At 45.8% G+C, this 287,422-nt stretch overlaps 4 protein-coding genes, 3 long non-coding RNA genes and 1 other non-coding gene across 17 annotated transcripts; 4 read left to right on the plus strand and 4 right to left on the minus strand.

Moving 5' to 3' along the window:
* Positions 1 to 4,882: 4,882 nt before the first annotated feature.
* On the minus strand, positions 4,883 to 62,083 carry PGM2L1 (phosphoglucomutase 2 like 1). The gene is made up of 14 exons (XM_002708697.5): positions 61,662 to 62,083; positions 38,260 to 38,427; positions 34,954 to 35,060; positions 33,859 to 33,943; positions 31,897 to 31,980; positions 26,954 to 27,147; positions 22,747 to 22,936; positions 22,347 to 22,444; positions 21,512 to 21,692; positions 19,271 to 19,364; positions 18,910 to 19,039; positions 18,490 to 18,679; positions 13,228 to 13,361; positions 4,883 to 11,227 (listed from the first exon to the last, which is right to left on the minus strand). The coding sequence occupies exons 1-14, from the start codon at positions 61,770 to 61,772 to the stop codon at positions 11,125 to 11,127; spliced, it is 1,869 nt and encodes a 622-aa protein (XP_002708743.1). The 5' UTR covers positions 61,773 to 62,083; the 3' UTR covers positions 4,883 to 11,124.
* Positions 60,922 to 93,619, plus strand: LOC103350015 (uncharacterized). The gene is made up of 4 exons (XR_007910459.2): positions 60,922 to 61,118; positions 88,077 to 88,329; positions 91,390 to 91,507; positions 92,116 to 93,619. It is a non-coding gene; the product is annotated as an uncharacterized lncRNA (long non-coding RNA).
* Positions 93,620 to 104,903: 11,284 nt separating this feature from the next.
* Positions 104,904 to 127,278, minus strand: KCNE3 (potassium voltage-gated channel subfamily E regulatory subunit 3). 5 transcript variants are annotated; one of them, XR_011389249.1, is made up of 3 exons: positions 126,934 to 127,278; positions 120,837 to 120,988; positions 104,904 to 111,088 (listed from the first exon to the last, which is right to left on the minus strand). XR_011389249.1 is itself a non-coding variant. In XM_008264060.4 (3 exons), the coding sequence occupies exon 3, from the start codon at positions 116,949 to 116,951 to the stop codon at positions 116,622 to 116,624; it is 330 nt and encodes a 109-aa protein (XP_008262282.1). In that variant the 5' UTR covers positions 116,952 to 116,990; positions 120,837 to 120,988; positions 125,778 to 125,941; the 3' UTR covers positions 113,711 to 116,621. The 5 variants fall into 5 exon arrangements, 2 of the variants coding, with proteins under 2 accessions (XP_008262282.1, XP_017200217.1); XR_011389250.1 differs by lacking the exon at positions 126,934 to 127,278 and adding an exon at positions 125,774 to 126,418; XR_011389248.1 differs by lacking the exon at positions 126,934 to 127,278 and adding an exon at positions 125,778 to 125,970 and having other exon boundaries at positions 110,298 to 111,088.
* A 19,415-nt stretch (positions 127,279 to 146,693) lies between these two features.
* On the minus strand, positions 146,694 to 148,771 carry LIPT2 (lipoyl(octanoyl) transferase 2). The gene is made up of 2 exons (XM_051822473.2): positions 148,280 to 148,771; positions 146,694 to 147,415 (listed from the first exon to the last, which is right to left on the minus strand). The coding sequence occupies exons 1-2, from the start codon at positions 148,743 to 148,745 to the stop codon at positions 147,186 to 147,188; spliced, it is 696 nt and encodes a 231-aa protein (XP_051678433.1). The 5' UTR covers positions 148,746 to 148,771; the 3' UTR covers positions 146,694 to 147,185.
* A 9,606-nt stretch (positions 148,772 to 158,377) lies between these two features.
* LOC138849947 (uncharacterized) lies at positions 158,378 to 177,287 on the plus strand. Of its 3 annotated transcripts, none has more exons than XR_011389257.1 (5): positions 158,378 to 165,676; positions 170,056 to 170,111; positions 171,928 to 172,167; positions 174,278 to 174,372; positions 176,548 to 177,287. It is a non-coding gene; the product is annotated as an uncharacterized lncRNA (long non-coding RNA). The 3 variants fall into 3 exon arrangements; XR_011389263.1 differs by lacking the exon at positions 170,056 to 170,111 and having other exon boundaries at positions 158,378 to 163,886; positions 165,575 to 165,676; XR_011389258.1 differs by lacking the exon at positions 170,056 to 170,111.
* Positions 177,288 to 212,222: 34,935 nt separating this feature from the next.
* LOC138849953 (uncharacterized) lies at positions 212,223 to 214,088 on the minus strand. The gene is made up of 2 exons (XR_011389270.1): positions 213,839 to 214,088; positions 212,223 to 212,538 (listed from the first exon to the last, which is right to left on the minus strand). It is a non-coding gene; the product is annotated as an uncharacterized lncRNA (long non-coding RNA).
* Positions 214,089 to 214,147: 59 nt separating this feature from the next.
* POLD3 (DNA polymerase delta 3, accessory subunit) lies at positions 214,148 to 273,941 on the plus strand. Of its 4 annotated transcripts, none has more exons than XM_008264043.4 (12): positions 214,148 to 214,380; positions 215,650 to 215,705; positions 224,651 to 224,753; positions 239,874 to 239,913; positions 241,828 to 241,960; positions 249,036 to 249,300; positions 250,831 to 250,903; positions 255,938 to 256,103; positions 260,529 to 260,662; positions 266,155 to 266,267; positions 267,371 to 267,449; positions 272,041 to 273,941. In XM_008264043.4, exons 1-12 carry the CDS (start codon positions 214,321 to 214,323, stop codon positions 272,241 to 272,243), a joined length of 1,425 nt encoding a protein of 474 aa, XP_008262265.1. In that variant the 5' UTR covers positions 214,148 to 214,320; the 3' UTR covers positions 272,244 to 273,941. The 4 variants fall into 4 exon arrangements, with proteins under 4 accessions (XP_008262265.1, XP_002708741.1, XP_069931467.1 ...); XM_002708695.5 differs by having other exon boundaries at positions 260,556 to 260,662; XM_070075366.1 differs by lacking the exon at positions 214,148 to 214,380 and adding an exon at positions 214,791 to 215,313.
* On the plus strand, positions 235,411 to 235,547 carry LOC127485218 (small nucleolar RNA SNORA2/SNORA34 family). Its single transcript, XR_007912364.1, has one exon. It is a non-coding gene; the product is annotated as a small nucleolar RNA SNORA2/SNORA34 family (small nucleolar RNA).
* Positions 273,942 to 287,422: the final 13,481 nt, after the last annotated feature.

Raw genomic sequence — 287,422 nt, forward strand, 5'->3', positions numbered from 1 at the left:
CCTGGCTGCTTCCTCCTCTCTCCTGCATCTGCTGTAGCTTTTTCCTTTGCATGGCAAACACACCTGCTCGCCCTTCAAGGTTCAACTTAGTCCTAGCTCTTTTTTTTTTTTTTTTTTTTTTTTTTTTTTTTTTTTTTAAGATTTGTTTATTGGAAAGGGAGAGTTACAGAAAGAGAGGAGAGACGGAAAGGTCTTTCATCCGCTCGTTCACTCCCCAAACGGCCACAACAGCTAGGACTGAGCCAGGCTGAAGCCAGGAGCTTCTGCTGGGTCTCCCACACAGGTGCAGGGGCCCAAGCACTTGGGCCATACTCCGCTGCCTTCGCAGGCTCATTAGCAGGGAGCTGAATGGGAAGTGGAACAGCCAGGACTGGAGCTGGCGCCCATAGGAGGTGCCAGCCTCACAGGCGGCAGCTTTACCCTCTGTGCCACAGCTCCCCCCAACCCCTGCCAAGTTCTTGAAGCCCTCCCAGCTCCAACATGCGTCCCGTCCTCTGTCGGCACCGTTTTACTCTATTATCTCACTTCTGTTGCCTTGTGCTAGTGTCTCCTTAAAGGCATGGATCACAATCACCAGCTTTTTAATCCACTCTCCTGCTCCTAGTAGCTTGGTAAGTTAGAAGAAGGGGCATGCTAGTCAGCAGACAGAGGCTCAGCCCCAGCTAGGCCACTGGCTTGCTCTGTGACTGCGGGAAAATTGCTTCTCTTTTCTGGGCCTTGGTGCTGTGTAGAAGCAGGGAGCGCCCCCACCTGGCTGGAGGACTAAGAAAATCATGGATTGAATTCACCCAGCCATCCACAGGCTGTTGGAGAAGATAGCTTGGGCTGGCTGGGCAAGTTCTGTCACCCGCCTATAAAGAGAATTGTTGGGACCGATGTTGGCTTCCTTCTAGAGCACAGCTGTCTAGATCCTTACCCACCAGGGGGCAGCATGCACACATGGGAGCAGTGACCGACTGGAGAAGGCTCCTCTTGCTCAGGGCTGCGTTTTTCTTACTCCCTCCCCACAAGGGAATCCATCTCTGTAGCCCTACCTGACTCCAGATTTCCTTGTGTTGCCTTAGCCAAAGCCCAACTAGCTGGAATCCGTCCAGCAGTCTCGGCATTCTCTTTGCATCCCATGGGCACCTCCCTGCTCCTTTTGTTTATTCCCAGCCTTTAAAAACTTAGCTCAAATTCTGCTTCAGTTCAACCTTTTCTTTTTCTTCTCTCCTCCCCTCCCTTCCTTATCTCACTTGTTGTTCTGCTGATTTGCTGAGGGTTCATCATAGACTTTTTGCTGTGTTCTGGGTGCCAGGGGTACCGCACCGAGCCAGGCAACTCCAGCCGTCAGGGAGCCCACAGTCAACTGGGGGAGTCCAGCACACAGATGGCATCACTCTGGTGCAGCAAGCGCTCCAGTGCAGGTGGCAGAGGAGATGTGGAGGCCAGGCCTTGCCCAGCACAGTTGGGGCAACAGGCAGGAAGGATTTTTTGGAAGGGGTGGTGCATGAGTTGAGAGTGAAAGGAGGAGTTGTGGGCAGAGGACTTAGCCCTGTGTTGCAGGCTGAGCCCCCTCTGCCCCCTCTGCCCATGTCTGTTATGCTGCCTGCCACATCAGGTGGAAATCCCACCTCTCTCCAGTCTGGGCTGCTCCCGCCATTTCTAGGGTGTATTAATTTCCAGACCCAGCTTTTGAAAATGTGCTTTCTATAGGAGGATTGGGAAGGTGAAGGGGCCCCAAAACTGGGCATCCAAGGAACGGGGTCTGAACTGCGCACATTGGGACTGGGGGCCAAAGACTGAGTGGAAAGGAAATAGCCTTGGGTGACACTGGGTGTCTGTGTGCAGCCAGAGCCTGGGAGCTGCAGGAGGCAGATTTTAGCAGAATACAAGGAAAATCTATGTACTGGCCATTCTTTAATAGAAAAGAACCAGCTTGCCTTGGCCAGTTGTTCCTGGCATGGTTCAACCATCTGGCCCACCTGCCAGTCCTATCACAGAAACCAGGGGCGGTTGGCTCGGATGACTTTGAAGATTCATTCTAGTGTGGATTCCATAGCCACCCCGCCCCCACCCCTCATCATCACCTGTGACTGAAGTGCAGCTGGACAGCATGCTGGTCCCCACGCACGACCAGGCTCTCCCTCTAAGAGCCACAGTCAGCCACTTGGTGGCTACACACTCATGCCGTGTTCTGTGCTGTGTTTCTTCTCCAGCACTCTGCTCTGGCATCATGGTGGACTTGTGGTCTGCTCTGATGGGAAGCTGCCCTCCCCCTCTGTGGCCTGCCGCCCTCTGCCATGCAGAAGGAAGCTGAGGGGTAGCCAGGAGGCCGGCTTGCAGCAAGATCCCAGCCTGCTGGGCCTCTCTCAAGGTGCTGTGCATCCAGAGTCACAAGGAACAAAGGTGATTTTCCGCGATGTGATGGCAGTGGCATGGGGACTGTGGATTTTTTCCCCTCCTTTCTAGCTTCCTGGAGTGCTCCTCATACCTACCTATTTCCAGGTTAATAAATATTCATAAAACAAACGAGGGGCCGGCACTGTGGCGTAGCGGGTGAAGCTGCCACCTCAGTGCTGGCATCCCATATGGGCACTGGCTGTTCCACTTCCAATCCAGCTCTCTGCCGTGACCTGGGAAAGCAGCAGCAGATGGCCCAAGTCCTTGGGCCCCTGCATCCATGTGGGAGACCCAGAGGAAGCTTCTGGCTCTGGATTTGCCCAGCATTGGCCTTTGCTGCCATTTGGAGAGTGAACCAGCGATGGAAAATCTCTCTCTCTCTCTCTTGCTGCCTCTGCTTCCCTGTAACTCTTTCAAATAAATATTTTTTAAAAAACAACAAATGAACAAAACAGAGGGATGAAGGCCAAATATTTAATTTAGAGCAAATTATGTGCATGTTGGACCACTTAATGATCAGAACCAGATGTAAAGAGGGAAATGGAGCATGGTCACCTCAGTAGCAGAAATGAGGAAGTGCTGGTTTAGGGAGGACAGGAAGGGGGGAGAACACATTACAGACTTGTGTTATCATCCCCTTCTCCAAGAATTTCCACTTACGGAGGCGCCCACTCTTCTCCTTTGGACGAGTTGGCTTCTTGGTCTCTGTGGGTCTCAAGCCGGGGTCCCGCCCTTAGCTCCACAGTGTTGAGGAACTGCTCAGGCAGCACATACCCAGTAGTAGGAGAAGTCAACGATGGTTTTGAGATTTCAAACCAGGAAGATGAGGCAGGCACCTGGTGCAGCGGCTAGGATGCCACTTTGGATGCCCACATGCCATATCAGAGTCCCTGGTTCGAATCTTGGCTACTCTGCTTCTGAGCCAGCTTCCCACTAACGTGTACCTGAAAGGATCAGATCATGGCTCAAATACTTGGGTCCCTACTGCCCAGGTGGGATACCCGGATAGAGTTCTGGGCCTCTGCCTTTGGCCTGGCTCAGCCTTGGCTATTTCAGGTACTTTGAGAGTGAACCAGTGGATGGAGGATCTCTCTTCTCTCTCCTTTTCACATAAAAATAAAAAATAAAAAACAAAAAACAAAACAAAAACAACCAGGAAGGCACAGGGCCACCCAGGAAAGATAAGAAAACACTGAGCTTGAAGAAAATGGCGGCAGCATATGTGCTGTAGACAGAGAAGACTCAGTGGCACCAAGAAATCTACCGCATATTTTCACCATGTGCAGCCCTGTACATATGCAGAATCAAGAATTCAGTGTTTGGGGCAGCACTGGTCTGCTTAAGATACTGCTCAGGACACCCAGTTCCCACATCAGAGTACCTGCTTCCACACCTGCCTCCGGCTCCTGCTAATGCACACCCCGGGAGGCAGCAGTGATGGCTCAGGTAACTGGGTCCTGCCACCCACACAAGACCTGAATTGAGTTCCTGGCTTTGGCCGTGTCATGAGCATCTGGGGAGTGAAGCAGTGGATGGGAGCTCTCTGTCTCTCAAATAATTAAAATTAAAAAAAATAATTGAGAGTTTTTCTTCTGCAAGAAAACATGAGCTAGGTTCATGCATTAGATACATACTTATTGAGTACTATATGGCATGCTACACTCATGATGACAGATACTACTACTTAAATTTGTCCACTTGTTTATGTGCTATAAAGAACAAACTGGGTGGGGGGTAAGTTTGGTTCTCACAATACTCAATTTAGAAGGTGATGAAAAGACCCTGTCTTGGGGCCGGCCCTGTGGTGTAGCGTGAAAAGCCGCCACCTGTGCTGCCAGCATCCCACATGGGCACCAGTTTGTGTCCAAGCTGCTCCACTTCTGATACAGCTCCCCACTAATGGCCTGGGAAAAGCAGCATAAGATGGACCAAGTGTTTGGGCCCCCACCACCCACGTAGGAGACCAGGATGAAGTCCCTGGCTTCAGCCTGGCTCAGCCTTGTCCATTGCAGCCACTTGGGGAGTGAACCAGTGGATGGAAGATCTGACTCTTTCAAATAAGTAAATAAATGTATCTTTTTCTTTAAAAAAAGATGAGACACCCTGTTTTCCTTTTGAGCCTGATCAGAGGGACTGGCAGACACCCTGGACCAGGGCAACAGTCCTAACCACCACATCACATATCAACAGTCATGACCTTGAGGGATTCCCGAACCTTTAATCCTTCCGTCTTATCATGCCAGCTAGTGCTACCATGGGCAGACAAGTTAGGTCAGCTGCAAGAGAGAAGTAAAGCAAGATGCAGGGAACCTAATACATCTGGGACTTCTGATGAACCAGTCAGGAATATTTACCAAGTGCTGGGCCAGGAGATTCATTTAGACTCAAAACTGATTCTTGAGTTTGCTGTGCATCTATCTTAAGAATATATTCGGTTTGGACAGTGAACTTCATGAACTACCCAGTATCTAAGATAATAAAAATTACACGGAAACTCATGTCTATGAAGAGACCTGTTTATTACTGATAACACTTCATTTGGCTAAAACCACAAAAAATCCACACACAAATACATAAAGTGCAAATTCTCACAGGCAGTACTTATAATACACCCTGGTGTTTTTGTAGAGAAAAAGGAGGACATTGACAGAAACTGTTAAAACAAGGGCACAATTTTGAGCTACTGCTACACACTTAGAAAAATAATTCACTCTTAACTGTCTATTTCTACCTGGCATATTAAATGATGTATACCACGAGTCCATTCCAGCCTGGACAAGAAGGTCTCACCACATACAGATGCAGACACTTGCTTGAAGGGCTGATGAGTTGTAATACCAGACACAGACACACCAAATGATACCAGATCTGCTGCGACACACTTGGAAGCAAGGCGCAAAATGGCACTTACAAGAGTGATGTTAAGTCTACACAGATATTACTTCTTAGCCTTCCCAGCCAACACCTTGCTTTGAGTGTAAAATACTAAGCGTTATATACAATTTCCACATAGAAATAGTCTGCTCGCTCCAAAGAAACTGAGCGTTAAAGGGTGTGCGTGCTTGACACACATCACTTATCAGAAATTTCAATACTGGGAATCATTTGAAAGCTGAATTAGAAAATCCTTTTTATTGTTTCTTCAACTATTTGCTTCTTTAAAATAAAACCTGCGAAACCCTGTTATTGAGCGACCTATGACAGGTACTGAATTAGGTGGCGTGAATTCAAAAACCAGTAAACCACGATTCCTGCCCCCAGGGAGCTGGCAGCCGGCTGCTCCTTCTCCGTCAAGGAGTGGCAATGAGTTACGAAGAAACAGGCCCAGAATCTGAGGCTCAGTGCTAACAGGAGTGTTTTGGGTCAGTGTAACTTGGCAGTAATACTTCAGAAGCTCAGCTTCTAAAGGGCAGGGAGTATCCTAGACGTCTTCTTTATATGCCTCACACCAGAGTCTGCGTGTGCCCCTGGGGCTAGGTGGCTGCTGGGTGTGGGGGCACTGGAGGGGAAATGGGAGAGGCCACGTTGATAAACCTGGTGTTCCATTCTGGCAGCACCAGTGTGAGTCAAGATTAAAGATGCCGCTTTTATGTTAGAACACTTTTATCATTTTATGTGTTATGAATTCAAACTTCATTTGCAACTTAAGCGCGAACATGGAATCTTCCTTCCCCCTCCTTCATGCTCCTCTGCCGGTTGTGGGTTCAACCATCACTCGTAACACTCACATCCCACGTCAGAGTGCCGACTCTAGTCCTGGCTGCTCTGCTTCCCATTCAGCTGGCTGCAAACGTGCCCAGGAGGGCAGCAGAGGACAGCCCAAGTACGTGGGCCCTGGCACCCACACAGGCATCAGCCTGGCCCAGTTCTGGCTGTTCCAGCCACTTGGGGAGTGAACCAGCAGACGGAGGAGATACATTCATTCTCTCTCCCCCTCTCCCTCTGTCACTCTTTCAAAATAAATCAATCTCTTAAAAGTTTGAGAACCAAACTAGGTATGTCATTCTGCCCCTATCTTGGTCACTTGACTCATTCTGGTTGGTTCTCTTTTTTAGGTACATAGTCTAGTAAGAGGAAAGATGACACTGAATCCAACAGTACAGTGAATATTTTAAAGTAACCAATATTCAATACCATGTTTCCAACTGGAACGTTAGCCATGCTGTGTACAGTCAGCAAAGAGCCATTCTCTTTGTATTTAGACTTCTTATGATTATGGTGAGATGCTAAGATTTCCTCAAATTCTGTATTTTGGCTATCCAAGGTACAACAAAACCCCAAACTGCTAGATTAATGGACCATCATTTTGGTCAATATGATTCTTTCCTCATAAGTTTCTAGATCAATTTAAGAAATAAAAAAAAATTTCAGAATTGTAAAAGGCCATAATAAATTAACATATAGTAGTATCCAGACAGACCAAAACAAGTTGTGAAAGAGACTTAAAATTACAAGTCTTATTGTCCATAATAACAAAATAACAGAAAATCTATAAACAAACACAGTCTATGCATAAGTTTAAAGCATTCTGGATGAATACAGTTAAGATTTGAGGTAATAGGGCCAGAGCTTTTCACAGTACAAAATATGGAAGGGCGCCTAGGAGAAGAGGGAGGTAGAGAGAAAAAGGCATAAAATTAAATTGATTCAAGAGGAATTTGGATTTTTCAAGCATCAGAAGCATCAATGGAAAACATCTCAAAAAAACCAAACACAGGCATCAATTAGCAGCAGTTCATAGAACAAGTTCTCCATTAAACTCCAGCTAACATCTCCGTTGCATCAATTCCAGAAGCGATCTCCTTAAGAAATAGGAGGTCATTCCTACATGAAGATATCCCCGAGTACCCAATCTCTCAGAACAGCTGTCTGCTGAAGTTACTACACCTAAGTAACAATATTTTGTATCTAACACAATAGCCTCAAGTATCAATAATGCTATACATTCTTAAGGATGCACAAAATTGTGTTCAAGTCTCACTAAATTTATCAGGTTAAGTGAAAAATAATACCCAGCAGGCCTTTAGGCATTATACTCATCCTTCTACTAAAAATATATAAAAATTATTTTGTGAGCTAAATTCTTCTAGATAGAGCAAAACTCAAATGTTACTTTTAGTGCTCTTAACAACATCATTTTTGTTTCAACTAAAGTTTAAAAAAAGAGTGTTGAAAGGAAGGAATCTTAAAAAGACCAGTTGGGGTTAGAGGGCAGTGCTGTGGCACAGTAGATTAAGCGTCCACCTGCATAGCTAGCATCCCATATGGGCACTGGTTCATGTCCCGCCTGCTCCACTCCCAATCCAGCTCTTTGCTTATGGCCTGGAAAAGCCACAGAAGATGGCCCAAGTGCTTGGGCCCCTGCACCCATGTGGAAAACCAGAAAAAAGCTCCTGGCTCCTGGTTTCGGATCGGCGCAGCTCTGGCCATTGTGGCCATTTGCATTTGGGGAGTGGATCAGCAGATGAAAGACCTTTCTGTCTCTCGCTCTCTGTACTTTGCCTCTCAAGTAAATAAATAAATCTTAAAAAAAAAAAAAAAAAAAAAAAAAAAAAAAGGCCAGTTAGGGGACAGGCACTTGGCCTCATGGTTGAGCTGCTCATATCTCATATTAGAGTGCCTGGCTTTGATTCCTGGCTCTGACGCCTGACTCCAGCTTCCTGATAATGCACACTTTGGGAGACAGCAGTAACGGCTCAAGTACTGGGTTCCCGCCATCCACAAGGAACCAGGGTTGCTTTCTAGCTCCCAGATGTGGGAGTCTGGGAGTTTGGGGAGTGAATCAGAAGATGGGAATTCTCTGCCTCTCAAAAAAAAAAAAAAAAAAAAAAAAAGGTAGCAATAAGCATTTAAAATTTCTATTCCCTTAGTAATGAAAAATATTTCATATAGAAGATTTAATGGTGATTCCCAAAGAAATTCTTAAATCTTAATCTGACTTTTCATGCACTTTTTCCCCCCAAATCCAACACCCCTCGCCCGCCCTGTCCTCACTACAAATGGAGAAGAGCATGACACAGCATTCCTACTGTGAACCCTTCAATAAACATGTAATTAAGAACTTAAAAATTTAGTTAACTATTGCAGCAGCTTTCTCTGCTCCAGAATTAAATGATCTGAATTCATTGAACTTCTTCTCGGAGGTCTTACTTTCTAATTTCTATTTTATTTTTTTCTGAAATGTCAACTGTCCTTTTTTAAATGTCTACTCTGTCTCCTTCCAGGTTTTCACATATTCTGACAGAACATCCTAGCAGGAATTGAACCTGTGGGAGGGCACTTTTTCTCACCTCCTAGAACCTGGCTTCTTTTTGGTGATCACTACCAAAGGAAACAGCAGGTTCACTACCTGCACGAAGCTGACTCCCCACCTTTACAGCGGCCGGGCTGCCCTTCATAAGGAGCATGTCCTGTGCCATCTTATCAACCTTTCCAGTGTTTGTTCATTTCTACTGTTTATTTCCAATTTATGCTTTGATTTCGTTCCACTAATTCTTCCCTTTTCCCCTAAAGCTTCAGAAAATCCCAGTTTTGACTTGCACGCTCAATGAGAACGCGTTCATTTCCATGACATTGTTCAAAGAGAAAAAGACAAACAATGCAGTGCCCAGGGCTGAGACCCACTGGCCAGCACTTTTGTCCCTCCTGGCTGGCTTGGGCTTTCGCTGAATTTATCCTTTTAAAGCGTGCACCTGCTGTCAGGTTCATGTTTAATATTATGCTCAAACTCAGAGCTTGGCTAGAATCAAATATCCCCTCAATCCATGTACTTCAGGAGGCTCTGTAGAACTTTATTAATTTTAACTTTGGACTTTTACATTTTTGAGACAAGAATCCAAACTTTGATAATGTCTCACCTTGATTAAGATGACTAAAATCCTGAACTATGTCAAAGTTATCTGGCTTTAGTGATTGTGGATAGGCTGCACTGGCACTCCAGTTTCATCAGTCACTGAGACACAGGTACTAAAACCAAATATGCTTTTCATACCTACAACATTGTTCATACCACTTTATAGAATCTATGCATTTCCTGAATTACAATCTACATTCCTAAAGTAAGTAAAACAAAAAATATTTTACACTGTTTTAAAATAAAACAAAAAATTCTACATTTTTCTACAGTGCGAAGCCTTCGAAGACAAACTCAGGGCAGTGGTGCTCTACATTCAGCTAGCTGTGTATTACCTATAGTCATACAAGATCCAGCTATAAGAAAGTAAGGAGAACAAATTAACAATAGTGGCAATACAATAATTTGAAAGTCATGTTTAGATTATGTAAGCTCAACTGAACATTAGCTGACAGCTGCAACATACCAAACCATGATTTAATGAATGTTCTAATCAGTTCAAACTTTGTTGTTATTATTTTTAGGAAAGAAATTCTCTAATACCAGTGCAATCTGCTAGAGGCAATCTGTTTATTAGGATCACACCCAAGATCTTGTCATTGCCACTTTTTAACTAAAGCACGTACATGTTCTGCAAAGTATACAGGACGATATAAACCGTAAGGAGGTTCACTAGCTTTCTCTGTATGTCTTCTCAAGGGACTAGAATCAGCCCAGAGTGATTTTCATAAAAAAAAAAATGTTTCCCCACTGAAAAAATAAAAATATAAATAATCACCAAATGATCAGAAATTCTACAGAAGCCTGCAAGAGGTTATACTAAACTGGACTTTAGTTTTGAAAGTATAGTTTTAGTGTTTCAGAATACTTAAAATCTGGATGCCTTCTTTGTAAAATTAGCATGACTCCATCAAATAAAGAAATAATTGTACTTACAAGAATGTAATTCAAAAGTTATACTGTCAAATTCAGAGCTTATTTCTCAGTTCAGATTTTTTCCTTAACGGTTGTAACTGACACAGTTCTAATGTGAAGATTCTTAACCACAGTTACCTTAAGCCCACTTTTAAATGACCTTTATTTACAATCCTAAGATTTTCAAATCAGCAAACCCACTGGATACAGAGGAAGCACCTATATAGTTTGGAAGATTTTCCTTAACTCCTGAAAACTGACAATTGATATCCAATGCAGAAATTGTTTCAGTTCACACCAGACCCTGAGAAGGCATAGGAACACTCTAAGAGAACAATGCCACTACTGTTTCTTGTTCAGTAAACATGTTAAATATTACAGGAAGTCCACACTGCACCACAGGCACCTGAACCAGCTGCTGAAACACACAACATCTGCTCTAAGCTAGAAATGCTACAGACCCTATTTTAAATACTCTAAGCTGTAAATGAATATCTGTGATAAAACAATGATACTTTTCCATTATGATCTTGGAGCAGTTTCTTATTCCTGCCAATATTATGGATTCCCATAACTAACCATATAATTATATAACATTTATCAGATTTTTTTACCATGCTATACACAATTACAAGATATGGAACTAAGCTTAATCACACTTTAATAATAAAACTCACTTTTGTATTATCATGTTTCTATTCAGGAAGAACGACGTGTTACTGTAATACTTTTGATGTAATGACTTTTAAAATACCAAAAAAAAATTTGAATCACTTCTCTCCGGACTATTTCACTTGAAATTTATGCAGTGTTTTAGTCAGTTAACTAAAAAAAAAAAAAAAAGACAGAAAATAAAAGGAAAATGATACTTGGCCGAATGCGAGAGAGAGAAGGCTAACACGAGGTTCAACACATGGGAGTTCTCCGTTGCTCCGTTCCGTATGCCAGGCAAGGACAGGATGCACAGGCGTGCCCTAGACAGAGCGCCAGGTCAGTCCATTCTTACTGGGTTCAAGAAAATTCTCAATGAGGGCTTCAATGAGTTTCTTCAATTCTTCTTCCAGTAAGGCTGTGTCACTAAGGAGAAAGATTAAGTTTTGAAGTGTTTAATTTAAACAAATTTTAAGGCTATAAAATAATCTTTGCTTTTTAAAGAGGGCATATACCTGAAGAATGATTAAGAAATTGTTAACAAAAGAGAAATTTACTCAGTTAAAACACACACACACACACAATCACAAAGGAAACACCACTATCACAAACTGAAGGTAAACTGCAATAATAGGCATTCCTTGGCAAATGATAAATGGATGAGTTACAGTAGATCTAAGGAATTCTCCTAGGGGTTGGCACTGTGGTGCAGCAGGTTGGGCTGCCACCTGCATTGCCAGTATTCCATATGGCTGCTTGTTCAAGTCCTGGCAGCTCCACTTCCAATCCAGCTCCCTGCTAATGCACCTGGAGAGGCAGCAGAGGATGGTACAAGTGTTTGGATCTCTTTCCCTCATGTGGGAGACCTAAATGAAGCTCTTGGCACCTGGCTTTTGCCTGGCCCAGCTCTGGCTGTTGTGGCCATTTGGAGCATGAACCAGTGGAAGACTTCTCTCTCTCTCTCCTCCTCTCTCTGGAACTCTGCCTTTCAAATAAATAAAGCAATCTTCAAAACAAAACAAAAAAAAAGAATTATGCTAGATCTTTGAGCATTAATATCAGATGGTAAGATAAATGGTCTCCTGAAATACTCTGAAGAATATTCACACAGATGTTATAGGATAACATGACACATCTTTCAGGCAGCAGAAGGAGGTATGGCTAAAAGAATTTGAGGTTTAAAAAAACGCATAAATATGGAACCAGCATTGTGACATGGCCAACAAAGCCGCTGCCTGTGACACTGGCATCCCATATGGGCACTGCTTTGTGTCCCAGCTGCTCTACTTCCAATCCAGCTCCCTACTTATGGCCTGGGAAAAGCAGTGGAAGATGGCCCAAGTGCTTGGGCCCCTGCCACCTACATGGGAGTCCCTGATGGAGTTTCTGGCTCCTGGCTTCGGCCTGGTCCAGCGCTGGCCGTTGCAGCCATTTGAGGAGTGACCCAGCAGAAGGAAGACCTCTCTCTTTTTCTGTCTGTACCTCTGACTTTCAAATAAATAAATAAATAAATCTTTTAAAAAACCTACATATATAATTGTAAGTAAACCCTTCAAAGTCATCCCGAGGAGCTGCTGTTGTCTAAGCATCTCTGGGAAAGACTTTTAAACTGCATTTGGGGGGCAGACATTTGGTTCCATGGCTATGATGCCACTTGGAACACTCACATCCCAAGCTGGAGTGCCTGGGTTCGAATCACGGTTCTGGTTCTTGACTCCAGCTTCCAGCTGATGCAGACCCTGGGAGGCAGTAGTGATGGCTCAGGTAGTTGGGTTCCTGCCACCCACAGGCATCTGGGGAGTGTAGGGGATGATGGGAATGGTTGGTCTCCGTCTGTCTGTCTCTCTTTGTATCTCAAGTAAGTAAATAAAAATTAAAGAAAAAAATAACCATCTTTCATTTTAAACCAAATATAGCATTGCCCAATTTGGTTGACTTTAAACTCTGTTCTTAATGACTATAGGAGTTATTTAACTTTTCCCTACAGGAAATGAAATCTTAATGCAAAGACGTGGGAAATAAAAATAATGTACCTTTGTTGGAATCTGAAGGAAATTCCAAAAAAACTCATCTTCTCCAAAATATAGGGATCAATGAAAACATTATAGGAGATATTTCTTTTAATAAGTTTAAACAGCCTTGAATATAGTTATTAGAGTCAAATTAATTTACTCACAATTCATACACTTAAAAGGAAATCAACTGGGATGATTATGTAAAATCATAGCAGGTGTGGAAAATGAGTATTTGGCCATAAACACAGTTTCTGTTGATCATTTCTTTATGTTCATCATATAGTAGTTAATGCTCGGAAAGTCTTCTAACTCCATGGTGTGCGAGGAATGTATATACATACATAGATACAATGTATATATATTATTTCTCAATCAAGATTTTGTGTATATATCTAAGAAAGCAATTCCCACCTTTGGTCAGGGGAGGCACACATCTCTGCGTAATACTTTATCTTTGGTTCTGTCCCGCTTGTCCGTAGAGTAGCAACACAGCCATTCTGAAAGGTGAAGGTAATCATCTGGCTGCTTTTGCTCACAGGCAGCACCTAGGCAAAGGGCAACAACAGCTGGATTATACATTCGCTCCTTTTCATTTTCAAGACTATAAAATACATCCCGCTTCTATGGGTTATCTAAGGTAGGCAAATTCACAGCAAGCAGAATGGTGGCTGCCAGGGCTGGGGAGTTAATGGGCACATTGTTTCAGTCAGGCAAGATGAAAACGGTCTCGCGATCTATTGCACAACAATATGAATGTACTTAACACTACTGAATTTACTCATAAAAATGGTTAAGATAGTCAATTATATATTTTTTACAAGAATTGAAATTTTTTTAATTTAAAAGAATTACAAAATACAAAAGAGCTGTGGCCAGTGCTGTGGCATAGCGGGTAAAGTACTGCCTGCAGTACTGGCATCCCATCTGGTTTGAGTCCCAGCTGCTCCACTTCTGATCCAGCTCTCTGCTATGGCCTGGGATAGCAGTAGAAGATGGCCCAAGTCCTTGGGCCCCTGAGCCCACACGGGAGACCCATAAGAAGCTCTAGGCTCCTGGCTTCGGATTGCCTCAGCTCCGGCTATTGTGGTCATTTGGAGAGTGAAGTAGCAGATGGAAGACTCCCCACCCCCCCAAGCCTCTGCCTCTCCATAACTCTCTGCCTTTCAAATAAATAAATACATCTTTAAAATAAATATAAAAGAAGATAATGTATAGTACACAAACATTCCATTTCCTGGACTCCTGTGATGGTCCAAGCATCGGGTTATCTGTCTTACATACATGATCTCCAGCTCTCAACACTAATCCTGCAAAGTAAGTACTGCTGCCACTTCATGGACAAGGCTCAAAGAGAGTAAATGACCTGCTCGAGACAATCAACTGAGTGGTGGAACAAGGATTGGAACCACGTCTCTCTGCTCCAAAGTCCAAACTGCCTCTGTGTTTGCCAAGCACTTCGCAGTCTATCAAAGGTCTCCAAAGAGAAATGCATGCCTTTCAGAGGATATGCAAAATAATACTCTGGGGTACACAAAGGCTACTTGTGTTTTTAAATGAAAAATTTAAAAAAAGTGAAGCTTTACTGACACTGAATATATGGGTCAATACTGGGACTGTTCTTAGCCCCCGTGTCAGGCTGTTGAGGCTGGGGATCTTATTTTGGCATTATTCTGGGGTTGACAGTGGTACACTTCCCCAGGTGTTCCCAGCCTGGTCCTGTCCCTGGGACCTCTCTCTTGGTCAGTGGTTCCACACACCACTTGCTTAAGATAGAGACCTTCTCCTTCTAAGATTTATTTTTTATTTATTTGAAGAGCAGAGTTAGAAAGGTCTTCCATCCTCTGGTTCACTCCCCAAATGGCCAAAATTGCCAGAGCTGAGGTGATCTGAAGCCAGGAGCTTCCTCCAGGTCTCCCACATAGGTGCAGGGGCCCAAGCACTTGGGCCATCTTCTACTGCATTCCCAGGTGAATTAGCAGGGAGCTGGATTGGAAGTGGAGCACCTGTGGCTCGAACTGGCGCCCATATGGGATTCCGACACTGCAGGCCAGGACTTTAACCCAGTGCGTCACAGTGCTGACCCCCCTTCTTTTTCACTCACAGACCATCGACAAGTCCTGTCTATTCTGCCCTCTATTTAACTCAACTTTGTCCAAGTCTCTTCATCACCACTGCTATCATACTGAATTCAGGCCTCCAGTGTCCCAGCTGGCCTTCCTGCCTGAAGTTCGTCCTTTGTGACCCACTCACATCCAGGTCTTTCCTCCTCTCACCCCAGCACCTGTTACAGACAACTGCCTGTGGTTCTCTGAAGAGCCTCTGAGGGGCCTCCTCTTCTCCAGACCCTGCACTTCATTTACTCCATTTACTGAAGTGCCTTCACTTCCTCCTGTCTCTGGGTAACTTTTTTTTTTTAAAGATTTATTTATTTCTTTGAAAGGCAGAGTTACACAGAGAGAAGGAGAGACAGAGAGAGGGAGAGGTCTTCCATCCGCTGGTTCACTCCCCAATTGGCCGCAATGGCTGGAACTGTGCTGATCCGAAGCCAGGAGCCAGGAGCCTCCTCTAGGTCTCCCACGTGAGTGCAGGGGCCCAAGGACTTGAGCCATCCTCTACTGCTTTCCCAGGCCATAGCAGAGAGCTGGATCAGAAGAGGAGCAGCCGGGACTTGACTGGGTGCCCTTAAGGAATGCCAGCACAGCAGGTGGAAGCTTTACCCGCTATCCCACAGCACTGGCCCCCTGGGTAACTTCTAATCACACCCGAGAACTCACTGAGAAAAGCCTCTAATCTTCCATAAGCTTCCCTCCACCCCTGAAATCAGAGTGAGGGGTCCTTCCCTTGCTCTTCCTCAACACCTGACACATCCCTGGTGACACTTATCATTGTGTAAAGTAATTGCTCTTTGCTTGTCTGCTTCTCTGCTAGACTCTTGACTGCAGAACAGTGCCCCTGTGCCTGCAGCACACGGGGTTCTCATACACGACACCAATGAATGTCAGGTGGGAAGGTAGAGAGAACTCAGAGGAAGTCTTTGGTAGTTACTATGTAACCATGCAGATAATAGCATACATGCAACCTGCCTTAGAAAACAGTTGTATCAGAGAACAAATGAAGAAACATCTTGAATAACCAGCATTTTTTTTTTTCGACAGGCAGAGTGGACAGTGAGAGACAGAGAGAAAGGTCTTCCTTCTCCATTGATTCACCCCCCAAGTGGCTGCTGTGGCCAGCGCACTGTGACCGGCACACCGTGCTGATCGAAGCCAGGAGCCAGGTGCTTCTCCTGGTCTCCCATGGGGTGCAGGGCCCAAGCACTTGGGCCATCCTCCACTGCCTTCCTGGGCCACAGCAGAGAGCTGGACTGGAAGAGGAGCAACTGGGACAGAATCTGGCGCCCCAACCGGGACTAGAACCCGGGGTGCCAGTGCCACAGGCGGAGGATTAGCCTATTGAGCTGCAGCGCTGGCCCGATTAACCAGCATCTTAAACTTTAAAGAGAATTAAGAGGAAAAAAGCATTACACCAAAGACTAAGCATAGCAACATTAGAGAAATGAAGAGATTTTGTTCTTTTTTTTAACTTACAAAGACAGAAACATAGACACAATACACTTATACACACATATATAGAATATCAACCAGGAACCAATTTTTGTCAATTGTATCAATACACAGAAGTGGAATATGGGTAGTATTCTATACAAGAAGCTGCAGATGTCTCAAAATATAGTATGTCCCTAGAATCTTGAGGCAATATAAGAATGCTACAAATGGAAATTTAGGCTAACAGACATCATCATAACAATAACAAAATGAGTACGATTAGTAATCTGTGCCATTTAAATATTTGTTCTTGTGCACCTGGAGTATAGGCAGGAGCTGTGAGAGGTACAAAAGTACATTAGAACTGGCCCAGTCACATACAATATAACAGTAACATGAAATAGGAACAAGTGAGAGGAGGAAGTTATCCAAGGTAATGGAGTCTTAGGAGAAAGCTATCTGATTATGGCGTCTGGAGGTTGTGTGGTGGAGCTAACATTTCCCTTAACTCTTGATGGCTGAGATATGGACCTATTATAGCAGCAAGAAGCAAAAGTAAACTCAGGAAACAGCTTGATCAAAAATACTGAAAGTGAAACAAACACGCATGCATGTACGGAACTCAGAGTTGTTTTGTTCGGCTGGAGGTATAGAGAAGAGGTTAGAAAGGGTTAAAATCAGAAAGATACATGGCTTTGAAAGTGCAGGCTATCGGACTTTATTTTCAGCATAGTTAGCATCATTGCACAGTTTTTCTCTCTCTCCTCCACCTCTTCTCCCTCACCCAGGGGAAGTATAAATTATCTGGGGAATGAGGAGGATAAGATCACCATCACAGAGACCCGTGAGTGGGCTTGAAACTGCTCTGGAGAAAACGAATGGGTCTGAAGTTCCACTACTTCACTACAGTGTGAATTATTACAAATTGTTCACAACCCTAAGAACAATTAAGAACACCAGGTACGGGGTAGGCATGTAGCCTCGCGGGTAAGAGGCCAGTTAAGACATCTACATCCCAGGTCGGGTGCCTGTGCTTGGCTCCTGATTCTTCAAACTATGCACAACAAAAAAGCTCCCCCCCTTGCTTAACAGCAAGCTTCCCTTAGCTGCCTGATTAGTAACAGCTTATAATTGTCCTTTGCCTGTCTGTTGCATGGTAACTTGCCAACCCATAATAGTTGTCTTTGCTAAAAGTTTGCTGAACTGCCTTTTTAGGATCTCTGATGAAGGCAGATACAATTGTTTACACCAAAACTGTAACTGGAGCACCGTTCAGATCAAGGCTGACGACCAGAGCGTTGGCGTAGAGTTCGCTCTAATGTTAAATGACACCCTCAGTGACACTTCAGCAGCCATCTTTGAATGTGCAATGTCTGCGGGCAAGACTTGGTGCTGCGTATGCTCAGAGGACTTTCCTCATCCCCTTCCTCACCCCATTTACCCTAACTCTCTGAATTCCCAAACCCTTTCTCAGCAGGGAGATGGGTCTGGGTTTTGCTGCTTTTATTTTTCCTGTCTCCCTTTGTGCCTGTAATAATAAATCTCCTCTTGCTCAGAAGACACGTGTGGTGTTTTAGCAACATAGTGTGTGAGCAAGTGGTGAGCCTGTGGCTGGACAGCACCTGGCTCCCGACTCCAGCTTCTCGCCAGCACAGACCCTGTGAGGGCACGTGAAGGCTCAAGTTGCTGAGCCCCTGCCACCCAGATGGGAGACCCAGACTGAGTTCCTGGCTCCCCAGTTCTGGTCCAGCGCAGCCTGGCCATCGCAGGCATCTGGGGAGTAAACCAGAAGTCTGGAGTTCTTTTTCTCTCTCTCAAACTAAAAAATAAAATGAACAGGAAAAAAAAGATTAAAAATAGGTACTTACAGGAACTTCCAGGGTGGTGAACCCATGTAGTTGTTGGGAAGGTGGTGGCCCTGAAGACGGCACGGAGCTCCAGGCCCCACCAACCTCCCAGTGTGGAGCCTTATGCATCTTTTCCATCTGGCTGTTCCTTACATTGTAATCTTTGTAATATACCAGTCAACATTTTGAGCTCCATATGAAATATTTTCTGCCTCTAGGCTTCTTGGTGTCATGAACCATTACTTTTTCCTCATCATTTGGAAAAGAAACATTGTACTTACTGATTTCTTATTCGGCTGGCTGCTGTCGTATCCAGTGGTAATGTCCCGTACATGCAGTATAGCAAATGTCCCACAAAACTTTGGATATTCTTTTGGAGAATCAAAATTGCGAAGCCTTTCAAATATACTTTTGATGGTAGGTGGATCATAACACAAGAAATATGAAGTTTTTGAAATATGATAACCATATCTGTACAAAGATTTAAAGTGCTAAAATCAGATTTCAGATAGCACTTAGAGAACCATACATTAAAGATAAGCATATTATAATATTCTGTGGAAAGTGGCAATTCTTAATTCAGACAGTTGTAACTTTAAAAAAAAATGGCACTTCCTCCAAAACAAATTTAGAAAGCCAAGGGTAAGACATAAGAATGAAAGACAGAAAAATCCAGCGTGTGAAATGACGGCAGAACTTACTTTTCATAGACATTAATCAGCTGCTGTTTCAGTGTGATGTTCATGGTCTCCAGGTAAGATGCCATTTCAGCGACAACAACGGCGGCACTCACCCCATCTTTATCTAAAACCGAAGTTCCACACAGGAAACCTGGGGACGCAAAGCACCTTCAGAAAGAGGCAGGTCGCATTCAGCAGCTCCCCATGTCCTCTGAAGGACCCTGGGGACAGACAAAACCCACCCAGGCCAAACTTCCCGGGGCTCCTTTCTTTTTCTTGTTAGCTACCCACTGACAAGTTCTCTGAAATTCCTATTTATAGAATCATCAGATTTTAAAAATTCTCTCAATCAGGTCTCAAACATTAATATTTTACTACATACCAATAGACTCTTCAAATGCAAAAAGGACTTCTTTTCCATTGTCCAGGAGGTCTTTTATCCTACTTCCGATCCATTTAAAACCTGGTAATGTTTCCTGAAATGCAGAGGAGGCCACTCTAGTTAAGAGACTCTCACAAACACAGATGAAAGAAAAACTTATCACTAAACACACCTAATACTCTCTTGGTGACCTTCTGGTATAGTCTACACACCAGATTTACACAGTGACCATAAAGCGCCACGAATGCATACGCTGCCACTACTGATGACCTATATTATGGAATATCGCATCAGGTGATTTATACTGAATATAAGCTAGAGTTTGTAAATGTGATGCATCCAGTCACAACGTCACATAAACACACATAATCATCACCTATTATGCTCAGTACTCTAATATGTACTGTACAGCATCATTTTTTAAACGTTCACACTCCTTTGCCGGACAGAGGCTGAGCCGCTCAGCTGCTAATTTTATTCGCCTGAGATCACGCTGCTTGTGAGAGGAAAGCAGCTTTCAATCACACGGCCTCTGACTGTCCTCCATGCCACATTATGGCTGCCAATGTTTGAGTGCTTATGAAGGAGATTTAGTCTCCTCGGGTTATCAAAGATCTTGAATTTTTTGAGTGGTGCCCTTTCAATATTATCACAATCTATGCTTGAACCAAGTGTACCTTTCCATAACACGGTAGCATAAATAAAACACCAAGGTAGTTACTAGATCTTTCTTTAGTAATTAGTTTCGGAGATTTTTCATTTGGTAGCTACAGCTCACTTAAAGATGTGCCCTGTTTCATAGTCAACAGAAAGGTTATGTGTAAAATACTCATTCTGGAGCTTATCATTTGCAAATTTTAAAAATTATTTCTTTTTTCTCTTTTGTATTCATACATTTTTTCTTGCCAAAGATATAAAGAAGGAAAATATTAACATTACTGTAGATCAACATCTTTCTATTTTAGAAAGTCTTAAGATTGAAAGCTCTATTTCATAAAGACATTTTCTAGGGGCCGGCGCTGTGGCGTAGTGGGTCAAGCCGCCGCCTGCAGTGCTGGCATCCCATATGGGCACTGGTTCGATTCCCAGATGCTTCCAATCCAGTTCCCTGCTGTGTGCCTGGGAAAACAGCAGAAAATGGCCCATTTCTTGAGCCCTGGCACCTACTTGGGAGACCCAGAAGAAGCTCCTGGCTTCTGGTTTCAGATCAGCTCAGCTTTGACTGTTTCAGGTATTTGGGGAGTGAACTAGTGGATGGAAGATCTTTGTGTCTCTCCCTCTCCCCCGTAACTCTGCTTTTAAATACATAATCTTTAAAAAAAAATTTTTTTTCTACTACTTAGCTAATGGTGTTAAGACCTGTGGCTTGACTTTTGACTTGAGAGAAAAGCCTAGAAGTGATATTCTCATTGCTATTTAGCAAAGATGGCCTAGGAAAAGCAACATAACTGATGTTAGTCAAAGACGCCTGAAACACATGGTCAGTCTGACTGCCTGAGGGTCACAAAGGTTAATTATTTGGTGTGAAGGATAATCACTACTTGTTTTGTAGATGTATAATCTTAATTTGCAATTTAGTGGATAAGTCTTAAGACTGTGCCTGAACAAGGAGTTGATGACACCTTTCTAGAGTAGAGCCTGTGTTACTGATGAGGTCACCAGGAACCAGATTTTCCCAGTGGGAAAGCCAGATATTACTCTGTGAAATAAGTGTTAAAGTATTTTTAAAAGAGTGTCTCATCTTAGTCCCAGAAATTCCTAGGTGAAACAGTAGATGAGTTTGGCTCAAGGTGTCTAAATTATAAAAAAGAAGAGTTAGCAGAATTAGGAAAAAGTATGAGAATTATAATAAATGAAGTAAGTGAAAGTCAGTTTTGGTGGGGAGATGTCTTTGACATATATCAAGAGGTGTAGAAAAGTAGCACTCGGGAGCCGGAGTTGTGGGGTAGAGGGTAAAGTTGCTGCCTGCAATGCCAGCACTGCATGTGGGTGCCAGTTCGTATCCAGGCTGCTCCCTGGTGATGGCCCAGAAAAAGCAGGAGATGACACAAGTACTTGGACCCCTGCCACCCACGTGAGAGACCTGAATGAAGCTCCTTCTATGTTGGCCATTGTGGCCATCTGGGGAGTGAACCAGCAGATGGAAGATTCTTTGTCTCTCCTCCTCTCCCTGTAACTCCTTCAAGTAAATAAATAAAATAAATCATTGAAAGAAAAGCACACAAATACTATCATTCTTACTTCAAAATGAAATCCTTCTTTAAGGGCAATTGCCTTCAAAATTTTAGAAGAGACTGTGGTGGCTAACATGTACACATTCTTCACGTCAGCATTTCTTGCTGTAGTTTTCTTCCAGCAGTCAAACATCCACCACCCAAACAAAGCTGCCAGCTCATTCCCTGTGAAAACTTTCCAATGACCACTGCAGAGAGAGTAAAAATTCACAATCAAGACCTTTCCAACTTATGTAAACTTCTTGACTCTAAGACAGCCAAAGACCCAGAAAATATTATGTGGGGGTTTTTGAGAAAAACATTTACTACCAATGATTTGCTAATGATTCAGGGATGTTCTTAGGGTGGGAATAGCTGGAATATCTTTTGGAAAATTATTACAATTCTGCTTTTATACTTCTTCATGTGATGAAAATTATGATAAGTGTTTAAGCTTTTCTATGTAGGGAAATTTGTCACATTATAATGGCAAAAATACCTAGTAACCCAGAGGACCAAGACTAGAAAATCTAATCACTGATAAAGCAATCTATTGGGATATTTTCCTGTTTTTAAAATATTTTCAAACAATATATAAATTTTCACAGTAAAACTGAAATAAAAAATAATGAAGCTAAAATATTATGTGCAGTATGATCACAATTTCATCAAAATTGATATATCTTTAAATATTTGGGTAAAAAATACAGGAACAGAACGTCCAAGTATCAACTTTCCTGGTTATCTTGGGATGGTGGGCTTACAGAAGATTCATGCTCTTATATTTTCAATGAGCCTGTAAGACTTGAAATCAATTGCTTTTCAGAGTTCAAGCCTTTGACCAAGTGACAGACCGCACTTACTTCTCCTGGAGCTCTGCCGCGGCGAGTCGGTCTGCATCAGGGTCCGTGGCGAGCACTATCCGGGCATTTTCTTTCTCCGCCAGCCTCAGGGAAAGTTCCTGAAACAGTGACCCAAAAGGCTGAAGAACCTAAATTTGAGGCTAATATCTCTAAATGTTGGCACTATGGCAGGTGAATTTTAGAAGGCATATAGTTCTGCTAAATTTAAAATAAGGAGCCTACAACAGGGATACCCACCATAAGGATTGTAATCAAAACACAGCCTGTGGCTCCCATATAATTTAAAAGATGCAAATTTCAATGGTTTCTGCCTTTGTGAGTAATCTTCGAATCGCCAATGAGTTCTATCTATTCTGATGGCTATTAATTAATGAGTAATATTTTAAATATTAAAAAATACCAGCACAGATTCTCCTTCCTCAGGATTCGGGCATTTCACGGTAGAAAAGTCTGGATCAGGATCTTTTTGTTCTGGTACTGGAATTGGAGGCTTGAAACCAAACACTTGAAAAGCCGTCTGTACATAGTCATGTCCGACTCCATGGAAAGATGTGTGCACAAATTTCAAGGTGGTCTTTGAGTTTAATTCCCTGTAAAGTAAAATCACCATTCAATCAATACCAAAAAGCTTGTCACCTATGACATAATTTTAAAAAATGATTACAGCCATCAGCAGAGCCTTAAGATATTAAACAGAAATGATGGGATACTAAAGATTAAAATATTTTGAACTGAACTGTATTGTTCTTTGTGGCTCGGCTTCCTGATTTGCGCAGCTCCCCTCCAGGTGCTGTGCTGTTGCCCTAAACAAGCCGCCGGTCAATCCCGTCTGACCAGAACCGTCTTCTGAACCCAGCTTTCTCACCTTCTAGCAGACCTCTGCTTTCTTCACTCCACCGAAGTCCAGCTCACATTCCAAGGCATGGAATTTCATTCCCCTTCCTATGTATTACTCTGCTTACCCTGACCTTTCAGTACTCCGACTCTAGCTGAATACAAAACGTACATTTTCCAAACATGAACCAAAATAGCTAAACACTGAGAGTGAATCTCATAAAAAGATTAAATAGCTTCATTTTTAATGGAGCCTCAACAGTGTAAAGCAATTCTATTTTTTTTTTTTTCAAAAAGATTTATTTATTTGAAAGGCAGAGCAAGCGACAGAGACAGAGCAAAAGAGAGAGAGAGAGAAAGAAACAGGTTTTCTATCTGGTGGTCCACTCTCCAAATGCACACAACAGCCATGTCTGTTTCAGGCTGAAGCTGGGGGCCAGGAACTCCACCCAGGGCTCCCATGTGAGTGGCAGGGACCCAAGCACTTGAGCTATTATCTGCTGCCTCCCAGCTGAAATAGTGGGACACTGGATTGGAGAGTGGTAGGGACTCAAACTGGCACTCTGATAGGAGGCAGGTGTGCCAAGGGGTGACCTCACCCACTGCACCAGGATACCTGCCCCAAGCAATCCCTACTTTGTTACCACAGAAGCTCACACTTTTTACTCTCCAAGGCAGTGATTTAATTAATATATTCCCCTGTGACCTTATTTCTTTCTTCCTCCTTCACCTCATACACTGAGACAGAGAAGCCATCTGATGGAACTGCCAAACCCTTTCACACCAAATCCACAGCCTTGTAGCATCCACATGTAACTTTTCCTTCTCTCATTCAACAAGAGCAAGGAAGTGCTCTCTCTATCCAAGGTCAAGCCCTCTGCTTCTGCCCTGGTCCCATCTCTTCTCACTCAAGAATTTCAGTACTTCAGGTGTGCACCTGGGCCATCTTCCACTGCCTTCTCAGGTTCACTAGCGGGAAGCTAGATGGGATGGCAGGTAGAGTGGCAGGGACTTGAACCAACATTCTGATATGGGATGCCAGCGTTCCAAGAGGCAGCTTAACCCACTGCACCACAACACTAGCCCCAATGCTAAATGTTTTAATTCTCTCTAGTGAATTTTTTTATATGCAATTGTCCAACTCTGGTTTCCTGGGAGTCCCCTTCAAATTGGCTCCTATATCCTTTTGCTGTAAGTATCACTAATAATTTCTTGTTTTATGGCTTAAGAAAAATGGAGATATTCCAGGCACAGTACATTTTCTGCTCCAGTCCAATAACCACAAATTTCTCTAAAGAATTCTGGTTCCTTTCAGTGGGAAGTGGTATTTAGAAATCACAACCTGGGATTTCCAGGAACTCACAAGCCTTTTTAGTAACAGAAGTACTATTTTAGGAAAAAAGTAAACAAATCATTAGTTTATACTAATATCCCAAGTTCATATTTAAAATTATAATTTAGAAATTAATTTTCTTGATTTTACTTGTACTCCTCTTAAAATCTTAGTTCCTGGTGACGTAACATAATATCCATTTGTTTAATAACAAACACATATGTGAATATGTGAGGGCACTTCAAAAAGTTCATGGAAAAATGGAATTAAATGATTATTTTAGTACAAAACAATTTTGAAGGCCATTTACAGTTTTTTCCACAATACACATTTTCCATAAATTTTTGATGACTGCATAAGCATAAACTATAAAGCTATAACTATTACTAACAAACTATAACTACTAACAAACTACCAAATATAATTTTTTAAAAAGGTTTATTTATTTGAGAGGCAGAGTTGGAAAGAATGAGAGGGAGGCAGAGAGAGAGAGGCAGAGAGAGAGAGAGAGGCAGAGAGAGAGATCAATCTTCCATGGGCTGGTTCACTCCCCAAATGGCCCTAACAGCCAGAGTTGAGCCAGCCAAAGCCAGGAGCCAGGAGCTTCATCTAGCTCCTCTACATGGGTGAAGAGGCCCAAGAACTTGGGCCATCCTCCACTGCTTTCCCAGGAGCATTAGCAGGGAGCTGGATTAGAGGTGGAGCAGCCAGGACTCAAGCCAGCATCCATATGGGATGCTGGCATCACAGGTGGTGTCTTTACCCATTACACCACAGTGCCGGCCCCTCAAATACAATTTGAGATTTCTTTGTGTTTCTTTTATCTTTGGATGTATCCTACTAGAAGTGTACAAATTACTTTATTGTAAAGTCAGGTGAAATCTCTGATTATACTTTCGGCTTGAAATACAGTTAAGTTCATTTGTTAAATTATTTTGCTCATATAAATGAACAAAGACAACAAAAGGATCAAATTATTTATAAATTAACTATAGCAAGCAGCATTTAGCTAGAATTATTATCACTCACTTCTCATTTCAGAAAGAGAAGCGAATAATTAGGACCAGTGTTGTTGTGTAGCAGGTTAAGCCATTGCCTATGCTGGCATCCCATGCTAGCTGCTCTACTTCCTATCCAGTTCTCTGCTAATGTGTCTGGGAAAGCAGTGGAAGATGACCCAAGGACTTGGTCCTCTGCCACCCATGTGGAAGACTCAGATGGAGGTCCAGGCTCCTGGCTCTGTCCTGGCCCATCCCTCACCGTTGCAGCCATTTGGGGAAGAAACCAGCAGATGGAAGCTCTGTGTGTGTGTGTGTGTTTGTGTGTACATGTGTGTCTTCCCCTCTCTCTGTAACTCTGCCTTTAAAATAATTAATTTTTTAAAAAAAGAAAAACAATTGATAGTTTGATGGGCATACTTTTGAAAACAAAATAAACCAGAGGAAAAATGAAATTCTATTTTGTAGGACAAGGAAAATATGCTCAGCAATCAGAACTCTTTCTAGCAATGATGTTAGCTATTAATGGTAATGGAAAAGTTAAAGAAAAATAAAATCTTGGGGCTGCTGCTGTGGTGCAGTGGGTTAACACCCTGGCCTGAAGTGCCAGCATCCCATACGGACGCCAGTTCAGGACCCGGCTTCTCCACTTCTGATCCAGCTCTCTGCTATGGCCTGGGAAAGCAGCAGAAGATAGCCCAAGTCTTTGGGCCCCTGCACCCATGTGGGAGACCTGGAAGAAACTCCTGGCTCCTGGTTTCAGATCGGCGCAGCTCCAGCTGTTGTGGCCAACTGGGGAGTAAACCATCGGATAGAAGACCTTTCTCTTTCTCTCTCTCTCTGTGTAACTCTTTCAAATAAATAAATAAATCTTAAAAAAAAAAAAAAGAAAATCTTAAAGAAAATTAACATGGGGAAATACATATAATTCAACAGCTTTATAGAGATAAAATTCACAAACCATACAATTCACCCATTTAAAGTGTGCAAATTAATGGTTTTTCTCTATATTCACAGAATTGTTAAGCCATTACTATAATCAATTTTAGAACATTCTCATTCCCAGAAGAACTTTGAACCCCAAAACCGACTCCCCCAATCATCTGGATAGTTCACATAACAGAACATGGTTCTCTGTGGACTGGCTCCTGTCACTTAGCATATTTTCAAGGTTTATCCATTTTGTAATATCTATCAGTACTTCATCTCTTTCTTCTGCTGAATAATATTCCCCTGTAGGGATACACCACATTTCATTTATATACTCGTTGGTTGATGGATATTTGGGTTATTTCCAATTTTGAATAATAATTTTGAATAATAATTACTTAGCTATAATTTTAACAATTAATAGTCTACTCATTTTTATTCATTTTTTTCTTCCCTCACTTGTTAACATTATTCTAAGATAACACTATCCTATATTCATTCCCATTGGATACCTGTAAAAACAGATCTTTTTCAGATCTTCCATGTATCTCCTGCAAATCTCCTGCAGAGGATCTCTCTTCAGTGGGCTGGTATCCACTAAATTATCATTCCAGGAACCATTCCAGGGTTCCACACATTCTTCTATGCATTTCAGAATTTCTTTATCATGAGGAGATGTGATCTGAGCACCAGTTTCCCAATAAACCTAGATGACAGGGAAATATGTCTAATTACTACAAGGCTTCTCAGATCTTTCCTTAGCTATAAGAGAGATCCTTGGCTTTGTAAAGAATAAAAAAAAATCAACATGGGACTAATTTAATAACTAACAAAAAGTATTGACAGTAACAATTCCATAGGAGTTCTTCAATAAAATGATCATGTATTACTTTGTCTTTCTGAAGCATACTTTAATAACAATAAAAGTTAGACATCATTATGACAACATTATAACATGTATACAGTGTCCAATCATACTCTCAGCTCTGTTAACTACATACTAAAAATAATCTAAGAAACCATGGAATAGTCCAGAAAACTTGATACTATTACATTGAACATTACAAAGGGGTTCTATTTTATAATATAGAAGAAGTCATTTTTCCATTATAAGTGAAAGTTGAATTTATGTCACATCAAATAAAATCGGCATCAGGAAAGAACGTTAACATGTTAATGACCCACATACACTTCAGAAAATTACCAAAAAACAAAAAAATTTCATTCTAACAATTCACAAGATCCCCAAGTTCAGAAGGGACTCCGCTTAGAGAAGGTCTGTGTTGACTTCTGCCATGTATCTGACACAGTTTTCCTCTACTGAGTATCCTGAATGAAGCAAATGAGAATTCTGAACAGGTATTATGTACTAAGCTTTGTGCCAAGCAATGTGGTAAACTAGATGACCTAAAAATTCTTCTATACGATAAATACCTCAAAATACCTCAAAAAATAAAATAGACAAAACATGATCAGAATGCATAGCTTAATTCACAAGAGGAGAGGGAAAACTCTGGGCAGTACAAAAAAAAGAGAATTAAAAACTCAAGTGCTAAGTTGTTGGGACTGATCCAGTGGTTATCTGAGGTTTGAAAACTATTTGCCCACAAGCAAGATAGGGACTTGGAACTGAAACCCCTAACAACAATGATACCCCAGAAGTAATTCAGTCTCGGTACGTAAGTTCTGCCAATTACACAGATAGATGATGAGGGAGCATGTCTTTCTTCTTGAGTTCTAGCTCATTTTTAAAAATTTCAAATTTGGAGCCAATGCTGTGGCACAGCGAGTAGAAGACCTGGCCTGCAGTGCCAGTATCCCATGTGGGTGCCAGTTCAAGTCCCAGCTGCTCCTCTTCTGATCCAGCTCCCTGCTGATGCATGTGAGAGAGTAGCAGAGGAAGGCCCAAGTCCTTGGGCCTCTGCACCCACATGGGAGACCCAGAAGAAGCTCCTGGATCTTGGCTTTGGATCAGCTCAGCTCTGGTCATTGTAGCCATTTGGGGAGTGAACCAGCAGATGGAAGACCTCTCTCTGTGTGTGTCTCTACCTCTCTAACTCTTTCAAATTAATTGAATAAATCTTTTTTTTTTAATTTCAAGTTTGATGTCTGCACTTCAACTATTATAGGATAAGAACTGATAAATTAACACCAAAATTGTTCCCAGTGAGACCCGTGAGGTTCTGGAAGAAATGTAACAAACAAAACTGCTCTGGAGGGAGGCCTGCTCTTTAAGGAGGCAACATCTGAGCAGGCCCCTGAAGGATGAAAAGCAGCCCACTGGCAAGATTGGGGGAAGAGCAGTCTAAGCAGAGAAAACAGAATTACCACGGCTCCGAGGTGGAAAGAGGCCGGTACACTGGAGGAGCTGGGGAACAGAAAGGAGCAGCAGCGTGACTGGAATGCAGCGAGCAAAGGAAGGAAGGAAGAGGATGTGCAGACCACTCTAACCCAGGGCAGCGAGCTTGGGCTTTAGCTGAAGAATGAGAAGCCACGGAAGAGGCTCATTGAATGAGTAGCCATTTAAGCAGGGGAGTGATAGGATTTGTTTATATTTTAAAAGATACTCTGTTTGCGGCCAGCGCCACGGCTCAATAGGCTAATCCTCCGCCTTGCGGCGCCGGCACACCGGGTTCTAGTCCCGGTCGGGGCGCCGGATTCTGTCCCGGTTGCCCCTCTTCCAGGCCAGCTCTCTGCTGTGGCCAGGGAGTGCAGTGGAGGATGACCCAAGTGCTTGGGCCCTGCACCCCATGGGAGACCAGGAAAAGCACCTGGCTCCTGCCATCGGATCAGCGCGGTGCGCCGGCCGCAGCGGCCATTGGAGGGTGAACCAACGGCAAAAGGAAGACCTTTCTTTCTCTCTCTCTCTCACTGTCCACTCTGCCTGTCAAAAAAAAAAAAATTATCTGTTAGCTTTTTGGAGAATGGATTCTAGAGGAGAAAAATGCAGGCAGAGGAGAGATCAGCTAAGGATGCTGTGGTTCAAACAGAAAACAACGATGGTTTAGAATGGTGACAAGGGAAGGTAGGGGCAAAGATAAACATATTTACTATATATATATAATATATATTTTTAAGGTTATTTATTTGAGAGGAAGAGGCAGGGAGAGAGGCAGAGGCAGGGGAAGACAGAAAAGGGAGGGTGGGGGGAGAGAGAGAAAGAGAAAAAGAGAGAGGCCTTCCATCCACTGGTTCACTCTCCAAGTAGCTGCAATGGCTGGAGCTGCACCAATCTGAAGCCAGGAGTCTCTTCCGGGTCTCCCACTCGGGTGCAGGAGCCCAAGGACTTGGGCCATCTTCTACTGCTTTCCCAGGCCACAGCACAAAGCAGGATTGGAAGTGGAGCAGCTGGGACTCGAATAAGCGCCCATTTGGGATGCCGCCACTGCAGGTGGTGGCTTTACCCGCTAAGCCACAACGCCAGCCCCATTTACCATATATTTTAGATTTAGAATTTGTGAAACCTGATGATAGATTTAATGTTAGGGAAAAGAGAGCAGTCAAGGATGATTTTTGGTCTCTGGGTGGGTGGGTGGTGGTAATTTATGGAGATGGGAACATGGAGGAGACCACATTTGAGTATACATGTGGCAGGTTATAGGGGAATCATGACTTCTTTCTCTCAAGTAGGCAATTCGATATAGAAGCCTGGTGCTCAGAGAAGTGATCTGAGTTCCTGGCTCTCCTTGACAGCTGACCTGCAATTCCTTACAATTCTTATTCTTTGGTTTTAAGATCAATCTACTCTGGTCTTTCACATACCTACAGCTTCTCTTCCTCCTCTCTCCACTTACAATTGATCTCTTTTCTTTTTGCTCTATACTATCTCCGGGTTGCTCATCCAAATAAAGGACTTTCAAATCCTCTTATGTGCTCTAATGTGTGTGGCGATCCCAAAATCTCAATCTTTAGCCCAGATTTCTTTCAAGTTACAGAGCTAAATATCCTATTGCCCAACTGCTACCTGGTTGACCAATAAATGCCTCAAATCTAGTATAAGAGTACTTCAGGGGCCGGTGCCACGGCTCACTAGGCTAATCCTCCGCCTGTGGCTCCGGCACCCCGGGTTCTAGTCAAGGTTGGGGTGCCAGTTCTGTCCCGGCTGCTCCTCTTCCAGTCCAGCTCTCTGCTGTGGCCCGGGAAGGCAGTAGAGGATGGCCCAAGTCCTTGGGCCCTGCACCCGCATGGAAGACCAGGAGGAAGTACCTGGCTCCTGGCTTCGGATTGGCGCAGCACACTGGCCATAGTGGCCACTTGGGGGGGTGAACCAACAGAAAGAAGTCCTTCCTCTGTCTCTAACTCTGCCTGTCCAAAAAAAAAAAAAAGTACTTCAAAAAGCTCAAGGACAATGAAATTAAAAGATTGTTTTGGTATAAAACTTTCTGAACCCCATGCGTAGGTTTTTATATGTATTTCCATGAATTTTGAAGAGTCCACATGTGTTTGGGGCATTTAGCCCAGCAGTTAAGACACGTGGGACACCACATCCCGTACCAGAGTGTCTGGGTTTGAGTCCAGCTTCCTGCTGATGTACATCCTGGGAAGCAGCAAGTAATGGCTTAAGTCCTTGTGTCCCTGCCACCCATGTGGAAGATCTGGAATGAGTTCCAGGCTCCCGACTTTGGCCTGACCTAGCTCTAATTGTTGTGGGTATTTGGAGAATAGATGAGTAGATGGAAGATATCTCTCTCTGCTTCTGTTTCTCTTCCCTTCTGTCCCTCTGCCTTTCAAATAAATAAATAAATAAAAATTAAAAAGAAAATGGAATTGATCATGGCTTTTCCTCATACCTGTGATTAGTAACTCATCTCGTCAGACCCTAAATCCTAGATTAGTACTGAATCTCCTTTTCCTCAGTAAAGCAGATCCCAGTATATCTGAAGTCCTCCCACATAAGAAGAAAAACATGTACAAGACATGGGCTCATCGCCCAGAAGCCCCAAACACTGGTCCAGCCCCATGCTGTGGATCTTCTATTTGCTCCTCCAGAGCCATGGCTCACTCTTTCCCACTGGGCTTTCTGCCACAGAGACTGACATGTCAAATGGATCCTGTGGCCAATGGGGAGCACTGGCAGAAAGTTGGGGGTGGGGAGGAAGGAGAGTAAGGTCAAAGTACTATTTGTCTGGCTCCCTTCCCACAAATTCCCTTTCATTCTTCACGCTCTAGTACAATACAACTTTATTTCTGAGATGGTAGAGCAGATGTATTTGGGATGGGATGCAGAAATCAATGGTAATTAGCAGTGAAAAGATCAATGAGGAAACTTGTAATTAAACACACTGAGAAGTAGGAAAGGCCATTAGGGATACAGTCTTTGAGGGACAGCCTCAATATTTTCATCACTTTTCTGTCCCCAATGCCAAGCCCTGTTCTTCAATGTAGAAAATATACTTAACATAAATTATTTGAATAAATCAGAACTATATGCAGAGGCCAGGAGTTCAAGGCTTACCTTATATCCATTGTCTTCCTTACGGTTGTGAGACGCGGTAATCATCACACCTGCAACTGCTTTCAGTTCCTGGACTGCATACGGCTGAAAAGATAGCATTGCAATTCCATTGTGCACCCTAGCTACTCAAACAGTTGATAAGAGAATAACTGTTTAAGTAATAGGAAAAGACATTATGGTATAAATGGCCAAAAACTTTTTCAAGTTTAGGTTTGGGTTAGGTTCATTTCTAAATGATGAAGCCCAGCAACCTTCCTACTTTGAGACTGGCTTTCCTACTCTGATCTCCTTTAACTTAGTCCAGTAACATTCCTTTTTCTTTTTGTTATTTGACAACATTTAACAAACACCTGCTAAATGCCAGGTACTCAACCAGTCTGCAGTTATCAGTGACAGATACAATCATAAAATGTTAGAACTGGAAGTAAATTTAGAAACTATCTAACTCATTATATTTTACACTGAGGCTTATCCAACATTATGCATTCATTAGGTAGAAGATTCAAAGATATGGAACATAGGTCTACTGCCTTCCAATAGGCTGCTTTGTGGCAAAGGGAGCAATTCACTGTCTTCTCTTCCAAAGTTAACTACCTCGTTGGATTTCCCCCTTTTCTCTGTAATAGTTACTATTTATCTTATTTATTCTACCATCAAATCTAGCCCCTTTCTCTTTTTCTCTCTCTATATAGAGATGGCTCTTCAAAATATATATATACACACACACACACACACACACGCACGCACGCACACACAGAGAGAGAGGAGAGAGAGATGTAGAGAAATAAAAAGAGACAGAGAGAAAGATGAATGAATAAGAGACGAAGAGAGAGAACTGTAGGAATATAGAAACAGAGACAGCAGGTAGGTAAATGACCTAATCTATTACCCTGACATGATTCAGAGACTGGCTCGTAACCCAAGTCTGACAAGATTCTGATCACTGGTAAAAGACTTCATATTCAAGGAATTCTAAGAGATATTTTACCACATTGAACATAACATAGGATAAAATGTTAGAAGCTGATACAGAGATGTGTATAACAGTTTGCAGAAAAAAAGTATGCTCATATTGTAAGTTATATGACAAGAAGCACCATTCTCTTAATTTTTTTTACAAAGAAATGAAACACTTTATTTTTAAATGTTTCTAATATCTTAAATTACTAAATAAATATTAATTCTACCATTTTCCCCTTATAGAGAAAGGTCCCTCCACATTTTTAACCAGATTAAGGGTACTTTTAATATTTTGGCAAAAAAAGTTTAAACGTTACAAGACAACTGTAGTTGCTCCCATTGATCATTAAGATCACTTTGCATAGTTTTAGTTCGCACAGAAATCTTTACAGCTCTGTTTCCCATGCACAGCCAGCAGGGTACAGCACATGTACCCCAGGGCTGCCAGCATTTTCTAATCTCAATTCTAACAACTCCCATAATTCATAAGGTACTTAAAGTTTTAAAAATTCCAAACATGGAGTTTGTGAGCCTTTTTTCTTCCTAATTCTATTGCACTGGGGTCCAGGCATATGGCTTGATCAATGGTTCTTCGGCATTTGCCGAGATTTCCTTTGTGACTCTGCTTAACAGTAATGCATAGCTTACCATCACTGAATACAGGGTTCTCGCTCTCACCCACCCCCCAATCAAGCCTATTAACAGTGTTTTCAAACCTATCCTTAATCATCTTTGTCTGCCTGATAAATCAATTTCTGCAAGAAAAATGTCAAAATATCCCACTATGACAGTGGACTTGTCAACCTTTATAGGTCAAATTCTTAGGTAATTTAACAAATGCTTGTTGAATGAAAATAAATTCAAAGCAAAATTTGTTTTCTTCCTTTAGTACCTTATATCATTCAATATAGAACTATATTCATGAAAAAAACTTTGAAAACTAGTTGACTTAAAGCTTTTAAAGAGCAGCAAGTTGTATGATCACTAACACAACATACTTACTACAAAAGGTGTAGGAACATATCTGGAAAAAAGGTACACAGGGACATCTTTAGCCAGTAAGACTGCAGCAGTGAGTTTAGCAAGTCTAAAACAAGAGAGAAATTTCACTTAGTTCCTAGATTATCATACTTTTTTAAAACCAACCTCCCATCATAACTGTTCACACCATAATTATTCTGAATATATAATAGCTTAATACAATCAATTCTAAAGAGTTATTTATTTAATCTTCATGCTCCAATTTTAAAACATTAAGTAAATCTAGTTTTTATTGTAAGGGGCTTAACAATTCATGAAACTTACATTTCAATTTCCTCTTCCCTCATTCATCTTTTTTTCTAAAAAATAATTTTTATTTACTTGAAAGGCAGAGTTAGACAGAAAGAGACAGAGATCTTCCATCTGCTGGTTAACTCTGCAACAGCCAGAGCTGGGTTAGGCTGAAGCCAGCAGCTAGGAGCTTCTATCAGATCCACCACATGAGTGCAGAGGCCCAAGCACTTGGGCCATTTTCCACTGGTTCCCAGGCGCATTAGTAGGGAGCTGGATCAGAAGCGGAGCAGCTGAGAATCAAATGGTGTCACAGGTAGTGGCTTAACCCATCATGCCAGGACACCAGGGCCCACCACTGCCCTACATTCATCTTTGAATGGCATTTACTAAGAAATACAATCAGCAAAAGGCAAGGATAAAGGAAAGTGAAAGCACTTGGATAAACCCAATGTGCATGATTACTCCCTGAAAAAAAGATCTCATTACATAACGATCTATCAATGAAAATATCCTAAATCTAATCAAATAGGACACTATTGCAGGAATACAAGTAACACCATTACCTTATGAGAATATTAAAATTATAGGCTATGGTGACATTCTAAATATAGACTCCAAACATTTTAAACTTCTCCTTTCTGTAAAATCTAAAGTTTATCTTTGAAATGTTCTTCTATTTCATCTTTAAAATATGCACTGGCATATGTTCACATTCCAACTTGATAGTCTCTTGTTTTAGAAATCCTATCACTGGGCCCAAAAACTTTGTTTTAAATGTTTTATTCCACACCAACTTAGTCTTTGAAACAATTGACACTGTACCTCTGGCTGCTGCAGCTGCTGGTTACTTGGCCCCGCGTGTCATACCCAACCACAAAGCCTCTCTGCTTGAAATCTGAGAAACACCTCTCAAGGTATGTGTACATCCCCTGAAGCAGATAAACACAAAGATGAGTTTCTGATGAATGCTGCCGTCGCAGATGACTTGAGATCTGACTTGGGCGCTTGCTGTGCAGCTTACTGGCTCCCAGGGCCTGCCTTCTGCCTGTACCCCTGTGTTCACTAACGTGGGAGCAACTCCACTCAATCCACAAGTGTGAAACAGCAAACATTTTCTGGACACATTTAATACTACAGAGAGAGTGATTCAGTAACCATTAAATCCAATACTGAAAACATTAGGAACAAAAGAGGGTACATGAAATTTCGTTTAAAAAAAAATTGTTACAAGAGCCAGAAGAAACTATTTCTTGCTTCAAGGCTCTAGAGAGAAGAATTTTGACCATGTTAGGCCCTTGCTAAATCCTAAGACTGAAGCTAACCAAAGGATCTGACCTATTGATGACACAAACATTTTTAATCAGCAACACCGTTCTTCACTACGGTATTTCTTAAGATAGCTGATCCATCTGTAATTCCTTAGTTTTAAAAATCTCAGAAAAAGGGGCCAGTGCTATGGTATAGTGGGTAAAGCTGCTGCCTGCAGCAGTTGGCATTCAAGTCCCTGCTGCTCTACTTCCGGTCAAGATAACTGCTAATGCACCTGGGAAAGCAGAACTGCTTGAGCCCCTGCCACCCATGTGGGAGACCGAGGAGAAGCTCTTGGTTCTTGGCTTCAGATGGCCCCCACTCTGGCCATTGCAGCCATTTGGGGAGTGAAAGAGCAGATGGAAGATCTCTCTATCTCCCCTCCCCCCTTCTCTCTGTAACTCTGCCTTTTGAATAAATTAAATCTTTAAAAAAAAATCTCAGAAAAAAACATTCATAGACTAATGTGCAGTCAAGAGAGACAAAAAACAAAAAATCACAATAACTAAAATCATTTTGGATCTTCTGAATGATTTGCTAATTTTAACAATTTGGTTTTCAAAAATAACACTTCATATTGTTATAGCCCTTTAAAATTATTTTTACAAAAAGATGAGGCATTAAATCTTTACAAACACCCTGAAAACAGAAATGCAAAAACCATTTCTGTTTTGTTCGGTTTCAATATCTTTAAGAAAGGAGAATAAGATAAATAATATTAAAGCTCTTTTTAAAATAAAAAAGATTTATTTATTTGCCAAGCATAGTTGCAGAGAGAAGAGGAGAGACAAAGAGATCTTCCATCTGTTGGTTCTCTCCTCAAATGGTACAATGGCCAGAACTGGGCCATCCCGAAGCCAGGAAACTGGAACCCCACCTGTGTCCCATGTGGATGGCAAGGGCCTAAGCACTAGGGCCATGTTCTGCTGTCTTCCCAGGCATGTTAGCAGGGAGCTGGATCAGAAGCAGAATAGCCAGGATTCCAACCACTGCACATGTAGGATGTCCAAGTTGCATGTGGAGGCCCAATCTGCTGTCATACAATGCCAGCCCATTAAGCTCCTTGTAATAACTTGCTCAGGGCCATTCATTCAATTAAAATTAAGTTATACTGATTTACGATTATTGAAGTCCTACTATATGGCAAGCACTGCTAAGTAAGTAAATGGAAGCACCAAACACGTCCTCAGTGACTTCCAATAATAGATCTTTCAAGTATACAATTGTTTTTCTCAACCTTTTCCCCCTGAGTGGGAGTGAGGGGGAAAATATATCTCAACTTGGCTACTTTTACCAACTTATTTTGAATGATACTATCCTAAAACCTCATAGAATCTCACATTATTCTCTGCGGTGAGACTCTATCTTATCCTCCTAGATCTAAAGTCTGAAAAGGACTAAGGCTTAAGAATTAGATTACATATGGCTCTTCTATTTTTGCACAAAATCCCAACTCTTAAGAAATTTGCATTTCTATAGAAATTGATTCTCAAACATTTCCTTCACCCCTTTTTGTAGAGTCAAGGGATTTTAATTTCAAATGAAAACTTAAGAAATTCCATATATATAAAAAAGACTAAACTCAAGCCTCCCAGGCTGAGAAACAGAAAGGAGATGGGGAGGGGTGAGCGGTGAAGGTAACAAGTGTCCCACTCTGTCACCCCTCCCTGTGCATTAGCCCCAGGCTTTAGAGAATTCTCTGAGAACAGTGATTCATTGCTAGGCACTATTGATTAGAATTAGGTCTCCTGAGCAATTTTCTAACCCAGAATTATTTTTAGATTATGTCAAATGCATTACTGACCTCAAACATTTAGTTCATTGCAGCAGTGAAGCCAATTCACTGGCAAGAGAAGCAATTTGTTTCTAGAATAAGTTGCATAAAAATGAAGAGAAACAAACAAATTGTATCATCTACAACTATCTTAAGGAACTTTCATATAGATGTGGCAGATCATGTTTAAGGCAAACACTGTGAATTAAATTTTCCAAATACTCTGGTTAACTCTTACGAATGATCATAAGCCAAAATGAATAATCATCTTTTCATCTAAACTTGCTTCTCTGTATTAACTGGATATGTCAATATCCATGCCCTGGTTTCAAATGCAAAGTTAACATTGTCAGGAAGTTGATGATAGCAATCAAAATAATAACTCTTAATTGGGAAGTTAACCTGCAAACTTGAATATTCATAAATAGCTTATAAGATAAACCTTGGGTAAGACCAAAGGTCAGAATTTAGTCTACAGTTATTCAGTTATGAAGAGACTTCAAAAAGCTCATGGCAAAATAAAATTAAAAGTTTATTTTGGTAAAAAACTGTTGAAATTCACACATACGTGTTTTTCATGAACATTTTGAAGAGTCCTTATTCACATGGATTTCAAAAATTTTGGTACCAAAACAAACTGATCTTTCTTCCCCATAAATGTAAAAGAAAAAAACATTAGTTGATAGGCAGGAACCAGGAACTCAACCCAGGCCTCCCACAGCAGTGGCAGGAACCCAATTAGTTGAGCCATCACTGCTGCCTCACGGTATCTGCACTAGCAAGCAATTAGAGTAAGGAGCCACATCTGGGAACTGAACTCAGGGACCCTGACGTGAGGCTTGGGCATCTTAATCACTAGGATAAATGCCACCCCTAAACTTCTCTTTTAATTCTGTTTTCCACAAACTTTTTGAAGTTCCTTCATATTACTTACATGAGACAATCTTCATAAAGTTCCATAAAGGTTTTCAAAGGATCTACTTAAATTTATTAAAAAAAAAAAAAAAGAAAGAAAAAGCACACACATAGTACTTCATAATACTTACTTGTGTTGACTGTATTACTGTAAGGTCATTAATGTAGCAAAACCCTGCCCCCATGGCAGAACGAAGTCCTGCAGTCCCAAAAGTCATCCGGTAACAAAGACGATCTCGCAGTTCCTTGTTCATCCCATTCCGCAACAGATTTTCGATCTGCTCTTTTGTTTTGGGATTCTATTAAAAAAAGAAAAATTAAGTATTAAAATTTAGAAGGGTGAATATGCATACATCACAAGGTTCTACATTCACCATAAATTCTATGGTGTTATTTATTAATAAAAATACCTGACATTTACTAAGTCCCCCAAAAGGGTCGGGCCCTATTGAGGGTGACTCTCTGTCCAATTGTTAAGGGATTAGTAATTTATCCAAGATTGTACTTTATAACAATTTGATAAATTAAAGGACTATGAATATAAAACAAACCTCTTAATCAAAAAATTACAACGAAGCTAGTGAATAAATGCCAGTGAAACGTGCTTACCATCTACTTAACCTTTACAATTCAAATCGATTAAGATCAGTCTTACTACACGTTAAAGTTACAAAAAAAAAAAACATTCAATTTATTTACAACACAAGTTGAGACATAATAAAGCGTCACTGTCAAGTGTGAGCTTAGTTAAAAATGAGAATAAAATTCAGTGGGGGGGGGGGGGTGCTGGCACTGTGGCGTAGCAGGTAAAGCCGCCGCCTGCAGTGCCGGCATCCATATGGGCACCAGTTCTAGTCCTGGCTGCTCCACTTCCGATCCAGCTCTCTGCTATGGCCTGGGAAAGCAGTAGAAGATGGCCCAAGTCCTCAGGCCCTTACACCACGTGGGAGATTGAATAAATCTTAAATAAATCTTTTTTTAAAATTCAATCCAAACATGGCTTTGTGAGGTACATTTTGGGGTTCTACTCATTAGCATGTACTATAACTTCTTAGAAATTTCAAGGCTATCTATGACTTAAAACAGGGCTTCACAAAAGAGTAGCAGGTTTCAAATAGAAATGCCACTATACAAGAATAAAGTTTAAGTGGAATTTCCCAGTATTTTCTTTTTAGGAGAATCAAGTATTAAGAAAACAATGAGCCGGCGCCGTGGCTCAATAGGCTAATCCTCCACCTTGCGGCGCCGGCACACCGGGTTCTAGTCCCGGTCGGGGCGCCGGATTCTGTCCCGGTTGCCCCTCTTCCAGGCCAGCTCTCTGCTATGGCCAGGGAGTGCAGTGGAGGATGGCCCAGGTGCTTGGGCCCTGCACCCCATGGGAGACCAGGAAAAGCACCTGGATCCTGGCTCCTGCCATCGGATCAGCGCGGTGCGCCGGCTGCAGCGGCGGCCATTGGAGGGTGAACCAACGGCAAAGGAAGACCTTTCTCTCTCTGTCTCTCTCTCTCTCACTGTCCACTCTGCCTGTCAAAAATTAAAAAAAAAAAAAAAAAAAGAAAACAATGTGACTTGGGCCCTGCACCCGCATGGGAGACTAGGAAGAAGCACCTGGCTCCTGGCTTTGGATCGGCGCAGCGCACTGGCTGTGGCAGCCATTTGGGGGGTGAACCTACGGAAAAAGGAAGACCTTTCTCTCTAACTCTGCCTGTCAAAAAAAAAAAAAAAAAAAAAAGGAAAGAAAGAAACCAATGCGAAACACATTTCTCTCTTCAAGGTCAGTATAGATTTGGTTTGTACTGACTGACTATTTATATCTTCTATCTCTACAGTCTATACTATGATAATGAATTCAAAATGGTAAACCAAAGTGCTTCAAATATGCTAAATAGTATATCCATATTTTCAAAGACATAAAACATATTAATATATTTTTTAAACAAAACAGCTTTCTTGAGTAGTGGAAATGAAAGAAACCAGAAGACTCAAACTAATGAGAAGGCATGGAAATTTTGATTCTTTGAAATTTCAACCTGCTTAAAATTGATGGATGCTAACATATACATAACTTATACTGAAGGAGTTTATGTTTTATAAGTGGCACACACTAATAGATACACGGCCTACGTAAAAATACAAATAGCTACCAAGAAAAAAGTCTTAAAAACAACCATCTGGCTGCTGTATTATTCCAATGTCCAAGAAACAACCAGATTAGAGAAAGTAGAGACCAGGAAAGGATTAACATTTAAAAACAGGCATAAAAATGACAGAATTGAATATATTTTTCTTCCATATGTGAAAGATACATGGTACTGTCATATGCTGTTAGCAAGATTCTAAATTAGGATGGTTTTTTAAAGAGTGATTTTGCAGCAAGTATCAAATTTTAAATTGGACATGTCTTTTGGCCCATAGGCTTGCTGTCCACAGCAATACCTTCACATGAACAGAAAGGTTTATTCATACCAGAATGTTCACTGCAATATCCTTACTGAGAGTTTTATTATTACTACTGCACAGGCAAAGAAGCTAAGATTTACAAAGGGAGCCCAGCATCACTGAGCTAGTATGGCAGATTTAGACAGGATTTGAACACAGGTTGGTCTGACTATACCTGCACCATTTCACTACAAATAAGAGAAATTGTGTCAGTGGGCTAAAATGCTTCTAATAATAATCTAACTCTAGCTACAAAGCAAAACAATTTTCCTTTTTATTAGTTATATAAATAAATGAGTCAAATATATGCCATGCAGATACCGAGTATACTACTTAATGTTCAACTACACAGCTGCTAGAGTAGGACCTATAAATTCCCTAATACAAACACCACAACCAGAATTGGCTGAATTCCAGGCTCATTAAAAGCTTGTAAGGTAGAAAAAATGAGGAGAGAGACTCACAATGTGTTAGACAGATCAAGTAAATGTGTATGGGAAAAAGAGCTGAATGATTATAAGCCTGTGAAATTTACCTTCAACTCAGACTTTTCCACTAGTTAATACTGAGACATTTAATCAGATGTTAATGTTAAAAACTTTTAAAAGTATATCTTAATAACTCTTCTATGGAGCCATGATTATTGCATATTTTCAGATGATAAAATTACATTTGTATTTTGTTGCTAAAATCTTTAAATCATTATGATTTTTGGGGGCTGGCGCTGTGGCATGGTAGGTTAAGCCTCTGCCTGCGGCACTGGCATCTCATAAGCACGCCGAAGCCAGGAGCTAGGAACTCCATCCTGGACTCCAACGTGTGTGGCAGGGGCCCAAGAACTTGGGCCATCTTCTGTTGCCTTCCCAGACCCATTGGCAGGAAACTAGATCAGAAGCAAAGTAGCTGGAACTTGAATAGGCACTCCAATACAAGATTCTGGCATTGCAAACAGTGGCCCATTCTGCTACGCCAGAATACCAGCCCCTATCTTAGAATCCTAATAATTATGTAAAATTTTGGAGATACTAAAAAGTCCAAAGATATTTTAATGACTACTTCATTTTCTATTCTTTATCAGGAATAAAACTAATTGTTTAGTTTGAAATCAGTATGCTAAATAAAAGAATTAAAGCCATGAATTATTTTCAAATTTTACCTGCATACCAAAAATTTTTCTTTAGGTTCTAATCCTATGGATTCCTGTAACTTTACATGCCAAAATGAAGAAAACAAAGTGTCTTCTTACATGATACTCCTGGAATTTTATTTTTCCCATATTGGAGAACCATAAGGCACAAATCAAAGAATACATTAAGAAATTGATTCAAAAAGCATTTTATAGAAGTGCTTCTTTTAACAAACAACTTTTAAAATGTTCATAGCAAGAAAACTGCACATTAGACCAAAATCTGCCTGCCATCAAGTGAAAATATTAGCATTCACTTATTAAGGATCAGTTTAGATTGACCCAAGCTCTTCTGAACCTATTCTGTTCATAATCAGTAAATACATCATTTATGTATATAGGGGTTTATGAAAATATGTAAAATTTGTAACCAGGTTTCCCAATGAGGAAACCTGTAAATGATTTACTTGTAAATCTTTTCTACTTGTTTTTTAAACCTTATATTTTTATAAGTCTTATACAATTTGTATCTATTCCATTATTTTAGTATTAAACCAAATAGCTTAAAAACAATCTAAAACATGCATTTTATTGCTCAGAATATTAGAACAGATCTAAAAGAACATAATATATGAGTACATTAACAATTCCCAATCCAAATCCTGTTATACATCTAAAGGAAAACAATATTCAAAATTGACTTTAGTAACTAAGATATATCTAAAATTGCAAAACTATGAATGACATTTTTAAATGTTACTGATAGAGACTTGAGTCAAACGATAAACACCAGTTTTATGTAGCTACAGAGAACAAAATTCTCAAGTTTATTTCTAAACAGAAGTTAAAATAGGAAACTGCAATCTGAAAACCTAAGGGAGAACACAGATGGCATTTACCTCTGGGGGTCAGCCAGCTTCAAGATGCAAGGCCAGCGGCTAGAGCAGGACAGTGTTTCCAAAGCAGAAACTTCCTTATTAAGTACAAATTAAATTTGTGCTAAAACAGTAATTTTTTCTTTACTTAAAGGATATTTATGTAATTTTAAATGTAGAAATTGGCATAAAGTTGGGCAGATTAAAAAAAAGTCTATACTTAGCATATAAAGGAAGATTTTCTTGAATTGCTTAATGAATCAAAAGTCATATCCAAAAATGAAGATGCTAACTATGCCAAAAATAGAAAATAAGCTTTGATATATCACATATTGTTATTATTTAAGTACAATACTAGATATGCCAAGACTAGTACAAAAGATAAAGCTAAAAACATTATTTTATCTCAAAACTTAAGCCTAGTATTTTAAAAATATATTTTTTTTAAGATTTTATTTATTTATTTATTTGAGAGGTGGAGTTACAGACAGTGAGAGGAAGAGACAGAGAGAAAGGTCCTTCCTCTGCTGGTTCACTCCCCAAATGGCCACAATGGCCGGAGCTGCGCTGATCCAAAGCCAGGCTCTCCCGGGTCTCCCACATAGGTGCAAGGGCCCAAGGATCTGGGCTATCCTCCACTGCTACCCCAGGCCATAGCAGAGCTGGATTGGAAGAGGAGCAGCTAGGACTCAAACCAGCGCCCACATGGGATGTCGGCAGCACAGGCAGAGTATTAACCTATTGCTCCATGGCACCAGCCCCCAAAAAACCTTTTTCTAACAACAATACACTAAGTTGAACTTAACTGTTCAACATACTTTGACAAATCAATCATTTATCCAATAAAATCTATTTGTTTTCAAAAATTTTTAATAATCAAAAGCAATTGTCAAAATAGCTTCTATAAATATAGACCAAATCCAATCAACAGCAACATGAAAAGCAATATGAAAGCTGGTGCATTGGATCAAAAGTGGAAGTCACATATTGAGAACGGCACAACCACTCCACCAGCCCTGGATTGCCACTGTCCTTTAAATGTTATGAGAGAAATTATCTTTCCTCCGCTGTAAGTCATTTCATAGCACGCTCTTTTCTTTAGGACTTTAGATTGTTCCCTAATATGTGTGCCTCATGTGAAATAAGACCAAATCTGACAACCCTAATGTTTTTACTATACACTGGATTCTATCATCTATCAGTCTCTCCTGCCTGTCTCAAGCATTATTTTTTTTAAAGATCTATTTATTTGAAAGGCAGAGTTACAGAGAGGCAGAGGCAGAGAGAGAGAGAGGTCTTCCATCTGCTGGTTCACTCCCTAAATGGCTACAATAGCCACAGATGCGCCTATCTGAAGCCAGGAGCTTCCTCCAGATCTCCCACACGGGTGCAGGGGCCCAAGGACTTGGGCCATCTTCTACTGCTTTCCCAGGCCACAGCAGAGAGCTGGATTAGAAGTGGAGCAGCCGGGACTTGAACCGGTGCCCATATGGGATGCAGACACTGCAGGAAGCAGATTTACCCTCTATGCCACAGCATCGCCCCCCTGCCAAGCATTATTCTTGCCATTCATACACTTAAAAAAAATTCACCAAAGCCCTTATTTTGCAAATGTTTTGAGGGAGACCACTATATATTCTTAGTATGCTATATTATTCTTAAGTGTCACTCAAAAATAAGCATTAGAAATATAATATTCATTTTCCATGAACATTTATTTATTATTTATTTTTGACAGGCAGAGTGGACAGTGAGAGAGAGAGACAGAGAGAGAGGTCTTCCATCCGATGGTTCACTCCCCAGATGGCTGCAACGGCCGGACTGCGCCGATCTGAAGCCAGGAGCCAGGAGCCTCTTCCCGGTCTCCCACTTGGGTGCAGGGGCCCAAGGACTCGGGCCATCCTCTACTGCTATCCCGGGCCATAGCAGAGAACTGGACAGGAAGTGGAGCAGCCAAGTCTTGAACTGGCGCCCATATGGTGCTTCAGGCCAGGGCATTAACCCACTGTGCCACAGCGCCGTCCCCAGCACTGAAATAATTTTAAGAGATTTTTTTTAAAAAGATTTATTTATTTATTTATTTGAAAGGCAGAGTTACGCAGAGGCAGAGAGAGAGAGAGAGAGAGAGAGAGAGAGAGAGGGAGGGAGGGAGGTAGAGGTAGATCTTCCATCCGCTGGTTCACTCCGTAGATGGTTGCAATGGTGGGAGCTATGCCAATCTGAAGCCAGGAGCCAAGAGTTTCTCCCAGGTCTCCCACGAGGGTGCGGGGGCCCAAGGACTTGGGCCATCTTGTACTGCTTTCCCAGGGCATTGCAGAAAGCTGGATCAGAAGTAGAGCAGCCAGGACCTGAACCGGCGCCCACTTGGGATGCTTGCACTGCAGGTGGAGGCTTTACCTGCTATGCCACAGCACCAGCCCTGATATTTTTTTTTTCCATAGGAATTGTTTAGAAGAGGATCCAAGATGGCTGAACAGAGAGGCCCCCATACTTAAGCTCTACATTGAGAAGAACCGTAACAAAGGAGGGACCATGTTTCCTGGAGACTGAGGGAAACTTCAGCAAAGTGAGGAGAACTCTAAATAAGAGAGGCTCCGAAAGCTGACAGAAAGGACCAAAGCACACAGCAACTCCTACACAGGCTCTCCAGTGAAGGACACCATCTTGCCAGGAAGAGGTAAGCAGACCCCCCCCAACCCGCCCAAACATACCTCCCATCACAGACCAGCAGCCCTAACTAGAGGAGACTCCCACGGTTCTCACTGGCTTTAAATTCAGTATAGGAAGCCAACTGGGGTTTGAGCAACTACTTTGTTCCAAAAAAAAAAAAAAACAAAACAAAAAAAAAAAAAACAAACCAACAACAACAACTCACATTCCTCCCCTCTGCCCCCAAAATCCTGGACCTGAGCTGCTGTGGTCTTGGGAGACAGCAAGCAGCCCTGTTGTTTCCAGAAGCCCCCAGAGCCACAGCCAGGGTACTTCACAGGATAGACAGCAGGCCCCTCCACATCCCACAATTGTGGGACTGCTGGGCTTAAGCCGTGGAGCCATGCTCACTCTGCCTGATACAGGGAAACTCTCCTCTGCTTTTTTGGGGCTCAGCAAAAGCTGCAGCCAATACACAAGCCTGGAGGACCAGAGCTGAGATAGGCCTCTTCTGCATCTCTTTGCATAGGGTGCTTGGTGGCCAAGGCAGAAGCCCCAAGGTCATCCTTACATGCCCCATGGTAACTGTAGGCAGTTCCTTCTGTGTCCTGTAGCTCTGGGACCGTAAATCATACCACCAGCGGGACCTAGAGGACTCTATTCCTCTGCTTTAGGCTGGTGGCTGCCAGTCCACAAGCCCCAGCATAACTGGCACTTGACCTATGAGATCTAGGTAAGGATCGTGGCATCCTGTAGTTCTGGGATCATGACTGTTCAGTAAGTCCTAGGGACACCTGTGCTCCCGCTGTGGGTATAAGGAGTGCCTTATCTGCCTTCGTCTGCTCCAAGGCTGTCCCTGCTAGTGCACAATTCCCTGCATAACCTGTGAATAACCTGTGAGATGTAAGGTGGCCTTTGAGTCGTGCAGCTCTGAGTCTGGGATTGTTGGAGCTGCGTTCCAGAGTCACCTGAGTTCTTCCCATGGAAGCTGAGGAGGACTTTGTCTGCATTCCACTACCTCAGACTCATGTCTGCCAGGGCACAATCCCAAGCATAACCTATGCATGAAACGCGAGACCTGAGAAGTTTCCACTGCGCCCTGCAGCTCTGGGACTGTAAATACTGACTCCCAGGAACGCTTGTATTGTCCTGTGAGGCGTGGGGAAGGCTCCATCTCCATTCCATTGCTGCAGGACCACAGTTGCTAGTGCACAATCAGCATAACCCATGTTTCTCTTATGGGGCCAAGAGAAGGTTCCCTTCCTGCCCTGCATCTCTGGGACTGATTATCAGTCCTGCATTCCTCAGAGACACTGGAACTACCTTGCAGCACCTAGGGAAGACTACCTGCATTCCGTGCACCTTCTCCAGCACAGCATGGATTTGCTCCACGGTACCAGGGCAAGGTCCCCCTCAAATCCCTCCATGCTAGGACAAAAGCTTTTGGTGTTAAAAGCCCAAGCATCACCCACACCCACCCAGGACGACCCAGGAAGATCCCATCCACATCACATAGTTCCAGGGTCAGAACTATTGGTGCCACAAACCCCAGCATCTCTCAGGCTTGCCTGGTGGGACAAGGGGCAGCCCTCCTCTGCATCCCACAGAACTGAAAATGTGGCTAGAGTCACCTAGAGTCATCACAAACTCCACTGTGATTTACACCCAACTCTCTGGGGCCTGAAGAAACCCCTTTGGAATCTCACATCCACTTCAAAATCTCATTACTGCCTCCAAAAACTGCGGCAGACTAGACGATTGTGGCGTAGACACTGCTAACACTGAAGACAGCTCAAGAAATCACTCAGGGGTTCTACTTCCGGGCTCACCTAGAACCAAAGCCAAAGCAACTACTCATCTGACAGCCCACATTCAACCTAAAACAAAAAGAAGGCTTCCAATGAAAGCCACTCCATAAAGAAGAAGGAACTGCTACAAATACAGACGTCAGCACAGGGACACAGGAAACATGAAGAAGCAAGGAACCATGACATCTTCAAAAGAATACAACAGTTCTCCAGAAATAGATCATGATTTTCAGGAATACATTAAAGGTCTGAGAAAGAATTCAAAATAATGATCCTAAGGAAATTCAATGAGATGTAAGGGAATACGGAGAGACAATCAAAGAAATGAGAAAAACAATGCATGATATGAATGAGAAATTCAAGATATAAAAATCATTAAATCACTAAAAACAATTAGAAATTTTGGAACTGAAAACTTCAGTGAAATAAAAAAATATAACTGAGAGCTGCAATAATAGACTAGATCAAGAAGAAAGGATTTCTGATCTTGAGGACAGACTTTGAAATAACTCAGACAAAAACAGAGAAATGTAGCACTATGGGTAATGCCACTGCCTATGATACAGGTATATCATATGGGTGCCAGTTCATGTCCCAACTGCTCCACTTTCAATCCAGCCACCTGCTGACCACCTGGGAAAAGTAGGAAGATGGTCCAAATACTTGGGCCCCTGCCACCCATGTGGGAGACCCAAATGGAGCTCCTGATTTTGGCCTGGCCCAGTCCCAGCTGTTGTGGCCACTTGGAGGGTGAAGCAGTGAACGGGAGATTTCTTGCTCTCTCTGACTCTCTCCCTCTGTCACTCTGCTTTTCAAATAAGTAAATTTTTATGTACTCTTCTCTGAAGGGAGGAGAGAACTTCCACTTCGCTTACGGCCCTGTCTAAATACTGACAGTTTGTGGACTCAAAAGGCTTCCATATGCTCGGCAGCTCAGTCAAGAGCCTCAGTGATCACTGACGTCATAAATAAGAGTGTCAATTATTAAATCAACAGCAGGAGTCACTGTGCACTTAGTCCCCATGTAGGCTCTCTGTCCTTAATGAGTTGTACTATGAGAAGTAACTATAAAACTTGCTTTCAAACAGTACTTTATACTTTGTGTGTCTGTGTGGGTTCAAACTGTTGAAATCTTTACTTAGTATAGAGTTGGTCTTCTGTCTATAAAGTTAATTAAAAACGAATCTTAATGACAAATGGGATGAGAGAGGGAGTAGGAGGTAGGACGGGAGTTGGGGTGGGAGGGTGGTATGGTGAGAAGAACCACTATATTCTTTTTTCTTTTTTCTTTTTCTTTTTCTTTTTGACAGGCAGAGTGGACAGTGAGAGAGAGAGATAGAGAGAAAGGTCCTCCTTTGCCGTTGGTTCACCCTCCAATGGCCGCCGCGGCCGGCGCGCTGCAGCCGGCGCACCGCGCTGATCCAATGGCAGGAGCCAGGTACTTATCCTGGTCTCCCATGGGGTGCAGGGCCCAAGCACTTGGGCCATCCTTAAAGCTGTACCTATGAAATCTGTATCATTTGTGTCACAGCTGTTCCACTACTGATCCAGCTCCCTGCTATGGCCTGGGAAAAGCAGTAGAAGATGACCCAAGTGTTAGGGCCCCTGCCACCCACATAGGAGACCTAGATGAAGCTCCTGGCCTTGGCCTGGCCCAGCCCTGGATGTTGTGGCCATCTGGGGAGTGAACCACTGGATGGAAGACCTTTCTCCCTCTGTTTCTCTCTTTCTCTGTAATTCTGCCTTTCAAATACATATGTAAGTCTTTTTTTTTTTTTTAAATATATACATAAATATACATAGACTGAAAATAAAGGGTTAGAAAAAGATAAACCATACAAATGGAAACCAAAGATGAGCTGGAATAGCTAATTCATATCTGATAAAACATACTTTTAAATTTAAAAAATGTAAAAAGAGGCAAAGAAGGACATTATATATTGATAAAAGGATTGATTCAGAAATAAGATACACAAATCATAAATATTTCTGCACCCAAAACAAGAATACCCAAATATATAAAGCAAATACTAGCAAGGGACTCCAATACAATAATAGTGGGGGACTTTAACACCCCACTGTCCTCAGTGGAAAGATTGTCCAGACAGAAAAAGCAACACAGATTGGTTAGCCTTGAACCATACCACAGAGCAAATGAACTTAATAGACATTTATAGAACATTTCATCCAAAAGATATAATTACAAATTCTTCATTAGCACATGGAATATTTTCTAGCATAGACCACATATTAGGGCACAGATCAAGTCTCAGTAAATTTTTAAAAATTAAAATCATAACATGCATCTTCTCAGACCATAAAGAATAAAGCTAGAAATCAACAAGAATTACAGAAAACTTACAAATACATGGAAATTGAATAACATGCTCCTGAATGATCAATAGATAAAAAGAAATACAAAACATCTCTTGAAACAAATGAAAACACAACATATTAAAATCTGTGGGATACAGCACATGTGGAATTAAGAGGGAAGTTTATGATAATAGGGGCATACATTTAAAAATAAATTTCAAATAAATAGCCTAATGATGCATATGAAGGATGTAGAATGGCAAGAACAAACCACACCCAACATTAACAGGAGGCAAGAAATGAGGCTCAGAGAAAAATCTAAAAATAAATAAACCAAAAATCCCACAAAAAATTCACAAAATGAAAAAAGGTTTTTTTTTTAAAGATAAGCAAGCTAGAACCTCAGCAAAACTAACATAGGTAAAGAGAAAAAAATTGAAATAAATAAAATTAGAGACGAAAAAGCAGACATTTCAACTGATACCACAGAAATACAAAGGATGATAAGAAACTACCATGAACAACTACATGTAAACAAACTGGAAAACCTCAGAGATGGGTAAATTCCTGGACACATATAACCTACCATCATTAAATCAAGAAGAAATAGGAAACCTAAACAGACCAATACCAAGTAGTGCTATTGAAGCATAATTAAGATCTCCCATCAAAGAAGTCCAGTACCAGATGGCTTTACAAACGAATTCTACAAAACATCTAAAGAGGAACCAACTCTAAAACTTATCAAACTATTCCAAAATATTGGAAAGGATACAAATCTGCAAAACTCTTTATGAGGCCAGCAATGCTGATACCTAAACCAAACAAAAACACCAAAAGAAAACTACAGACCAGTATCCTTGATGAACATAGATTCAAACACTCTCAACAAAATATGAAAGCATCTGGTACCATGTCTGGCACACGATGACTCAACAAACTCTAGTATTCCTTCCCTTATTCTTACCTACCGCAGTACTACAGCACACACGAAATATACTTAAGTTAAAAAAGCAATCACCCACACGGGAGACCAGGAGAAGCACCTGGCTCCTGGCTTCGGATCAGCGCGGTGCACCGGCCCCAGCGGCCACTGCGGGGTAAATCAACGGAGAAGGAAGACCTTTCTCTCTCTCACTGTCCACTCTGCCTATCCCCAAAAATAAAAAATAAAAATAAAAAAGCAATCTCTTTAAGCTTCCTGCATATCTCCTGCTCTGTTTAATTTTGTACTCTATTTCCCTTTAAATTTCCTGCCTCCCTATCTGTTATCTATTCTTATCCTACATTAACCACCAGCTCAAAATCTGTAAGAACTGGGGCCAGTGTTCTGGCAGAGTAAAGCCACAGCCTTCAATGCCAGCATCCCATATGGGCTCTAGTTCAAGTCTCACCTGCTCCACTTCTGATCCAGCTCCCTGCTAATGGCCTGGGAAAAGCAGTGGAAGATGGTCCAAGTGTATGGGCCCCTGCCACTCATGTGGGAGACCTGAATGAAGCTCCTGGCTCCTGGCTTTGGTCTGGCCATTGTAGCCACCTGGGGAGTTAACCAGAGGATAGAAGATCCCTCCCCCTCTCTCCCTCCCTCCCCCCTTCCTCCCTCCCTCCTCCCCTCACTCCCTTTAACTTTCAAAATAAATAAGTTTAAAAAAAAAATTCTACAAGAACCTCTGACATAAAGTCTTCCTGAGTTTGAACTCCAAACATACTTAACAGCCTGTGTCACGGGTATGGTTGGAGTAATGGTTAAGATCTGCTTAGGTGGGCACCATTGTGCCACAGTGGGTTAAATCATCACTTCAGACACTGTCATCTCATATCAGGGCGCCAGTTGGAATCCCAGCTGCTCTGTTTCCAACCCGGCTTCCTGCTAATGCACCTGGGGAAGCAGCAATGATGCCTCAAGTGTTTGTGTAGCTGTCACCCACCTGGGAGACACAGATGGACTTCCTGGCTCCTGGCTTCAGCCTGGCCCAGCCTTGGTAGTACAAATTTGGACCATAGACCAGTGGATGGAAGATCTCTCTCTCTCTCTCTCACTCTAACATTCTTTCAAATAAATAAGAAAAAAAAAAAAAAGATGCTGCTTGGGGCACCTGCATCCCATCGGAGAGCATGGGTTTCAGTTCAGGCTCTACTTTTGATTCTAGCTTTCTGCTAATGTGCGCTGTGGGATACAACAAGTGATGGCACAAGTACTTGAGTTCCTGCCACTTACATGGAAGACCCAGACTGTGTTTCCAGTTCCTAGTTTTGGCCTAGCCAAAGGTATTTGGAGAAGAGAGCCAGTGGGTAGAAATTCTCTTTCTCTCTTTGCCTTTCAAGTAAATAAAACATATTTTTAACAGAGGGTAGGCATTTGGTACAGTCGTTAAGACACCACTTGAAACATCCTCATCCCATATTGAAGTGTCTGAGCTTGAGCCCAGACTCTGCCTCTAATTATAGCTTCCTGCTTCCACACTGTGAAGCGCAATAAACGGCTCAAATACTTGGGTTCCTGCCACCCACGTGAGAGAGACCCAGATTTTGTGTTCTGGACTCCTGGCTTTAGTCTGACTCACCCCTAGCTGTTGAGGGCATTTGGAAATGAATCAGTGGATGGAATATCTCTTTGTTGTTGTCTCTCTCTCTCTCAAATAAAATGAATAAAATCAAAAGTTAGTGTGAATCATTCAAATGTCTTTGTATTTAAATTTTTATTTTAGTTATGAATTACAAATTATATTAATATATTTTCCTTGTTTAAAAGTATAAAGCCGGGACCAGTGCTGTGGTGCAGCGGGTTAACTCCCTGGCCTGAGGTGCCAGCATCCCATGTGGGTGCTGGTTCGAGACCCGGCTGCTCCACTTCCAATCCGGCTCTCTGCTGTGGCCTGGGAGGGCAGTGGAAGGTGGCCCCAGTTCCTTGGGCCCCTGCACCCACGTGGGAGAAGAAGCTCCTAGCTTCCAATCGGCATGGCTCTGGCAGTTGCGGCCACTTGGAGAGTAAACCAACAGATGGAAGATTTTCTTTCTCTCTCTCTCTCTCTCTCTCTCTCTCTCTCTCTCTGCCTCTCCTCTGTGTAACTCTTTCAAATAAATACATCTTTTTAAAAAAATAAATAAAAGTATAAAGCCACAGACATCTGACTATTAGCCTCATTCCCAGGCCCCTCCCTTAGGTGAACCACTTACCGTTTGTAATACATCCTTCCAGACCTTCACCTACACATCTATATACTTTTTAAGTGCAGTTTTTCTTCATTTATCTTTTTTTTTATATACAGCATCAATTTACACGTGATGTTCTATAACTTGCTTATTTCACTTAGTATATCTGATACAGAGAGACAGATTCACATAATTCTGCTTACAAGAGATATTTAGTCAAACTGACAGAATCAAAGAACAGAGTGGTAGCTGCTGGAGCTATCAGGCACGACATTTCAGTTACACAGACAAGTAAGTTCTAGAGATCTGTTGTACAACCATGTACCGACAGCTAGCGACAGTGCACTGTGCACTTAAACATTTAAGGCTAAGTCTCATGGTAAATGTTCTTACTATAATAAAATAAAAATTTTACAGTCCACGTATAGACTTACATATGTGTGTATCTGTCCGTACCTTTAGGAGTCAGACTTGTGCTATTCTTTTCACTGCAGTGCACCATTTAATCATTTAATTTACCTACTCCCCTATTGCTGGGCACTTAGGGTTTTCTTTTTTCCTATTTTTTACTTATATAAGTAACAAAATATTTCAGAGAGAAAATGACATGAGAAAATTCCGAATCAGAACACTTAGTTACATTAAAGAGGTTTTTTCTTTAAAAAAAAAAAAAAAAAAGGTAGTTTCTGATTAGCTGAAAGCTAAAATGCCTTTGTACAGGACACAGTATTTCTCATTTACAATGCTACAGTCTGGTCACTCTTTCTGGCATTACACATGGCCATGTCCATATTTGTCTGGCAGGACACAGAGCTCGTTCCATCACTTGGTGTAGAAGATCCCAGGCAGGACTAGCAATGCTATGCTGCTCATTGTTTCCCTGTCTATTCTTCACCAGCACAGTTCATTTTCTCCATTAACTCCCAACACCAGAGGGCAGCAGCCTCGGCACTAATTAGCAGTAAGGCGGACAGCAATTCATTAGTGAAAAATACTCCTTTAGTAATAACTGCACTAATTTACTAATCAATCTTTTGGGGGGCGGAGGATATTTTTAAAAACCAGGGTAGACTGTAAATAAGGTGAAAATAAAGAAGTCATCCATGCTGTCTCTCCAAAAGCACAGATAAAAGAAATCTGATTTATATTATCTACAGAGAGACGATGAAAATGTGAGCTAATGGAATAAAACATTTACATTCTTTTGTTAGCTCACAGGTAAAATCTGGAAGAATCAGATGATGGCAAATTCCTGTTAGAGTCTCCACTTTCAGATTTTTAAAATTAAGATCAAAAGAAAAAATAATTTTAGGACGAAGATGTATGCAAATAGGATTTTTAATGGCCTTGGAACAAACTTATAGAAACTAAATCAAAATATTTTATGAAAGAAAAAAATAGGGCCAAGAAGGCCCCAAATCACAAGCAGAAGTAGCCAGTCAACCTATTTTGAAAACTGTAAGGCAGGCCGGCGCCGCGGCTCACTAGGCTAATCCTCCGCCTTGCGGCGCCGGCACACCAGGTTCTAGTCCTGGTCGGGGCGCCGGATTCTGTCCCGGTTGCCCCTCTTCCAGGCCAGCTCTCTGCTGTGGCCCGGGAAGGCAGTGGAGGATGGCCCAAGTGCTTGGGCCCTGCACCCCATGGGAGACCAGGAGAAGCACCTGGCTCCTGGCTTCGATCAGCACAGTGCACCGGCTGCAGCGCGCCAGCCGTGGCGGCCATTGGAGGGTGACCAACGGCAAAGGAAGACCTTTCTCTCTTCCTCTCTCACTGTCCACTCTGCCTGTCAAAAAAAAACAAAAAAAAAAAAACAAAAACAAACAAACAAAAAAAAACCTGCAAGGTAGGAAAGGAAGCTCAGACATGGCTTAAGACACTCACATCTGTACCACGATGCCTAGCTCCAAGTGCCAGCTCTGTCCCCAGCCCTAGCCTCCTGCTAATGTGCATCCTGGGAGGCAGCAGGTGACAGCACAAATAGTTGGGTCTTTGTCACCCACATGAAAGGCCTGGATTGAGTTTCAGGTCCCTGGCTTTAGCCTGGCTCAGCCTTGGCCATTGTGGACATCTAGGGAGTAAACCAGTAGATAGGAGTGAGTTCTGTCAGTCTGTCTCCTTCTCTCCCCATTTGCCTCTCAAAAAAAAATTTTTTTTTCAAAATGGTAAATTTTGGGGGAAAAAGGCACAACAAGCCAGAACTTTAAATATGTTGATAACATCTACATTTTGTCCTACAATCAAAATTAAATCTTGTCTACAACATGGATGAACCAGGAGGACATTTTGCTGAGAGAAATAAGTCACAAAAAGACAAATATTGTATCATTCTACTGACATGAAGTGGTCAAATTCATAGAGACAGAAAGTAGGATGATGCCAGAGACTGGCAGAGGAAGAAATCCAGAGATGTTTAATGGACATAGAACTTCAGCTTAGCAAGATGGAAAAGTTCTGGAGATTCATGGCACAACGAGAATGCACTTAAAAACACCCATGATCCCCACATTTAAAAATGGGCAAAATGCTAACTTTTATATTAGGTGCTTTTTACTACAATTAAAAAAAAATTCTACCTTGTGTTTTAGTTTTTGGTTAATCCTCAAAGTAAAAAATAAAGTAAGTACTAGGTTAAGCTCATCTAAATATTGTTCACTGTAGACCCCAGTAGTGGGAAAATAAAATTTCCTTCTCTTTAGGCCTCCTTTGTTTCACCTGGGGGTGTTGAAATCAAATGGATTTTTTTCCTTAAGCTCCATCAACTAATTGTTCAAAATCATGCACATTTCCGTTTGCTTCATTTTTGGACTCACTCAGTTCCCTCCCTCTCTCGCTCCCTTGTTTATTCAGCTCTCTTACTTCTTTATTTCCCTTTCCCCTTCTGTCCATGGGTATATGCTTTTTTTTTAATGCTGTTACCAGAAATAACATACCATCATCACTAACAACTTCTAGCTTTTTATTATTAGTAACAAAGATCTTGAATTCTATTTCAAGATTTTCTAAGATTTATTTATTTAAAAAGTGACAGAAAGAGATCGACTATCTGCTGGTTCATGCCCCAAATTGATGCAATAGCAAAGCATGGGCCATGCTAAGGTTACCTTCCACTGTTTTCCCAGGCACATTAGCTAGAAGCTGGATCAGAAGCAGAGCAGTCCAGACTCAAACTGGACTGTAATGTGGGATGTCAGTGTAGCAAGTGGTGGCTTAAACAGCTATGCCACAGCACTGGCCCTTCAAGACATACTTCTTAAAGCCCAACTTGGACCTACTATATTGTTGTTACCAAGGATTTTTTTTTTAAAGATTTATTTTATTTATTTGAAAGGCAGCATTACAGAGGCAGATAGACACAGAGAGTGGTCTTCCATCTGCTGGCTCACTCCCTCATCAGCCAGAGCTAGGCCGATCTGAAGCCAGGAGCCAGGAGCTTCCTCTGGGTCTGCCACGCTGATGCAGGGGCCCAAGAACCTGGGCCATCCTCTACTGCTTTCCCAGTGCACTAGCAGAGAGCTGGATGGGAAGTGCAGCACCCTGGACTCAAACTGGCACCCATATGGGATGTTGGCACTGCAGACTGGGGCCTTAACCCACTAAGCCACAGCAGCGGCCTCACCAAGGAACTTTTTATATTGAATTCTTGGTATAGTTATGACCTGTCAACTTCCCTCATATTTCCCATTTCCTTGTGCTATTTCTCAACTTTTTTATATTTTCAATTGCATTTGGCAGAGGCAAGATACACTTTTTTGATATCCCAGAGCTCATTCTTGTTTTCTGTTCATAACATCTTTTTTCTTTAGGCATCTTTATTTGATGGAATAACTGCCTTTCTAAATTTAGTCTGAAATTAAATTTTTTTGTTCCAAATTTCTTTTTTTTTCTAAATATTTATTTATTTGAAAGGCAGAGTTACAGAGAGGCAGAGGCAGAGAGAGGGAGAGAGAGAGATCTTCCATCTGCTGGTTCACTCCCCAAATGGCTGCAACGGCTGGAGCTGGGCCGATCCGAAACCAGGAGCCAGGAGCTTCCTCCAGGTCTTCCACAAGGTGGGCCATCTTCTACAGATTTTCCAGGCCATAGCAGAGAGCTGGATTGGAAGTGGAGCAGCCGGGTCTCAAACCAGCGCCCATATGAGATGCCAGCACTACAGGTGGCGGCTTTACCCACTACGCCACAGCACCAGCCCCAAAATTGATCTTTTTCTGACTCCACTGCTTTATCTTATTCTTCATGTTGCCTATGTTCTTCATATAGCCTGATTCTTAATTATTGCTATCCATACATTTTTCTGGGAAGCTAGTATGGATTTTCTCTGGTTTTGTGTATATAGAAAAAAAATCCAAACAGTAAATTTTTTGGACACAGGAAGAATATTGTTGCCAAGGAAACCAAAGCAACTGTTGAGCAGCAAATCCACCTCTTTAAAAAAAAAAATCCATGGCAATTTATTCTGCAGAATAATATAACCTATTCCAGCTTTTCAAAAGCCAATAAAATGGCTTTAATGAGTTCTGGGAAACTTGGTTTATAGTGTCACTAATATTTATTAAAAGCTTGGTTTATAGGTCTTTTACAGCGTTGAGATGAGACGGAAAGTCAGACAAGCTAAGGTCTAGTCCCAGTTCACCATTTGAAAGCTGAACATCACCGAGCGAGTCATTTCCTTTTCTGAGCCTAAGTTTCTTTATTCACAGAATTGCTAGAAATGTAAAATAAAACTGAAAACACCTCACAAAGGCTGAAACACCACACAAATAAATTCAAGTAATAAGTGTTAACATGCTGCAAAATTAGTAAAATCATATGTACTCTGTATTCTTCATTGCCTAAGTATGAAATTAAGTGAAGTATTAGAAAAATGTGAACAAAATATTACAGAGACTAGTATAAAATTGGGTTAAAAGGTGGAGATCCAAGCTCTGGTTCAGGCTATTCAAGCAGATAATTTCTACAAAGTGAAATTGGACTAGACTATCTTTATCCAGGTGCTTCATGCCGCTTACGAAGCCAGCATTGCATATTGGAGAGCCAGTTCAAGTTCTGGCTGCTCCACTTCTGATCCAGCTCGTTGGCAATGCCTCTGGGAAAGCAGTGGAAGACGGCTCAGGTACCTGGGCTCCTGCTACCCACCTTGGAGACCTGGATAGATTTTCTGGCTCCTGGCTGTTGTGGTCATTTAGGACATGAACCAGTGGGTGGAAGATCTCTGTCTTTTAACTATACAGATGTTTGAAAATCTTTGGCTTAAACTGAAGTCTTTTATTCCCACTATCAGCTTTTCACTTTGCATTCCACTTTCTCAACTCAGACCTACATTCTGAGACCAAAGTACTCTACATGCTATTTCTTAACATGCAGTGGCCAATACTTGCCTCTACATTGTTGTCAAAACATAGGAAGTTCAACACTGTTGCTGCTTCAGCTGGCTCAGCGGCTAGGCCCTTTGTTCCAGCCCCACTCTTCATTTACCCACCCAAACTTTGTCAGTGTTTAATATCCTGGGTATAATGTTTTGTTTCAAACAGTTAAAATTGAGTGGCTCAGAAATACAGCATAGTTGTCATGTTAACTTTGACATAACACATGAATGCACTGAAAGAAGAACTAGGAAGGAAGTGAGAGCCTTAGCCCTAGAGCACAAAAGGCGGGGCACTGCCGTCTGTACAGTGCCCGGAGCAGGGACTCCCTGATCCATGGACTTGCTGGGTCCCAGCGAAGGACTGCTACCTCTTCCACAGAAAGCCACCCATGGGAACTACGTGGGGTACCCCAGGCTGCCCCGATACGTCAGTCCTCTGTCCTGTTGCCTTCTTTTCAACATTTAGAAACGTCCCTATTTATTCAAGGTTACTAGAGACAGACGAAAGCCTCTCTGTGACCTGGTCATCCCGTATCTTTCCCCAAATTTCTCTGTCAGTACCCTAAGCTATATCAGAATCAAATGTTCTCTAAAGTTTTTATCTCTCTGCCTGTCACAGTGCTCCTCTCCTCCTTACCAGGCCTAAATTTGACGAATTCTAGAAGATCAGAACAAATAACACTTTTTATGAAGAATTCTCAAAGTTTTCCAACCCATCAAAGCTAAAGTAATTTTGGTAATGACAGCGTCTAGTAAACTGTTCTAAGATCAACTTATAACTCATTACATGCATCCATCAGAGTAGGAAATGGCAGTTGTTCGGTGGGTTCCTTTTTTAACTAATACCTATTAACTGATTAATAGGTATTAATCAGTTGGTAAACTCAGTTTCTCTGTTTTAAGGCTACATGGCCTCTCAACAGGATTTCTGCACTCTAAATTTTAGTATCCATTTGTAAAAGGAGACACACCTTTGTTTCCCAATTAAAAGTATTTTCTCCCATTAAGAAAAGAATCAAGATAATAGTATTATTTTATTAATAAAATGTTTAAAAATTATTTTATTAATAAAATTTTCTTTTTCTAAATGCACACATAATTTGCTTCCTGCATTATATTTGAGTTTTTAACTTCTCTTCTATGTTCCATATCTATTTCCTCTTTCTTTCTCCCACAGGTTTTCAGCCAGTCTCTTGTACATAGAGAGCACTTTAAACATAAATCAAGAATTCAAGAATTTCTCTTGGGGTCAGCGCTGTAGCATAGTGGGTAAAGCCACTGCCTGTGGCACTGGCATCCCATGTGGGCACCAGTTTGATTCCAGGCTGCTCCACTTCTGATCCAGCTGTCTGCTAATCTGCCTGGGAAATCAGCAGATGATAGCCCAGGTCTTTGGGCCTCTGCACCCACACAGGAGACTCAGGTGAAGCTCCTGGCTTCAGTTTGACCCAGCCCTGGCCATTGCGGCCACCTGGGGACTGGGCCAGCGGATGGAGGATCTCTGTCTCTCCCTCTTTCTGTAATTCTGCCTTTCAAATAAAAAAAAAAGAATTTCTCTTCCACTTTCAATGACAGCTCTCATTCTTTTTATTTGTATCCTATCTTCTCATAAAGTCTTCCGTGACCATCCCCACCCACAGGTCACTCTTGAGCTCCTATAAGAACTGACTTCCTAAAAACCGTTTAACTGCCATGAAAACAATTCTATTGCTATCTTTGTATGAGGTGCATTTTATAGTTTAAAAAATAGATTATCCCAACCTCAGCATAGCACAATTAATAAATATTAACTCAAGGGTGGGCATTTAATGTTGTGGTTGAGACATAGCTTGGGACACCCTCATCCCATTACTGGAGTGCTTGGGTTCAAGTCACTGCTCTGCTTCTAATTCCAGCTTCCTGCTAATGTGCACCCTGGGAGGCAGCAGGTGCTGGCTCAAGTTCTTGGGTCCCTGGACCCACATCGAAGAGCCAGATTGAGTTCTAGGCACCTGGCTTTGGCCTGAACCAGCCTCGGCTGTTGTAGGCATCTGGGTAGTAAACCAGCAGGTGGAAGATCTCTGTCTCTCTGCCTTTCAAATAGAATGAAAATCAATATTAACTCATTCAGCCAGGAGACTCAGTAGGAAAAGCACAGCCCAAACTGAGGCCTAAGAAGAGTCTGGTTACTCCAAGTGTGCGCCATAGACCAGCAGCATTGATATCACCTGGAAGCTCATCCTTAGGTGGAATCTCTGCCCCCCTTAGTCTCCTGAACCAGAATCTCCATTTTAAGATCCCCAGTGATCTGCAAGCGCTTGAAGGTTTAAGCACTGGTTTAGACTCGAGAGAAAGAATTGGAATATCCATGATGCATATGACCAAACAGCACTAAATACCTCGAGGCTTGGGCCAGCGCCGCGGCTCACTAGGCTAATCCTCCGCCTTGCGGCGCCGGCACACCAGGTTCTAGTCCCGGTTGGGGCGCCAGATTCTGTCCCGGTTGCCCCTCTTCCAGGCCAGCTCTCTGCTGTGGCCTGGGAGTGCAGTGGAGGATGGCCCAAGTGCTTGGGCCCTGCACCCCATGGGAGACCAGGAGAAGCACCTGGCTCCTGGCTTCAGATCAGCGCAGCTGCGCCAGCTGCAGTGGCCATTGGAGGGTGAACCAACGGCAAAGGAAGACCTTTCTCTGTCTCTTTCACTGTCCACTCTGCCTGTCAAAAAATATATATATATAAATATACCTCGAGGCTTGTTGAGGGGAGGAACCCTTTCTATCTTCTTCCCAAGCCTAGCAGCGCCTAAAACATTACTCCGGGCTCAGTATTTTTGGCTGAATCAATGAATGAACAAAGTGAAATTAAAACTTTTCCAAAAAGCTAATCCTTAGGGAAATTCTTTTGTATATTTTCATACCATGGCATGAACTCCCTAATTCGGTATTATTAACAATCTCAAAGGTGCCATCTTCTCTATTTTAGCAAATATATTTTATGTACTTGACAAAAGAAAAGCTTGGATTATCTTCCTCTGTTGGAGCCACCAGGGGCCTACCTCACAAGTGAGACTGCTGTTATTTTAATTCTGGCTTTCATAAATCCATCCCATATGCTTGGACAAGGCTTAATCACCACAACTTGAGGAGGTGGGAGAGCAGAGGAGGAATGGGCAAGGCAGAAACAATTCTGGATCAGGAGTCTCATGGCAAACGAGGAAAACACGATTCTGTGTTTTTGAACGGGATGCTTCCAGAAAAAAAACTGCGAGGATGGAGAAAGCAGAGGTAAGAGAACCCTGCCTCTCTCAAGAGCAAAAGATGGTATCAGAGAAAACCAGGGAGTGGTACAAGAGACTACCTAGCGACAGAAGGTGGAAACACAGGCGACCCGAGCCACGGTGGATAGCGGTCAGAGGCGCCCAAAGACCGGTGCCAGACACCACTTTCAGGCTTGCAGAGAAGGAAGTCAAGGCAAAAGGGGAAAGGAAACAGCTCCGTGAAGGGTAGAACTTGCAATGGTGAAGATTAATTTTTTTTTTTTTTTTTTGAGAAAGAGCGATAATGCACTTGGAGAGGGTGACGGGCGAGGGAGGGAGATTGCAACTGAGTGCCCTGCGACCGCAGAGAGGTCCTGCCCAGCCCTGACGACCAGAGGGAGGAGGCCCCCGCATAGGTGGGTGGCAACGCCCGGCTCCGCTGGCCCCAGCCGGGGGCCCGAGCCGTCTGCTCGCGAGCCTGCGGGGCGCTGGGTGGGCAGCGGAAAGCGCGGACTGGGCGCTGGAGGCCACGCGGGAGGAGGGGGCGGATGCCGCGCGGACAGGTACCCACCTTATCCCAACGGAGCCACTGCCCGATGGCCGTGTCTAGCTGAGGGTCCCCGGTGTGGTAGGGGGCGTGGAGCAGGTTGGAGTTCAGGTCCCCCTCGGCGTTTTCAGCCATGGCAACCAGACTGGGGTGCGCGGGCCTGAGGGGTCGGAGAAGCCAGCGAGTTGGGGGGCGCCTGGGTGCTGCTCACCAGGGTCTGGCCGCCCCCTCCTCACTGAAGGGCATCGGAGACCAGCAGCAGGGCGTTGGCGCCGGCTCCTGCCGCAGCTTTCGGGAACTGGGAAGGATACAGCCCCCCGCTCGCCAGGGAACGAGGTCCGGGTCTCCGGGCGAACTGACCGTGGCGGTCGCGCGGCGAGAGAACAACAACCGTCCCAGATGTCTGGGTCCTGGCGGCCGCCGCCGCCCTCGCCGTCCTCGGCCCCGCCCCCCGGGCCCGCCGGCTCCGCCCCTTCCCGCCCCTGCTGATTTAAGTTCTCGAGGGCTGAGGCGCGAGCCCGAGAGCGCGGTCCCGACACGCCCGCCGGGGTAGTGAGGGAAGGGTGCACGGCTCTTTATTTTTCAATTTGTTTTTCGCCAGGTTACTTCTCTTTGTCGCCATCGTACCCACTCCCAGGCGTCTCATTTCCTCAATCTGCCTTCACGGCCACCACCACAACCCGCCTTAGCGCTACCCTCGGCAGGTTCCCTGGGGCGCGCACACGCTCAGGCCCCAGCTTCGCCTCCGGGCACGCGCCAGGCGCGCGGCGGGAGCAGAGGCCCGCGGGCTGCCCGCGCACTGCCCCATGGGAGTTGTAGTTCTTTCCTTTTCCCCAAGTTCTGCGGAGACGGCGGCCAAGACTACGACTCCCAGCAGCCCCACCCAATTCTTTTCCTCAAAGAAAAAAGCGCTACCTCGAGGCTGTTCCCTGCGGACACGCCCTGTTCTGGTTAATTGTGCTGGGCTTTGTGGCCCTGGGATTAAATTAAAGGAATGACGAGAAAGAGTGCAGCTGGCATCCATTTAGTGCTTTATAGCTTCCGAGTCTCATTCTACGACTTCAACCATCCTGTGAGGAAGATGGGAATGAGCCGTTCCCATTTTGCACACATGGAGGGAAATGGACTTGTTTCTGAGAGGCGTGTTCCTGAGTGATGGAATCAGGGTTCCCACCTGGTCAGATCTCTGCTGGTGGTTCTCTTTGCTCTGCTGCTACAGTTGGTTAGGAAGTAGGAAAACAAGATGGCTGTGAGATTGTTTGAAATATGAGGGAAAATGTATAAGCGTTCTTATACAATGGCCGTAAGACTATGGAAGAAGAAATTGGTTCTCCCAAACAGAAATAATCTTCCGTTTCTTAGTCTCTTCTGTCTTACGGTGTGTTTACCGTTCAAGTCCCCAAGGAGGTCTGAAAAGTGCTTACCTGTTAGCTACCCAGCTGTTCCCGAATTTCTTGGTTTGGTCTGGTTTGATGGCTGATTTCGACCAGTTATCTTGTAACTCTTTCTCTAGCCAGAGTTATGTAAAGATTCTTGCAAGGAAGGCATAATAACAATTACAGAAGCTTAATGAATGCCTTTAGGGTGCTTTGAGGTTGATAAAAAACAAATTCAGAGAATTGCCATCTTAAAGTGCCATTTATCATAATGAAATCTAAACTACCAAGGTACAAAAGGACGGTGGTGCCAATACCTGAAAAATAATGGGCCATAGTTGGGAGTTGTGGTTTTCCCTAAGTAATTGTTTTTTATGAAATCAGTAGGTTCTCTAAATCAAAAGCCTGAGGAACAACCATGTGTCCTGGAGAGAAATTCATCTTCCAGTGTCATCACCATTAAGGTCCATAACAAGTGTTAAACATTTACTCCATGCCAGGCATTATTCTGTAGCTGACGTTACAAGACTGTACATAGTTGTTTGTTTCAAGAAATAAAAATCAGTCTGAGGAGAAAGGGTATGTGCAGAAAGAGACAGTCTGTGATAAATATTAAATGCTTGCTTCCAACAACTGTTAATGAATTTAAGTCTGAGATGGTCAATAAAAGCATCAATCAGGAGGAAGCTGCACTAGGCTTTGAGGAAAAACAGTGAAGAAGCTGGAAAAAAGAGGACATTCTAAATGCATGTAGACTGGCATTTCTCAACTATCTTTAGGACTTTGTGAAATGTATAATCCTGGACACGTCTCCCAAGAGATTCTGAGTCGGTACATTGAGAGAGGGTACTTGCACATTTAAAATATCGATTGAGTGAGACATAAATGGCCATAATATTGCAACTCAAAGAGCTATCAGAAGACTGATGTGTTGACATCATCTGGAGGCTTATTAGTTAGTACAAACTACATGTCAGAACCCACCCCACTTCTCCTGGATCAGAATCTACATTTTAATAATATCCAATGACTGATATTAAATTTGATAAGCAGTGGGTTTTATAAGACAATTCCTATTCAGTTCAATCCTGAGAAATACTATCAAATCAATAGACCTTGCAAGAGATAGAATCATATAGGGTAAGTATAGAAGATAGGAGAAACATAAGCATTAGTTCAATGCCAGAGTCACCAGCCCTCACTTTTATCAGCAAGATCATAGCAGACATTTATTGGTTACCAGAAATGTTGCCCAAAAGATAAGACTTATTGCTTTGGCATTGAAGGATACCCAAACAGACGCAGAACTTGTCAAGTACAAGAACAATATCTAAGTACATTCAGAAGAGAGAGGAATTAGTTTCCTTAGGGGAAGCTCAGAAGCTTTCATTTCTGTTGGAATTTGCTCGGGATATCCTGTAATTTTATTGGCTTCATCTAGCAAGTTTAACTGTGGTTATGAAAAAGAATATCATTCTTGATCTGTGTGTTTGGGTGTGTGTACTTCAAAAAGTAAACAGAAAAATGAAATTAAAAGAAATATTTTATTTCTTAACATACACTCTATGCATTTCAAGACACTTTTGTAAGCAAAGATACCAGCATACCAGCCATGTAGTCCATTCCTAAAGGATTGAGAGTCCTAGGAATTTAACTATTTCAGTGCACTCTTTTTTACATTATTAACTGAAGGAAAATATGGAGATCTTTAGAGAGTTTTTTTGTTTGTTTGTTTGTTTGTTTGTTTTGACAGGCAGAGTGGACAGTGAGAGAGAGAGACAGAGAGAAAGGTCTTCCTTTTGCCTTTGGTTCACCCTCCAATGGCCACCGCGGCCGGCGCGCTGCAGCCAGTGCACTGTGCTGATCCGAAGGCAGGAACCAGGTGCTTCTCGTGGTCTCCCATGAGATGCAGGGCCCAAGCACTTGGGCCATCCTCCACTGCACTCCCTGGCCACAGCAGAGAGCTGGCCTGGAAGAGGGGCAGCCGGGACAGAATCCGGCGCCCCGACCGGGACTAGAACCCGGTGTGCCGGCGCCGCAAGGTGGAGGATTAGCCTAGTGAGCCGCGGTGCCGGCCCTTTAGAGAGTTTTTTTAAGATAAGGAAACAAAAGAATATACAAAGTCAAATCAGGACTATGAGACAGATGCCTAATGATTTCCCATCAAAATTCTTGGAAAATTCTCCTTGTTGGATGAGAGGAATGAGCAGGAGCATTGTTGTGGTGGAGAAGGATTCTTTGGTGAAGTTTCTCTCAGTATTTTTCTGCCAAGCCTTCAGTTAACTTTCTCAGAATACTCTCATTATAAGCAGATTTTTATTGTTCTTTGGTCCTCCAAAAAAATCAACAAAATCATCCCCCTCCAAACAAAGCCAAAAAAATTGAAACAAAAACAAAACCCAACAACCTGTTTCCATGATCTTTGCTCTTGATCTTTGTACTTTTGCTTTGACTGGACCACTTTCTCCTCTTGGTAGCCGTTATTTTGTTTGCGCTTGTCTTCAGTGTTATACTGGTAAAGCTACATTTCATCTTCTGTGACATTTCTTTAAAGGAATGCTTCAGGATCATGGTCCCATTTGTTTGAAATTTCCAGCGAAAGCTCTGCTCTTATCTACTGCTCTGGGCACAACAATTCTGGCACCCATCAAGCAGAAAATTTGTTCCACTTAAATTTTTCACTCAGAATTGTATAAGCTGAACCAATTGGTTTGTCTATGGTGTTTGTTATTCTTTCTACTGGTATTTGTCTTTTCAACTTGGCATGAACAAGATTTAAATTTTTCTTCTCAAATTAATGCGGGTTGTCTGTCATTGCAAACCCCATCTTCAACATTGTCTCACCTCTCTCTCTCTCTCTCTGATTTATTTATTTAGTTAGTTATTTGAAAGTAAGAGTTATAGAGAGGGAGAGGTAGGGGAGAGAGAGAGAGAGAGAGAAAGAGAGAGAGAGAGCGAGCGAGAGAGAGAGCATGCGCACGAGGGGTCTTCCACCCACTGATTCATTCCCCAAATAGCTGCAATGGTTGGGGCTGGGCAGTCCAAAGCCAGGAACCAGGAACTCCAAGAGCCTAAGCACCTGGGCTATCTTCTACTGTTTTTCCATGTGCGTTAGCAGGGAGCTTGATCAGAGTGGAATAGCCAGGACTCAAATCAGCACCCATATGAGATGCCAATGCTGCAGGCAGTGGCTTTACCTGCTATGCCATAGCATCAGCCTCATCTCCTATCTTCTTTAAATTTGTAAAATCCAACTTTTTTGGGACATTGTCCCCATAAACTATTTATAAAGCATCAGTGATTTTACTATTCCTCCAACCATTCTTCACCATAAATTTGATGTTTGCTCTTGCCTCAATCTTAGCAGAATTCATGTTGTTCTAATAGAGCTCTTTTCAAATGACGTCTTCTCCTTCTTAGTGGCTCAAACAAGATCCTGTTTAAACATTTTACAACAAGTTAGTATGAGTTTATTTAGGCAAGAAAATTTAGAAATCCATGCATAGTTTTTTCATAATATGCACTTTCCATGAACTTTTTGAAGACTTCTCATATATGCATGCATGAAATATATTCTATACAATATTGTATCTCATAGAATTATAACATGTGAAATAATAAGAGTATATATTGTTATTAAATATAGTATTTAATAAATATAGTATTTAATATATGTATATAATATAGTAAATATAGTATAGTCATACATGGCCTAAGACAGGATATATTCTGAGAAATGCATTCTGATGTTATGGTTTGGATAAGTTTGGATGTCTGTCCCCGAAACGCCCATTTGTTGAGGGCTTATGTTGATGACTATGGATTAATATTAATGAATTAATGATAGAGGTTTGATCTAATTATTGTATCCAGGAGGTAAGCTCAATGGGAGGTCTTTAGGTCATTACTACTTGGAAGGTAGTTCACATGAGAGAGTTGCTAAATGAAACCAGCCCCACTGTCTCCCTCTGCCACCTGGCTCACCATGCGATTATTTCTCTACCATCCTCCAGCCTCAGCAACTTCCTGAACCAACTGGAGCAGCCTTATCTTGGACTGTGAACCTCCAAATGATAAGGCTAAAAAAATCTTCTTTCTTCCTAAAAAGCTCTTTTCAGACACTGTAGTCAAAGCAATGAAAAGGTGACTAACACAGCCATTATACAAACATCTTAGAGAGGGCTTATCTTAGCTAAAAGGGCTCCATCACTAGGCAATATAATATTTCCAAAAGTTTAAGAGAAAACCTTCAAGTATATAAGAAATATCCATTTCTTTATTTTTAAAAAAATCTAATTAAAAGACTCAAGAAATTAAATTTATATCAATATCAGAGGTTTCCCTCTCCCTCTCCAGCTGAGCTTTATGGGATACTGTGGAAAACAGAGAGAATCTGTAACTCCGTCCATCTAGGTTTCTGTTCACATCTACATTGTTCAGACACATAGTGATCACAAACACTGGAAGTCTGACAACTCTTTTCCTGCATGCCACTCATAAGCAATCACCAGGAAACAGGATGAAGTTATGTATGAAGCCCAAGCCTCTGTGTAGGTTTACGTTGCCTCCAAAGTCTTGCTGGTTCTTTGACATGCCTCTACCAAGCAGAGCTCAGGGCCTCTCTCTTTCAACACTTCCCTATTTTAAGACTATGATGTTGCGGCCAGCATTGTGGCGTAGCAGGTAAAGCAGCCACCTGCAATGCTGGCATCCCATATGGACTCCAGTTCAAGTGCAGGCTGCTCCACTTGTGATCCAGCTCTCCGCTAATGGCCTGGGAAATCAGTGGATGGCACAAGTACTTTGGCCCCTGCCACCCACATGGGAGATTCGGAAGAAGCTCCTGGCTCCTGGCTTTGGCCTGGCCTAGCCCCAGCCTTTGTGGCCATCTGGGGAGTGTACCAGCAGATGAATGATCTTTCTCTTTCTGTCTCTCCCTTTGTAATCTTGAGAAAATATATCATTCTGCTGCGTGATTGCTATGGAAAGAGAAATATTTTCTTTTTGCTCACAAAGATACTTGTCAAACTCTTCTGAGCTCTTTGTTAAAAGAGAGAGAGTGAAGAACGTATTTTGCAAGCAATTTTCTACTTTTAGCCCTATTACATAAAACCTCCTCTGAGACAAGGGTATACAACAACAAATAAAAAAGTGGTCATCATTTTGCTAGGGAGGATGGATGTAACATACACCCTGGATCCAGGTGCACATTTGCAGCAGTGGTGAAGACACTGCTCGGGATGCCCACAGCCCATATTGAAGTGCCTGGTTTGAGTCCTGTCTCCCCTTCCAGTTCAAGCTTTCTGCTAATGCACACTCTGGGAGGTAGCAGGTGATGGCTCAAGTACTTGGATCCCTGCCACCCATGAGATTGAGTTCCAAGCTTCTGGTTTTGGTCTGACCTTGCCTAGGCTGCTGTAGGCATTTGGCAAATGAAGATCTTTCTTCCTCTGTCTGTCTTTCTTTCTCAGCCTTTCAGATTAAATAAATAAGTAAATTTGAAAAGAACACACCCAAGATTACAGTCAAGTAAGGCAAAGAACCCAGAATGAACAATGTAAGGAGGTCCTTATTTTTATGTCTGTGGAAGTATTGTGTTGGTTTCTAAGAATGAGTGCTTTATTACATTTTTAACACCTTTAATAAGATATAATTCAAATGCCATAAAATTCACTCACTTAAATTATGCAGCTCAACGGTTTTCTTAAGTTACATGCACAATTTTGCTCAAACATCATCACAATCCTTTTTAGAACATTTTCATCACCTCATAAAGAAATAGTGTGTACTTAGCTATCAGCCTATCTCCCCACCCCCAGGCCTAAGCAACAAGAGTCTACTTTCTAGCTCTGTTGATTGCCATGTTCTTAACATTTCATCCAAATGTTTTTGTGACTGGCTTCTTACAAAGATACTTCACAAAGTTTGTGCAAAATGCATATCATGAAAAAACTATGCAGAGATTTCAAAGTTTTTGTACCAAAATAAACTTATCTTTTACTTCTGTTTTCTATAATCTTTTTGAAGTACCCTCATTTTTTAAAAAAAAAAGTTTATTATTTGAAAGGCAGAGTTACAGAGAGGCAGAGGCAGAGAGAGAGAGAGACAGTTCTTCCATCTGCTGGTTTACTCCTCAGATGGCTGCAATGGCTGGAGCTGCGCCAATCCGAAGCCAGGAGACAGGAGCATCTTTGGGTCTCCCACATGGGTGCAGGGGCCCAAGGACTTGGGTTATTTTGTACTGTTTTCCCAGGCCATAACATAGAGCTGGACAGAAGTGGAGCAGCTGGGCCTCGAATCGGTGCCCATGTGGGATGCTGGCACTGCAGGTAGCAGCTTTACCTGCTATGCCACAGTGCCAGCCCCTCCTCATGATGTTTTTGCATTTCATCTGTGTTGTAGTGTATATCAGTACTTCATCCCTTGTTCACAGCTGAATAATGTTCCAGCGTGTTGGCATTGCACTTCAGAGAAGTCACCAACACAGAAGCATCATGTCCAGGTTTTTACTTTCAGTTATTATGTTTTCTATTTCTAGAATTCTCTTACATTGTTTTGAAAATTTGTTTTAGAACTCTTCCTGGCTCCTATTCTCTGCTGAAATCTTCAAACTTGTCTTTTTAAACAATGTGTAGTCAGCATAGTTGTTCCATATCTAAAAGCTTTGTGTCTGTTTGTCTTGTTTATTGTTTTTGCCAGATCCTGCTCATGGACTAGATTCATGGGGAGCCTTGTATGCATGTATTTGGAGGTTATATTTGAAAAGCCATCTGTGGGAATAAATTTAGACTTGCAATGAAAGTTCTTTTCCCTAGAGAGGATTTTGCAAATGCCAAGGAGTTCAACTACTTTCCCTGGTGCTCTGGTGACCCTGAGTAAGCTGTGACTTCATGTGAGATTTTTTTCTCCCAGTTTATCCTCACTCTGAATGTGTAGCTCTTTGGGGGATACCAACATATTGTGAGAAAAGTCTCCTGCTAGACTTAGCCTTGTGTAGACCTTTTACTTGGTTTTCTGTCTGTTTTATCCATAAGAGTTTTTCAGGATTGGCAAATCCTCTCAAAGCAAAAGCCAAGTTTTGCACAGTTAGTTCCCTGAGGTAACATTTTCCCTTCACTTTAGATCTGGCAATTTCTTTTTTTTTTTTTTTTTTTGACAGGCAGAGTGGACAGTGAGAGAGAGAGAGACAGAGAGAAAGGTCTTCCTTTGCCGTTGGTTCACCCTCCAATGGCCGCCGCGGCCGGCGCACCGCGCTGATCCGATGGCAGGAGCCAGGAGCCAGGTGCTTTTCCTGGTCTCCCATGGGGTGCAGGGCCCAAGCACCTGGGCCATCCTCCACTGCACCCCCTGGCCACAGCAGAGGGCTGGCCTGGAAGAGGGGCAACCGGGACAGAATCCGGCGCCCCGACCGGGACTAGAACCCGGTGTGCCGGCGCCGCTAGGCGGAGGATTAGCCTAGTGAGCCGCGGCGCCGGCCTATTTCTTACTGGCTTATCGTATCTCCTCTATTGTTAAACAAAAAGTTAAAAAAATTGCTGAGCCTTCTTGTTTAGTTTTAGCAGGAAATTTAGTACCACTAAACAAGCATTCCATTTGGGCAAAGTACATTCTATTTATTTCTTTAAAAGATTGTATTTATTTATTTGAGAGGTAGAGTTACAGACAGTGAGAGGGAGAGACAGAGAGAGAGCTCTTCCATCCGCTGGTTCACTCCCAACTGGCCACAACAGCTGAAGCTGCGCTGATCCGAAGATAGAAGCCAGGAGCTTCTTCCAGGTCTCCCATGTGGGTGCAGGGGCCCAAGGACTTGGGCCATCTGCCACTGCTTTCCCAGGCCACAGCAGAGAGCTGGATTGGAAGAGGAGCAGCCGGGACTAGAACTGGCGCCCATATGGGATGCCGGCACCGCATCCTACTGAGCCACAGCACCGGCCCCTTGGCAAAGTATATTTTAAATAATTATCTTTTAACTGTAAAATATTAGGTCAATTTGGTCCACTATGGTGTTTTTATGATGATTCTCATTTTGTAGGACTCTTAGCTTATCTTCATTTCCCCTTATAATAAGTAGCAATAATAATGAATGTTTTTATGCATGAAGCTGTTTTTGCTTTTTGCCTTATTCTGTGCACCCAAATTCTTCAGAGTACAATTACTGGGCAATACACTATAAATGTTCAATCTATTTTATTTACAAGGGGTGAACTAATTTCTCATTAATCAAATTGCAAGATTTTAATTTTAGTTCAGTCTTTTAAAACCAAGCCCAGAGGGTTGGCACTGTGGTGCAGTTAATTAAGCCTCCACCTGTGGTGCCAGCATCCCATGTGAATACCGGTTCAAGTCCTAGCTGTTCATTTCCATCCAGCTCCCTGGTAATGGTCTAGGAAAGCAGTAGATGATGTCCCAAATGCCTGGGCCCCTGCACCCATGTGGGAGACCCAGAAGAAGCTCCTGGTTCCTGGCTTCAGGACAACTCTGGCTGTTGCGGCCATCTGAGGAGTGAAACAGTGGATAGAAAACCTCTCTCTCTCTCTCTCTCTCTCTGCCTCTGCCTCTGCCTCTCTGTAACTCTGCCTTTCAAATAAATATATAAATTCTTTAAAAAAAAGAAATTATGTTGAGGCTGACACTGTGGAGCAGTGGATTAAGCCATCTCCTGCAGTGCTGGTTGGCATCCTATATGGGCACTAGTTTGAGACCCTGTTGCTCTATTTCTGATCCAACTCCCTGCTAATGCACATGGGAAAGCAGTGGAAAGATGGCCTAAGTCCTTGAGCCCCTGATGTGAGAGACCTGGAAGAGTCCCTGGCTCCTGGCTTCAGCCTGGCACAGCCCTGGTTGTTGTGGCCATTTGGGGAGTGAAACCAGCAAATGGAAGAATCAATCAATCAATCAATCAACATCTCTCTCTCTCTCTCTCCCCCCCCCTCTCTCTCTAACTCTGCCTTTCAAACAAATAAATAAGTCTTTATTTAAAAGTGTTTAAAAAGATTTATTTTAAAAATTAGATTAAATCTCTAGATCAATTAGGAATAACTGACATCTTAAAACTAATGAGTTTTTCAATCCATGAAAATGGTATATCTGTTTATTTTTAAAATATTTCTCTTAATTTCTCTCAGTAATGTTATGTAGTTTTCAGTGATGAAGTTTATTAAATTTTAAGTATATTCCTAAGTAGTTTGTCTTTTATACAAATGTAAATGGTTTTCTTTTTTATAGCTTAACTTGTAACTGAACAACACATTTAGAAGTTATGAAGAAAAGATATGGGATTCTACACAAAGGAAACAAAATTAAAAGGATATTTGGATGCTAATAGCTCAAAATGATAAATGTCTACTTCTGTTCTCTTCCTTGCTGACATGGAAGAAATATTGCTGAGGTGATTAATAGGAGCAATGAAGAAAATCTATTCTCTGTGAATTTCAGAGTGCACAACTATCCACCTAAGAGATCTATGTAATAGCATTTATTGGACAGTATTAGCATAATAATAGTTCCCTAATAGATGTAGATATTACCATCCAATAGTAGAACAATAATATCTAATAAGTTGTTGTATGAGTTAGAGCTCTTTTGGAGAAATTATGCTCCCTGACCTTAAGTCTTCTTATAAAGCTGCAGTGATCAGAGTATTATGTATTGGGCTGGCGCCGTAGCTCACTTGGTTAATCCTCTGTCTGCGGTGCTGGCATCCCATATGGGTGCCGGGTTCTAGTCCTGGTTGCTCCTCTTCCAGTTCAGCTCTCTGCTGTGGCCCGGGAGGGCAGTGGAGGATGGCCCAAGTGTTTGGGTCCCTGCACCCGCATGGGAGACCAGAAAGAAGCACCTGGCTCCTGGCTTCAGATCAGTGCAGCGCTGGCCATTGCGGCCATTTGGGGAGTGAACCAACAGAAGGAAGACCTTTTTCTCTGTCTCTCTCTCACTGTCTATAACTACCTGTCCAAAAAAAAAAAAGAGTATTATGTATTACCAGCATGAGGCTAGATGAATGGATCAATGGAATAGACCAAAGAGCTCAGAAATGGACCTATAACCATTTGATTTTCAACAAAGGCACCCATGCAAGCCACTGAGAAGTGGAAAAATCTCGTCAGCACATAATGTTGGAACAACTGAATACCCATAACAGAAAAAAAAAATCAGCCTCAATCCCTACCTCATGTCCAAAATTGATAAATTAATCTTAGACATATTGTGCACCAAAGGAAAAAAGCTACAGCTGTAAAGTTTCTAGAAGAAAACAAAGTAGGGTATCTTTGCAACATGGGAACAGGTAAAGGCTTCTTAGGATAGAGAAAGCATTAATCACAAAAAATAAAACTAATAAATTAGTTGTCAGCAAAATATAAAACTCAAAAAAGCTCATCAAAAGAAAGCCTACGCAAATGATTCTGAAAAGAAGTGGAGTGTGATATTTCTTATTTGCTGGTTTTGCCTTCTCCTTGGTGTTCCCAAAACTGTCTGACTCGAGTTTCAATAGCAGTAAGAAGTTCACCTTTCATAAATGAACGGACAATCCCAAACTTTCCCAAAACCTAGTTGTAAAATGTCAGAGTATCTCTCATGACTGCTTTGTCTCATTTGATAAAATGACCCAGGACACTTTGCAGAACTGGTGCTGAATATTTAACTTGAGTACCAATGGCCAGAAAATGGAGGTTTGTCAGAAAAGCCAGAGATGTGTGTACCCTGAACCAAAGCATGGCCTCCTAGCAGCACAGAAGGCCGACCTGAAGTCATGTTTGAGGAAATGCAAGTTGGTTATTGAAGAGAATGAAGTTGTGATGTGAGTGAGAGAGAGGAAGAGACTAATTTAGTTGAAGTGACAGCTTCCGCTCAGGAAGCCAGGTTGGCATCTTTGACAAGAATTGCTACAACAGCTGTTTAGCCCAAGGCTCTGAATTCACGGTCCAGTTCTACTTCTGTTGACGTCTTTTTGCTGCAGGCCTCTGCTGTTGGAAGGTGTCTGGTCTCTGGCAGACTTCTCTCCACAAATGTTTCCACGTGACTCACGACTGGGCACCTGCCATTCCCAAGAGGATGATTTCTCTAATCCTGTTACCAGGCTGTACTTGCCCTTTCCCATGACTAGAAGATAATATATTATGCCTTGAGTATGTAAGAGGAATAAGAAGACCGGGAACAGAGTAATTATAAGGGAGAAGAAGCAACACACTGCAGGAGACCAGAATACACTACCCTAAAATATGCCCTCGTAAACAACATGAAAGTATTATTTTGTTCTGAAGGCAATTAAGAAGAAACAGATACAAGAAAAACTCCCTGACTTCTCACTATTTGCCAAAGAACAGGACTTAAATTTACAAAATTCCTTCTTCCCCTCTTTACCAAATGGTGGTGAGGGACAGCTGTACATTGTCTTAACTGCCTTCAGTATCTTCCAATGCTTAGAGCACAGATTTAAGTCTTTCGCTATTTAGAATACAACTTCACTTTGTTGTAATTAATAGACTTTCATTTTATGAGCCCTTTCAGGTTTACAGAAAAAACAAGCAGAAAGTACAGTTCCCAGATACTACCTCTCTTGAGTTCCCAGATTCTCCATCTCACACTAGTGTGCTACATTTGTTTCGACTGATGAATCAATACTGATACATTATTGTCAACTACAGTCCATAGTTTACTAAGGTTTATTCTTTGTGTTGGATATTCTGTGGGTTTTCACAAATGTTTAATGACACATCTGCCACATGTTATCATGCAGGATACTGTCACTGCCCTAAAAACCCCTGCGTGCCACCCGTTCACCCTCCGTCCTCCCATTCCCTGAAGACCATGGATCTTCTGACTGTCTCCATAGCATTAGTGTTTCCGGAATGTCATCTACTTGGATTCATAAAGCATGTAGCCATTTTAAGATTGGATTTCACATAACAAAATGCATTTAGGATTGTTTCCATGTTTTTTTGTAGCTTGATTGGTTATTTCTTTTTAAAGATTTATTTATTTATTTGAAAGGTGGAGTTACAGAGAGTCAGAGGCAGAGAGAGAGACAGAAAGAGAGAGAGAGGTCTTCCATCCATTGGTTCACTCCCCAGAAGGCCGCAACAGCTGGAGCTGCGCCAATCTGAAGCCAGGAGCCAGGAGCCTCCTCTGGATCTCCCACATGGGCGCAGGAGCCTAAGGACTTGGGCCATCCTCTACTGCTTTCCCAGGCCATAGCAGAGAGCTGGATCAGAAGTGGAGCAGCCGAGACCTGAACCAGCATCATATGGGATGCCGGTACTGCTTTACCCACTGTGCCACAGTGCCAGCCCCTGGTTATTTCTTTTCTAAAGTGCTGCAAAATATTCCCTTGACAGGATGTGTTATCATTTAATCATTCACCTACTGAAGGATACCTGGGTTGCTTGTAAGTTTTGGAAATTATGAATACAGCTTCTATAAGCAAAAAGAAATGAAAGAAATGATTCAGTAAAGCTACAGATTGGAAGAAAATGTTCTCAGAAGAATTGGTATTCAGAATATATACAGAATTCCTACAACACAATAATAAAACACAAAACCAAACCAAACACACAGGGGAAATGAGAAGGAAACAACACACACACACACACACACACGAATTAATAAAAGACATCTAAACTCTCACCATGCCTTTTGATGCAAGTGATGTCAACTTAATCTAGCTGAAGTATACAACTGAACTTTTGTACAACAGTGAGAATATGCTGAATGCCCTTGAGCTGTACACCTAAAAATGGTTAAACTATAAATCTTATATGTGTTTTCAAATATCTATTTTCATATCTAATGAAGATTTTTAAAAATTACACTTCTTGGTGTATGTACCTGAGAAAAGTGGGAGAGGAGCTAGTTGCGGGCCCCCGAATCCTGGTGGGAAGTCTTTTCTGTCTTTCAGCTCCACTTCCTCTCACTTAATTTTCACAAGAAGACAGTCATGACTGCAGATAGCTCCAAGCAACCCTAACAGGAAGGAGACGATTTCTCTCTCTGCTTCAGTAGATAACAAATTTCAAGGAAAGCCTGGTCCAGCTTGGGTCACGTGTCCACACCCTATGGCCATGGAGGGAGGGTGCTTTGGGGAGTCACTGCCCAAGAATCACAAGTCAATGGTGCAGAAGGAGCAGGCCTCCCAAGGCAAAGCAGAGTGCTGGGCCTGCAAGAAGGGAGAGAGGGGTGCTAAACGACCAGCAAACAAGGCGCCTGAGTTTCTCTGCCTTGACTTTAAATGCATTTTTTACTGTCTGTCAGTCATCTTTCTTGGTCCTTACTGAAACACCCTAATTCTCATTTACTTATTCAGCAGCTTTATAATGTGCACCTACTGTGGTGCTACACGTTCTTATAGGCATCAGGGCAGAGAGTAAACAAACCAAAGTAAGGGCTTCTCTCCTGTGGGGAGCAACTCTGACTAGACTGTTACTGGAATTAAGACTTATTCTATGAATCTGCTCTCCCACAATATGGCGCTGGGAGAGGAGGAAACAGCTTCTACACAGCTGCCTCCAGTTCAACCAATAAGCAGCAGGACCTGCTCCTGATTGGAGGAGAGCAGCGTACTCGGCGTGTGGGTAGCAGAGTTGGGATTGGTGGAAGAGGACTATAAAGGAGGAGAGAGACAATATGCACCAGGAACATCTATCTGAAGGAACACCTGTGCAGCCCCCAAGAGAGCCGGCGGGCGGTGTGCCTCCCCTGCGGAAGTGGGGAAAGTGGCAGGGGGAACCGCCCTTCCACGGAGGTGGAAGGGTTGGTAGCCAACCCGGGAAGAACCAGCAGCAAACCCGGGAAGGGCCGAGCAGACGAAAGAACAGCGCAGGGTCCTGTGTCGTTCCTCCATGAAGAGGGGGAGCGACATAATGGTGCCGTGACTCGGATAGGAAACCTAGGCAGGGCTTAGTGTCGTTCCTCCATGAAGAGGGGGAGCGACACTCTCCTTATACGAAGTGTTTGCCAACTCTGCATTGTACATTTGCAAGCACCACCAGTAAAGAAAAATGTGGAAAAGTTGGCTACATTTGAAACAGGTTAAAAATGGCCTTATACTTTTAGTGATGTACTAGCGTTCTTTACCTAGAGGCCTTAATATATGTGTCATATTACACTTCGAAAAACATGAAGTGGGGCCGGCGCTGTAGTGTAGCTGGTAAAGCCACCACCCAGGATGCCGGCATCCCATATGGGCACTGGTTTGTGTCCCAGCTGCTCCACTTCTGATCTGGCTCCCTGCTAATGGCCTGAAAAGTAGCAGAGGATGGCCCAAGTGCTTGGGCCTCTGCCACCCAAGAGGGAGATCCAGATGAAGCTTCTGGCTCCTGGCTTCAGCCTGGCCCAGCCCTGGCTGTTGCTGCCACTTGGGGAGGGAACCAGCAGACGGAAGATGTCTCTCTTCGTGTCTCTCCCTCTCTCTCTCTAACTCTGACATTCAAATAAACACACACACACCACACACACACACACACACACACACACGAAGAAACATTAATTTCAGTTCTAAACCTTGATTTCCCTAGTTTGTGTTTATATTTTCTGGCTGCTTGATAACTCATTTTGAAAATATGTTGCTTTCCATATGAAATTGTATTGTAGATGTTAAAGTGCTAAACCATTCCACCCCATCCCATCCCATGCCATATCATACTATACTATACTCTTGAGAGGTACCTTGTTTTCTTCTAGAGAGAGGGAGTGAGGGAGGGAAGGAAAGAGAGAGAGAGAGAGTTAATTCTGTTTATTCAGGGAAAGAATTGGTAGCCTGTAGTCAATTTGCTAGCCCTAACAAGATTTCATTTCCTGGATAAATCCAAATCCCCCTCCTATTGTAATATACAGACAGAGCAGTCTAATGTAGACAATGGAAAACTGAATTTGTTGGAGCCAGTTCTTAATGAGAAGCTCTGATTTTATGACAATGTTATGCCTTCAGTCTGATGTATCTTGGAAAGTTTCTAAGGTTAGAAGAAAATTACTTAGTATGGACTCGAACCAACAGGGGAAAACTCCATATTATCTGATAAAGTGAAGTCTGAAATGTACGACTTTCCATGTACTTTGTTGTTTCAAGAATTCTATGACTTTCTATGGATTTTATTGTTTAAAGAATTCAACAGAGCCGGCGCCGCGGCTCACTAGGCTAATCCTCCGCCTAGCGGCGCCGGCACACCGGGTTCTAGTCCCGGTTGGGGCGCCGGATTCTGTCCCGGTTGCCCCTCTTCCAGGCCAGCTCTCTGCTGTGGCCAGGGAGTGCAGTGGAGGATGGCCCAGGTGCTTGGGCCCTGCACCCCATGGGAGACCAGGAAAAGCACCTGGCTCCTGGCTCCTGCCATCGGATCAGCGCGGTGCGCCGGCCGCAGCGCGCCGGCCGCGGCGGCCATTGGAGGGTGAACCAACGGCAAAGGAAGACCTTTCTCTCTGTCTCTCTCTCTCACTGTCCACTCTGCCTGTCAAAAAAAAAAAAAAAAAAAGAATTCAACAGGGGCTGGCACTGTGGGGTAGTGGGTTAAGCCTCTGTCTGAGGTGCCAGAATTCCATATGGGCACCAGTTCAAGCTTGGGTGCTCCTCTTCCTATCCAGCTCTCTGCTATGGCCTGAGAAAGCAGTAGAAGATGGCTCAAGTCCTTGGGCCCCTGCACCCATGTGGGAGACCCGGAAGAAACTCCTGGCTTCGGATCAGCTCAGCTCCAGGTGTTGTGACCATTTGGGGAGTGAACCAGCAGATGGAAGGTCTCTCTCTCTGCCTCTTCTTCTCTCTCTGTGTAACTTTACCTCTCAAATAAATAAATAAATAAATCTTTAAAAAAATAAAAAATAAATCATAAATCATAAGTTGGAACAAGTTATTATTTATGTATATATGTGATTTTAAATTATATTTTTATATTATAATAGGGATATATACATATTTAAATATACATATTGGGCTGGAAAAGACCTGGATTTATTTATTTTTATTTTCACTTTATTTATTTGAAAGGCATAGAGACAAAGAGAGAGATCTCTCATCCACTGATTCACTCCCCAAGTGCCCACCATAGCCAGAGCTGAGTCAGGCCAAGGCTGAGAGCCAGGAACTCCATCCAGGTCTCCCTGGGTAGCTGGGACCCAAGTCCTTGAGCCATCACTGCTGCCTCCCAGGATGTGCATTAACAGGAAATTGAAATTGGAAACAGAGCTGGGACTTGAATCCAGTACTGCATCCCAAGCAGCACCTGAACCACCGCACCAAACACCCATCCCGTCTTTGTCTTCTGACCTTGCAGCCCCGTCAGATAGTCCCACTTGGATATTTCATGGGCAAGTGTAGATATTCTGACTCCATTTTGTAAACATTTAATTCATTAATTTTGTTTATTTGAAAGGGAGGGAGAGAAAGAGAGTGAGACAGAGATAGATAGATGCTGGCTCACTCCCTATAGGCCCACAGCAGCCAGGACTGAGAAAGGCCAAAACCAAGAAGGAGGCTGGGACCCTATCTGGGTTTCCCATTAAGTACCAGGGACCTAAGTACTTGAGCCATCATCTGCTGCCTCCCAGGGTGCTCGTTAGCAGGAAGCTGGATTGGAAGAGGAGCTGAGACTCAAACACAGGTACTCCGATATGGGATTGCAGCATCCCAAGTGGCATCATTTGGCTATGCCAAATGCCTGATCCATTATTTTAATTCTACCATTTTAATGTCTCTATTTCAACTCTGAGGGCATGTTGAGTATAAATAATAATTTCATCAGAATTAGATCAATATTGATGAGCTTTCATAAAGAAAATATTTTATGGAATAAATTCTGTGAAATTGATTTAAGCCATAAAAATGTTTGTATCTCTAACAGTTTTCTCCCATTCTTCCCTCTCATTTCAATTTTTTTCTAAAATTATTTTAAAGATTTTATTTATTTAAGAGGCAGAGCTACAGACAGAGAGGGAGGTCTCCCATCTGCTGGTTCATTCCCCACATGACTGCAATGGTTGGAACTGGGTTCATCTGAAGCCAGGAGTCATGAGCTTCCTCTGGGTCCCCCACGTGGGTTCAGGGGCCCAGGGATTTGGGCCACCTTCCACTGCTTCCCCAAGCCATAGCAGAGAGCTGGATGGGAAGTGGAACAGCTGGGACTTTGAACTGGCATCCATATGGGATGCCTGGTGCTGCAGGCTGGGGGTTTAACCTGCTGGGCCACAAGTCGCCCCTAGAATTATTTTTGAAACAAGTTTCTCTCTTTTAAAGGTTTGATTCATTGATTAGTTTTTGCTCACTTCATATGGACTGAAATTTCCATAACTTCTACTGTTATGTATTATTTCCACAAAAAATCTATTTTTCCCCCTGGGATAGATTTTTTAAGTATTTTTAAAGATTGATTGATTTATTTGAAAGGCAGAATGACAGAGAGAGAACACGCGCAGGCGAGCAATCTTCCATCTGCTGGTTGATTCCCCAAGTGGCCACAACAGCCACAGCTGGGCCAGGCTGAAGCCAGGAGTCAGGAACTCCATCCTGGTCTCCAACAGGGGTAGCGGGAACTGAAGTAACCGAGGCCTCATCTGCTGCTTCCCAGGCACCTTATCAGGGAGCCAAATCCGAAGCTGAATAGCCAGGTCTCAAATCAGCTCTCCAACGTGGGATGTGGGTGTCCCAAGCCGCAGTCTGGCTGCACCATAATGCCTGCAGCAGTTTAATCTTTTTTTTTTTTTTTTTTGAGAAACCAATTGCAAGGGAAAAATGTAGGAAGGGAGAAAACTGAATTAAAAGAAACTTAGGAAACATGTCAACTAAATGCCATTGGTGGATCTTGTCTGATTCTATTTTGAACAAATAGAACATCAAACAAGATTATGAGACAACATGGGAAATTTGAACACTGATGGGAGATTTAATGATATTAATTAGTTACACTTCATTTTTAGGTTTGATAATGATATCTTGTTACATATTTTTAAAGATCTTTAAAAATTTCTTTGAGGCGCCGGCACTGTGGTGTAGCAGGTGGAGCCGCTGCCTGCAGTGCTGGCATCCCATGTGGGCGCCGATTCCGGTCCCAGCTGATCCACTTTCTATCCAGATCTCTGCTATGGCCTGAGAAAGCAGTAGAAGATGGCTCAAGTCCTTGGGCCCCTGCACCCATGTGGGAGACCCGGAAGAATTCAGCTCAGCTCCAGGTATTGCGGCCATTTGGGGAGTGAACCAACAGATGGAAGACCTCTCTCTCTGCCTCTCCTCTCTCTGTGTGCATTTCAAATAAATAAATAAATCTTCTAAAAAAATTTCTTTGAAAGGGAGAGACAAAGAGATAAAGGCAACTTCATCTTCTGGTTCACTTCCCAGATGGCCACAACAATCAGGCCTGGACCAGGCTGAAGCCAGAAGCCTGGAATTCCATTGGGGTCTCCCACGTGGGTGGCAGGGGTTCAAGTACTTGGGGCATCTACTGTTGCTGTCTCAGGTGCTTAGCAGAGTTGGATCAGAAGTGGGGCACTCAGGACCTGAACTGACACTCTGATATGGGATGCCAGTACTGCCAGCAATGGCTTAATCTGCTGCACTACGACTGTTATTTTTAAGGGCCCTTATCTTTTAGAGATCCTTGCCGAGGAATTTCCTAGTAAAATAACATGAGGTCTTGGATTTGCTTCAAAATAATCCAGACACAGGAAAAATGCGTGGGAGCACAGATGAAACAAAGGTGGCCCCGAGTTGATATTTGTTGAACCATGTGACAGGAAAATGGGATTTCATTACACTAGTTTCTGTGCTGTTGCTGTCTTGAATTTTTCCACAATAGAAGTGAGATAGATCAGTAAATCCCATGAAGATTTAATTTTCTAAAAACAACACAATTTTATTTATCATGGTCAATTTTAGCCATTGGTCAGTTTTATTCTGATAGTAATTACTTCTATCAGTAATATTTGTTACAAACTGGCTAGAAAATGGATTATTTTAATTTATTTCTTAGCTATCTAAAAAAAAAAATTTGCGTTGGGGCTGATGCTATGGCTCAGCGGATTAAAGCCCTGGCCTGAAGCACCAGCATCCCATATGGGCGCTGGTTCAAGTCTCAGCTGCTCCACTTCCGATCTCTGCTATGGCCTGGGAAAGCAATAGAAAATGGCCCAAGTCCTTGGGCCCCTGCACCCACGTGGGAGACCGGGAAGAAGCTCCTGGCTCCTGGCTTTGGATCAGCGCAACTGTGGCCATCTGGGGAGTGAACCAATGGATGGAAGACCTCTCTCTTTGTCTCCACCTCTCTCTGTAACACTGTCTTCCAAAAAAATAAAATAAATCTTTAAAAAAATAAAATAAAAAGAAATTTGTGAAAAATTTTATTAGGATGTTTCAGTTGCAAGTCACAATATGCCTTAACGCAGTTGGTTACAACTGTTAGGGAATTCACTGTTTTCCATAACAAGTTCTGCATTGGGGCCCTCGGGCACTGATTCATTCAATGGCTCAGATGGCTCAGGACTCTGCTGCCACCCTCAGCACATCACCCTTGTCCTCATGGCTGCAAGAGGGCTACTTCATCCTCAGCTATCACGTCTGCATCTAATAATGCCCAGGCATTGTGAGAATTATTATTATTAGAATCTAATAATGCCCTCCTCTCCCTCTCCTTTTCCCTCTCTCCCCTCTTTCTCTTCTCTCTTGCCCTCCTCTCCCTCTCTCAACACAGAATCCATTTGCAGAGGTCCTTAGCAGCTTTCTCTGCACATCTAATTGCCCACATCAGACACATACTTAATTAATCCCTGGCAAAGTGAGTGAGACCACGAGGGCCTTAAAATAGTCACCATTCCCTCCTGGAGGGCTGAAGCTAGAGAGCCTGGCGCAGAAAGGTGGATCCTACTTGAAAGCCGGGCTCTGCTAGCATGTCATAAGGAAGACGTGTCACAGGGAGCAGCTTCAAGAACTTCTGCTAGACAGGGAGTGACAAGAAAATAGACAGAGGCAGAGAGGAATAGGCGAAGAAAGAGGCACCTTACATTCAGTCCTGAGTGCATCTGTGGCATCAGGATGTCCTGGGGAGGGCATGCAAACATCAGCTTCCACCCACAGGAACTGGGCAGGGGCCGGGGCTGGGGCTGGGAGGCGGAGTTAATGAAGCAGTCAGTTAGTTCCTTCTCAGGTCTTGCTTTTGAGTGCATGGATGGTTGCAGTAGAGAAAATAATGATTGGGTGTAAATCCCGTCTTTCTCCATGTGCCCATACTCAGAGAAATTGCCTTTATGTTTTATCTCAATCAGGGTAAAGAACAGAAGTCTGTGCCTGTTTTTATTTTACAGCATTCTTTATTATCAAGAAATAAAATATTATTTGTCTGAAGGGAGCACAGTTCATGAAATCCCTTTGTGAGTCAGTTTGAAGTTTTTTCTCGAAGACTTTTTAAAAGTCTGAGGCAATGAAATCAAGCAAGTAGGCTTAAAGGTTGGCAACAAGCTTCTCTCAAACAGGTTGAGCCAGTTCCTGTTTTTAAACTGAGCGTGCTAAGCCGTTAAACTAACCACAGAGCCTGTAGTTTATTTATTACATGCATTCAAGATCAAAGAAGTGAAGTGAACTCAGCAAGTCACCTGGGGATAGCTCAAATTTTCTATCTAGCCTTGCTGTATAGCTTTTCTCCTTTGTAGCTGGCTTTTGGTTGCCATGACAACTGGAGGGCTCAGGGAGAGAAAACGATTGTTTTGATTGCAGGACTGAGAGCCACAGGAAGATTTGGGACAGGTGTGGAAACATGGGGTGGCTGAGCCGATTCTCCCACAGAAACAATGAGGGCTGTATGGCTGTCTGTAGACAGTATACTGTGTGTGTCTAAACTGAGCATTTCTTTTTCTTTCTTTTTTAAAGATTTACTTATTCGAAAGGCAGAGTTAGAGAGAGGCGGGGAGTGAGAGTGAGAGATCTTCCATCACTATCATTTCCCACATGGCCAACATGGCTGGGGCTGGACCAGGCTGAAGCCAGGAGCCAAGTGGCAGGGACCCAAATACCTGGGTCATCTTCTGCTGCCTTCCCATGTGCCTTAACTGGGAGCTGGACCAGAAGTGGAGTAGTTGGGGCTTGAACTGGCGCTCTGATACCAAATGCCAGGATAGCAAGTGGAGGCTTTACCTATAGTACCACAATGTGGGCCCCTGTGCTGAGCATTTTGGGGTGTTTTGGAGAGAAGACAGCCATGCTGGCTTTGACAGATCCTCTCTGAGAAAGTAGTAGAATTCTCAACTCATGGAACAAGGTGGGTGTTAGGATACATTATCCCCTACTTGAGGGGAGATACTGACAACTGGCAGGCACAGACTCCTTGGAAGAGAGCTGTTGAGGCCTAGGTGGGAATTGGCCTTACTTGGTACACACTGGTGGACACTGGCCCTCACGTGGGGAGCCTCTCTGAATAGGTCATTGTGCCCAGTTCTGCCCCAGTCAAAGTCACCCTTTGGAACCCAGCTGCTGCAGGCAGTTTTAGATTTGATTCTTGTTTCTGTCCATGACAGATGCAGAACCTTCCCTCATTATGTATTCCTTACTTTTAGAAAGTTTAGGGGCTGGTGTTGTGACACAGCAGGTAAAGCCACTGCCTATGATCCCAGCATCCCATATGGGCACCCATTTGAGTCCCAGCTGCCCCACTTCCAGTCCAGCTCCCTGCTAAGGCCTGAAAAAGCAACGAAGATGGCCCAAGTGCTTGCTCCCCTGCACCCATGTGGGAAACCTGGATGAAGCTCCTGAATTCTGGCTTCTATCTGGCCCAGTCTTGGTCATTACAGCCATTTGGGGAGTGAACCAGCAGGTGGAAGATCAATGGAGGATCTCTCTCTCTCTCTCTCTCTCTCTCTCTCTCTATCTCTGCCTTTCAAGTAAATAAATCATCAAAAAAGTTTAGTGATTACATATTAATGATGATGAATTACTTCATTTTCATTTTTACTTGAAAAGGAAAAAGGTCTTTAATCACTGATTTACTCTCCAAATGCTGACAACAGCTGGGGCTGGGCCAGGCTGAGGTCAGGAGCTGGAACTCCACCCATGTCTCCTATGTGGGTGGAGTCATCATTTGCTGCCTTTCCAGGGTACACTTTAGCAGGAAGCTGGAATCGGAAGTGGAGCCAGGACCCCAAGCAGGCACTCCAATATGAGATGCAGGCCTCTCAAGTGACGTATTAACTGCTGCACCAAATGCATGCCCCAAATTTTAATCCTTAAAAAAAAATTTCTTCCTTTTCATTTGTGATGGTACTGATTTCAAGTAAAGATAGAGCAAGGTATTTGAGCCCCAAACTATGAACTGGAAAATTTGCTTGAAATCGGTGATGACTCATTTAACCCTCAGGAACTATTTTCTAGTGAATCACTGACTTGAATTATGTCATTCATTTATTCTAAGTCTGTTCTTTTGTGTTATTTCCTCTGCTTCCTTGACCTCATGTTGGTGAAAAGGGAGTTTGTTGATGTGTAAGCCTTGAAAAGTGCATTGATTATACAGTTCTTAGCACCATGTAACTGGAGTGTTCTAAGGCTGCCTTTTTGTTACATTGCTTGTTTTCGGCTTTTATATTTTATTCCTGAGCGTTCTGCAATCTCTATTTACTACGCATTTGAATCACAAGTATACACAAAAGAGGTGGCTTTTGTGACATGCTAAGACAAGGATGTTATGTTCCAGCTTAATAATAGCCTTGGAGGAAAATATTTTGTCTCAAAAGGTTGAATAGGTTTTACTTCAAAAGAGTTTGAGTTAATAAATTTAGGGTGATAAAAAGTCTAAAGAGCAATTCTTTGCCCTATAGTATTTTTTATTTAACTATTAATTAGATATAGTTTCATTGTGTTTGTGGCCTTACCTATTAAAGCTTATTTTCACATAGTCAAACAAAACAGGATGTACATGTTCAACTGCCTTTATTGTGGCACGTTGTTTCTTTTGGCTGCATTATGGCTTATTTAAAATGATTTCATGGGTGACTGTTTAGCCTAGTAGTTAAGACACCGGTAGGGATGCCCATGCTTCATAACGGAGTGCGTGGCTCCAGGTCCAGCCGCTTCATTTCTGAGCCAGCTTTCTGATGTGCACCCTGGGGAGCAGCGGCGCTGGCTCTCAGTGGGTTCCTACCTCCCATGTGGTTGAGTTCTAGGTTGAGTTTCAGGTTCCTGGCTTCAGTCTTATCCAGCTCTGGCTGTTGTGACCATTTGGGGGAGTGAATGGTTGAACAGAAGATATCTCTCTGCTTTTCAGATGAAATGAAATTTTTGAAAAAATCATGAGATTGCATATCAAATTATATATTTTGCAGCCACTTTAAAAATTTAGGTTGCAGGGGAGCAGGGGGGCCCTGTGGTACAGAGGGTTAAAGCCATGGCCTGAAGTGGCTGCATCCCATATGAATCCTGGTTCAATTCCTTGCTGCTCACTTCCAATCCAGCTTCCTGCCAATGCACCTGGGAAAGCAGGTGTACACTTTGAGCATGTATGCAAGAATTACCTTAGGACAATTGTTCTTAACCTTGGCAGTATATTGGAGACTTTAAAAATACTTGATGCAAGGAGGGTGTTTGGCCTACTAGTTAAAATGCTGGTTAACATTCCCACATTCTGTTTTTGGAGTGCTTGGGATTGAAACCCAGGGCTTCGGATTCCAGCTTCCTGCTAATGCAGATCACGTAAGGCAGTAGTAATAGCTCACATGATCGGATTCCCTCTACCCATGAGAGAGACCTGGAATGAGTTGCCAACTCCTGGCTTTTGCTATGGTCCAACCCTTGCTTTTGTGGGCATTTGGGGTGTAAGCCAGCAGATGGGAATTCTCTGTGCATGTATGTGTGTGTCTGTCTCTTGAATTAAAAGAGAAAAAAAAAATACCTGATCCACCTCCCCAAGAAATTCTAGTTTGGTTGGTTTGAAGTGGGCTCTGGATATCTATGTTAAAAACAGACAAACAACGACAAAAATCAACTCTTTCAGGCTCTTGAGAGCCATTCAGTTGGGTATTTACATAGATGTGGGATTGCCAGGTTATAGGATAGACGTATCTTCTAGCTTTGCTAGCACTGATCAATTGTCTTCTCAAGTAGTTTGTGCAAAATATACCCCAACAGCAATAGAGCACAGTCTCCATTTCTCCACATTCTCATCTATACTTCATGTTTTTACTCTTTGCTGGTTCAGACAAGTGCACAATTATACACCATTTAATTTCTATTTCCCTGATTTTTAATGAAGTTGAGCATCCTTTCATTTATTATTATTTTTATTATTATATTTATTGAAATTTGGAAATAGTCCTTGGCTATTTTTTATCTCTTGTCCATTTTTAAATAGTCATGTATCTTTTTCTTATTGGTATGAGGGAATTCTGAATACTAAAGCTACAGCCTTGCTGGTTGCAAATATCTTTTTCTCCAATTTATGCCTATTTTTGCAGTTTGCAGGTGCCCTTTCTATCTTGCTTTTTTTTTTTTAAGGAATTTATTAATACTTTAGATTCTCAGGGTCATAGAAAATGCATGATAATTACTACAACACAATTCTCATGTTAACGTGATAGTAATACAAAGAGAACAGATTCGGTGTAGTGCATAGACACAATTCTAAGCCCTTTTAAAGATTTACATTATTTATTTCAAAGACACAGTGACAGAGAGAGGGAGAGACAGAGAGAGAAGGATATTTTCCATCTGCTGCGCTGGGCCAGGCTGAAGCACAGGGCCAGGAGTTCCATCCTGCTCTCCCCCGTGGATGGCAGGGCTCCCAAGCACTTCCACTGCCTTCCCAGGTGCCTTAGCAGGGAGCTGGATTGGAGACAGAGCAACCAGCCCTTGAACCCGCACTCCGATACAGGATGCAAGCAACACAACCAGCAGCTCAAGCCTCTGTACCACAGCGCCAGCCTCAGTTTCTAAGTGCTTTTATCATACCAAGGCTCTCACTTTCATGTAATCAGATTCAGCAACATTTCCTTAATGATTTGTGCCCTATGTTTTGTTTAATAACTCCTCCTTTTGAAGTCACAAAGACATTCTCATATTTTCGTGATAGATTATTACAGTAATGACTGCGATGACTCATACCTTCCCGTATCCACTTAGGTCCTCCCGACGTTGACTCTGGACATTGGGGAGTGGATCCTGTGACTTGCTTTGCCAAATGGACATCAGCAAATGTGATGCTAGGAGAGGCTTGAAAAGTGCTTGTGCTTTGGGACTTGCCTCTCAGAACAGCCGCCTTCCGGGCTCACCTGCTACATATCTAGCACCAGCTGCTGGTCAGCAGAGTGAAGCCGTCTCAGACCACCTGGCCCAGCCAAGCCTTCCAGGACTGCAGCCTCATGAGTGACTACAGGTGAGACCACCACACTCACCACCCAGGGAAATGCACTCAAATCGCTGACCACAGAACTGCAAGCAAATGAAATAACTACTGTACTACGCCAGTTAGTTTGGTGTGTGTATATATACATATACACCATATATTTATATATATCTCATATCAGAGTGTCCTGCCCCACTGCAGCCTCCTTGCTAACATGCACTGTGGGAGGCAGAAAGTGATGCTCAAGTAGTTTTTGTGGAAGATTATTATAGTAATGGCTCCAGTAAACCATACCTTCCTGTATTCTCCCTCTTATAGGGATCCCTGCCACATGGCTCCGGATGTGGGTAAATGAGAACCCCACCCAAGTCACGTGGGAGACACAGACTGTGTTCCTCTTTCCCAGCTTGGCCTGGCCCAGCCTCAATCATTTCTGGCATTTGGGAGATGAACCAGCAGATGGAAGTGAAGCGTGCTCTCTCTCTCTCTTTCTGTCTTCCTCTTAAACACACACACACACACACACATTTAAGTATACATGGGCAAATAAGAGTGTGTTTTGCTGATTGATAGCTAGAGAAGTATATTAGCAGAGACTGTTAGTTGCTACACAATATTGATTTTTTTTTATATCAGAACTCAATGTTCTGGGCAATAGTTCCTAGTATGAATAATAAATAGTCTAAGCCACCCATGAAATCTTCATCTCTCTTATCTAGCATCTTCTCTGCTAGGGAAGGCTTATGATCTCATTGTGGGCAATAGATCTAAGAAGTCTTTGTGTGTGTGAATTTAAAAAATGTATTGATATAAAGAGATAAAGAGATATAGTGCATTTCATAGGTACAATTCTAAGAAGATAATCATATTTCCCTTTTTCACCCTCCCTCAATCCCCCCTCCTTCTTTTCATTTCCTTTATTTTTTGCAATAACAGACTTCCAACTTAGTTTATAATCACAGGCTTAATGCACCACTAACTGTAATGTTCAACAAGTTAAAAGTAGAAAAACCGGCCAGCGCCGCGGCTGACTAGGCTAATCCTCCACCTTGCGGTGCCGGCACACCAGGTTCTAGTCCCGGTTGGGGCACTGGATTCTGTCCCGGTTGCCCCTCTTCCAGGACAGCTCTCTGCTGTGGCCAGGGAGTGCAGAGGAGGATGGCCCAAGTCCTTGGGCCCTGCACCCCATAGGAGACCAGGATAAGTACCTGGCTCCTGCCATCTGATCAGCACGGTATGCCGGCCGCAGCGCGCCAGCTGTGGCGGCCATTGGAGGGTGAACCAATGGCAAAGGAAGACCTTTCTCTCTGTCTCTCTCACTGTCCACTTTGCCTGTCAAAAAAAAAAAAAAAAAAAAAAGTAGAAAAACCACTGTTCCACAGAAGTATAAACAAGGACTATAAACAGTAGTCAAATCGCAAGATGTCAGTTTCATTATTGTACATTTTTGGTGTATGGTATTCTATATTAGCTGCCACATATCAGAGAAAGCATAGGGTATATTCTTTTGGGGACTGGCTTCTGTCACTAAGCATAAAGGCATCCAGTTGCATCAATTTTGTTGCAAAAAACAGGGTTTCATTCTTTCTATGGCTAAGTGGTATTCCATCATTTATATATACCACATTTTCTGTATCCAGCCATCAGTTGATGGACATCTGAGTTGATTCCAGATCTTGGCTATTGTGAATTGAGCTGCTATAAATATGGGGGTATGGATAGTTCATATGCAGATTTCATTTCCTTTGAGTAAATTTCCAGGAGTGCAATGACTGAGACAACATGGTAGATTCATTTTCATATCTCTGAGGAATCTCCATACTGTCTTCCACAATGGCTCTGCTAGTTTACATTCCCACAAACAGTGGATTAGAGTACATTTTTCCCACATCCTCACCAACATTATTGTTTATTGATTTCTGTTTGAGAGCCATTCTAGCTGGGGTTAGGTGAAACCTCATTGTGGTTTTTATTTGCATTTTCATGATGGCTAGTGATCCTGAGCATGTTTTCATGTGTCTGTTGGTCGTTTGAATGTCTTCTTTTGTAAAATGCCTGTTCAAGTCCATTGCCCATTTCTTAAACCATTTCTTGTTTGTTTTGTGGCTGTTGAGCTTCTTGAGCTCTTTATATATCCTGGATATGAATCTTTTATGAATTATGTAGTATACAAATATTTTTTCTCATTCTGTTGGTTGCCTATTCACCTTTTTCTTTTTTAAAAGAATTTCTTTTTTTCTTTTTAATTTTTTCCCTTTAAAATGTTTATTTTTAAATTTTAGTTTTTCACAGATTCAATGTGCTATATAGGTTCAATTCTAAGAATGTAATAATATTCCCTTCCTCTCTGCCTTCCCCTCTTTCCCTCCCACCCCCCTTCCTAAGGAGAAGCCTTTTGAGAAGAAATAATTTGTTTCCTGGTAAAAGGGGATGGATGCTGCCAGTGTTACCTCTTAATTTTTCCTCCTTCTTCCAACTGGAGCACAGATGTGATGCCTGGAGCTACAACAGCCAATCTGTGACATTGCAGTGCCAAAAGAACTGCATAAAACAGTGGCTCTGGCCAGCACCGTGGCTCACTAGGCTAATCCTCCGCCTGCGGCGCCGGCACCCCAGGTTCTAGTCCCCGTTGGGGCGCCGGATTCTGTCCTGGTTGCTCCTCTTCCAGTCCATCTCTCTGCTGTGGCCTGGGAGTGCAGTAGAGGATGGCCCAGGTCCTTGGGCCCTTGTACCCACGTGGGAGACCAGGGGGAAGTACCTGGCTCCTGGCTTCGGATTGGCGCAGCGCTCCGGCTGCAATGCTCCAGCCATAGCGGCCACTTGGCGGGTGAACCAACAGAAAAAAGGAAGACCTTTCTCTCTGTCTCTCTCTCTCACTGTCTAGCTCTGCCTGTCAAAAAAAAAAAAAAAAAAAAAAAAAAAAAAAAAAAAAAAAAAAAAAAAAAAACAGTGGCTCTGACATTATTGAAGCCACTGAACTAAATCAGAAAATCAGAAACCTCCTATTTTGTTGTGTGATGAAAAATACATTCTCAATTTGAGACACTATTTGAAATTTGTTACTTCTATCCACATGTGTTCCTGTTTTAGGACCCAAGGTCAGCTTTCTAAAAATCAACTTGCCTCATGATCAGTTTGCCAAATGACCAATCACTGAATTGATAAAGCTTACTCATTTACCTCCAAGTTATCTCTTTTGACTTTCAAGGTAAGAAGATGCATGGAAACTGGGGTACAGCATTTCTGTCTGACACATGGACACAGCTGCAAACCATGGTTTTTATTTTTGGTGGCAATTGTACCTGGCTAAAAGTCAAGAATTCATTGACCATAGAATCAGAGTCAGCAAATTTATTTCATAAAGGAGCTGATAGCAAATATTTTAGGCTTTGAGACCTGTATGGTTCCTCTCAGAACGATTCCACTCTGCTGTGCTAGTGCCAAAGCCTTAGAGAGTATGTTGGTCAACAGAGGCAGCTGTGTTCCAACAACATTTTATTTACAAAAGCAGGTGGCAGGCCTGATTTGGCCCATGGAGTGTAGTTTGCCAGTCTCCTCCATGGAAGAAAGAAGAAAAAAGTGGATAATGATGACATATAATAGTCTCTGATGTGGTATCTAATATGAATTGCTGTAAATTTTACAAAGAAAAATTTTTGCTACATTTAGCCAGTTGTGCGAATTGCTCTTTCAGTGAAAGGCCAGTATATAGGTCAGTTGTGATGTTGTGAATGATTTACTCTAAAATTATGTTTTTAAATTGGTTGCTTAATGTATGTAAAAGAGCTATTGACATTTTTTTTTTTTTTTTGACAGGCAGAGTGGACAGTGAAAGAGACAGAGAGAAAGGTCTTCATTTTGCCGTTGGTTCACCCTCCAATGGCCGGCGCACGAAGGTGATCCAAAGGCAGGAGCCAGGTACTTAGCCTGGTCTCCCATGGGGTGCAGGGCCCAAGCACTTGGGCCATCCTCCTCTGCACTCCCTGGCCACAGCAGAGAGCTGTCCTGGAAGAGGGGCAACCGGGACAGAATCCGGTGCCCCGACAGGGACTAGAACCCGGTGTGTCGGCGCCGCAAGGCGGAGGATTAGCCTAGTGAGCCGTGGCGCCAGCCGAGCTATTGGCTTTTAAAATTATTTATTTATCTATTTTCATTTTATTTGAAAGGCAGAGAAGCAAAGAGAGAAATCTTCCATCCACTGGTTCTCTTCCCACATGCCTGCAACAGCTGAAGCCAGGAGCCTGGAACTGTACCCAGGTCTCTCACATGGGTGGAAAGGGACCTGAGTATGGCAGCTGCCTCCCAGAGTGTGCACAGCAGGAAGCTGGATCAGAAGCAGAGGAGAGGGGCCTTGAACCACTCTGACACAGGCTGCAGGCATCACATGGGGCGTCTTAACCATTGCACAAATGCCTGCCCCCTGATTTTTATGTAACGTTCTGTCCACCAGCCTTGCTAAACTCTCCTATTGACCCTAACAGTTTATCTGTAGGATCTTCTAGAGTTCCTATATAAACTTCTATACCATCTGGGAATAATATATTTTGTGTCTTCATTCCAAATTCTTGTATCTTATGTTGATTTTTCTTACTCCATTGGCTGAGGCCTATACTATAAACTTGAATTGGAAGTCTCATCTTTAAGTATTATTTTATAAAAAGATTAGAGTATGCATAATGGTCAATACATTTGTTTCATGGAAGGATTCTCACAAATGCATTCCTTTAAATCAATGATGATTTAATCTTCATTTAATTTTAATCTTCATTTGATCCTCCCAGCACATCCTGTGATAAGCGTTTTCATTCCTGTTGAACAAAATAGGAAACTGAGACCCAGAGAAACAGTGAGATATTCCTAAAGTGACAGTTGTGCCAGAGACTGTTCTCTAAATTCAGATTTGACTTAACGTATGCTTTCTCACCTCTAGGAGTCAGCGCCACCTCGGGACCTTGAATGAAGGGGAGGTGAGAAGACACATCTGGGGTCCTGCACTGTGGCATAGAAGGTTAAGCCTTAGCCTAAAGCACCAGCATCCCATATGGATGCCAGTTTGTGTCCCAGGTGCTCTGCTTCTGATCCAGCTCCCTGCTGGAAAGCAGCAGAAGATGGCCCAAGTGCTTGGGCCCTGCACCTGCTTGGAAGACCTAGGAGAAGCTCCTGGATTCTGGCTTCTGGCTTCCACTTGACCCAGCTCTGGCCGCTGTAGCCATCTGGGGAGTGAACCAGTGGATGGGAGATCTCTCTCTCTATTTATCTCTGTAACTATGCCTTTCAAATAAATATAAAAATAAATCTTTAAAAAAAAAAAAACAACAAAGACAGGTCTGGTTGAGTAAGTGTACTTTGTACAAGTAATGCTCCCCCCATGTGCGAGTCTAAAGCTGGTCTTTGGGGAAGGTCCAACTCGCGAGCTCTAGCCCTGCTAGCCAGAAGTCACTACTGTGGTCTAACTCCCATCTGCCTTCCATATCCTTTTCTAAATTATTTCAGCATTCAGAGGAACAGAAGTAAAAATGGGGGCATGCAAATCTGATCTCAAGAATTTTTGAAGACTGAGCTAAGACTTGAACCCAATTATCTTGACTCAAAGGGAAGTGTGTTTCTGTTATACATACACCTCCCATTCTTCTCCTTCAATGCTAGATACCATTTTTGACTGTGCTAATTATTTTATATGCATATCTTATTTAGCCCTCTTGACTTCTTAAGATCCTAATTATTACCCTTATTATGTAGTTGAAGTTTAGAGAAGATACGTGACTCACTCAGTGTCATAGATCCAATAAATGGAAAAGTTGGGATTTGAGCATAGATTGTTCTCATTGCAAAAGTCCTGTGGCTGACCATTAGGTCAGACTTAGGAATAGTTGTAGTGATAATGATGTTTTTTTTAAAAAAAATTTAATATTTATTTTTAAGGAATACAAATTTTATAAGTAAACTTTAGGAATATAGTTATTCCTCCCACCACACCCACACTCTCACCCCATCTCCTCCTCCCTCTCCCCTTGCCAGTCCCATTCTCCATTAAGATTTGATAATGATGTTTTAACAGTAATAAAATAATCTATAATTTAATGATAATTACAACAATAATAAAAATGTAGTTGCCCATTATGATGCCACTGCATTGGTCTGAGATACTTTATGATAGCCCTAGGCTTGTATTTATCTTTGTAAGTTAAGAGATCAGTGGAAAACCAGACAAGACCTTTCAATAGCTCGCCCATTCATAGTGATAATTGTGTTCTATAATGAACCCCTCCCTGGAAAACTCTTTGAGGATCAACTCTATAGAGTGTTTGTTGAGGGAAAGGAATCACTTGTGCGTTTATACGGTTGACTGAAGAAGTGAGTCACTGTCACAAGCAGGGCTGGTTCCTTTTCTGGTCTGGATGCGCAGACGCTGGGAAAAAGCTGCTCTTGTTCTGCAGTGGTTGCTGGCTTGGCGTGCTGGGTGTCCCCCACTTTCCCCATCTCCTCTCCTCTCCACCCTGCTACAGCCCACTCTGGACCTCGGGCTTCCTTCCACCCTGGCCTCCAGCGGGGTTGGGCTCTGGGAAACACTGGCCCGTGAATGGCAGGAAGAGGAGATGGAGGGTGGAAGGTGATCTGATTCATCGGCTGACATCACTCATGTCAAAGGGCCCTCTCCCCACAGCCCTGCTTAACGTTGGGTTCCAGTCGCTGCTACCTCCCCTCACCGGATCAGCCTTAGAAGTGGTACCTTCACCCCACCAGGCTGTGGGTACCCTGGGGGGTTACACAACTCTACGTAGTGCTAATAGTGTCTATTAGCCTCTCCCCGGCTGAGCTGTTCTGAAAGGCTTCTCTTTCCTGGCAGACAAGCTGAGGTGGCAGGTGGTCTCGTCCCTGCCCCATCGCTGGAAAGGCAAGTGTGTAGTAGAAGAGAAGGAGAGCGTGCGATGGAGCTGGAGAGGGAGTCCTGATGCCAGGGAGGCCCACACTTCATCCCCGAGGCCCTGGCTTCTGCCGCTCTCCCTTCTATTCTGTGAGTTGCCCCATGGAGTTATTATTTGATTAAAGCATATTTTTGTTACTGCTAACTGTATACTCAATGGCGTGCAGGCCAGCAACAGGAGGCCCATTAATGTCTGAGGTGGGTTTTCTGTTACTGGTCTTGAGGTGTACTAGGGGAGCTCATGGCTTGTGACACTGTGAAGTCAGGTAGAGGTGGCTCTCCCGGCTTGACAGTGCTGTCAGAGACCCTGTTTGTCATCCAGTGCCAGCTTCCTCCTGATGCTGTCTCTCTACAGAGTGGTAAAAAGGAAAAAGAAAAAAAAAAGCCTGTTGTGTTTACCCTCGACCTTGCATGTGGTGGGAGACAACTGATTACTTCCAGACACTCTCCAGAAACGTCAGGCAGTTCTTTCTCAGAAACCTTCAGCAAACCTCTTCTTGCTTCTCATCAGCTCAGAGAAGGTCACAGCCCCACCCTTGAGCCAATATCTGTGGCCGGGATGTGCCTGGGTAAGCCTGGGCCTCAGCACTGCCCCTCGAGTCAGGGGTAAGGTCGGCTTCTCCAAGCACTCCTGGGCTCCACAGCAGGGAGGCAGAGGGGAGAACGGTGGTGCACCGTTAGAGAAGGGAGGATGGATTCGGGAAGTCACCCACCGGATCGGCTCTGCTTGTGTGGGTACAGAAGCCAGCAGTTTACCTCCTGCTTACACTGCTCTAAGTTTCCTTCTTGTCTTGAGAAACCCCTGATTAATGAACGGGGACGATCTTGGCAGCGGCCGTCCCTTGCCAGCTGCTAGCTGTGTGACTCTGGCCACGTCCCACAAGCGGTCCAAGCCTTCGCTTCTACTTCCATACAGTTGAGACGAATGCTGCCTGCCTGTCTGATAGGATTTCTGGGAGGCTCAAGGCAGATGACAGACCCGAAAACACCTTGTCGCCTATAAGAGGTTAGGGAAGCGGGAGGGTTCTTCTTCTTCCCTATTTTTACTTCTATTTCATGAGAGCGACTGTGTGGACATCTTTTTCAGTGCACAGTAGAGAACTGTTATCTGTAGGCACAGCAGCATTGTTCTTGCCATACCCTGGAGATCACGTTGCTCTCTTGAGTGAGCAAATGAAATACTCCCACCTGGCCCGGGAAGGCTGGCTCTCTGGCAACCTCCCTGAGGTTGGATCCTCAGAGACTTTCCTCTGAGCCACTGGGAGCCAGAGATGGATCGGCAAGGAACCAAAATGCCCAGGTCACTGCGGTCATCCCATCTAGAGGGACTTCCTAGGCACAGTCTGGAGTCTCCTGCCACGCAGGACCAAGTACACACAAGTACGACCACAAGAAAACAGCGTGAATTATCACAGGGACCAGCTGCCTTGCAGCTGGAGATTAGGGAGGCTGCTATCTTCCAGTCATTGTGCAAGCGCCTATCAAGGTAAGGCCTTTTATGGCTGACAGTGATAAGGAGGGAAGCCCTGAAGGAAAAGGTCACACGAGGACAGGAGGTTGGACAGGGTGAGCAGAGAGGCCTTAGGACACCTGGGAATCTCTGAGTTTCCCTCTCCAGTCCCCTAGAGGCTGATATTCTGCTTTGAGAAAATGGGAAGTGGGGTCAATTTAATTATAAAAAAAAAACAAAAACAAACAAACAAAAAAAAACAAAACTAGCTTTCAGGAATCAGGAAACAGGCAGATGCAGAGCCAGGCGCTTACTCCCCGTGACTACGCCAAGCTTGCTCCAGTGACTCGGCGCCGTCTCAGAGTCTGAGGCTGGGCTGGCGCTCACAGGGAGAGCCTTCTGCGAAGGCCCCTCCTTCTCTCCGGAGCGCTGGCCCATCCTAGAAGTCACGGAGTAAAGGAAGGGCAGATCTGTCCTATGTATTTTGGTAAAAACTCTCCCGCCTTTGACAGCTGGTGCCTAAGGAGGCATTTTTGAGTCCTCAAGGGCTCTCACTCTCTGCTCCAGGGTCAGGCAACTGCTTGGTTCCCCAGCCCAGAGCCAGCACACAGGCTTGGGTCCTGTGAGCCTGAATCCAGTTTCCTTTCCCACTGCTACTTCACGCGCATTGTCAGGGAGTGTTTGGGAAACACGCATTGCCTGCCTTCATGTTTAGGGCACCGTGACAGATAAAGTAAGCGTAATTGTGCCCATGTTTATACATCAGTGAGCAAATATCACGGTCCTCGTGCTCACTGGGATACTGCATGTACTAACATTGGAACGATCCACAGAATATTAGCATAGCCCTATTAAATTCATTAAGCACTCAGTATTTAAAAAAAAAAAATCTAGGTTCTTCTTGCTTTTAGTTTGGTCAGGAACAGAGGGCACATCCTCAAAAGGATTTTAAAAAATGAAAGAGCACGTGCTTAGCATCAATTGAGTGACTGATTTATTAAATGTCTCCTTACATTATTTATTTACTTTCCTGTCCTTTGAAAGGCAGAGAGACAGAGAGATGCAAAAACAGAGATGTCTCATCCACTGTTTCACTCCTCAAAAGCCTGCGACAGCCAGGGCTAGGCCAAAGCCAAGAGCCCAGAACTCAACCTCAGCCCCTATGTAGGTGGCAAAGACCCAAGTACTTGAGTCACTGCCTGCTGTCTTCCAGGGCGAGCATCAACAGGAAGATAGGATTGGCAGTGGAGCCAGGCTCTCTGATATGAGCGTCTTACACTGTACAAATACCTGCCTCCAAATGAGGGCTCGAAACCAGTGAAGCATGCAAGTAACTTGTTGCTAATAATAGAAGCAGGGGCCAGCGCTGTGTCAAAGTGGGTTACATCTCTGGTCTGAAGCACTGGCATCCCATATGGGCGCTGGTTCTAATTCTGGCTGCTCAGAAGATGGCCCAAGTCTTTGGGCCCCTGCACCAATGTGGAAGACCTGGAAGAAGCTCCTGGATCTTGGCTTTGGATGCTCCAGCCGTTGTGGCCATCTGGGGAGTGAACCATCATATGGAAGACCTCTCTCTCTGTCTCTACCTCTCTCTGTAACTCTGTCTTTCAAATAAATAAAATAAATCTAAAAAAAAAAAAAAGTCCTGTTACAAAAACAAAGGAAAACAAACAAAAAAATGTCCTCTTTAAAAAAAATAATAAAGAAGCCGACGCCGCAGCTCACTAGGCTAATCTTCTGCCTGCGGCGCCGGCACCCCGGGTTCTAGTCCCAGTTGGGGCGCCAGATTCTGTCCTGGTTGCCTCTCTTCAATCCAGCTCTCCTCTGTGGCCCGGGAGGGCAGTGGAGGATGGCCCAAGTGCTTGGGCCCTGCACCCGCATGGGAAACCAGGAGGAAGCTCCTAGCTCCTTGCTACAGATTGGCACAGCCATCTGGGAGGTGAACCAATGGAAGGAAGACCTTTCTCTCTGTCTCTCTCGCTGTCTATAACTCTACCTGTCAAATAAAAGTTTAAAGAAAAAAAGAAATGTAATCCCCAAATTCTTTTATTAGTGCTACTTGGAGCTGGGTCATTTGGGCAGCGATTGGGTCACAGGGTGCTGCCCCCATGAATAGATTAATCCGTTTCTGGACCAATAGGTGTTGTTGAGGTAAGCTGGCTTGCTCTGCTCTGCCTCACCACCTGACGCCCTCCCTCATGTTCTAATGCCACAAGAAGGCCCTGGCAGGTGCTCATGCTGTGCTCTTGGACTTCCAGAACCACGACCTCAGTGAACCCCTATTCTTTATGAGTTTCCCAACTTGTAGGATTCAGAAGGAACAACAGGAAATGCACTAGAACATTGCCAAGGTCAACAGCTAGGAAGGGAGTTAGAGTCAATGTAGCCACAAGTTCTTTTCAGCAACTCTCTGCAAGACCAGCATCTAAGGAAGCTGGCCCAGCTTCTGCAGGATGAGAACCCACAGGGAGGGGCCCCCTTCAAGGCAGACACGCATGTGAGACACCGGTGAGCCTTCTAGCTTAGCTGGCTGTCTAGGTGAGCGCAGCTGCACGCATGAACTCAGGTGAAACCAATAGAGGAAGCGCCCAGCCAGGCCACACAATTGTGAGAAATATGCAGTCGCTGCTGTTCTCAGGCACTGTGTGAGGAGAAAGGTGTTACGGAGCAATAAACAACCGGAACAGTCCGCTGTGATGTCCATGTTCCAAAGCTGGCGCTCGTTCCATTACACCTGTTACCATTTCGTCATCCATACCGCAGCAGAACTTGATAATGTGTTAGTCTCCTTTGAATTCTTAATCAAATTAGATTCCAGATGCACAGAATTGCAAAACCCCAAGGTGTGTTTGGAAAACAGGAGGCCAGTCTCAGACGGAAGGGCTGCAGAAGAAATGGTACAAAGAAGGGTCTATGGCAGAAGGATTCAGAGTAACGGCTGTCTTTTTTTTTTTTTCCTTTTTAAGAGAGAGAGATCTTCCACCTGCTGGTTCACTCCAGAGATGGCCGCAATGGCCGATCTGGAGCCAGAAGCTTCTTTTGGGTCTCGCACGTGAGAGCAGGGACCCAAGCACTTCTCCCACTGCTTTCTCAGGTACATTAGCAAGGACCTGGATTGGATGTAGAGCAGCTGGGACTTGACCCAGTGCCCATATGGGATGCCAGCACCGCAGGTGGTATCGTTACCCACTACACCACAGCGCTGGCCCCAAAAGCTGGTTTTAATCATAGATCCACCATTTGATAGCTCTGTGACTTTGAGCAAGTCCCATAACCTCCCTGTGCCTTGATGTTACCATCCGTTCAAAAGGCACACAAATAGAACCTACCTCAAAGGCTCCTTGTGAGTGAGGTAACAGGAGTAGAAGCCTGGATCGGGTGCGGACTATCAGTTGAGCAGCAAATACCCAGACCCCAGCCCGCTGTGGAGAATAGCACAGATACAGGATTCGCACTGGTGATGATGTGTGCCTGTGATGGAGGGGCTACCAAGCTTTTGTGCAGCCCGCCCCCATGCCAGCAGCAGCAAAGGCTGATTTTATGGTGGTGGCTGGGGTGGTGAACCCTTTTGGGAAGGTCCTTCCTATTGACGTAATGGGTTCAGCTATAAAGTGTTTCACATCTTCGTGTCTTTCAGCCACTGCTGTGCGTGCACACAATCAGGAAGCATTAAGTCTGGGTTCTGGTCACCCACTCGGCTCTCACTGATGTCACGCTGGCCACGTGCTCCACTCTGCTGGGTCCTGGGAGAAGCAGGACTGGTCTCTGTTCCCACAGATGTTATGGCAGATGGGGGCAGGGGGGGGGAGGCTGAGGAGGCAGGCAATTGCTACCTCGCAGGGTGAGAAGCATTTTGTTGGGGGAAAGTATGCCTGACCCAGCCCGGAAGACAAGCCAAATGGGATGGATCTCAGCTCCTGAGACAGTGCTCCCAGCAGATATCCCCGAGAGAAGTAGGAAATTCTCAGGACGATGCCTGCAGTGTTGCACAGGACCGGTTCGCTTAAACAGTGAGCTCACGCTGAGGGGGTGGCGAAGACCAGCCTGTGTAGTAGGAAAAGCTCTCTGGGAGTGGAACTTCATCCCTGACAGCCAAGCATAAGATGACAGCTGGCCGATCAGAACAAAGCGATGACTAAACAGTAGTCACAGAGGCGAGCCATTGGCAGTGACCTAGGGAAGCCATCTCAAAAGGCCACCCAGAGAGACCAACAGGAAGAAAGTGAGGTTAAAGGATCTGTCATCGCTCAGCTCATAAATATGCAGAAAAACAAAGGGCGAAAGAATGGGGCTAACGGGTTGGATGACCTGGAGTCTGGCTTTGGCTTAGCCTCAGATGCCCATTAGTGTGTGATGTTGGGTAAGAGATGTCCCCTCTCTGAGACTTGTGAGCTATGGGGGGTTGTATCAGCACGTGAGAGGTGGTGTCAGTGGTCAGACACAGGATTCCCACGCAGCTCTGCGGCCCCGGCACTCCAGCCACAGCCTGGCCACGCGCAAAGGAGCTTGGGGTCGCCTCTTGAACAGGTGAACTCAAGAGATCCCTCTTCTAGAAAGGGAACCCCCCCTTTGTAAATCCGTGGCTCGTTGCCCTGACTGCTGAGGTTTTGCAGGAAGAAAGACTGTGATTTGACTGCATTTCCTGTCCCTCTCTTGCTCTTGGCACCCTCTGAAGAGCTCCTCTTTCTCTTAAAGGGAACTCGGAGAAGGCGCATGGAAAATGATCTTGGAGGAGCACAGCCCAAACCGGACAAGTCAGTGTAAATGGTGGCACTTCCGGTCCCAGCGGGATGCTGATTCCCCCACTCCAATCACGTAGTCCTGGTAAGGGCTGGAAGTCCTCAGGACCCCCTCTTTGGCACAGGGGTGGCCTTTGTCACTTCAAGCCAGAGCGGAGAAAGAGAAGACTGGAGGTCAGGGAGAGGGCTCAGTCTCTCTCTGATGGCAGAGCTGGGAGCCAGAGCCGGAGCGCTACACAGTCGTGACCTTCCTGGGTGGAGGAAGCCAGTCTGCAGGGGGCAGTGGACTTCCAGAGAAGACAAGAAGCTGGGATGGGTGGGGGCGGGGTGGAAAAGAGCACCATCCTCTTGGTGGCCAGCTTTGTCCTTCCTTAGAGCAATCAAGGTGTGCTTTGACTTTTGGGGGGGTTTTGTACCTGGCATCCAAAAATGTATGGCCCAGAAATCCTTAGTTTTCCACTGGAGCTGACTACTTCCTGTGTTCAGAAATGAACGAAGCTCCCCCTGGCTCTGGGGCACCCCAGGTGTGGCTCCCCTGGAGTAGCCGCTTTCTTCTCCCACATTCAGGCCTTTCCCAGTTTACCCAGGAGTCCTCCTGAATGCTCCTCACCGTGAGGCTTTGCTGGGCACAGGGCAGGGTTATCCATATTAGGCATCAAGAATATCAGGGTTGGGGCCGGCATTGTTGGTGCAGCTGGTTAAGTTACCGTTTGCAATGCTGGCTTCCCATACTGAAGCATCAGTTCGAGTCCTGGTTGCTCTGTTTCTGATCCAGCTCCCTGCTAATGCACCTGGGAAAGCAGCAGAAGGTGGCTCAAGTGCTTGGGCTCCTGCACCCAGGCAGGAGAGCCAAATGGAGTTCCTGGCTCCTGCTTTCAGCCTGGCCCTGCCCCAGCTGTTGTGGCCATTTGGGGAGTGAACCAGGAGATGGAAGATCTCTTACTCTGTCTCTCCTTTTCAAATAAACAAATATTAAAAAAAAAAAAAAAAAAAAGAACAAAACCAAAGCAGATGACCAGGATGGAGTGCCTTGCTCAGAGTCACACAGCAAATTAGAGAGCAAAGTCGTGCAGCCGGAATGTGGCTGGTACTCTGTCCACTGGGCCAAGCCCTCTGCTCACCTGGGCCAGAGCACTGCAGTGGCTCAGAACACGCGACTTGTCCGCTCAGCAAGTACCACAAGCACCGTTCGAGGGCTCAGGGTACGGTTGAACGAGACCTAGTCTGTGTCCTCACTCACAAAGCTGATGCTGCAGCCTGCGTCCAGGGCAGTAAACAACAGGAATAAGGTACAGCAAACACGACTGCAGCCAGGAGAGCGTGAAGCCTGTCAGAGAAGGGTAGGGATAGGATTCTCAGCAGGGCCACTGCCAGGCGGGATGGCACCTTTCTGTGACTCTTGAACAAGCAGGTGCTTTTTCCTCCAAACACGTGACTGCCAGGGGCCAGACAAGTATCAGGAAGAGATAGCAATCTGAATATCTATGCCGGGATCAGCACAGCCTGGATGTGTCAGCGTGTGGCCACGCTTCCTGGGGTGGGGAAATAAAGGCAGGCTGCCTTCCTGTGGGCCCCAGGATCCCACTGCCCAACCTGCCATGGTTTATTTAGGCAGCACAGCCCCCAGTGTGGCTGCTCCTGGGGCCTCACTGACACCACAACCCCATTTTCCTGCTTCTGCCTAGTCCTCCCGTGGAGCCCAGAGCCCTCTCTCCCTGTGGGTCATTCAATCTCCTTGGACCTGTTTGGTCTCCTGGGAACCAGGTTAAGAGCTAGTGTTTCTGGGCTGTAGCCCTCAGCTGTGCTTAATTAAAAAAGAGCAACACCTGATCCTGTCTGGGAGGGCCACGCCTGCAAGGGGAAAGTATCTGAAGGCCTGGGCATTTGCAGCCTTTTCGTGATTGGCTGCCAATTATGTCATTCCTTTGTCTGCAGGTGTTTGTGTGTGTTTCTTTATCTGTGTGTGGGAGACATAAAGCAGAAGGGAGCATGCCACTGGGTTGTTGCTAGAATCCTGAAAGATTAGGCGTTGGAAGAAATGCATGGTGAAAATAAACAGCAAACGCAGATTTAAAGGGGAACAGGAGCGTGAGCTGTTGCAAGGGAAAACTGGAAGAGGGTCCAGGAAAGAACGAGAACCACTGCATCTTCTTGCTCTACTCATACAGGGGTCGGGCGCAGAGGGGATATATGGGACTCTCAGGGCTTTTCAAAACAGCTGACTGGTGGAGCTGTTTCCCTCCCTCCCCATCATCTGTACCTCTGTATAAAGATAGAACAGAGTTGGATTTCCATGCCCTGGATGTCTTGATCTTGAAAATTAGCTCCACTAAGCGATGTCACTGGCCCCCATTCCCACACCCCACTCTACTGCCCGTCACAGTGCTTGCACGGTTGCTCAGGTTGTGACGTTATGCCACGTATATGACTGCTTATTATATTATGTTGTTTACAGTATTGCTTATTGATTCTTGCTGAGTTCAAGGAAATTCTCTACATCTAATTCCCTCTTTCTTGCATGCCTCTCTGCAGGCTCTTCTGAGATAGTTTAAAGAAGCTGTTACCATCCTGTGAGCATTCAAGGGCAAGGACTTTAAAGAGTGCCTGCCTTAGCTTTGCAGATCGCAGCCCCGGAGCACAGGCCCAGAGAGGCATTGGGTGACAAAGGTCAGCCAGGAGTGAGAGGCAGAGCTTAGGTGTCACGGCCAGGGTTCTTTCTGTCCCCCCGCCTCTTTCTGTCCAGCCGGGGCGTAGATTGGCCTGAATTTTGGCACCGTTCTGGAGAGCCTGCTGCCTTACCCCTTCGGGCTGCAAGTCCCTCTTTTCCAGTTCCTGCCTCTTCCCTCCTTTCTCTTTCTCGAATTTTGAATCTCATCCAGGAGCCACAACAGGTGTTGGGCTTGCTCCTCAGCCATTCCTGAACGCTGGCCGGCAGGATCTGGTGGGTGGGGGGTGGGGCGCGCCCTTGCTCCACCCAGCAGGCTGCCAGACCAGTTTCAATGCTACTAAAAGGCTCCTCCCTCCTTGGAGCGTCCAGTGAAGGCGCGGTAAGCCTTTACCAGTCTGCTCTGAGCTCCCCAGAGGACATACATGTATGTTTCCTGCCAATTGCCCTGAGCTCCCTGAGGAGATTGACATTGTGTTCCGACATGACATGACGGAGGCTATTAAGACCTGCCCGTTGTTAGCAATAATGGTGATAAAATCCTACCCGGAGCCCTTTGCAGCATCCGTCACGCCTCTGGGGAGGGCAGGGCTGCTGTAGCGTCCAGGGCGATCCCTCTGGCTTGCAGGCGCTCCACAGATACTTGTAATAAACGCGCATGGTAGGCCTCGGTGTGAGCGCAGGTTGGGGCTGCATAGCGAATCCACACGGGGTAGGCACGTGCCCACAGCCGACACGCCCCAGGGAGAGCCTGCTGGGGGGACTTTAATTAGCTGCTGGCCTTCAGCTGCAGCACTTCCAGAATTTTGGAAACGTTTACCCTCCCCCGCCCTGTCCACCGGCCCCAGCCAGCTCATTCTGTGTCCTCCGCTAGGTGGCCTCTGCCCCCCATCTACCTGGCAGAGACTCTCAGGGCGGCACTCATGTCTGGAGCTCCTGCTGCTGCTCCCCCCTCACCCCTCTGCTTTCACAGGTGTCAGCCCCGCGTCGCACTCCTCACCCCTGTATTGTTCTCTGGTCTTTCCCCATCTCATTGCCCACACTCCTTACTCCATCTTGGTGTCCGCTTCCTAGAGGACCCAGATGGGAACATCGTGGGTCCAGCTCACCAAATGTGCATTTTTCATGAGGGCTTTGGGTCGCTCCTGGGAGGGAATCCATCCTCAGGCCAGTGAGGAGTAGGCAGTGTGGGACCCGGGAACAGGCTCTTTATTTAAACTCCAAGCGAAGTGAGTCCCAGCTCCACAGGACGTCATGCAGATTTGTTCCTGGGCTTCAGCGCGTTCCTACCTGAATGCCAGCACTGGCTTACGCTCAGCCGTTTGTGGAGGGGAAATGGGGAAGCATCGGTGAGGCACTGGCAAACCGCTTTATTGAAGACTCTGAGTTGACGGGCGTAATACTGACCAGAAGCCCATGTGACAAAGCAGAGCGGGATGGTGGGCAAGAGAGGGTGTTTTCCCCCCTCCCGACATCGCAGGCGGCGGATTCCATGGACTGGCAACTCCAGGCATCTCCTCGGTACAGCCTGTCAGGCCCCCTCCAGGTCTCCTGGGAGTTAAGAGGTGTGTTTCTCAGGGAGCCAACGTCCTTCCTTAACAGGTGGAGATGAGCGGTTGCAAAACTCTATGTAAATTTGAATCACAGACTGTGGGCGTTGCGAGGGATTATAGAGATCACCCAGTCTGCTGGTTTACAAACTGTGTTGCGCAGAGATCCTTAAGGGCCTGGGGAAGAAGTGCTGTGGATGATATCTAACAGGTGGTAGTCACAGAAGGGGAGAAGAATTCATCTGATGCCAGCAGGTATTTGTTGAAAGTAAGGGGATGATCAATGAATCCGTCTAGGTCCAGTGGCCGAGAAACGAAGGAGCTGAGAATCTGGATTTCTCAACTTCTTGTGATGCGGTGACTGTGAGCGTATTACCCAGAGCGGAAGGAATTCGGGGGTCATGCTTATGTTTTGTCTCCGTATCCCTCCTCCTGGGACCCAGCCATGTTGGATCTGCCTGTTGGATGCAATGCGGGTGACTTAGTCTGCTTTTCCTGGAATCTGGTTTTCATTATTTTTGGATCCTTGGGCCCACAAGTCAGCCGAGATGGGGATGCTGATGGGAGGAGTGTGTTTGCTTCTAATTTAGAAAAGAGCAACCACGCCCCACAGATCAAAACCCACGGGCATTTCGGTGGCCCTGGAGCAGTGTGTGGAGCGCCGTTCTGCAGGCGTTCTAAGAGGTATTTAATCCGCTCCTGGAAAGGACTCCATAGCACACGCTCTGGGGAAATGTTCCATGTCATGTCCCTGCCTTGGGGATCCATGTTGCGTATAGAAAGAGCCCTGCAAACGACGTCTAAACCCTGGCCCAGTGTTTTACAGAGATGTTGATGGAAACGGTTATTCACGGAATGCCTGTCATCGCACACAGCATACTTGGGAAAGGCTGGGAGCAAAGGCCTGGGTGGTGGCCTTGGCTGTGCCACAAACTTGCATTTTTATTTTCCTCTTTGAACTTTGGTTTCCTCACCTGCAAAAGAAGAGCATCAACGACCCAGACAGAAGAAAGGACGCTAGTCCACTGCACACCTACTGTGTGCCGGGCACTGGACACGCCATCCGGCCTCATGGGCTGAAAAGCCTTATGCTTGGTTCAGTGCTCCAATGCAGGGCCGGCTTCGTGTGGGAGCAGCAGCTCAAGCCTCTGCTTGCGACATCTGCATCCCGTGTCAGTGCTGGCTTGAGTCTTGGCTGCTCTGCTTCCCATCCAGCTCCCTGCTAATGTGCCTGGAAGGCAGCAGAGGGTGGCCTAAGTGCTTGGGGGCCCCTGCCACCCATGTGGGAGACCAGGATGGAGTTCAGCCTGGCACAGTCCTGGCTGTTGTGGCCTTTTGGGAAGTGAACCAGCAGATGGAAGCTCTCTCCCTCTCGCTGTAGCTCTGCCTTTCAAATAAATAAATAAACTAACAAATAGATCTTTTTAAAAATTCTCTGTTGTCACCATCTTGAAATTCTTAATGATGCTTGAACGAGTGGTTCCACAACTTCATTTTGTGCTGGCTCTGAAAATTACATCGCTGGCCCTGTGCCCAGTATCTCCAGTCTCTTATCAGTCTACTGAGAGTGTGTGTCTACTATTATTGTGATCTACTGGGTTAGACAGTGTCCTTCAGAGGGACAGAGCAATGGGACAGATACAGATGGAGACAGATGGACACAAGAAGGGGCTGCGTTAGGAAACTAGCTAGGGGATTGGCACTGTGGTGTAGTGGGTACAGCCACCACCTGCAATGCTAGCATCCCATATGGGTGCTGGTTCGAGTCCTGGCTCCTCCACTTCTGATCTAGCTCCCTGCTAAAGCACCTGGGAAAGTAGTGGAGGATGACCCAAGTGTGTGGGCCCCTGAACCCACGTGGGGAAGTCTGAAGAAGCTCCTGGCTCCTGGATTCAGATGGGCCCAGCTTTAGCCATTGCAGCCATTTGGGGAGTGAACCAGCAGATGGAAGACCTCTCTCTCTCTCTCCCCCACCCCCCGTGCCTCTGCTTCTCTGTAACTCTGACTTTCAAATAAATGAATAAGTCTTTAATAATAATAATAAAGAAATTAGCTGCCATGGTTATGGCAGCTGAGAAGTCCCGTGACAGGTGAACCTCAGGCTGAAGATGCCTGGATGCCCAGAGCAGGGGGCAGTCCAGGTCCAAGGGCCTCTGTACCTGGGAAGCTGATGGTAGAACCCTCAGCTACCTGAGAACATGGGGAGGGCATGGCTGCTGTAATTCCCGAAGTCCCAAAGCTTGGAGTTCTGATGGCCAGGGCAGGAGATGACATCCAGCTCTTGGGGAAGAATCCAACTTGCCTTCTGCACCCTTTCTCTATAGGCCCCCTCGCCAGTCGGATGGTGCCTGCCCTCAGAGATGGTCCCTGCCTCGTCCATGCTGGCTCACAGGCCAACCTGCTCTGGAAACGCTCCCACAACACACCCCAAATAATGCTTTCCCAGGTTTCCAGGCATTCCTTAACGCAGCCACGTTGATGCCTAAGAGTCACTGCTGCATACACAAGTGGACGCTGACGTTCAGAGAGGTTAAATAAATTGCTTAAGGTTACGGGGGGGAAGGGATAGCAGAGCCAGAATTGCCACGTGCCCATCTGGCTCCGAAGCTTTTGTCCTCCCTCTAGACCAGCAGCTGGGACAAACAGTCTATGATTCTAAGATCGTTTTGTCCTTTATTTTTGCAGACAGAGAGAGAGAGAGAAATTCTAATCCACTGGTTCACTGCCCCCAAATGCCCTCAAGAGTGTCTCAGCGTTAGGCCAGCACCAGCCCATTTTGTTCTTCAAACCGCTGCTTGATCTGCTGCACTGCTGAAATGACAGACTGACTGTACCAACCCCATTCCCTCTGAGCACGTGCCTGGCTAAACGAACGCCAGCAGAGGGCTGGGGAAAGCACAGGACTGCACAGGTTATGCTGCTGCTTCTCTCCATTCCTATGTACCCTCCACTGTTTGGAATTCCATGTGTCAGAGCTTTCAGAACCCCTGAGGAACAGAGAGAGCAGTGGGTGGAACAAACAGGTTTTGAAAAAGCCTTGATTGATGGGAGTAAGTTTAGGATGTGTAATGGCACAGAGGCCCTGGTGCTAGGATATTGGAACAACCTAGGATGCTGGTGTCCTTGGGACAGTAAAAGAGAAGGAAGCAGACGTTTCCCCCTCCTAGTGTAAAGTACTATGCTAGGTGCTCGCCAGCTCAAAGACAAAAGGCTACGCGCAGTAGTGGCTGCAGAGCTGTAGTGTGGCGCCATCTAGTGGAGAGTTCTTACTTAAGGACTAGAAACCGTCAGCACCACCGTCTTGCTGAAACCACTAACTTCTTTCTATGGTCTGTCTTCCCATCCCTCTGCCATTGTCGACACAGATGTTGGGACAGGCTCAGCGCTGCGACACAGTTCTCTAGGGAGAGATGGATTTCTGGGAAGCAGGCTGAGCTGGAGAGTTGCCTGCAGAAGGATTTTGGGGGCATGTGCCCGGGAAATGCATGAGCAAGAAAGCGAGGGTAGGAGTTGGGCAAAGCAAGGAGCTAACCATGAGGTTAAACTGGAACCTCTGCGGATGCTGTGTGGAGCTGAACCACACTTTGTGTCCCTGCTGCAGACCATCGGGGTGGGGAGACGCCTCCAGGATACTGCCCAGCACAAGGTCCGAACTCTCATTTTCATTCCCCTTTTCTTTCCCACTCACCAGTTCCTGACTGCCTTGCTCCCAGGAGCCCACGCTCCATCACCGTTCAAACACAACCACACGTGGGCTCTCTGGTTTCATCCAGGCAGATCCTAGTTTCTTAGTCGCACATGAAAGAGGACTATTTTTCTTTTTCCTACAAAAAGGTTGGCTGAAAACCGTGCTTGTCTATGTCTCCTGCTCCTTGCCCAGTATCTTGATATTGCCTGGAGAGGCCAGGCCAGACTCCAGGATGCCGGGGGAAAAAAAAAAAAAAAAAAGAGCACAAGGCACACTCCCAAGACAGACTTAGCTACACTCAGCAGGCTCCCAGCCCCCACCCCTGAAAACAAGAGCGAGTCAGGGCAGCAGCACTGCGTGGGGGCAGTGGGGAGAGCCGAGCGAGGGTGACCAGCTGTCTATCAGAATGCATTCTCTTCCTCCCCGCTGGCAAGTGTTTGACGGGAACCGGGCTGTCCAAACGGGCACCTCGTTTGCCAGCTTCCCAGGCACCCGGCGTGGCCATGTTGGCCAAGCCCTCCTCAACGGAGCTGAACAGGAGAAATAGTGCAGCTTTGGAATGCATCGGTGGCCCTGGGCGCTGGTTCCTTCTCTCTCCTCACTAGTCGGAAGTGCTTCACCAGAATGACCTGGGGCCGGCGCCACGGCTCACTAGGCTAATCCTCTGCCTTGCGGCGCCGGCACACCGGGTTCTAGTCCCGCCGGATACTGTCCCGGTTGCCCCTCTTCCAAGCCAGCTCTCTGCTGTGGCCAGGGAGTGCAGTGGAGGATGGCCCAAGTACTTGGGCCCTGCACCCCATGAGAGACCAGGAGAAGTGCCTGGCTCCTGCCATCGGATCAGTGCGGTGCGCCGGCTGGCCACGGCGCGCTGGCTGCGGCGGCCATTAGAGGGTGAACCAACGGCAAAAGGAAGACCTTTCTCTCTGTCTCTCTCTCTCACTGTCCACTCTATCAAAATATATTAAAAAAAAAAAAAAAAAAGAACGACAGGTTGAAGGTGACAGTCACTGTCCTGTTTCCTTGAGTGGCCGAGTGGCCCAGAGCCACCTTTGCACCGCCTAAACAAATCCTACCACTGCTTCCTATCCTGCCTAGGGGTAGGAGCACCCTCCGAAGATCACCCATGAACACTGCCCATCCTGCTTCTGCTCCACCAGAGTGGTGTCTGTCCCCTCCCCCCTCCCCTCACTTTCGGGTACTCAACTCATGGGTTCCTGCTTGGTTCTATTTGGTATCTTATTTTTTTTAAAGATTTATTTATTAATTTGAAAGGCAAAGTCCCAAAGGTCTTCCATCCGCTGGTTCACTCCCCAAACGGCCACAATGGCAGGGCCTGGGCCAGACTTAAGCCAGGAGCCAGGAGCTTCTTCCGGGGTCTCCCTCATGGGTGCAGGGGCTCAAGCCTTAGGTCATTTTCCATTGCTTTCCCAGGCACATTGGCAGAGAGCTGGATCGGAAGTGGAGCAGCTGGGAAACAAACCGGTGCCTGTATAAGGTGGCCACAGGCCAGCCGGCCCCTTATCTCTGGTCTTTATTTGGTAGGTGTTTCTTGTCGCTGAAACCAAGAGACATTCCCAAGTCCTGGCACTCTGCTTCCACCTCTACTTGCCCAACAGCTACCGTGGGTGCCGATGAAGCCCGCACCGTCCCCTTCAGCGGCCGTGTCCAGTGTCAAGCGTCAGCCAGCCGCTGCCTGGCTCCCCAGGTGTTTGGCCTCAGCCAACTGCGAGCTCACCTGGGAAGTTACAGGCTCTGGGAGCAGCCGGCAGCACCTGTGGGGAAGGAAAATTAGCTGCCAAAGGTGGGGCCAATTCCCATGATGGCAACTGAGCTTCAGAGCCTCGCTGGGGACCACTGCTGCCGACCCCCCACCCCCACCCCCAGTGTCTCCCTGCTGAGCCTTCTCCCGCTGCAATAGCTCACAGCTGCCACCTCCGACACAGGCCTGCTCCAGGCCGCCTCCTGCCAATCCTGCTGGGGCTGGGGGTGGGGCGGGGGGAGGCCCACAGCCGCCTGCTGATGGATTTGGGGGCACAAAAAGCCAATCCCTCGCCCCAGGAGGCGGTACTTTTGCCATGCGGTCTATGCCCCAACCATAAATAACAGCTCCTTGTGGATCCAGCCAAGGACTGGACGTGACCTGAGGGAGACACATTTTGGCTCCTGCCCTTTCCTCTCCACCTCACTCTTCCCAGGGCAGGCATTTCCCGACAAGTGCCCCATCAACAAACGCCTGCCTCGGCTTCCGCTCCCGGGGAACCCAACAATGGGTTCCTGGTATCCACGTCTCCCTCATTGTCCCAAATCACTGCCCCATTCCTTTCCAAGGACTGCTCAGATCCATAGTGCCTGTTGATGCTGCAGGCCCTCAAGTGGGCTGAGGGCACATGATGGCGCTCAATGAAGAACAAGTTGGGGCTGGTGCTGTGGCGTAGTGAGTAAAGCCGCCGCCTGCAGTGCTGACATCCCATATGGGCGCTGGTTCAAGTCTTGGCTGCTCCACTTCCAATCCAGCTCTCTGCTATGGCCTGAGAAATCAGTGGAAGATGGTTCAAGTCCTTGGGCTCCTGTACCCACGTGGGAAACCCAGGAAAAGTTCCTGGCTTCAGATCGGCACAATTCCAGCCGTTGAGGCCATCTGGGAAGTGAACCAGTGGATGGAAGACCTCTCTCTTTCTGCCTCTGCCTCTCTGTAACTCTGCCTTTCAGATAAAATAATTAAATTTTTAAAAAGACCAAATGAGCCCTTTTATAAGCTATTGTCAGGAATTCCTACAGCATGGGGCACTGTGAGGGCTTTAAAAGCTGGCTGTCACAGTGTCTAAACTATTAGACCAGCATATGATGCAAAGGGAAGCTCTTACGTATTGCTGGGTGTTCTTGGTCTGCTTATGTATTCAACCTAGTAGGCGCTCAATAAATAACATCTATCTGTTGAATTTCTGCCTTGAGGGCTCAGGGCGATGTGCTGGGATTTGGCCAGCAGAGGGCAGAATTGTACAAAGAGCCTAGGGTCTGGTGGGACACTGGGCTAGTGGGATTGTGGGGTAGCGGACAGAGCTTCCAGACAGTTGGAGGGGGCAGAGCTGGGGGACGGTCCTGAGAGGAGTGACCACATCATGGAATATTCGGGTGTTTACATTATACTCCCTTAAAAATCTTACGACGTTTTGAGTTGAACTCTCAGGACTGAGATATGCTGAGTTTGTTTGGGAATCCAGACAAGAATGAGGGGCTACTTCAAGAGGCTGTGCGTCGGGATCTTAAAAGATACGCTTATTTTGGGGCCCCAAAACCTGAGATCTATGCATAGCTTTTTCTTTTTTTTTTTCTTTTTTTTTTTTTTTTTGACAGGCAGAGTGGACAGTGAGAGAGACAGAGAGAAAGGTCTTCCTTTGCCGTTGGTTCACCCTCCAGTGGCAGCCGTGGCCGGCGCGCTGTGGCCGGTGCACCGCACTGTTCCAAGGGCAGGAGCCAGGTGCTTCTCCTGGTCTCCCATGGGGTGCAGGGCCCAAGCACCTGGGCCATCCTCCACTGCCTTCCCGGGCCACAGCAGAGAGCTGGCCTGGAAGAGGGGCAACCGGGACAGAATCCGGTGCCCCGACCGGGACTAGAACCCGGTATGCCGGCGCCGCTAGGTGGAGGATTAGCCTATTGAGCCGCGGCGCTGGCTAATGCATAGCTTTTTCATAATATGCATTTTCCATGAGCTTTTATGAAGACCACTCGCTATATATAATTTCTAGTTTTTTTTCTTCAAAACTAAATGTATCTTCCCATTCCATCTCTGCACAGTCTTGAAGCCCCATTGTAGTTACAGATCCCAGGGCCTGCAGTGCCTGTGTTGAGCTTGTGCACGCACTCCTGTCCTAAACCCCTTTTCCTGCTTATGCTCATCCACAAAGGGCTTCTGTAGTTTGCAAGCAAAATGTATTGTTATTATTATTAAGCCCTGTGAGTGTGAGTTCTGGGTGAAGAGGAGCCTCCTCCATAGCTGGGGCCCCTGGAGCCGCGGAGCAGCCTTCCCTGTCCCACACCTGCTTCCTGCCCCACCTCTTCAGCCAACCTACCACCCTCCAAGGGGAGCCCTGACATTTCTGCCCCCAACTTTCTATTCACCCAGCCCATGCGGGTCCACCCTCTGAGAGCTCCGCCGAAGTGCCCCCTTTTTCTGGCTCCCCTAAATCCAAGTCCATCTCGCTTCTGAAAGCCCTCATTGCAGTCACTGGTGGGCTCAGCCTCATCCCGTGTCCTACTAGACAGTTAGGGCTGGGTGGTCTCTGTAGCCCTCCTCAGTCTGCCATCTTCCCATAGCTCATGTCGCCGTAGGGAGGCCCCCTCCTTCTCCCTTAGGAAGAGATGGGGAAGGGCCTGAGCACAGATCTGAGGGAATCAACAGAACAGCTCATGGGCATTTATTTTTTGCACAAGTGGAGTCAGCGTTGCCCCCACCCACATGTCATACAAGTAACATTAGTCCATCAGCCTATGATGTGGAAAGTCACCCGTGAGCCTATTCCTCAGAGACAATAGCTTTCCTGATATTCTCTGAGTTTTGCTGCACGCTAACATGTATATTTCAACGGGCTGGCTGGGACCACCTGGAGATTCTCACCCCTCAACCCATTGCAATCGACAGGCAGACCTGTGGGTGCTTCCAGCCTGGGCTCTGGGGCCAATAGCTATGAAGCACCCAGCGGCCACACTGCATGCATCAGCTTGAACCACGTGGAACTGCTCGTGCCCAGCTCTCCTCCGCCTGAGAGCGCAGCACACGGTCCAGCCTAATGCACAGGAACCCGCAACGTCAGAACCGGCAGAGCCCTAGGAGAGACCCCAGCCTATTCCGCCGTGCTGAAGAGGGACGGGGCAGGGAGAGCAGCACCCAGCCTGAGCTCACACCACGTTGGTGGTGCAGTGAGGGCCGGTTCTCATTCCGTGGAGCCTGCCTGTCACTCTGCTTTTATTGTGATAGTCTTGTGGGCGTGATTATCATCTGCTAGAAGCAGATTTCAATTTGGATCAGAGAATGGCTCGCAGAACTCGACTTAAATGGAAGCAGCTACGTTAGAGGTGGTGAAGCCTCTGTGACTGGAGACGTGGCTGGGAGGGGCCCCATGATGTGGCTAAGAGGCAGTGACCCTCGGTGCTGATGAGCACACATTCTGGGCCCCTGGGCAGCCGTCAGCCTAGCAGGCAAGGTCGTAGTGAAGACACCAGCATCCTTGCTCAAAGCACCAGGGTGCAGTCCCAGCTCTGGCTGCTGACAGCAGCTTCCTGCTAATGCAGACCCTGGGAGGCACTGGTGATCACTCAAGTCATTGGGTTCCAGGGACTGGCGCTGTGGTGCACTGGGTTGAAGCCCTGGCCTGAAGCGCCGGCATCCCATATGGGCGCCGGTTCTAGTCCCAGTTGCTCTTCTTCCAGTCCAGCTTTCTGCTGTGGCCTGGGAAAGCAGTAGAAGATGGCCCAAGTCTTTGGGCCCCTGCACCCACGTGGGAGACCCAGAGGAGGCTCCTGGCTCCTGGCTTCGGATCGGCGCAGCTCTGGTTGTTGCGGCCAACTGGGAAGTGAACCAGCGGATGGAAGACCTCTCTCTCTCTGTGTCTCTACCTCTCTCTGTAACTCTGTCTTTCAAATAAATAAAATAAATCTTAAAAAAAAAAAAGTAATTGGGTTCCTGCCACTCACATAGGAGAGCAGGATTGAGTTTCTGGCTCCTGGCTTTGCCCTGGTCATTGCAGGCATTTGGTGAGTGAACCCGCAGATGGAAATTTGCGTGTGTGTGTGTGTCTGCCTTTCAAACACATTCCCCCCCACCTTTTTTTTATTTCACAGGTAGAGATAGAGACAGTGAGAGAGAGAGACAGAGAGAAAGGTCTTCCTTCTGCTGGCTCACTCCCCAAATGGTCGCTATGGCCAGAGCTGCGCCGATCTGAAGCCAGGAGCCGGTTGCTTCCTCCCGGTCTGCCATGCGGGCGCAGGGACCCAAGAACTTGGGCCACCCTCCACTGCCCTTCCTGGCCACAGCAGAGAGCTGGAGTGGAAGAGGAGCAACTGGGAGTAGAACTCGGCACCCACATGGGATGCCGATGCCGCGGGAGGAGGATTAACCAAGTGAGCCACAGCGCCAGCCCCTCAAATACATTTTTTAAAAAGGATTTATTTATTTGAGAGGCAGAGTTACAGACAGAGAGAGGGATCTTCCATCTGCTGGTTCACTCCCCAAAAGGCCACAATGAGCTGGTCTGAAGCTAGGAGCTTCTTCTGGATCTCCAACACGGGTGCAGGAGCCCAAGCACTTGGGCCATCTTGCACTGCTTGCCAGGCCATTGCAGAGAGCTGGATTGAAAGTGGAGCAGCCAGGACTCAAACTGGCACCCATATGGGATGCCAGCACTGCGGGCGGAGGCTTAGCCTACTATGCCATAGTGCCACCCCCCCCATTCAAATTCATGTTTACAAAACAAAAATATTCAGGGTCCTGCACTTGTGCGGGCTCCTTCTTAACCTAGGAAGGGCTCTAGCAACACATTAACATGGTGGTGAAATTTTTGTGATATTTAAGGCAAAGTAATTTAGAACTTTTTCATAGAGAGGGTCTTCAGGGTTGTGTAAGCTTCTGGCCTGGACCCCCTCGTGAGTGGCACACCTTTAAAATTCACCAGGCAGGAAGACCAGAGCCCCTAGGCTGTGACTGTGGCATCACTGCAATTCTGCCCCTTTTCTTTGCCCTGCTTTCATCATGGTGGGGCAGGGGGAGAATCACAAAGGTTCAGCACGTTGAAAACATAAAATGGAGACTTAGTGTCGATAACATTATTCTGTTTTCCTACCTTGGATAATCATCACTGTTTCTCATAGTTGTTGAAGACCATACACACACACACACACACACACACACGCATGCATCCCACACACACACACGCATGCACCCGCATGTGTCCCTGGCACATTTTCCTGTTTCGTTGGCTACAGCCCTCCCCGTCTGTCCTCCAACCTTAGGCTCCCATTGCTCCAGCCATTGGACCCCTTGTTGGTCCTCATCTTTTGGTACCTCTTTGTATTGGGCTCCTACTGTTTATAAAGTCTTCTTGGCCTGGGAAAAAACACCTGCCCACAAAGCCCAGATCTGCTGGTCCCCTCCCTCAACCCCAGTGGTGGCCTCCTGTAGCTCTGTGTCCTGTTGGCCATACAGTGAGGGACACTCAGGGCTGCCGCGGTCCACAGCTGAGTTCGGGGGGGCCCTGGAAGACAAGTCATCTGGTGTCTCGATCGTCTGCTGTCCCTGGCCCCTCCCCTACATCAGATCATAGACACCCGGTTCTTGATGTACACGTGGTAAGGGTCACTCCGCTTGTCCACTTTGCGGGAGCGGGTGTATCCTAGGATGAGGCTGCCCACGGTGACAGCAAACAGGAACATGACGAAGAGGATGTACATGTAGGAGTTGTCGTCCCGGCCAGGGAGCCTGGCCTGCTGCTGCTCTGTCTGGTTGTCTGGCCCTGGCCCTGGCCCTGGTGCTGGCCCTGGTCCTGGCCGGCAGAGCAGGTTGCTGTGCAGAGTGGCATTCAGAGCCTTGAGCACAGAGTGCAGGCTCTTGTACCAGGCCTCAGTCCCGTTGGTGGCCTCCATAGCAACAGAAGTTGAGGGGGGCTGAGGAATCCCAGGAGGCTGTAGAGCGAGAGCAGAGAGAGACGATCGCTTCTGTTAGCGGCAGCGCTCAGAGCCCAGCTGCAACCCCAGCCCCAGAGTTTGGTCTATTTGTTTGTCTGTCTGTCTTCTCTCTGGTCCACGTGCTCAACGGAGGCGGGGACTGTGCCTGCGTCACTCACTGCTGCATAAAAGCACTGATTGGGTGCTCGATCAACACTTGTGGAACAAGGGCCGCCCCCACCAAGGGAGCCCCTAGGACTCTCTTTTCTAGGATTCGGATTCTTAGGCTGGAGGCGCTTCATCTAACTCCTTCCATTTTCTTCATGGGGAAACTGAGGCCAGAGCCTATCAGTGGCTTGCCTGTGACCACAGAGAATATTAGTGGTCAAGCAAAAGGGGGCCCTCTTCAAGGCCAGCTTAGAGCCCCATCCATACCCACACCAGCTCTTGGCAGAGTTCTTTGAACACAGAACTTGGGGTATCAGCCAGGACTGGTCCACGCTCTCATGCAAGACTTTGGGGCCTTCCGCCATCCAGGACTTGGGCTGTCTTGTCTTGATGGAGGAGGGGAAAAGAGCAAGGGCTCACGGAGTTAAGACCCACGAGGCACAGGTTCTCATCTGCAACCGTACTTGTAAGAAATGTGTGCCTTGGGGCAGGCATTGTGGCACAGTGGGTAAAGCTACCACGTGCAATGCCGACATCACACAGTGCTGGTTCAAGTCCCGGCTGCTCCGCTTGCAATCCAGCTACCTGCTACTGCACCTGGGAAGGCAGCAGGAGATGGCCCAAGTGCTTGGACTCCTGCCACCCATGTGGAAGACCAGGACGGAATTGCTGGCTTCTGGCTTCAGTCTGGCCCAGCCCCAAGTGTTGTGACCATTTGAGGAGTGAACCAGTAGGTGAAAGATCTCCCCTCCCCCTTGGCTTTCCCTCCCTCTCTTTGACACTGTCCCTTTCAAATAACTTGATTAGTTAATTAATTATTTTTTTTTTCCAACAGGCAGAGTGGACAGTGAGAGAGACAGAGAGAAAGGTCTTCCTTTGCCGTTTGTTCACCCTCCAATGGCTGCCGTGGCCAGCGCGCTGCGGCCGGCGCACCGCGCTGATCCGATGGTAGGAGCCAGGTGCTTCTCCTGGTCTCCCATGGGGTGCAGGGCCCAAGCACCTGGGCCATCCTCCACTGCACTCCCTGGCCACAGCAGAGGGCTGGCCTGGAAGAGGGGCAACCGGGACAGAATCCGGCGCCCCAACCGGGACTAGAACCCGGTGTGCCTGCGCTGCAAGGCGGAGGATTAGCCTAGTGAGCCACGGCGCCGGCCTAATAATTTTTTTAAAGTGTGGTTTCTTCTTCCCTCTCACGGTCCAGTGGTAAGCAGCAGCAGCACAATGAAATGAATGCCTCAGCGAAGCAGTCACCAGCCACTGTGCACCATGGGTCCCAGCCGAGTTCCACGCCGGGCTCTCAGGGAGGCCCAGACTGAGGCCCTGCACACAGGCTCAACACCAGCTCCACTGTGATGCCAGGTACAAACCAGGAGCTCCTGCAGCATAAAAGAAGCGGCGAATTCTAACCAGGGCTCAGAGCGGATATGGCAATGGAGGCCTTTGAGTCGGAGCTCTCAGGAGGCAGGAAGGCCCGGGAAGGAAACAGAGGAGTGAGCAAAGGCAAGAACGCACACAAAATTAGAAGGGTGGAGCGTAGCATGAGGAAGCTGTACAGTGAGCGGCGACCTAAGGCAGGAGAGGCCCGCGGGGACCACGGGGTGGGGTGGGGTGGGGCCCTCGAGAGCCACGCCCAGGGGCTGGCACCTGATCCTGATGTTGCAGAAGAGCCACGGAGTGGTGGCAGAAGTGGGCGCCCGAAAGGATCAGCTCTGTGCTGGAAAGGACACTGTGGCTGGCGGAGCGGACACACGTGGAGGCAGGGGGCGGAGTTACAAGGATCTTGAAAGTGTTGATGTTCCAGAAGCAGAGCAGGGCTGAGGGGATGACGAATGTGATGTGTGAGATGTGTCTTGGGGAGGGAATAGCTAATGTGAGGACCAGAGGGGGAAGGGGCTTCCGGTAATTCTGCGAGTAGATGACGGAGAGAAGCTGAGTGTCCGGAGGAGCCTGCTTTGAGGGAAATAATTCACTGCCCTGCTAGGGATTCAGTTTTCTCATCCGTCCACAAAAAAAAAAAAAAAAAAAAAAAAAAAAAATCACCAGGAGTTGTGGGTTGGGTATAGGGTTTCCATTTCACAGGATGAAAAAGGTTTAGAATCAAGTAAGATGACAGTTCAGATGCCCACTTTCCACGTCAGAGTGCCCGGGTTCAATTCCCACCTCCAGCTCCTGACGCTGGCTTCCTGCTAATGTGGACCCTGGGAGACAAGTGATGGGGTTCCTGCCGCTGCCACCCACGAGGGAGACCTGGGCTGAGTGCATTGCAGGCATCTGGGAGGGAGCCAGTGGATGGGAACACTCAAGTGCTCTCTCTCTCTCTCTCTCTCATTAAAAGTTCTAACTTGAGATCTGCTGCACAATGTGAACACAGCATAACTGAGTTGTAGTCTTTTTTTTTTTTAGATTTTTATTTATTTATTTGACAGGTGGAATTACAGACAGTGAGAGAGAGAGAGAGAGACAGAGAGAAAGGTCTTCCTTCTGTTGGTTCACTCCCCAAATGGATGGCGCAGATGGAGCTGCGCCGATCCAAAGCCAGGAGCCAGGTGCTTCTTCCTGGTCTCCCATGCAGGTGCAGGAGCCCAAGTGCTTGGGCCATCCTCCACTGCCTTCCTGGGCCACAGCAGAGAGCTGGACTGGAAGAGGGGCAACTGAGACTAGAACCAGTGCCCATATGGGATGCCAGCGCCACAGGCTGGAGGATTAGCCTAGTGCACCAAGACGCTGGCCCTGAGCTGTATTCTTAAACTGTTAAGATGGTATAGTTTATCCTGTTGCTTTTTGCCACAATTAAAACTTTTTTAAAAAGATAATCATCTTTTTAAAAGATGCAGTGGGTACTCCACTTCCAATCCAGCTCCCTACTAATGTGCCTGGGATAGGAGTGGGAAATGGCCCAAGTCCTTAGACCCTGCACCCATGTGGGAGACCCAGAAGAAGCACCTGGCTCCTGGCTTTGGTCTGGCCCAGCCCTGGATGTTGCAATCATTTGGGGAATGAATCAGTAGATGGAAAATAGCTCACTCTCTCTTTCAAATAAATCTTAAAATAAAATAAAATAAAATAAAATAAAATAAAAGGATCATCCCTGCTCAGCCTTACTCCAGGCCTGCTATGAGCATATACTTTTACTTTATTTTATTTTATTTTTTTTTGACAGGCAGAGTGGACAGTGAGAGAGAGAGAGAGAGAAAGGTCTTCCTTTTGCCGTTGGTTCACCCTCCAATGGCCGCCGCGGCCGGCACGCTGCCGCCGGTGCACCGCGCTGATCTGAAGGCAGGAGCCAGGTGCTTCTCCTGGTCTCCCATGGGGTGCAGGGCCCAAGGACTTGGACCATCCTCCACTGCACTCCCGGGCCACAGCAGAGGGCTAGACTGGAAGAGGAGCAACCGGGACAGAATCCGGCGCCCCAACCGGGACTAGAACCCGGTGTGCCGGCGCCGCTAGGCGGAGGATTAGCCTACTGAGCCACAGCGCCAGCCGCAGCATATACTTTTATTATGTTGAAGGAAATTTTATTTTTTTTTTTGTTTTGAGAAGCTAATCTACATAGAAAACACAATGGAAGCAGCACCCACAATACAGCTGGAGCCCCCCTTCCCAGGGCAATCGCCAGCACCGGTTTCCTTGCTATCCTTGGCGAGAGGTTTCAACCAACAGGATAGAGTGAGGGCGGTCTCCATCTGGAAAACTCACCGGGCAGCAGGCAAACTCGCTGGCTTGGAGTGGGCCTCAGGAACTTCCTGGTGGGTGCTCCAAGGCTCCTCAGCCCCTTAACCTCTCTACAGGATCTCCATGCACACCTCTGGGGTCTCAGTATTGGCATCTGAAGCTGGGAAGGCCCAGAGCTGGCAAACAGGGAAGGAGGCAGAAGAGGAAGGATCTGGTCACACAGAAGGAACTTCAGGACCGGGGTAGATCACCCAAGGGTTGTGCAACAGTCTTGCCACAGGCTCCTCTGACCCCTCCCAATTCGCCTGCTCTTCCTGCTGTAGCTGGGTCACAGCAGCCCAGGGTTGCAGTCACAGGAACTGTGCAGTGGCCCTGGGGCCTCCGACTGCCGGCCCCAATTCCAGGCTGACGATGTCTTAACTTGGGGGACTTTATGAGAGACCTCGATTTACTGTGTGGACTCCTGCTCAACTACAAGTTAACATCTGCAGCCTGGAACAGTCCTTGTTTTCAAAGTACTGGTACTTTAGCAAGAGCCTTTTAGAAACCTAAGGGGATGATGAGCGTGGTCGAATGACAGTCGACAGCTCGGGGAGATGCACGTGTGACAAAACTAGATTTTGAATTTTTTTGCATCAAAGTAAATGTATCTCTTAATTCCATTTTCCTTGAACTTCTTGAAGTGCCCCCCAAGAGGTGCAGCATGGCTTTGTCATGGAGATTCAAAGCCCCTGCAGAGGCTGGAAGGGGCTCTGTGCCCATTGAGTCCAATGCCCGCCCTCACTGTACAGAGAATGGAAACGCAGGGAGCTGTCAACTCAGCGGCCATCTGTGTGACTGTGGGTGTGAGTTCCCCTTTCTGGGCCTGTGCTTCTGCCCGCATCTACAAAACGAAGGGGTTGCAGGCAGCCATAGCAGCCTGGGCAGTGGCCATCACAAAACCACGCTGCCAGGGAGGGGAGGGGAGAGGGGAGGTAGAGGGTGGGTGATCCCATTGGCTGGTGGGAGGGGCTCTTTCTAGAGCCCCTCAAACCCCCAGACAGAGAGGGCTGAAGATTTCTTCCCTGTGGGTTAAGACACTCTTGCACCTGGGCCTGGCTGACCCCTAACATCCCAGCCTCCATAAACTGAGCCCCGGATGGGCTGACCTGTTGGGTTTTCGCTCACCTGCCCCAGGGGTCTGGCCTGGGGAGGAGAGAGGTTTTGAGCAGAAAGTGGGGGCAGGGGTAATGTGGAGGACAAGACCGATGAGGAGGGGTTCAGGGAAGGGAACAGAAGTTCCCAAGCCCTTTCATCCCTCAGGTCCTCCTGCCAGAGCCACTCCAGACAGACCCGGATGTTTGCGGTTCCGATGGGAGGAGGAAAGAGGCCACGGAGCTGAGTTTGGGTGGGGGCAGGGCCTGGAGGTGCAAGGGCATCCTGTTTGGGTCGGGAGGGGACAGGCTGGTTCTTTATGAACTGCCCCGGGTGCCAGGTCAGGGGTGGCGGAACCCCTCTGAACTCCCTGGCTTCCCTCTCTAGGCGATGCACTGAGTGAGACACCCCTGGGAGGGGGCGCACACAGCTCCTGCCCTAGAGAGACCTCACCTTGAGACAGGGGATACAAATCAGGAAGGAAGGTCAACAGTTGCTGAGCAAGTTGAAAGGAACTTATTTATTTATTTTATTTTGTATTTGAACAAGAGAGAGAGAGAGAAAGAACATCTCCCTTCTGCTGGTTCACTCCCCAAAGCCCGGGCTAGGCTAGGCTAAAGCAGGAGTTGGGAACTTAGCCCAGGCTTTGCACATGAGTGGTAGGGACCCAACTATTTGAGTCAGGGTCCGCATTCGCAGGAAGTGGGAATCAGAAGCCGCGCCAGGACCAAATCCAGGCACTCCCATATGGGAGGCCAGCATCCCAAGCTTAACCACGAGGTGAAATGCCTACCCATGAAAGGGGCTTCACAAATGATCCAGAACAAAGGTCACAGAGGGGAAGTGCACAGTCCAAAATGACGCAGCAGGTGAGTAGCGGAGCGTGCACGAGCACCCAGGTCCCCGGGGGCCACTTGGTGCACCGTTCCCTCTCATCTGAGCTCATGTCACCCCAAGCACAGCCTCCCTGAATCAGGGGTCACAACTTCTTCTAACGCCACCCCTGCCTGCAGACTCTGGGCAATCTTGGCCCGGGGCCCAGGGCAAAAGGAAATGGGTCAGCTCTCTTTCCTTCATGTCTCTCCTCCAGGGCCCCTTCTGCTCCAGACCTGCCCCGGGGCCCTGCAGGAGCGAGGCTCATTCTCCTCGACCACGCATGGGATGCACGCCGAGGCCGTCTCACCACCACTGCGGGCTGGCGGACTGCTGCGGTGGGAGAGGGGCCGAAGGTGCAGGCCGGGACATCTGCGTGGAGGGAGACACGGGAACAGACCCTGAGCTGGAAGGGAACTTGGTGATCACGTGGTTGGTGCAGCCCCTTCATTCGAGCAGTAGAAAACAGAGACCACTTCCACCCGGAGCAATCACTTGCTCACGGGCTCACAGCTGCAGCCTAGGACCAGAAACCAGGTGTCCCCTTCTACTGTCAGCTCCCTGCTGCCTGCAGAGTGAGGTCTAAACTCCTCTCATTGTCATCCAGACTCCTTTAGCTGTGCTCGGCCACTGGCCCTGGCTCTCTACAGCTCTCCCCAGGACTCTGAGCTACAGGCCACTCTCCAGCCACACCTCACACTCACACACCTCCTGCCTTTGCTCAGGCAAAGGCGATCATTCCCTTCCACTCTTTATCTTCCCAGCCAACTCCTGCTCCTTCCAAGACCAAGTTCCAGCGTCACTTCCGCACACCTCCCCCTTGAGCCACTCTCCTCCACACTCCCTGCCAAGCTGGTCTCTCCCCCTTGTCTATCCCAAAGTGCTTTGCACAAAATCCTATTAAAGCAGTGTGCTGTATTGACATTGTGCATGTATACGTTTGTGTGCGCATGAGCGTGGGTACACATATGCCTATTAAACTGTGTGTCCGAGGCCTCAGGACTATGACCTGTGCTTCACACATTTCTTTATTCTCCAGGCCTGAGCACATATAAAACACCCAAGAATGAATGGATCAGCGCTGCCTCCTGCAGTGCGTGCACATACAGTCATGAGAACAGCCCACAACACTGTTTTTTTTTTTTTTTAAAGCAACCTCAGGGCAGATTCTATTTGGTCTGGAAAGGGAGGCTCAAAGAAAAGCAGCCGCCTTGCTCAGGTGGGGAGGGTTAGGCGAGGAGGAAGTCTACACCGCCTTGGGGAGCCCAGACGCTTCCTGCACCTGCGCCCCATTTAATCCAAAGGGCAAACATTTTTGGCCCAAAACTCCAGCAATGGCTTTGTAACCCTCTTCCCTAAGTACCTGCCCAGGGTGTGGCTTGCCAAATGCACTCGGTCCAATTCCCTTAGCCTGTGATCCTGCCTTTCGGCGGTGCCGTTCACAACTCCAGTCTTGGCTGCACGCTAGGTGCGTGACCTTGAGCCCTGCATTCAGTCCCTCTGAACCTCACCCTGAGACGGGGATAATTACCCCTGTGCTGCTTATCTCAGGCAAGAACTGGAAGAAACCACAGGTGCGGACGTGCTATGTAAGAGAATGATTGGGCAGGCTGCCCCCACTACTGCCCTCTCTGTCTCATCCTCCCCACCCCCACACTACCGAGAACATTCTTAAGTGCCCCCTCCCCACCCAGGCTCTCCTTATCCTCAGAAAAAGGCAGGGTCGGGGTGGAGGGCTGAGGGTCTTGGCGTTTTTCTCGGTTTTTGGAAACGCTTACCTTCTTCAGCACCTGCCTGTGGCCCGCCCTCTCTGTCCATCCCCAAGGTTTCTCACCATGTAGGGGCACCCTCTGTGGTCCCAAGGCCTGCACAATACAGAGCACTGGAGCTGCCTCTCCACCCTGTTTGGCCAGGGCATCCAGCGTGTGTCCTGGTGAAGCCATTTCTGCACCCTGAGCCTTGTTCTTCCTCATCAGTAACATGGGGTTTAGCTTGCGCCCTCTTAGGAGGCATTTTGAGCTCCCACATATGAGGCTTCTGGATAGAAACGTGCTTGGAAACGCATGGAGGGAGGTAGGGATGGAGAGCCTCGTTGGTCTCCTGCAGTTGGCTACGGCTGCACACCAGGAAGGGGTGAGGCCTTGGACATTTACAGCACCCCTGAAGAGGAGACAGCCCCGGGCTACAAGTAAGACCCTGGGCTCTAATTCTGTCTGTCCCTGGTGCCCCCCCGGGCCTCAGTGGCCCCCTATGGAAATTGATGGAATAGCGAGGGGGATTAGGAGCAGATACTCACCGAAGGGCTGCACTCATGTATTCTCCAACTAGGGACTCCCGGGTCGCATGGGGCCCTGTGGGGGAGCAGGAGCAGGACGCCCATTTCGCAGGAAAGGGAAGCCCAAGGCGAGAACGGGCGGGCGGCTGGCTTGGGTTTGCAGCCTGTAAACCTGAACCCGTCCTCCGGACCCCCAGCCAGGCCTGTGTTGCCAAGAGCAAGGGATGCCTTTGGGAGTCCGGCGGTTTTCCTGAGACTGGGTCGGACCGGGTGCGGGGAAGTGAACTCGGCAGAGCCATCGGCTCTGCGCAGCAAGAAGCCGGCGCGGGGGCCCCCGAGGGTCATTTCCGCGTGCGCACTCTCAGCGCACAGGGACAGGTGTTCGCTTGCGTGCCAATGGGCGTGCAGGCACTTCTGTGTGGTTATGCCAGAGCCCGCGAGCACCGGCTCAAGCTCCGATGATTTCCCGACTGGGCGTGCAAGGGCCCCAGCCTCTCCGCCCCTCCACTGCCTGTGCCGCCCGCCCTGGGTCCGGGCGCTCGCCCGGGAGGCGTGGGCTCCGTAGTTGAGCAGCCCCCAGCTCTGGTCGCAGGTTCCAGGAGAAGGCGCTTGGCCCTCGGAAAGAAGGTGGGAAAACCCCGCATTCGCCAGCCTTCCCACCCCTGCGGGTGCGCCTTACCTACCTCTCTGCAAAGGCTGCGAGGCGGGCGCCCCGCCTGCTGGGTGGACACTGCGCCCCCTGCTCGGGGTTGCCCGGGCACTGCACGCCTCTGCGCCTTGCCGGCCCCGGAGCGCTGCCCCGGGCGCCCAACACCGCCCCGTGCCCTCGGGGCTCTGCGCTCCCACCCGCTCTCCGCTCCCTTTTCTCTCCCTGAGGGCGTCCCCTCCTCGGCCCTGCCCGGCCCCCAACACACCCACTGCTCCCGGGCTGGCTTTGAACGCCTCCGCCCAGCTCTCCGGCCTCACCCTGCTGTGGGCTCCCTTCCGTCCCCTGCAGCGCCTGCTTCCTGGACCTGAGACCCAAGGCTCCTGGCTCCCGCTTGGGCTGAGCCAGAGCGGCCTGAGGCTGATCTCCCCAAGAAGGCTGAGCGCTGGGGGCGGTGGGATCAGACTTAGCTCTGCTGTCTCTCGGCTGTGGCTGTGCCTGTGCGGCCGTGGGCAAGTCACTGCCCCCTCACTGGCCCTTGGCTTCCTCGCTGTGAGATGGGGCCAGTCCCACACACACTTGCTTCCCAGGCCTATGGCTGGGGTCAGAGGAGACCTTAGAGCCCGAAAGCTTAGCGACCCCTGAGTCCAACACCGAAAAGCTCTTTTCCAGGCGATTGCAGAGGCTCAGAGGCGGGAAGGGACTTGCAGGCTCTCACTAACCAAGTTGGTGGCCGAGATCAGACTCAGAATGCACCCACAGCGCCCTCCTAAGCTCCAGCACACGGGGGACTGGTGGCCCTGTTTGAGGTCACAGCTTAGTGCTCGCTACCCCAGAACACGCTTGGCGTTTCCGCCGCCAGGTCCTCACGCCCATGGTTGCTTCCTTGCTGGTGACATTGCAGGCTGCAGAAGACAAGCAGCCTGCCACAGCTGGGAAACCAGGGCCAGGAGGCTGGGGGCAGGGGAATGGCCAGCAGTGGGCTGTCCGGGCTCTACCAAAGCCCCCTGGCAGCCTCCAGCCTCACCTCCCAGTGACCAATAACAAACCCGGACCAGCTCTCAACCCTGCCAACCAAAACCGGCTCCAGGATATCGGGGGCCGGAACCCTCCATCTCAGAATCTAGACTCTCAGGGGGGCTGCCTTTTCAGAGACCTGCCGCGTGATGGGCGTTTTGTACAGAACTCCTTACTTCTGTGCTATGCGTTGGACCCTGCTGTGCCTCTTCCTCAGAGAAGTCATCTGACGCGAGGTGAGCAGTCCCGACTTGCAGGCGGCTCTGGGGCGGAGCATTTGACACAATTAACAGGACTGATTCCCCAAAGCCTCTGATGCAAAGGGTTGCTCAGCCTGCCTTCCTTCCCAGATCCTGCCCTTGGGCCTTGTGTTGACTTTGTGGGATGGTTTCTTTTTTTATTTTTATTTTTTTTAAGATTTATTTATTTTATTTGGAAGGCAGAGTCACAGAGAGGCAGAGGCAGAGAGAGAGAGAGAGGTCCTCCATCCGCTGGTTCATTCCCTTATTGCATCCACTCGTCAGCTAAATTGGAATATTACAAAAGCCAGTGACAGTCACCCATGAATTTTATTGAAAATGAGAGGCAAGTCTACCGGTCAGGACCGCCACTCCTTACCAGAGTGCAGCCCCCAACAGCGAGTTACACAGCTTTTTATAGTATTCTGTCCACTGGGGCTCATAATTTCGAACCAAACCCCTGGTATGCAGTGAACAATAAAAAGAAAACAGAATATGGTGTTAAGATAACAGTTAACAATAACAAACCCAATAACAGATATGATTTTAAGATAACAGTGAAGGACACATTTCTGTCAACCTAGTTCCTGGGAATTTGGGCCCACATAGTTTCACAAGATACACCCTTAGCCGTTAGCAAGCAAAGCTAATATGTACAGAAGCAAGAGGTCTGCAATTAGCTTTTAGCCACACCCACTCCATTTTGATTTTGACTCTATACCCCAGGTGGCCGCAATGGCCAGAGCTGTGCCAACCCAGAGCCAGGAGCCAGGAGCTTCTTCCGTATCTCCCACATGGGTGCAGGGGCCCAAGCTCTTGGGCCATCTTCCACTGCCTTTCCTAGGTCATAGCAGAGAGCTGGATCAGAAGTGGAGCAGCAGAGACTTGAACCGGTGCCCATATGGGATGCCGGCACTGCAGGCGGCGGCTTTACCTGCTACACCACAGAGCTGGCCCTGGGGATGGTTTATTACAGCTGTTGAAAGTAGCTGCTCCAGGAGCTTCCATCTAACAAGCACAAGTTAGAACCATCTTTCTTTGTTGACGCCACTCCCAGAGCATAAGCCCCCTGTGGGCCCTGGGTCAGCCCCAGCACCACACCCAGCACAGACTTCAGGAGGAATCTGTTAATGAATGAATGGTGTCTATGAAAGGGAAAGTCCAAGAAGAGATGGGAAGTGAGAGAGCCTGGAAGTCGGGCAGCAGGCTCACCCCCCCACACCCCTACCCACCTCCACCCCCCCTTCCCACCCCCCCACCCCCCACCCCGGCAGCAGGATCACATTCTGAGAACCTGCTGGATTTGTCTGTCCAGGCAGCAATTCAACCTTGGCACTCCCGGTGTTTTACCCTAGCTCCCCTTGGCCTCTGTCTCTCAGCGAGTGGCACCAGCACCCACCTGGTTTCTTCTTTGTTTTCTTCATGGAAATCAAGGCAATCTCCTATTTCTCTGTATATAAGGGGACTTCAACAGTGCATAGAAAATGGAGTTAAAGATAACTTTATTTTGGTGAGAAATTTTTAAGAATGTTTTTATTTTCATCTACTTGAAAGAGTGGGAGGGAGGGAGGGAGAGAAGGATGTCTTCCCTCTGCTGATTCACACCCTCCCCCTTCCCCTGCCCCGCCCCCGGCCCCCTGGCCAAATGTCCACAACAGTCAGGATTGGGCCAGCCCAAAGCCAACTCCCTCTTGTCTGCAACTCCCTCTTGGGCCCAAGCACTTGAACCATCATCTGCTGCCACCCACCCAGGATGCGCTAGCAGGCAGCCGGATGGGAAACAGAGCAGCTAGGACTCCAACCAGCACTTCCACATAGGACACAGGCATTGTAAACCGTGGCCCAAGCTGCAGCACCACAATGCCCACTGCAATGCAGGGGCCGGGGGCAGGGGTGGGGGGTTGGGGATGAAACCCATGCATACCGTGGGTCTTCAAAAAAAGTTCATGAAAAAGTGTATTATTCAAAAAGCACCGATTTCAAATGTTTTACACCAAAATAAGTTTATCTTTTAATTTTATTTTTCCATGAATGTGGGGAGCAACTCGGACTAGACTGTTACTGGAATTAAGACTTATTCTATGCATCTGCTTTCCCACAATATGGCGCTGAGAAGGGAGTAACAACTTCTACGCAGCTGCCTCTCGACAACTTGAGTGGTGACCTGCAGGAGCTGATCCTGCTCCTGATTGGAGGAGAGCAGCGTACTCGGCGTGTGGGTAGCAGAGTTGGGATTGGTGGAAGAGGACTATAAAGGAGGAGAGAGACAACATGCACCAAGAACACCTGAGGAACATCTGAGCAGCCCCCGAGAGAGCTGGCCGGTGGTGTGCCGCTCCCCCGCGGAAGTGGGGAAAGTGACAGAGGGAACCGCCCTTCCACGGAGGTGGAAGGGATGGTAGCCCACCCGGGAAGAACCAGCAGCAAACCCAGGAAGGGCCGAGCAGACAAAAGAACAGCGCAGGGTCCTGTGTCGTTCCTCCGCGAAGAGGGGGAGCGACATAATGGTGCCGTGACTCGGATGTGAAGCCTAGGCAGGGTTTAGTGTCGTTCCTCCATGAAGAGGGAGAGCGACACGTGAACTTTCTAAAAGTACCCCTATTCGGATTCGGATCTGTCTTTCCCTGTAGGCTGCCAGCTCTATGAGAACAGAGGGCAGACGTGTCTTTTTTGCCATGCTATCCCCAGAATGCAACTCAGGGTCTGTCCAGGAGGTGGGGTGAGTGTGGACAGTGTCAGTCAACAGTTCCAGGAGCCTGCGCCACAGAGGAAGTCCAGTGTCACTTCGAGTTATTCCAGTCTGTGACTCATGAGAACCTGGATGTGTACCACCACGGTCTTATCTCCCCTTGACCTGTCAGCTTCACACTTGATCCCTTGCACCCCCAAATCTGATATGCAGCAGCAGACCAGATGTTCGACTGGGCTCCCCTCCCCTTCTCGCCCCCCTAAACCACCAAGGGGACCGCTACAGTCTTGTCTGCTGTGCTTGTGGGCTGTCTGAAGAGGTGCGGCTTGGAGTCTCCATGTCCTGAGAGGAGCCCCTGGGCCTGTCGCGGCATGCTTCCCCCCTGCACAGGAGGCCATGAGGCTGTCTGGTCTCAGCCCCTGCCAGATCCAACCTCTGGGACTCATCTGGCTCCCCAGGAATGACAGGGGCCACACCAACATTCTTGGCTCCACAAGGAGTGTGGACCATTCACAGTCTCAAAGGAATCATCACACTGCTGCCTCATTTGGTCTTTGGGGGTCCAGACTTGGATTCAAACTACGGACTGTCGCTCCCCCTCTTCACGGAGGAACGACACAGGACCCTGTGTTGTTCTTTTGTCTGCTCGGCCCTTCCCGGGTTTGCTGCTGGTTCTTCCCGGGTTGGCTACCGACCCTTCCACCTCCGTGGAAGGGCGGTTCCCCCTAGCCACTTTCCCCACTTCCGTGGGGGAGCGGCACACTGCCGGCCAGCTCTCTCGGGGGCTGCTCAGATGTTCCTCAAGTGTTCTTGGTGCATGTTGTCTCTCTCCTCCTTTATAGTCCTCTTCCACCAATCCCAACTCTGCTACCCACACGCCGAGTACGCTGCTCTCCTCCAATCAGGAGCAGGTCCTACAGTTTATTGGTTGAACTGGAGGCAGCTGTGTAGAAGCTGTTTCCTCCTCTCCCAGCGCCATATTGTGGGAGAGCAGATGCATAGAATAAGTCTTAATTCCAGTAACAGTCTAGTCCGAGTTGCTCCCAGTTGCTCCCCACAACGGACCTGCCTCTAACTACATTCATCCCATCCCTCAGTATCTGGGAGAACTGAGGAAGGGGTGGTGTGGTGGTTCCAGGATCCCCGTCAGATACCAAAATCTGTGGACGCTCAAGCCTCTTGTATAAAATTCCATAGTGTTTTCACATAACCTATACACACCTTCCCAAAGTGATATATTTTTATTTATTTTCATTTGAGAAGCAGGGAGACAGAGATCTTCCATCTGCTGGTTCACTTCTCAAATGCACACAATAGCTGGGGATGGGCCAGGTTAGAGCCAGGAGCTCAGAGCTCAACCTGGGTCTCCTACAGGGGTGGCAGTGGCCCAGCTACATGAGTCCCCTGCTGCCACCCAGCGTGTGCATTAGCAGGAAGCTGGGATTGACAGTGGAGCCAGGACGTGAACCCAGACACTGATATGGGAGGGGTGTCCCAAGTGGCCTCCACCACCACACCAGGAACCTGTCCTTTGCCCTATAGAGTTTAAATCATCTTTAGATTACTTATAGTGTCTAATACTATGTAAATAGTTGTTATGCTGTATTGTTTAGAGAATGAAAACAAGGCCGGTGCCGTGGCTCAATAGGCTAATCCTCCACCTGCAGTGCCGGCACCCCAGGTTCTAGTCCCAGTCAGGGTGCCAGATTCTGTCCTGGTTGCTCCTCTTCCAGTCCAGCTCTCTGCTGTGGCCCGGGAGTGCAGTGGAGGATGGTCTCAGTGCTTGGGCCCTGCACCCGCATGGGAGACCAGAGGAAGCACCTGGCTTCTGGCTTTGGATCGGTGCAGCACGCCGGCCCGCAGCATACCAGCCATAGTGGCAACTTTGGGGGTGAACCAACGGAAAAAGGAAGACCTGTCTCTCTAACTCTGCCTGTCAAAAAAAAAAAAAAAAGAGAGAGAGAGAGAGAGAGAGAGAGAGAGAGAAAACAAGAAAAAAAGTCTGTATATGTTCAGTACAAACACAATTTTGAATACTTTTTCCTTTTTTATCTTCCTTCCTCCTTCCCTCTCTCCCCTCCGCTACTTCCTCCCTCCCTTCTCTCCTTCCTTCCTTCCTTTGTTCTTTTTTTTTTTTTTTTTTTTTTTTGAAAAGCAGAGAGACAGAGAAAGCTCTTCCATCTGATAGTTCACTCCCCAAAATGTTTCTAACAGCCAAACAGCCAAGCCTAGGCTGAAACCAGGGGACTGGTACTTCATCTGGGTCTCCCACGTGGGTGGCAGTGACCCGAGTACCTAAGTCATAATCTGTTGTCCCCCAGGGTTCAAATCAGCTGGAAGCTGGGCAGGAAGCTGGGCAGCGATCTGAGCCAGGCACTCGGACACGGGACGTGGGGGTTTCAAGCAGAGACTTCATCACCGCACCAAATGCCTGTGCCTCCTCCTCAACACACACACAAGTAGTTCTGTTGCGGGAGATGGGCTGCTCAGGGCTTCTCGTCTCCGCACAAGAAAGAATTCGACGTGAGACGGAGTAGTGGTCACCAAGGAGCAAAGTGTAAAGAAGAAAAATAATGAAGAGAGTGCACCTGGGAAAGCAGTGGAGGATGGTGCAAGTGCTTGGTGTTAAGGCACACAAAAGGAAGTGCCTACAAGCTGTGCTCACACTACAAAAGAAAACCTGCCTACAAGCTGTGCTTATGCAAGCAAAAAACCAAGCAGCCCCTCGCTGCAACTACGAATATAACCCTCACCCTTTCATTCCTGCAAACAGGGCTTTTCACTGTTATAGTAAAATTTCCCAATAGATAGCAAACTTCCTAACCCCCCCTGCTTCCTCCCCAGCTGCAGGCTATTCCAGCCCACAAGCATCCGCCCCAGCTAAAGCATAAAAACCCCTCACCCCCAGCTAAAGCATAAAAACCCATCGCTCAGACCGCTCAGACCGCAGCTGCTTTCTCTCTCCTTCAAGACCACCCAGAAGTTTTGTCCCCAATAAACTCTTTTATACCTCTTCTCAGCGCGGTCTCATTCAGTGGTCTTGGTAACCTAACACTTGGGCTCCTTCACCCATGTGGGGGACCCAGATGGAGCTCCTGGCTCCTGGCTTTGGCCTGGCCCAGTCCCAGCTGTTGCAGACATCTGGGGAGTGAACCAGCAGATGAAGACCTCTCTTTCTCTTTCTCTTTCTCTTTCTCTTTCTCTTTCTCTTTCTCTTTCTCTTTCTCTTTCTCTGTCTCTGTCTCTGTCTCTGTCTCTGTCTCTCTCTGCTCTCTCTCTTTCTCTGTGTAACTCTACTTTTCAAAAAATAAAGCGCATCTTTAAAAAAAAAAGACATGCACTATGAAGATTAGAAATGGTAAACTTCTTTAAAAATTTTTAAATTTGTTTTCATTTATTCAAGAGACAGAGAGATAGAGAAAGCCAGGAAGAGATCTTTATCTGCTGCTTCACTCCCCAAACACCTGCAACAGCCATGTCTGGGCCAGGTCAAAGCCAGGAACCCAGAACTCAATCTGGGTTTCCCAAGAAGGTAGCAGGGATCCGAGTACTTGAGCCATCATCTGCTGCCTCCCAGGGTACACGTTAGCAGGAAGCTGGAATCAGAATCAGAGTCAGGACTCAAACCAGGCACTTGGATAGGGGATGCAGGCATCTCAGGCAGTAAGACCATACCACTGCCTGAACCTTCCCGCCAGAGACCACCTCAGAGACAATCCATTGGCTGACTCTGCAGTCTGAGTCTGGGGTCACTTGTGTGTGGGCCACAGACAGCATGGCTACTGTCCTGGCTGGGGGAGCCCAGTGTGCATGAGGTGGGACACGGAAACATGGAGAAATGATATAGAGTGGTCAGTGCTGGGTGGGCCTTACAGGAGGGCAGGACTCTGACAATGCTGGGGGCACCTGTTGCTCAAAGATTTTCTTGTTTACATGATAGGCAGAGCGACTGGAGCTGTGCTGATCCAAAGCCAGGAGCCAGGAGCTTCTTCCAGGTCTCCCACGTGGATGCAGGGGCCCAAGCACCTGGGCCATCTTCTACTGCTTTCCCAGGCCATAGCAGAGAGCTGGATCAGAAGTGGAGCAGCCGGGACTTGAACTAGCGCACACATGGGATGCTGACGCCACAGGGGAGGCTTAGCCCACTGTGCCATAGGGTCAGCCCTAGAGGGGTACCTTTCTAACAGAACTGTGCAGGGCTCAAAGGCTGCCTCGGCCAGCAGGAGCGCTCTGTAACTGTGGGTGAGTGAGCGGGGCAGATGACCACCTAACAGACTGGATGTTAGTGTACCATCAACATAAAGGATGAGTGTGGCGGCTGCCAGCAGCTCCTCACCACAACACAGGCCAGGGAACCAATGCTCCCCTCCATGCACTGCGTACCAGGTTCCAAGGACAAACAACGACAAAACGAGAGAGAAACCACGGGCTCAGTGCAGAAAAGCTCATGGTTTAGGGAAACCAAAAAAAAGCAACACTACGACCTTCTGCCAGTGTCTCTTGAACTTGAATCATGTATGAATTTCTTTCTAAAGGAAGAAAAAAGAGGCCAGCGCCATGGCTCACTAGGCTAATCCTCCTCCTAGCGGCGCCGGCACACCGGGTTCTAGTCCCGGTCGGGGCGCCGGATTCTGTCCCGGTTGCCCCTCTTCCAGGCCAGCCCTCTGCTGTGGCCAGGGAGTGCAGTGGAGGACAGCCCAGGTGCTTGGGCCCTGCACCCCATGGGAGACCAGGAAAAGCACCTGGCTCCTGGCTCCTGCCATCGGATCAGTGTGGTGCGCCGGCCGCAGCGCGCCGGCCGCGGCGGCCATTGGAGGGTGAACCAACGGCAAAGGAAGACCTTTCTCTCTGTCTCTCTCTCTCACTGTCCACTCTGCCTGTCAAGAAAAAAAAAAAAAAAAAAGGAAGAAAAAAGAAATTGGGGTAAGCAGTATTGACTTCCTCTGAATATGTTCAGATTTAAACTCGTTATGAACTGATGAAACCGTAAAAGGAAAATCTTTCACTGGAGCCCGTGCTATGGCTCAGTGGGTTATGCTCCACTTTTAATCCAGCTCTCTGCTATGGCCTGGGAAAGCAGTACAAGATGGCCCAAGTCCCTGGGCCCCTGCACCTGCGTGGGAGACCCGGCGGAAGCTCCTGGCTCCTGGCTTTGGATCGGGGCAGCTCCGGCCGTTGCGGCCGTCTGTGGAGTGAACCACTGGATGGAAGACCTCTCTCTCTCTTTCTGCCTCTCCTCTCTCTGTGTAACTCTGACTTTCAAATAAATAAATAAATCTTTAAAAAAAAAAAAGAAAAATCTTTCACATACACACTTTTTATGTAATGTAAACCTGAGTGAATTGAATGAATATGAAGAGATCGTAACCACACTCATGCGACCAGTCATGTGGTTTTTTTTTTTTTAACTTTTTTAAAATATTTATTTATTTATGTATTTGAAAGGCAGAGTTACAGAGGGAGAGGGAAACAGGAAGAGGCAAAGAGAGATCTTTAATCTGCTGGTTCACTCCCCAGATAACAGCCAGCTGTGGCCCAGGCAAAAGCCAGGAACTTCATTATGGCCTCCATGTGGGTACAGGGACCCAAGGACTTGGGCCATCTTCCAGTACTTTCGCAAACACATTAACAGGGAGCTGGAAGTAGAGCTGTCGGAACTCAAACCAGTGCCCATATGGGATCCTGGTGTCACAGGCAGAGACTTAACCCACTGTGCCACAGTGCCAGACCCTAAACAAAGAATCTTTACAAAAAAAAAAAAATTATACCTGAATCAGCCTGAGCCTCAGGATCTATCTTTCAAGGTCAAGGAAATACAGGAGACAGAGAGACAGATTAAATGACAGGCAGGTGTTGGTGCTGTGGCGCAGCGGGTTAAGCTGCCGCCTGCAATGCCGGCATTCCATATGGGCCTTGGTTCGAGTCCTAGCTGCTCCACTTCCAATCCAGCTCCCTGCTAATGTGCCTGGGAAAGCAGCACAAGATGACCTGAGTGCTTGGGCCCCTGCATCCATGTGGGAGACCCAGAAGAAGTTCCTGGCTCCTGGTTTGGCCAGGCCCAGCCTGGTCATTGCAGCCATTTAAGGAGTGAACCAGTGGATGGAAGAACTCTCTCTCTCTCTCTGCTCTCTTTCTGTAACTCTGACTTTCAAATAAATAAATCTTTAAAAAGCAAAGCAAAGAAAAGCATATTTATGTGTGGTAGTGATTCTATGTTTAAGCACAGTGAAAAAGAGTCCTTATTTTTGGATATGTGTCCTGAGATATTTGTGGATGAAATAATCTGGTAGCTGTGATTCGTGTCACAATAATCCTGCAGCGAGCCTGGAAGTGGGCGTCAGCCTGGATGAACAGAGACTGGGCAATGAGTTGATGCAGCGGTCTGTGGGGGCGCACTGTGGTATATTTAAAATATTTCATAATAAAAAGCTTTTAAGACGAGAAAGATTCTAAGATGCTGGAATATTTAAAATTCACGCACCAGGAGCAGGCCATCTGCCTTGTGGTTAATTTGCCCACGTCCCACATTAGAGGGCCTGGACTGGACTCCAGGCCCCAGCTCCTGATGCTGCCTCTTGCCAGTGCAGACCCTGGAAGGCAGTGGTGGTGCCTCAAGTGGCTGGGTTCCTGCCACTCACGGGGGAGACCTGGATTGAGGTCCTGGCTCCTGGTTTCCACCCTGACTGCTGCAGGCCCTTGGGGAGTGAACCAGTAGATGGGAGCTCTCTGTGTCTTTCTAGTTCTCTGCCTCTCAAATAAGTAAATAATAACAAAAATAAAATTTGGCGTCACTCTTGTATGCTGCCGATAAGAATGCAGATTGGTACAGCTTTTATGGAAGGCAATTTGACAATCTATTAAAAGTGTACATCTCCTTTAGCTCAGAAAACGATTGCTAGAAATGCCATCTCTGTACTCACTGTGTGTGAAACAGAGAGCTGGACTGGAAGAGGAGAAACCAGGACAGAACCAGCACCCCAGCCAGGACTAGAACCCGGAGTACTGGTGCCGCAGGTGGAGGATTAGCCTAGTGAGCCGCGGTGCCGGCCACCGTGTGTGAAACTACCCACACACACGTCCCTGAGCACACACGGACATGAGGGAGTCTCACTGCAGTCTCTTTATAAAAGCAAAAGATTAGTAATACCCTAAATGTCCTCTACAGGGACTAGCTAAATAAATCATGGGAAATTAGTCAGTGGAATACTACACAGTCACGAAAAAGAGTGCAAATACCCTTTATATTCTGACCTGAAACATGGCCACAGTGCAGGACAGTGCAAAGAGTATGCAACTATGTGAAAGAGGATGCTTACATACTCAGGAAATATCTCTGAAGTATATAAATAAGGCACTTAGTCATTACATAGGCCTCCAGGAAGGTACTGGGTTTACGGGGGGAAGAAGTAGGAGCAAAGCATATTTCAGGGCTATCATTCTGTATCTTCTAAGGTTTGTTCCATGTGTATGCATTTGCCTAGAGGCGAAGATGCCAGTTAAGATACCTGTATCCTATATCAGAGGATCTGGGTTCAACACCCAGCTCCAGCTGCTGACTCCAGCTTCCTGCTAATGTGAACCGTGGAAGGCAGTGGTGGTAGTCGCAGACAAGTAGCTGGGTTCCTGCCACCCATGTGGGAGACCTGGGTTGAATTCTTGGCTCTTGGTTTTGGCCTGAAACCTTGGCTGCTATGGGCATTTGGGGAATAAGCCAGAAGATTGGATCTCTTTCTCTCTCTCTCTCTCTCTCTCTCTCTCTCTCTCTGCCTGTCAAATAAATTAATAAATACTGGTCAAAGTTTTTAAAAAAGTAAATACAAAAATAAGGCATTACACAATATAATGAAAACGGTCAGTAGCAATGTGGGAAAAAGTTTGGAACATTCCGTTTGCTTAAAAGAGCATACAAAACTTTATCCACATAATGATTGAAAGTACATACAGTACTTGGTCGGCACCGCGGCTCACTAGGCTAATCCTCTGCCTAGCGGCGCCGGCACACCGGGTTCTAGTCCCGGTCGGGGCGCCGGATTCTGTCCTGGTTGTCCCCCTTCCAGTCCAGCTCTCTGCTGTGACCCGGGAGTGCAGTGGAGGATGGCCCAAGTCCTTGGGCCCTGCACCCCATGGGAGACCAGGAGAAGCACCCGGCTCCTGCCTTCGGATCAGTGTGGTGCGCCGGCCACAGCAGCCATTGGAGGGTGAACCAACGGCAAAAGGAAGACCTTTCTCTCTGTCTCTCTCACTGTCCACTCTGCCTGTCAAAAAAAAAAAAAAAAAAGTACATACAGTACTTGCTGATGACCAAGCAAAAATGATGTGGCAGGTGGGAATGCCATTTTCTCTTTAAATTTTATGTGTATTTTAATATACAGTATGGTTTGGAACTATGTATGGTAAATGATGCTTTCACTAAGAAATGAGGTTTCCATGGCAAACGTCTGGCTTCCTTGGGAGTGTGCAGACAGGGGCTTTTCACACAGAACCAGGCGCACCTGGCGACACTGGCCAAGCTGGCTCGCTCTGGTTTCCTGCCAGCCTCTGGGAGGGACAAAACGCGGGACCAGGACTGCTGCTCGTCACGTCCTCACCCCTGCACTCGTTCGCAGAACCCGGACAATCTGCTTATTTACGCGGAAAGACTCTGAAAAAAAACAAGAAAAGGCTTCCTCGCGGGGGAAGCCGGGGTGTTAAATATCCTCCCGCGTATTCTCAGCTTCCTTCCTGGAGGAAGTGCGCCGGGGGCCCAGCGGAGGTGGGAGCCGGCCCGCAGGAAGCAGAGGCAGGAACCGCGCCGGCCGCCTCACACTCGCCTCCACCGGTCGGGCTGCAGCGCCGCTGCTGCTCTGCGTCCTCCTGGCCCCGGCCGGCCACTGCCCACTGTGGCCGGGGCGCCTCTGGGCCGGGGTGCCAGCCCCACCCATGCTTCAGAGCCGGGACTAGGAGTCAGGGACGCTCTCTGTGACCTCGCCGCAGCCCGGGCTCCTCACCCTGAACCCGACGGCGCTGGGCTGCTCTGGCACTCAGTGTGGCAGCCAGGTCTCCTCCTGGGCCCCACTTCACTGGTTTTTGTCTTTCCGGCCTCTTCCTCCTCCCCTTGCCCCCTCCCCCTCCCAGTTTCCAGTCTTCCCAGACCAAAACCCTCACTGGTGGCACCGTGTTCCAGATCCACACCCCTAACCTCCTCTTGGCTCTGTGCGCGTCTCCCACAAGGGTTTCAAACCTGATTGATCGGATCTGAACTTGCCATCTTCCTCTCCACACTCGGTCCTCTGGGCAGCACCCACCCAACGCTCAGGCTTCTGGCCTGAGCTTCTCCTTGGCTGTACCCCGACATCCACAGACAGCAGCAGCCGTGGGGGCAGCAACGGCCATTTCCCACCAGGCAGCCCGGCATACACAAAAGGGAGCTGCAGCAAACACAAACCACAACTGCCAGAGAGGGGTAAAGGCAAGACTGCCAGGGACCCGCGCTGTGGCGCAGCAGGTTAAGCCTCCACCTGCAGTCCCGGCTGCTCCACTTCCGATCCAGCTCTCTGCTATGGCCTGGGAAAGCAGTAGAAGATGGCCCCAGTCCTTGGGCCCCTGCACCCATGGGGAAGACCTGGAAGAAGTTCCTGGCCTTGGATCAGCCCAGCTCCAGCTGCTGCAGCCATTTGGGGAGTGAACCAGCAGATGGAAGATCTCTCTCTCTGTCTCTCCCTCTGTCTGTAACTCTGCCTCTCAAACTAATAAATACAATCTTTCAAAAAAAAAAAAAAAAAAAAAAAAGACTACCTGGGTCCCTCCAGGGCTTCCTGCTCTGGCTCTGTTCTGGAGCTCAGCTGGTGCAGGAGGGTTATTAAGGCATAGAACCCTTGCATTCTCAGAGCACCTGTACCTGTTCTTAGAGGTGAACTTCTACATAAACAAATACAGGCATCTAAACCATATAAGCATATTGGGTCAGTTAGGATAGGCTAGGGCATGTTGTAGCTTCACCCCAACATGCGTGCAGCACCAGCAGGGACTCCATGCCTTGCAGTCCCAGCCATTGGCTTCAGTGTGGTCAGTATTCCAGAAAGAGAAACTCTGAAGGGTCTGGCCCCAGCTATTATTCAATGCTGCAGCTCAGAAGCAACATGCGGCCTCGGCTCATAACTCATTAACCAGAACAAGTTCCCTGGCCCTTCCCCGCCGTCAGGGAGCCACGGGACACAGTCCTGCCTTGTGTCCAGAAGGCAGAGAGCCAGAGGTATTTGGTGAACATGAGTAAGTCTTACGCACTTCCTGCTGCCTCTTTTGTGCCAGGCCCTGAGACAGCGGCCAGGGACACAGAAGTCAGTCATGGTCCCCTTTGCGTCCATTTAAACATTTTTTTCATTAGGTTTTATTGTTGATCAATACACATAATAATCAGACATTTAATGGGAAAATATGATATATATATATATATACACACACACATTGTACACTGACGGAACCAGGTTAGCAAGCATATTCATCACCTTAACCATTTTTCATTTCTTTGTGGTGAGAACACTTAAAATCCTCTTTTAGTTTTTTTTTTAATATATCATACATTACCTACAGTAACCCAACTGAACAACAGAATGGCTTTCTCCTATCTAACCATAACTTACTGCCTGTTCAACCTTCCCCCACCCCTTCCCCACATTTCCAAGCCTCTGAGAACCACACAACTTCTTTTTTTTAATTACTTAATTTATTTTTAAAGCTTTTATTTAATGAATACATTTTTCATAGGTACAACTTTAGGAATATAGTGGTTCTTTCCCTATACCCACCCTCCCACCTTCCTGTCCCACCTCCTACTCCTTCTCCCATCCCCTTCTTCATTATGGTTCATTTTTAGTTTAATTTTATATACAAAGGATCAACTCCATGTTGAGCACAGATTTCAACAGTGTGCACCCCCCCACACAACATATAGAGTACAGTTTGAGAACAAGTTTTGCAGTTAATTTTCATAGTACAGCTCATTAAGAATGGAAGTCCTGGCTGGCGCCTGTGGCACTGGCACTACAGGTTCTAGTCCCGGTTGGGGTGCCGGATTCTGTCCCAGTTGCTCCTCTTCCAGTCCAGCTCTCTGCTGTGGCCCGGGAGGGCAGTGGAGGATGGCCCAAGTCCTTGGGCCCTGCACCCGCATGGGAGACCAGGAGGAAGCCCCTGGCTCCTAGCTTTGGATCGGCGCAGTGTGCCGGCCGTAGTGGCCATTTGGGGGGTGAGCCAATGGAAGGAAGACCTTTCTCTCTCTCTCTCTAAAAAAAAAAAAAAAAAAAAAAGGAATGGAAGTCCTATGTGAGGAGTAAGTGCACAGTGACTTCTGTTGTTCCTTTAACAATTAATGCTCCTATTTATGACGTCAGTGATCACCCTGAGGCTCTTGCTGTGAGCTGCCAAGGCTATGGAAGCCTTTTGTGACCACAAACTCCATCAGCAGTTCCATCCATACTGCAACCTGCAACAGGATCTCATCCTTGTTATGGCTGAATAGTATTCCACCATGTCTAAATACCGTATTTTCTTTATCAGCCAGCTGGTGACAGACACCAAGACTGATTCCATGTTTTGGCTATTGTGAATAGTGCTGCAATGAACACAAAATTTCAGTGTCATTTCAACAGATTTCATTTTCTTTGGCTACATACGCAGTGGTGGGATTGCTGGACCATACGGTAGTTCTATTTTTACTTTTTTCAGGAAGCTCCGGGCTATTTTCCATGATGGCTGTAATCATTGACATTTTCACCAACAGTGTGGAAAGGTTTCCTTTTCTCCACCTCTTTCCAGCATCTGTTATCATTTATCTTTTTTATTATTATTATTATTTGACAGGCAGAATTAGTGAGAGAGAGAGAGAGAGAGAGAGAGAGAGAGAGAGAAAAGTCTTCCTTCCGTTGGTTCACCCCCCAAATGGCCTCTACGGCTGGCGCTGTGCCGATCAGAAGCCAGGAGCCAAATGCTTCCTCCTGGTCTCCCATGTGGGTGCAGGGGCCTAAGCACTTGGGCCATCCTCTACTGCCTTCCCAGGCCACAGCAGAGAGCTGGACTGGAAGAGGAGCAACTGGGACAGAATCCGGCACCCATATGGGATGCTGGCACCACAGGCAGAGGATTAACCAAGTGAGCCACGGCGCCGGCCATCATTTGTCTTTTTGAGAAGAGCCATCTTACTGGAGTGTGGCGGTGTCCCCCTGTGGTTTGGATTTGCATTTCCCTGGTGAGTTGTGATGTGGCACATTTTTTTGCACCTGTTGGAGTCACGGCTCCTCAGTAACGGACATCCATGACTGTGCCATGACAGAGGGGTCCTCTCAGAACGAGGCTGTGTGTAGATCAGTGGCCACCAACTCAACTGCCTCTGAGGGCCACAAAGCTGGTGTTGGCAAGTGGGCCGGCAGGGAGAGGAGACCAATTGGAGGATATAATTTTTTTAAAGATTTATTTCTCTATTTGAAAGTCAGAGTTACAGGGAGAAGGGGCAAGAGAGAGAGAGAGAGAGAGAGAGAGATCTTCCATCCGCTGGTTCACTCCCCAGATGGCCGCAACAGTCAGGGCTGGGCCAGACAGAAGCCAGGAGCCAGGAGCTTCTTCCAGGTCTCCCACGTGGGGGCAGGGGCCCAAGTACTTGGGCCATCTTCCGCTGCCTTCCCAGGCCATTAGCAGGGAGCTGAATCGAAGTGGAGCAGCCAAGACTCAAAGCAGTGCCCATATGGGATGCTGGCTTCGCAGGCTGCAGTTCAACCTTTTATGCTACAGTGCCAGTCCCTAAATAGTTCATTTCGACTTAACACTGCCAAAAGCCTTCTCTATGTCAGACCCAGTGCTGGAAACACAGAAGGAAACCAGACAGACCCGGTTCTACTCCCACGGAGCTGCCGCCTTGTGGGGAAGTGAAAGATCTGGGGCTTAGGTCCCTGAAGAAGGCTCACGGAGGACAGGCTGTAAGAATGATAACACTGCCTGAGCATGCACCCTGGGCCAGCACTACATGCAGTGCTTTACCAGCAGCTAAGCATTTTCATTCTTTTTTCTTGGATAGCAGAGAGACAGACAGAGAGAAAAAGAGGGCTCCTATCCCTTACTTCACTCCCCCAATACTCACATGGTTACGGGTGGGCAGGGCTAGAGCCAGGAGCCAGGAACACACTCCAGGTCTCCCACGTGGGTGGCAGGAACTGCTGCCTCCCAGGCGCTGCACTGGCAGGAAGCTGGAATTGGGAGCCAGAGCTGGGAATTGAACACAAGCACTCTGATGTGGCACTCGGCCTCTTAACCATGAGGCCAAACACTGACCCGGGTTACTTACTCCTCACCCCGCTCCGAGGTGGACATGAAGGCTCCCTTGCTCCATGAAATAAGGCTGAGGCTCAGAAGGGCCAGGCCCTCAGCCCCTACACCAGGCAGAACGATGCTTGCATCCAGAACAGGGAGGGAGGTGAGAGAGCCAAGGCTGTACCTGACATGCTAAGTAAGTGCTGAGTCAGCGTTTCTTTCCCAGGCTCCTGGGGCACTGGAGACAGAGTGGGGCGGTCACGTGTTAGGACTGCGGGCGAGGGAGGCTGAGGGGCACCAGGGGAGAGACCCTGTGCCTGACCTCCTGGAAGAATTATCTCCTTTTCTGGTGGTAACATTTGCAAGTAACATTGCAAGGTCATGATTGTCCAATCCTCTCTCCCAACCCTTTTTTTTTTTTTTTTTTTTGACAGGCAGAGTAGACAGTGAGAGAGAGAGACAGAGAGAAAGGTCTTCCTTTTTGCCGTTGGTTCACCCTCCAATGGCCGCCGTGGCCGGTGCGCTGCGGCCGGCGCACCGTGCTGATCCGAAGCCAGGAGCCAGGTGCTTCTCCTGGTCTCCCATGGGGTGCAGGGCCCAAGCACTTGGGCCATCCTCCACTGCACTCCCGGGCCACAGCAGAGAGCTGGCCTGGAAGAGGGGCAAGCGGGACAGAATCCGGCGCCCCGACGGGGACTAGAACCCCGTTGTCGCTCCCCGTCTTCGTGGAGGAACGACACAGGACCCTGCGCTGTTCTTTTGTCTACTCGGCCCTCCCCGGGTTTGCTGCTGGTTCTTCCCGGGTTGGCTACCGTCCCTTCCACCTCCGTGGAAGGGCGGTTCCCCCTGGCCACTTTTCCCCACTTCCGGGGGAGCGGCACACCGCCGGCCGGCTCTCTCGGGGGCTGCACAGGTGTTCCTTCAGGTAGATGTTCCCCTTAGATGTTCCTGGTGCATGTTGTCTCTCTCCTCCTTTATAGTCCTCTTCCACCAATCCGTGCTCGGCTGCCCACACGCCGAGTACGCTGCTCTCCTCCAATCAGGAGCAGGTCCTGCAGCTTGTCAAGTTGGTGAAAGGCAGCTGGGTAGAAGCTGTTTGCTCCTCTCCCAGCGCCATATTGTGGGAGAGCAGATGCATAGAATAAGTCTTAATTCCAGTAACTTAGTCTAGTCCCAGTTGCTCCCCACACCCCGTGTGCTGGCGCCGCAAGGCAGAGGATTAGCCTAGTGAGCCGCGGCGCCAGCCATTCTCCCAACCCTTCTAACAGCTGCAGTGGCCCCGCAGGCAGCAAACAAGGCCTGGAAACATGAGGGCCAACTGTGGGTGGACGAGCCATCAAAGCACTAATACTGACCGAGTGTCTATGACAAAGCATATTGACCCAAGTCAGTGCGCACTGCAGGTAAAGAGGATGAGAAAGGGGCTTACACCCAAGACCTCGTCCTGGCTTTCTCATCAGTTTACTGTGTGACCTGGAAAAGATTTGTCCGGCCCCTGGGCTCCATCACTATACAGTAAGCGGGTAGAAGATCCCACAAATTCTTTATTAGTTTGAACAACTGCTATAAAATCTTTGCACTCTAGAAACCAGACCTCAGGGTCTGATGTGGTGGTGCAGCAGATGAGTCTGCCACCTGCAACAGCACCATCCCATACTGCAGCACCAGTTCGAGTCCCAGCTATTCAGCTTCCAATCCAGCTCCCTGCTCATGCACCAGGCAAGGCAGCAGAAGACGGTCCAAGTGCTTGGGCTACTGCCCTCCATGTGGGAGACCAGATGGAGTTCTGAGCTCCTGGCTTCAGCCTGGCCCAGCCCCAGCTGCTGTGGGTATATGTGGGTATTGTGGATATTTGGGGGAATAAACCAGGGGATGGAATTTCTCTTTCTCTCTCTCTTCCTTTCCCTCTGTAACTCTGCCTTTCAAATAAATAAATAAATAAACCTAAAAAAACAAACAAAAAACACAATCAGACCTCAGATGTGAAAGGATTGCCTTCCTTTCTAGAAGCCAATGAGGCCACAAAACCCTGTCAGTGTAAAAGGATTTTACCTATAGAAATTGTTGAAGTGGAGCACTACCCCCAAGTGACCAACAGGTGCCTCAAAATGTGGCTAGAAAATGAGGGCAGGGGCCAGCGCTGTGGCACGGCCTGTAAAGCCACCACTTGCAGTGCTGGCATCCCATATGGGCACTGGTTCAAGTCCTGGCTGCTCCACTTTCAATCCAGCTCTCTGCTATGGCCTGGGAAAGCAGTGGAAGATGGTCCAGGTCCTTGGGCCCCTGTGCCCACATGGGAGACCAGGAAGAAACTCCTGGCTCTGGCTTTGGATTAGCCCAGCTTCAGCTGTTGTGGCCATTTGGGGAGTGAACCAGCAGATGGAAGACCTCTCTCTCTCTCTCTGCCTCTGCTTCTCTGTAACTCTGCCTTTCGAAAGAGAAAGAAAGAAAGAGAGAGAGAGAGAGAGAGAGAGGAAGGGAGGAAGGGAGGAAGGAAACGAAGGCAGGCATTTGGTGCAGTAGTTAAGATACCCACATTGCCTATACGAGTACTGGGTCCGAGACCCCACTCTACTTCCTGCTAAAGCACACCCTGGGAGGCAGCAGGTGATAGCTCAATTACTGGAGTCCCTACTGCCCATGTGTGAGACCCTGGTGGAGTTCTGGGCTCCTGGCTTTGGCCTGGCTCAGTCTTGGCTGTTGCAAGCATCTGGGGAGTGAACCAGAGGATGGAACATCTATTTCTCTCTGCACTCTGCCTTAAAAAAAGTGAAATAAACTATGGCGAGAACAAAATGAGTAATGCTATAAGCATGAAATAAATACCATATTTCGGAGACTTAGTATAAAAATGCGAAATATTTCAATAATACATTGATATTGATGCTTTTTAATATATTGGGCTAATTAAAATATATTAAAACTAACACTACCAATTTCTCCTTACCTCCTTAGCTTGGCTCCTAGCCAATATCAAATTACAACGTGGCTGGCATTCTACTACTATTGAATAGCACGGGTCAAAGGGTAGGCGGAAGCCCAGGGTGAGGATGATGGTTCTGCAGAGCCAGCACTGGAACCAGTTCCTCTGACATCTTGTTCAAGCCTCTTTGCACACCAGACAGGCTGCGGAGGCCAGTCTCCAACACAACCACCCAGGACCCCCGGCTCCTGCCCCTTCTACCTGCATAGGGCTCATCTCCTGGGAGACTGCAGAAATGACTGTGTGACGCCATAGCTGCCCTGTGACTCACCCTGGGGAAACCAGTTCTCCTGTCCTGACAACTTCAAGCAGCCCTATGGAGAGGTCCATGCGTGAAACAACTGAGGTCAACACGTAGGACAGATCAGGAAGTGAGTGAACTATGGCAGAAGCTGGTCCTCCTCCCGCATCAGTCCTGCAGGTGACAGGGGCCCTGACATCCTGACTCCCAAGTTCACCGGGAGACCCTGACCCAGAAACACTCAGCTAAGCTTCTCCCAAATTCCAGACCCACCCGTACAAAAATGAGGCGATAGATGTTTACCGTGAAGTCTCCAGGCTGTGGTGATTTGTCACACAGCCATCGCTAATACTCAGTCTCATAAACGCAGTGATCTCATACAACACTCACTTCTGTCTTTGACATCTGTACAGTGTGAGGAATTATTCTTGGTCTTCTCCCAGCCTCTGGCCTAGCTCAAGCTCACCCCGACTAAAAACAGTTAAATCATCAACCTTGGGGAATCCAAGCCAGGAGGGCAACATCTCATTTTATTCTTTGAAATGGATATTCCCTTTACTGCATGCACAGGGCACCCAGGTCTCTTGAGAATGAAGAAGCACAGCATCATATCACCTTCACCTAGAGCACCCACAGATCCGATTCCCACTGTATCAGGGCCGGGATTGCCCACTTAGAGACCACATTGAGAAAGTAACAAATACTTCATGAATGACCATCGGTGACGTCCAAATTTCTCTGAACAGAGGAACTGGTGTCAGCAGCGCTATTTTATACAGCACCCGATGCTTCTCATAGCGTTTCCACGTCTGTTACCTCTGAGGTAGGTAGGGAAGCTACAGCTAAACCAGGATATACACGCAACCGTCGCTCCGAGCACCTATCTGTGCTTAGTTGCATGACCAGTACCAGGCCGGCTCTCAAAGCTGGGTGCCAGGGACTCAGCCAGCCGTGGTGCTTTCTAAGGCGAGGCGCTCCTCTGTGTGGTGCGTGGATGTCCGTCAGCTGGAGCTGTCCTCTGAGATCAGTGTGCACTTGTAGGTCTCCTGAAAGGCCTCCAGGAAAGGCGGCATCGCTTCCTCCACGGAGACGTGCCTCTGGAGCTCCTGACTCAGCGAAGTGACACCTGTGCCAACCAGTCCACACGGCACAATGTGCTCAAACCACGTGAGGTCGGTAGCGCAGTTCAGAGCCAGACCGTGCGACGTGATGTGCCTTCCACAGCGGACTCCTGCAAGGCAAGCCAAAGGGTCTTGGGATCCATACCTCCCCCACCGTGCCCTCCCCGGGCTTCCGGATCCTTGGCAGTGCAATGAGAGAACCGGACTAGGCCACCGGAGCCCCAATTTTGTTTCTTGGGGCGTCAAGGGATTGTGCAGATAGATTCAGGGAACTGAACAAACAAGACAGTAGGGGTGTGTGTCTCCACTGCAGCAGCACTTATGGTAACTTCAGGAATGTCCCTTAACACAGAGATGCCGTGGCATTTTGAAAAACTGAGAATTAGTGGGGCTGTCGCTGTGGCACAGCAGGTTAAAGCCCTGGCCTGAAGCACTGGAATCCCATATGGGTACTGGTTCTAGTCCCAGCTGTTCCTCTTCCAACCCAGCTCTCTGCTATGGCCTGGGATAGCAGTAGAAGATGGCCCAAGTCCTTGGGCCCCTGCACCTGCATGGGAGACCTGGAGAAGCTCCTGGTTCCTGGCTTCTGATCAGCGCAGCTCCGGCCATTGCAGTCATCTGGGGAGTGAACCAGTGGACGGAAGACCTCTCTCTCTATCTCTACCCCTCTCTCTAACTCTGTTTTTCAAATAAATAAAATAAATCTTTTAAAAAAATTGAGAATTAGTTCCCCTTCATGTCCCACTGTGACTCATAGGAAGCAACTGGGCAAGTCACTTCCCGTGTCTCTGTTCATAACGACTCTGTGGGGCTAAAATGACCTCCAAGGACCCTTCTGCCTCTTAATATAGCAAGATTCTCAGCGCAGCGGGTGCCTGGGGTTCAAAGCACGCGGCTGATACACCTGCTCCTGCCCCAGCCCTCCTCGCGCCTTCATTGGCCCCGCCCCTCCCGGCCCCGCCCCCGGCGCTCACCGATGGCGCAGATCTTGCGCTCCCCAAGCCAGACGCCAGTGTAGGGCGGGGGCCGCGCGCGGGCGCCCCGCAGGCCCTGCAGCTCACACAGGCGCACGGCGCACGCCTCCAGCGCCGCCACATGGATGCGCAGGCGCAGGCCGAGGCGCCGCAGGTCCAGCAGCGGGTGGCACAGCAGCTGGCCCGGGCCGTGGAAGGTGGCGAGGCCGCCGCGGCCTGTGGCGCGCACCTCGGCGCCCAGGGCCCGCAGCCGCGCAGCTTCCTCTGGCGTCAGGCCGCCGCGCAGCCCGGCCGTGTACACGGGCCCCGCGGGCTCGCAGAGCAGGAGCGCGCCCGCCTCCGTTCCCGACGGGGCCTGGGGGCCTGACTCGGCCTGCAGCCGCCGCAGCCAGCGCTCCTGGAGCGCCAGCAGCTCGCCATAGTGCAGGCGGCCCAGCCACAGCAGCCGCACCGCGGGCCGTGGCATCGCGCCCGCTGCGGCGTCCGCACGGCCCCGCCCCCTTGTGCGGGCCTGGGGGCGGTGGGAGGGGCGGGGACTCGGGGGCACGCCCCGGGCCGCCGTCCCCCGAGGGCTCGGGCAGGGCCGGGGCCTAGCGGGGTGGCCCCGAGACCCTCGGCTGGGTCCTGGGTGGGTGGTGGGATCTGAACCGCAGCATCCTCTGAGCTGTGGTCCAGAGCGAGCTGGATTCCCGCGATGAGGACCAGCCGTGCGTTGGTCGCACTCCACAGTAGCGGGCAGAGCCCGGTTACATGCGCGGAATCTGTCTTGCGTCCAGGAACCCAGGGTTGTTCAGCGGAAAGGACAAAGGCGCAAGCCAAAGTATAGAGCTGCGTGTGACGGATTGCTGTCTCCTTACCATCAGCTTTTTCCAGTTTTATATTTTACCGACTTTGCTGATTTTTAAGGAAATAAAATGCTATAGGAAAAAAGCCAGGTGGGAAGTAGCGAAAATAGTATGCTGGCAGTTTTGTAAGTGGTGGAAAACAATTGTGGATCTTGACTGATAAAATGCTTGATTGTATATATGCATGAAATGCATTTGGGAGGCTACACAAGAGACAAATGCCATTGGTTGTTCCTGTCGGCGTCTGGACATAAAAATCCTAAACAAAATGAATTCAACAATGTATACAAGGATTAATACATCATGAGGAAGTATTGTTTATCTCAGGAATGCAAGATTGGTTTAACATTCTAAAGTAAAACAATTCGTATTATAAATTAAAAAATGTTAATTTTCAATAAACGCAGAAAAATGGCAAAATTCAACACTTATTCTGACTCAAACATTCAAACTAGGAGTAGACGAGAAATTTTTCAATCTGGTGAAGCTTTCAAATCATCTGAGTTCAGGTAAGAGAGAGAAACCACACCTGTAATATTTTAATTAAGCTTATTGGAGAAAATTGTAGACTTCCATGCTGGTGAGGGTATTATACAAAGAGGTTGTGTTGTACCCTTTACCCAGCTTACCTCAATGATCACAGCAAGGATACTGACCTTGATAGTTAAGATACACTTCTTTCCCATCACAACAAGCATCTCACATTGTGGCTTTTTTTTTTTTTTTTTTTTTTTTTTTTTTTTTTTTAGCTACACTGCTAGACTTTTGGCAAAACTAATTTGTTGCAGAAATAGAATCATATAGGATGTAATATTTTGGTATTTACATTGTTTCACCTAATATAGTTCTCTGGGGGCTGGCGCTGTGGTGTAGTGGGTGAAGCCACTGCCTGCAGTGCTGGCATCCCATGTGGGCGCCGGTTCTAGTCCCAGCTGCTCCACTTCTGATCCAGCTCTCTGTTATGGCCTGGGAAAGCAGTAGAAGATGGCCCAAGTCCTTGAGCTCCTGCACCCACGTGGGAAACCCAGGAAAAGCTCCTGGCTCCTGGCTTCAGATTGTCACAGCTCTGGCTGTTTTGGCCATCTGGGGAGTGAACCAGTGGATGCAAAACCTCTCTCTGTGCCTCTGCCTCTCTCTAATTCTGCATTTCAAATAAATAAATCTTTTAAAAAATTCTCTGGAGACTCATCCAGGTTGTTGCATATATCAATAATTCATTTCTTGGGGCCGGTGCCGTGGCTCACTTGGTTAATCCTCTGCCTGGGGTGCCGGCATCCCATATGAGCGCCGGGTTCTAATCCTGGTTGCTCCTCTTCCAGTACAGCTCTCTGCTGTGGCCCGGGAAGGCAGTGGAGGATGGCCCAAGTGCTTGGGCCCCTGTACCCGCATGGGAGACCAGGAAGAAGCACCTGGCTCCTGGCTTCCGATCGGCACAGCGCTGGCCGTGGCGGCCATTTGGGGAGTGAAGCAACGGAAGGAAGACCTTTCTCTCTGTCTCTCTCTCTCACTGTCTATAACTCTACCTGTCAAACAAAAAAAAAATAATTTATTTCTTTTTGTTGATGAGTTGTATTTCATGGTATGGATGTATCTCCATTTGTTTATTTACTGCGGGTTGTTTCCAGTTTTTAGGTGTTCTGAATAAGGAGCTACAACTATTTGTGTACACGTTTTTAATGTGAACATAGTTTTCACTTCTCTAGAATAAATGCCCAGGAGTGCATCTGCTGGATCATATGGTAGTTGCATGTTTAGTTTTGAGAGAGAGACAAAGCTCCCATTTGCTGGTTCACTCCCCGCAAATGCCTACAATGGCTGGGGCTGTGCCTGGAGCCAGGTACTCAGTCCAGGTCTCCCATGTGGTGGCAGGGACTCAAGTACTCAGGCCATAACCAGGTACACTTTCCAGGTACCATTCCCAGGGTACACTTAAGTTTAGCAGAAAGCTTCAATCAGGAGCAGAACCAGAACTCAAACCCAGGCACTCAGTATGGGAGACCCAACCAGCTGCTTCACCATGAGGCCAAAATTTTGCTTCATGTCTTTAGTTTTTGCTTCTTAAAAAAGATTTATTTGATAGGCAGAGTTACAGAGAGAGAGAGAGAGAGAGAGAAATCTTCCATCTGCTGGTTCACTCCCCAAATGGCTGCAATGGTCAGCACTGGGCCAGGCTGAAGCCAGGATCCTGGAGCTTCTTCCAGGTTTCCCATGTGAGTGCAGGGGCCCAAGCACTTGGGCCATCTTCTACTGCTTCCCCAGGCCATTAGCAGGGAGCTGGATTAAGTATTGTACATATGCTAAGTCTCAGGTATTGTACATATACTAAGTGCTTCAGCATTTTATCTTATTTAATCTTTCTAGCCCTATGAAGAAGTCACTGTTAATTATTGAGACTTGTGTATGTTTTCTTACTTAATCCTTTACAATCTGCAGTAGTATTATAACACAAAGTGGTATAGGGAAATGTAATGTAATTCTGAGACAACACCTAGAGTTAGTGTCACAGAAACCTGGAGTGGGAAGACTCCTTTGTTCAAACAGCCACCAGACACAGTGGAGGATAGGAGCAGTTTATTAACGCCAGGGGGCTCAGCTGGAATCATTTCCTGAGACCTGAGTAACGATCCCAAGTTTCTTACAGTATTTATCGGTTCATCAGCATCATACCTTAGCTGTTACAGCATTGGTGGGTTTAAATTGCAAGTCACGTGACTTAGGACCACACTTCCAATGGTTGGTGGGTCCAGTATGTTTGTAAAAGAGATACCGGGGCAGGTTTATTAGGACAGATTTATGACTGGAGTTTACAGAAGCAGAACTTAGGACGTCTTCGCTCCCTAGACAAGATAACAGGGGCAGCTGTTCACTAGTTAACTGCGGGCAGCCACTTTTCAAGGTTTGTGTTGGGGGAGGGGGTGCACTTTTCTTTCTTTGTCTGTGGTTATGGCCGGCTTTATTTCCTCTACATTAGCATCAGACTCTATGACTTTAAGGGCATGGTCCCCAATAAGACTGTCCTCACTGCACTTTGGAAGCCCCCTGGCCACTTGCACTTCTGACCAACTGGCTGCAAATTCCAGGGTTTGCATGGCTCCTTTTAAGTACAACAGGTTACTAGAGTGACTCACAGAACTCAACAAAGCACTGTATTTACCATTCTAGTTTTATTATATATGGCTTTATTATAAAGGATTATAAAAATACTTAGGCCCAGCTGAACAAAGGCAGGCAGGTGTGAATTCTGAGAGGATTCTGAGTGCATTGCATCCGTGTCCTCTCTCCATGGAATCAGACCACCGGGACCTCCCCTCAAACACGTGGGTATATTCACCAGCCAGAGCTCTATAGAAATTTGGTGTCCAGAGTTTTTATTGAAGCTGCATTGCATAGGCCTGATTGACTCATTGTAACTGTCATTGTACTCATGGTAGCTCATTGGCCATGTAACTGGCCAATGTAATAACACGAACTGTCAATCATACGGGATGCAGGCAGAGGCTTAGTCCACTATACCACAGTGCTAGCCCCTCTCTACCTTTCAAATAAAAATAAAGCTGACAACTCAATACTTACATTTTAAGAAAAATAAGCCACACTGTTTAGTTACTGGCTGAACTAGGACACAAACCTAGATGCTTCTGAACACGATCTTGACCATATTGTCTGAAAGTAATTGCCATACACAATTCACATAATGAATAAATTAACAGGAAAAGATCAAAGATGATTCTGAAATTTCCAGCTTGAGGGGAGTAAGTGTGATCACGCCTACCTATAAACTTCATTGGTCCTAGATGCATTTAGTTTTGTAGGTCTTATCCCATATTAAAATGTGTCTATAGTCCTCATCAAATGCTATTTCTTTGCTGAAAAAAAATTTTAAAGTGTTTTAGAATTTTTACTTTAGAAACCATTTGACTACATGCACACTTGAGTTATGATAAAATTTGATTTCCTGGCCATAGGTGGAATGATGGAGAGTAGAAGCTGGCACTTACAAATTTTTTTTAAGACAAAATATTTATTTTAAAGGCAGAGTTAGAGAGAGGGAGGGAGGGAGAGAGAGATCTTCCATCTGCTGGTTCATTCCCCAAGTGGCTGCAATGGCTAGGCCTAGGCCAGGCTGAAGCCAAAAGCCAGGAACTCCATAGGTCTCCCAGGTCTCCCACATGTGTGCTAGGGCCCAAGCACTCGGGACATCTGCTGCTGCTTTCCCCGGTGCATTATCAGGGAGTTGGATCGGAAGTGGAGCAGCTGAGACTCGAACCTGTGCTCATATGGGATACAGGCATGGCAGGCGGCAGCTTAACCCACTGTGCCATGAAGCTGGCTCCCACAAATTATCTTCAGCTGTAATATCTATGAGTACCAGCGTGGCAGTCCAGAGCAGGCCAAGCTGCTATACCAAGGAGACCCATAAGTGCAGTGGGAGTGGAGAGCCTCTTCATAGAGGCTAGAAGGTCATCTCTGTCCGTTCATCAACATCAACTCCAGCTTGAGGGTCCACCTCACAGCCAGGGAGAGGGCAGCCATACTGCCTTTGGACGGAGAACATCATTCACACAGACCTCAAGTGTGCCCCCTGCAGCTGTCCATGGCAATAGTCTAACCCCGAGTGTTAAGAGAAAGATGAAAGTGAGCCCACACCCACCACCCAAGCCCATCAGCACTCTCCCTGTTCTTACTCCCTGTGTACGGAACTCAGTCACATGATCACATCCAACTTCAAGAGAGGCTGGAAGGAGGGAAATACAGAAGTCACTGTCACCATTAAGTTTACATGAAGTTGGTACAAATTTACATTGGTAGACATTTATTTAAATGTGTATTGATTTTGAGCTTATGATTTTTGTATTTTTGGATTCTGTAAACAAACAAAAAAATGACAGGGTGGGGGGCTGTCCTTACACATTTTCCTAGGCCCTTGGAAAGCTCACCAGCTCCATTTGTGGGGCCCAATGAAAGCAAAAGGCTGTGTGGACCATGAGGCCACTAAGCAACAGAAGGGTCCCCTTCTAGACAAGAAGGCGTGGCCAGATTTGCTGTCTAGAATAAAATGATTAGGTTTGTGAGCTGGAGACCATGCCTTTACCACACCCCTGTGTCATCTTATGCCCCTACCTCACCCCGCCTGTACGCCTACCTGCCAATCAGGCTACATAACCACGCCCCTTTGGGAGTGAATTCAAGGCCTAGACCATGGTGGGCCCCTCCCTTATTGTCCTTGCTTTGCTTGTTGTCCTTGTTGCCCCGCCCCTTCGGAGCGCAAGGCCTTCGGATCACCCACCTCCTGCTTTCCTGCCTGTATGCTTGTCGTACGTGGCTCACTCCTGGCCTGCTCTCTGCTTGGTGTGGACTCAACTTAGATTCGAGACTTCTCTTTCTCCCCTAAATAAAGCCCTCACTCTCCTGTGCATTTCTCTCACTGAATATGATCCTTAAAACTTACCATGTTGCCTGGTCTATTTGAGCCAGGATTCAGAATTCTTCTCTGAATATGTGGCAAGAGCCCACAAGGCTTATTAATATTGGATATTATCAATAAGCAGGACGGTATCAGATTCAGTGTGCAATTTGTGAGGCTCAGTAATTAATCCTCTTGTAACGGGACCAGTCCATGGGGGCGGGAGGGGGGGGACAGGAAGTCCAGAAAGTGGGGGCAGCGGAAGGGAATCGGAGTGATAACCAGAAGGAGGCCCAGGGCCAAGAAACCAGGAAGGGAGAGCAACCAGCCCTGGCAGGCAAGGTTTCAGGGTGGATTACAGAAGCCACTGAGTCATCCATGGCACTGCCATTGTTTAAAAAACAAACATATTTAGAGTCCCAGGCTCTGAGGGAATGATCCTGGGTCACACAGGGCCTGCCCCGGGGCACCTGCAGGTTATAAATAAGTACATCTGAGGTGGGGAAAGTAAAGGGAATGACTTGGTTCCTGTGGAGGAGGAGCTAACTCAGTGCTCCCAGCTGAGAACCGTCCTGATGGGAGGTAGAAGCGGTCTGAGCAGGAACACCAGGGGCCTGGGTCCAGATTCTGTGGCTATCATTCATTTGAGAACCCAACCTCCTTTGAAGTAGATAATACATGGTTTTACCCCTGGGTCCCCACCTAGCCTAGCGCTGGCACCCAGTAAGTTCTCACCAAATATTTGCAGAATGAACAATTTGTTGCTTGTCTCTGAACTGAGACCTTTCATGGAGGACTGAACAATAAGAGGAAATGGCAGGTCAAGGTGGCCTCCAGGTTCCCAGTGCTGTGGACTTGGGAGTGGAGTGGGGGAGGGGCACTTCCTTCCACAGGTGGAAGAATTCAAAGGTGAAGGCATAAAGATGTGAAGGTGAGCAGGTTTATTTGGAGCAAAACAAAAGTGCAAGTTCAAGAACCAAGTTGTGCATGAACTAAACTCCCAAAAATTCAAGAAGGTCCCAAAGAAAAACTCCTCTCTGAAAAAAAACTTCCAACACTGAAAAGCTGTCTACAAAGAAAAAAGCCCCAATAAGATGACCTCAACCAAAAAAAAGCCTTGATTAAGAAAAAGCCCTCTTCCAGCATTGTGGCATAGCGGTAAAGCCGCCACCTGCAGAGCCCGTGTCCCATGTGGGTGTCGGTTGGAGACCTGGCTGCTCCATGTCTGATCTAGCTCTCTGCTAATGCTCCTGGGAAAGCATCAGAGGATGGCCCAAGTGCTTGGGCCCCTGCACCCGTGTGGGAGACCAGGAAGAAACTCCCGGCAACTGACATCAGACCAGCCCAGTTTCAGCCATTGTAGCCATTTGGGTAGTGAACCAGCAGAAGAAAGATCTCTCTCGCTTTCTCTCCCTCTCTCTCGCTCAGTCTGTAAACTCTGCCTTTCAAGTGAATATGTAAACATTAAAAAAAGAAAGAAAGAAAAAGCCCTCTTCTACCCTTTATACCCTCCAGAGGCATTGTGGATGATGTCGGGGTGGAGCCCTACTAAATATTCAAAAGGGGTGGGGTCATGGGTGGGGCTCAAGCACTGCCCATTTTAGGAAACAGTGGAAGTGTCATGGCATGAGCGGCATGATGGGAGTGGGCATGGCCCCCATGGTGATGTCATTATAATGACCTAGAGGTCATGGGGGACACATCCTGCAGCCATGTTGAGTATGTCTAGCTAGTACCTGCTGCAAGTTCACACCATTGTGGAGCTTCCCAGTTTGCATCACTTGGAAAGGGGGAGGGGCTTGCTGGTACACGGGAGCCGGGCCTGCACCAGCTCAGAAAGGGAGGCCCAGCCTGTGCACAGGAAGGGAAAGGAGCCTGGATGGTGCACAGGAGGAGGACCCCTTGGGTGGGCCAGGCCGACTGTCATCTGGGCCACGTGAAGCTGACTCGTGGTAGGTTACCTGTGGCCATTGAAAATGCGAATCACCTGGAGCTGTCAGTCAAGGACCTCTGCTGATGGGCAGGAGCTGTCAATGGCAGTTTGGTGATGTCAGTTGTACACCCACATAGTCATATGGTTCAGCTGGAGTGGTCAGAACCCAGCTTGGACCCTAGATGCCAAACTCCAGCTCAGCCGGAGATGTCAGGCACCGACCACACTGTCAGGCAGGTGGACAAGGGGCTGTCAGAACTTAGCTCCTCCCCCTAACTACCTCCGTTCCCACAACACCAGTGATTCCAAGTTTCAGGACATGGGAGCTGGTATTGACATAAGCAGGCAGATAGGATCAAATTGATTAGATTTGTGAGCTGGCGACTATGCCCTCCACCATGCACCCTGTGTGATCTCATGCCCCTACCTGACCTCACTTGTACACCCACCTGCCAATCAGACTACATAGCCACACCCCTTTGGGAGTAAATAAAAGGCCTGGAACAAGGTAGGCCCTTCCCTTTTTGCGCCCTTGTTGCCCTGCAGGGCACATGGCCTTTGGGCTGCTTGTTCTCTGCTTTCCTGCCTACATGCTTGCTCCACGTGGCTCACTCCTGGCCTGTTCTCTGCCCGGTATGGACGCAACTTAGCTTCTAGATCTCTCTTTCTCTCCTAATTAAAGCCCTCACTTTCCTGTACATTGCTCTCACTGAATAAAATCCTTAAAACTTACCATGTTGTCTGGCCTTTTGAGCCAGTATTCAGAATTCTCTGAATAAAAGGCAAGAACCACAAGATGATTAATATTGAAAATTATTAACGAGCAGGATGATATCAGTATTTGGTTATCAACAGCCTTAAAAAGTGCACCCACAGGATCCTGAATCAAATCTGAACTCAACCCCTGGGACTTAGCTCAATGTCTGTCTCCCACCCCTTCCCTTGGCAAACTGTCGTTCTCTCTGCAACACTGCTCTGCCTTGGTTATTCCGAGTTGGGTTTGTCACACACCCTCCCAGCGCCCTCAGACCTGTGGCCTGAGAACAGAGCAGCGACTAACACATAGGTGGTGCTCACCACAGGTTGGGGACATTACCAGCTTTAAAACCATCCATGCATTTGAGATCTTAAAGACCCATAAAATACTCTGACTTTCGTCATCTTACATGAAAGGAAACTGAGGCGCAGCGTGAGTAACTTGCTGACCTTTAGGCTGATAGTAAGTGACAAGGACAAGGTTCACATCTGAGTAGTCAGGCTCCAGAGTCCTTGTGCTTAACCAGGACCCTGTCTTATTCTGTAAATAGCTCATAATGCACCTCCCACGGTTCAATACACAGCAGGTGTGCAGCGTTTGTTGCCAACTAAATGAATAAATAAACAGCTGCAGCTGGTTAGGAAGCCAGGCGTCAGGAGGGCCTGGAGTTTCTGAGTGCCCATCTGTCCCCTGAGCCCCAGCCTGTCCTCCAGCTTGTAGCTTAGTGGTCTGTCCACCTGTCCATCCATCCATCCATCCCCCTACCAGTTCCTGTCTGTCCCACTTCTCCCGGCCTCACAGTGGTGCCAAGGATGAAAACAGGAACCTGGTTTTATCCTGCCCTGGAGAAGCTGCAGTGCGGGCTGGAGACAGACCTGTCCACAGACAACAGCAGGGCAGTGTGACGTGAACCACACACTGGAGGGGCCCCTGACTCTGGCCAGAGGCCAGGGACATTTCTTAGTCCATGGCACAGAGATCTCATCTGTGTGCACTCGTCCCCACAGTCAGCCAGAACAGCCTGTCCTCCCAGCTGCACCAGGGACGCATAGCTCCAGCCCTGGTCCCAGGCCTGGTAATTGTGCGGGTTACCTTGCGGTTGCCATGGCTACACAGAACCACCCCCTTCTGGATTCTGATTCTGAGTGTTGCCCCGGACCTTTCAGCACCAAGCCCACGGTCAATCGAGCACAGCCCTTCCTAGATCCCGCCAGGTGCTGTTCCCCCATCAGCCACAGTGGGGGCCCTGCCAGTCTCTCAGTCTGTGGCATCAGTGACCAATCTCCACCATCAGTGAGCCTCTCCTTGGTCAGACTGAGCAAGGACCCAGGCCGGAGCAGGCCCCTAAAGGCTCAACCGCACCTTGCAGGCTCTGCTGGTCAGCCCTGGCCTGGCCTACAACATCATCCAGGTGCCTGCTCACCCGGAGGTCCAGTGCAGGCAAGGGGCTTGCCCACGGGCATACTGTGAAAGAATCTGAACAGGAAGAGGTGCTCCTGACCCCTGCCTGGCCGTCTTTCCGCTCCAGGGAGGATCTGAATCCCTTTCTGGTCATGGGCCCTTGTCCAGTGAAGCGTCTTAGACCCGGTGGTGAGAAGCAGAGTGGTTCTGAGTGAAGCAGGGGAGGGCTCCTGGAAGCCACACACATGGCCTCCCCGCCCTCTCAGACTGAATCTATCTTAGTTTTCAGCCTTAGCTGCCAACAGCATTCGGCAAGATGGTCAGCCCATGCCCATGGCGGCCACCTCCCTCCAGCCCACTTCTACCTACTGCCCCAGCTAACCCCAGTCCTGGCTGTGCCGTCCCCTGTTTATAAACACCAGCTTGCCCATTTGTTTCTCAATACCAGGGCGCTTTCATTGTGTGAGGCATCCCATCGAGGCAGGACCGGAAGGGGACACAACAATCCCTGCCTGTAGCTGTGGCTGGGGAGCCAATCAACGTGCTGGTGATCAGATAGATCAGGGAAAGGTGTGGAGGTGGAGGGTGGTCTCAGCATCCTCAGAGCCCTCTCAGAAGAGGCTGCACACAAGCCAGCGCCGCCTGGGAGAAGAGCATTGCAGCCAGAGAGAAGGCAAAGTACGGCTGGGTGAGTGGCTGCTGAATGCGCTCGGAGAGCTGCACCGAAGCCAGCCCCAGAGACCTGAAGGTCACTTTAAGGTCGTTGGTCTCTGGCTTCAGAGCAAAGGGAATGCGATGGAATTTTTTTTTTTTTAAAGGCAGAGTTATAGATAGGCAGAGGCAGGGAGAGAGGGGGATGGATCTTGAGCAAGGTAGTGGCAAGATGCCCTTTCTGTTTTCAGATATTGCTGGCTGCTGCATGTGAGCAGGCTGCAGGAAGGCAAGGGGGGCGGGTTCGAGCCCTGCTAAGGAGGGAGAGTGGGGCAGGTGCAGCAGCTAAGCAGCCGCTTAACAGCTGTGTCCCATATTGCAGTGCCCAGAGCCAAATCCCAGCCCTGTTAATACCCCCGGCTTCCTGTGGAACACAGGATTTATCTATCTGGAGAGCAGCTGAGAGACAAGGTCTGGGCTGCACATGGAGCTCGCTGGCGCCCTGTCGCCCAGCAGAACCAAGAGCAACTCCCTTAGGTTGGCCGTGTGGGCTTTATCATGCACATTCCACTGAGCCCTCAGCCCTGGCCACTCTATTACAGGACATGCTGTTCCCTGGACTGCCCTTCAACGTCTTCCCCACTGGCCCCTCCTCCTTGTGCTTGGGGGCTGGCTATCTTGGGTGCCTCTGACTTGGGGGCATCGTGCTTGCGACCCCACCCCCCTCCCCAGAGGACAGCACCCCTGCTGAGATCCCTGCCCTGTCCTCCAGGCTAGGGGCAGGGTCTGGCGTCCCCTTGGACCCAGCAGAGGCTGCGGCATGGGGCAGTTTTCCAACACATATGGGAGGGGTGCATGGTGGCAGAGTCCTGACTGTTTTCAGCAGACACGCGCTCAGGACACAGCCTCTGTGTGTGTGGAGCCACACATGTAGATAGGCTAGACTTCTCAAAAGAACAGTTTTTAAAGGCAAAAACTGCTCCTTCCATATCATTTATTTTATTTGTCCTCTTTATGATATATACATTTATGCTTAAATAGAATGGTAAAATCATTATTTGAATTAAGTTTGGTTGCATATACCTCAAAGCACAGAATAATTGTGGCTTATTAAGAAGGCAGTTTAGCTTTTTCTTTCATGGAAAAGAAGTCAAAGTTAGAATGGTAATTCCTCGGTCAACAAGAAACCAGTTTTCTCCCACATCTGTTCTGCCACTCTGTACATAGCTTGCCACCTAATGGTCCAAGATGGCTGCTGGAGCTCCAGGCATTGTGTAATTTCTTTTCTTTTTCTTTTCTTTCTTTCTTTTTTTTTTTTTTTTGACAGGCAGAGTGGACAGTGAGAGAGAGGGACAGAGAGAAAGGTCTTCCTTTGCTGTTGGTTCACCCTCCAATGGCCGCCGCGGCCGGTGCGCTGCGGCCGGCGCACCGCCCTGATCTGATGGCAGGAGCCAGGTGCTTCTCCTGGTCTCCCATGGGGTGCAGGGCCCAAGTACTTGGGCCATCCTCCACTGCACTCCCTTGCCATAGCAGAGAGCTGGCCTGGAAGAGGGGCAACTGGGACAAAATCCGGTGCTCTGACCGGGACTAGAACCCGGTGTGCCGGCGCCGCAAGGTGGAGGATTAGCCTAGTGAGCCGCGGTGCCAGCCAGGCATTGTGTAATTTCAAGGCCAGTAAAAGGAGGAAAGGCAAAAGGGGGAAACTAATTTTGTCGCTTATTTTAAGCAGCCTTCCTGGAAAGCCCACCTGGAACTGCTTCTTTCAGCTGCTGTTCAGTGTTAGACACCTGGCTTCACCTAGAAGCCTAGACAGTCTCTCAGCTGACATAGTCATTGCTCGGAGTTTTGAGCTTTTGAATAAGGAGATCAAAGCCAGGGAGAAGTAGCTTTCTAGAACTGCTGCTAGTGGCAGCCTCTGGGCTCTGGGAATGGAGAGGAGAAGCAGGAGGCCTCCTATCTTCTTTACACGCTCCTGGATTGTTGAATTTGTAAGCAAGCATTTTTGAATTAGGAGACACAGTCAAGAAATGCATATTTAAATATTTGGTTTTTATTCATTTGAAAGGCAGAGAAACAGAGATCATCTATCCACTGGTTTGCTCCCCAAATGCTTGCAACAGCTGTGGCTGGGCCAAGCCGAAACTAGCAGCCTCAAAGCCAATCCAGGTCTCCATGTAGGTGGCAGGGACCCAACTACTTGAGTCATCACTGCTGTCTCCAAGGGTGCACATTACCAGGAAGTTGGAACCAGGAGTGGAGCTGGGACTGGAACCCAGGCTCTCTAATGTGGGTTACAGGGTCCCAAGTGGTATATTAATTTCTATGTCAAACACCTGCCTCAGAAATACATATTTTAAAGGAAAACATTATGTAAGGAGTGATGTGGCAACCCATCAGAGCAAGGTAGACAGCATAATAGAAATGGTCCTCCTCTCTCTTGCTTGATATACTATTTAATGCTAAAGCATCTCTCTCTCTTTTTTTTTTTTTTTTCAAGATTTATTTACTTATTTGAAAGGCGGAATTATAGAGAGGCAGAGGCAGAGGTGGTGGTGGTGGTGGGGTCTTCCATCCACTGGTTCATTCCCAAGATGGCTGCAACAGCAAGAGCTGAGCCAATCCAAAGCCAGGAGCCAGGAGTCAGGAGCTTCTGCCGGGTCTCCCACATGGGTGCAGGGGCCCAAGCATTTGGGCCATCCTCTACTACTTTCCCAGGCCATAGCAGAGAGCTGGATGGGAAGTGGAACAGTTGGGACTTGAACTGGCACCCACATGGCCGGGAGCGGATACTGGCACTGCAAGTGGCGGCTTTACCCACTAAGCCACAGCACTGGCCCCTACTAAAGCATCTCCTAAACAAAATTTTTTTTACAAATTTATTTATATGAAAAACAGAGAAGTCCCACCCACTGGTTCATACCCCAGATGCCTGCGACTGCAAAGAGCAAGTCACAAACAGGGAGCTGGAAATTCAATGCAGGTGGCCCACATGGATGGCAGGGACCCAATTTCTTTTTTTTCTTTAAATTTATTTATTTATTTATTTGAGAGACAGATATGCAGAAACAGGGACAGAGATGGCGAGAACTTCCATCTGCTGGTTCACTCCCCAAATGGCCTTACCAGCCAGGGCTGGACTGAAGCCAGGAGCCAGGAACTCCATCCTAGTTTCCTACATGGGGATAGAGGCCCAAGCCCTTGGGCATCTTCTGCTGCTTTCGCAGGTGCATTAGCAGGGAGCTGGATCAGAACTGGAGTAGCTGGGACCTGAACCAGCACTCTGACATGCCATGCTGGCATTGCAAGCAGCAGCCTAACTTGCTGCGCCACATCACCGGTCCAGAAAACCAATTTCTTGAGCCATCACCTGCTTGCCTCCCAGGGTGCACATTAGCAGAAAGCTGGAGTAGGAGCCGGAGGCAGGAGTGGGACATGGACTCTCCAATATGGGGCACAGCCACCTTCACCGTGAGGGCAAATCCCACCCCAGCCAAGGCAGATCGCCTGTCTCATGACCCCATGCTGGTCTCCACGTCATGTTTTGTGCTCTTACGGCAGAAAAGGAACACACCAAAGGCAAAAGTGTTCTGGAGGTGAATAGTGGTGATAGTTCTACAACCATGGAAGTATGTTTAATGCCACTGAATTGTCCATTTTAAGTGGCCAAAGTGCTCCATTTTGCATTATATGTATTTTACTGTAATAAAAACATATAAAAGTATGCTGAAAGATGTCCCCTGAAAAAGTTGGGGTTCAGCATGGTCCCACGTACACAGCAGATGAGCTCTGGGTCCGAGCTTCCTTCTCGCTGCCTCTGGATTCCTCTCCACCTGCGTTCCAGGGCCATGGCCGACGGGCAGGTGAAGGAGAGCAGGGTGTCGGGAGCGGAAGTGATTAAATGTTGAATGAGGATCTGGTGGCTGTGGGTCAAAGCTGGGACAGCCCTCTGGGGAGGCCAGGCCTGCCCCCCACTCCCCCGCCTCAAAGGAAGAAGGATGTCCGGGGTCAGGGAAGGCACTGGTGCGTTGGGCCATGGGAGAGATGTGAGTTATCTAAATTAAGGAGGAAAGGTGGGCGGGAATGGCAGGATGTCCATATGGGCCTGTGTTGCCAAAATAAATGCATCTGGAAACACATATACACGTAAACAAGTAAGTACAGATTTTTTTTTATGCCTCCAACTCCACCTTCTTGCTTCATTTTACCAAGGACAGAGGCTGAACAACAAGCTGAGAAGCCAAACAAAGAGATTTTAGATTGCAGCTGCTAGGGAGAAATTACAAATGAGGGCTGACGCTATCTTTGTTTCTTTTTCATTATGAAAAATACTCGTCAGACATGGGCACCATGCCACCATTGGGAGAGCCGTGAGAACCCAATTTGTTTCCAAAACATTGCCGTATGGAGGTGAGGTCATTGAGAGCACTGCTTTCCCCCAAGGCATCCCTGATCAAAGTAAATAGATGATAACTGGACAAAGTCCTGGGAGAAATCCTGAAGTGGCTCCTGGCTGGCACATTCAGTGCCTCTCTGGGTGCCCTGGGGGCGAGTCGCTGAGGAGGCCAAGGCAACTTCTGTCTGACAAGGTCACAGCAGGAGCTCTGTCTCTGCAGGGGGTGAGAACCACAAGCTGCCGTCTTCTTGATGATTTTAGATTTATTGATACAAAAAAGCCGGGGTTTCCTGGGGGATCTCGCTGATGATTGCTATACACTTGGAAATCTGTGAGAAACGACCTCTACTCAAAATGACCTCACTGAGGTTGAGCTGTTGGATGAACTTGATCCTCCTAGAGTAATTCAACCCCTTCTGATGCGTCAGTTATCTGCAATAAAAACCTAGAGGGAACCCAAACTGTTGGGTGTTTGGTATGCAGTTAGACCTGATGTAGGGATAAGAGGTCCTTGGGGAAGGTCTTCAGTCTCCTGCTATAATCCACTAGAGGGTATGTTTTATTATAGACTAATGACTTGTAAATGAGTGTTAACAATTTGAGTGGCTGAGAGAAATACAAATAGTGGTAAATATCTTACCTTAGTTTGTGTGGTCTGGTGGAAAAAACACAAAGTAATTACCAAAATCAGTGAGCGAGTCTTAACTGAGTTACTAAAACTAAATAATAGTGAAGGGTTATGGAAAGGACATGTGTAATGAATGGGTTTGTTTGAGCAGGGTGTTAATGGTTACTAGTAGAGTTAAACTAAAAGGTAGATGGGGCTGGCGCTGTGGCACAGCGGGTTAATGCCCTGGCCTGAGGTGCTGGCATTCTGTATGGGTGCTGGTTCTAGTCCTGGCTGCTCCACTTCTGATCCAGCTCTCTGCTATGACCTGGATGGCATTAGAAGATGGCCCAAGTCCTAGGGCTCCTGCATCTATGTGGGAGACCCGGAAGAAGCTCCTGGCTTTGGATCAGCATAGTTCTGGCCGTTGCGGTCATCTGGGGAGTGAACCAGCGGATGGAAGACCTCTCTCTCTGTCTCTACCACTCTCTGTAACTCTGTCTTTCAAGTAAATAAAAATAAATCTTAAAAAAAAAACCCTAAAAGTTAGATGTTCCAATCTTCATAATCAATTGTTATAAAAGCAGAAATAGATGTTCTTATGCTTTGCAAAATAACCACTGTTTTTTGTAATTGATTATTATATAATTTTTTTTTTTTTTTGACAGGCAGAGTGGACAGTGAGAGAGAGACAGAGAGAAAGGTCTTCCTTTGCCGTTGGTTCACCCTCCAATGGCCGCCGCGGCCAGTGCGCTGCGGCCGGCGCACCGCGCTGATCCGATGGCAGGAGCCAGGAGCCAGGTGCTTTTCCTGGTCTCCCATGGGGTGCAGGGCCCAAGCACCTGGGCCATCCTCCACTGCACTCCCTGGCCACAGCAGAGGGCTGGCCTGGAAGAGGGGCAACCGGGACAGAATCCGGCGCCCTGACCGGGACTAGAACCTGGTGTGCCGGCGCCGCTAGGCGGAGGATTAGCCTAGTGAGCCGCGGCGCCGGCTGATTATTATATAATTTAACATCACTTTGAGTCTGTTCTATTGTATCTCAAATATCAAGTAAATCTTTAAAATCAAAGAAATTGTTACATGGCTATGGAAATCGGGATTGAGGAGAGGTTACACGTAATAGAAGATCAATGGTTTGAAGTGGATGGGAAACAGCCTGTTATTGTAAGAAAGAATCATTAACTCTAAGGATCATTTATGAATGGACATTTTCAAAATTTATGAGAACAGTAAAGAATGTGTAAAATGAACAGCGGATGTAACTTAGGGTATAAAAATAAAGTCTGGTGCTCTCTCATCAGAGCCACGCCATCAGCCTTGCTGTGAGCGTGTCTCTCATTCCTCCCTGCGCCGGCGTCTCCCACACCTTCAGGAACCCCTGGATCTGCTGGAGCTGGACTCTGGTAAGTCACTTTCCTCTCTGCAGTTTAGCTGTTTCCTTGTAGAATGAGAGGAGGCACCCAGTGACCTCTGAGGTGCTACAACCCCAGTGTTTCATGAGTCTAGGGTATTTCTTTTCAGGTCCTCACAGACAGCAACAATGAGAGTAGAAGAGGGGAAAGGAAATGCTGAGTTAGGGGCCGACCTGAATATCCAGAGATGGAAGATACTGAGAAGTCATGTAGCTCATCCATCCGCCCACTCATCCACCCCCTCATCCATCCATCCATGCATCCACTCACCCATCCACCCACCCACCCCCTCATCTACCCACCCATTCATCCATCCACTCATCCACCCATCCATGCATCCACCCATCCATCCATGCATCCACTCACCCATCTATCCACCCATCCATCCACCCACTCATCCACCCACCCACTCATCCATCCATGCATCCACTCACCCATCCACCCATCCACCCACCCACTCATCCATCCATGCATCCATCCATCCACTCATCCACCCACTCATGCATCCATGCATCCACTCACCCATCTACCCACCCATCCATCTACCCACCCACCCATCCATCCACCCACTCATCCATCAATGCATCCAGTCACCCATCCACCCATCCATCCATCCACTTATCCATCCATCCTTCCTTCCTTCCATCCACCCACCCACCCATCCATCCACTCATCCAGTATTTCTACCCTAGCCTATCCCTGTGTAGGGAAGAACCAGAAGTGGATCAGATTCAATCTGTACTTTCATGGAGCTTACAGTAATGGGGTGGAGGGGATAATTTGAGTGTGGCAGAAAGATGAATGAATGATTATGTTATCGAGAACTGTGAACGGGGGACTGTGTGTATAGGATATGGTAGGAGTGCAGGGTGGGTAAAACTTGCTCAGCCTGAAGAGGACAGAAAATGCATTAAGACAAAGAATCTTCTCTATGGACAAGGAGGAATATCTAGCTTTTTAGCCTAGAGGTTAAGATACCCTCATCTTGCATCAGAGTACATGGTCTTCATTTCTGGCTCTGGCTTGTGACTACAGTTTCCTGCCAATGCAGACCCTAGGGTGCAGTGGTGAAGGCTTAAATAGTTAAGTTCTTGCCACCCAGGGGGGAGATCTGAATTGAGTTCCAGGCTCCTGGCTTTAGCTTGGCTCAGCCTCAGTCACTGCAAACATCTGGGGAGTGAACCAGGGAATGGATACTTTCTCTGTCTGTCTCTGTCAAGTTTAAATAATAATCATAATTATTATAATAATAATAAGTAGAAGTTCACCATGCTGATAAAGGAGGAGACTACAGAACAGCACACGCCCAGGCACCAGTCCGGGGGCAACAACATCCTTCCTCATTGCTCTTCAAAGAAAGACATGTCAGGGTTTTGGAAGGGATTGGAGCAGAGTTTCTCAACCCTGAGCCTGTAGACCCCTGGGGTTAGTAGACGTATTTGTAGGAATCTGAAGCTTGTCAATGATGACTGTTAAATGCTGTTTCATCCTGGTGGCTCTGAATGTGTGAAGGCTCCTCCTTGCTGTAGCCCTTTTGTATTGCTACACTGAGTGTCACAACTGCCCCCAGGCAAGGAGGGAAGGGGCTTCATGCATAGGATGCTTCAGTGCCAGCTGAAAGTCAAGGACACCATGGTTTGCATACTGAGTGTGTCCCCCAGGGTTTCTTGCGTGTTGCTATTGAATCTCCCCATTGTGATGTATTAAGGAGGTGGGATGTTCATCTGACTGGCATTTGGGTGCCGGATTGGGGGGAGGGGTGGCTTGGAGGGGAGGGTTTTTGGAGGGAGATGAGGATTAGGTAAGGACATTAGGGGGCACCCCAATGACTGAATCCTGGTGGCTTTATGAGGAGAGAGGGAGAGCAGAGGAGACACAGGTACATGTTTGCTCCTTGTCTCTGCCAAGTGATGATGCCTTGTGCTGCCTTGAGCCTCTGCCAACGAGGAGGCTCACCAGGTGCCGCCCTTGACCTTGGCCCAGAACTGGGAGCCAAAATAAACTTCCTATCGTCATCAAGTTACCAAGGCTCAGAGATTTCCTTACGGTAACACAAAATGTTCTAATACAACTGGGGTCCCAGAGCGTTGTCAACATGAAAATTTTCCAGGGGTTTGGCCACGGTGTCATAGTGGGAGTTGCCTATAGGACCCAGAGCTATGGGGTATGCTGGACTCTAAAGAACTCATGCCAGGCCAGTCTGTGCCATACTCAGCTTGCAAAGAGCCATCTATCTTCAACAAAATGACATCTTGCAGCCCATGAAAATGAAATGCTGCTTTGCATTCTAAAGGGTTCGTAGTTTTATTTCCTATTTGCCTTGGTTTAGAGTTGGAGAAGAGCTAGAAGCACACGAACTTATATTGAAGTTTCTGTCTATACGTATGTCAGTAACAAAGATAAAAATAATTTAAGTCAACCTTGGAGTGCACCTATAAGGATTTTAACAGAGGTCCATCCATCACTTGAGTTGGAGGTTCTGCTAACTGCTTGGTGAACAAGCTTCATTGTTTGGAATTTATTCCTTGAGTTGAATGCAAGTCTTTCCGGCTGCCATCTTAGGTCAAAATAACCTCTAAAAAGATGAGCCCTAATCCATCATCATGAAGTTAGGAAAAAAAAAAGTGCACTGGAAGAAGGAAGTGCACCCTCCAGGGGTGGGCATGGCTGACCCGTGTTTTACCACTGTCTAGCAGCTGAGGGGTAGATATCCTAGCAGTGTTTACTGAACAACTCAGCAAAGTCCTTTATCTTCCCAAACTCCAATCCCCTAATCTGTAAAAAACAGTTACACTGGCTGGCGCCGCGGCTCAATAGGCTAATCCTCCGCCTTGCGGCGCCGGCACACCGAGTTCTAGTCCCGGTCAAGGCGCCGGATTCTGTCCCGATTGCCCCTCTTCCAGGCCAGCTCTCTGCTGTGGCCAGGGAGTGCAGTGGAGGATGGCCCAGGTGCTTGGGCCCTGCACCCCATGGGAGACCAGGAAAAGCACCTGGCTCCTGCCATCGGATCAGCGCGATGCGCTGGCCGCAGCTGCCATTGGAGGGTGACCCAATGGCAAAAGGAAGACCTTTCTCTCTGTCTCTCTCTCTCACTGTCCACTCTGCCTGTCAAAAAAAAAAAAAAAAAAAAAAAAAAAAAAACCAGTTACACTAATAATGTTTTACCTCCCAGGTGCAAATATGTTGCAAGGATCAGCTGGGCAAGTGCATGGGACACAATAACAATGATTCTGTTAGCCTCCATTAACACTAGACATATGTCTGTCTTGAGCTCATTTAATCCTCCCAGCAAGTCTGCGTTGGCGATGTTTATCTCAGGCTGAGAGAGGTGAAGGGGATTCGAACCGAACCTTCGAACATGAAAATCACCTTTGCTGTGACTATTGTGCAGCATGGCTCACGTCCTGCCACCCCCATCTGTGGACTCCTGTCTGCCTTTTAAGACCCTCCCCAGAAGGAAGCTCTGTTCTGTATGCTCCACTCACACCTTCTGCGTGGTCTCATGCGTTGCAGGAATTTTATCCATGTTTTTAATCATACTGCGTCAGTTTACCCAGGACACACCCGCTGGGGGCATGTGCACAGGGACAGATTATCGAGTGTCTAGGAACAATCAAATGTTCCCTGGCCCTGTGCCCCTACCAGTGATGTCATCCATATCCAGAGCCCCCTCCTAGAACACTCGCGTCACCCGCTTTTCTTGGCCAGGTCCCCGGGGGCTCATTTAGCTGTCATAGTGAATGAAACTGAATGAAGCCAGGGGACGTAGGCTCCAGCCCCTGTCCTGTAACTCCAGTGCCTGATGCAGATAAGCCATTTTAGTTCTCTGGGCTTACACTCTGTGTGTGTGTGTGTGTGTGTGTGTGTGATGGGTGCTTGAAGAGCCCTAGAAATCTTTAAGATTCATGGAGCCAGTGCAGCAGGTTAAAGCCCTGGCCTGAAGCACTGGCACCCCAAATGGGTGCCGGTTCTAGTCCCGGCTGCTCCTCTTCCAATCCAGCTCTCTGCTGTGGCCTGGGAAAGCAGTAGAAGATGGCCCAAGTCCTTGGGCCCCTGCACCCACGTGGGAGACCTGGAAGGCACGCCTGGCTTCTGGCTTCGGAGTGGCGCAGCTCCGGCTATTGCAGCCATCTGGGGAGTGAACCAATGGATGGAAGACCTCTCTCTCTCTCTCTTTCTACCTCTCTCTGTAAATCTGTCTTTCAAATAAATAAAATAAATTAAAAAAAAAAGATTCTATGCCAGGGTGACAACATGAGACTTGGAGCAGGCTCCTATCTGAGGTTACATTTATGATAACATGTGCTCATGAACTACTGCAATTCATAAACACTGAAACAAAATTTACCATCCTCATCTTTGGCTTCCAGGAACTGTCATGCTCATCATAGAGACAAGGCTTGGTTTGTCTTTTTGGATGTGAAAGGTGAGCCTTTCTTCTTTGTCCTCCTCCTGATATAATCATTTTTTGTGGTTCTATTTTATCTCTGTTGTTAGCTTCCTAGTTATGACTCTTTGTTTTGTTATTTTGGTCATTGTTTAGGGTTCACATCATACATCTTTACCTTTCATGGTGCTCTGAGTTATTCCTCAGCTCACTCATGCTCTCTCACTAGCCCTTTGCAGAAATAATGGTCAATTCATTTGTCTCTGTGCTTCCTCTTGTACGGTTTCTATAGTCATGATCTGAAATTCCTTACTCTTTTCTTCAGCTGTGTCTGATCTTCGCCTCTGCTATGCCCACCCTACTCTTAGTCCCAGCCAGTGCGTTTGTCATCACAGACATTGAAGTTTTTGTCTCGGAAAATTTGATTTGTGCCTCTTACATTTTCCATGTTTCTATTTAATTTTTGAATCTATGAAATACACTTGCAGTTCTAATAACTGTTTAAATGTCCTTCTGCGTGAACTCTGACATCTGTGTGAATCTCCGTTGATCTGGATTTTCTCCTCACCATGAGTCATGTTTTGCTGCCTCCTTGTCTCCTAATCTTTGATTAGATGTCATAATACATTGTGATTTCTACCTTGTCAAGTGCTGGGCAGTTTTGTATTCCCATAAACACTCTTTAGCTTTGGTCTGGATATATTTAAGTTAGTTGGAAGCTGTCGGATTCTCTTGGGTCTTACCTTTATGTTTTTGGTAGTGTTCATTCCAAGGCTAATTATTTCCCGATTAGTCCATCCAGTGCCCTGAAGTGTAAGTTTTTCCAGGCTGGCTGATGGGAAGCTACCGTATTCCTGGGCGGTGAGTGCCATCACCTCTGACCTGCTGGGGTGGTTCTTTCCCCAGCCTTGGTAGTCTCCTCCCGTGCACACACTCAGCTAAAACCCTCTGGGAAGCCCTTCCGCACAGCTCTGGAGCTCTGTCTGTACACAGTTCTCTCCTTGCTGGGAGCACCTTTGAACTCTAGTCAGTCTGCCCTACCAAAAATTGGAAACATTGCTGCACATTACAATTGATAGATATATTCATAAAAACGTCTATTCGCATTTATTGGGCAGTTACAATTTCTGGGTGAGGAAACTCTACTAAGACGAGTTAATTATCAAAGGCCTTTAAAAAGATGAGGTCTGTCTCTAGCACCCACATTTTTAACCATTCAATTGCCCTGCCATACTGTATGTTCAACGTGATATTATTCCCTTTTCTTTAGGATAAGCTTCTGTTAAATCTATGGTTTGGCTTATAATCAGTGGCAGACTAGAATAGAAAAAAATTTTAAAATTTAAAAAAAAACTGAGCACAGAGAATAAGAGAGCATGAAGTCGTTGAGTCAATTATGTTAAGTATTGCATATTGCAACATCTCCCCTTTTTTAAAAAAGATTTTTTTTTATTTGAAGCAGAGAGGGGGAGTGACAGAGAGAGATCTTCCATCCACTGGTTCACTCCCTAAATGGCCACAATAGCTAGGGCTGGGCCATGCCAAAGCCAGGAGCCAGGAGCTTCATTCGTGTCTCCCGCCTGGGTGGCAGGGTACCATGCACTTGGGCCATCTTCCGCTGTTTTCCCAGGCACATTAGCAGGAAATGGAATTGAAAGTAGAGCAGCCAGGACTCGAACCAGCACCCATATAGGATGCCAGAGTTGTAGGCAGTGGCTTAACCCACTACACCACAATACCAGCCCCTGTAACACCTCTCAAGCATTGATTCAAGCCAGGCATTTTGCTGAATGTTCCATGTGCAGTTCATTTCATTCTCACATTCTATTCAGTGAATATTATTTCCTCTTTACAGGGAAAAACGAGGTTGAGAAAGATCATCAGTGAGTGGTTAAATCTGCATTTGAAACCTCATGACTTCATTATGCAGCTCTGGTTCAAGCAGTCCAACGGCAGGATTCAAACTCGTCTGACGGGAGTTGTGCACCTGTCTGTTGGACTCAGGGCAAGCTCCATGGTAATGGGAAGCTCCCTGTGGGACTGCTTGGTGTGCCTGGAGGGAGAGACAGGAGAGGGAGACGAAGAAACAGTGCAGGTGGGTAAGTGCAGTGATAAGAGGGAGAGTGGCAGTTGTGGGACTGGAAGGGGCGGCACCAAATCCAGCTGGGGCAGTGAATGCAAGGCCACTGCAGTCACTCTGACAGGGGCTGCAGGTGTACCAAGCTACATCTTACCCCCTGTGCCAAACGCTATCGTCTGAATTGAATCTTTTTTTTTTTTTTTTTTTTTTAAGATTTATTTAGCCGGCGCCGCAGCTCACTAGGCTAATCCTCCGCCTAGCGGCGCCGGCACACCGGGTTCTAGTCCCGGTCGGGGCGCTGGATTCTGTCCCGGTTGCTCCTCTTCCAGGCCAGCCCTCTGCTGTGGCCCGGGAGTGCAGTGGAGGATGGCCCAGGTGCTTGGGCCCTGCACCCCATGGGAGACCAGGAAAAGCACCTGGCTCCTGGCTCCTGCCATCGGATCAGCGCGGTGCGCCGGCCGCAGCGCGCTGGCCGCGGCGGCCATTGGAGGGTGAACCAACGGCAAAGGAAGACCTTTCTCTCTGTCTCTCTCTCTCACTGTCCACTCTGCCTGTCAAAAAAAAAAAAATTTATTTATTTATTTGAAAGTCAGAGTTACACGGGGAGAGAGAGAGAGAGAGAAAGAGAAAGGTCTTACATCTGCTGGTTCACTCCCCAGTTGGCTGCAATGACTGGAGCTACGCTGATCCGAAGCCAGGGGCTAGGAGCTTCTTCCGGGTCTCCCACATAGGTGCATAGCAGAGAGCTGTATTGGAATTGGAGCAGCCAGGACTCGAACCAGTGCTCATATGGGATGCTGGCGCTTCAGGCCAGGGCGTTAACCCACCACATCACAGAGCTGGCCCCTGAACTGAATCTTAAGATATATGGGAACAAGGGGGACAAAGGCTAGGGCCCTCTGGGTGTTGGTTTCTGGCCAGGCTGTAAGGGCCTGGTTGGAGTCACAGGGGTCACTCTCAGCCTGCAGTGGTAAATCCAGTCCTCTGGTTATGCTGACTGGGGTTAGCTAGCTTTTGTTAATCAGAATGTGAAAAGGAAAGAAAGATTTATCCAGGATTGATACCATTTTATTAATATTTTTCAATACCAATAAGCCTTTTGGGTTCTTGCCACGTGTTCAGAAAATAATTCTGAATACCGGAACAAATAGACCAGACAATGTGCTAAGTTTTAAGGATTTTATTCAGTGAGAGAAATGCATAGGAGAGCTAGGGTTTTATCTAAGGGAGAAAGAAAAGTCTAGAGGCTAAGTTGGGCTCCATACCAAGCAGAGAGCAGGCCATGAGCCACGTGCAGCAAATGTTTGGTTATGAGCATCCACAGGTAGCTCAGCACTGATGTAGGCATGCATACAGGATAAAATTGATCAGGTTTGTGAGCTGGAAGACCATGCCTTCACCACACCCCTGTATGACCCCATGCCCCTACCTGGCCACACCTGTGCGCCCACTGGCCAATCATATTATTAACCACTCTCCTCTGGAAGTGGATTAAAGGTTGGGGACATGGTGGGCCCAGCCTTTTTCTTTTTTGGCCTTTTGCCGTTGTGGGCGTTTGCTGCCCCTGAACCTCCAGAGAGCTTGGCCTTCGGGCCACCCACCCCATGCTTCCTGACCTGCATCTCTTCCACATGGCTGGCTCCTGGTACTCGGTATGAACCCAGATTTCCCTCTCTCTCTTAGATGGGGCCCTCACTCTCCTATGCATTTCTCTCACTGAATAAAAAGCTTAAAACTTATGCTGCCTCGTTCATTTATGCTGGTATTCAGAATTCCCTCAACATTAGGCAAGAACCCACACAGGCTTATTAATATTGGGAATTGATTAATAAGCTCATGGTGATATATCTGGAACCCCATATTCCGATATCAGCACGAGTAGCGAAGCGAAGGCGGAGAGAGCGATTTTGGGGCACTCCTCGCCTTTTATACACTTTCCAAAGGGGAGTGGTTGCATAGTCTGATGGGCAGATGGGCATTCAGGTGAGATCACACAGGGGCGTGCTCTCCAGCTCACAAATCTAATCAATTTTATCCTATCTGCCTGCCTACATCAGTTTGATTATGTGATCACATTGCCAACTCCTGCTCTGTGTCCTATCAAATCTCCCTGTCTCCTTATAAGGATCCCTGTGATTGCATTGAGGCCTAGCCTGATAATCCAGGATGATCTCCGCATCTTAAGATTCTTCATTACACTTGCAAAGACCTTGCTTCCAGGTAAGATGATGTTTACAGGTTTCAACAATTAGGACCTGATCTGTTTGGGGCCCATTATTCAGTCTCCTACAGGGGCAAATCTGGGCCTTCCTTTTCTCTCATTCCAGCAGAGAAGGGCGGCATTTTGAAAAGGAGGAAGCAGACAGATTTGTTTGCATGGCAACACAATGAAGCTATGTTGTGAGCGGCAGTTAATATTTAAAAAGGTTCTGTTTGTCTAGTGACATTCCATTCTGTAGGCAGGGAGGGACAGGAGATGTTCCCAGTGGTACAAGGATCTGATGCTCCCTCTTTCCTGATGAGGGGACCCTGCAAAGCTGCGGAAGGTTGAAGAGACCACAAATATGATCAGGGGACAGAGGGAGGGAGACCAGAGACACTGGGGGCAGGGGAGGGAGAATGCCAGGTGGTACTGACCTGGATTCACACACACTCCAAATGCTGGAGACATTATGCTTGCTTTTCTGGGTGATGGTGATTTGTTCCTGTAGGTGACTAGAGGAAGTAGGGTACAGAGAGTCAGATATTATGAGATTCAGCTCTGTCCAGTAGAGAGGATCCATCACTCTATGCTGATACTTTAGATGCTGGAGAGGTGGGAGGAGCTGGGGCTTGGTAGGCTGCATAGACTGAGAAAACTGCAAGGCTTGAGAAGAGTGTCCAGGTAGGGCCCGAGGCACAAGGAGAGGAAATCAGAGTCATTCAAAATTATTTAAGAGGCAGACAGAGCTCCCATCTACTGCTTCACTCCCCCAAAAGCCCCATAACTGCTGGGACCGGGCCAGGTAGAGGCTGCGAGCTGTGAATTAAATCTCCCATGTGAATGGCAGGAAAACAACCACTTGAGCCACTATTGCTGTCTCTCAGTCTGCACTTGCAGGAAGCTGGGCTAAGAACCCAGGTATTCTGATATGGAATATGGGCATCCGAACCAGTATGTTAACCACTAGGCCAAATGTCTGCCTAGTAGTTATAGTGGGGATAACCCAGCTCCAAGCACTCTTGAACACGTTGTTACAGAAGTAGTTAATAAAAACCCACGCAGGGTCAGTATTGTGGTACAGCAGGTTACGTTGCTGCTTGTGACACCAGCATCCCGTATGGGCACTGGTTCATGTCCTGGCCGCTCCACTTCCTATCCAGCTCCTTGTAATATGCCTGGAAAAGCAGCAGAAGAGGGCCCAAGTGGCACCCATGTGGGAGAGCTGGGTGGAATCCTGGCTCCTGGCTTCAATTTGGCCAACTCCCTCCCAGCTGTTGTGACCATTTGAATCTCTCTCTCTCTCTCTCTCCTTCTCTGTCTGTGTAATTCTGACTTTCAAATAAATAATAAATCCTTTTTTAAAAAATATTTTTTATGAAAGGCAGAGTGACAGGGATGGGGGAGAGAGAAAGAGAGAGAGAGAGAGAGATCTTCCATTCACTGGTTCACACCCCAGATGGCCGCAACGGCTGGAGCTGCGCCGATCCAAAGCCAAGAGTCAGGAGCTTCTTCCAGGTCTCCCATGCGGGTGCAGGGGCCCAAGGACTTGGGCCATCTTCTACTGCTTTCCCAGGCGATAGCAGAGAGCTGGAAAGGAAGTGGAGCAGCTAGGACGTGAACTGGTGTCCATATGGGATGCCAACACTGTAAGCGGCAGCTTCACCCGCTACACCACAGTGCCAGCCCCCAAATAAATAACTCTTAAAACAATCAAACAACAAAACCCCATACAACATTTCAGTTTGCTAGCTCAGCCCTAAGTATAAAGTTTCCTATTTTTCTTCATTTGCCTCAATCATTTTTAGTATTTTTTAGGGCCAGTTATTAAGTTTCATTGCCTAATTAATATCAAGTTTGTTTTTTTTTTTTTAAACAATCACAGCATATCCAGAATTCTGGAGAACTCAGCTCATTTATTTCTGTCTAAAAACCTCAGCTCCGTGCTAACAAACCCGGTGATAATGCACTCCGAGTTAGGGTACAGAAAACGACACCTGGCACGCAGAGTATTTTGCACTGCAGGACTTTGGAAGGGCCTCCGAAGCAAACTTCTCTTTGACCTTCCACGGCCTCTTTCTCTTGCTCCCTTTTCTCTCCTAGGCAGGCCGTAGAAACTAGAATTCCTCTTGCACTCTAAGCCACCCATAAAATCTAGAAATGTTATTCTAACTTTCTCCTGCCTTTCTGTGTAGGACCAGCCGTAAAGAAATGCTCGGGCCTTCCTGTTTGATGTTGGCCACAACATCCTCATTCCAGAGGCGTCCTGCCCTCTGCCCAGGAGGAGGGCTCCCGCACAGAAAAGCTGTGAAGAATGCAGACAGACTGGCCTTGGGTTTCTCCTGTCAGCCTACTGCCATCAGCTCACACCCTGTGTATCCAATCACATTGCTTTCTTTCTTTAAGATTTATTTGTTTGAGAGGAAGAGTTACAGACAGAGAGAGGGAGAGACAGAGTTCTTCCATCTGCTGGTTCACTCCCCCAAATGGCCACAACGCTGCAGCTGAGCTGATCCAAAGCCAGAAGCTTCTTCTAGGTCACCCATGTGGGTGCAGTGGCCCAAGCACTTGGGCCATCATTGTTGCTTTTGCTGGCCTTAGCAGGGAGCTGGGCTGGAAATGGAACAGCTGAGACAAGAACCAGCACTCATAAGGGATGTTGGCACCAAGGAACTCCATCTGGGTCTTCCATGTGGATGGCAGGGACTCAACTACTCAGATCATCAGGTGTTGCCTCCCAGGCACATTAGCAGGAAGATGGATTGGAAGCAGAGCAACCAGGACTTGAACCAAGCACTCCAACATGGGATGTTGGTGTCCTAAATGGCAGCCTTATGCCCTGCAGCACAATGTGTGCCCCAGAGTCTTCATTTTCAAGGTCTCTCATGTCATGTAAAACTTTGATTAATTAAATGTTATGCTTTTCGCTTATTAACCTGTCTTTGACTATAGAAGTATTAGCCATGACCCTTATGATGGGGAAGGAAGGGGAGCTAGCTTTCTGCCCCTCCACCAGCCAATTTCATTTCAGTACAACAAGCTCTTGCATTTAACAGGTATCTATCACTTTCTTTGATATCCTGTTAATTATTCTTATACTTATGGATCTGAGAGTTGAGGCTTGGCAGTGCTTAATAATTCCTCTGCATCTGCACAGAACGTGGCTGTGCATTTGATCAATGTTCATTGACATTTAATACCTGGCTTGGGCCAAGGTAGCCAACTCTTTAGTTAAGTATAATAATGTAGTAAATGTGGTAATAATAACAAGAGTCACCATCACTAGAAAGATGCCATCAGAACACCCATTTTTAAGGTTCAAATTTTGTATTAGAATACTCATTTTATGATTCATTTTGTTTATAATTTAGGTGAAATGATAGAATACTGGAATTGTGAGGAAATGTAGGGATAATCTAGCCTAAAGTTCTCATTTTTTAAAAAAGTATTTATTCATTTATTTGAAAGGCAGAGCTACAGAGAGAGCAAGAAGGAGAGACAGAGAGAGAGATCTTCCATCTGCTGGTTCACTCCCCTAAATGTTTGTAATGGCCAGAGATAGACTGGTCCAAAGCCAGGAGCCAGGAGCTTTTTCCAGGTCTCCCTTGTGGGTGCAGGGGCCCAAATACCTGGGCCATCTTCTGTTGCTTTTTCAGGCACATCAGCAAGGAGCTGGATTGAAAGTGGAACAGGCGGGTCTCCGACCAGTGCCCATTTGGAATGCTGGCACTGTAGGTGATAGATGGCCTTACCAGCTATGCCATTGTGCTGGCCCCTAAAGTTGTCATTTCATGCTAGGGGAAGCTGAGAATCAAAAGTAGAGATGACACCTCATTATGGTTTTGATTTGAGTGGCAGGGGCCCAAGTACTTAAGGCATCACCTGGTGCCATTAGGGTGTACATTAGCAGGAAGCTGGATGGGAAACAACGCAGGGACTCGAACCCAGGGACTCCATATGGGATGCAGGCATCTCAAGCAGTGAGTTAATTGCTGTGCCAAGCATCTGTGCCTCAGAGAGGTCTAAATGAGTTTTTCATGGTTACCCAACTAGTAATGGAAAAATTAACATACAAAACATATGCTAATAATTTCCCCTTCCTCCTTCTAATTCCTTCTGTACTCATTCCCCATCCCATCCCCCAGTTGGCCAATATTAGCACTGTGTTGTGTAACCTGCCACGGTTTTCTTTTTACCAACACAAAAATATAGGCACAAAAACTGTTTCTTTTTCCTTTTGAGAACAAAAACTTGGATATGTAATACTGATTATTGTGCAACTTGCTGTTTAACTTAACATACCATAGTCATTGCTCCTGGCTTTTATATATTGTTAGGTCAAATTCCATAACATAATTTTAACTAGCTAGGTCATATTCCATAATATAATAAGAATGTGCAAAATATAATCAGTCATTTCTCTGCTGTTGAGTAATCACGTTATTTTCATTTTTTAACTACTATAAGCAATGTTTTTATAAATATCTTTGTATGCATATTTTAGGTACTTTTGTTGTAATAGTATAATCTTAAAAGACAGATGCCTGGGCCAAATAGTATATACATTTTCAACTTTCATAGATTATTCTAGAATGCTTTTCAAACAGATAATGGTGTAGTGTTATACCTTCACCAGCAATGAGTAATGCTGCCCATTTCCTTTCTTTGTAACAATGAGGTTGGGACATCCTACCCCAAAATATGGTGCTTTGGCATTTAAGACAGCAGCAGAAGCAGGAAAAGTCACTCTTACCTTTTCCCCACCTTCTCTCTGCAGCAGGTTGTAAAGCCTGCAAAGGGTTTTCTCGCCTTTCCTTGAAGCACCCTTGTCTGAACACATGGGCTCACAGAGAAGAATATGCAGTCTTTGCTGAGTTTCCATTACTACCATTAGGCCATACCTTTAAATCCAATCATACTTCTCCATGACTATCCACTTCTCCATCAAACCTAGCATAAAAAATACACAGGTTCATTTCCTTGTGAGGGCTCCTGTATCACAGAAAAATCATGTTAAGTTACTTTCTGTGCTTTTCTCTCGTCAATCTGTCATTTGTGTTAGGGGCCTTAGCTGTGAACTTAGGATGGGAAGGAAAGATATTTCTTTCCCCCTACAGTCACAAGGCTAGATGTTCTCAATCTTTTAATATTGTCAGACCTATGATCGAAAAGCCACATTCTACTTTTTAAATTTGCATTTCTCAGACAGCTAGTTAGTCTGAGCAGCTCTTCAAATGTTAGTTGTCCACTTTCATTTCCTTTCCTGAGAGTTGCCTGTTCACAGAGTTTGCCCATTTTTCTCAGTGAGTTGTTTGGTATACATGCCACACCACAACTTAAGTTAATCAGGACTACAGCCCAGTCTCCTGAAGCCCAGAGCAAGCAGTACTTCACTCTGCCTACTTCTTGAACTACTGTGTGTTTTGTTGTTGGGTGCTGTGTTTGCTTTCTTGTGTTTGTGCCTCTTCTGCTATAATGTGAGTGTAATTAGTTTGTCTCTAAAATTCAATTTACCAAATAAGTTCTTTCCTTACCACTAGACAGAATCTTGGGCAACTTCCACAGGATTAGGTGTTTCTTCTTTCCTCCTCTTTCTCCTCTCCCCCTTTCCACCCTTGGGAAAAACAGTCCTATTGAAAAAGTTCAGTCTAGGCAATCATGTGATCACCTAGCTCCAGTCTAGTCCTGCGTAACCTCAAATCTCCAAGCTCATAACAGTTGATTTGTCCCCTCCCAAGCTCACAGAAAGCCTGCAGTGGTAGGGCAATGTCTTCCACTCTTCCTCACCTCCCCTGCTGCATGGAAGCTGGTTCACAGGCCAGGTGGACCCAGGGTTTTGCAAGGATTGAAGCTTATATGATTTGGAGAGCCTTCTTTATGGTAGGCAGAATTGTAAGATTACCCCACAATTACCTTTGCTCTTATATAACCTCCCCCTTTAAGCATAGGTGGAACCTATGATTACGGTGAGACCTCAGTCCCATGAGTTGGCAAAAGGGAGATTCTCTGGGGGTGGGCCTGGCCTAATCAGGTGAGCCCTGTTCAAAGTAGAGCTCTCTCCAGCTGGTTGCAGAAGTCAGAGTCACATTCTGGCTGGCCTGGATGAAAGCAAAAACATTCATGCTGTGAATTGTGGAAGGGGTGTTTTAGTCTACATAGGCTGCCATAACAAATACCACAGATGGAGGGACTTGAACAAGAGAAATTTATTTTCTCACAGATCTGGAGCCTGGAAGTCCAAGATGAGGGTGCCAGTATGGTCAGTGTCTGGTGAGGACTCTCTTTTCTGGGTGCAGAGGGTCATCCTCTGACTGTGTCTTCACATAGCCTTTCCCTGGTATGTGCATGTGGAGAGAGAGAGAGGAAAGAGCAGGCTCTGATGTCTCTCCTTAGGCAGGCACTGATTCTACTGGATGCGAGCCTACACTGATGACCTTTAGCCTTCATTGCTTCCCAAAGCCTCTGTCTTCAAACGCCCTCAACATGTTGGTTTTAGGGGAACACAAACTTCCAGTCTGTACCATGGGGCCCTTTGGCAAAGAACTGAGTGGGCTGTAGGCTGAGAGTTCTCCTCAGCTGATAACCAGCAGAGAGGCAGGCCCCCAGTTCTACAGCCTCAAGGAACTGGATTCTACCAGTAACTCATGAGCTGGAAAGAGGGCCTCAAGTCCAAGACATCACCAACACCTTGAAATAGCCTTGCTTGGACCCTGAGCAGAGAATTGAGCCATGTCCTGCCTAGACTTCCAATATAAAGAATCTGAGATAATACAGTGATACTAAAACACTAAGTGGTAACTAGGTATGCACCAACACAACTGAGTTCCTGCCACCAATGTAGGAGACCTGGATTGAGTTCCTCACTCTTGCTGGCTCTGTCCCAGACCCAGTCAATGCAGGGATTTGGAGGGTGGACTGTAAGATAGGAGTATTTTCTCTCTCTCTCTCTCTCTCTCTCTCTCTCTCTGTGTGTGTGTATGTGTCTGTCTCTCTCAAATACATTTTATTAAAAGATTTATTTATTTAAGTCAGAGTTACACAGAGAGAGAAGATGCAGAGAGAGAGAGAGAGAGAGAGAGAGAGAGGTCTTCCATCTGCTGGTTCACTCCCCAATTGGCCGCAATGGCCAGAGCTGTGCTGATCAGGAGCCAGGAGCCAGGAGCCTCCTCTGGGTTTCCCAGTGGGTACAGGGGCCCAAGGACTTGGGCCATCCTCCACTGCTTTCCCAGGCCATAGCAGAGACCTGGATCGGAAGTGGATCAGCCGGGTCTCGAACCGGCTCCCATATGGGATGCCTGTGCTTCAGGCCAGGGCATTAACCCACTGCACCACAGCGCCAGCCCCTCAAATACATTTCCTTTTTAAAAGAAAGTTAATACACTCCTTAAGAAAAAGAGTATAAAATGATAAATATCTGGCAACAGCCGGAGTTGCTCCAATCTGAATCCAGGAGCCAAGAGCTTCTTCCCGGTCTCCCACGCAGGTGCAGGGGCCCTAGGACTTGGGCCATCTCCCACTGCTTTCCCAGACCACAGCAGAGAGCTGGATTGGAAGTGAAGCAGCTGGGACTCGAAGCCCCCATTCGGTCCCAGAAACTTTTGGGCACCGGGAAGCCCCGGAGATCAAAGCCAGATGACCTCTGAGGGCACTTCCTGCCCCCGCATTCTCTGACGCTTCTGGCCTACCGGGTTCCCTGCTCGCCGCCCTACAGCAGGCAGCCAGGTTGGTGGCTGATACGACCACTTCTCCACGTCAGCGGTGCAAGGGCTCCTCCTGCGTGGACTTCTGAGAGCAGTGTAGCTGCGTCTGCGACTGTCCATCGACCCGGTGTGTCTGGCCTGGAAGCACTGCCCAGCCAATGACAACGGAAAAGTTTATTTGTAGACGCCAGGAAGTCCCCTCGAGTCCTCTCCCTCCACCTCTGGGACAGGAAGCCCCAGGAGGAAAAAACAGAAGACGAAGCGCTGGCTGACTGCCCAGCCTCCCGGTGGGCCGCGCCATCTGGTTCGAAGGATCCCATCTGCGCCACGGACCGTGACCTCCCTCCGCGGCTCCTTCCTTGTCATTGAAGCCCAGGCCTTCAGTCCCTTTCCTGGAGAGCCAGAAGGGCTGAGGTGACGTAAAAGAGGTAGAAGAAAAGAAGGCAGACTCCCTGGGAAAGGATGCAAGAGGTCCTTACCCTCAGCGAAGCCCCTGTGTCGGGGAGGGAGGAAGGCTGAATCCGCAGAGCAGGAAAATATTTTCAGCGGTTAAGGAAGCAAGTGACTCACCTGCTCTGACCTTCGTCTACCCATGCCTGTGCCCAGAGTGGCTTCAGAGAGAGTGGGGATGGAAGAGATTGGTCAGCCCTGGTTTTTGTTTCTTGGGTCTATTTGGGGCTATCTCCTCCCCTACCATATCCTGATCTGCTTGGAAGAAACAGTCACCAAAACTCATGCTGCATGGCTGCGTGGAAATTGAAAATGCGAGGAGGTGCCTCAGCTATCCCAGCAGCCTTCCCGCTGGGCTCTGTCCCAGGAATCGTTCCCTCCAAGCCTCACAGAGGCAAGGATGCATTTTCAGAATTAAGCTTTTCCATTGAAGTATAGCATTCACTGAGAAGTGCACAAACACAACTGCAGAGCTCGGAGAATTCTCAGGGGATGCACATTCCTCGCGACCTCTTTTGCGGGAAGGAGCCGAACGCTGTGCCTCGTTCCAGTCCCTTCTCCCTGCAACAGCGACCACTATCCTGACTTCCAGTATCATGAAGGCAGCTTGCCTGGTTTAAAACTTTTTATAGATGATGTCATTAGGTGTGCGTTCTTTTGTGTCTGACTTCTTTCAGTCACCTTGGATCTGTGGCATCCTCCTTAGTTGTTACATTCTTGTTGTATAACATTCCAGTGACTGGATGTGCCGTAACATCTTCACCCTATCAACCACTGATGGAGATTTGGGTTGTTTCCAGTTTGGGGCTATCATGTGTCCAGACGGGGTTGGGCTGGAATCACAGGGCTAAACAGCAGGGTCTGCATCGTCTCCATCCTCCATTCCTCCTTGGCTGATCTGGGTTCAAAGTTTGACTCCGTCACTTACTGAATGTGAGTTGGGGTGTGTTGTGTACTCTCTAGGCCTCAGTTTCCTCATTCGTGAAATGGGTGTGATGCCCAAACCTATGCCTGTCTCTGAGGGGATTGCCAAGATGGGAGACTTTCCATGTTAAAACCAAGGGAGTCTCAGGGAAGCCAGGAAGGTCAGTCATAGTAGGCTATTAGGAGAATAACATTGTTCCAGCATCTGTCATGGTACCTGTCACATAGTAACTGCTTCAGAAAGAATCACTGGGGCTGGCATTGTGGCACAGTGAGTTGGCCTGCCGCCTGTGTTGCTGGCATCCCATGTGAGTGCCAATTCAAGTCCTGGCTGCTCCACTTCCAATCCAGCTCCCAACTAATGTGCCTTGGAAGGCAGCTGAAATAGCCCAAGTACTTGGGCCCCTTCCACCCATGTGGGAGACCCAGATGGAGTTCTAGATTGCTGATTTCAGCCTGGGCCAGCCCTGGCTGTTGTGGCCATTTGGGGAGCAAACCAGCAGATGGAAGATATGTGTCTCTCTCTCCCCCTCCCTATCTCTCTGTCTCTGTCTCTCACTCTCTCTCTCTCTCTGCAACTCTGCCTTTCAAATACATAAATAAATCTTTAACAAAACAAAAAGAATTGTTAATTATCCTTTCTCTTTACCTCAAATGTTTAAAGAGTACCTTCCACCTGCCATTTTTACATTAGGTACTATTGAGATAAATTACATTTGAAGAACTCACTTATACTTTACAAAACATTTTCATGTCCACAGTCTCATTTGATTTTCACAATAGACCCAAGAAGGAGGTGAAACTCTTAATATTCCCATTTGACAGATGAGATACTGGAGCTCATAAGGATGAATGACTTTCTCAAAGTCCCTTGGCAAATTGCTTGCTGTGGGCTGAATGTTTATGTCTCTCCCAGCATGTGGATGCTAAGGTCCTCCTCTCCAATGGGATGGTATTTGGAGGAAGGGCTTAGGGAGGTAATTAGGCTTAGATGATGTCATGAAGTGGAGCCCCCATAAAGGGATTTGTGCCCATATAAGATAAGGAAGAGGCCGATGCTGCGGCATAGTAGGCTAAGCCTCTACTTGTAGCACTGGCGTCCCATATCGGCATGAGTTTGTGTCTTGGCTGCTTCTCTTCCAATCCAGCTCTCTGCTTATGGCCTGGGAAAATTAGTGGAAGATGGACCAAGTCCTTGGGCCCCTGCACCCATGTGGGAGACCCAAAAGAAGCTCCTGGCTTCAGATCAGCCCAGTTCCAGCCATTGCAGCCATTTGGGGAGTGAACCAGCAGATGGAAGATCTCTCTCTCTGTCTCTGTCTCTGTCTCTCTCTTTCTCTGTAACTCTGCCTCTCAAATAAATAAATAATAAATAATAAATAGAATCTTAAAAAAAATAAAAGTAAGAGGGGCTGGCATTGTGGCACAGTGAACTAAGCCACTTCCTGTGATGGCAGCATCTCATAGTGGAGAAATGATTCATGTCCCAGGTTTTTGCTTCTGATCCAGCTCCTTGCTAATGTGCCTGGGAAAGCAGCAGAGGATGTCTAAGTCTGTGGGCCCCTGCACACATGAGGCAGACTTAGATGGAGTCCTAGGTTCCTGGCCTTGGCTGGAACCAGCTCCTGCTGCTATTGTTACTTGGAGAGTGAGCCAATGGATGAAGAATCTCTCCCTCTCTCTCTCTCACTCTCTTGCTCTATCTCCCCCCCCCTCACTCTCTCTCTCCCTCTCCCTCTCTATCACTCTGCCTTTCAAATAAATAAATAGTTAAAAAAGGGAAGAAACCAGAGCTCCGCTCTCTCTTTCATATGAGGATACTGTATGAAAGTGGCCATCACCAGACACCGCACTTGCTAGCACCTTGATCTTGGACCTGCCAGCCTCTGAAATTGTGAGATATACATATTTGTTGTTTAAGACACTGAGCCTGTGGTGTTTTGTTATAGCAATCAAGCTCAGACATAGATGAAGGACTAAAAACACTCAGTGCCTTGGTTTCAGAGTTTAAGAACTTTCAAATTGATACTGACCCAAAGTTTTTGATTCACTTGTAATATAAATTGACAAGCAGTCAAGGTTTAAGCCAGATGAGGTTTGTTAGAGGGCTAACACTTGAGCACAAGGGAGACTGCATGGCAGAGAGAGGTTCTACCAACTGGCTCTCCATCAGGAACTGAACAGAGCTTTGTATTGGGGAGATGTGGCCACACCTTCTTGGTCCCTGGCTTGTCTCTCAGCACAGGACACTTTATTTTGCACCTGGCTGAGTGTTGTGTACAGGTGTGGTTACTTCTTTTGAACACAAGCTCAAAATGGCAGTATTGCTCACTACTGCCTCCCCAGGAAGGTCAGGTATGGGGCGTACTGGGCCATTCTGGCTGTGCGCATGGGTTGGGGAAGTCACAACAATGCAGGAGAAATCTATGATTAGAGTCTGGACTGTCCTCACTCTTGGTTGGTATAGAGCTGGTGGAGGGACCTGTGGTTGGAGATGGATACGTGATCAGATTGGGAGGGACTTATTTTGTGTGTCCTGTTTCTAATCTGTCTCAAAATCATATCACACCCTCTCTTTGATCACCTTTCTCCATCTTAGTCCACCCAGGCTGATGGTAGCTCATGATGCTTCTCAACTTTATCAGACAATATTTCTTCCAGCAAGCACCAGAAACAGATTCTAGGTCATTTAAGTAGACAAAAGAATTCTTTTAAAGATTTATTTATTTGAAAGTCAGAGTTACACAGAGAGAGAAGGAGAGGCAGAGAGAGAAAGGTCTTCCATCCACTGGTTCACTCCCCAATTGGCTACAATGGCCAGAGCTGTGCTGATCCAAAGCCAGGGGCCAGGTGTAGGAGCCCAAAGTCTTGGGCCAGTGTGTACTGCTTTCCCAGGCCATAACAGAGAGCTGGATTGGAAGTGGAGCAGCCAGGACTTGAACCGGCACTCATGTGGGATGCTGGCACTGAAGGTGGCGGCTTCACCCACTATGCCACAGCGCTGGCCCCTAGAATTATTAAAGGGATATTAGGGCTGGCACCGCACTCAATAGGCTAATCCTCCGCCTTGCGGCGCCAGCACACCAGGTTCTAGTCCCTGTCGGGGCACTGGATTCTGTCCCGGTTGCCCCTCTTCCAGGCCAGCTTTCTGCTATGGCCCAGTGGAGGATGGCCCAAGTGCTTGGGCCCTGCACCCCATGGGAGACCAGGATAAGCACCTGGCTCCTGGCTTCGGATCAGCGCGGTGCGCCGGCCGCAGCAGCCATTGGAGAGTGAACCAACAGCAAAGGAAGACCTTTCTCTCTGTCTCTCTCTATCACTATCCACTCTGCCTGTAAAAAAAAAAAAAAAAAAAAAAAAAAAGGATATTAGGTAAGTCACAGATCTTCTGGAGAGCCCAAGAACCAGACTTGGACCTTTCATCACAAAGTCAACTCCCAAATTCACCACGTAGAGCTGGCCCAATGAACATATGGCAACCATTGCTCTGGTGAGAATGTCCCACTGTACACACTGTCAACATCACCAGTGCCAGACCTGCCTCTGCTGCTAGCCTTGGCTCCCAGTGACCCCGCATGCCCTGCTTCTTTGCCTCACTCACTTCCAATTCAAAAGCTACCTATGGCAAGTGTGTTTGATTTGCAGAGCTTGGCTCCTGTGCCATGCCTTAGACGCAGGGGACACTGGGAAAGGGAGTCTGGCATTTTCAATTGTCATGGAAGCCAGCCGCTCTGCCTTTCACATCAGATAGAGACCTCCCTAGATGTGAAAAAGAAATCCTAAAGCTCATCAACTCAAACAACCACAACCATTCGCTGTCCCATCCCTTCCACTCTCCAAGGCTCCAATCACAAAGAAGTGCCAAAGAGAGGGAGAGGTTGATTACCCTCATCCGATCAGTATACATGACCTATGTGTATTGCAATGTCACAATGAGCTGGTGCTGCGGCTCACTAGGCTAATCTTCTGCCTGTGGCGCTGGCACCCTGGGTTCTAGTCCCAGCTGGGACAGCGGATTCTGTCCCAGTTGCTCCTCTTCCAGTCCAGCTCTCTGCTGTGGCCCAGGAGTGCAGTGGAGGATGGCCCAGGTCCTTGGGCCCTGCACCCGCATGGGAGACCAGGAGAAGCACCTGGCTTCTGGCTTCGGATTGGCACAGCGCACCGGCTGTAGCGGCCACTTAGGGGGTGAACCAACGGCAAAAGGAAGACCTTTCTCTCTGTCTCTCTCACTGTCTAACTCTGCCTGTCAAAAAAAGTCACAATGTAATTAACAAATATGTATGATTGTTCATCAAAAAAATTATTTTTAAGATTTATTTTGTGTATTTGAACAGCAGAGTTACAGAGAGAGGTAGAGACAGAGATACAGGTCTTACATATGCTGGTTCACTCCCCAGATGGCTGCAACAGCTGGAGCTGCGCCGATCTGAAGCCAGGAGCCAGGAGAGTCTTCCAGGTCTCCCATACGGGTGCAGGAGCCCAAGGACTTGGGCCATCTTCTACTGCTTTCCCAGGCCATAGCAGAGAGCTGGATCAGAAGAGGAGCTTCCAGGACTAGAACTGGCACCCATATAGGATGCCAGCACTTCAGGCCAGGGCTTTAACCCTAGTTCAAAAGCCACTATTTCAGATTAGCCTGCTTCTCACTTATCCATTCACATAGGCCTGCAATTACCATCAGCATTAGTAAGTACCCAAAAGCTCTTTACCAGGCCCTGTAGTAGGTCCCATGGAATCAGAAACAAATGAAGCATGAAAGGTACTCACTGAAAGAGTACAATGGTGGTTCAAAAAATGCATTGATGGGGGCTGAGCTGTGCATAGTAGGCTAAGCCTGCACCTGCAGCACTGGTATCCCATATGGGTGCAGGTTCATGTCCTTGCTGCCCCTCTTCTGATCCAGCTCTCTGCTATGACCTGGGAAAGCAGCAGTGCTTGGGCCCCTGCACCCACGTGGAAGACCTGGAAGAAGCTCCTGGCTCCTGGCTTCAGACTGACCCAGCTCCGATCATTGCAGCCATTTGGGGAGTGAACCAGCAGAAGGAAGACCTTTCTGTCTCTCCCTCTCTCTGTCTGTAGCTCTCAAACAAAAAATAAATAAAACCTTTAAAAAAAACACACGCACACACACAAGAAAAGACGGACTGATGAATTCCCCGTGGGATATGGGTTAGGAAGCCTTTACAGAGGAGATGACTTTGAGGAGCGTCTTCAAAGGTGAGTTGGTGCCTCACTAAGCAGACGGGAGGAATTAAGGGCATGGAGCAGCCAAGTGTATTGGGGACAGCTATGGGTGACACTCTATCAGAGAAAATTGAGGTGTGAAACGGAGCGCAGCAAGAGAGAGGCTGGAGGGGGCAGATCATGAAGGGTCCGAGAACTCACAGCAGAGGGTTAGGACTGCCCACTTTCCGGTGGAGAACTGTCGGAGGGCTGTCTCGGAAACAGCGTTTTGATGCTGGGTAGAGGATGAACTGGAGGAGGGACTGGGCACAGAGGTCAGTGAGTGGGCTGCCGCCATAGGCAAGACTGTAGATGGCAGAGGCGGCGTGATGAGGGCGTTGGCCATGGCGATGGAGAGGGACAGGTACAGATTGAGACACCATGGAGGGTAAGGAATATCTGTGGGCCTCACTACCCAGACTTGCCTAAGTGACAGCAGGAGCCTGGCGACATTGTGTCAACTCACCCACCCATCTGCCCACTCACTCACTTATGCCTCACCATTTACTGAAGTGATGAGGGCCAGGGATACAGCAGTGGTTCCCACTTGCGAGGGGCTCTGCCTAAAGGAGGAGGCAGGCTTCTGAACAGTTATACAGAGTGTGACATCCGCGGGGAGACTGCTGGAGGCCAGATGCTGGGGAGAATTGGAATTGGAGAGTTCAAGGAAACACTTCACAGAAATGAAACTTGAGACCTTAGATTAAGAGGCATTGGCCAGGGGCCAGCGTCGTGGAGTAGGTGGTGCCTGTACACACCCAGGCTGCTCCACTTCTGATTCAGCTCCCTGCCATTGGCCTGAGAAAAGCAGCGCAAGATGGCCCAAGTGTTTGTGCCTCTGGGAGACCCTAATGAAGCTCCTGGCTCCTGGCTTCAGCTGGCCCAGTCCTGGCCCTTGGGGCCATCTGGGGAGTGAACCAGCAGGTGGGAAATCTCTCTCTCTCTCTCTCTCTCTGCAACTCTAACTTTCAAATAAATAAATAAATCTTAAAAGAAAAAAAGAGGTGCTGGCCAGATGAATACTCTGGGAAGGCAGGCACTGCGGGCGGAGAGGAGTGCCTGCCTTGCAGACCTTCCACGGGAAGACTGCAGCGGGTCCAGGTCCCCAGATGCTGCTCTGTGAAGTCCGTCACTCAGTTTGCGCTGAGACCACATCTCACATGGGCAGCTTCCAGCCAAGGCTGATACAAAATCAGGTGCATTCTCAAAAGACCCAAGCCTCCTCTCACAGCCAACTTCCTTATCTTCATGACAACCAACTTAGCTTAGACCACAGGGCGGTCTGGGGACATTTCCCCTCCACCTCCCTTCCCTTGCTGTCAGATTTGCACGGCAGACTCATGGTTCAAGTCAACTCCTGTGTTAGTCCATTTTGTGCTGCTGTAACAGAATACCCAAGACGGGGTGGTTTATAATAGACAAATGTTTACTGGCTCAAGGTTCTGGAGGTTGGGAAGTGGAAGATCAAGGGGCTGGCATCTGATGATGACCTTCTTTGTTAAAAACATTTTTGGGGCCAGCCATTTGGGGAGTGAACCAGCGAATGGAAGATCTCTCTCTCTCTCTCTCTCTCTAGCTTTCTTGCTCTTGCTCTGCCTCTCTGTAACTCTGCCTTTCAAATAAATAGATAAATATTTTTAAAAAACCTCTCTACTCTGGATTTTCATATAAATGGAATCATATATTATGTGATCACTTGTGACTGGCTTGTTTCATTAAGTGTGTATTCAAGGTCAAAGCTGTAGCATGTGTCAGTGCTGAATAGTAAGCCACTGTGTGCCGTATTTAGTTTATTCATTTACTGAATGATGGGCAGGCTCCATTGAAGAAGCAGAAGATACAGAGCCAAGACTGTGATTTCTGCTCCGGGCTTTGCGACTTTCTAGCTTTGTGATGCCGGGTGGTTTACTGCACATCTCTGAGATTCAGTCATCTCATTCTAAAGAAGAGGCTGTGAGCAGAGGGGCTGGGTTAGAGGAGCCATGGAAAATGCAGTCTTTGGTGGTGTTATTGTTTCACTCTAGCAATTACATTGTATTTATTCACTTAGGATTCATTTCCCTCTTCATCACAATTTATAGGAGAAACATTCATTTGTTATTTCAAAGGAGAAATTCTGTTGAAATTCTGGTCTTTTTTATCCAAGTTGTTGCTTTTTCATCTCACATCTTTTCCATGTTTTTCTCATAGTTTGTGTGCTTTGTTTTCATGGTGGCATCTTACATTGTGTCCTTGCAACACGGACACGATGCAAATGCTTCATTCTCCAAGATTTTTTTTTGGAAACTTGTGATCCTCTCAATCTAAGCCATTTTTTCTTTCTTTAGTTGAAGATGTGGTTAAGAAATATTTCACTAATAAGAGAAGTATTTAGGAGAAATAATAGTGCAAGCACCCAGGGCAGTAGCAAAAGAACTTGATCTAAGTGTCGGGGAGAAAAGGGTTAAGATTTGGGCAGTACTTAAGGTTTGGGTGGCCCTATGGCATAGCAGATAAAAGCCGTCACCTGCAGTGCTGGCATCCCATTTGGGCACTGTAGGCAGCAGCTTTACCTGCTATGTCACAGTGCTGGCCCCCAAAGATTTTGTATTTGTATACAAAGTATACAAAGCAAAAGCAAAAATAGACAAATGGGATTAAATCAAACTAAAAATCTTCTGCAAAGCTAACAATCAACTGTATGAAGAGACCATCTACAGAATGAGAGAAAATCTTTGGAAACCATGCATCTGATAAGGAGTTAATATCCAGAACATATAAGAAACTTAAATCAATAGCAAAAAAAAAAATCTGATTTAAAAATGGACAATAGGCTCAAACAGACATGTCCCAAAAGAAGACACACAAATGTCCAATAGGTACATGAAAACATCTCTAGTCATCAGGGAATTGCAAACCCAAGCCATAGTGAGATTATCACTTATCTCCAGTAAGAATGGGTGTTACCAAACAGACAAAAGACAAGAAGTACTGGCAAGGCCACAGGTTAAAAAGGAAACACTTCTGGTGGGAAGGCAAGTTAGTGCAGCTGTTATAGAAAACCATACAGAGAGGCCTTAGAAGATGAAAAATGGAAGTAATGTTATGATCCAGCAACCCCATGATTGCGTGCATCTCCAAAGGATATGAAATCACTAAGTTGAAGAGACATCTGCATGTCCATGTTCACTGCAGCAATATTCAAAATAGCCGATTCAATCCCATCAAGGTGGCATGTACCAATGCCATCTCACTAGTCCAAGTGATCAATTTCTGTTCACAATTGATCAGAACGATAGGACTAAGAGTCAAAGGGATCACATAAACAAGACTAGTGTCTGAAAAGACTAACCAATAGAATAAAAAAGGGAGAGAACGATCCAGCAGGGTGTTGCTCCCCCTCTTCGTGGAGGAACGACACAGGACCCTGCGCTGTTCTTTCGTCTGCTCGGCCCTCCCCGGGTTTGCTGCTGGTTCTTCCCGGGTTGGCTACTGTCCCTTCCACCTCCGTGGAAGGGCAGTTCCCCCTGGGATGTTCCCCTTAGATGTTCCTGGTGCATGCCGTCTCTCTCCTCCTTTATAGTCCTCCTCCGCCAATCCCATCTCGGCTGCCCACACGCCGAGTACGCTGCTCTCCTCCAATCAGTAGCAAGTCCTACAGTTTATTGGTTGAACTGGAGGCAGCTGTGCGGAAGCTGTTTACTTCTCTCCCAGCGCCATATTGTGGGAGAGCAGATGCATAGAATAAGTCTTAATTCCAGTAACTCAGTCCAGTCCGGGCTGCTCCCCACACATGGGAAGCAGGATACACAGCAGACTCATAGAATGGTGGATGTCCTAAACAGCACTCTGGCCTCAGAATCAGCCCTTAAGGCATTCGGATCTGGCTCAAAAGCCCATGAGAGTATTTCAGGCATGGAAAGCCAAGACACTCTGGCACAAAAAAACAAAACAAAACAAAACAAAACAAACAAACAAAAAAAACCACCTAAATGAAAGATCTCCGTGAGTGAGATCCCAGTGGAAAGAACAGGTCATAAAAGAAGGAGGTACCTTTCTCTGAAGGGAGGCGAGAACTTCCACTTTGACTATGACCTTGTCTAAATATGATCAGAGTCGGTGAACTCAAAAGGCTTCCATAGCCTTGGCAGCTTATGACAAGAGCCTAGGGTGATTACTGATGCCATAAACAAGAGTGTCAATTTGCTAAGTCAACAACAGGAGTCACTGTGCACTTACTCCTCATGTAGGATCCTTAATGTGCTGTACATTGTGATTTAATGCTATAACTAGTACTCAAACAGTATTTTTCACTTTGTGTTTCTATGTGGGTGCAAACTGTTGAAATCTTTACTTAATATATACTAAACTGATATTCTGTATATAAAGAGAATTGAAAATGAATCTTAATGTGAATGGAAGGGGAGAGGGAGTGGGAAAGAGGGGGGGGATTGCGGGTGGGAGGGAAGTTATGGGGGAGGGAAAGCCATTGTAATCCCTAAGCTGTACTTTGGAAATTTATATTCATTAAATAAAAGTTTAAAAATGTAAAACAAACAAACAAAAAGAAACAAAATAGCTAAGAAATGGAATCAACCTAAGTATCCATCCACTGTAGATGGAAAAAGAAAATGTGTATTTACAGCAGAACACTACTCAACCATTACAAAGGATGTCCTGTCCCTTATAACGTGGATGGAACCAAAGACCATTATGTTAAGTGAAATAAGTCAGGCACAGAAAGATAAACATCAAATGATCTCACTCATACGTACAACTCGCATAAGCTGATCTCATGCAAGTTGCGAGTACAACAGGACTAGCAGAGGCTGAGGAGGGTAGCGGGAGGGGCGGTTTGATCAACAGGAGAACGAAGTTCAGATGTTCTGTAGTGCAGGAGGTGACTACAGGTAGCAATAATGTACTATATATTTCAGAAAAGCCACAAAGAAATGCTGAATGTTTGGGGAAATCAGTTGTGTTTACCTTGATTCAGCATTGCAGAATGTATACATGTATTGGAACATTACATAGTGCATCATAAATATGTAATTTTTATGTGTTAGCTAAAAGGTCATAAATAGGGGTGAGCATTTGGTGTAGCAGCTGAGATTCTGGTTAAGCCACCTACATCCTGTATTGTAGTAACTCCTAACTTCTTCCTGCTGCAGAGCCTGGGAGGCAGGTGGCAATGGCTCAAGTGGCTGGGTCCCTGGTGTCCATCTGGGAGACCTGTACTGGGTTCCTGGCTCCTAGCTTCTGCCCAGCACAACACTGGCTGTTATGGGTAAGTGGGGGAGTGAACCAGCAGAAGGGAGGGGCTTCTTTCTATCTCTCTCTGCCTCTCAAATAATCAAAATGATAATAATCGAGCCAGCACCGCGGCTCAATAGGCTAATTCTCCACCTAGTGGTGCCGGCACACCGGGTTCTAGTCCCGGGCAGGGCGCCGGATTCTGTCCCGGTTGCCCCTCTTCCAGGCCAGCTCTCTGCTGTGGCCAGGGAGTGCAGTGGAGGATGGCCCAAGTGCTTGGGCCCTGCACCCCATGGGAGACCAGGAGAAGTACCTGGCTCCTGCCATCGGATCAGCGCGGTGCGCTGGCCGCGGCAGCCATTGGAGGGTGAACCAACGGCAAAGGAAGACCTTTCTCTCTGTCTCTCTCTCTCACTGTCCACTCTGCCTGTCAAAAAAAATAATAATAACAACAAAATTTCTATGCATAGAGCATTCCCTAATTGTTATCGCCGTCCTATGCTCGTTTTAATTCTGGAATGGGGAAGGATAGTGCCTCCTAGGAGTCGACGGGAGAGGTGAGTCTGCCATCTGCTGCTCGTTGATGGTATATACCTGCCAGGCTTTTGTTAGGGTTCAGTGGCCATCCACAGTAAAGGTTCCCTGCAAAGCCTTGCTGTGGGAACTCTACTCCCAACACACTGTTTCTCCGTTGTAGCGTCTGAGGCGCACGGAGGTCTCACATCCCAACGCCAGCTGCTAGGTAACACCCGTGGACAGAATCTGTCCTTGGCACTCAGGTGTGTGCTGGCTCAGAACCCCACGCGTAGCTGGCGAAGGATGAGGGAGAGGAAAGGGCTGTGTTGGGAGATGCTGGAGGAGGGGGGACAAAGGCTACGGTGATGAAACAGAGAGAGGAGAGGGGATCTGAGCAACAGCACAGAAAGAAAATCAGACTTGGAGACACGTCCTATCCAGAGAATGAAGAGGCGGGACGGCAGTGACTGCCGATGAGTTGCACTTGGTGCTACCAAGTGATCTTATAAAGCTCCAGCTCTATCATTCATTTTGGCATCTTACTGAAATAAGGACAAAAGGCAGTTTTTCACCAGGTGGACACTGAGTGCCCCTCCCCACCCTCAGCTGGCCACCCTGATCGTTCGTTGAGAAGGCCGAATGTGGTCCCAAGTCCAGTCAGCCGTGCTCTGTCTGACCTTGGGGAGTGTCACTAAATACCTGGGGATTTCCCGTTCTCACCTCTGGTTTTCCCGTCTTCAGTGAACAGGGCGCTGAGAACAATGACTCCCTGTCGGAGATAGCTCTGCTGAGCCGTGCTGTGAGCCTTACTGAAACCTCACAACCCCGGGAAATGGGCGCTGCCACCACCCTCAGCATTCTGAGCTCTGAGGAGGCAAGGCTGGAACGCAGACTCAGGCTGCTGGGTTCCGAAGTCTGATTGCTCTGAAGTTCTCTATTAGTTTGTGCTGACAAATGACTTACCCCAGATCGCGGCAGCAAAACAATCACCTTATTTTGTTGACTGTTCCGTAGTACAGTATTTTATAGGGCTCATAATTCTGGCCTTGGCCGGCTTAGCTGATTTATGGTGAATTCCCATGGTCAGCAGGTGAATCAGGTGCTGGTGGGAGGATCCAGCTTGGCCTCACTCATTTTCCATGATTGGCACTTGGTGATGGGTCACCTTGGTTAGCCTCCCAGTGGCCTCTCACCTACGCCGCAGGCTAGTGTATGCTCATTCAGGATGCTACAAGAAGGCAAACCTCCAAGTTCAGGCATGTTTCTACTTATAGCAGCTCACGATGCCTGTCACAAATTATAAGTCAGCATGGAAGGGCACTTTCAAAAGATATAGGTGGGCCGGCACCGCGGCTCAATAGGCTAATCCTCCGACTTGCGGCACCGGCACACGGGGTTCTAGTCCTGGTCGGGGCGCCGGATTCTGTCCCGGTTGCCCCTCTTCCAGGCCAGCTCTCTGCTGTGGCCAGGGAGTGCAGTGGAGGATGGCCCAAGTACTTGGGCCCTGCACCCCATGGGAGACCAGGAGAAGCACCTGGCTCCTGCCTTCGGAGGGTGAACCAACGGCAAAGGAAGACCTTTCTCTGTGTCTCTCTCTCACTGTCCACTCTGCCTGTAAAAAAAAAAAAAAAAAAAAAAGATATAGGTAGCGCCAGGCATCTGGTGTGGTGGTTAAGCTGCCACTGGATGCATGTACCCAACACAGAGTAGAGGCCTGGCTCCACTCTGGATTCCAGCTTCCTGCTCACGCTCACCCTGGGGGGCACAGGTGAGGCCTACAGTACTTGCATCCCTGACACTCGTGTGGGAGACCTGGATGGAGTGCTGGGGTCCTAGTTTCAGCCTGACCCAGTCCTGGCTGTTGCAGGCATTTGGAGAGTGAACCAGCAGATAGATCTCTTTCTTTCTGTTTTCCTCTTTCTGCCTTTTAAAATGAAAATAAACTTTTTGAAAAGGTGTAGGTAGAGGGAAGGAGATAACCTGTGGCCATTTTTACAATCTTTCATAGCTATTGTACTATAATCTCTTTCCCACAGAGTTGACCAAATGATAAAGGATATGAATGAGCTTTGTAAACGTCTACAGAACACCTTTCAGTTGAGGGGTGTGGTCTAACTATTAACACTGTATTCTACTAGCACCTCAAAGTCAGTATGTCTGATTATTGCCTCCGCTTTACAGAAAAGGAAACCATCACACAGAGTGGTTGAGTGGCTTTCTGCCCGTCAGCCATGCAGCCAGAGTGTGAACAGAGGTCCTGTGTGTGCCATGCTCCAAGCAAGCTGACTCTATTACCGTGTCCTCTCGTCGGTTTTTCCAAGTAGTCTTGGTTTCCCAAGTTAACTAAAATTCCCAGAGGACTTAGAATATATCTTTCAATTCATCTGTGGCCCCTGGGGTGGCTAGCATTGTACTAGCCAAATGACTGAATCACTCATTCATCCATTTATTTTTTCTTTTTTTAAAAATTTATTTCAGAGGCAGAGAGAGAGAGAGAGAGAGAGAGAGAGAGAGAGAGATGAACTCTCATTTAATGGTTCATCCCCTGAATGCCTGGGGTAACCAAGGGGCTGAGGCCTGGAGCTGTGAACTTAACCTAGGTCTCCCAAGTGGGTGGCAGGAACCCACTTACTTGAGCCAGAGGGTGCATCAGCAGGAAGCTAGAATGGGGAGCTAGAGCCAGGGATTAAACTGAAGCACATCGACCCTAAATGGGATCTTAATGGGTATGCTGAATGTCCACCTCTTATCTTCTCTTTAAGCAAACACTTACTGAGCCCCAATTGCTACACAGGTTCTAGACACTGGGAATGCGGAAATAAATAGCACATCATCCTTTTCCTTAAGCAGCTCGCGTAGTAAGAGCAACAGTCAAATCAATACCGTCATCTAGTATGATACAGAGAAGCTCAAAGGGCTATGGGGGCAAAGAAAAGGAGCCCTAAACTAGCTTGGGAGAAGGTTCCTGCCTTCTTAAAGACAAGGGACACTGGGAGGATGCTTCTGGAGAGAGCGTAGCAGGTGCAAAGACTCGCATGTGAGAATTCACACCAGACACGTCTTGTGCTGCTGGAACATAGGAGAAATGAGGGCTAAGAGGATGAGGATGTAAAAAGCTTAACCTTGACCTTAACAGCACTGAGATCCAGCTAAGAGAAAAGCAAACATGTTCACACAGAGACTTGCACACAAATTTTCAGCAGCAGTTTTAGTATCAAAACTAGAAACAATCCAAATGCTCCTCATTTGGTAAATAAATAAACAAAATAGGATACACGCATACAATAGAATACTCCGAGACAGTGAAAAGCCATGAACTATTGATGTTTGCACTAACCTGGCAAAGTACCACAGACTAGGTGACTTAAACAAGTAGAATTTCCTACAGTTGTGGAGCCTGGAAGTTCAAGATTAAGGTGTTAGTAGACTTGTTTATTCTGAACCCTCTCTTCTCAGCTTATAGTTGACCCCCTTCTCCCTGCGTGGCTGTACATATCCTGGTCTCCTTTTTAAAAGTTATTTTCATTTTATATGAAAGACAGAGTGACAGACAGATCTTCCATCTACTGGTTCACTTCCCAAATGCTCAATCAGCCAGGGTGTGACTAGGCTGAAGCCAGGAGCCAAGAATTTCTTTTTATTTATGTATTTATTTATTTTTAGTTTATAGCTGCTCTTTTCTTTCTTTCTTTCTTTCTTTCTTTCTTTCTTTCTTTCTTTCTTTCTTTCTTCTTCTTCTTCTTTTTTTTTTTTTTTGAAAGGTAGATTTACAGACAGAGAAGAAGAGACTAAGAGAAAGGTCTTCCATCTGCTGGTTCACTCCCCAAATGGCTACAACAGTTGGAGCTGAGCTGATCCAAAGTCAGGAGCCAGGAGCTTCCTCCAGGTCTCCGACGTGGGTGCAGGGGCCCAAGCACTTGGACCATCTTTTACTACTTTCCCAGGCCACAGCAGAGAGCTAGATTGGAAGAGGAGCAGCCGGGACTAGAACTGGCATCCTATGCCACAGCACCACCCCAGGAGCCAAGAATTTCATCCTTGTCTCCCACATTGGTGGCACTGACACAAACACTTGTGTCATCCTCTGCTGCCTTTCCAGGTACATGAGCAGGAAGTTGGATTGGAAGCAGGGCAGCCAGGACTCAAACCTGAACTCCGATATGCAATACCGGCATCACAAGCAGTGGCTTAACCTGCTGTGCCACAATGCTGGTCCACCTATTGACCTCATTTTAACTTAAGTACTTCTTTAAAGTCTAATTTTTTTTTAAGATTTATTTGTTTGAATGAGTTACAGAGAGATGAAGACACACACACATAAACACACACATACACACAGGAAGAGAGAGAGAGAGAGAGTCTTCCATCTGCTGATTCACTTCCCAGATAGCTGCAATGGCTGGAGCTGAGCCAATCCAAACCCAGGAGCCAGGAGTTTCCTCTGTGTCTCCCACGTGGGTGCAGGAGCCCAGCAGAGATCCAGTGAGCTGGATTGGAAGTGGAGCAGCTGGTACTCCATCCAGCACCCATATAGGATGCCGGCTTTAACCCACTGCACCACAGCAATGGCCCCTAAAGTCTATTTCCGAATACAGTCATACTCTGAAGTATTAGAGGTTAAGACTTCAATGAGCAGGCAAGGGTGGAAATCATTCACCCCATAACAGAAGTCATGCACAAAAAACTACATGTTATGTGACTCCATTTTTATGAACTTTCTAGAAAATAATTATAGGGGCCAGCACTGTGGCAAAATGGGTTAAGCTGCCACTTGCAATGCCAGCATCCCATATGAACACTGGTTCAAGTCCTGGCTACACTGCTTCTGATCAAGCTCCAGGGAAGGCAGAAGATGATGGCCCAAGTGCTTGGGCCCCTGCCACCCATGTGAAGGACCCAAAAGGAGTTCAGGACTCTTGGTTTCTGCCTAGCCAAGCCCTGGCTATTGTGGGCATTTGGGGAGTAAACTAGTGGATGGAAGATCTCTCTCATTGTCTCTCTCGCTCTTTCATTCTTCTCTCTCTGTAACTCTGCCTTTCAAATAAATAAAATAAATCTTTATTGAAAAATAGAATTATATAGCAGAATGCAGATTATTGGTTGCCTGGAGCTGGGGGTGGGAATGGGAATGGACTCTTTAGGTAGGAAATGAGACACGAGGGCCTTTTGGGAATGATGGAAATGTTCTAAAGTTGGATTTTGGTGAAGGCAGCACAACAGCATAAATTTACTCAGCTCATCCAACTGCACACTCAAAGTGGGGAATTCTATGCTTTGTAAAGTATTCCTCAATAAAGTTAGTAAAATAAAGCTGTGGGAACCCCAGAAGGATCTTCCCTTGGGGGCATCAAGATCCGGTTGGCATTTTGGACCATCTTTCTGGTGATGAGTGTGGTGGTCAGTGGGGACGCCACGAGATGACCAGGACTGTGCTTTAGGAGGTGGCAGGCCTGGCACCTGCTCACCACAGATGTGGCCCATGCGAAGTGTGGCTGCTGGAACCTGCCACCGAGGCCAGCTGCCAGGAGGAGGAAATGCATTGTGAACGTGCCCAGCGGATGGATGGTCCCTTCGTTTGACTTAATGGGACTCAGGATAGGAGGGAGTAGAAGCTGTTGACAGAGGCCATGGCCATACTTCTGGGTATGAATTCCTGACAACAATGGGTGTGGCCAGGTAATCAGAGACCCAACCCTCCAGGATGGAGAACGAAGGCATTTCTCACTGATCACACCTGCAGCTGCCTCTGGCCACAGCATGCTCCCGTGGCTCCTGTGTAGCCCAGCCATGGACAGCGCTGCTCTGTGTGCTCCTTTCTGTGCCAGCTGGAAAAGGACTGGAGATGAGTGAGACCTAAGCCTGGTCTCCAGGAGACAGATGCACAAGGTGTGATTTTTTTTTTTTTTTTTTTTTTTTTTTTTTTTTTTAGCAACAGGTGCACAAATATCCCAAGAAGAGAGTAGAAGAGTCTGTAATAAACTACCCAGTGGGTAAATAACCAAAACCTGTGGTCATCTGGTACTTGGGTACAACAGAGAGAGGGTGGAATGGGTTTGTGTGAGACAAAGGAAGTTTATGTGCCTTCACACACACACACACACACACACACACTCACTCATAGCATGAGATCGGGGGTGGGGGTTGCGGAGGAGAGACAAAAGTAGCCTGGGATACCAGGTAAAGGGAGGGAATTTTGAAGACAAATTTTCAGCACAAACTATGGTGGACTGTGCAGTGCACCTCCCCACACTCTGCGCATCCCCCACCCCCCCCACACACACCTCGCTACCCAAATCCCAGATGCCTGATGGGATGGGATGGCTTGCAGAAACTGGAAGCTGAAACAGAAGGAAGCCAAGCCAGATGGGCAGCTGCAGCACCATCTGGGCGGGGTGCACAATCAGCAGGAGACTGTGAGAGATACCATGAAGGTGGCATGGGATTGTTCAGATATTAAGGAGTGCAGCAGCACGGCGAGTGGTGTTTTGGGCTGCAGGGAAAGCAGAGAACAAAGGCGAGTGGCCGTGAGCATGTGAGCCATTGGATGATGCTGGTGCTGCTGCAGTTTTGTGTTAGAGGCAAAAAAAGACCACAGCCCATAAGGGTCTTAAACACACCTGTCTTCTGCTAAGAAATTGGGACTTTATCTTAAAATCCACAAGGAACCCCTGAAGAATTTTAAGCAGGAGTAATACAATCAGATCTGTGTTCTCGAAACCTCATCCTGGAACTGGTGTTAAAGGAGAGCCAGTCGGGGGGAGGACAGGTTGGAATGGAGAGAAGGCAAAGCATCAGTTCCCTGTAGAAGCAGAACCAGCTGTGCAAACAAGGGCAGGCCAGGGAGCTCAGAGATGTGATGAGAACAGTGTGTTTGGGGGAAATCTGCTGTTTGATTTCATCTTGTATTCCAGAGTCTCGTAAGAAGAAATATTGAAGTACTTTAATTCATCCATCCAGATATCCAGGGTACTTACTGAAGTGTGTGCATAGAGGTTGATCATGTAGGAAGCTATGAAGTCTCCTTCTGACGTCTCTGGTACCTGCGTCCTTGCAGCTCTCTGTTCATACATAGAAGGTCACTCCACTGCCCCCATTTCTGATCACCAGGCCTTTGAAGATTTCCCCATCGCTTATCGCCTCGATAACAGCTCCAGCAGTTTGAGAGGTGGAAGGAAGAGGAGACACCTTCCACAAACAGGATTCTGGAGCTCCACAAAGGGATCTGAGCATGGAACAAAGCTGCTTTCACCCTCATCCCTTCACCCATCTATTCATTCCACCACTCCGTTCTCAGGCAGCAAATATTTGCCCAGGGCCAACCCTTGCCAGCTTTGGCCAAGCCGGGTGCTGGGAATCCAGGCATGAAAAGACCTTTGAAGGATCCCAGTCTGTGGGAACCAGGGATTGCCCACTGCCCTGGGCCTGCGGGGTCAGGTCTTCAGCTCCTGCTGCCACGCACCCCTGACTGGGGACACTGAAGATGGAGGAGCCCCCAGAAGCTGCCGTGCCTTTTCCTCAGACGGACGCCCACTACCATCGCCTCCCCCTGATGCATAGACAGCCGTGATATGAACCTCATGACTCTCCCCACCCCCACTCCCACATTGCTAACTGGCCAGGGTTGTCTCTGCCCTCTAGCTTCAGTTCTTCTTCCTCTTCCTCACTCCTGACTCACTGAGCTCTTGCTTTGGTGGCTGTCAGTCCTCTGGCTGGTGTCACCAGAGGCCTCCGAGTTGCCAAATCCAATGCATTCCTCTAATCCCTACCCAGTACTGCTTGGGGAAGCATCTGACACTGCTGATGCCTCCTTCTTCTAATTCTTGTTTCCACACCGTCCCCTCCCAGGGCTCCTTCTTCTTCTTCTCACTTCCTTTTCTTAGACCTTTGCTCCTTTGCCTGTCTCTTCACTGCTGGTGCACCCTGGGGCTCTGTCTTCAGCAACGTGCCTGGGTGATGTGATCCCCCGCCCTCGCCGTAGCATCAGTTACATCTGCAAGTTGGGGACTCCCAGTCTAAGTGCGGACATACCCCACATCCTGTTGGGCGTCTCCAGTTGGGTGCACTCTGCTCATTCTCTCTCTTGCAACATGATCTTTTAACCATCCACTAACTTATCAGATTCCAACCAGGCCTACGTGTCCCTTGAGTTTTCTTGTATCTCATATAGAGTGAGCTCATAGAAAGAATTCAGTGAACAGTTGAAGAATGAATGAATGAATGAATGAATGTCCAAGAGCAACTTGTCCTCTAGCTGCTCAGTTTCCTGAAAAAGATGCTGGTAATGAGATTAAAATAAAATTCAAGGTAAACTGAGCAAATGAGATTCAGCCACATAGGAATAGTAGAATAGGGAATTGGTGAGAAAATCTGTAGTTAATGAAGGGCCAAAAGCTTACGGAGGCAGTGGTGCAGATGAGCCATAGCAGCTTACAACTGTGTTTACACTACAATTATGAGGAAGTAGGGGCTGTAGTGAAGCAAAGGAGAAAACAGAATGGCTGTACAGGAAGTGGCCAGCGCTGCAGCGCAGTAGGTTAAGCTACCAGTTGCTACGCCAGCAGCCCCCATCAGAGCACCGGTGCAAGTCCCTGTTGCTCCGCTTCCGATCCAACTCCTTGCTAATGCATCTGGGAAGGCAGTGGAAGATGGCTCACCCACTGGGAGACCCAGGTGGAGTGCTAGGCTCCTGGCTTTGACCTGGACTAGCCCTGGATGCTGTGGGCACTTAGGGAGTAAGCAGGAAATCCTCTCTCTCTCTCTTTCTCTCTCTCTCTCTCTGTTGCTTTGCCTTTCAAATAAATAAATGTCTTAAAAAATAAAAGCAAATCAGAATGGTCCTATAGAAGGAAATAGGCCATATAATGGTCATATAGAAGGAACAAGGCCAGGAAAGAGACAAGGACTCAAAGAGAGTGGTCCCCTCTACCAAGGCTGTGTCTGCAACAGCCTTTGCCCTTCTTCACTGGCTGCTGAAACTGAGCCCACGTGACCTGCCCTCAGGAAGGCTTCTGACCAGCAGGGCTTGGAGGCCATAGGGCTATGGTCCTTCAAAGGAGGATCTTATGCTTCCTCCTAGCCCTGAATGCCAGCCCTGCACAGATTAAGAACTGAGAAATGATGTGGCTTAAGACAAAACTTATAACTCGCTTCCAAATCTTCATTTTTACTATCACTACTCCAAATGACCTTTGTAGCCCCCAAGGGAAAAGAGAAAGGGAAAAAAATATATGCAAAGCATTTGCAAGATAGGGGCAGGGGATCTGAACGTTTGGGAAGCAAAGGTTGACATAGGAACCTTTGATGGGTGACCTGGGGAATAAACAGGCTTTGGGCAGGATGAGGCAGAATGAACCAGCGTGGGAGTGTTGCATGGGCTCACCCACCTCGGTTTGGTAACTGAGGGAATCTCCATGGATGGTTACAGGTCTGATAAGGTGTTTGGAGCAAGCACCTAGAGGCTTCTCTCCCTGCCCCTGGGGCTCCTGCCTCGGCAGCTGTCAGGAGGTTGGTGTGTGCTGGCTTCGCAGCTACAGATACTTGGTACAAGACGTGCATGTTCTCATGAAGCAACTTACAAACAGGAAACAAGCTTGCTGAATGTTGTTGAAAGCTATGACAAAGACACCACTCTTGATTTCAATTCCTTACGTTTTGGCTAGAGTGAGAGGAGGAATTACAGATCGCCTAGTCCTGGATCCTCAAGTCCAGAGTTTCCTGTCTGTTGTCTTGGGTCTTCAGGCTGGGTTGGTTGCCTCCCCCGAGTTCCAGTGGCATCCTGTGACTCCCTCTCTCTGTTCTGCTCTCTACTCTCCACAAACTGTAAGCACCCAAGGCAGACAGACAGGAAGCCTTTTTTGATGTTTGTTGAATGAATGATTTCATTGCTAACTGCAGTGGTGTCAGTAAGTCCTGGGCCTCTCAGACTCTGGGATTAAGACTGTTGGACAGGCCGGCGCCGTGGCTCACTAGGCTAATCCTCCGCCTAGCGGCGCCGGCACACCAGGTTCTAGTCCCAGTTGGGGCGCCGGATTCTGTCCCGGTTGCCCCTCTTCCAGGCCAGCTCTCTGCTGTGGCCAGAGAGTGCAGTGGAGGATGGCCCAAGTGCTTGGGCCCTGCACCCCATGGGAGACCAGGAGAAGCACCTGGCTCCTGCCATCGGATCAGCGCGGTGTGCCGGCCACAGCGCGCCGGCCGCGGCGGCCATTGGAGGGTGAACCAACGGCAAAGGAAGACCTTTCTCTCTGTCTCTCCCTCTCACTGCTCACTGTCCACTCTGCCTGTCAAAAAAAATAAATAAATAAAAATAAATAAATAAATTAAGACCGTTGGACAGGTACATAGCTCTGGATGATAATTGTTTTTTATTTGTTAATTTATAAAAAATTTGTTGAGGGGCCAGCATTGTGGCACAGCACGTAAAGCTGTTATGTGTGATGCCAGCATTTCATATGAGCTCCAGTTAGTGTCCCAGCTGCCCCACTTCCAATCCACCTCCCTGCTAATGTGCTTGGGGAAGCAGTAGAAGACAGCCTAAATGTTTGGGACCCTGCACCCATGTGGGAGACCGGGAAGAAGCTCCTGGCTCCTTGCTTCTGTCTGGCCCAGTCCTGGCTGTTGTGGCCATCTGGGGAGTGAACCAGCGGATAGAAGACCTCTCTCTCTCTCTTTCTGCCTCTGCCTCTTTGTAACTCTGTCTTTCAAATAAATAAATAAATAAATCTTTTTTTAAAGACCTTTTTCTCTGTGTGTCTCTCTTGTAACTCTGCCTTTTAAACAAATAAATAAATCTTGATTTTTTTTATTTGAAAGGCAAAGAGACAGAGAACAAAGGAGAAAAAGAGATCTTTCAGCTACTGGTTCACTCCTACAACAACCTGGGCTGGGCCAGGCCAAAGTCAGAAGCCCAGAACTCAATCTCTGTCCAGATCTCCTATGTGTATGGCAGAAACCCAAATACCTGAGCCATCACCTGCTGCCTCCCAGGGTACACATTAGTAGGAATCCGGAATTGGAAGTGGAGCTAGAACTTCAATCCAGGCACACTGATATGGCATGTGGGTATTCCAAGTGGTGTTTTTTTTTTTGTTTGTTTTTTTTTTTTTTTTTTTTTTTTTTACAGGCAGAGTGGACAGTGAGAGAGAGAGACAGAGAGAAAGGTCTTCCTTTGCCGTTGGTTCACCCTCCAATGGCCACCGCAGCCGGCACGCTGTGGCCGGCGCACCGTGCTGATCCGATGGCAGGAGCCAGGTGCTTCTCCTGGTCTCCCATGGGGTGCAGGGCCCAAGCACTTGGGCCATCCTCCACTGCACTCCCTGGCCACAGCAGAGAGCTGGCCTGGAAGAGGGGCAACCGGGACACAATCCGGCGCCCCGACCGGGACTAGAACCCCATGTGCCGGTGCCGCAAGGCGGAGGATTAGCCTACTGAGCCACGGCGCCAGCCCTAAGTGGTGTCTTAACCACTGCCCCAAACACTCAGCAGGGTCATCGTAATCCTTAATCTCGTCTTTCTTGGTTCTGACCAGTTTCGCTGCCTGCTTTGCTGTCTGTCCAAGACCTGTGGCAGCCTTGAAGCCAAGCTACCTTGTGGAGTCTTTGAGTTGCTTCTACAACTTTGGTTTTCAGGCCCAAGTCCTGGCTTGCTTCCCCTACTTTTCCTCCAGGAATCCTACCTGTATATAGGTTGATCTCACCTTACCTGTCCTCCCTCTCCCAAATATTAAGCCTGATCTGTATTTCCCACCCCATGCTCTGTCTAAATCAGTAGACTCTCTAGTGCCAATCATTTTGGGGATGAAGAGGAAGAAGAGGACGGTTAGCCTTGAGTTTGTGAGACATGGAGACCTGGGAGTCTTGATCCTGGGACAGCAACTGCTGGTGCCACCTGATACCAACATCCCCAGTGTTGTGTCCGACCTCCAGTGGTGAGTAGATGCTTTGCTTGACTGATGGTTCTGGTCTCTAGCAATCTACTCTTTTTCTCAACATGAAGTACCTAGGTTAAGCCTCATCCTTAAGGAATAGGGAGTGGGGCTTCTTTTTAATTAGCAGGAAGTGGCACTTGAAGTGTAGGTAGGAATGGTGGTTCTGTTCCTTCCTGGAGATTCGCCTTCTACAGTTCAAATAGGGAAAATATTATAGATGCCCGAGCTAAGATGTCAAATTAGCTTTATGTTGCCAAATTAGATTTTTTTTTCTTTTCAAAATGAAACTGTGGTTTTAAAAAATTATTATAGGGGGCTGGTGGTGCTGTGGTGTAGCCACAGCCTGTAGTGCCGGCATCCCATATGGTCGTTGGTTCAAGTGCTGGCTGCTCCACTTCCAATCCAGCTCTCTACTATGGTCTGGGAAAGCAGTGGAAGATGGCCCAAGTCCTTTGGCCCCTGCACCCATGTGGGAAGACCTGGAGGAAGCTCCTGGCTCCTGCCATCAGATCGGCACAGCTCTGGCAGTTGCGGCCAAATGGGGAGTGAACCAGCGGATGGAAGACCTCTCTCTTTCTCTCTGCCTCTCCTTCTCTGTGTAACTCTGACTTTAAAATAAATAAATAAATCTTTAAAAATGATTATAGAAGTGATAGACCCTTCTAAAAATTCAAATATGTATTAGAAAAAAATAATGTAAGAGAGAGAATAAAAATTAGCCAGATGCTATCACCTAAAGACAACTGGTATTGAGAGTGTGGGTTTTTGGCACACCTGGGCTGCAAACACCTCTCCACCACTTCCTACCCATATAGTCTGGGACAAATTACATCTCTGAGTTCCATTTATTCATCTATGTTATAAATATTGCTAACTTAAGCTATATGACTTGTATAAAATAGGGGAAACTGAAAATAAGCAATAATATTTACTTACTTTATAGATTGCTTTGAAGATTAAATGAGAATATTCACTCAAAAGGCCTAGCATGGTACCTGCACACTCAATGAATAATAAGTAGTAGTGAATGCTATCTCAGGGACCCTGGTTTCTTGATCCAGTGTTTCTCCTCTTAAATCTTGCTGCCTTTAGTGTAATTGAACTTGTCAGTCAGTAACCATTTATTGTGGACCCATTAGATGCTAGTGGTGGTGTTGGTGAGGCTAGTTTTGAAGTCCTACTTAGTTATTTGGTTAAGAAACTTTGTCTTAGAACCTACATGGAATTGTTTCTTATTTGCTCTTCCCATTAACAACATAAAACTGATTTTAGGGCTGGTGCTGTGGCACAGCAGGTGAAGCAGGTTAAGCCACAGCCTGCAGCACCGGTATTCTATAAGGGTGCTGGTTTGAGTCCTGGCTGCTCCACTTCTGATCAAGTTTCCTGCTAATGCACCTGGGAAAACAGCAGAGGATGGCCCAAGTCCTTGGACCCCTGCACTCATATGAGAGACCAGGAGGAAGCTCCTGGCTCCTGGCTTTGGCCTGGCCTATCCCCGGCCATTGTGTCCATTTGGGGAATGAACCAGTGGATGAAAGACCTCTCTCTCTGTCTCTTCTTGTCTTTCTGTGACTTTGCCTCTCAAATAAATAAATAAATCTTTAAAAAATAGTTTCAAATTTGGCTCCCTTTTTAATGAAAGGTTTAAAATCTAATGGGAATGTTTGAGGATTACATAAGTCACTCTGAAAAGGTACCCACTACATGGTAGGTACTAAATAAACTATAATAGTTATTATTCAAACAACACACATGGACTAAAATCCTCACCTATGATCTAAAGGAATGAAAGTACTAAGGGATATTCTTTTCTGGTTACTTTTGACCACAAAACTGAGCATTTAGGCATTATCTAGATAAAACACTTATCTCCTGCACACAGTTGCAAACTTTTTACTGGCATTTGCTAGCTGTGGTTTTCTCTTAAACCTAATCAAAAATCCAACCACCTGCCCAAACTTCCAATACCTTACCTGAAAACCTACAAGATTAATTTGTTTGCCTAGACTCGATGTTTCCGTGTCATGTAGATAGCCAACATATCCCATTTGTTGCTTGGCTTCTACTAAAAGCAATGTTCACGTGACTGATATATACAGGGAATTCCAAAGTTGTGCACTACAATCTGTTAGCATTCCCTGTCCTTGAGCTTGTCCACTTGCAGTTGTAAACTGTCTCAATAATGAGCTGGCAAAACATAGTATTTAAGACTATGGATGTTGCAGCAAGACTGTCTGGGTTATTGTCGCTCCCCCTCTTCATGGAGGAACGACACTAAACCCTGCCTAGGCTTCATATCCGAGTCATAGCACCATTATGTCGCTCCCCCTCTTCATGGAGGAACGACACAGGACCCTGCGCTGTTCTTTTGTCTGCTCGGCCCTCCCCGGGTTTGCTGCTGGTTCTTCCCGGGTTGGCTACCGTCCCTTCCACCTCCGTGGAAGGGCGGTTCCCCCTGCCACCTTCCCCACTTCCGCGGGGGAGCGGCACACCGCCGGCCGGCTCTCTCGGGGGCTGCACAGGTGTTCCTTCAGATAGGTGTTCCTCTTAGATGTTCCTGGTGCATGTTGTCTCTCTCCTCCTTTATAGTCCTTTTCCACCAATCCCAACTCTGCTACCCACACGCCGAGTACGCTGCTCTCCTCCAATCAGGAGCAAGTCCTACAGTTTATTGGTTGAACTGGAGGCAGCTGTGTAGAAGCTGTTTGCTCCTCTCCCAGCGCCATATTGTGGGAGAGCAGATGCATAGAATAAGTCTTAATTCCAGTAACTTAGTCTAGTCCGAGTTGCTCGCAGTTGCTCCCCACAGTTATTATCCTGGCAGTGTTATATTATGACCTTGGGCAAGTGATTTAACCTCTCTGTACCAAATTTTACTTACCTTCAAAAAGGGGATAATAACACGGCTTAATTCTAAGGCTTGTTATGGAGATTGGATGGGCAAATGTTTGTAAAGCACTTGGAAGAGAGCCTGGCCTACAGATGGTGGTATATGAGTGTTTGTTATACAACAATAGTTACCATTTCTGGAGCACTTTGCTATCTGCCAGGCATAGAATGTGTTACTTCCAACCCCCTCTCAATCATGGGAGGCAGATATATCATTTACAGTGGTGTGTTAGAGCTTGCTTGTACTTTCTTATGAGAACCAAATATTTTATTTCGAGAAAGTTTGGAAGTCAGTAGGTACTAAAGTCAGAGCCATTATTAAAAGTTAAATTATTGGTGCTGCTGTGTGGCACAGCAGGTTAAACCACTGCCTGCAGTGCCAGCATCCCATATGGATGCCAGTTCGAGTCCTGGCTGCTCCCACTTCCCATCTAGCTCCCTGCTAATGTGCCTGGGAAAGCAGTGGAAGATAGCCTAAGTGTTTGGGACCCTGCCACCCACATGGGAGTCCTGGATGAAACTCCTGGATCCTGGTTTCGGCCTGGCCCAACCCTGGCTGATGCAGCCCTTTGGGGAGTGAACCAGTGGATGGAAGACCTCTCTCTGTCTCTGCCTCTGCCTCCCTATATGCCTTTCAAATAAATAAACAAATCTTTTTTAAAAGGTTAAATTATATTTATAATCAAACATATTAAAAATGAAGATAATAAATATTCAAATATCACTTCCTAAGTATTTTACTACCATCTATGCCCAATCCTTTGCAGTATTTGCATGGTAGAAAAAAATGGTGTGAAATTGTGCCCTTCTCCCTAACTCTGCCTCTGGTGACGTCAGTAGCTGGCTTTGATATCTGCTGTGTGGAGCAGTGCTACCCTAGACATTGGCAGCCACTACAAATCCGGGTTTTTTTTTATTTGGCAAGTTGGTTGTTAAACACTTATCTGTATGCCTACTTTTAAGATGGTGAAATTGAGAAATTAAATGATTTTGCCCAAGGCCACACAGCTAAGAAGTGGTAATGTGGGAGGCAACCCTAGGATTTTGTTTGCTTGCTTGTGTTTAAAACAAAAGCTGTGTTTCCCAAGCCTCTGTGCTTGCTATTCAGCTACTCTCCCCTGAGCACAGGAACGTGCACACTGGATACACCTCGGACACAGAAACAGAAACAGGCGAGCTATCCCTTCCCTGGAGCTCCTGGGGCCTTAATGTGCACATCTAACCCCAGCACACCCATCCCGTGCACAGCTGTGAAAGTTCCTCTCCAGTCCCATTATTTTAATCCAGCCTAGGAATGCCTTTAGTCACTAATCTTTTTCTTTTTTTGAAGGTTTATTTATTTATTTGAAAGAGTTATACACAGAGAGAATAAGAGGAGAGAGAGAGAGAGAGAGAGGTCTTGCATCTGTTGGTTCACTCCCCAGATGGCTGCAATGGCCAGAGCTGCACCGATCCAAAGCAAGGAGCCAGGAGCTTCTCTCAGGTCTCCCACACGGGTGCAGGGGCCCAAGGACCTGGCCATCTTCTACTGCTTTCCCAGGCCACAGCAGAGAGCTGGATTGGAAGTGGAGCTGCCGGGACTTAGAACTGGTGCCCATATGGGATGCTGGCACTGCAGGCAGCGACTCTACCCACTCCGCCACAGCACAGGCCCCTGGTCACTTATCTTGATCATCCCATTGCTGTTTTGCCTGTGGTTCATTTTTGTCCATTATCCCTCATTCCCAGAACTTCCTTTCTGTTGTTCAGGGTTAAGATTAAACCCATTCTTTCCAACACCTGCCCTAGTTTCTATTTTCTGGGGTTGAGAAGGCTTGGAATAGTATTGAAGGTTTTCTAAATAACCAATTTCCTTAAACTTTTGATTAATGTAAATATGCATCCAGGAAACTACGCATATCAGAAGTGTCCCACTTACTCATTTCCACAAATTCAACAAACCCCCGTGACTGGCACCTTCCTTTCAGCAGCTTCTTCATCCTCTTGTCTAGTTTTTACTCTTCCAAGGGTAACCACGAATCTAATGTCTAAGTCTTGCAATTTTTTTCCTTTTAATTTTTATTTATTAGCAAGAGGGAGAGGGAGAGAGAGAGGGAGAGTGAGCTCCACCTGCTGTCTCAAATGCCCACCACGGGCAGGGCTGGGGCTGAAGCCGGGAGCCAGGAACCCAATCACTCGAACCACCACCACTGCCTCCAGGGTCAGGAGCTGGAGCCCTAGATCAAACTCAGGCGCTCTGATGTGGCAGGATACAGGCGTAACAGTCTTAACCACTACCCTTGCTGCGGGCACATCCAGGACTGTGTTGGGAGAACACTCTGTCCAGGATTATCTTCTCCTCCTTTTGGCATGGGCGTAGTGTCAGGACTCTTCTCTGGCCAACCCTCTTGACTTACTTCCTACTCCTGTGGAGCAATGACAAGAGACCTGAGTTCAGATTCCAGCACAACCCCTGAATAACCCCGTGGCCCTGGAAAGTCCACTTCTCTCTGAGCCTCAACAATCGAGTCTACAAAATATAAATGACACGATCTGTTTGCAGGGTTGCCATGAGGATCAACTGAAGTCTCAGCCTTAAACACCTTGTACAGTGTGCCTGCTGTGGAATCATGTACTAGCCAATTGTTACTGACTTGGCTTTGTGAAAGCACAATGCGAGGGTTTGTGTCTATTATTCTTAAATCTGGCCAAATGGAATGATCTGATTTTCTTATCTGCTCTTCCTCCCAGTCTTTGACATCTCAGTTAAGGCATCATTGCCATTTTCTAAAGATTTAGGTTCCACATATAGTTGTTTTTCTTGATTCCTATCTTTTTTACTCATCTAATTAACCAGTAGGTTTTGCTAACCCTAAAAGAAAACTCAGGCCACTAAATTTTCTCTTATTTCCTACTACCCTATTTTAAGCCAGCACTGTTGTTATGGAACATTCCAAAACCGCTTGGAGGAATTGCTATAGAATCCTGAAAACGGGGCCCACTTGCACAACACACAAGTCAATCACTCACTTGTGGAAGTGAATAGGTATTTATTGCAAAGCATAGAATAAAGAGCCAGGAAGCTATGGCTTAATTCCTAAGCCCCCTGAGGGTTTGGGGTAAAGGTTGTTATAGACTGAAGAGTTGAGACATGCATGTTCATGTCTCATGTTCATATGCAGATCACTGCTTGGTCTGTAGCACTTGTGGCCCTCCTGATTGGTTGGTGATACCGTATTCTTTTGGGAATTTTGGTGGTAGCAGAGTGGGCTCCAATCAGTCAGGTGGTAGCCACCTACTTCTTTCTCAGGGCCTGGGGTTCCAGATGAGACTAAACATCAAGAAATTGCCTACAGGGGAGATAAATGACCTCATGAGTCTTATGTTCAGGGATCCTGTAGGTCTAGTTACACCACTCCAACAATTTAGTGGATCATTTTATTTTAAAATATTTATTATTTATCCCAAAGGTAGAGTCATGGAGAGAGATACTCCCCAAATGACTGCAAACGCCAGGCTGAAGCCAACAGCCAAGAACTCAATCCAGGTCTCTTACATGCGTGGCAGGGGCCCAAGCACTAAAGCCACCTTCTGCTGCTTTCCCAGGTGCATTATCAGGGAGCTGGATCAGAAGTGGAGCAGCTGGGACTCATAAGGTATGCTGGCATTGCAAGCAGTGACTTAACCTGCTGTGCCACAAAACTGGCCCCTAGTGAGTTAATTTTGTAAGAGGTTGATTTGCGATCATAAAAGCTGGGCAAGGAAACTTTAAGCTAAGGGAAGGCAGCTGGGAGACCATGGGAGACTGGGACTTAAATATCTCCAGGAGAGTGTGATGTAATGAGAACGGCCTCCATGTCTTAATGACTGCAGCTGTACCCTCACTACCCTGAACCGTTCCTGGCCCTTGGTAGGCTTTTGCCATCTTACAGATAAGGAACCAGATTCTGAGTGGTTAAACAACTTATAAAACTCAGTACATAAAAAATCAGACTCAAGGGGCCAGGGCTGTGGCATAGTCAGTAAAGCTGCCGCTTGCAGTGCCCGAATCCCACATGGGCATGGCTTCAAGTCCTGACTGCTCCACTATGGATCCATCTCCCTGCTAAGGTGGCTGGGTACAGCGGTGGAAGATGATGAAGATGGCCCAAGTGAAGTGACCCATGTGAGGGACCTGGAAGAAGTTTATGGCTCCTAGCTTCTGGCTTCGGCCTCGCCCAGCCCTGGCTGTTGCAACCACTTGGGAGTGAACCAGTGGATGGAAAACCTCCCCCAATCCCCGCCCCGATTCTGCCTTTCAAATAAAAAATAAAAATTTAAAAAGAAATCCAGATTCAAATCTGGAGTCCTCTAGAGCTTGATTGCTTATTCACTATGCTGGGGACCTTGGCTTATCCTAAATTTTTGGTGATACTATGAGAAATTCTCACGCAATTCCCCAACCTGAAAATTCTCCTTGTCCTCTTTAACTGAGAAGGACGTGCATGCAACCCTACACACAGCCTCCTAAGGCATGGAGTGCTGTGGCCTCGTCAGATCTCCTCTCTCCCTGGCTCCTTCTCCCCCACATTCCCGCTATTCCCGCTATCTGGAGCTTTCTCTTCCCGGCAGCCGCTCCCGCCTCTCTCAGAAACGCCCCGCCTCCTTTACCTGCTTTGAAGAACTTCTAATTCTTTAACTGTGCATTATAACAGGCAAGTATTGTATTCCAGCCGGCCCTACTCAACTTTTATCTTTATCGTCCAAAACTGTGGCCTGCCTGAATAGGTTCCAAATATTTACTGAATAAAATATCGCGAGGCAAGGATTCTTTTATCAATTCACAGATGAAAAGGCTGTGGCTCCTACAGGTGCGGTCACTCAGCGGCGGGGTGAAACCCGACACCTCCTCTCCACACACACCACACACAAACCCGCCCCAACCAATGGCTCTTACTGGCTCCACCCACTTCACCCTGCGCCGTCTCCGTGACTAGTTTGACCCCTGGGCGGCCGCCGTAGCGCGTCGCTTCGGTTGCCGTGGGAAACGACCCGGGACCTGGGAGGGAGTAAAGACGTTTCCCGCCGGCGGGAGCTGCCGCTGTGACTGAGAGGGGGTACCCCGAGCCGGCGGGGCCGATTGCTGTGGCACCATGGCGGACCAGCTGTATCTGGAAAATATAGACGAGTTCGTCACGGACCAGAACAAGATTGTGAGGAGCGAGGGCCTGGGGGAGCAGGCGTGCGACTGGGGTCCTGGGCCGAGCCAGGGCGGTGGGGGCCTGGACCCTCGTGCTTGTGGTCTCGTGGGGGACTGGCCGAGAGGGGGGACAGGTCCCCGTCACCGCGTGCTCCCGGGGCGAGCGAGGACTCGCCGGGGAGGTCTAATGGCGCGCGCGGCAGCGGGCGTTCCTCGGGTAGGCGTGTTGGGGGCTGCCCCGGGGAGAGGCCGCGGGGGTTGAGGGTCTGTCTAAGGCGTCCCTACGCCGGCTTGACCCGGCGGGTGGCGTTTCAAGCCCCAGGTTTGCCTCTGAGGAAAGTGTGCCTCAGCCGTGTTGAGGGACGGTCTGACCTCGGGTTTCCTCTTCCTGGAAATTGGAGTATTGACGGGGGCGTGACCCGCCTGGCGGGGTTGGTGTCCTGATCGGAGGGGAGGGAGGCGAATGCGCCTTGCGAGGCGTGGTAGTGAGCGCCCGCTGGGTGCCGGGGCTCTGTGGCTACGCGCTGTTGCCCGTCATCTTTGCCTCGGCCCTCCCCACCCCCACCCCCGCCCCAGGCAGGGAGTCGTATTCCTTCGGGGAACCCCGAGGCCAAAGAACGAGTTCGGTCGCTCTTAGAGAGGGCGGCGCCGTCTTCGAACCTAGGCCTGGCTCTTCCACGAGTCCTTCGAGCTCGCCCCGGCCTGTGCCTGACCTGCCCAGGTCTTTTGATTATGGCAGCTCGGCCTGTAGCGAGCTTTAGCGAGAGAGTGACAGGCGGACGGGGTGGAGGAGGGCTGCACGCTTGGTGTCAGTGGTTCCCATCTGACCCGCTGCGGTCTTCATCCCGACCCCTGCACCGCCTGTGCCCCTAGTGCTCGTCCCTGTGGCTGCAGCTTTCCTGAGCGATTTCTGCATCATACGCTTGGGAAATCATTTAGCTCCTAGGTGAGTTTTCAGGTAGTTTAGGCCGGTGGTTCCCCCACAAAGGCAGAATCTAAAGAAAGGCCTAAGTGAAACAAGGAGCAAGAGGAAAAGGAGAGCTCTTTCTTTACGTGTATTCGGACTGTCTTTGTATGAAGCAGTCTGGGGGGAAAAAAACACAAACTTTTTGTTAGTGTTTGTAAAGTAGATATCTTTATTCTGCCAGCCCAGGTAGTTCTTGACAAAACTGTGGTGGTATTGATTGCAATTGATAAGGCACAATCACACTCACTTAAGATTACTGATCTAGGCTCTGGGGGCATTTCATAAAACATTCTTGAAAATTGCTTCTTCTTGCAGGTGACGTACAAATGGCTGAGCTATACACTAGGGGTTCATGTTAACCAGGCCAAACAGTAAGTCCAATTTACTACCAATTTTAATCACATAGAGGAGGGTTTTGTTTTGTTTGTTTCTTGTTTTGCTCTTTAGATAGCTCCTAGGATAGAACTAATTTTCTTTTTTTTTCCTGAGTAAATGGAAAAAAACACTTATTTTACTACCTCATATTTTTGTCTCTTTTAGGAGACTGGTAGACTTGATAACAAAGGTGTGGTGTGATCAATTTGCTGGATTCATTTGCATCCTTGGCCTGCTGTGAACATGTTTGTTATTTCAAATTTCTTAAATGAATTAGTTCTTTTTGCATCTAAAATTTATATGTCTGTTATCTTACGTCTTCACCACATTCTCATATGTGGGCCTTAGACCCATCTCCAGATGTTACTGGAGTACTTCATAATGAGGTCAACAGGTGTTCGACGCAAGCTGTGTGACAGGGTGAGCGATTTAAGTGAAACTGGAAAGGGAGTGTTTAGGATGGTGTATGGCCTTGCCTTTCTTCAATTTAGTGCCATGTCACCTTTCCTTGCCTAAATTTGGGATCTAACCCGAGCCCAAAAGAAAAGGTGAGCTTTTGAATTCACTTCCAAGATGTGGATGATGTCTGTGACCCAGGGGAGGAATTAGTGAACTGGCTGAGGATACATATATTGGGTTAAATTCTCATTTTGTTTGTTTGATTCCTAAGGGTGGTCTGAAGTTTCTTCTGGAGTCATAGAAACCTAGAGTCATGAGAACTTCCCACAAGTCTCAGAAAATCCCTGACTTCTAGAATGGGTTGATTTGGTTTTATTGGGTTAAGCACATCTAGGAGTCTAATTTGGGGTGTGATGTTAAAGCTTTCAAAACCCAGAAACTCTTATATAGGGATGGATTTGGATTGATTTTGACTAAAATTGCGTAAGACTAGTTCTGGCCCAAACCCAAGAGCTTCAGTTAACTTTGTCAGTGGATACCTATAAGAGTTATTGTCTGTTACCATTATGGGTATTTAAATAAGAGATGAAGCACCTGTTAACCTGTTGGGGTTTAAGGATGAATAATGACTGGATTCTCTGAAAATGAAATAAAGATGTATGCAATTTTAGTGGAGGTACCCCAATTACTTGTAATTTTTATAGCATTAGCACACTAATTCCTACCTGTGTACCCAACTTTACCTATACCACTCTCTGTCTCAATTGTGATACTCTAGCCATATTTGCTTTGCTTTCCTTCAGTTATGTGAAGTCATTCTCACCACAAGAACCTGTACCTTTCTCTCTGCCTAGATTGCTTTTCTTAGCTTTTTTCACCCTTCAGGTTTCAAACTCTAATTCCATGTTACAACAAGCCTTCCCCAATTCTCTATTCCAGGTATCCTCACCCTTCCCTATTTTTATCATAATACTGTTAATTTAGACTTACTATTTATTTTGAAAGTCAGAGTTACAGAGAGAGGGCGAGATAGAGAGAAAGTGATCTTCCATCTGCTGGTTCATTCCCCAGATGGCTGCCATAGCCAGCATTGGACAAGGCTGAAGCCAGGAACTAGGAGCTTTATCAGGTCTCCCACGTGGGTGGCACGGGCCCAAACACCTGGACCATCTTCCACTGCTTTTCCCAGGCCATTAGCAGGGAGCTGGATCAGAAGTGGAGCTGCAGCTGGGGTACAAACTGGCACCTATATGGGATACCAATGTCACAGACAGTGCCTTTCTCTGCTATGTCACAATACTAGCCCCCTACTGTTAATTTCTTTCATGATTCTTTTTTTTAAATAGATTTATTAAGACATGATTCACGTACTATACAATTTACCCATTTGAAGTATACTGTTCAATGATATTGTATACTTAGTTGTGCAGTCATTACCACAATTGCTTTTTTTTTTAAAGATTTATTTATTTTTTATTTATTTGAAAGGCAGAGTTACAGAAAGAAGATGAGAGACAGAGAGAGATCTTCCATCTGCTGATTCACTCCCCAAATGACCGCAACGGCCAGAGCTGGGCCAGGCCAAAACTAAGAGCTTTATTCATGTCTCCCATGTGGGTACAGGGCCCAAGCACTTAGACCATCATCTGCTGCCTTCCCAGGCTATTATCAGAGAGCTGGATCAGAAATGGAGCAGCCAGGACTCTAACAAGTGCTGATCTGGGATGCTGGCATTGCAGGTGGCAGCTTAACCAACGGTGCCACAGCACCAGTTCCTCAGGCTACATCTTAACTACTGTCAATCACCCTCCCAGTTATCAAGCTAATTTTTATTTTGTTGCTTATTTTTTTTTGTAGCAGGAAGCATATTAGCAAAGTTTAATGAGGAGAATACAGCTGACAGGCCAGGTGGGCATCTCAGCAAAGAACTGAGAGCCCAGCTTGCATTCAGACGAGTTTTTATAGATATGGGCCCACCGTTTCTCCTCCCCACTTCCTCTTCTGGGGTATTGCTGGATGGAGGGCTTTCTCAGCTTGGAATTTGGGAAATTCCTCTCAGTTTAACCAGCAAAATGTTCTTTGCCTTAATAGTCCTCCTGGTGCCAGGTGCAGAAGATTCCCCGAAGCTTCCTCCCCTCCCCCCTGCCTGGGAAGGGCTGGGACCCACCTAGCATGGTTATTGGACTTAGGCAAAACTTTTTTTTAAAGTTTTAATTATTTTGAAATAACTAGATACACACACACATACACACACACACATACACATCTTCCATCCTCTGGTTCACTCCCCAGATGACCACAACAGCCAGTGCTGGACCATGCCAAAGCCAGGAGCCTGGAGCTTCATCTGAGTCTCCCACATGGTTGGTGGGGCACAAATACTTGGGCCATCTTCTGCTGCTTTTTCCAAATCCATTTGTGGGGAACTGGATCAGAAGTGGAGCATCCAGGACTCAAACAGGAGCCCATATGGGATGCTGGTGTTGCAGGCAACAGCATTACCCACCATGCCACAACACCAGCCCCTTGGGCAAAACTTGGTGTCCAAATGCTGGTCTGCTTCCAAGGCCTGCTGCTTCTGCTTCTCATTCCACAGCACAGAATTCCCATTTTTGTTTTTCAGCCCCTCTCGCAATACATAGGCTAATGTTTACCTTCCTACCTAATGTTTCCCTCTCAAAAAAAAGTTACCCATGATCTCACGTGGGTAGAACAGGTGAAGGTCTGTCTTCTGTAGGTTCTTTGGGCTAGTGTATGGGCGGCGTAGAACTGGTATTATTGGTATTGGTTTTCTTCTCTTGCTGTCTGTCCTGTGGTGTTTGGAGGTGGCCTGGGAAAAGAGTGTCCTATGTGATCCAGAGGGCTGGTCACATGGTCCAGCAAGATAGGTTGGGACTCCTGACTCATGATCATCTGGAGTTGGGTGGCTTGTATTTGTGGCTCTTGTTTTCTCCTGGCCAGCTCTGCCAAAAATATGTCCCCAGAAACAGCAGGGTCAGAGGTCCTTGTCTTTGGACAAGAAAAGGAGTTCAGAAGTGAGAGTAACAATATGCATGCTGGCAAAGTTTAATGAAGAGAATATACCTGACAGGCCAGATGAGCATCTCAGCAAAGAAGTAAGCCTCAAACTAATTTTTTTTTAGATTTATTTATTTATTTGAAAGTCAGAGTTACAGAGAGAGAGAAGGAGAGGCAGAGAGAGAGAGAGAGAGAGAGGTCTTCCATCTGCTGGTTCACTCCCCAGTTGGCCGCAACTGCCGGAGCTGTGCCTATCCAAAGCCAGGAGCCAGGAGCTTCCTCCGGGTCTCCCACGTGGGTGCAGGGGCCCAAGGACTTGGGCCATCTTCTGCTGCTTTCCCAGGCCATAGCAGAGAGCCGATTTGGAAGTAGAGCAGCCAGTTCTCCAAGCGGCACCCATATGGGATGCCAGCGCTTCAGGCTGGGGCGTTAACCCCCTGCCACAGCGCTGGCTCCGCTCCCTCAAACTAATTTTTAAATGAACATTGAAATGTGTAAGTAGCGGCTGGAAACAACCATTTTATTCTCATGGATTCTTAATGGTCTGAAATTTGGACATAGAACAGAGGGAATAACTTATAGGTGTTTCCTAACTGGAAAGTCTCAATGACTAGAACCCAGTCATCTGAGTGCATTTTTTTGTACACATCTGGCAGCTGATGCTGGGCATTGGCTAGGATTTTCTATTCCCCCCAGTTCTTTGTATGTTTTTAGCATTACTTTAGACTCATAAAATGGTAAACTTGATAGAGTCTCAACCCTCATTGATTTGAACAAAATAATTTCACATTGTAAAAATGCTGTGGGGGCCAGCATTGTGGCATAGCAGGTGAAGCTGCCACCTGCAGTGGCATCCCATATGGGCACTGGTTCAAGTCCTGGCTGCTCCTCTTCCAATCCAGCTCTCTGCTGTGGCTTGGGAAAGCCGTGGAAGATGGCCCAAGTCCTTGGGCCCCTGCAACCACATGGGAGGACTGGAGGAAGCTCCTGGCTCCTTGCTTTGGATCGGCACAGCTCTGGCCATTTCGGCCAAATGGGGAGTGAACCAGCAGATGGAAGACCTCTCTCTCTCTCTCTGCTTCTCCTTCTCTCTGTGTGTAACTCTGACTTTCAAATAAATAAATAAATCTTTAAAAAAAAAAAAAAAGTTGTGAAAGAATTAGGCTAGGGAAGGCTGTATGGCCATGTACAGTATTTGTCCTGGAAAGAATTGTGTGTGGAATTTGCAAGGTAAATTAATAAAGTGAGAAGCTCTAATCATGTAGGAAGTGTGTGGTTTTTTTGTTTTGTTTTGTTTTGTTTTGTTTTGACAGGCAGAGTTAGTGAGAGAGAGACAGAGAGAAAGGTCTTCCTTCCATTGGTTCACCCCCCAAATGCCTGCCACGGCCGGCGCTGCACTGATCCGAAGCCAGGAGCCAGGTGCTTCCTCCTGGTTTCCCATGCCGGTGCAGGGCCCAAGGACTTTGGGCCATCCTCCACTGCCTTCCCGGGCCACAGCAGAGAGCTAGACTGGAAGAGGAGCAACTGGGACAGAATCCAGTGCCCCAACCGGGACTAGAAACTGGGGTGCCGGCGCTGCAGGCGGAGGATTAGCCTAGTGAGCCGCAGAGCCGGCCGGAAGTGTATCTTTAAAAATCATATATATATATTGTCATTTATATTTAAGAAATTCCATATTGCCGGTAAAATGCTTGACTTGATTAAATCAGAAAATGCATCTAAGAGCTTCAAAAAGTACTCAGAAATTACTTTTTTTTTTTTTTTTTTTTTTTGACAGGCAGAGTGGACAGTGAGAGAGAGAGACAGAGAGAAAGGTCTTCCTTTTACCATTGGTTCACCCTCCAATGGCCGCTGCGGCCGGAGCACCACACTGATCCGAAGGCAGGAGCCAGGTGCTTCTCCTGGTCTCCCATGGGGTGCAGGGCCCAAGTACTTGGGCCATCCTCCACTGCACTCCCTGGCCACAGCAGAGAGCTGGCCTGGAAGAGGGGCAACCGGGACAGAATCCGGTGCCCCGACCGGGACTAGAACCCAGTGTGCCGGCGCCGCAAGGCAGAGGATTAGCCAAGTGAGCCGCGGCGCCAGCCAGAAATTACTTTTTAAAGTTTGCTTTGATCTTGTTAATAAAGAGAACAACAGATTTATTTGCAAAGGCATGAAAAACAATCACTGTGGTGATATAGGCAAAGGTCTGAGTTTGGGATAAAAGCCCTACAGTTGGACAGTTAACTTGAGAGTGTCTTTGGTGTGGTACCTGCCTATCATGTCTCCTTCCAGCGTGGTCCTAACTAGTATAAACACACCAACGTGTTCCTGAGTCTGTTACCTTATTTGTCTTTCTAACATAATTGATGCAGTAGAAGGAAACACTATAGAGGCAAGGTGGAGAAATCAACAAAAATACTGAATAGGGTACGTTTTTATTCTTATAGTCTAGTGGGGATGGCACATAAGAAAACTAAATAGAGAATTTTAAGTGCTAAATAATGAGGTTGGGGTAAGTTCTGTTAGAGCTTGGAAGGTAGACAACCTTGCTTGCAGTGGGGGTGAGGGAGGGGGTTGTTAGGGAAGGCGTCACATAGGGGATGATGATAGAGCTTCTGTTTTCATGAGGAAATTGGGTGGATGAGGCCTGAGAAGAGCATTGCAGGCAGAAGGAGGGACGCAGACAAATGAGCCAGGGGTACTGCAGAATGCTTAAAATAGGGGAGTCAGGGAATGTGAGACATATAGGGTGCAGGATAAGAAGGGTCTTACTGCCTTTATTGGGAATTTGAAGTTGGTCCTTCCGGGTGGGGAGCCACTGAAATTTTGCAGACCAGTATTATTGAGCCAGCCACTTTTCAACGTTAATTATCTCAAATTTAACACATGCCAAAACTATCTCCTGATTTCTACCTGTACCACCAGCTTCTGCTGTCCCCCGTCTCCGTGAATGCTGCTTCCTTGAATTGCATAGTCTAGTCATCCTTGCCTCCTCGGTCTCTCACACTTCACAATCAGTCCATTGGCAAATCATGCTTTTCCCTTTAAGGTATACCCAGAATTGATCCACTACCTCCATTGCTGCTGCCCTGATTGAGCCCCCATCATGTTGAGCTTGGTCTCCTCCTTGCTTTCTCTTGCCCTTCCATGGTAAATGTGTTCTGCACACAGCAGTCAAGGATCCCTCTAAAAGATGACGTCATGTTACTTCTCTAAAAATTCTCATGGCTTCCTACAGTGACTGCAGAGCCCTCTGGGTCTGGTTCCTTCTCTGCTTTGCTTCAGCACTGGTTTCCTTTCTGTTCCTTGAACCTTGCTAACAGTCTTGCCTCAGAACTTCTGTGTTTGCTGCTTTCTCTGGAATATTTCCCCCCCAAAAAACCACATTGGTGGCCCTCTCACTTCCTATAGGACTCTGCTCATGAGATCTTCCCTAGTCACTTTATGTAAATTGCAAAACTTCTTATTGTGTACTCTCTGTTTGCTTTAATTTTTTTCATAGACTTACCACCAACCCAGATTGTGCAAGTACATTTACTTATTTATTTTTTTATCTCTATCTTCCAGAATGTAATCTCTAAAAGGGTAGGAACTTTGCTTTGTTCACAGCTGTGTCCCCATGGCATTGAGCATAAAGTAGCCACCCAGAATTTTTATTGACTGAGTGACTTGATTTGTATTTTTAAAACTTCATTCTGGCAACATCATGCACAATGAAAAGTGGGAGGAAGAAGGGGAATTGACATTTGGAATTGAAATGGTCCAGTCAAGAGATTTGAAGGGCATGGAATCAAGAATTACTTGGGAGGGAGAGCTGATGAGACTTGGCAACTCACTGCATAGGGAGGAGTGAAGAATAATGACTCCCAGATTTCTGGCTTAAGTAGTTTGAGCAGATGATGGTGTTGTCAGGGATAGAGGAGACCATGGGGATGAATGAAATAGACCAAGGTGAAGAAGTGGTGGGGAGACTAACCATGTCTAATGCTCCAGGAAGCCCCTCTGACCCAAGCAAGGATGGTGGGTCCCTGTTATACATGGAGTGAAAAGATAGCTAAAGACAGCACCAGCAGTTAAAGAGGAAGGAAGCAGAGAAGTCTGAGGATAACAATGGAGTGGAGACTGTTGGTGGGGTAGCAGGGTTCATGGAAGCTAGGAGGGTTCATTTCAAGAAAGCAATCAGTCGTATAGATTGAGTTTCTCTTGGGATTTTGGCATTTCTAGCCGTCTTTGGCTGGAATCTGACATCTTTTAGAGGCTCAGGAAATGTTTCTTGGTATCTTTTTTGTAGTTGAACTATAAATGACTGAGGGGAGCCAACTTCTGATATTTACTGGATCATAGGGCTAAACATGAATTTAGAGATTTTATTAGAAGCCGCATTATTCCTGTATTTAGTGCTTGGCCTCTCAGGTTAATGTGTAGTCTGAATACTGGGCAGTGGAGTAAGCAGCTAACATTCCACAGTTCCAAAACACTGTTGGATCTAAGTAAACATAAAATTGGAATTTCAGAGCTGGGCATTTGTGATTATGTACAGAGTAGTTCTTAATGTTTTGGAATAATGAACTCTTAGAAACTATTGAAAACCCTGAATCAGCCCCCTCTGAAAGAAGCACACATATGTTTGCTGACACTTTGGGATTTGAGGATTGTAGAGAACCTTGGGAATCTCAGGTTAAGAGAATCACTAATCTTATACAGCCCTGTTTTATACCTCAGGATATTGGGAGGCTTGGAAAAATCAGCTAACATACACAAGAGAACACATAGTAACTTTATTCTTGATTGAGATTTGTGTCCATCGTATGAGTAGCTTTATTATTGATTGAGTTTTGGGTCCATCGTATGAGGAGGTCTTCAAAAAGTTCTTGGAGAATGCATATTATGAAAAAAATGCACGGATTTCAAGGTTTTTTTGCACCAAAATAAACTTACTTTTTTAAAAGATTTATTTATTTATTTATTTGATATAGAAGAGAGAAAGAGAGAGAGAATATCACTCTTCCATCTGCTGGGTTACTCCCCAAATGGCCATAGTGGCTGGGGTTGGGCCAGGCTGAAGCCAGGAGATTCCTCTGGGTCTCCCACATGGGTTCAGGGGCCCAAGTACATGAGCAGCCAGGACTTGAACCAGTGCCCATATGGGCTGCTGGTACCGCAGGCAAAGGCTTAGCCTTCTACTCCGCAGTACTGCCCCAATAAACTTACCTTTTAATTCCATTTTTCCATGAACTTTTTGAAGAGCCCTTCATTGCCATTGTTTTAATAGATTCAGTCCCTTTTGGTCTATTATTAAATTTATTTTCTCTCCTTACTGGGTCACCACCAGTTCAGTATAGATGGCAGTTGAAATCTCCATTTTCTATCTGATGTCCATACCTTTCTAAACTGTCCATAGACTGGGCATAAATTACATTGTTTAGAAATTTGGTGGAGTATCAATTTCATAGTTCTAAGTTTCAAGGTGTAAGTTAAGAGTTGATGAGATAAAAACTCATGTTAATGACTTTCATGTACCTTCTTTTCTTTGGAACAGGATGCTGTATGATTACGTTGAAAGGAAGCGAAAGGAAAATTCAGGAGCCCAGCTGCACGTCACCTACTTGGTATCCGGCAGTCTCATACAGAATGGACATTCTGTAAGTTCTCAGAATCTTAGAGTGAGCTTATATGTCTGAGCAAAGAACAGTGTTATAACTTAACACAAGGGGAGAAAAAGACAAAGATTCATAACACAGCTGTTTTTAAAAGCTGCTTGAAGGAGATGATTATTTTCCATTGTTAGACTGACTCAAACTCTTAGAAGTCTACACTTGATCTTAGCCAAAAGGCCAAAAAGCGATTGAAAAGTCTAATTAATAGTATCTTGGCTGTGATGTAGAAAGTATGTCGTCATTACAGTTTTCTAAGTAACAAGACATTAGGTCATGCTTCTATTATTCCTTATAGCTTTTTCTTCCTCTTGAAGATATATTTGGGACAATAGTAGTTGTCTATTCAAATTTCAAGCCACAAACCCAGGTGTCAGAAACGACATTTTTTAAAAATTGACATTTTAATTTTGGTAAGCTGTGTCTTAAGTGGCTGAGAGATAGTGGGTATTGACAGGGAGCTGAGTGAATGCAGAGACCTGAGCCAGGAATAACTTCATTCTGCATTATCTTTTTATAGTCCTCTCTAGTATCTGATCATCCATCAGCACAGGTCACTGCTACATTTTCACCATCCCAACCACAAAGCTGTCTTGGGCCTGCTGACTTTCTCTTAGCTTCCACATCCTTTTGGGCCCAGGGATCATTCTGTTACTTTCATTCTTTGGTGGGCACCAGAAGCTCCCTCTGTTGAGATATTTTGTTCCCTTTTCTTACGCTGACAAAGCCCTGTGAACTTTAAAAATTCCCCTTCTGGTTTCTTTCCTGGAGGAAGGCATACGTCCTGTGTTTTCATTTCCTCAAGCCTCCTATCTTTTGCTTCTGCCACCATCAGTCCCATCGGACTTGGCTCAAGGATCAGGATCTCTCTTCAGATAGCCACTAATTTAAATTTTCTGCTTCCTTTTTTTTTTTTCTCAAAAACTTATTTGCTAAAATGCTCACTGGATTTGTTTTTTAGCAATGGAGTCCCAAACATGTGGAATTTAAAACTGGAATGTCAATGTAGTAATTTACAAGGAGAAACAAAACTGCCAGTGGGATCAGATCCAAACATTTGCTAGCCAGAATATTCTTTTCCTGGTTGACAAGCTATTTGGTAACGCAGAGAATAAGATACAATCATACATTGGTTAACACTGAGATATGTTCTGAGAAATGTGTTAGGTATTTTTGTCATTGTGCAGACATCACAGAGTGTACTTACACAGACCTGAATGGTATGGCCTGCTACACACCCAGGAAGTAGTCTGTTGCTCCTAGGCCACAAACCTGTATAATATGTTACTGTGCTAAATACTGCAGACAGTTATAATACAGTGGTAACTACTTGTGTACAGTTATAATACAGTGGTAACTACTTGTGTATCTAAACATAGAAAGGGTACAGTCAAAATACAGTATAAAAGGGTTTTAAAAATGATTTACTTTTAGAGGACACTTACTATGAAAGGAGCTAGCAGGAGTGGACGTTGCAATGGGTGAGTCAGTGAGTGGTGAGTGAGTGTAAAAGATGACGAATTGCTGTCACTGCTGTAGGCTTTATCAACCTTGTATCCTCAAATAACACTGCATTTATGAAAGCATATTTTATTTCAGTAATTAACCTTAACTTACTGTAACCTTTTTTACTTTTTTTTAAGTCAGAGTTACAGAGAGAGAGAAAGAGAAGCAGAGAGAGAAAGAGAGAGAGAGAGAGGGAGGGAGAGAGGTCTTCTATCCATTGGTTCACTCCCCAATTGACCGCAATGGCCAGAGCTGAGCCGATCCGAAGCCAGGAACCAGGAGCTTCCTCCAGGTCTCCCACGCAGGTGCAGGGGCCCAAGGACTTGGGCCATCTTCTACTGCTTTCCCAGGCTATAGTGGAGAGCTGGATTGGAAGTGGAGCAACCGGGACTCGAACCAGCACCCATATGGGATTCCAGCACTGCAGGCGGCAGCTTTACCCACTACGCCACAGTGCCAGCCCGTAACCTTTTTACTTTATAAGCTTTTAAATTTTTAAGCTTTTTGACTGGTAATAACACTTAGCTTAAAGTGCATCATACAGCTACATAAAAATATTTTCTTTACATTCTTTTCTAACTTTTTTGTTACAAATTCAGACAAACATACAGATTAGCCCATGCTTACACAGGATCAGGACCATCGATATTACTGTCTCTTCCACCTCCACATCTTGTCCCACTGGAAAGTCTTCAGGGACAAAAACATGCATGGAGCTGTCATCTCCTAGGAAAACAGTGCCTTCCCGATGCTTTCAGATGGACCTGCCTGGGGCCTTTCCTTTTGAGAGGGTGTCACTCATTTCACAAATGTGTCCATGGTGGTTTACTTGATTTATTTATTTTTTCATCAAAGATTTGCTTGTAAGTAGATAATGTACCCTGAACATTCCTCTCTATAATGAATACCTTTTGGTATTGGGGTCCATGTTTTTGAACTTTTCAAGGAGCTTGTTGAGATCTGCATAAGCCTCTGCTAACCTTTCACTGAATTTTCTTGGAGGTTCTTTTTATTCTGCAGTTTCCTTTTCTTGTTCCTGCAGCTCTGTCTTTACTAGATGATAGGAAATTTTATTTATTTATTTATTTTAAGAGATGGGAGACAGCTCCCATCCACTGGTTCACCTAGCATGTCCACAATGACCAGGATTCTGCAACTGGGAACTCATTCCAGGTCTCTTAACATGAGTGACAGGAACCCAACTACTTGAACCATCACCTCTATCTCCTAGGATCCATATAGCAAGAAACTGGAATTAGGGGCTAGAACTAGGGAATGAACCCAGGCACTCTGTTCTGGCCAGGTGTCCTAACCAGTGACTTTACTGCTAGGCCAACACCTGCCCAGTGATAGTAATTATTTTTTTTCTCTTAGATTTATTATTATTTTTTAGGTTTATTTGAAAAGCAGAGTGACAGAAAGAGATATCTTATATCTGTTGGTTCATTCCCTGAGAGAGAGATCTAGTATCTGTTGGTTCACTCCTTAAATAGCTGCAACAACAGGGGCTTGGCCAGACTGAAGCCAAGGTCTAGGACTCCTTTTGGGTCTCTGACATGGCGGCAGGGATTCAAGCACTTGAGTGGGATTGCTGTAGCTGAAATAGGTGTGAGGATTTTGGAGCCCTAGACTTGCCCTCCTAACAGCCTCACATGGGAAGCTCTGGAGCCCTGGCCAAGTAAGGATGCTTACCTATGTTTTTTTCCTTAATGAGGCACTCCTACAGAAAGATGAATTATTTTGCTTGTGTTTTAAATTTGTATTTATCCATTTGAGAGACAGAAACAGAGAGGACGAGCTGCCACCTGCTGGCTCACTCTCCAGTTGCCTACAATATCAGAGCTGAGCCAGAGCCAACCTTGGGAGCCAGGAACACAATCCACATCCCCTTTGTTGGTGACAGGAACCCATTTACTTGAGCCGTCGCCGATGCCTGCCAGGATCTGCATTAGTAGGAAGCTGGAGTCAGCAGCTGGAGTCAGTTGTTAAACCCACATACGCTGATGTGGGACATGGGTGTTTTATCCAGCACTTTAACTACAAGATTAAATGCCTGCTCTGTGTAAAGTAAATTTTTAAGCATATTAGCGAGTTTTGTTCTTTGGATTCTTCTAGTTTTTTCTTAAAGATGTGTTTCTGGGAAGAAGGTGTTAAAGGCTTCGTATGGATTTTTTTAAATATAAATTTTTATTTTTCCAATTACCGTGTTCATTATAAAAAGTGTTTAACAATACCCAGAAAGTACAAAGCCTCTTTCTAATCTCATCATGGAGTTTATTCCAGAGAATTATTTGAAAATTTCGAGGTAATGTTTGTGTGATTCTTGACCTGACCCATCTTTTATCAGTTCCCCATTAGCTTTCTATCTGAAGATGTTACTGATACTGGTTTTATAATGTGTCAATCATTAATTTACCAGAGGTTACAAAATAATCACTTTTTTTTGCTGGCTTTTTTTTTTTTTTAAGATTTATTTATTTATTTGAAAGTCAGAGTTACACAGAGAGAAGGAAAGGCAGAGAAAGGTCTTCCATATGCTGGTTCACTCCCCAGTTGGCCTCAGCAGTCAGAGCTGGGCCGATCTGGAGCCAGGAGCTTCTTCCAAGTCTCCCATGTGGGTGCAGGGGCCCAAAGACTTGGGCCATCTTCTACTGCTTTCCCAGGCCATAGCAGGGAGTTGGATTGGAAGTGGAGCAGCCGGGACTTGAACTGGCACCCATGTGGGATGCCAGCACTGCAGGCGGCGGCTTTACCTGCTGTGCCACAGCGCTGGCCCTCTGCTGGCTTTTTTTTTTTTTTTTTTTTTTTTTTTTATGAAGAACTTTGACCAGCCATATTTTCCCCTTAATTACTAAAAATCTCAGGGCTGACCCAACAGCCTTGGGGTTTGTAGATGCAGTCTTACTCTTGTGTCCACCTTCCCAGGAGCCCACTGAATCAGAGCCCCATTCTGATTCATATTATTCTAACACCTGCAAGGTGGTATTTCCAGTCTGTTGTGTTTGTACATTTTCCATAACTCCCCAAGGCAGCATTTAGCTACCTTCTGTGCTAAACTTTTCCTAAGGTACAAATTACTGTTTTTAGATCTGTTACTAAAAAAGAGTGAGTAGTTCCTAATGCTCATTCTCACAAGCTTTGTAATTTTTAGTCTTCAGTTTTACAGAACATGACATATAGAAATGCCCATTTTAAGAAAAAACGTGGCCGGTGCCGCAGCTCACTAGGCTAATCCTCCACCTTGCGGTGCCGGCACACCGGGTTCTAGTCCCGGTCGGGCGCCAGATTCTGTCCCGGTTGCCCCTCTTCTAGGCCAGCTCTCTGCGGTGGACCGGGAAGTCAGTGGAGGATGGCCCAAGTGCTTGGGCCCTGCACCCCATGGGAGACCAGGATAAATGCCTGGCTCCTGCCATGGATCAGCGCGGTGCGCCGGCTGCGGCGGCCATTGGAGGGTAAACCAACGGCAAAAGGAAGACCTTTCTCCCTGTCTCTCTCTCTCTCACTGTCCACTCTGCCTGTCAAAAAAAAAGTAATAATATTCCCAGTTCAGATTTGTGATTTTGCTTTTTGAAAAACTTACTTGATTTCTATATTGTTTTATTTCATGAACTTTGTTGTTCCTACCCAATGTTAACATAAGTATGTATTTACTTTAGTCAAATATGAAGGTTTTTTTTTTAAGGTTTATTTTATTTATTTGAAAGTCAGAGTTACATAGAGAGAAGGAGAGGTGGCGGGGGGTGGGGTGGGGGGGTGGGGGTGGATCTTCCATCTGTTGGTTCACTCCCCAATTGGCTGCAGTGGTCGCAGCTGTGCCGATCCGAAGCCAGGAGCCAGGAGCTTCTTCCTGGTCTCCCACATGGGTGCAGAGGCCCAAGCACTTGGGCCATCTTCTATTGCTTTCCCAGGCCATAGCAGAGAGCTGGATCATAAATCATACAGTGGAGCATCTGGGTCTCGAACCAGCACCTATATGGCTTGCTGGCATTGCAGACAGTAGCTTTACCCACTATGCCACAGCACCAGCCCCCTGTTTATATTTTTAATGTAAGCAAATGCTTATTTGTATTGCCCCTCTTTCTTAAAGTTTCCTTAGGTAAAGTGGTCTTTTTTGTTTGTTTGTTTTAGATTGATTTATTTTATTTGAAAGAATTAAAGAGGTTTTCCATTTGCTGGTTAATTCTCCAAGTGGCCACAATGCCAGGGCTGAGCAAGGCCAAAGCCAGGAGCTTTATCTAGGTCTCCTATGTGGGTCGCCAGGGCCCAAGCACTTGTGCCATCTTCTGCTGCTTTTCCCAGGTGCATTAGCAGGGATTTGGACTGGTACTGGGGCAGCCAGGACTTAACTGGCACCAGAATGGGATGCTGGCATTGCAGGCAGTGGCTTTATTCCATGTGCCGCACAAATCTAAATAAATTGAAAGAAATACGAGACAGGATTTTTTCTTTTACCAGAGTGGAACTAAATTAGAAGTCAAATAATGAAAATGTTTCTGGAAAGTCTCCAAATATTTGAAATTAATAACATACTTCTAAATAATCTGAGTCAAAGAAACAATGAAATTAAAATCTTTTGAGATGAAGAAAAATGAAAACAAAACATAGCAGAATCTGTGGAGTACAGCAGGAAGCAGTACTTAGGGGAATTTGCAGAAATAAAAACTTAATATAGAAAAGAAAAGAGTTTTGAATCAATGACTTTAACTTCTAGCTTAAGCTATAAAAAGAAGAGCACATTTGTAAGAATAACAACAAAGATCAGAACGGGGGGAGGTGAATGGAAAACAATGAAATCTAAAACTGGTTTTTTGAAAAGATCAATAAAATGGATAACCTCTAGCCAGATTAATCAAGAAAAAAGGAGTAAAGAAATAAATTGCCAATATCTGAATTAATTACACATGTATTAAAAGGATCATAAGGATAAAATATTGTGAACAACTTCATGCCAATAAATTAACAACATGGAAGAAACAGACAAAATCCTTGTAGGACACAAGCATCCAAATTTTACTTTTTTTTTAAATTAATTAATTTTTTATTTTTTTGATAGGCAGAGTGGACAATGAGAGAGAGACAGAGAGAAAGGTCTTCCTTTACTGTTGGTTCACCCTCCAATGGCCGCTGCAATTGGCACACTGCAGCCAGCACACCACGCTGATCCAAAGCCAGGAGCCAGGTGCTTCTCCTGGTCTTCCATGTGGGTGCAGGGCCCAGGGACTTGGGCCATCCTTCACTGCACTCCCAGGCCACAGCAGAGAGCTGGACTGGAAAAGGGGCAACTGGGACTAGAACCTGCTGTGCCGGCGCCACAGGCGGAGGATTAGCCTAGTGAGCTGCGGCACCAGGCCAAATTTTACTTAATCACTATATAACTTGAGTAACTCTTAAAAATATTTAATTAGGTGAAAAATATTCCATCAAAGAGAACACCAAGCCCAGATTGCTTACTAGTGAATCTACCAAATATTTAAGGAAAAAAATAATATCAATTTTACAAACTTCCAGATAATTGAAAATATTTTCAAATATGTCCTGTGAGACCAGTGCTACTCTGGTGCCAAAATCAAAAACATTATAAAAACCCTACAGATAAGTGTCCCTCATGAACATAGATACGAAAATTGTAAACTACAGTGCTGACATCCCATATGGGCGTTGGTTTGAGTCCCAGCTACTCTGCTTCTGATCCAGCTCTCAGCTAGGCCTGGGAAAGCAATAGAAGATGACCAAAGTGCTTGGGCCCCTGCACCCATGTGGGAGACCCAGAAGAAATTCCTGGCTTCTGGCTTTGGATTAGCACAGCTCCGGCCATTGTGGACAATTGGGGGAGTGAACCAGTGGATGGAAGACCTCTCTCTCTCTTCCTCTCCTTTTCTCTCTGTAACACTGACTTTCAAATAGATAAATAAATCTTTTAAAAATTTTAGCAATAAAAAATAGTTCAATATATAAATTGATAACATAACCCAGTCATGAGAACGACCAGTATAATTAATGATATTAGCAAATTATAGAAAAACCGCATCATTTCAATAATACAAAGCATTGGATACAATGTAATATCTGTTCTTGAGAATAATACTCAGCAAACTAGAAATAATAGACAAGTTCCTCAACCTGATACCTACCACTAACATTACACATAACAATTAAGACCAGGTGCTTTCCTCCTAACATCAGGAATGAGACAGACCTCCATCTTCAGTACTTATATCTGCAGTGCACTGGACATTTTAGCCAGTGCAATAAGGCAAGAAAAATAAATAAAAGTCATCCAAATAAGAGAGAGAGTACTAGGGGCAGGCATTTGGCCTAGAGTTGAAATGCCTGGCTTCTAAATTGAGCACCTGGGTTTTATTCTCAGTTCTGCTCCTGACTCCAGCTTACTGCTAATGCAGGCCCTGGGAAGCAGCAGTGATGGCTCAGATAATTGAGATTCTGCAAACCATGTGAGGACCTAGACTGAGTTCCTGGCTTCCAGCTTCAGCCCAGGGTCATTACAAGTATTTGGGGAGTAAATCAGAAGATGGGTATCTTTTTCTCCTTTCTGTTTTGCTCTCACTCTAGCTCTCTGCTTTTCTCTCTAATAAGTAAATAAGAACTTTTTGAAAAGCTTTCAGAAAGATGGTATGAAAGTTGACTTTGCAGACATTATTTTCTTTGTGGACTACAATTAAGTCTAAGAAAGCTATGGTATCTAATAAGTGAGTTTAACATGGTTTTCAGGATTACGATCAATCTATAAAACCAATGCCTCAATATACCAGCAAGAACAAATGGAAATTGAAGAGTTTTAAGTACATGATTTATAATATGCTAAAGGTAAGCTTGATAGGCCGGTGCCGCGGCTCACTAGGCTAATCCTCTGCCTGCGGTGCCGGCACACCAGGTTCTAGTCCCAGTCGGGGCGCCGGATTCTGTCCTGGTTGCCCCTCTTGCAGTCCAGTCTCAGTCTCTCTCTCTCTCTCTCTCTCACTATCCACTCTGCCTCTGGGGGAAAAAAAAAGATAAGCTTGATAAAAAAATATGAAATATATGTATACTAAACTTTTGAGAGAAATTAAAAGTCTTAAGTAGATTCATAGAAATAACTTGTTCATGAGTCAGAAGACTCAACATTAAGGAGTCAGTTCCCCTCAGATTCATTTAAAGATTCAAAGTAACCCCAATCACTTTTAAAATAGAAGTGAACAACCTGATTATGAAGTTTATATGGAAATGCAAAGAGCCCGAATAGCCAAAATCACTCTGAAAAAGAACACTACTTGTTTTTAAAATATATCATAAAGACAGTGTGATCTTGGTGAAAAGACTGATAAATAGATCAATATAACAGAATAGAGGTTCCCGTAGGAAACTTATACAAAAGTGGATGATTGATTTTTGACAAAGATGGAACATAGTGAAAGGAGAGTATTTTATTTAACAAATATAAATTTCCAAAGTACAGCTTATGGATTACAGTGGCTTTTTCCCCCCCATAGCTTCTCTCCCACCCGCAACCCTGTCATCTCCCGCTCCCTCTCCCATTCCATTCATATCAAGATTCATTTTCAATTCTCTTTATATACAGATCAATTTAGTATATATTAAGTAAAGATTTCAACAATTTGCACCCACACAGAAACACAAAGTGCAAAATGCTGTTTCAGTACTAGTTATAGCATTAATTCACATTGTACAAGACATTAATAGGACAGATCCTACATGAGAAGTAAGTGCACAGTGACTCCTGTTGTTGACTTAGCAAATTGACACTCTTGTTTATGGCGTCAGTAATCACCCCAGGCCCTTATCGTGAGTTGCTAAGGCTATGGAAGCCTTTTGAGTTCACCGACTCCGATCTTTTTTAGACAAGGTCATAGTCAAAGTGGAAGTTCTGTCCTCCCTTCAGAGAAAGGTGTCTTGGCTTTCCATGCCTAAAATACTCTCATGGGCTCTTCAGCCAGATCTGAATACCTTAAGGGCTGATTTCTATCAGTTAGTATTAGCAGACACTAGTCTTGTTTATGTGATCTCTTTGACTCTTAGACCTATCTATCATTATGGTCAATTGTGAACAGAAATTGATCACTTGGACTAGTGAGATGGCATTGGTACATGCCACCTTGATGGGATTGAATTAGAATCTCCTGGCACTTTTCTAACTCTAACATTTGGGGCAAGTCAGCTTGAGCATGTCCCAAATTATACATCTCCTCCCTCTCTTATTCCCACTCTTATATTTAACAGAGATCACTTTTCAGTTAAATTAAACACCTAAGAATAATTGTGTGTTAATTACAGAGTTCAACCAATAGTATTAAGTAGAACAGAACAAAATACTAAAAGGGATAAAGTATTAAGTTGTTCATCAACAGTCAGGACAAGGGCTGATCAAGTTACCATTTCTCATAGTGTCCATTTCACTTCAACAGGTTTCCTTTTTGGTGCTCGGTTAGTTGTCACCAATCAGGCAGAACATATGATATTTGTCCCTTTGGGACTGGCTTATTTCACTCAGCATCATGTGTTCGAGATTCTTCCGTTTTGTTGTAAATGACTGGATTTCATTGTTTTCTACTGCTGTATAGTGTTCTATAGAGTACATGTCCCATAATTTCTTTGTCCAGTCTACTGTTGATGGGCATTTAGGTTGATTCCAGGTCTTAGCTATTGTAATTGAGCTGCAGTAAATTTAAGGTACAGACAGCTTTTTTGTTTGCAATTTAATTTCCTTTGGATAAATTCCAAGGAGTGGGATGGCTGGGTTCTATGGTAGGGTTATATTCAGGTTTCTGAGGAAACTCTGTCGTTTCTAGGAGAAAACCTTTATGACCTTAGGGTAGGCAAAGATTTCTTGAATGTGATGTGATAACAGAATTTTTAAAATTAATCTATTGATCTTAGAATGAAAAATGTCTTCTCTACAAAAGACAGTGTTAAGAGAATGAAAAGACAAGCCATAGACTTGGAGAAAATGTTTGCAAATCACATATCTCATAAAGGACTTGTATTCAGAATATTGTAAGAACTCTCCAAACTTTAGAAAGTCACAAAGAATTCAAACCTTAAAAATTTTTGGGTGGAAAGGATATATACTGGCCAATAAGCACTTGATATTCAACATCATTAGTTATTAGGAAATATAAATTTATTGGCCCTGAATCAAGACCAGCAGTTTGCTGAAGCTGTTGGTTTCAAGCAGGAGCCTAAAGAAATGTCTTTCTATGGTCTGTTGACCATTTCAGAACTTCTGAAGTGTAATGGTCAATTCATTGGGAAGAAACACCAGAGTTGTTGGTGATAGATATGGGCTAATATTTATTTTTTAGTCTTTGTACTGGGATTCTTAAAGATTTATATTTATCTCTAGATTCTTTTTTTTTTTTTATTTTTTTTATTTTTTTTTGACAGGCAGAGTGGACAGTGAGAGAGAGAGACAGAGAGAAAGGTCTTCCTTTGCCGTTGGTTCACCCTCCAATGGCCGCCGCGGCCGGCGCGCTGCGGCCGGCGCACCGCGCTGATCCGATGGCAGGAGCCAGGAGCCAGGTGCTTTTCCTGGTCTCCCATGGGGTGCAGGGCCCAAGCACCTGGGCCATCCTCCACTGCACTCCCTGGCCACAGCAGAGGGCTGGCCTGGAAGAGGGGCAACCGGGACAGAATCTGGCGCCCCGACCGGGACTAGAACCCGGTGTGCCGGCGCCGCTAGGCGGAGGATTAGCCTAGTGAGCCGCGGCGCCGGCCTATCTCTAGATTCTTGATTTGACTTGTTCATCAGATTATAATGCTGTAAAATTATTATTAACAAAAAATGTGAATGGTAGGTTTTCCACCCAAAACAAAAGGGTGATATTGCAATGTGAACTTCTAGTATTGTAGTTTTGTATGATCAAGACTCTTATGCATTTTAAACTTCATTCAAATTAGAAACAGTGGTTCAAAAAATTAAAAAAAAAGGAAATATAAATTTAAACTGCAATAGGTATCATTATGTATGTATTAGAATAGTTAAAACATAAGAAGACTGACTATACCAAGAGTTGGTAGAAACATGTTCTCATATGCCACTGGTCAGAATGAAAAATGTTATATCCACTTGGAAACAATTTGGCACTTAAAAAGAAAAACCTATTATTTATTCATTCCACTCCTGAGAACTTACCCAGAGAAATGAGAAACTTATGTGTACAAAGATACTTTTACACACTGGGGCTGGCGCTGTGGCTCATTTGGTTAATTCTCCGCCTGCTGGGCCGGCATCCCATATGGACGCCAGTTCTAGTCCCGGTTGCTCCTCTTCCAGTCCAGCTCTCTGCTGTGGCCCAAGTGCTTGGGTTCCTGCACCCGCATGGAAGACCAAGAAGAAGCACCTGGCTCCTGTCTTCGGATCGGTGCAGCGCCAGCCGTAGTGGCCATTTGGGGAGTGAACCAACAGAAGGAAGACCTTTCTCTCTGTCTCTCTCTCTCACTGTCTATAACTCTACCTATCAAATAAATTTAAAAAAAGTTATTTAAAATAATAAAAGATACTTGTACACAAATGTCCACAGAAGATTGACCTGTATCGGAAACAAACCAAATAGCCTTAATAAGTGAGAGGATAATCACAGTGTGGTTTATTCATCCAGTGGAACTCTATTCAGCAATGAAAAGGAAGAAACTATTGAACATACCACAACATACTTATCACTCAGTTATTCAGAGTGAAAGCCAGATTAAAATAAGATTATGTAATGTATGTTATCATTTATATAAAATTCAAGAAAATTGAAACTATAGTTCCAGAAGGTGCATCTGTAGTTCAATGAAGATGGGGCAGGCATGGGCAGGCAGGCAGAGCCTGAAACTTGCAGTTACAACCCCATTATTTTTGGGGCAATAGACATGTTCACTGTCTTAAGTGGGGTGATGGTTTCACAAGTGTATACACATGTCAAAACGCTAATTTTTTTTTCTTTTTTTCTTTTTTTTTTTTTTATTATTTAATGAGCATAAATTTCCAAAGTACAGCTTATGGACCACAATAGCCTCCTCCCCCCCCCCCCCCCGTGTCTTCCCTCCCATCCACAACGCTCCCCTCTCCCACTCCCTCTCCCCTTCCCCTTCACATCACAATTAATTTTCAATTATCTTTATATACAGAAGATCAATTTAGCGTATGTTAAGTAAAGATTACCACATTTTGCTCCCACACAGAAACATAAAGTGTAAAATACTATTTGAGTACTAGTTATAGCATTAATTAGACACCTAAGAGTAATTGTGTATTAATTACAGAGCTCAACCAATAGTTTTAAGTAGAATATAAAATGCATCTTTTGCATTGTTGTGGCTTCCCCCCGACCTCCCTCCCTTCCGTGGCCCTCCCTCACCCACTTCTTCTCCCCTCTCCCCCCTTCATCACGCTTCATTTTCGGTTACCTTCATATACCGAAGATCAATTTAGTATATACTAAGCAGGGATTTCAACAGGTTGCACTCACACAACCGAACCAGGTATAGGGTATTGTTCGACTAGTAGTGTTGTTTTTGAGTTTCATAGATAAACATATTGAGGACAGAGATCCTGCGAGGGGAGCATGAACCCAGTGACTCCCGTTGTTGATTTAACAATTGGCACTCTTATTTATGACGTCAGCAATCACCCGAGACTCTTGCTATGAGCTGTCTAGGCTATGGAGGCCCCTTGAGTTCACCAACTCTGAATTTGTTTAGTCAAGGCCATATCACAGTGGAGGTTCCTTCCTCCCTTCAGAGAAAGGCGCCTCTCTCCTTGATGGCCTGATCCTTCTGCTGGAGTGTTGTTCGCCAGGATCCTTCATTTAGATTGTTTTTTTGCCACCGTGTCATGGCTTTCCATGCCTGCGAGACTCTCATGGACCTTTTAGTCAGATCCGAATGTCCCAAGGGTTGATTCTGAGGCAGGAGTGCTGCAAAACGCTAAATTGTACACTTAACAAATGTGTCTGGGGTGGGTGTTTGGTGCAACAGATAAGATGCAGCTTGGGACATCTGCATCCCTTGTCTGAGTGCTTAGTTTTGAGTCCTGGCTCTGCTTATGATTCCAGCTTCTGGCTGATGTGCACCCTGGGAGGCAGCAGGTTATGGCTCAAGTGGTTGGGTCTCAGCAATCCATATGAGACCCAGATTGAGTGCCGAGCTCCTGGCTTTGGCCTGGCCCAGCTCTGGATGTTGAGGGCATTTGGAGAGTGGGCCAGTGAATGGAATATCTCTGCCTCTGTATGTCTCTCTCTCTCTCTCCCCTGTTTCTTTTCACTTAAAACAGGTAAAAAGAAATATTTTTAACAATTAAAATGTGTCAGGTCTGGTGCTGTGGTGTAGTGGGTAAAGCCACCGCCTGCCATGGCAGCATCCCATATGTGCTCCAGTCCTGGGTGCTAATGTGCCTGGGAAAGCAGTGGAAGATGGCCCTAGTGCTTGTACCCCTGTACCCATGTGGGAGACCTGGATGAAGCTCCTGGCTCCTGGCTTTGGCCTGGCTCAGCTTGGTCATTGTGGCCATTTGAGGTGGAAGGTGTGTGTGTGTGTGTCCCTCTCTCCACCTGTGACTTTCAAAATAAATCTTTTAAAAGTTATACCGCCCAATAAATCTGTTAAGATTATGTGACCTTATTTTGGCAAAAATACATGTGCATATTATGCAATTGGAAGAGGACATATACACCAAAATGAAAACACAACTTACTTTTCTGTCCTTTTGCCCTTTCTTTATCTTTGTCCTACTCATCTTCATTTGCTTATTTACACTTTCAGATTTCAAAAACTGACATGTATTGCATGTGTAACAAAAATAATGCAGAACAAAGAACCAGAGAGATAAAGAAGGAAAGGTTGTGATCTTATTAACAGGGACAGGAGGTACAATTTTAAAGATATCTCTTATTTTAGAACAAAGATTTGTACAAAAATCCATCAGACATGAAACACTTAGGGATTAAAACAGTGGGCTTTTGTGCACCTTAGAAAGCAAACGCTAAAATTTTAACATAACTGATAAGCCAATACAGATAAAAAAATGTATTAAAAATCTCAATCCATAAGAGGGCAGAAGAAGGACAGGAAGAACAAAGAACACATGAGACACTTTGTCCTTTATGTTTTGCTTGGAGTTTTTTTTTTGTTTTTTTTTTTTTTTTTGTCATCCAAGTTTGTTTCAATTACTTCTGGCTTTTCAGTTATACCTAAGAAATGATCCCTCATTCTTAGGTTAAGATAAGCTACAGAAAAATTCACTTATGTTTTCTTCTAATGCATGTATGTTTTTACCTTTTATTTAAATCTTTGATCCATTCAGAACTTATTTTGTACTACCAGGTCCAATTTTTTTTGGTTACATGTAATTATACAGTAGTTCTCATCAAATCCATTACTTGAAAGTCTTGTTCCTCACTGACTTGAGATGCTGTATTTTTTCTTTTTGACTCTTTCACTTTCCTTTATCTTATTGTAGTTTTAAAGTAAGCAGATTTAAAGATTCTGACTTTATTAAACTGTAACATTTTAAGGGGTACCTTGGTGTTTTCTTAATTTCACGTTGAAGCACAAAACCCGGAATTCTACAACTTTGAACGCTAATGAAGTGTTATTTTCTTACAGTGCCACAAGGTTGCAGTAGTGAGAGAAGACAAATTAGAAGGTAAATGTATTTATGATTTGGCAGGTTTTTTCTTATGGAGTCAGTGTAAGTACAATAAAAAAAAATCTTTACCTAACAGCTGCATGCTTTTATTTATATATATATATAGAGAGAGAGAGAGAGAGCGAGCGTGAGAGCGAGCAAGCTACTTAATAAAAGAGCTCTGTTCCTTTTATGAATAGTTTCTGAAACATGTTTTAAAACATAATACTACATCTGCCTAACTTCCTGTTCTTAAGGTTGATAGCTGTATCAAGCGCTTTTATCACAGGATTTCAAAACTTATGACAAACATACAGAAAAACTATGATCGGTACTGTATAGGACACCTCATTGATAAAAATACTGCATTGTGTTCCATACAGTTTTTTTTTTTTTTTTAAGGAAGAAAATAAAAGAACACTTTTTTAGAAATGAGAAAGACTCCAAAATTGAATAACTTTTTTAAAAAAAAATTAGTTATTTTAAAGCCACAGTTACGGAGAATAAGGGATAGACAGATATCTTCCATCAGCTGGTTTACTCCCCAGATGTCCACAAAGGTGGGGGCTGGGCCAGACTGAAGCCAAGAGCCAGGGACTCCATCTAGGTCTCCCACGTGGGTGGCAGGGCCCCAATTGCTTGGGACATCTGCTGCTTTCCCAGGCATAATAGCAGGGCTGGATTGGAACTGGAGCAGCCAGGACTAAAACCAGTTCTCATGGGATGCTGTCATCACAGGTGGTGGTGTAATCTGCTATACCATGATGCTGCCCCCAGATAACTTTTTTTTTTTTCTTTCTTTTGACGGAGTGGACAGTGAGAGAGAGAGACAGAGAGAAAGGTCTACCGTTTTCTGTTGGTTCACCCCCCAATGGCCACCGTGGCCGGCGCACCGTGCTGATCCAAAGCCAGGAGCCAGGTGCTTCTCCTGGTCTCCCATGCGGGTGCAGGGCCCAGGGACTTGGGTCATCCTCCACTGCACTCCCGGGCCACAGCAGAGAGCTGGACTGGAAGAGGAGCAACTGGGACAGAACCGGCGCCCCGACCAGGACTAGAACCCGGTGTGCCGGCGCCACAGGCGGAGGATTAGCCTAGTGAGCTGCGGCGCTGGCCCCAAATAACTTCTACATTAAATTTGTCCAGCTGTTTTAAGGCTGTTAGTACTACTCTTTGTTTAAAACCCAATTCAAAAGAATTTAATAACAGATCTTCATGATCCTGAACTTAAGTTTCAAAACAAAATTTCATTATTGTACTTTGTAGACTCCTGCCAGAATAGGGGGGTATTTTCTCACCTAGTTGTCTTTGGAGTATTTAGGGTGGTGGTGGTGGTGTCCCCTGTGGCAGATAGAGTCAGATCTCATTATTATTTAGATCTGTGGTGGTTATCCACTCTGTGCCTTGCTCTGTTTTAGACACTGGGGCATGTGGAAAGGTAGGCACAGTCCTTTCCTTTGTGGAACTTACAATTTGTTTTTGTGATTTTCTTTTTTTTCTGCAGATTTATCTAGTTAGTAGTATTTTTATGTAGTTGCTTTCTCTAAACTAAAATTGAAATATGTAAGTGAGCCTTCTCAAGTAGAGATTACTTATTTTTAATTATATGCTAGAATGTGAGGTTCTTCACTGGCCATAAAAAAAGAACATTGTAGTCACCATTGGTCATTAATTAATATTTGCTGAGTGTCTACTGCATGAGTGATATCCTCAGTTGCTGTACTTAGGAATGACTCACTGCCACCTATGTTGTCATAATGTCCCCACTGCAGACAGAAGGATTGATGTTACACTGTATATGTGGCTATTTGGCCTTCTAGAGTTTTTGAACCACTACAGATGGCAAATGGTTTAATGCAGATGGGTTTCTTGTTAAAGTCCCCACATGCGATGAACTTTGTGTATTAACAGACTGCTTTTCCTGTTGACTTGTAGCAGTGAAATCCAAGCTAGCTGTGACTGCCAGCATCCATGTGTACAGCATCCAGAAAGCCATGCTAAAGGACAGTGGGCCTCTGTTCAATACTGACTATGACATCCTTAAAAGCAACTTGCAGAACTGCAGCAAGTAAGCTCCTTAATGTTCCTTGTGGGCTTCTTTAGGAATTGATTTTGTAAGATGTTTACACAGTGGCTGCCTCTTCAGAGTGATTGCCAAGTCTAGTAAAACCCCATTTATCTTGCAGTAAGACACATGCTTGGTTTTATTAGCACATCATAAGATGAAAAATAGCAGCCACAACCCACATTGAAAACCCCAATGGACTCCTCATAAATCTATTTCTCCTTTCAAAACTGTTTGTTGTGCCCCCTTGGTACTCCTTTACCCCAGTCTCTGCTTGTCTAAATCCTACCTACCCTTCAAGAACAGGTTCAAATGTCCTTCAAAAAACTATGCCTAATTTGGTATATCTCTTCCTTCTAACCAACAACAACTTCTTGAGCTTCCATAGCCAGAATCAGGTCCTCTAAATCTTGTATCTTTCACAGTACAGAGAGGTGATGCATGTGCATTTTGGAAGTTGATGGTTATAGACTTGAGTAGTACTCTGCTGATTTAATAGCCCACTGGGTTTGGGCAAGTTACATAAGCTCTTTGAGCTCTTATTTCATCTTTAAATTGGATGTAAATAATGCCTACTTTGTGGGGTTGTATTGAAGGCTTAAATTAGTTCTTCAAACATACATTGTGAGCACCTGCTACTTTGACAGGTACTAAGCCAAATCATTGGAATTGATTCAGCAAATATCTGATTAGTATACCTGTTATTTGCCACACATTATAGGATGACTATCACCCAGTACCTACTCATGGAACTGATGATCTGATGGGAAACAGGCAGTTAACACAGTGTGGTCATGCTATAGTAGGAGCAACAGGAAATCAGGGAGAACACTTGTATCCTGCTTTTGGGTGGGTGGAATGAATGGCAAGACAGAAGTCTTTTTGAAGGTTATAACATCAAAGTTGAGGGTTGAAGGCTAGGCAGAGGAGAAATGGAAGAGTAAGAACAGAGCTGAGAGAGAAAGCATGATTCTTGTATGCAACCATGATAGTTTCTGTGGCTGGAACTTAGAGGGAGAAAATGAGATAGAAGACTGAAAATGTGCCATTATGCTTTGACTCCTGGGATAAGGAGTTTCATTCTGAGAGTACAGGGGAGCCACTGAAGATTTTTAAACAGATGGAGTAAAATGATCAGAATTACATTTCAGGGGCCTGCACTGTGGTGTAGTAGGTTAAGCATCCACCTGCGGCATGTGTACAGCATCCAGAGTCCCAGCTGCTCCATTTCCAATCCATCTCCCTGCTTATGGCCTGGGAAAGCAGTAGAAGATGGTCCAAGTGCTTGAGCTCTTGTACTTGCGTGGGAGACCTGGAAGAAGCTCCTGGCTTTGGATGGCCCAAGTGCGTCTGTTGTGGCCATTTGGGGAGTAAACCAGCAGATGGAAGACCTCTCTCTCCTAAGTAAATAAATAAATCTTAAAAAAACAAAAAACAAAAAACTGCATTTTAGAAAGATCACTCTGGCTGCAGTGTTATAGGTAGGTCAGAAGGCAGTAATCTGGAGGCAAGGCAATCAAAGAAGAGAAATGTTGCCATGATCCATGATAGGGAGGACAGCTGTGGTAAAGTAGTGGTGGAGATGGAGAGACATGAAGATTAGAGTCGTAATTATCAAGGGCAAGCTGTGGGTGTGAGATAGCTGTTCATGGTGTTAGGGATGATATTCAACATCTGTTTGAGTAACTGGGTACTAAGGGAATGTAAAAGGAGGAGCAAGCTCTAAGAAGAGGGAAAAATGATGAATTGGGTTTTGGACATGTTAATTTTTAGCCGATCCGAAGCCAGGAGCTTCTGGGTCTCCCACATGGGTGCAGAGGCCCAGGGACTTGGGCCATCTTCTACTGCTTTCCCAGGCCGTAGCAGAGAGCTGGATGGGAGGTGGAGCAGCCGGGTCTCGAACCGGCGCCCATATGGGTTGCCGCCACAGCACCGGCCCCTAAAGATAGATTTTGAAATCAGAGAAAATAGGATTAGTAACTGGATCATAGCAATAGATAAAACTTATACAGAATATAGAATGCCAGGTCAGTTACTAGTGTGTGACCTTGGACTAATGATTTAACCTTTCTGTGTTTTATTTTCCTTATCAGTAAGATGGAGTTAACAAGAATACTAACTTCATATATGTTATAAAGCTCTTATTGCAGTGGTTGACATGTAGTAAGCGCTATTTAATGATAGCTTTTTCAAAAAAATATTTATTTGGAAGGCAGAGGGACAGAGACAGAGGTAGAGAGACAGAACAAGAGAGATCTTCATCTGCTTGTTTACTTCCCAAATGCTTGCAATAGCCAAGGCTGTGCCAGGCTTAAGCCAGGAGCCTAGAACTCCCTCCACATCTCATGTAGGTGGCAAGGACCCAAGTATTTAAGGCATCATCTGCTGCTTCTCAGGTACATTAAGAGCAAGATGGAATGGCAGTGGAATAGCTGGAACTCAAACCAGGCACCCCAATAAGAGATGTAGGTATCTGAAGCAGGGGTTTAACCTGTTGTGCCAAAATGCTTACCCCATTATAGCTATTTTGAAAGGGATGCACAGAAAAAGAGGGGACCAGGAAAGAGCTGCCAAAGACAAAAAGAAAATCACTAAAGTGTATGGGGTCCCAGCACACAAGGGAAGAGTTTCAGGAGGGATTTTCAGGAGGGATTGGTCTACAATGTGAAATGCTGCTGAAAAGCCAAGTAAGAACTGAAAAGTGCCCATTGATTCAGTGATGGTTGTGGTAAGAGCATTTTCAGTGGAGTGACCAGGTTCTGTCCAGCTGAGTCAATGGGCAAATGAGGAAGTGAGACAGCTAATACATGCAACTCTTTGCGAGAAACTTGACTATGAAATGGAGGGGAACAGAGGGCAGTAGCTAAGGAGGAACTGACACTAAAGAAGGATATTTACAGTTTTAAAGTTGAGGATGATATGAACTTACGTTGTTAGGAAAAAGGTGTGGAAAGAGAAGGTTGAAAATATTGGGGAAGATGGGGTAACTGATTGAGATGGGTTCTTAAAGTGAAATAGATGCAGAATTGGGGCTGGCATTGTGGCATAGCAGGTAAAGTGGCTGCCTGTGATGCCAGCATCCCATATGGGTGCCAGTTCGAATCCTGGCTGCTCTACTTCAGATTCAGCTCCCTGCTAATGGCCTGGGAAAAGCAGTAGAAGATGGCCCAAGTACTATACCCACAAGAAGATCTTGGCGTCATCCTGGCCCAACCCTGGCTGTTACAGCCATCTGGGGAGTAACCAGGAAGTAGAAGATCTGTCTCTTTCTCTCTCCCTTTTTCTCTGTAACTCTTGTCTTTCAAGTAAATAAATAAGTCTTTAAAAAAAGACTTACGAAATTGCCAGACAGAAATTCCAGAATAGGGATCATGTCTGTTTTATTAACTGTATAACCAAGATGGTGCCTGGCATGTGATAAATAATTGGCATATATAATTGCATGTAATTGTTGAATGAACCGATATTAGTTCCTTTCCTTTAGCTCAAAACTTCGAGTGTAATAGGCATAAATATTTTTTAAATATATAACCGCAATGAAATAATGTACAAATCCAGAGTCTTTTTGGGAAAGATTTCAAGAGAACATTGAAATGTTGGTAAGTTTATATAAAATCTATTTTAGGATTTTGAAATAATCTGTGTTTAAACCTAGTCATGGCATGTAAGGCTCTAAAAATCAATTCTTCTGTTGTATCTATGAAGTAAGCAAACAAGAATAAAAGTGACTCAAAAGCTCAAAATGAAATTTCCACAGGGCCCATTAAAGTAAACATGGCAAGTAGGATTGTGATAATAGGAAGCACTTCCATGAAACTTTACCTAAAAACTTAGTGTCCTCAGTAGAAATGTGAAGAATTTATCTCCAATAAAGAAGTTTGTGTTTGGTCCTGAGAATTACTGGCCAACTGAGAACTGACTCATGATTTTGTGTGTTTTAAGAAGTGCTGTGACAGGAAGAAAGTTGAAATTTTAGGATTGAGCAGAGATTCTTCTCTTCAGACATACTCCCAGCCTAACTTGATCGCTTCCTCATTGCCAGTTCCTGGTCCTGACCCTAAGGTGTGGAATGTGAACCAAACGGAGAAAGAGTTGTCTCAGGGCCAACTTTAGATGTTGACAGTGAAATAAAACATTGCCCTTTTCCTTGTACCTGGAAGCACTACAAGGCCAGAGAGGAAGAATGGTGGGTGAAAGTAAATGATTTCCATCTGTTCTCAATTCTGAGGCACAGGAGATGTGTGTTATATAGGGTTTGCTGATGCGGACTGTAATAAATCAGTGGAAGGTTTCTGGAGCTGTAGATGCTAGCTTTGGGACTGTTCAGTCTAAAGCTATTCTTGACATGAAATGAAATTATATTGTGTCCAATTGTTTTCTTAGGCCAGTTATTCCATCAGTCAATGTTGTCAAAGTTGTACCTTGTTGATGTCTAAGATAATTGATGTTACTGCATATTTTCTGATATATTAAAGAAGACAAACCAGAAGCCTCAGTCACTTAAATAGTCATTCTTTTTTTAAAAAAATTTATTTATTTATTTATTTGAAAGAGTTACACGGAGAGAGGAGAGGCAGAGAGAGAGAGAGAGAGAGAGAGAGAGAGAGAGAGGTCTTCCATCTGCTGGTTCACTCCCCAGTTGGCGGCAACGGCCAGAGCTGAGGCAATCCAAAGCCAGGAGCCAGGAGCTTCTTCTGGGTCTCCCACATGGGTGCAGGGGCCCAAGGACTTGGGCCATCTTCTACTGCTTTCCCAGGCCATAGTAGAGAGCCGGATTGGAAGAGGAATAGCCAGGACTCGAATCGGCGCCCATATGGGATGCCTGCACGGCAGACAGCAGCTTTACCCATTACGCCACAGTGCTAACCCCACTTAAATGGTTACGTCTTTCCTAATACTTGCTATGTGCCAGGTCTTGTGTTGACTGCCTGAAATAAAAGTGACAGCTAAAACCTGCAAGGAGCTCTTCCCTACCCTCAGTGAATAAAAGACATGGAAAATAAAATGCCTTTATTTGCTAGGATTTTGCTTAAGTATAACCCTTAAAAACTTTTTTAATTGATTTGAGAGATACAGAACTCCATCCACTCTTTGTTGTACACACCAAATGATCACAATGGCCAGGACTGGGCTGGGCCAGGCCAGTTCATAGGAACCATGAACTCAACTCAGGTCTTCCACATGAGTGCCAGGAACCCAGCCACTTGCATCATCACTGTTGCCTCCCAGGATCTGCATTGGTGGGAGGCTTGATTTGGGAGCCAAGTATAGGACCCAAATTGTCCAATGTGGGGCATGAGCATGTTAATCACTGGGATAATTGGCTACCCCAGTGTAACCCTTTGAGAAGGCTGAATCAGTTATCCTGCCACATTGTAGAACATTACATTATGGGTTTGTGTGAAACAGGCACATCTCTAATGATGAGATGAATCATTAGAAAAGGTGACTGTTCCCTTTAATATACCATACAAACTATTCCACCAGATTTCTTCACTTGGCTTTGGACATACTTGTCTGGTACTATTTGTTAAGATTGTTAGAAATTAGTAACAAATGATTGGGAAGGACTATAGGTTATAGGAGCCAGTCACTCTATTCTCAGCTTCTTCCTTTTTTTTTTTTTTTTTTTTTTAAGATCTATTTGTTTATTTGAAAGGCAGAGTTAACAGAGAGGCAGAGGCAGACATAGAGAGAGGTCTTCCGTCTGCTGGTTCACTTCCCAGTTGGCCACAATGGCTGGAGCTGCTCCGATTCGGAGCCAGGAGCTTCTTCCAGGTCTCCCACGTGGGTGCAGAGGCCCCAGGACTTGAGCCATCTTCCACTGCTTTCCCAGTCCATAGCAGAGAGCTGGATCAGAAGTGGAGCAGCCAGAACTTGAACCAGCACCCACATGGGATTTGGGCACTGTGGGCAACAGCTTTACCTGCTATGCCACAGCACCGGCCCTTCTTCCACCTTTTAAATCAGACTTCTCAGGCCAGGAGAGCTGCCAGGAAACTTGTTAATAATTAAAGCTCTTGGATTTGATTCAGTCCATATTCGTTGCATAGCCAGCTATGTAAGAGGAAGACCTTCAAATTAAGGGATAACCATGTGGTTTCCCAAGGATAGTAAAATTGCTAAATATTTTATTATTATTTTGTGAATTCTTACTCTTTTGAATTAGGATTTTCTTTTTTCAAAGAATTAGGAATATTCAATATGGTGTGGTAGAAGATACCTGATTCCAATCCTAGCTCTATCATTAACTAGATGTATAACCTTAGGACAAATCACTCATTTCTCTTATCTAAATGAAGGTTTCTTTATTTCAATGAGTTTGTTTCATTTTTTTTTTTAAGATTTACGTATTTATTTGAAAGAGTTAGAGAGAGGGAAAAACAGAAGCAGAGATCTTTCATCCACTGGTTCACTCCCCAAGTGGCTGCAACAGCCAGGGCTGAGCCAGGCTGAAACCAGAAGCCACATCTGGGTCTCCCACATGAGTGGTAGGGGCCCAAACACTTGAGCCATCTTCTGCTGCTCTTTCCAGGCCAATCCAGGAAGCTGGATTGGAAATGGAGGAGCAGGGAATGAACTGGTGCCCATATGGGACACTGGTATCTTAGGCTACTGCCTCACCTACTATGCCACAAAGCCAGCCCCATCAATGAGAGTTTTATACCAAACAAGTTCTAAACATCCTAGTTCTAAAATTCCCAAATTTTATAGTTTCTGGGTTACAAAGAAGGAAGAGTTTGAAAATAAGGGACCAGAGCAATTAGCACAGTGGTTAAGATGCCACGTAGGACTCACATATGGTGGAATGACTGAGTTTGAGTGCTGGTTCCAGTCCCATTCCAGTTTCCTGCTAATGGACACCCTGAGAGCCAGCAGGTGATGACAGGTACTTAATTCCCTGCCACCCATGTGGGAGATCCAGATTGGATTAAGGGCATTTGAGGGTGAATCAGCAATTGGAGATCTTTGTCTCTCTACCTTTCAAATAAATAAATAAATAAATAACTCTGGAAATCCAGAGTCTAGAGATAGGTTTGATACTAACATTAATTTAAAGTAACATTTGTGTCCTCAGGTTTAGTGCCATACAGTGTGCAGCTGCTGTTCCTAGAGCTCCTGCAGAATCCTCATCCTCCAAAAAGTTTGAGCAGTCAAATCTTCAAGTACCAAGTGAGACACAAGTGAATAATGAGCCTACTACCAATGGTCATGGCCCACCTGCCTCCAAGCAGGTTTCCCAGCAGCCGAAAGGAATTATGGGAATGTTCGCTGCTAAGGCTGCTACTAAAACCCAAGATGCCAACAAAGAAACAAAAACAGAGGCTAAAGACGTAACAAATGTGAGTCCTCTTTGAAGATATGCCTTTATTATAGCTTAGAATGGGAATCTAAAAAAGTACTAATAATTCCAGTAATAGTAGTTTGATTACATAAGTTTCTGATTTTTCTACTGTAGTTTGAACCTTTTAATCTCTATATTCTCATCTAAAGCAGTTTTTTACTTTTGCTAATATTTCTTGTCAAAGCTTGTATTCTACTGTCAAATGGTATTGACTGGCCTGAAAACATCAACAGGATTGTTGAGAGACCCAGTTGAGATAGATAATGCATGTGAAAAAATGTTGAAAATTGCAAAGCTTAAGGAATTGCATGTTAGCAGTCACTCTAGGAATATTTCCATATATGTCCATATATGCTTGCCTTGTATTTAACATTCTTGTTCTATACATTTTTCTTTTCTTTTTTTTTTAGATTTATTTATTAATTTGAAAATCAGAGTTACTGAGAGAGGAGAGGCAGAGAGAGAGAGAGAGAGAGAGAAAGGTAGAGACAGAGAAAGAGGTTTTCCATCTGCTGGTTCACTCCCCAGATGGCTGCAACGGCCGGAGCTGCGCCAATCTGAAGCCAGGAGCCAGGAGCTCCTTCCAGGTCTCCCACGCAGGTGCAGAGGCCCAAAGACTTGGGCCATCTTCTACTGCTTTCCTAGGCCATAGCAGAGAGCTGGATCAGAAGTGGAGCATCTGGGTCTCGAACCAGCACCCATATGGGATGTTGGCGCTACAGGCCAGGGCATTAACCTACTGTGCCACAGCACCGGCCCCTCCAAACATTTTTCTTGATCTATTTCTTCAGTTGAGTTCCCTTAGTTTTTTATTGTTCAGTCATCTGGACTAAAGGGCATTGACTTAAAAGATTCAAGAAAAATGTAATTATTGTCATTACTGTTGCCATCATTATGATTTTTTTTTTTTTTTTTTTTGGTCATCTTCAGGCTTTTGTTCTGGGAAAGTAGAAGAGGGATAGCGTGAAACACACTCTTTGAATTTGTACTGTGTGCCAATAGTTTGATCTTTGTTTAACTCCTCTTGTCAGTTACATGAGGGACATACTACCATTTCCATTCTGTATGTGATAAAACTGAAGGCTAGACTTGTTAAAAAAAAATGTGCCTATAGGTCATTTTGCTGGTATGTGGTAGAACCATGGTTCAGATCCATTTCTTAATGATTAAAGATGTTTTATGTTGAAATTTCCTCCCCCTACTTCTACCATACTCCGTCTGACCTGTTTTAATTCTGTCAAACTAAATAGTTTTTAAGTAGGCTCAAAGTAAGTTTAGCCATATCTGTGGATAGTAATTTAATAAGCACTATGAGAAACTAAGTGTTGGAGATTAACACCTGATACTGTCTGGTATGGACTGTTCTAGATTTATCCTTTCTAATTCCTACACAATCATACATGGTTCTATACAGACTGTATAGCACACAATGTGCTGTGCTATTGAAGAGATGGTTCGAGACTGCTCCTTCAAAAGTCAGCTAAATGCTAGGGAAAAATCGTGTGTGTTTTCTTTTCTATGCTTTTAGGCATCCTCGGCAGGCACCAAGGCATCTGGGAAAGGGAATGTGATGAGCAACTTTTTTGGAAAAGCTGCAATGAGTAAGCTTGATTTTCCTTTGGCTAATAAATGAATGTTAATGCACTAACGTAATTGAGGGAAAAGCTACCTTCTAGTTTTTGCCCATCTGGGAGACTACCATAAAGTATTCCTGCATTCTAACAAATTTACAGTGTCCTGAGAATATACTGATGAAAGTAACTCAGCTGAAACAGTGGACTTTATAGGTGAACTGGGCTCAGTTGAGATCTCTTGAAGGTGGTTTACTTTTCCTACTTTTATCTCCTTCCTTGAAGAGAGAGGGACATATTTTCTTCATAGCGCTCTTGAAAATGGGTGGGAAAATGAATGGGATACTGGCCGGTTAAACAGTGTTGTGTTGAGGTTGAGACCACAGATGCCAGAGTCAGTTTGCCTGTTGTGACCTTTAGCACCCTTATCTTCCAATGGGCAGCAAATATTTTCCCCTTTTGAATTAAACCTTAGTGTGAATTAGAAGAGCCCCAGTAGTAATAGCCATCTTAAAGTATCTATTTTTGAGAAATCAAAAATCTTACTTATTTAATAATTTTTTTTAATAAGAATGATTTTCAGTGGAAAGAAAGCACAGTCACATATTTTCATACTTTCATGTCAAGTACACCTCCACTAGGTATGTGTGGCAGGATACCAGGGAGAATGCAGAAGCCTCAGGATAGTTAGGGTACACTTCTTTGGAGCATCAGTTTGACAAAGATTCTGCAAGGAAGCATTTTGTTTATACACCTATGCAAGCAGAATTAGTGAGAATTCTGCTTTTCCATGATGGTTAATTAGGTAGACAGGGAAGAAATGAAGGTGATAGTTTTTTATTTGCAAAACTGCTATCTCTTTATATTTTAAAATGGAAAATGTGGTACTTTCAGAGTATTGGGAAGCAGAACTGAGGTACTGCAGACGATACAATCACGGGAACTCAGGGAATTCCTGCTTTCTGAACGCACAGCCATGCTGGTGTCAGTGGCCTGCATGGCTGGTAGCGGGCCCCTGGACATGATCAGATTCTAAGTTCTTGGCAGTTTGTTGAGGCCCACACGTTTGTTTCTTTTCTTCTTTTTTTTGACTGGCGTGGCCAGTGAGGGAGAGAGACAGAGAAAGGTCTTCCTTTACCATTGGTTCACTCTTCAATGGCCGGCGCACTGCGCTGATCCGAAGCCAAGAGCCAGTTGCTTCTCCTGGTCTCCCATGCAGGTGCAGGACCTAAGGACTTGGGCCATCCTCCACTGCACTCCCAGGCCAAAGCAGAGAGCTGGACTGGAAGAGGGGCAACCGGGACTAAAACCTGGTGTGCCAGTGCCGCAGGCGGAGGATTAGCCTATTGAGCCATGGCGCTGGCCTCTTTTCTTTTTAAATGTCTTTGTCACCTTAAAAATCAGTGCATTTTTAGAATTATTTTTCCTTTTTTTTTTTTTTTTTAAGATTCATTTATTTATTTGAAGGTAGAGTTACAGAGAGGCAGAGGCAGAGAGAGAGAGAGAGAGGTCTTCCATCCACTGATTCATTCCTCAGGTGGCCACAATGGCCAGAGCTACACCAATCTGAAGCCTGGAGCTAGAAGCTTCTTCCAGGTCTCCCACCTGGGTGCAGGGGCCCAAGGACTTGGGCCATCTTCTTCTGCTTTCCCCAGCCATAGCAGAAAGCTAGATCGGAAGTGGCACAGTCAGGACTTGAAACAGCAGCCATATGGAATGCCTGCACTGCAGGCAGCAGCTTTACCGGCTACGCCACAGCACCAGCCCCATAAAATTATTATTCCTTAAATTGACATAATCATTGTAAATATTTATAGGGTGCCGTTTAATACAGTGTGGTCAAATCAGAATAATTTATCAGTTTCATCTCTTTAAACCTCATTTCTTTCTGTTAGGAACTTTGAACTTCTGTCTTCTAGTTTTTTATATATAATAAGTTGTTGGAAACTGTAGATAAATTATTTTTAAATATATTAAAATATGTGAACATCTTGCTAATTATAACACCAAATCAGAATGTATAGAAGTATACACTTATTTATTTAGCAATACTAGCTGAGCAGCTACTACATGTTTGCCACTTATGTTACTGGTGATACAATGGAGAAAAAGACAATCAAGATCCCTTCCTTATAGCCCGTATGTTCTACTAGGAGAGAGAAGCAAATGAATGTGGAAAAAATGAAATCGTTATTGACTGTAATTGCTCAGCAGAGGGCAACAGGGTGTTATGATAGCATGAGATGGGAGGAGGGAAACTTGGATAAAATAAAAAATAGTCACCTAATAAAAAGAATCACAAGGTTGACTTATTTAACAGGTGTTTTCTCAAGGCTGAATATTCAGTATAAAATTTTGAATTTTTTGAGACATAGCAATAAATTGCAGTAATGATTAAGCTTGAGAGTTGGAGAGCTGGTTTTAAGGGTTTGAACCATCTAAGAATGCTGATCAATAACAGGTGTTAGCAAGGATGTGGAAAAATTGAGTTCTCATACTTTGGACTTAAGGAATGGAAAATCATGTGATGGATGGTTTAAAAAACTGCACACAAAAATTTGTACACAAATGCTCATAGCAGCATTTTCCATAATGTCCAAAATGTGGAACCAACTCAAAGGTCCATCTGATGAAGGGGGTAAATAAACTGGTATATCCAGATGGTGGAATGTTATTCAGCCATGAAAAGGAATGAAGTACAGATACATGTGATGCATGGGTGAACCTGAGACATGAAGTAAAAGGAGGCCAGCACCATGGCTCACTTGGTTAATCCTCTGCCTTTGGTGCCGGCATCCCATACGGGCGCTGGGTTCCAGTCCAGGTTGCTCCTCTTCCAGTCCAGCTCTCTGCTGTGGCCCGGGAAAAGGCAGTGAAGGATGGCCCAAATGCTTGGGCCCCTGTACCCGCATGGGAGACCGGGAGGAAGTATCTGGCTCCTGCTTCGGATCTGCGCAGCGCCGGCTGTAGCGGCCATTTGGGGAGTGAACCAACAGAAGGAAGACCTTTCTCTCTCTCTCACTGTCTGTAATTCCACCTGTCAAATAAATAGCCTCTCTTTCCTTGGCACAAGATCAGAAATATTTGGAGGTTTTTCCTTATAATAATATAATTTTAAAACAAATGGTAGTATAACAGTATAACTTATAAAATGTAAAATTTGGATATGTTGTAAAAACACATATATTCAGAAGATTGTTTATTAGGACTGGCTATTAACCCCTACACCCTCTAGAGATGCATGCTTACTCTTGTACTCTTTGGGATATTTTGGTGAAAATATTTGAGAAGCATTGATACTTACGAACCGACAGTATTGGAAATGCACGAGCGTATACCACCACTGGGCTGGTGAATTCCACCATCCAGAATACCCTTTTTTTTTTTTTTTTTTTTTTTTTTTTTAAGATTTATTTATTTGAAAGGCAGAGTTACAGAGAGAAGGAGAGACAGGGAGAGATCTTCTCTCTTGGGATTCACTCCCCATATGGCCACAATAGCCAGGGCTGGGCTAGACTGAAGCCAGGAGCTTATTCTGTGTCTCCCACATGGGTGCAGGGGTCCAAACACTTGGGCCATCTTCTGTTGCTTTCCCAGGCGCATTAGCAGGGAGCTGGATTGGAAGAGAAGCAGCTGGTACTTGAACTGGTGCTCATATAGGATGCTGGCACTGCAGGTGGCAGCTTAACCCACTACGCCACAGTGCAGGCCCAGATTACCCATTTAAGTCTTAAAAAACAAAAACCCAAGTATAAGTAGTTTGCATTTTACACTTTGGTCCATCATGTACATTTTCAACTCATACACATATTTATTATTATATCAAACTGTATGTATCAGCCAAGATTATCAGTTTTTATCTATACTTAGATGATTTAAGCTGCTATACAACACATAACCAAAGCTGCTTATTAAGGAGCTTCCTACTGCTTATAGCTAATAGTGTTTTGTGACTTTGCTTGTAAAAAAATTACTGCTGAGTACAGTGTGAAGGCAAAATTATATACCTCTTTTTTTTTAAGATTTATTTATTTATTTGAGAGAGTTACACAGAGAGAGAAGGAGAGGCAGAGAGAGGTGTTCCATCTGATGGTTCACTCCCCAATTGGCCGCAATGGCCAGAGCTGTGCTGGTGCAGGGGCCCAAGGACTTGGGTCATCTTCTACTGCTTTCCCAGGCCATAACAGAGAGCTGGATTGGAAGAGGGGCAGCTGGGACTAGAACCAGCACCTATATGGAATGCCGGTGCTGCAGGCACCGCCACAGTGCCAGCCCCCAAATTATGCTTCTATAGTCTCTCAGATGGCTAGGCCCATTTGCATTTCCTGGTCCTCTGCACTGCACAATGGTTTTTGTGTTTTTCAACTGGTGTGTAGGGAAAGGGGTAAAGATGGACTTTGGAGTGTTAAACTGACTAAGGTTCAAATCCTGGCCCTTTGCTTTTGTATGTGTTACCTTGGGTAAGTCACTGAATCTCACATACTTATCTCTTAATCCTTACAATGATACAAATATTATCCCAGTGATTACAGATAAGACTGACTCATATAAAATAACTTGCCCAGAGGGAAGAATAGTCTTCCAATTTTGTCATTAGGGTAGGAGTGAGAATAAGAGTATCCAAACTTGAAAAGGTAGACTCTGGTAGAAAGAAAGGTTGTGCCTGCATGTTCTGTTATCAGCACTTGTAAGTTGTGTACTTAGGGGAAACATTTTATAATCCTTCTGACTCCTAATTTTCCTCATCTGAAAAGTGAGAGAGATGATACCTCATAAACCTATATTTATTCTTTCTAAGCTTAGCTTTTACTATCATTTGGCCTAGGGGCGGTCATAATGAGAGATTAGTGGGAAGCAAGATAAGAACAGTTATAGCTAGTGTAGTCAATGAAAAGGAAAAGTGTTTTCTGAATAGACCTAGAGCTCCCTCAGGACAGCTGCTGATTTTTATCCTTTTAGCCCCTGCTCTTAATATATTACCTGGCACTTAGTAGGCTGTCATGAAAATGATGGATTAATATTGCATGCTGGGGTTATATATCGTCTGCTATTCTTTATTTGTAGATAAACTTAAAGTCAATTTGGATTCAGAACAAGCAGTGAAAGAAGAAAAAATAGTGGAGCAACCTCCAGTGTCTGTCACTGAACTGAAGCTGGCAGCTCCTGCAGGCCTGAAGAAATCCAGCAGAAAAGCAGAGCTTGTTAGGATGCAGCAGAAAGAGAAAAAAAGGTAGGGAAATTTTGTTGGTTATGGGGAAAGAGAGTCCCTAATGGGGTGAGAAGGTCTGTTCAGGCAGATTGACAGCAGGCAGTTTTCAGCTGAGTACTAAATCCTACTTCATACTTTAGGAATTCAGCTATACAACCAAAACACAGAGGGAAGCTCCGCAGCGTATCTAGTGGAGCAGGAAGGCGCAGTCAGGCGGCTTGGGTGATTCAGGGCTCAAAGTTTTTTTCGTCTTTTCTGTTTTCTTTCTTTTTCTTCTCTTTATTTCTCTCTTTCTTTATTGGACCCCTTTGAAATAAATTGGTTGTCTTTTCTCCCTTCATTTTAAATTTGTGAACATAGCATAAGTATTTCTAATTGTATGTCTGTTTTTCACTTCAAATTGCCAAATGAAGGGTTACTGTTTCCAGTCAAATTTAAGAGAAAAAGTTCTTTGTTTTCTTTTTATATCAATGAGTTTATTTTTCAAGTGGTAAAATGTAATTAGAAAAGAAAATAAAACGCACACAAGCTGTTAAAAATGGATCCAGGAATTTGAGACACTACCTCATAGTTGGTAGAAATTAGTTTGTTGAAAGAAATTCTAAAGAACACTGTCAGCACTGATAGGCCCAGAAAGACTTGACTTTCATGGCAGGGTTAGAGCTACTCTAGTAGAAAACATCAACAAAATAGTGGCATTTTATGGCTAAAGCTCTGTCCAGTGAGCCTCAACTCCTAGGGACACATGATATAGGTGGATTAAAGTGTACCTAAACATGGGTGTAACACACACTGTTCATGGTTATTGCCAAGAATGCATTCAGTAGTTCACTACTAAGTATGGTGTTAAGTGTACAATTGTTGTAGATGCCCTTACCTATACTGAGAAAGTTCTTTTTATTTTAAGTTTGCTGAGAGATTTATCATGAATGGATGTTTTTGTTTTGTTTTGTTTTGTTTTAAGTTTTAAATGTATTTACTTTATTGAATAGTAGAGAGAGAGCTTGTTCACTCTTCAAATGTCCACAACAGCCAGGGTTGGGCGAAGCCAAAGCCAGGAGCCTGGAACTCAATCCAGGTCTCCTATGTGGGTGGCAAAGACTCAAGCACTTGAGCCATCACCTACTACCTCCTAGAGTAAACATTAACAGGAAGCTGAATTGGAAGCAGAACCAGTATGCAAACCCTGGGACTCTGATATGGGATACTGGTGTCAACTGCTGTACCAGATGCCCATGTGCTGAATTTTGAAAGATGGATTTTCTGCATTTAGTGAGATGATCATATGATTTTGTTAATGTGGCGAATTACATTGATTTATTTAAAAATGTTAAATTCACTTCTCTTTTTGGGGATGAACACCACTTGGTCATGATTATTCTCCTTTTGTTGCTGGAGTAGACTTGTTGGTGTTACATTAAAGATTTTTGCCTATGTGGTTATAAAGGCTATAAGTCAGTTATTTCTTTTTTTTTTTTAATTTTTTTTTTTTAATTTATTTGACAGATAAAGTTAGACAGTGAGAGAGAGACACAGAGAGAAAGGTCCTTCTTCCATTGGTTCACCCCCCAAATGGCTGCTACGGCCGGTGCTGTGCTGATCTGAAGCCAGGCCCCAGGTGCTTCCTCCTGGTCTCCCGTGCAGGTGCAGGAGCCCAAGCACTTGGGCCATCCTCCAGTGCCTTCCCAGGCCATAGTAACAGAGAGCTGGACTGGAAGAGGAACAACCGGGACTAGAACCTGGCGCCCATATGGGATGCTGGCGCCACAGGCGAAGGATTAACCAAGTGAGCCATGGCGCTGGCCTCTGGTCAGTTATTTCTGATAATGTCTTTGATAAGTTTTATTATCAAAATTGTAGAAACATTAATTGGGAGGAAGCTTTTGTTTTCTTAAGGAGTTTGTGTTAGATATATTAACATTTTTTAAAAGATTTATGTATTTATTTTAAAGTCAGAAACGCAGAGGAAGAAACAGAGAGAAATCTTCCATCTGCTGGTTCACTCCCAAAATGGCCCCAGTAGCTGGGTCTAGGCCTTAGCCTGGAGCTTCTTCTAGGTCTCTCCTGTATTCAGGGGCCCAAGAATGTAGGCCATCTTCTGCTGCTTTCACACGCACATCAGCAGGAAGCTGGATAAGAAGTGGATGAGCTGGGCCCTGAACCGATGCCCGTATGGGACATCTGTATCACAGGTGGTGGCTTTACCCACCATGCTACAACACTGGCCCAATATATTTCTTTAAAAAAACAAGACAAAGAGCCAGCACTATGGTGTAGCGGATAAAGCCACCACCTGCAGTGCCAGCATCCCATATGGACACCAGTTCGAGTCCCAGCTGCTCCACTTCCAATCCAGCTCTCTGCTATGGCCTAGGAAAGCAGTAGAAGATGGCCCAAGTCCTTGGGCTCCTGCACCTGTATGGGAGATCCGGAAGAAGCTCCTGGCTCCTGGCTTCAGATCTGTGCAGCTCTGGCCGTTGCAGCCATCTGGGGAGTGAACCATCAGATAGAAGACCTTTCTCTTTCTCTCTGCCTCTTCTTCTCACTCTATGTAACTCTGACTTTCAATAAATAAATAAATCTCATAATAAAAAAGAAAAATCTGAGCCTGAATATCTTTTTTTTTAGAAAGATATTTTTATTGTAAATTTGATTCAAATTTTTTAGTTCTTCTTGGATCAATTTTGACTTAGTTGTATTTTTAAATAAATTTGTCTATTTCTCAAAGTTACTTAGTTTATTGACATAAAGTTCATAAAATAGCCTTATTTGAGTATCTAAAGAATCTAGAATTTATGGGAATTTCAAACTAAATGTTTTTCAAATTTAATATATATTATATAACAGAATCACTACAGATTCTTTCATTATTTCATTCTCAATTGTTAGTGTTTTCCTTTTTTATATATATATATATATTTTTTTTTTTTTTGACAGAGTGGACATTGAGAGAGAGAGGCAGTGAGAAAGGTCTTCTTTTACCGTTGGTTCACCCTCCAATGGTTGCTGCGGCCAGCGCACTGCGCTGATCCAAAGCCAGGAGCCAGGTCCTTCTCCTGGTCTCCCATGCGGGTGCCGGGCCCAAGGACTTGGGCCATCTTCCACTGCACTCCCGGGCCATAGCAGAGAGCTGGACTGGAAGAGGGGCAACCGGGACTAGAACCCTGTGTGCTGGCGCCGCAAGGTGGAGGATTAGCCTATTGAGCCGCGGCGCCAGCCTTTCCTTTTTAAAATGGGTTTTGTAAGAGCCTTATTTTATTAGACTTTGCCCAAAAAGTAACAACTTTTGGCTTTGTTAAGCTTCTCTATTTTCTGTTTCATTGATCTCTGCTCTTTATTATTTCCTTTTACTTACTTTGCATTTAATTTTTTGTTTTTTAGTTCTAGGTAGAAAGAAAAGTTGATGCTAAACTTTAGATAAGACATTGTTATTTGATATACAAAGACTATGTCTTGTATGTATTTGTGTTTCTGACATACAGTAGGCCATTGATAAATTATTTGTTGATTGAATGACTTGTATGGTGGAGTATCCATCCAGAGGAAGTAAATATTGTCACAGTGATGTCTGGGCCTTTTATTATAATCACCTTAAAGTCTTATTTTTATGCCATTGCTTATATTGTGTTTCTCTTTCAAATATTTGTCTCCTGGAGTGAGCATTTAGCCTAGTGGTTGAAATGCAAGTTGAGATGCCTCATCCTATATTGGGGAACTTATATTTGATACCCTGTTCAAGCTCCTGACTCCAGCTTGCTGCTAAGATAGATCGTAGGTTGATGGTTCAAGTGTTTGGGTCCCTGCCACTGTCACGAGAGACTTGGTTTGAGTTCCCATCTCCTGACTTGGCCTGTTCCGTTTCTGACCATTGCAGATGTTTGAGGGTGAACCAGCAGAAAGGATCTCTCTGCTTTTCAGATGAACAAAAATTTTAAAAATAAAGTATTTGTTTCCCCTTTCTACCTGGTGAACTTCTATTCTACCTGACTTTTTAAAGTTCCTAAGAAAAATCATGTCCCCAAACACCTCACTTGTCCAGTAAAATTTATCACATTGTATTATAGCTAATGATGTTTTCCAGAGCTTCATGAGAACAGTATTTCCTGCTTGATCTTTGCATCTCAATGTTTAGTGAATAGCCTTATAGGTAGATAATAGTTGTCTTAACATTTGCTAAATGATTGAAGGGCCAATTGGGAAAATAAAAAGGAATTAGGAAAGATTCTTAATAACTTGATTATAACTTCCTGTGGTCAATAGAGAACTGGAAGAATATTTTACTCTGACCACACTATGAAGTGACCTTCTTGTGATCAGTTAGCAGAGTGTTCTTAAAACAAATTCTTACTGGTCTACTTTGTTCTTTTCTACCCTGTGGAATTAAGACTGTGAGTTATGAAACTAGAGCTATATGAGCACTGCTTCCATTTTTGTTCTGTGTAACAGGCTTAATTTATTCCTGAATGGCAACAGGGGGAAGCGAGTAGATTTATCTGATGATGAGACAAAGGAAACTGAAAACATGAAGAAAAAGAGGAGAAGAATCAAACTTCCTGACTCTGATAGCAGTGAAGATGAAGGTGGGTAATGCTATTAGTTTTTAACCACAAGGATCATTTCTTACCATGATGTACAAGAAGCTAAAAAAATTAATCTGAGTTACAATGAGAAGAGGAATTCTAGCACTGAGACACATTGCACCTGTTTCTGTTTGAAGTCTATTTTAGCTTTTTGACCAGAACCATGATCTGGTAATTTGCCAAAACAATGGACACATAGGGAAAGAAGATAAAGATTATTATTACATATGATATCTGAAACATTTTCTTTTTTTGAAAGGGATATTCCTTTGGATACTTTTTTTTAACTCTTTTTAACAATTGTGACATTCTAGGCATCAAAGGTGGTGGTGGTGGTGGTGGTGATCATACAGATAAAACGAACATTTTGTTTTTTGAAAAACAGTTGTTGAAAGGGAATGATGCTCTGAACCCTTCCAGTTGTAGTCTCTGGGAAATGGAAATTAAGAAAATGAAATAAGGGCAAGAGTCTCACCAAGAAAATTAATATGCTTTTTAAAAGAATATTAAGTATTCTTAATAGCCAAGATAGCTTCCCAAATCATGTGAAGGAAGTACATGAAACGAGAAAGAAGCTAATGAGAAAGATGCCTGGGCTGGATTGATAAGCCGGGTGATTACACTGGAAAGTCTTTTTTGAGAACCTGTGGTGAAAAGCTTGAGCTGCTGTAATCAATTCTGCATAAGTTGGCCTAATGAGTATAAAACAGTTTAGGTTGTAGGTGGAAATCTAGTCCAGAGGAATTCAGCAACACACGGAAGGATCATAGGGAAATATAAACTAAATCTCAAAGAGGATAAAGAATAATGGGGTCTTAATCAAGTCCTTACCTTGGCCAGCTACAGATGTGGGACGAGCTACACCTGCTTTTCACATTCTGGTGGTTCCACTCTGCTGTGTCTGGCAGGATGGCCCACATGCAGGTCGGTCTACTACTTGGACAAACACTTTGAGGAACACAATGAGCATCAGCCTATAGTGTTACTCAGAGATCTTTCCAAACAAGTACCAAAAACGCATCTGGTGTCTGAAGAGGAGCAGAGGAGACAGTGTCCTCCAGCAGAGTCTAGGCTGAGCTCATTATGTGATAATCAGAACCATACATTCTTTAGATGACTTCTTCTGAAAGATCAACAAAAATGAAATATTTATGGGATTTCAAACTAAATCTTTTTCAAATTTAATATTTGAATAAATTATATAATATATATTCAAATATAATGTATAAGGTAGCATTCAGAGAATATTTGAAAAGTGTCCAAATCATTTGTCCATACCTGTCCATTAGCTATTTCTTCATAGCAATAGAGCTCAGTTAAATGGAGCTGCAAGTAGATTTACTATAAAGTATTTAAGATAAAATTTCTTCATTAGTTTTTCTCTTAATGTAAATGCCTGTTTGACTTTACCTGTTACTTTTGTTAAATAAAGTTTGTGTGAACATACTTCACAAAGTTTCTGGAAAATGGAATTCAAAGTTTATTTTGGTGCCAAAAATTTGAAATCTATATGCATGAGGGGTCTTCAAAAAGTTTATGGAAAAATGCATATCATAAAAAAGCTATGCATGGATTTCAGAAAGTTTGGCACCAAAATAAGCTTATCTTTTAATTCAATTTTTCACAAACCTTTCGAATTACCCTTGTATGTTGCATTAAAAAAAAAAAAAAGCAGATATTGTAGTGCAGTGGATTAAGCTGTTGCTTGGGAGGCCCACATGCATGCATTTCAAATCCTATATCCACTTCCAATCCAGCTTCCTGCCAATGTGCCTGGGAGGCAGCAGGTGCTCTCTCAAGGACTTGAGGCCCTGCTAGCCATGTGGAAGGCCTGGATGGTGTTCTTGGCTCTGGGCTTTGGTCTGCTGCTGCCTTGGCTTATGGGTATTTGGGGAATAAACTAGCCTATGAAATATCTCTCCCTCTCTTTATCACTCTGCCTTTCAAATAAATAAATCTTTTTTGTTGCTCTTGATTTAAAAAAAAAAAATTGATTTATTTACTTGAGAGGCATAGTTACAGACAGAGAGGTCTTCCATCCACTGGTTCACTCCCCAAATGGCCACAACAGCCAGGGCTAGGCCAGGCCGAAGCCAAGAGCCAGGAACTTCATCTGGATCTCCCATCTTTTTTTTTTAATGGAATGAATGCAAAAAAGGAACCTGCTATGCTGAAAGAAGAAAACTAAGTAAGACTTTACTCTTAACAGAAACTGCAAGAAAAACTGGAAGTAGTGGGATTGGCATTGTGGTGTAGCGAATAAAGCTGCTGCCTAGAACACCGCCGTCCCATATAGGTGTCTGTCCTGGCTTCTCCACTTCTTGTCTAGCTCCCTGCTGGATGGCTGAGTGCTTGGGCCCCTACTACCCAAGGGGGAGACTCGGAAGAAGTTCCTAGCTTTGGCCTGGTCAGCCCTGGCCATGTGGCCACTTGGGGAATGAACCAGCAGAAAGAGGATCTCTCTTTCTCACTTTCCCTCTCTCTCTGACTCTGACTTTCAGATTAAAAAAAAATCAACAGAAAGAACTGAAAGTGGTAACAGAGACTCCTCCAAAAGGATATTAGGTTAACAAATGAGTGAAAAGAGATTATATATGTAGATGACAGTAATACAAAAGAAATAAACAATCCTAAGAAACATACCTAGAAGTTGAAGCTCTGTGTGATAGAAATACCATCTTTGAGTCTCTGGATTTTGTCCTACCATTCGTGCTTACTTGTTAAGGATTGCAGTCTCTGATATACTGTGAGGGGCATAGTGCCCTTTTAGGTGTGGCTTTTAATAGCTATTTGGAATGTGTTGGGGTAGGACATTATAAGCATTCCAGAGTGGCGGTTGCTATATTTTCATTCCATGTCGTTTATCAAAATGCTTTGACCAAGGCTACTGAAAGGAAGAATTTCAAAGGTGTCAATGAAATAAGCCATCAGGGAGCATTTCTAGAAATGGAGGAACTATAGACAATTCCATACAGATGCATGGGAAAATAATTAGGAAATAAATTTAGGAATATATGCTAATTAGAACAGGCTTCCCTATTTCCAGTCAGGACAAGGACTTGGGAAAGATTCTGGAAAAGTCTGAAGCCATCAGCCAATGTAATTTAAAAAGGTAAAACTATAGGCCAGTGCTGTGGTGTAGTAGGTTAAGCTGCTGTCTGCAATGCCGGCATCCCATATGGGTACTGGTTTGTGTCCTGGCTGCTCCACTTGCGATCCAGCTCCCTGCTAATGCATCTGGGAAGACAGTGGAGGATGGTCCAAGTGCTTAGGCCCCTATACTCATGTGGGAGACTTGGAAGAAACTCCTGGCTCTTGGCTTCAGCCTGGCCCAGCCTTGGCCTTTATAGCCATTGGGAGTGAACCAGTGGGTAGAAGTTTCTCTCTCTCTTTCCCTCTCTCAATTCTGACTTTATAATATAACAATAATAATAATAATAAAAGATAAAACTGGATGTCCTAGTATTAGTGCAGAAGTCAGCTATAAGTCAAGGAATTACTGTGGTTGGTGGAGCACTCATTATGTACTTCTGAAATATTCTCTGTAATTCTAATCTGCACTCCACAAAAGTAATACCCGAGGTGATTAGATTGAGTGAAGTTATTTAGTTTGGAAGGAGTGTGAAGAAATGTGAGAGAGGTGCATATCCTGAAAGAATGCATGATACAGAGTAGAGGCTCTTGGGGTTCTTCCCTCTGAAAGATAATTTTTGACATCTGACTAAATGTAAACCTTTCTACCATTTTATTCTTTTTTTTTTTTAAAACAATTATTTGAAAGAGTTACACACAGAGAGAAGCAGAGGTAGAAAGAGAGAGAGAGAAAGAGGGGTCTTCCATTCCGCTGGTTCACTCCCCAAATGACCACAGCAGCCAGAGCTGAGCTGATCTGAAACCAGGAGCCTGGAGCTTCTTCCAGGTCCCCACATGGGTGCAGGGGCCCAAGGAGTTGGGCCACCTTCAACTGCTATCCCAGGCCATAGCAGAGAGTGAATCAGAAGAGGAGTAGCCAGGGTTCGAACTGGTGCCCATATGGGATGCCAGCGCTGTAGGCTGGGGCTTTAACCCACTGTGCCACAGCGCCGGCCCCTGCCATTTTATTCTTAAATGTCTTCTTTCCTCCCATCCAGTGGAGTTGTAACTTAACTCTTTATACAGTCTCTAAGTTACTGTGTTCTTTCATTTTTTTTAAATATTTATTTGAAAGGCAGAGTTACAGAGACTTTGTCTTTAGCTCTCATCATGTTAGCCTCCCAGAGCTGGGTTAATAGCTGGACCACTTTCCTTTTTATGTTTGTCTCTTGTTTCCCAGAGCTTATAAAGTCCTGGGGCCCATTTCATTCTTGAAGTGTATAATTTATTGTTTTGTTCTGGTTTTGTTCTTCACCTCTTTGGGTCATTTGGCCTTCAACCCTCCAGTGTCATAACTTTTAACACTGATCTAATCAGTTGGGAGAATTTCAGATCCAAGACTTGTGCTAAGAATTTGAATATAGCCAGGCGGTTTGGGGAGCAGGTGAGGCTAGGCAGTCACCCAGTCCCTCAATCAGCAATTTCTTTGTGGTGATTAAGCAGTAGGTCAGCTGAGGGTATTTTTATGTCCCCTCTCCTGGGCCTACTTCCAAGACCGCTGCTCTGGGGCTGTTGAGAACTGATGGGATGTCTCTGGTAACACTGTTGTCTCAGGTGGTGCCACTTCCATAGCAATCTGAGTTCCTTCTGTCAATCTCAGTGTAGTAGCACAAGCCTCATCAGGGAGCAGTTACATCACTAGAAATAGTGCCATACAAAATTTAAAGCAGAATGTAATTATTGGAGCTGTAATTGTGACAGTTTCAAAGATGCTTCCCCTACTGCCTCAAAGTTTATGCTCTTACCATCACCTAGAAATTTTTAGTGGAACAAGCATCTCAGGTTATTATGAGTAGTCAGATCACAGTCACAGCATCTCTGGCCTGGGGCATGTGCTGTAGTCTGAGGATTAACTCCACATCCTAAATTTTGAAAGAAAATACCTGGTCCATGAATAGCAAGGCAGCAGGGGACAGTTGGATTAGGCTGACTGACATGGGTTTAAAACCTGTCTCATCAAGTTAAGGAACCTCTCTGAGCCTCTATTTACTCGCTGTAAGTGTGAATAATATCTGCTTCTTGGGGCTGTGGTGAGGATAATGTGAAATACATGACAAGTAGTATGTGATCACTGGACATTTATAAACCAGCTGCATGCCCTTAGCTGTAAAATGTTTAGCTAAGATGATCTCTCAGGTGCTTCCAGCTCTAATAATTCTTGATTCTCAGATTTTATTTGTATAAGCTTAATAAAATGTGCATCTTAAAAATTACTATATAACCGTAAAGCTTTGGTTGGCAAACATTACTGCTTCCAATTGCTGTATGCTGGACATGGAAATCTGGAGATGCCAGTAGAGAGGGCTTTGTACCAGTTCATTCCTGTAGTTCTCTTATCTAAGCTTGTCTCATTATTTCAGTCTGCCCAGACTCTCCTGGGGCTTATGAAGCTGAGTCACTGTCCCCACCTCCACCTGGGTCTCCACCTCCTGAGTCAGTGCCGAAGACTGACCCCGAGCTTCCTCCTATCAAGGTAAAACAGTCCGAGGACACTGCACTTCCACATGTCCTTTATCTCCCCAGTGCTGCATTCAACTGCGCTAAGTCAGTTCACTTGCTGTATACTGCACAAATGCCAGTAGATGGCTCTTGTCTCATTCTGCTCTCCTCCAGACTGTACAGAATGGCTACTCCCCTCCTTCTCACCTAAATGGAGATTCTTGTCCTAGGGCATAGTATCAGGAAGCTTTGCAGAGGTGGATCCCTCAGCTGTTCTGTTTTGTTTTTGTGACCTTTGATTTCAGGGCTATTGTGCTACATGGTTCCTGTTGGAATTGTGCAAAAAGAAGTCCTGCTTGCATCAAAGCAAAATGTGAAAGATAGAGGGGAATAATCAAGCCATGCACATTTGTGGCGCTTCAGAAGGCTTTCTGGTAAAGCACTGGGTGACAGAAGCTGGCCACATGGGGAAACTCGAGCAGAGTATTTTAAATGACCTTCAGCTGCGTCTTGTCTGCTCTGTCAGTGCACATAATGAGTTGAGAGCATGGATGCTTACAAGGCTCTGTGTGTGTATGTGTGCTGGTCGGTCGCTGTGAGTTTTCCTTAGTTCATTATGTTAAGCCTGTCATTTTTTAATCTTGCACTCATTTCCTCATTAGCCAGAGAAAATGAGATGAAAGGAAATCGGTGTTAGTTACTGTTTGAGACTAGAGTAGATGAGTCAGTATCATTGTTGACATAACAGGTGTCTGCAGCAAGAAGTCCCTAATCTGGTTCAGAGATGCTCTCATAATACCTGCCTGAGTTCTCCTTGAAAGCCCTTACCACAGTGCATTGCTCATCTTTTTAACCACGCTGCTTGCACCTTCCAACAGGTGATTGTTGACTGAATAAACACTGTTCTTCCCTCAGCATGCCACTTACCTTCTCATAGACCATGAACCAGCCAGCTTGTACATGCAGTGAGCGTAACTTGTCTGTGTGGCAGGGTTTGTCCCCTGAAAGTAATGCATAAGCTTCCTCTTTGTACGTTTTTATCAGAATAGTAGGAGGTGATTCTTGCAGACTAAATATCTTTTGTCATTTTCTCTGCAGCTTCAATGGTTAACATTGTATTCTCTGATCTTCCTCTAGAGCTCAACTGGAGAAAACAGAAGAAAACGAAAGCGTGTATTGAAATCTAAAACCTTTTTGGATGCGGAAGGCTGCATGGGTAAGATGAATTTTTGGCCCTGACTCCAGAGAGTTGTTACCACAGGGAGCCATCATAATCCCCTATGGAGCAGTAGCTCTCAGACTTGAATGTGCATATGAATCACCTGCATGGTGCTGATGCTGCTTGTCTGTGGGCCTTGCTTGGAATACTGAGTGTTGGGAGGGCTGCAATAAAATCAGGACACCTGGGTTCTTGTTTGGGCCATAACACTATAAAAATAACCACTAAAATCTTGGCCAGAAGTCATGTCTCTCTGGTGCAGAGTTTGTTATCTATGGAGCAGAGGTGAAATTTTCCTTTTGCCTAAATGTGGGCTTATGAAGATTCAGGTGAGGTCATAGTTGTGAAAACACCTTGAATGTGGAAACCACAGTGTGAACATAGGATGCTGTTATCACAGATGTTGAGAAACATTTCTTTTATTAGAAGAGTTGTATCAATGTAAACAGTGGAAAGAAGCCCTTCTGATGATTAGACTCTGAAGAGAGTATCTGGAGTGTTTAGTATTTGAGTATTTGGTCCCATTTTTAATCCAGAGGGAGATGACTCACCCAGACTGCTTCCTCTAGATTTCCTATTTATAAGCCAAGTTAGGTAAAAGCATGTGCTCATAATGAAGGTCAAGAGGGCAGTTAGAATTCAGGCTTTGTATTGGCTAATTCCTCAGCCATGTTTTAGTTCTACCCTTGCCACAATCAAACCAGACTTCAGTGGGGCTCTTAGAATTTAGCTCTTGAGGCTTGATAGAATTCTCAGATGCCAGTACTGTATTTTTTGTGTTTGGAAAGAGTTATGGGCTTAGGCTCTCAAATCTCTTACTTGTGGAGTAGCCCATAATCTTTGTTTCTTCATGCTGGTGGCACCTGCCATACCTTGGATCTGCTAGAGGAGATCCATGCCCCCTTTCTTGATTTTACCTTTCCAGTTCAAATTTCTAGCTAGAAATGTTGGCTGTGAAAAATCAGCTTTTGCTAGACAATGTGCTGGTGAAAACTTGCAGAAACATTCTGTGGGTTTTGTGTCCATTTCCCTTACTCTCCACTCCTCTGAAAGGGCCTCTGCCATTTTCACTGTACCATGTAACTGGGGAATGAAGTCCCTCACATGTGGAAATGCTGCCTTTCAGTGCGAAAGTTCTTGTGAGCCTGTGAGTTTTGAACTTTGATTTTTGCTTTGTTTTGTTTTCCATCTCCTAATAGTTCATTTTCAAGCCTCTTGGTTTGGCCACTGATGGTAACATATGTATTTACTGTTGAATTTATTTATTTTTCTTTTGAATTTGAGGACAAAAAAGTGGCCAGTTTTTTCCTCTTCCTCCTCCCCTACCTTCCCTACTCTGCTAAAGTCAGATATATGTTTGAGAGGGTTCATTGGGGATTTGTTACTAATTACTTACTGCTTTGTTCAAAACATGGTACTTAAGTTTTGGCCAGGTGTGGGATGGGGACTTTTTTGCACTCCTGTCTCCAGACAGGACTATTAGAACCTTGGATGCAACAATGAAAACTGCTCACATAGCACTTTTTTTTTTTTTTTTTTTTTTAAGGTTTTTTGGTCCAAGCTCAACCTAATGAATCTTGGCTCTGGTTACCAACAAAGGGGTTCTGCTTTCCTCTCTGCTCACACAGTTCCAAATGTGCCAGCACAGTGACTTGCCCTGTCCTGTGCTGGATCAGATTTGTTCTGTGGATTCAAAACGCTGGTCTTTCCATTCCTGTGAGTTTGCCACAGGAACTAAGGAGTTGTGCCCCTGAGATAAGTTCGGGGTGTAAGAGCAAAACAGTTGTTTGGAAAAGAAATCAGATGTTACCCTAGCAAATCAGGCTTTTTTAAATGAAAGCCAGAAAGGTGGCATGTTGTTCAGTTAAAGTAAAGATTCTGCATTTTTAAGTTGAATTCTTTATCCTGTAGCTTGAAGTAGCTACAGCTTTGAATATTGGAATGCTCCTTTTAGCACTTAAGGTATACAGAATACATTGCTTAAAAAAATTTGTTGGTGCTGTCTTGACTGGTTTTTACTCCTCCCAAGCAATGTATTGCACAAAGTTGGCAATAAGACAGCTAGTTGTTTCATTGATAAGTAATGAAATGAGTTAATTGATGTTGAAGTATAATATTATAGACATACTGTCATTTGAATACAGATTATAGCTTACAAAGAAGCAGTTTTACATCACCAACTAGTGATATATATCTACAGCAGACTCTTCAGGCTTTCTTAATTTAAGGTATTGAATAAATAACAGCTTATAATTTTGGGCCATTAGTCCAGCTACACGGTGCTTTGGAATATGCCTGTGATGGTGTCATAATTGCTGAACTAAGAGTTATGTCATGGAAATTCCCTAAGTGTTTCCCAAACTTTGCTGACCATGCGTATTAGTTGAAAATTTTTCTAAAATTGAAATTCTAGAGGCCAGTGCTGTGGCGTGGTAGGCTAAGCCTCCACCCATGGCACCGGCATTCCATATGATGCCAGTTCGTGTCCCAGCTATTCCACTTCCAATCTAGTTCTCTGCTTATGGCCTGGGAAAGCAGTGGAAGATGGCCCAAATGCCTGGGCCCCTGCACCCACGTAGGAGACCCAGAAGAAGACACTCCTGCTCCTGGCTTCAGATCGGCCCAATTCTGGCCATTGCAGCCATTCGAGGAGCAAACCAGCGGATGGAAGACCTTTCTCTCTGTCTCTCCCTCTCTCTGTCTATAACTCTGCCTCTCAAATCAATAAATCAAATCTTTAAAAAAAAAAAAAAAGGAAAAAAGTTCTGGTTCAATAGGCCAGTTAGACCTGAGATTCTACTTTTTATTATTATTAAGATTTTAAATTATTAAGATTTATTTATTTATTTGAAAGGCAGAGGCACAGAGAGAGGAAGAGACAGATCTGCCACCCACTGGTTCACTCCCTGAATGGCTGCAACTGCTGGAGTTAGGTCAATCCGAAGCAGGAGCCAGGAGTTTCCTCCAGGTCTCCCATGTGGGTGCAGGGGCCCAAGTACTTGGGCCGTATCCTGCTGCTTTCTCAGGCACATTAGCAGGGTGCTGGATCAGAAGTGGGGCAGCCAGGACTAGAACAGGCACCCATATGTGATATACTGGTGCCACAGGCAGTGACTTCACCACTATGCTATAGCACGGGCCCCCAAGATTCTGCATTTCTAATAAGCTCACAGAAGACTAACCCTTCAGGTCTGTGGAATTCTTCTACAACATTTAATATTTATTGAAAGCTTATGGGTAGTTTTTGTCCACTAAGTGACATTAAAATGAATTCTAGGCTCTAAAAAATAAAGACAGATTCTAGGAACTGTTGGGGAAGGGATTGTTTCTTATGCAGCCCTAATGAAATTAGATGTTCCAGTGGTTAATAGGCTGTTGACTTCCTCCACTCCCCACCATGGTCTATTGTGAGGGGAAATTAAGGTAAATCAATATTGAAAATCACTTGCCAAAGACTGGTAGGTGCATCTGCATATTCTGTGAGGTGCTGTTATCTTCATTGTAACAGAGGAAGAAAGAATAGTGTTCTTTGGTAAGAAAAAAATACCTTCCACTCTAATGATTTGAGCATTCATTATGCCTATTAGGTTACTTTCTTCACCTAAGCAAAGATGTTTTCCTTCATTATTTCTCCATCACTTCCTGCAGCCAGAAAGGCTGAGAGGGAATTTAGATGGCGTTGCTTATACATATCAGCTGCTGCAGCTCTCACAGGAAGGTGGCCTTGTACTTTGTGTTGTGGTTGGTGTATGTACTGCAGTGTATTAGAAGAGACCCCCATCAGTTCTGTGATATGGTGGGAAGTCACTCTCTACCTGTGCCCTTTGGGGCTTGCTCATTGGTGTAGTCCTTTCCCAAGTGTCCCTGGGGAAGTGTTTGGGGGATTTTAATGGCAGGGAACAAGGCAAATTCTGCCTTTGGATGGTAAGGGAGTAAGAGAACTGATAACATTTCTCATTTTATCCTTGTCTTCCTTTATATTATCAAGTGTGTCATCTTACAGAATTTGGGGCATTTACCTTCTTGATATTGACTACTACTAAATCTCGGATTAATTAGCACTCATTCAGAACTCAGCAGTTGATTAATCTGATTTTCTGTTATTAGTGTGTTCAGCATGGGTGACATCAGGATTGAGCTAGCCAGGAGGATCTAGGGTGGTGAGCCTGGCTAGACAGAAGGGGGCCGGTGAATAGACCAGAGATTTAAGACCAGGAAAGCCAGCAGTGGAAATAGACAGGCACTGTGGGTCAGGGACCTGAGACTCAAGAGGTCAGAGTATGAAGTCATAAGTGAGTGTTGAGATGACAGTTCATTTCTAGAGCTCAGGAAGTTAGCTTATACACTAGGACCCAAATAAGAATTTGGGCTATTAAATAATAAAGGCTCACTTAAAGGTGTGGGACATACCTTTAATACCAGTGGAGGAGGAAGGTTGAATGTTAACTCTGAGCCTGATGTGGAGGATGTGTGAGTTCAGTGGCATACCTGTCTTGAACAGTGATTGGAGTTAGCAAGATACTGCCTTCTCTTGATAGAGTAAATGACTCAACCTACACATGTCCCATTGTTTTCCTCGTTCTGCCAGTGACTGAAAAAGTCTACGAGAGTGAATCCTGCACAGATAGTGAAGAGGAGCTTACGATGAAGACAGCCTCTGTACACAGGCCCCCTGCCATGACTGTGAAAAAAGAACCCAAAGAGGAACGAAAAGGCCCCAAGAAAGGGACTGCTGCTCTGGGCAAAGCCAACAGGCAAGTGTCCATCACTGGCTTCTTCCAGAGGAAATAACCTGCATTTCTGGAAGGCCAGAAACTTGGAGTGGTCAAGGGAAGAGACCAGGAAGAACCAGCTCTCTCGCTTACTGTGTAAGTGCAGCCACCTCCTCACCTCACCTGAATCAAGACTGTACTTCATCCTGTGAGGTTTATACTACTTCTGGTTTTTAACCAAAAGAAATCACCTAGAAGCAGGAGGCAAAAGATTTAAAAAGCTGTTACCTTCAATGCCATAAGCACAACTTTGACCTGCCAGAAGAACTCATTTCAAAGCTGAATTGGAGCAGGTTTCAGCATTACCACTGAGGCCACGCAGTGACCAGTTCACTGTCCTACTCATCCTGTGTGCTGGACCTGCTCACGGCTCAGAATGTATTCCTGCTTGTTCCTTTGTGTTCTGTGAACTTGTGTGGGTGTTTTTTACCCCTCACTTCTACCAGATGCGTCTACCATTTCCCCATCCTCCTCTCCCCGCTACTGCACTTCTGTCCCCTGTCCCCATGAAGCTGTTTATCTTTTCGTTCTTGGACTAAAGACTGACAGAAAATCTCCTCATAGTCCTCTTTCTCCGTTGTACAGCACACAGACACCTGACTACACCCCGGCAAGTGGCTTGTGTTCTACTTTCGCCCACAGTTAGTGTTAGGGAGAAGCCTTAAGCAGAACAGAAATGGCAATTTATTGATGTATTCGGCTCCACAGAAGTGAAGGTCTAGGGGAGCTGTCACATTGCTGACCCAGGCTGTGCTTTACCCTGCGCTGTGTGGCTTGTTGCTCCCCATCCCCCCTCTTGGTACCAAGAGTGAGACCATTCATTGAGAAACCCTTCCTACATAGAGCGCACAGTGGCTGAGACATTTCTCCCTCTCCAGGAAGTGGAATGTACAGAAACAGCAGCTTCCCAGGAAGTTAGTAGGGAAGATAAGGTGCATGTTTAAACAGAAGTGTTGCCCCTTTGTATTTTCATCTACCCCATTTGCTTGCAAGTTCCAGCTCCCCAAGAGAAGACGGAGGGAGATACTGAGTTGTGACAGGGTCTAAACAGGAAACAAAACATTTTTGGCTGTTTTTGTGGAAAGCCACCTATCAGTAACTTACAAGAGATTTCCATTGTGGCAGGCTTGGTGGTGAGCTGCGTGCATTGAGCCGGAGTGGTGGTGGTCTTGCACAGGGAGCTCTGGGGAAGGAGCACAGGCTCGACTGCCCGTGTGACTCACCCGTAGCAGACAGCGATGTCTGACCTGCCCCCCGCCCTCGGTCTGGTGTATGTCGTAAGTGACGCAGTCTGCTGTGCGCTGCTTAAGGTTAGCATTGCGACTGACCTTGGGATTAACGCGGGCTTCTTTAGCAATCAAGCGTGGACTTGATTAAGACCAGAGGCTGGGAGATGAGTCCTGGCGTCATGTCCAGGACTTGCGAAGGCAGACGCTTTTTATATAGTAAGCTGAGTAAAGGTTGACGTGTTCCAAGATGCTTTCTTTTTTAAATGAAAAGGGATGGAGACAAGGATGGAAAGCCTGGACTTAAAGCTCGACAAAAAAAAATAAAACTTCTGGAAAGGAATCCCTTTTAAATGGTTATTTTTGTCATTGCCTCTAGTCACTTTTCAAAATAGGAATGGAAAATTAAAGAAAAAGCAACAACCTAGTCTCTCTCTTTTTCTAATTATTGTGCTGGGATCTCTAATAAAACTGAATTTGAATTGGAAAAATCTGGTGCTGGTTGGAGTTCCATATTTCAAGGGATAATGCAAATTCTCTGATCTCTGCCCAGTGTGCTGCCTAAATGCTCAGCTGTCTGTCAAGCTTACCAAGTTTGGAATCGTGGCCTTCTTTCTTTTTATGCCATATTCTCCCATGTTAAGTAAATTTGAGAAGTTGTTTTAAAACAGGGCTTCTGCTGGATGTCTAGTGAATCTGTTACCTGACAGCATGGCAGCGGTGTGTACAATCGTGTAAACTGTGAGCAGGAACAAGGCTGGTTTTCAGTTTCTGTTAACACTGCATACCCATAGTCTGAGATGGATAAGTTATTTGCTGCCTTCATCATTTTTTCAGCCCTGTGGGAAATCTTAGTTTCAGCCAACCTCATTTTTTAGCTCATTTAGAAGAAAATTTCATCCTGAGCTTGCACATCATGTTAGTTTGGCTTCATCACTTGCTAGCCTCGGCTTGGGCAAATTTCTGACTCACAAGTTCTTTATCAAAGAGGAGTAAAATGAGTTTCCATGGGTATCAAGTCTGAAGTCATGTGGAGTAACTGTCCGTAGTGGCAGGGACATCATCTCGTACGTCTTAAAAGATTTGAAACAGAGCCAGTGCCGCGGCTCAATAGGCTAATCCTCCGCCTTGCGGCGCCGGCACACCAGGTTCTAGTCCCGGTCGGGGCGCCGGATTCTGTCCTGGTTGCCCCTCTTCCAGGCCAGCTCTCTGCTGTGGCCCGGGAAGGCAGTGGAGGATGGCCCAAGTGCTTGGGCCCTGCACCCCATGGGAGACCAGGAGAAGCACCTGGCTCCTGCCATCGGATCAGCACGGTGCGCCAGCCGTGGCGGCCATTGGAGGGTGAACCAACGACAAAGGAAGACCTTTCTGTCTCTCTCTCTCACTGTCCACTCTGCCTGTCAAAAAAAAAGAAAGAAAAGATTTGAAACAGAGTGGATATTTTCCTGTGAAAAGAAAATGAGATTTATAGAGGGCTATATTCATTGTTCAGTAAAACGTTCATTTTTTTATGTTCATGTGTCAGGTCTTTGACCTGGGCACTGGAGGATATATATCATGGAAACTGAGGAAGGTGGCACTTGTCCTCAGGATCTAATGGAATAGACCAGCCAATAAAGTCAGGTAGGGGTGTAGTGACAGCACAAGGTCCTCCAAGAGTCTATAGGAGGGTGGGTGTTGAGGCTGTCTCCTGGAGGAGGGGAAAGCAAGCAGTTGTTTGAATGATGACCAGGGTTTCACCAGGCAAAGCAGGATGGAAAGGATTTCCAGGCAGAGAAGCGTGGCTTTGGGGGGTGTGGGTAGGGAGGAGTTGGGCTGTCTGAGACTAGGGAGCAAAATGTATTGAGAAATAAAGCTATGATCTTGCTAAGGAGTTTGGGTTTTAGCTGCAGATAATGGGGACCAACTGGAGAATATTAAGAGTAATGTTATAAGTTGATTCTCTGTTAAGCATGACAGCTGGCATTTATTTTGATTTTGTATGCCACAATAGTACTTGTACCCATGTGTGCATATTGTATCTTAGTTGTAACACTGTTTAATGTTGGCAGTCGGCAGAGTTCATTTGCACTTTCTCTTCTCTGCCCCTATCAACATGGATTTATTTAGCAGAATCAGTTTTTCAAAAGTGATTTTTAAAAGCTAGTAGATCTCTGACCCTCTCAGTGATGGGAGCCTCCACTCAGCTCCCTGAAAAAAAAAAAAAAATTGAGGGAACGCGGGGGTGAGTGGAGCAGTTCTATTCCTTTTCTATCTTTGTTTCTTTAAGAAGACATTAGTTATTATACAGGGGAGAGCTGAAGAGAAGGGCCATATAAGGAAACTAAATAGTTTCTCCAGGACATGAGTAGAATGAGTGCCTAATAATGTGTTTGCCAGAAACGTACTCTGTGTCAAGACTCGTTTTGGTAAACTCGTCTTCTTTCATTGGTTCCGGGATCTCAGAATGCCGTAATGCAGCTTTTACCACCATGAAGCTCTCTGGGGCTGTGAGAAGGCAGTGTTGCTTTCTGAGCAGTTGCCCTGGTGGCTCTGTAAACTGGCCCATGCTGTCACCATGCCCTCTCTGAAGGGCACATTGTACCCAAATGACTGCGTTCAGGATTGACTCTTGCCACTCCCTGCCTGCCACATGACACTTCTCTCCACTTGTATCTGTATCCAGTTTTTTTATGTTCCTAAGTGTGGGCCACCCACAGATTGCCACCCAGAGAAACTTGGTGAGGCTCCTTTCTGATCCAATACTTTTCCATTGGATCTGAACCCACCTTAACTCTAGCAATCCCCTACCATTTCAAACCCTAAATATTGGCCGCCTGTCCCTGCCCCTCCGCCTTTATTTCCTCGTCTGCTTTTGCCAGACTCCTTGTTTCTTGAGACTTCACCTTGGCTCTCTCCGCATTTTTTAATACCCAGAGTTCCCCCTAGCTAGTCTGTACTTTCTTCTGGTCTCCTCAGCTTGCTTTCTCAAAGCTCTCCTTCCATAGGGCCTGTCTTGTCTTGGACGGCTCTTGAAGAATAGAAAAGCCACTTTGTTTCATTTCTGCTTTGGATCGTTCACATCCAAAGCATCAAGCAGTTACTGAGTGCCAGCTACATTTGGTCCTGGACAGTATACTGTGGGGTTTGTAGGAGCCCAGAAGTGGCTGTTTTGGAAGGATGGGTCATGCACTAAATGGCACACAGCAGTTGAGAGAGTACTTAGATGCGTAGTAGACAGGGGACTTAGTAACTCAGAAATGGGGTAGGTGATTGTAATGGGTCCAGTTTTAGAGTTCTCTGCAAAACATTAAGACAAGAAGCAGGCCGAGGAAGGTTGCCCACTTCAGAAGGGTTTTTTTAGCTGTCTCACTCGTCAGTTATGCACTCAGGGTAGAAGTAACCATGATTAAGTGAATCTTTATCAGAGTTATTTCTGGTCTACCTTAAGAATGAGAATTTTTTTTTAACTATGTCAACAGGAAATCTTATTGGCAGAGCTATCTTTTTTTCTTTTTTTTTCTTTTTTTTCTTTTTTTTTTTTTTTCGACAGGCAGAGTAGATAGGGAGAGAGACAGAGAGAAAGGTCTTACTTTGCCGTTGGTTTACCCTCCAGTGGCCCCACGGCCAGTGCGCTGTGGCCGGCGCACCACGCTGATCTGAAGGCAGGAGCCAGGTGCTTCTCCTGGTCTCCCATGGGGTGCAGGGCCCAAGCACTTGGGCCATCCTCCACTGCCTTCCCGGGCCACAGCAGAGAGCTGGCCTGGAAGAGGGGCAACCGGGACAGAATCCAGCACCCCGACCGGGACTAGAACCTGGAAGAATGAGAATATTGACAAAGCAAACAGCTGCTAGGGCTTATTTCAAAAGGCAGTTTATAGAATACATGGCTATATCAGTACAAGTTCAACTTGATTTTGTACACCATTTTGGCATACTGGGGAAGCAGGGTGTTGTGATGGAGACAACATTCACTAGGGACACGCAGGGCCCTGGACTCAGACCCTTGCTGAGGCACTGACCATAGGCAGTGCTCTCACCCTCTATAGACTGCAGTTTCTTCATCTTTAAATTGAGTTACCACCTGCATTAAAGAGTGGTTCTAAGGCTTTAGGGAGGGCATACATAGGCAGTCCCTGGTATTTTGAAACAGTTAACACAAAGCTGAATAACACAGTTTTGAAAAAAATAATGTGATTTTCATTTTATTTGGAACAGATTTTGTATGCACTGGTTCACTCACCAAGTATCTACAATAAGCTAGAGCTGGGCTAGGTTGAACCCAGGAGCTTGGGACTCGATGTGGGTCTCCCATGTGTGGCAGGGACCCCAGTACCTGAGCCATCCTCTATTGCCTTTCTAGCATGCACAAATAGCAGGAAGCTGGATAAAAAATGGAGAAGCCAGGAAACCAACTAGGCACTTTGACATGGGATGCAGGCGTCCCAAACAGTGACTTAACCACCGTGCCATTTGCCCACTTCATAACTCACATCTTTGAGCACCTACCATGTGCTAATCACTCCTCCAAACACATTGGCTGTATTAACTCATTTAACCCTGACAGCAAACCTGTGAAATAAGTTCTTGAGCAGACAGGTTAGGTTAGTTGGTCAGGGTCACAGGGTTAGCAAGTGGAAGGGCTAGGATGTAAATCTTGACCACTTGGCCCCATAGCCTGCAGTGCTGCCATGGCTATTAGTCCATACTTCCATACTGTCCAGCGATGATTGATGCTCATTTTTATGAGTGAAAGTACAACTTGTTGTTCAGATCCCACATTATTAGATTCAAAGACTGTTCTAACATTTACGTAAGTCAAGCACTCATCTGATGCTCCAGTCTGCTTTACGGGATCTCTGCCAAGTTGTGCTGAATCTATAAACAGAGATTCAATTATGTCCAGTATACCATGCTGACTAAATTACGAAGTCAGATAAGTAGACTCATAAATGTTAAGAAGAATTTAAAGAGAAGCTAGAATAAAATAAAGCCCTTTGATTAATTTTAGATCACCGGGAAACTCATCTAAATAGAGCCTAGTTCCCTAAGCAATCCATTTAATTGGTTTCAGTCTGTCAAGAACATATTTCCCTTGAAAAAGCTTGTCCAATTGTTGGCCTTGCCTGTAACTTAACTGTTGTAAGAAAATCGAGAGGAGATTCGGCATTTTTTGCCCTATTTAAGCCATACTGCAGGTTCACAGGTGGAAAAGTAGCCCAGGGCACTGTTGCCCAGTAATTGTAACTGGGCTGTGTTCTCCATTTTTAGTATCCACAGCTTATTTTCCTGGGATATTTCCTCTGAGCTCCTAAGGAGTGTGTGTATGTGTGTGGGGGTAGATCCAGAAACGTAGCATAATGTTGGGGAAGAGTAGAGTGTACAGAAAGAGCCATTTTCCTGCCAACCACAAAGGGTTCCATGAATGTTTCCAGGGTCCCTCTTAGTTGCATTCTGCAGTTACTTATAGAAGGTTTTACTTAATCTTATTTCATCCTGCCAATAACCTTCAAGATCGATCTCCCACATTCTGCAGAAAATAAGCTCAGGGAGTTTAGCTCATGAGGCCACCATCTCAGAGTAAGGGAATGAACACAGTTTAGAAGCCAGGTCTTCAGACACTGCATCCTGTGACTTCTCCACAATGGAGCAGTCCCTAGGAAGAATGATTCACCCAACAAGCATGGTGGCTTCTGTGGAGGATTTAAGAGAAAACGCGTGGCAAGTTCTCTGTCTTCCTGAGCTGACAGTATTGGAAAGGTAGAGCATGTGCATGTTTGTACATTTCACAGGTTTTTATTAAAGCTTTCTTAGGTGCCCAACACTGATTCGTGAAAGATTAATTTCTTGGCCTTGAGAAATTTACTATCCAGTGGTGGGGAGAAAGATGTAGAGAAATAATTAAATGTGTTGTAATAGCAATAATATAATATTTATAAACATAATAGTGTTTACCCTGGGCCAGAAGTTGTGCAGATTTTAAAATATATTTTCTCTGATCCTCACATCACTTTATTTACAAATGAAGACAGGAAGACTTGGAGAGTTTAAATGATTCATCCAATAGGTGGAAAGGTCACACATGTTTGTTTTTTTAAAAAAATATTTATTTATTTATTTATTTGAAAGGAAGGGCGATAGGGAGAGTCAGAGGAAAAAAAGAGATCTTCCATCTATTGGTTCATTCCCCCCTATAATAGACTGAGGCAAGAACTAAGAAACTCTAACCTGGTCTCCCAAGTGGGTGGCAGGGGCCCAGATACTTGGGCTATAACCTACTGCCTTCCTAGGCGCATTAGCGAGGAGCTGGATCAGAAGCCGAGCAGCTGGGACCATAACCAGCACTCTGATGTGGGATGCTACTGTTGCAGGACATGGCTTAACCTGCTGTGCCACAATGCTGGCCTCCACACATATTTATTTTAAATGATAGATGTATGATACAAAGTTAACTACAACAACTGAATGTTGTGATTAGCACCTTTGCATGGATGGAACTAAAGGAACACCATGAATTACATCTTTTAAAATTGTCAGTCTCAGATAGAAATCATCTTGCTGGTGGCTCAGGACATGTGTGGCTCTGATTCCCTGTGGAAAACGACACCCGTGCACTGTACTTCGGGCTGGAGACTCAGGCTTTTCCTCCTCCCGTTGGTGTCTAGCTGGCCTGGAGGGAGGGCCAACATTTGAATCCAGGCTTTCTGACTGGAGGCCTGTAGCTCTACCTTTTACCCGCCTTCTGAGAAAAGCAGTTAAGTGCCCCCGGGGAAGTGTGGACCCACAGAGAGGTTACCTAGGACCCAAGATTCACAGAGGAAGCAATGACTAAATGGTGGTCTGCAGAGCAAAAGGAGTTTGCCAGAGAGGGAAATGAGAAGAGCTTTCCAGAGAAAGCTTAAAGTGTTGGAGAGCGATGAGTGGCTTAGCGAGAGGCAGAATGGTGGCTTGGATTACAAGGCTGAGTAAGTAAATAGGCAGGGGCAAGATCCCAGAAGCCATTGGCATATTTTAGCAAATCAGATTTATACATTAGAAAAAGCAGGCTTTGTAGCCTGAGGAGAGAATTGCTGGTATACACAGAGTGTAAGAGCCAAATTGCACCTGCTTCTTGAGATAGGGCAAATAGAGAAAAATAATTCAAAGTGGGATTTTGTTCCATTTCAGGCAGATAACTCCTTAGATCCCCTTGGAACGTCAGGACAGGAGAAACTTGGGAGTGACTTCAGTGTGGGATGATTAGCCTTTTGCAGGGTCATCTCATGCTTGGAAATCCTCTGGCTCTTGCCTGAGCCATGGTCCTAGTTAAACCATGGAGATGGGATTGGTTCCATGGTTCCACTAAGGATTCATGCAGGCCATTCTCTGACGCACATACACACACTCTGACTTCGACCTGGAACTGACTGCATCACCCTGGAATTCTCTGGACCAAAATGACCCTAGTCCCAGACTGGTCAACTAAATTCATTCCAAGTCATATTTATCGTGCATCTGTTCTATGCCAGGGACTTCCATATACTTTACGCCATTGTATCAAAATGGGTATTGGCCCATTTTCATGAATAAGGGGTTCAATGGCAGGGAAGGTGCCCAGCTAGTATGTGAGAGAGCTGAGATTTGAGAGGCAGGATGCTGTCCTATTGTTATCCATCCCTTTTATTTATTTATTTATTTATTTGTTTATTTGAAAAGCAAATTGAAAGAGATCTATCTGCTGGTTCACTTTCCAAATGGCCTCCATGACTAAGGCTGGGCCAGACCAAAGCCAGGAGCCTGCAACTCCTTCTGGGTCTCCCACGTAAGTGGCATCTTCCACTGCTTTCCCAGGCACATTAACAGGGAATTGGATTGGAAGTGGTGCAGCTAACAGCTGAACCAGCACTCAAGTTTTACCTACTGTGTCACAAGCTGTGCCACAATTCTGGCGCCTATTATCCATCTATCCTTTTTTTTTTTTTTTTAAAGATTTTATTTATTTGAGAGGTAGAATTACAATGAGAGGGAGAGACAGAGAAAGGTCTTCCTTCTGTTGGTTCACTCCTCAAATGGCTGTAACAGCTGGAGCTGCGCCTATCCGAAGCCCAGAGCCCAGTGCTTCTTCCCGGTCTCCCATACGGGTGCAGGGGCCCAAGTACTTGAGCCATCTTCTACTGCTTTCCCACACCACAGCAGAGAGCTGGACAGGAAGAGGAGCAGCTGGGACTAGAACCAGCGCCCATATGGGATGCTGGCACTGCAGGTGGAGGATTAACTTACTTCACCACAGTGTCAGCCCCTCCATCCATTCTTGATGTAAGTTTTTTCCAAAGTCCTTGAGTGCAATAAACAGTCTCACATATCATAAGACATGTTCATATTAGGCCCTCACTGAATGGCCTTTATCCTTGGGACCAAACAATGATCTAATTATTTTCTAGTAGCAATATTTTTTTTTTTTGCTGTGAAAGATAAATAGGGGAACAACTATCCCCAGTCCCCTGCATGAAACTCCCTACCTAATAGAATTTTGTACAGTGCACACCATGAGTTATGTGGCTTCCCGGCCTACACACTTTAGAAAGCAGCAGAACAGCTAGAGTCACTTCTTGCCGCCTGGCAAATGGTTGTCACTTTTTGGTTTTGTAGAAAATACTTGGACTAGATGGAATGCACCAGCATTCCATCTGACTGCTGGTTTGAGTCCCTGCTGCTCCTCTTCTGATCCAGCTCTCTGCTATGGTCTGGGAAAGCAATAGAGGATGGCCCAACTGCTTGGGTCCCTACACTGCATGGAAGACCCGAAAGAAGCTCCTGGCTTCAAATCAGCCCAGCTCCAGTTGCTGCAGCCATTTGGGGTGTGAACCAGCAGATGGAAGATCTCCCTCTCTATGTCTGTAACTCTACCTCTCAAAATAAATAAAATATTAAAAAAAAAAAAGTACTTGGACTGGAGCTGGCACTGTGGCACAGTGGGTTAAGCTGCCATCTACTGTGTCAGTGTCCCATTTGGGTGCTGATTTGAGGCCAGGCTGCTCTATTTCCAATCCAGCTCCCTGCTATTGCACCTGGGAAAGTGGAAGATGGCATAAGTCACTGGGCCTCTGCATCCACATGGGAGACCCAGATGAAGCTCCTGGCTTTGGGAAACGATCTAGTGGACTGAAGATTCTCTCTCTTTCTGTCCCTCCCTCTGTCTGTGTAATTCTGATTTTCAAATAAAATAAGTAAATCTTAAAAAAAAAAAAAAAAGAAAGAAAAGAAAAGAGAGTACCTGGACTGCTGGAGCTCAGTGCCTGTTTACTGTCTATGTGACTTACAGAGTCTCAGTCTACGCATCTGTAAGGTGAAGCTGATAGCTACCTCGAGGTTGTCTGAGGATTAGAAATGTTAAGTGCCTGGTTCATAGTGCCTGGTCAGCAAATGCTAACCGTTCTTTTCAAAGCAACGCTTTGGTCTTGAATCTTACCTATGGGAGAAAAACAAGTTCTCATACTTTATTCATTTTTTTCTAGCCTCAGTAGAGTGTACACTTTGTATTATAGACAACACACGTTGGACTACCAAACCTGATGGTACAACAAAGTGAGGAGGGAGTGCAAATGGGCCTGGTGTTTTAGTGGGCATCCTTGTGATTCTGCTCACCTGTCAAATCTTTGACTCCTCGTGATCCATCCGCACCCCTACCTTTTAAGTGGGCTGTGTGCCACTCTACGTGCATATGCACAATGCACCCTTGTTTCAACCATATTTCTGCTTAAAATCATTTAGCGGAAAGCTTGTGGTCTGAGTGTGCATTCTGTTTCCCCAAGTACAGACATCATAGGGTACCTTTATTAGTGAGAAAATAAACAGATGTCCAGCAGCGAAGAGGCCTCCCCTGATGATGTATGGGGTGCTCAGGCAAGAGTCATGCCTGCACTTCAAGCCCATCTGTTTTCTCTGTTCACCTCCTGAGTACTGTCCCCTTGTGGTTTGCATCATTCCCTGAGACTAGCCAACTCCAACCCTCCTCAATTCACTCGTTCAATAGCTGTCTTATTTAAACACACTCCCTCTCTCTTTGGGCGCCAGATGTGAAGTTTCAAGGCAGCAGAGGCCAGGCTGGCTAGTGCTGTGACACCTGCTTTAGCAGGCAAGCCAGTCAGCTGCTGCGTCTGATGATGTTGGCCCCCTTTCATGGACAGCCTGAGGATTTCACCCCACCAAGTACACACACAGGCAGCTGAGAGAGCCTCATAAATTATGGTTTTGTTTGTTTACTTCAGCCAAACAGCGTGGTGTAGTGGAAAGAGCCGTGCAGTTGGAAGCAGAAGGTGTGTGTGGGTTGGAGTGCTCTCTGGTTGTGATTTTTGTCGACACAGCACCTCTTTCTTATCACTAACTATCTAAGCTAGAATCTAGCTGTTTTGTTCATCTGATAATCAGCCATCTCCTCTGTGATAGAAGTTCTAAGGAGTCAGGGACTGTCTTGTGCATCACTCTATCTCTAGCACCTAGGACAGTGCCTGGAATGTGGTAACTCTTAGAAAGCATGCATTCAATGGGTGAACAGGTGTTTATTGGGTGAATGTCTCATCTGCTCCCTGGCCCTGTGATCCTGGGAAAGTCATTTATGTCCTCTGGGCTTTAGTTTTGTCAACTCTCAAATGAAGGCATAGAATTCCACCGTTGATGCTCTTAAGAGTTTAAGAATTCATTAGTGTAATAAATTACCTTGTGTTGCAGGGTTGGGTGTCCTGCCAAGCCCAATAAACACACAGTCACAAGTCAGAAGCAAAGCCTGCCCTCATGGAGTTTTGAAAGGGAGAGACAACCAAATAATGACATAAACAAATAGCGAATGACCTTTGTGATCAGCTTTGTGAAGGATCTATATGGGCACTGGAAGAGGACCCTGGACAGAAGCTGAGCCCTTTTGGTGTCATCAGGGAGGATTTCCTGGTCAAAGGAACGTTTAAGCAGACCTTTCAGATAAGTAGGAGTTGGCCAGGCAAAAGGGGTGCAAGATTTCAGGCAGAGGGAGAAGTTAGCCAACAGGAGGCGGTGCCCAGGGTGAGGCTAGAAAGGTAGAACCTTGTAGGCTGTGGTAAGGACTTTGTCATTCTAAAGGCAAAGGGCCGATTGAAAACACTTCCTGTGGTGACAGAGAAACCTTGCTAGTACAGACAAAAGGGAAAGCTGGACGCTTGTTACCCGTCTGTCAGAGCTGCACGGGGCTGGAGGCAGGCCCAGGGAGGCTAGGGGACTTATCAAGACCATCCGGCAAGTAGTGGCAGAACTTGATCTCCAGAATTTGAGTCCCCACCTATCAGTACTCTCATCACATGACAGAGGTAAGAGCTGTTTTTTTTTCCCCTTTAGATTCCCCAAATGGCCAATTTCTGGATCTAAATAACCTGTAGTAATAACTCTCATCTAAAAATTGAGTAACTCTGGCAAATCTGATAGAGACAAATCCCTCTTGCATTTTGGGTGACTACAACCAAATCTCTGAAGCATTTTAGATCATTTTTAGAATAGATTCATAGGAATAGAATTAGTGCATCAAAGGGTATCAGTATTTAAGAAACACTAAATATATATTGCCAAATTGTACCCTCCACCCCCATAAAGCATGCATGCATCAGTTTTTAAGTTCACCATCAGTGCAGTGAGAATGATTTGCTTCAAGTGATAGAGACCAAATATAATTTAAGCAAAACTGAGTAGATTCCCCCCCCACCCAAATTTCTCATCATACTTATTTTGTTTATTTAGAGACAGGAAGGGTAACCTGACTAATCGTTCTAATTGAGGCAAGAAGATGAACCTGTAGAGACAGTGCCCAAGGGAGGCAGGGGAAAGGCACAAGCCTCGACCAGGGTCTGGTTGGTCGATGTGGGGAGGCATCACGTGTGTATGTAGTTGCTGACACTTGCACCTTGACGTGCTTCTTGGAGGCTTCAGTGGGGTCTACAAAGCTGATACAACTCTGCAGATTGACAGCCTTAGAAGTTGGGGACGGTGCTGTGGCGTGTCGGGTTTAAAGCTTCTGCCTACAGTGCCTCATCCCATATGGGCACCGATTCGAGTCCTGACTGCTCCACTTCCAATCCAGCTCTCTGCTGTGGCCTGGGAAAGCAGTAGAAGATGGCCCAAGTCCTTGGGTGCCTGCACCAGCATAGGAGACCCAGAAGCTCCTGGCTCCTGGTTTCGGGTTGGCTCAGCTCTGGCTGTTGCGGCCATCTGGAGAGTGAACCAGCAGATGAAAGACCTCTCTCTCTCTCTCTCTCTTTCTTTCTTTCTCTCTTTCTCTCTCTGCCTCTCTGTAACTCTTTCAAATAAATAAATCTTAAATAATAAAAAAAAAAAAGCAGCCAAGAAGGAAGGAAACTCCTCTCTGGTAGAAGCAGAGTTGAACACGTGGTGAATTAGCACTGCCCTCATGGTCGGTGGAGTATCTGCTGTTACCCTCACCCTTGGCTTGTCCTTAGGGCTGGCGGGGTGGGTGCTTTGCACAGCAGGGTTGCTGCTGCAGGTCTGTTTCAGAGCCAAACTGAGTTTTCAATAAGTTGTTAGTTCAGTCAGTAGCTAATGTACGAGGCAGTGGAAATAAAGTGAGGTTAATATGGTTCATGCTTCCACAGAGCTTGTAGTCTAGTGAGGGTTACTCACAGGTAAGTAAGCAATTACCGTCAATGAAGAGTATGGCTATGAGAGTGAAATACAGGGAGTTAGGGAAGTATATAGTAGGTGCTCCAGGTACAGACTTGACAGGTATGGGAAGGCAGCAGCGTAAATTCCAGGGAGCGCAGGGACTGTATGTGTCTTGCTTGCTGCTGTAAGTACCTGGTACATGATGGCTTCTCCGTAAACATTTTATAAAGGAATGAATGAAAGAGTGAGTGAATAAGGTGACATCTACATTGGTGAGTCCTTTAAGCATAGAAAGACTGCTTCATACAGACATAAAGGCCTTCTTGGATTATGAATGTTTTCACTGTGGCTAAAGCAAAAGAAGCTCTGAGTGGCAAGATTCAAGGCTGAAGAGGTGGAATGAGGTCAGGTCACAGATGGTCTTGTAAGCCCTATTGGGAAGTTGGGGGTGGTTGGATATTTGGTGTAGCAGTTAAGTCATATCCCATACCCGAATGCCTGATTCAAGTCCTGGCTACCTTGCTTCTGATCCAGCTTTATGCTAACACATACCCTGGGGGCATTTGATAATGGCTCAAATAGGTCCATGCCACCCAGTGGGAGACTTCCCCTGGAACTCAAGGCTCCTGAACCCGCCCTGGCTTTTGAGGGCTTTTTGGGAATGAACATTTGGGTAGAAGATACCGTGCTGTATCTCTGGCTTTCAAATAAGATGAAAATAAGTTGAAAAGTTTTTAAAGACGTTTGGGTTTTTTCTTGGAGGAGAAGCCAGGGAAAGTATTAAGCAAGTGGTAGAATTAGATGATACAGACGAGAATGGTGGTTACTGTGTATCACCGATATACCAGAGGCTTTACATGTATTACCTTTTAGTTTCAGAACAACTCGGCAGGCAGGTGTGTGTTATCTACTTTTCTGCAGACAAGATTATACACTTTACCTAAGATCAAATACATCTAGCGTTGAAACCCAGGCCTTTTGAGACTCCAAAGCCTATGTATCCTTTCTGCTGCTTCCCACTGCCTCCCTTGCACTTGATTCTCTCACTTTCATGTTGTTGACAGTGAGTGGCCTTCACCTGATGTTTGGCTATAAGTACACTGTCCATTATCATGTCCAGGTGGCCAGGACAGCTCAGGGCTTGCAGACTGTGTGGGATGGTGAGAGTTTCTGGTTTCAGATAACAGTTCTCCTGTATGTTAATCTCTTGCTAGCCTTTTTTTTTTTTTTTTTTTTTTTTTACAGGCAGAGTAGACAGAGAAAGAGACAGGGAGAAAGGTCTTCCTTTTGCCATTGGTTCACCCTCCAATGGCCGGCGCGCTGTGGCCAGCGCACCGCGCTGATCCAAAGGCAGGAGCCAGGTGCTTCTCCTGGT

This window comes from Oryctolagus cuniculus, chromosome 1 (genome assembly GCF_964237555.1).
Source record: "Oryctolagus cuniculus chromosome 1, mOryCun1.1, whole genome shotgun sequence".
Lineage (NCBI taxonomy): Eukaryota > Metazoa > Chordata > Mammalia > Lagomorpha > Leporidae > Oryctolagus > Oryctolagus cuniculus.

Coding starts and splice junctions, on each gene's coding strand:
- PGM2L1 (XM_002708697.5), bottom strand. CDS start 61,772: ATGGCTGAAAACGCCGAGGGGGACCTGAACTCCAACCTGCTCCACGCC. Junction 19,365..21,511: donor AAGAAGGATTTCATTTTGAA/GTAAGAATGATA, acceptor TCTGCATTTCAG/GAAACATTACCAGGTTTTAA. Junction 13,362..18,489: donor GCCAGCCGAATAAGAAATCA/GTAAGTACAATG, acceptor CCCTTTGCCTAG/GTGCTGCCTGTGAGCAAAAG.
- KCNE3 (XM_017344728.3), bottom strand. CDS start 116,951: ATGGAGGCCACCAACGGGACTGAGGCCTGGTACAAGAGCCTGCACTCT.
- LIPT2 (XM_051822473.2), bottom strand. CDS start 148,745: ATGCCACGGCCCGCGGTGCGGCTGCTGTGGCTGGGCCGCCTGCACTAT. Junction 147,416..148,279: donor GCGCAAGATCTGCGCCATCG/GTGAGCGCCGGG, acceptor CTTGCCTTGCAG/GAGTCCGCTGTGGAAGGCAC.
- POLD3 (XM_008264043.4), top strand. CDS start 214,321: ATGGCGGACCAGCTGTATCTGGAAAATATAGACGAGTTCGTCACGGAC. Junction 215,706..224,650: donor CATGTTAACCAGGCCAAACA/GTAAGTCCAATT, acceptor TCTTTGGAACAG/GATGCTGTATGATTACGTTG. Junction 241,961..249,035: donor AACTTGCAGAACTGCAGCAA/GTAAGCTCCTTA, acceptor TTGTGTCCTCAG/GTTTAGTGCCATACAGTGTG.